The sequence below is a fragment of the Cucumis sativus genome, chromosome 4 (genome assembly GCF_000004075.3).
Source record: "Cucumis sativus cultivar 9930 chromosome 4, Cucumber_9930_V3, whole genome shotgun sequence".
Taxonomy (NCBI): domain Eukaryota; kingdom Viridiplantae; phylum Streptophyta; class Magnoliopsida; order Cucurbitales; family Cucurbitaceae; genus Cucumis; species Cucumis sativus.
In genome coordinates, this window is record NC_026658.2 from 26,373,604 (window position 1) to 26,593,738 (window position 220,135).

Genomic DNA, 220,135 nt, shown 5'->3' on the forward strand with positions numbered 1-220,135 from the left:
GTTCCCATGATCTTCCTTTTTTTAAACATCAATTTTCCAGCTTTTTCCTTCCATTTTTTCTTTCTTTCTTTCTTTCTTTCTTTCTTTCTTTTTTATCTTGAAATCATTTCTCCAGATTCCCGGAAGATGGAGATATCCACTACCTGCCAGTTACCACCCCCCTCTTTTTCTACTAACAATAATTGGATTACAAAAATTTAATTACTATTATCTTTTTCTTGTTCAAATAATAAATAATAAACACCCCGTCCCGTAACAGGTATAACACAGTTTGTTTGTTATCAATGAACAATTACAAGTTTGTGCTACACGTGTGCATTTTTGAAACACTAACGGAACGGAATTCCAGTCCTAAAAAATCAGAAAGAGAGTGAGTTTTTATTATTATTATTATTATTATTGTTTGTGTGTGTGTGTGTGTGTGTGTGTTTTGCTTCCTAGCTATAACATGATCTTTATTTATTGAAGGAGAAAAAGAATGGCATCTTAGTGATTCCCTATGTTTGGTAAGTGGTATTTTGCCTTTTTCACCTTTTGGACTTTTGCGTCCTAAACTTGCTTTTGAGAGAGGTTTGTGTAAATATTCAATTCAATTGATAGACCAGGAATCTTTGATTCTTAATCTGTGCCGGTGCGCAGTGCCTTGGTTACACCAATCATTGATATTTTCTATTTTTCTATTTCTGAAAATTAGCTTCTAAATCGCTTCATTCATAAGTTTACATATATTCTATTCTAACGTCCTTAATTACAAAAAAAAAAAAAAAATGGAAAGCGTTGTCAATTGACACTGTAAATTAGTTCACTGATTTTTAAATTTCCAACTTAGTTAAAAATTAAAATATTTACCCACCAAGAAAAGTGAATATGTGATTAAAAATTTAGAAGAAACTAAATAAAAAATTGTTTGGAAAGAAATTGGGACTGTGCAACCGTTTGAAGGAGTCCCACTTGTGTAAGCTTGGGTCGAACGAGCGTTACAAATGTATAAATGTTAATATACGTACACCGCAATTATTTAAAAACTTATATGTCCGTCGCCACAATCCCAGGTTCTTCTTAACTCTTCTTCTTGTACTGAAAAAAACTTATCTGTGTAAGAAATCGCTGATGGGGCTCATGCTTGAGAGGAAAAAATAAGACTGTGAGAGAGATATAGAAAGATGCGAGAGAAATATAGAGGAAATGTGAGAGAGGGAGGGAAAGTGAAGGGACTTGAGATTTGGCGCAAGAGAAAATGGGATTTGAACTTTGGAGATGTGAGGAAAGAGAGACATGGGAGATGTGAACAGATAAAGATGTGGGCTCGCACGAGTGGCCAGAATCCCATATAATGAAACCCTGTGGTTTAGTTGTTTTGGTTCGGCCAAACCAAGGTCAAACCAACCCAACGGTTTGGTTGGGTCATTTTAATATTAACAGATCAAAACTTATCCAAACAGATCGGTCTTTATTAAAATAAGAATATATATATATATATAATTAAGTGCAACCTTTTTATACTATTTCAAGTATAGCTCTTATTAAAGACTTGAATGCCGAAGCTTTGAAACAAAATTTTATTTGGATGTTCAAATAGAGAAAACATCAATACATTTACACATATTCAGAAATTATGATGGAGTATAAAGAGTTTTGATTGTAAAATGGTTGACTTATAAATTGAAATCATATTTTTTAAAAATAAAATATTAAATTAGAGATTTGAAGAATGTTTGGTAAATTAGAAGATTAATTAAGAAGGCTAAAAATACAAAATAAGGTTGAAATGAATGTAGATGAATCATAATTTAGAGAAAATGATTATAATAAGGGAAGTGGAGATTGAGGCTGAAGGTGAAAATGTAAAAATAGTTTGGGATGGTATGATGGGTCCAACTCTTTTGGAAGAGAAGCAAAAGAAAAAGAACAAAAAAAGTGAAGGATGCAGGCAAGGTTCGTGATGGGTTCCGTTGAAATTGACGTACTTGGAGCGGAGGCAGACGATCCTGACCACCAAAGTTCAAGTTGGTTGGTTTTGCTTGGGAAACAAGATGGTTTAGTTATTGTCTTGGTCTGCCCTCTGTGTGTTGACTATTTATTACACGTTTCTTTTTTTTTGGTTACTATACATTAAATAGACCGCGTTGATTGATGAAAGTTGAATATTGGCAAAGAGAAAGAGGTATGTATGATTTATGACGCAACTCTCCTTCTCTTTCCTCCTCATCGCTTACCTCACATGGTTATGATTATCACATTTCATTTATCGTAAATTAAAATTGTTTGTTGGAGCAACACAATATAATCCCAAGGCCTCTCACTCTCATTCCCCCAAACGTATACTACCCTGACACCTCTCCTCCTTCCACTTCTATTATCCCTCCTCGTCATATCCCCAAATTAATTAAATTTCCCTGGAAAACGCCGATCGAGACAATCGGTCCTGATGGGCGGGTGTTTCTCAAACTGCCTAATTATTCCCAAAGTCTCTTCGTCTGTTCCTCCACCTCCTCCTCCTACCGCCAAAGTTATCTCTTTACAAGGACATCTCCGGGAATACCCTGTTCCTATATCCGTCTCCCGCGTTCTTCAGACCGAAAATTCATCTTCTTCCACTTCCGACTCTTTTCTATGCAACTCCGACCGCTTATTCTACGATGATTTCATTCCGTCTTTGCCTCTCGACCACCAGCTCCACCCCAATCAGATCTATTTCATCCTTCCTTCCTCCAACCTCCACCACCGATTGACCGCCCCTGATATGGCCGCCTTAGCCGTCAAAGCCACCCTCGCCCTCCAGAATGCCTCCACCAACAACCTCCATCTCCCTCATAACAAGGGTCGTCGTCGTCGTATTTCTCCCCTCTTTGATCTTGATAGCCCCAACGACCAACAAAACGAACACGAACACGAACATGCCCTCTCCACTAACTCTAACTCCAAGAACAACACCACCTCCTCCTCCGTTAAAAAATTGCAGAGATTGACATCCAGAAGGGCAAAAATGGCAGTTCGTTCCTTTAAACTCAGGTTGAGCACCATCTACGAAGGCACCGTTCTGTAATCGTATGGATTAGGGATTACTTCACCCACCGGTTTGCACGAAGAGAGTTTTGGTAAACAATTCAATTCAATTCAATTCATGGTCCATATGATTCCAACTTCCAATTGATCACATTGGGACCTGCTTTATGTGCGTTCGGATATACACATAACATACGCAGGGCCGGATCTATTCAGGGTTCGAGGCACGTTGGTTCTACATTTGTATATATTACTGTTTATATTATATACATCCATCAAATAACATACATGGAATGAACACGGTTGAAGTTCTTTTCATATAACCAGTCGAATTCTTTTTGCCTTTTCTTTTGATTAAACTAATTAAATATGCAAACCAGAATAGTATTGATTAGTAGGGGAGAGTGGAGCCCATTAAAAGTTCAAAATACAATGTGAATGTGGCGAAGAAGAATGATTCAGAGTTTGAAGATTGAAGTGGGCGCAGCCAAAGTTGATGGACTTCGAAGACCATGGCATCTGCCCATGCCACCTTGTTTACCAGAACACCACACAATATCTCTTCTTTCTTCTCTTTTCTGTTCCGTTTGGGTCCAACCCGTTTCCAATTCCTAATTGCATCTGTGTAATCTTTCAGACAATTACTAAATATTATCATTTCTGTTTCTTTTTTACGCGGAAAATGCAAATAATGTACTAATCCTTATAATTTTGCAGCCCATTGATAATTATAACTATCAAAATGAGTATATCAGATGCTTTTTTTCTTTTGGATCGTATGCATGTGGTTGTCTTACGAGGTTGGAAAATAACCAAAAAGACCCTTTGTAATATTGAGATAACATTGGACTGTCTTATTTTAGTGATACTACGAATACACGGTTCACTTTGTAATTGTTACAAGAGTTGTAAAACGTTAGGGATGATGTGATCTTAATGGTTCGTGTGGAGACATGCGAGTGAGGTATAAAATTGGACCATATATAAAATGTCTAACTTTCTTTTACAACACCGTCAATCTCTTGATTGATTGAAGAATTAATGTTTCGATAGGATAATCATGTGTGACTCGATTTTAATTCTAAGTGAGTTGCAAACTTCTATCCATGAAGGTAATTTTTTAGATGATAGTGGTCATATCATCGACAAAGTAAGCCTACCATTTTAAGGATTTATTTGAGTAGGAAGTTGAAAACGTATTTGCACAAATATGAAATTGACACATTCTCATCTTGAGACTGAGTAAATGAACTCTTAATAATTGATTTAAGGTATTAAACAATATGGTCTCACTCTTTCCTTGACCAAATAGAGACTAGTTTATAGTGGGATAAGTTTTTTTTGTTTGCGGGAGATTAGTAGTATTTAAAAAAGTTAATTGTAACTACAAGGGTAAAACGATAATTTGACCTGATTGTAGTTACTAAGGTGGACTTAGTGTTGATTGGTTATATATGTGAACATTGAGAAATATATACAATTTGAAGAGTCACTACAAAAGATTGACCTTTTGCCATTGACAAATTTAATTTTATCGGTATCTCGAAAATTGTGTCGTATTCTCTTATGTTGATGAAATGTAGTCATCAACATAGGTTCGTCGGAAGAGCCTTTGTCGGTGAAAAAATAGAACGTCAACATATATTGAAACTATCGACGAAAGTGAACAACTGAAATTAAACTTTACCAACTCTAGAAATTAGCGTCGGTTAAAGGTATATTCGCCAACTACAAAAATGTATATTATGGGCAATTATATTATGTCACTGGTGTAGGAATGTCGTTTGCATATCTGTGTATTGCTGACAACGTTTATTGCCGACGATGTAGGTCTACTGTGCCAATAGTTACAAATTGTTGTCGGTATATCCATGATATGTCGATCCCTTAAAATAGTGGTGTGGGCATAAGAGTGTTTGTGTTTAGAAATATGTATTTTATATTTGTATTATTTTTTCATTAACAATATCCTTTTAGTTTGTACCTAAAAACAACTTAAAATATAGCAAATACGCAAAATTCATTTAATGTTCCAAAAAAAAGTTACAATTGTTTCACACGTAAGTCACCTAAATGAAGTTCTTAAAACACAAAAAATGGTTCATTACAAAATTAACATAACAAAAACAGTAAATTCGTCCAAAAAAAACAAAACAAACATCATGTAAACTTTAGATCGACTTCTAGTATGGTTGTAGTGAAGTGATCTCTATTAAAATGTGGATCTGAAAACAAATAAAAATAAAATAATACAAACGTATGCAATAAAACTAGTATATTTTGCCATCTACATATACACACACTATATATATACATATATAATTTTAATTTGTCGAAAATCTAAACTTAGAATTACGAAATTTTCTCTATGACTAAAACAATAACAACTTACAAAATAAAACTAAATAAGTCAACTAGCCAACCTACAAATATGAATTTGGAACATAAGTCTTGACCTCTATAGTTTATTTTCACGTCCAAGAAAACAACACCTCTACTCATATTTCATCGTACATTTTAGATAAATATATAACGACATACATCTAAATTTATAGTCATGAACTATTCTCCACTCCCCATAAGCTTTGCGAAATTTATCTATAATGAATCACAATGTACAAGTAGTAAGTAGATAAAAGTACATTCTCCATAAGAAACAATTCTCTTTCTTTCTACACACGACCGACTAGTTACAATGAAACACAATGTTACTCTAAAGCAAATTGAACACCCGATCGTAGCCGATGACTAAATTTTCTTTAAATATGAACAATGAAATCACGAAGAAGTTGCCTTACATTCCAAAACCGTATATGAATGAATAGGAAGGAAACCAACAAAACACATTGCAATTTGAGACAAATTAGTTAACTAATATCTATATTTGAGACAAATTAGTTAACTATTGTTCATGGTTGATAAGTTAACACAGTTGGTTACATTTTTCTAAAACTAGTGTTATTAATATTTAATTTAAACTACTATATCATCTATAAAATTAAACAGCAAACCACCACCAATCATATATTGTAATTAATTATTAATTTAAAACTGTCCACTAAAGAACTTAGCTTAAAATAAACGACCACCAAATTGTCTTCAAAAGCCAACACAACATGGATTTAGCTCAACTGACACTTGTATGCACCTGTAGACAAGAGGTCCCCATACATTTATTACTTATAAAGGGGTCAGGAGAAACACGTACCCGATTCTCACATAATCAATTTTTGCTAGCATGGGTTGTGGCCTCTATAGATGATGTGTTTGAATCTTACCTAATATAATTATTTTTAGGAAATAATTTATATTTCAATTATGAAAGAAAGGATGATAATTATTTAAACATATTTTTTTGAGTGTTTATTATATTTGGATTGAATGATGGGGTTATTGGGTTATTTGAAAACGTAGTGTGTATAATATATATATACACTCACACACGACGGTGTTACTGTGGAATAATTAGTATATTTGAAGTCCTTATAATTTAAATTTACCAATTATAGTGTCATAAAAAGCATGGAGGCGCTGATGACGTTGTTATCCGGCTCAGTTTATAGTTTATAGGACGGAGATAATGGATTGAAGTGGTTGCCGAACGAGGCTAGCGAGGTTTTGGTTGGCGGGTTTAGGGTTTAGTACTCAGATGCACAACAACTTCTGTTATTGGCACAGCAATGGCACGCTTTCTTCTCTCTTTTGGTCTTCACCAGTTGATACCATATTTCATTCACTTCACTCTTCTGGCCTTTTCATTTTCTGTAACAGGAAGAGATTGCGCTAGAAAAAGAACACGGAGGAGAATCGGAGTCCTCTTGTCTTACAGCAAGACAATTGCAAGAAGCAGTTGACGCTCATCCTGATGATCCCTCATCCCATTTCAAACTCGTAATTTTTGCACATATTGGTTTCAACTTCCCCCACCGTTCATTTAATAAATAGCTCAATGTATAACTTCAAACGCAGGGGATTTTCATGTGGGAAAATGGAGCAAGCCACGATAAGGCGGCTGCTGCCGATCATTTTCTGAAATCAGCGAAATTAGACCCTGGGAATGCTGCCGCTTTCAAGTATCTAGGGGATTATTACGCCACATCTTCTGTCGATATCCAAAGGGCTCTCAAGTGCTACCAAAGAGCTGTCAGTCTCGACGTCGACGATTTCCACTCTGGAGTGCGTCTTTCCTTCTACTTTACATGGTTTATTGCTTCATCTGTATCAGTTTTAATTACGTACTCATTGATAACTGTAATCAGGAAGCATTGTGCGATCTGTTGCATCACGAAGGAAAGGAGAGTATAGAGGTTGCCGTATGCAAAGAGGCTTCCTCTAAGTCACCCAAGGCCTTCTGGGCTTTCCGGAGGTTGGGATATTTGCAGGTTCTCAACTTTTCGCTGCTGTCTTTCTGTTATCATTCTATTTTTTCGGTCATCTCGGTAGTGTCGATCATCATTCATCACCGCCATTTTGAGATTCCATTAATGATTTTCAAATTTTTGACCAGAAAATTTGTAACGAATGTAAAATGATGATCAATTACTGATCCACCTTATGCCTTCAATGGTGAATTATTGACCCACTTTAGATGTTAAGTTAGGATTGACCTTACCTTGTAATATTCGATTTTTTGTTTCTTTTTTTGATAGAAGAAATCTTTGATTTATTTTCAACAATGCATACCCATTGTGTGTGCAATTTTATGATCAATGAATCATGTGATGTTTGTAATACACACCATATAAGCATGTTTCCCTCACCCTTCTCCCCTCCCCACCTGCTCTAATTGCTGATGATGTTGATGGTGTCTGTATCATGAAGATCATTTGAAAAATTTACATTTGGAAGACTGAAAGTAAAATAAACCTTCACTTTGCAATCAGTTTTCTCCTAGCTCTATTGTTCTACTGGCCAACTGGCAGGTTTATCAAAATAAATGGACTGAAGCTGTCTCAAGTCTTCAGCATGCCATTCGAGGATATCCTCATTGTGCTGATTTGTGGGAAGTAAGCTTAATTTTTGTGAACATTTACTTCCACTGTATTTATTAAGTCCAGCTAATATTGAACAACCTAACTGTTTTAGGCCCTGGGTCTTGCATATCAGCGACTTGGCAGGTTTACTGCTGCAATTAAGGTGGTTTATTTTGCAAATAGAACTTCTAATTTTCATGAACAGAGTTAATTCTCTCTTTTTTTAGGGAATAAGACAGATATCATTAAAGCCTACATTGTTTGTCCTTCTAACAGTCTTATGCACGGGCTATTGAAATTGAAGGAGATAGAATTCTCGCTTGGATTGAGAGTGGAAACATCTTCTTGATGCTTGGTTTGTTCAAAAAAGTAAGACTTGTTCGCTATACTTTTATTTACAGGTTGCTATCTTCCAATCATTTCTACGGTACCTTTTGTTTGCCTGTGTATGGTACTATGGTTGTCGCCTGGACTGGACAATGCTTGGCTTTCTCTTCCTGTATGGTCTTATGGTTGTTTCCTGGAGAATGGTTGGCTAGCTTTCCCTGATGAACCTGCCTTAGAATTCATTTCAATTTTTCTTTTACGAAAAGATCTAGAATTGGGGCAGGATGGTTGAAGTTATTGATTGTTGGTTTGAACATTTACGTAAATGACAACATACTTTCTTGCCTTTCAAAACCCAACATATGGAGCATGGTTGGCTAGCTCTCCCTGATGAACCTGCCTAGAATTCATTTCACTTTTTCTTTTACGAAAAGATCTAGAATTGGGGCAGGATGGTTGGAGTTATTGATTGTTGGTTTGAACATTTACATAAATGACAAGATGCTTTATTGCCTTTCAAAACCCAACATATGACTTTGAATTTTTTGGAAAGTATATGGTGCCTGGTGAGTTGGCTCTGCATGGATTTAGTATGCCTGGGTTTCCTTGAAATTGAGTTTCTTGATTTAATCAGAAATTTATATGTTTTTGTAACCTCTTATATGTTTCTCAAGTTACTCATTTTATTTGGTCGTGATGCATAACAAATTTGAAAAGGGAGTTGAACACTTTCAGCAAGCTCTAGAGATATCACCTAAAAGTATTACTGCACAATTTGGGCTCTCTTCAGGGCTTCTTGGTTGGGCGAAGGAATACATTAATAGGGGGGCATTTAAATGGGCATCCTTTCTATTAGAGGTTTGTTATCTAGTATTTAAGGGATAATCTCCTTTTAACATGCTTTCTTTTGTTACTAGATTTATTTTATTGATTCTAGGAAGCATCTAAAGTTGCAAGAGGAAGTACTCATTTAGCTGGAAACTCATCATGTATCTGGAAGTTGCTTGGAGATATTCAGGTATGCATAGCTAACTTAGAGTGTTTAGACTATGGCCAAGTGAGTTTGTTTATGTTTTGTAATGGGAAAGTGTACCTTTTTTAAGGGCTATAGTTCCCGATTCCATATAATGCTTTTGAAGGTCAAAGTAAACTTGGGAGTTCTTATTCTCGATGAAGGCCGAACTTATGAGGCAGTATGAGGTGTAGGCCTCATAAAATTCTAAAAATAAAACATCAAAAATAAAATCCGGAAAGTATATTATTAGCTGTCACTGGTCATAACAGTTTTATAAAAATACAAAATGAAAATAAAGTATTTTTAATTGTCACTTAAATAAAACATAATTTAAATGTTGAGTTTTGGTGTTCTATTCTAAAAGCACTAATGGACTGGACTACTGCAACTCATCCTGTCTTTTACTTTTAGTATTGTGAACATTTTTCTAAATATTTTTATAGATTAGCAAATCATTAGAATTATCCAATGAAACATTATTGAGTCATACTCGGTTCATTCTCATAGATGTATGACTTGGGTTTTGAAAACCACGTTTATACTCTCACTTCTAAAGAAAGACCCACCAGCCCTGAATTAGGCCCGCATGCTCCCCTTCAGGGTGCTTTTCTAAAAAAAGTTCTTTTTGTTTATTATTTTCTGTTTGTTACGAATTAAAATATATTATTCAAAATTCTTTTCTCTTAATAATTTTTTAGAAAATCTTTAATTTATGATTTTGTTCATGAATTATTTTACTTAAAAGAACCATCTACATTTTCTCGTGTGTGGCTCACAGAAATTATATCTTTTTGCACCTCGTGCTCAAGTTTGATCCTTCTCTAGTGCTCACGATGTAAACTGTAAACCATAGAAGCTTTTTCAAACATTGTTCCAATGCTATGCTAGTATCTGCCTACAATGCTGCGTTCTATTTGTATACTAACATGGAAAAGTGTGATGTGAATTATTTTGTCCTGTTTAGCACACGTATGCAAAATGTTATCCATGGATGGAGGACAACTGGGGACAATGCTCAGAATCCTTTAGAACTTCTATCCTTTCCTGGAAGCAGACTCGCATGTTGGCTTTATTTTCTGCCAAAAGTTCCTATCAGCAAGCTCTGCACTTGGCTCCGTGGGAAGCTAACATTTACACAGATATTGCTATTACTTTAGATAATATTTCATCTTTCAATGATAATTCTGGACCTGGATTCAATTCCTGGTATTACATCTATTTAGTCTCTATTCTTTTGATGCCATCATATTTTTTGGATGCTTATTTTCTTGATTCTCATCCTTCGTGCCAGGCAGATATCTGAAAAGATGACACTAGGGGCCTTGATGCTCGAGGGTGACAATCATGAATTCTGGGTGGCAATGGGATGCATCTCTAACCATGCTGCGTTGAAGCAACATGCTTTTATAAGGGCATTGCAGTTAGATGGATCTTTAGCTGGAGCATGGGCTTATCTTGGGAAGGTATTTTACTTAATGCTGCTTTTAGAATGCCATTTTTATATTAGGATTCTTTTTTCCTTAAATTTTAAATTGAGATGAAAGATGTCTTCTTGTGAGAAGACACTGAAAGAGAGCGAGGCTTTTGGAGAAGCGACTAGCAAAACAAAAATGAGCTTGGACCACAAATCCTAATGAAAATAAAAAGACTTACTATGTAAAATAATTCTCAAGTTTTGGTTTTGCATGGTCAAAGCCATATTTCTCTTCAAGGGAGATCAATTATGCATCCCTCATACTTCCTTGAGGGAAGCCCTAATAAAGGAAGCACACTCAAGGGTTAGCATGGCACTTTGGGCAAGACAAGACCTTTCATGTTATCAACAAGAGGTTTAGTCTCACTTATTAACATTAATAAGGAGGCCCCTTTCAAGGGTATAAAAAACATGACCCACAAAAAAGGAGACCCAAAAACTACCAAAAGAGATTCCGATTCTATAAAATCAGACCAAGATCATAATAACAAAAAGACCTAGTTACTGCAACATACATGGAGACATTAAGTCTTCCGAGCTCCCAATTTTCATCACCCGTTTTTTTCACCTTTCTAGAAATCCTATTGTTTCTCTTAGGCCAAACTCTCTGCAAAATAGGCAAAAAAACCACAAAAAAGGCATCCTTCCAAAAAGATGAGCTCACCTCCACAATAATACCATGCCCACCTCAATTCCAAGTCAAGCACAAACTGAATGTTTTCAAGCATATCTATTAAATAAATAGGTGCAACAAAATAATAAATTAGAAGAAGAGAAGGATATGCCTTTTCTTTTTCACCTTTTAGCTTCTTTGTGACTTTTTGTTTGCTTGGATGAAAGGTGATAATCATATATTTATCCCAAAGGATTTGAGGGTGAGAGGAATTTGAAGGGTTGAGAGAGAAAGTTAAGAGTTAACGAGAGAGAGAGAGGATATGGAATGTTTAGAGAGGAATGTGAATGAATGGGTGAGAGAGAACCGGAAATAATAGTAGAGTGGAAAGTGGAGTTTTGGAAGGGTGGGGTGAGAGGTATTTTGAGAGAAAAATAGAGAGAGGGTATTGGAAGGAGAGAGTAATAAATGAAAGGGAAAACGAATAGAATGTGTGAAATTCAGATAATTTATTTAGCATTTTAATTATTATTTATTAAAAAAGGTCAATATGAGGAGAGTAAATTTTATCCCTTATAGCTCCTTTCATACATAGTGTAGATTATAAATTCATTTATTTTTAAATTGAGTTGTTTTGTTTCCCATCCCAAACAGGAAAGAAAGAAGGAAAAAGAAAAGATCATAAGAAATATTTTAAAATAAAATAGTTGCGATAATAAGATCTCCTTTCTTTAAGTAGCTAGTTCATAGGTGTTTCTGATGGTTGGGACATCTAATCTGCCAGCGAAGTCAGTTGGGCACACCATTTTTCAAATATGTATTTGTAACAAGTGGAAATTTTGGTATTAATCTTTGTTGTTGAATCAAGATGTTTGTTGAATACTTTGAGAGAATTGGATGTGGTTAGAAACTGTGTTTTTGGTACATGTACTTCATTCATGAGTAATGATTACTAATATCTTGATGTTCTAAACTTGGATGTTTTCTACATTTCTTACTCGTTTCTTTACAGCTATACTGGAATAGGTGCGAGAAGCAATTGGCGAGACAGGCTTTTGATTATGCCAGAAGTATAGATCCTTCTCTAGCATTACCCTGGGCGGGCATGTCAGCTGATTTGAACGTTAGGTGAGATATAAATGTTCTTTTTGAGGTGTTTTCTGTCATGAAGGAAATAGTTGTGTATATTTTCCTTTTTTTTTCCTTTGGAAGGGGGGGTTAAGAACGTTGGACTGGATGCATTTAGTGAGTAGCGTATCACCCCTTTACCTAAGAGATTTTTACTTGACAGGGAGTCCACATCAGATGAAGCATTTGAGAGCTGTTTGAGAGCTGCACAAATACTACCCGTAATTTTTCTGTCTTTAAGATTATTGATATAGTAGCACTGAAATCAATGCCGTAGAAAAGGTTTGCTCAAATTGATGCTATTTTAAGATAAATGAGATCAAGTATTCTGTTTTGTTATTAATTATTTAATTTTAAATGCTTGGATACATCCCAGGATTTTTCTTTTTTATTCATTTCCGTCTAAAAGAAAAAGAAAGAAGAAAAGACTATTCTTTCTAACATTTTTTGTTGTGTTTTTTTCTTGTATTGTTTTGACTGTTGTGCAGCTGTTGGCTCTTCCGTTTATCTACAAAAAAAAAAAAAAAAAAAGTTCTAAAAGGTAAAAACAATATTCTTGTAGGTGGCGGAATTCCAAATTGGTCTTGCCAAGCTTTCTCTGCAGGCAGGCCATCTTTCATCTCCACAGGTCTGAATGTTGTCAAGTTATGATGGAATTCTACTTGATAACTTTTTCTTTTGTTCAGAATGTTCTACGGATTTTCTTTTATGTTCAGGTGTTTGGAGCTATACGTCAAGCTGTTCAACTGGCACCTTGTTACCCCGAATCCTATAATCTAAATGGATTAGCTTTTGAGGCACAATTAGATTATCAATCTGCTGTTGCTGCTTATCGTTTGGCACACCTCACAATTAGCCACTTTTCAGATAGAGTTCCAAGGTCTCATGTCAGAGATATATCGATCAACTTAGCGAGATCACTCTGCATGGTGAAGTTTACTAAATTTTTTTTGCATCTTTACATCTGTGTGCCCCATGAAACTTTGAATCATCCTCGTTTTCTCTATGTATTACTCTATTCTTGGAGATGGAGAAGTTCCTAACATTAACTAATAGACGGAAAAATTCTCTCTGAACTGCTATTTCTTTTGTGCAGGTAGGAAATTTCTTTGAAGCTTTGCAGGAATGTGAAAATTTGAGTACAGAAGGTTGTGATTTTTACATACTTATTAAAGCTAACTCTTTTATGTTTATTGTTATAAAAGTGAGATGTCAACAAATTAGTGTCTGAGATTTTAAGTTTTGGGTGATTCCAGGCATGCTCGACATTGAAGGTTTGCAGGTTTATGCTTTCTCTCTATGGAAACTAGGAAAGAACGACCAGGCCCTTAGTGCTGTGAGAACACTTGCTTCTGGCATCTCTACCATGGAAAGCACACGTACTGCTGCATCTATTGATTTCATATGCAGATTGTTGTGTTCAATATCTGGATTGGACTCTGCAATTAACAGTATTACGAAGATGCCGACCAATTTTTTCCAGAGTTCAAAATTGAGTTTTGTAGTGGCTGCTGTTCATGCCCTTGATCAGGGTGATCGGCTTGAGGCCATTGTCTTAAGCAGCCGTTCCTGCCTCCAATCTCATGAAGAAATTACTAGAATGCACAGTTTGATTGCTCTTTCTAAGCTGGTTGGCTTCAATTCTTCCTGTCGGAACCTGAGTCTCTTGAATTTTCTGCTATTGTGCAATGTGTTAACACAGTTACTTAGATACAATCCTTTTTGGCTGAACAGATCAAATATCGAACAAATAACTGCCTTGGATTCCTCAATGGAGTGATGCATCTTCGAAAAGCACTTCATGCATACCCCAGCAGTAGTTCGATCAGGTAGATCTATTTTATAATGAAGATCATTGCTCACAGTTGTCCTTGTCTTCATTTTTCATTAATGAAACTAATGAACTACAAAATAAAAATACAAAGAAACGAATGTGAGAGTACTAGTAAGAAATATAGTGGGAAATTATCAAGAGGATGGTAGCAAGGGCGTAATGGTAATTGCTAGTAGGTTTTTGTTATTAATAAGGAGAGTTGGGCACCTTAGAGGGGATTTTGGTACTGTCGAGTGTGGAAATTTTAGAGACACTGATGTATCCCAGGAATAATTAGAGTAATTCCCCAAGAATCAAGATTGTGGATCTTTTATTAGAATCAATAATGTACTTCATACAAGAGGGGAGAACTCCTATTTGTAGAATTCTATTATAAGTGGGGGTAAAAAGGGAACTAACCTAGAATATTAACTAATTACCCATATAACCCCTATTCTTCTTACATCATTCTACCCCTCCAAAATGAAAAAAATTATGAAGCAAACAAGGAATTAAATAAACTTGTTCAACGGAGTATGACAAAATCAATCTTCTACATATTAAACAAAAGATCAAAGGGAGGAACTTGACTTCTGTTATTAGTGCCCATAGTTAGCTTTGTTCTAGAAGATTCCTCTCTTTAGAGTCATATTTATTTAATGCCCCCACTGTATTTGCTTATCATTATATCACTATACAGTTGTCTTGATTATCTTTAGTCCATTCCACTCTGGATTCTTCTCTAAACAGCATGTTTCAAACAGGAACTTGCTTGGTTATCTTTTGTTGTCCAACGAAGAAAGGGATGACAATCACACAGCTACTAGGTGCTGCAACATGTTGTATGGTTTGGACCAACAGAACAAAGGTCTGAAATCTGCGTATGAAATTCATGGTGCTGGAGCTGTGGCCTGCTATACAATTGGCACGAGTCATCCGAGGTTTTCGTTCCCAACATGTTCATATCAGTGCCGGAACGGGATTGGGACCATCCGGCAACTTCAAAAGTAAAGTTGCTTGACTTTTAACAGTTTTCAGCCAATAGTTTTTCTTAATTGATCTTATAGTTTATACGCCATAACCATGTTTCAACTAAGGTAAATAGGTTGAAGCACCAACGATTGTGAAAAATGATCAATTCATGGAATGAAATATTCCAAGGATGCAATCAAGAATAGGTGGCTTTTTATTGTCAACTTTGTTATAACTGTTGCAAATATCTTTGCTGGTTTTTTTCCCTGGGTGACTAGTCATGTGAGTCAAACAGCCAAACTGAAATTATATTTATGGTAATGATCACAAGAGAATCAAGCCCTTATTGCATCTCTAATAGGCACGTGGATTATCAAGGTTAAGGCCATCTCTGTGCCTCTACAGGGTTGTAGGTTGAAACTCCACACCTGTTTGTGATGGAATGTTCTTAAAAAAAAATAAAGGGGGCACAGATCATGTGATAACAATTTTAGTATTAGCTGATTTTATGGATATTAAATGCCCATATTCTTGTATTGTTAGCGTAACCAAATCAGGAAAATGAGTATTTTAATTTTTCCTCGTTTACAGATGCTTACGTCAAGAGCCATGGAATTATGATGCTCGATATCTTCTTATACTAAACATTCTGCAAAAGGCACGTGAAGAAAGATTTCCCTGTCATCTGTGTGTGACTATTGGGCGACTAATCTTGGTTGCCTTTTTTGATGAGGCATATTTTACGAAAGATGTGTCTCATCAATATAAGAAGTTTCAGCTTCTACTTTGTGCCTCTGAGATCAGTTTGCAAGGTGGTGACCAAATTAAATGCATCAACTATGCCAAAGCTGCTTCCTCTATGTCACTTCCTGAAATTTATCTTTTTTATGCGCACTTGTTACTGTGCCGAGCCTATGCTGCAGAAAATGATTCTAACAACCTCCGTAAAGAGTTCATGAAATGTTTGAATTTGAAGACAGATAACTATCTTGGATGTGTATGTCTTAAATTCATTGCATCTCGATACGAGCTTCACGATGAATCCAACATCTTAGAACTTAGTTTGAAAAAATGGTCGGCAGAGAGCAAGAATCTGCAACACATGGTAATACCCATGTTTGTCGATGGTTTGATATCTTTTAGGAGTCAGGATTTTATGGCTGCAGAGAAGTATTTTGCACAAGCTTGTTTTTCTGGACATGATGGCTGTCTCTTCCTCTGTCATGGTATCTTTCTGTGCAAGTGGAAGCATTTGTGGCTATGTTCTTTGTGGCGATTGTGTTGCTATGTTCTACATTTCCCGTCTTAGAGTTTTCTTTCAGAAATTATTTGTTTTCATTCTACATGAGTTGCCATCTTATTGTTATGGATTCATTAGCCTTTCAGTCTTTTGAATCTCAGTTCTTCAGGTTTCCATTTGTGCTATGCTTATTTATTTCTTTAAATCCCTAATGAACACAGGTGTAACCTGCATGGAACTTGCGAAGAAGCTTTGCAGTCCTCATTTTTTGAGGCTGGCTGTGAACAGTCTCCTTAAAGCTCAAGTGATTTCTGTTCCAATACCAATTGTCTCGATCATGCTGGCACAAGCAGAAGGGAGTCTTGGTTTGAAGGAAAATTGGGAGTCAGGCCTTCGTTTGGAATGGTTCTCGTGGCCACCAGGTTTATCTATACGACTGTATTTCTCCTTATTTTATCAGTCTTCTACAATAAGCGATTTAAATATAATGTATTTCTGTGTAGAAGAAATTATATCGTATTGGCCAGTATTGACTATAGATTATTGGGTTTCGGTGGGATTGGCCATTGAAAGAGAATACTTTCCAAGTATGAATTGTTGCATAGTGGACTTTGATAAATGTATGAATTGTTCCATGTTTCTTACAGATACGAGGTCTGCGGAGATCTTGTTTCAAATGCATCTGCTTGCAAAACAGTCAAAAGTTGATTCTGATCAATTGAGGGTTGAATTATGTCAGTCTCCTCTGAGATGGGTTCTTCGTGCTATCCATGTAAACCCTTCTTGTGTGAGATATTGGAATGTGCTCCAAAGCTTGTGGAATGAGGGATGAATTTTCCAGATCGGGCTAGACAAAACGGACAGTGGAACTTTTGATCCAGTAGGAATTCTCTACGCAATCACCCTGATTCATTCTCTAAGTTCCTATGGTCGATTATAGTTTCAGCTTGTTTTCTCCTGCATTCTAAGCAGCAGCATTTGGGTCTTCGTTCGTATCTGTTCAAGTTTCCCCGTTTGATCTGTTGTATTCATTTTTAACTTCAATATTTGTTAAACTGTAGGGGATTAAGTGTTTATTCTGTGGAAAAAAATGTCCATTGTATACAAGTTATAAACTTGGAGCTGGAATTTAGTACAAAACTATAAAAGGTTAAGTGTAAAAAAAAGCCTTATGATAACCTAATGGATCAACCGAGGATGTTAGTACAATTACCATACTAATTGTTTTAAGATACAATTGTAAAAAAAGGTCCCAAAAGGTATATGAACGTTAAGTATAAAATAAATCGACCTTTGGCACATTTGCTTGTGCCCTAAACCATGTCAAAGTTATCACTCCACATATATTTGCTTCTAAAGAGTTGTGGGACTTAAACAAATAAAAGAAACTGTTGGAAGACTAGTTAAGTTACCCGAACCTAAAATTAAAAGAAAAAAAAAAGCTGTTGGAAGACTAGTTATGTTATAGGATAAACAAATAAAAGAAACCGTTCAAAGATTAGTTAGGATTAAAAAAAACAAATTTGAGTATAGGGCACGATCAATTTTTTTTTTTAAAAAAACTTCAACATTCCTCTAAACAACAATTTTAATAACTTTTCAAGATTTGTTGACGTTAGAAAAAAATTGGTCATTTTTTGTAGCCTACAACATTAGCCATTTTTTGAACGTTTTAAGTGTCACCTTAGTCCACCACTAAGGAGTACTAATTTTGACTCTTAGCTCATTTTCTTGTGCCACAAACCATGCTAAAGATGCAATTCCACATTTATCAGTTCAAAATCCTTTAACTCGAGCAAAGCAAATGAAAGAAATTGTCAGAAGACTATTTTGGACCAAAAAAATTGAATATGGGGTTTCACAAATCAATATTTTTTTGAAATAATTCAACATTCCTCTCAATGAGACCAATTACTAGTTAGGTTTGAATTTCCAGAACTTTTTGAAAATGGTCAAAATTGGGTAATCATTTGAAGGCTATAGCATTGCACTTATCAAATGTTTTGAATGTCACCTTAGCCCACCAGTAAGGAGCACCAATCTCGACACTTAAATAAATTTTGTATGCTATAAAGTATGCCCAATATGCGATCTCACACTTATTAACCCATAATCCCTTAGCTAAAGAGTTGCAGGATCAAAACAAATAAAAGAAACCATTAAAATACTAGTTTAGACCTCAAAATATAAACTAAGTCTTGAGCTTCATGATAATTTTTCTTTGGAAAGAACGTTTCTCTAAATGAGACCAATTACTAGTTAGTTGTGAATTTTCAGAACTTTTTGACATTGGTCGACGTGGGTCATTTTGTAAGCTATAATATTGACCATTTTTTTGAACATTTTGAGTATCACCTTAGTCCACCACTAAGAAGCACCAATCTCGAACCTTAACTCATTTTTTGTGGCATAGACCATGATAAAGATATGGTCCCACACTTATCAACCCAGAATCTCTTAGCTAAAGAGCTGCATGAGCAAAACAAATAAAAGAAAATGTTGGAAGACTAGTTTATACTACGAAATAAAAATCGATGGTGAGGATTTGTTGATAATTATTTTTGCAAAAAAGCTTCAACATTACTCTAAATGAGACTACTTACTAGTTAGATGATATAACATTGACCATTTTTCGAACGTTTTTTCTGTCACCTTAATCCACCATTAAGGAACACCAATATCTACCCTTGACTCATTTTTCTTGTTCCATAGACCATGCCAAAAATACGATTCCATATTTATCAGCCCAGAATCCTCGAGTTAAAAGGTTTTAGAAGCAAAACAAATAATAATAATAATAATAAAAACTATTGGAAGACAAGATAGACCCCAAAACAAAAGCTAACTCTGGAGCTTCACTGATAATTGTTTTTTAGGAAAAGCTTCAAGATTCTTCTAAATAAGATCATATGTGCATTTTTACGACTTTTTAACACTAGCTAAAATTGAGTCATTTTTTCTGTAAGCTATAACATTGGTAATTTTTCGAATGTTTTGGGTGCCACCTTAGTCCACCACTACAAAAGCACAAATCTTGATTCAAGCTCATTTTCTTGTGCAAGAGACCATGCCAAAGATACAATCTCACTTATCAGCTCAGAATCCATGAGTGTGCTGTACGAGAAAAACAAATAAAAGAAACAGTTAGAAGACTAGTTTGGACTCCAAAATAAAAAAAAAAAAATTGAGTATGAGGCTTCACGGATAGTTGTTTTTGGAAAAAAAAGTTAACATTCCTCTAAATGAGAACAATTACTAGTTAGGTGCATTTTCAGGACCTTTTCACATTGGTCAAACTTGGGTTATTTTTTGTTGGCTGTAACATTGACGAAAACGTTTTGGGTGCCACCTTAGTCCACCCCTAAAGAACACCAAGCTTGTCCTTGGCTCATTTTTTTTTGTACTATAGATCATGCCAAAGATACATTTCCACACTTATCAGTCTAGAAACCACGAATTAAAGAAGTGCGGACCAAAGGAAATAAAAGAAATTGTTGAAATACTAGTTTGGGGCCCAAAATAAAAACTCAGTCTAGAGCTTCACTTATCACTACTTTTGTAAAAAGAAACTTCAACATTCCTCTAAATGAGTCCAATTACTGGTTAGATGTGATTTTTCAAAATCTTTTGAAACTCGCCAAAATTAGGTAATTTTTTTTTTTGTAGATTATAATAGCATTGATCATTTTGAGTGTCACCTTAATGAACCACTAATGAGCACCAATCTTAATGAGCCACTAATGAACACCAATCCAAACAATGCCTAATATTGGGAATAACTATAATTCTTAGTCTCATCCAGCTATTCTTTTCTTGATCCTTGAAATGAGTTACAGCCTCTAATTATGCAGTTAAAATTGTTCTTAAGCTGGAAAATGTTTGGCAAGCTTTTGGAAGTATGAAATACCACTCTACGAAGAAAAGCGAGCAACATGTTTCAAAATTATTATTATTATTTTAAAGGTAACATGTTGCTTGAGGATGAGTAAACTTGGCTCGATACTTCAGGTTTCTACTAACAAGAGCATAAAACCATCAAGCAACTTGTTTACTGTGAAATATTCTCTTACAACTTCCTCATATGATGCATAAAGATTTCTAATCAAAGCTAATTGGGTTGTTAGCGCCCTTTAAAATGGATAGTGGCGAATAGAAGACACTTCCAACCACTTGTGGACATGTATTTCTAAGCTTCTCTTTTTTCACTCTACGTTCAAACTTCACAATATGTGTACGTGTGTGGAGGGTGGGGGTGGGGTGAGGAGATCGTATCACCTACTTCTAGTTGGAAGACCATTTGGTTGTGTGATACACCTCTTTGCTCTCTAGTCGCTCGTTTATGTTATTTGTCCTCCACTTGATGGCTTTCGTCCTTTCTTCTCTAGGTTTTGATTCCATCTTGACCTTGGATTTCCAAGGCCATCATTATTCCACAAGAGAAACAACAGATAGTTTGACCCATTTATCATTACTAGGGAATATCTGTTTGTCTAGGGAGGATCTTCGCACTTCCATTACAAATCCTTAAGGGTTCGTCATGTGCAAATCAATCATTTTCCAGTAAATTTAGTAATCCCTCCCTCATCCTGTTCCAATTAATTCTGTAAAAGATTAAAATCCCCAAAGTGGTAAATCTTCTGTCCGGAAGGCTCTTTACAACAAAGTTAACACCTATGGATTGGATCGGATAGCAAGGTTGCTCTTGATAGGACCATGATGACATGCCAAATTCTAGAAATGCAGGACATACACATTGAGGCACAGAATAGGCAAGCAGATTATACAGCGTATACAATTCATCGAAAAAAGTCAACTTTGTCTACCAAATACAGAAATCTGACCCATTCCATATCTAAATTGGCACGATAAAGAACACAAATTATAATCGTTCTTCCATCCCGTGGCCAGGTCATAACTCAGGGAGACAACAGGTTAGATCATACGTTAGACATTCCATGGAAACCTTGCAAAGCAGAAAAACAGATACACAAACATACTGCAAACCGTTCCAGAGAGGTTGTCTTAGTCGTGCCATGAACCATTTCCCTTGGCTTCCCTTAGGCTCCTCCCTCTTCTGTAGTCAACTTCTGCATCAGAGCAGGATAAACCAAGATCATACTTGCGACTATTTTTGGATGACCCTATCCTTGAGAATACGTCTTTTTCAACTTGGTTTGAGGTACTTGATCCTGATATGTCACCAGGTTGTCTTTGCAATTTATTGTCTGCATTAAACAGGTAACAATCGTAACCAGAGGTCTGGAATAGAGAATCTTTAACTATTTCTAGCATTAGAATTGTGGGTCACGGTTTAATAGCTAGCAGGGGAAGAAAAACTGAAGCTAATATACATCTTACCTCCAAAGTTGTGCCCCCCCAAAAAAAAAAAAAAACAAAAAAAGAGGAAAGAAAAATATTCTAATAATTTGACATTTTAAACACGTTTACACCAAATCAAACCAAATCTATATCATCGTTTTCTTTTGATTTCTCATTTTACGGAGCAAGTGTGTGCTACAGTGCTTGCAGTAACAGGGAACGGCAGCTCACCTTTATAACCATTGCATAATGCCGGCATTTCAGTGCAAGTTTCCTCAGGTGCTGATTTAATACTTCTCTGACTTTGTAAAGTTGTATGCGAGGATTTTAGTTTTTCACCCAACAGTGGAGGTTCAGTACTTTCTTCTGCTGACAAACTAGTTGAGGTAAAAGGTCTCATAGTAAAGGAATCCTCCATTACATCAGATATCTCCACATATTGTGTAGTAGTTATAATTTCATCTGCACTGAAACCAAATGATGCTCGGTAAGCTTCTATTTCCTCCACATCTTGTTTTGGAGACTTACTGTGCCTGTTCTGGTACCCATTCCCACAAGACGAGTAGACATCTGAATCCTTTGATACACTTAACCTCCCACCAGTATGAGGGAATGTTGTATTGTCCAGATAGAATTGTGCAAATGTAGCAGGGCAGAAGAAATTGGAATCCTGAGATGCCAAAGATGTACCAGCTTTCTCATTTCCAAATAACCGACCAGAACCACTTCTTGGATATTTTCCATCTTGGAGAGAAGCTGAAGAATTCCACTGTGGTCGGAAGTCCCTCTCAGGAAATGAAGATGATAAACAATCGCCAGAGGTTCTTGAAATTGGTGACACGAGGCTACTGGCAGGACTTCCAGGGTAGAGAGAATATGCTGCTTGAAGATCATTTGAAGCAATGTAATTGGCCTTTCCAGTTCCTTTCAGATCCTCTGATGAGGAAAGGAACTGAGCAAAAGGTACATCAGGGGAAGAAGGTGTGGTTAGGTGGGCTAGTTCAGGTGGGGGGGTGAGTGGAGCAGTTGAAGGTTCAGTGTTGAAGGCTGAGAAAACAGGAGGAGAAACCAGTTGTGTGTCATGTGCGTATGGCCCTGTAGCATACATTGTGGATGAAGGACCTCCAGGTGAGTTGGCAGATAGCGACAAGAAACAGCTAGGTGATTGGACTGTTGAAGGGAGTGCAGAATTTGTAAAAGATGCTGGTGAAGAAGGTGGGGCTAGAAGGGATGGAGTTATCACTGTAGCCTGGTTGGTCATTCCTGCAGCTTGAGGTCCATTAGGCTGGGTTGTCACAACATTGCCCTCAGGTAAACGAGATGCAGGTACAATGCGCTTATCTCCTTTCTGAGAGTGAAAACAAGACAATGCACCCCAACATCCACCCCATCTCTTTCCCTGGTACAGAGGAAAGTATTAGAAGGTATTCATGGCAACTCATTAAGAATAGAAAAGTTTAGAGCCATCAACTTTCATAGTTTTTGTACAAGTTCATGCCGGCAAAGCTGGCCATTTCAAGAAGTCCAAAATTCAGTTTTAGCATGAGTTAAGTGTCTTCTAGATCTGAGCATGTTGTTAATAAAGTAGGCCACTTGGGCGCAGAAGCGCCTGAAAGTGTGGATCAATAAGTCACATATCAACAACAATTACAATATTTAATCAAACAACATTAAAATAAAAAATAGAAAATGAGAAGCATAAAACATGATGCTGGTTCCAACAGAAAAGGTTTTCATGTGCAGCATTCCACATCTTTACTTCCTCGCCTTATATTTACACATATACATAACATATATATGTACATATAAAACCCTCAAACCTACATCCACTAGAGGTTTAAAATTACAACTTTGCAGTGTTAAAATTAAAGCTCAGGATGTAAGAAATTTCTGAGTTTTGGTGTAAGCCTTAATTAAAAAAACCAATGCAAGTATGAGAAAAAGAGAGCACATTTAGTGGTTTGATTATCAAAAACAATGTCCAGAACTAACATATCATGAGAAGTTTGTAAAGTGACTAATGTTGTCATCTGTGCTTCTCAAAATGACAGCATCTGTATTATGTCTTAAATCTTCCATCTTTCACATTCCAATCAAATTATCTCTCAACTTCAAAGTGTTTCTTCTTAATTGCTTCTTCATCTCCAAATCTGTTGCTACTGTTGCTGCAACTTTATCTTGTTTCTTTTTGTTTTCTTTTTACTCCCAACGAGAAACACAGTGCATTTAACAGAATAAAAATTAAAGAAAGGGGAAGAAAGCCAAACACCAAGCTAAGGAAGCTACATAACCTCTTCCAATTAGCACAAAAGAAAAAAGAGACTAAGATTTGAAAGAACCAAAAAAATTGACCATGATAACCCAACCAAAAGAACGTTCTCCCAAAGCCAGTCTATAGATCTAACTTTACTGTTGAAGAGTCCGTTGTAGAGCTCATTCTTCACATGGGTACCAATGTCCATCTATTTACTTATCATGTTTCTTCCTTTCAAGCGGCATTTCAGGGTTCTCAATAAGTTTCATTTTTTTCCTAGATACATGTTTTGAATCTTTCAGTTTTTCGTTTCTATTTTTCATTGAAAACATAAAAAAAAACCCTTCTTTTATTATTGAAAATGAAAAGCACGTATAAAAGAACTGCTCTACTTGGAAATAATTAACAAAACATCGTAAATACACAAGCTATAAAAGATATTATAAAGAGCAGCCTAAAATTTTGATTCCCTCCCAAATGCTGGCTAATGTCTAGGATCAGATATTCTCCGACCAATTTCCAACCGAACATTCAAAAGAAGGCTTTCACCACCTTAAATACTCGGCAATCACAGAGTACCACAAGCAACTTCTCTGAAGAAGAAAACGTCAAACCCACTAGGAAATAAAGGGTTGACAGAGAAAGCAACCCGAGATTCAGAGAAGGAAAAGCAGAAAAAAGAATGTCACTGCCAACAAACTAAATCCAAATCCTAAACAAGTTGAGTGGTAACTAGAACATCCTAGATCTAATGTTATAATAAGAAAGAAAGTCCAAAAACCACCATATTCCGGAGGAATAAAATAGACAATAGTGGAAGGATCGATCAGTCGGGGAGGGGACTCGTACCCGTTCGTGCTGAGGGAATCTGTTCTGCTCGGACCCCATTCGTAACCAGTAGCTCAACGAAGCCTGTACTTATCTTTTAGTGTCTTAAGCTACCTCTTCCTACAAGACTCAAGGCCCTCCTCCTCCTCTTCCTCCTGAAAGTATAAGTTTATAAGTGCATTAGTATGTAAAATAATAGAAATTAAGAAGAAATGGCACAAGTTTCTATCGTTTGAGGAGGTCCATTACCGCCAACTTCATCCATTTAAGGAGTAATGAGAGTCAGGCCATGTCCACCCTGGCATTTCTCCATTCACAGAGCAAAATCTGACAGCATATGTATTCGGTCTCTCGACGCTGAAAAGAGTAGCTAATAAAGAAAGAGAAAAACACACTCCAATGTACTTTAATTCCCGATAGGAAATGAGGGCGGAAGAAATCGACGGAGACGGTGCCTGCGTAGTCGAAAGCAACGGTGGCTGAGTAATCGACGGCAAAGACAGATGAGCGAGGGTGCGGAGTGAGTGTGATTGAGTCAGCAAATGCAAAAGACAGAGAAGAGAGAGGCCGCTGGCTGATACTAAATTGGAGGAGAGATACTAAATTGGAGAAACCCTAAAGCCAAAAGCAACACCCACCATGGGGTCGGTTCAATTCAAACTGATAACCGAATCGATGCCTCTCGGTTCAATCTGAAACTATGTGAGAAGCCCAACCAGTTCGGTTCATTTCGCTCAACACTGAAGAGTAATAAAAAAGCCGGAAAAGATACTTTTTTCTAATTAAAATAAACAACAGTTGGAACGAGAAATGATGATTCCATAGTTGGACAAGATGCATAAAGATTGGTCTAAGCTGAAGAGATCGAATACCATGCCTAAGCATTTGATCGCTTTGCTGCAACTTGAATTCAAGAATTACAAACACAAAATTATAACATATAGAATAGATTAACTTAACCGCGCTTATTGCAAGGGAAAAGATGAATTTTTTCCTTTGAAGTGCTTTTCTTTAATTATTCTTCAGATCTTAAACAAACAATAACTCATACAAAACTTCTTCTTGGTCTCTCTCGACCAAAATCGTCTTCAAAATTATTGTATATTTTGAATAGTCCGAGATTCATGCACGTATAGCAATATCGTTCCCGATATCTTTTTTTGTAGTTTATGATGAAAATGCTCGCAATTCCAAAAAACATTATTATATTATTGATATCTTATCATAATAAAATGTAAAATGAGATTGGCTAGCTCAAGAAGTTTTCTAATAACTTCCGATAACAAGTTTTCAAGTGTTTCGCTTACATTTCATACTTTACCAAAAAAAATCAAGAAAAATAAGGTGAATACATCGTTACTATATATAGAAATTATGTTATATATATAATTTGACTTTTGATGAAGCCAATAATTTACATTTTCATCTTCAATTACGTAATTTCTGTGTTATGTCAAAGTTTTCGAGCAAGTCTTGTCAAAGTTTTCGAGCAAGTCTTTTAGATTTAGCCGAGATTAGCGTATGATTTCAAATATTGGTCGAGTTTGTAATGATTCACACTGAGATCGACATATTCTTATGAAATTTTGATTCATTTTCTTAATTTTTTGCACGTATTTGTAAGATGTCTCGTGTATTTATTGATTTTTGTGGTGAATGAAAGGAGAAAGGGAAGAATATGTTGGAGGTCAAATGAGAGGATTGAATGTGGATGTTATGACTTTATAAATGAAATTTACAAAATTAGTGGAATAAATTGCGACTTTGATTCTAACATGCTTGTAAAATGTGAAACCTTTTATATCTGATTTTGTTATTAGTAATCAAGAAGATTTTCACTTTTTTCTAATTGATGATGATGTGTTTGAACTGTGGTTATGGTTTATAAAGCACCATATAATATCTCCGCTTACATGTCTTTATATGAACAATTTGAACCAAGTCATATTTAATAATCACAAAGTGAGTTGTATTCATAGTATTATTAGGACAAAACATCCAATCTTTTTCATAAACTATAGATTTTTTAGATATTGTTACTTCGATATATTACACTTGTATGTCAATTATATACTGTTTAAGTTACGTTAAATAACTTTGAATCTTTGTTTATTAGATTTGAGTTTTATGCAAGTCTAACAATAATAAAATACACTCAATTTATTATTAAATCAAAATAAATAACACTTTATTTATTAAATAGTTTGTTTAAAATTTGTAACCACATGTTTATACCATAAACTCCAACAATCTCTCAATTGCTCTCAAGCTAGTGGGATGTAAGGTTTCACTAAAGCATTTCTTTCTCATAAACAGATCCATCAAGTATCATGCTAATTTATAAAGTAAAATACCAAAATCTAGGATGTCTACTGTAACCAGTAACATAGACGAACTATTTTTATTAAACGGCCAATCATAACCAACCTTTTTCTGCTTTCAAGTTGAAAATTATAGGATTGTCAATCGAGGTAAGTAGTTTTCACACTACGTAGTAGTGTAAGTTTTGATTAACCAAAATTTTCATTTAACAATATTGTTGGTCTCATCTTTACAAGGTTTCCAGAAAGAATGTGTGACATTTCCTTCCAAAATGATAAATAAAATGCAACAACTCATATATCAATAAATGTTCCCAAAAAAAGAAAAAGGATGTACCCTTGTTCTCTACATTGACAATTTGCTAAAACTAGTGTGATTATCTGAAGTCCCTGTGAAATGAGCCCTAAAAAAGGTGCACATCATTGATAAGGCTAATCTAATAGCTCTAAATTATTTTAAGTTTTTCTTTACTAGCATTTTCCAAGGATCACACTCATTAGATATGACTGGAGAGATAATGCCTCAAACTCTCAAGCTCTCAAACTCTCAACTCATACATGGACCAAAAAACAGGTGCAATTGTAACAAGGTGATGTATTTTGTATTCAGAAAAGAGAAGAATCTAAAGAAGTAAACAAAATAAAGTTCTCCACTTACAAATGACGTTGACATTTTACCATCGGTTCATGGTCTTACAGCTAACCTCTTAGCATAAATAATGTGAAGGAAAAAAGAAAAAGATATACATACATATAAACGTATAAATATAAATGTGAACAAGAAAAATATAATTGGACGGACACAAGGTTTCTACGAGGGCATATAATATCTAAAATTAATCGGTGCAAGGATCGGGATACGGATAAGTCTAAGTCTAAGACTAGACACTAGACACAACACAATGCAATTACCTAAAAAGACAAGGTGAAATTCATCCTTTAGTTTCACCAAGTTCAATATCCTTAACAGGGTTGGACTCCCTTCCTTCTTTCAGAAGTCTAATTTCCTCTTCCGTCAGACTATTTTTCACATTGATATTAGTCTTCATGCTAGATTGCTTCTCAACCTCCACAGCCCAACTATAAATAACCATACCAACAACTGCTAAAATCATGCCCGATATGTTCTTCAAAGTCAGTTCGGAATCAAATAGCAGCCATCCCAATGTGAGAACACATACTGTTTTCATGTGACCTAACACCTGGAAAGACACAGCTGAGAAACGCCCAATGCACAAGTACTGACTGACATTGCAGAACACAGCAAGAGCGCATGAAAGAAGGATGAACAACTGCAAATATGTACCATCGCAAGAAATTAGTTGAAAATTGTGTAGATAATTGAATTGGCTAGAGTGATGCAGGAAATGGCTAGTACTTACAATGGCACCATAAGACATTTTATAGTTCAGTAGAGAATTGTCACTAAGGTAGTAATCAATAAAAGGACCGAGAACCAGAAGGGAGAGGGCTTGAATAGGTGCAGTCTTGCTCAGCAGTTCAAAAGATCCAATGGAGTACTTCTTTTGCAGTGAACCTATAGTCTGTTTCAAGAAATATATTTAAGAGATGAGAGTCGGAGTATCATCATAACTGCTGGTACTTTCATCGTTGTTTTTACAATCATTTGTGATAGATAAAAGTAGTTTGCTACAAGCAAACTACCACGCCAACGTTAACAAAGATAAGAATTCGTTTACATGCAAACTATGTCAAATGTGTATAGGGTGTAGGAAAGAAAGTAAAGTTTCCTGCTGGCCTCTATCTAGCCTGACCGTAAGATGATCAGATAGAACACCAAAGTTCAGTCCCTTCAAAAAGTTCATAATTAGAAACTAAACTTCTAAAAGTTCTCCATCTTGCCTGGCCACGAGGTAATTATATTTAGTGATTATTCCCAGAATGTCAGTATCCAACACAGACTCAATTAAAATAATAAAAATAATAATAACCAGACGTCCAATTGCTATTTCTGATGCGATGCGATGTTCCTACAAACATTGCAACTGTATTGCTGATTTCCTAGCGAGAAGCCCAAGCATCTCTCACTTAAGGTCGTTAGATTCACAGAGTCGTAGAAACAATTAAAGGTTCACGTTTCTACTTTTACTATTTTGCTTATTTCAGAAGGAAAAAGAAAGAAAAAGTCACACCCTCGTTGCGAGAGAGGAGGAGTAAAGAAGAAAAACCAATTAATCACACATATATATGAAGTATAAGGAGTAAAAGCCAAAACTGGAGATAAAAAAAACAGTACTAGTAGAGGCGAAGTACTCACAATTTGCTGCAAAGATGTTGACAAAACGGCTATGCATGCACATAAAAACCCTTTGAGATTAACTTTTACATCAGTGACAGTGCAAACTCCCACACCAATTACTACTACCACAACAGCAATTTTAACTTCTTTTGTGTAGTGCTTGTTATGAAGGATCCACTCCATCACACAAACCACAGGGATCATACTCAGTTTTGAGATCTGAAATAAACATATAAGAGAGGAAAGTTATCAGAATAGGGAGCGATAACGCATGAAAACACAGTTAGATACCATTTTTTAGTTTACCATACCCGATGCATCTTATAAAGTAAATTAAAGTGCAAAGGTTCTGAAGACAGTCATACAGTTACCAAGGAAGCAATCTTCTTAGTAAGTTCTTACTTGGTAAAATCCCACTGAGTTCAACATAAGACTAAAGTTCATTCCCGTGATAGACATATTTGCAACAATGGAAAACCAAAAGAGCTCCCACAAAGGAACGTGCTTGGATGAGGAATAACCAGTGGCATTTGAGACCAGACCAACCAGTGCAGTCACCGCAAAGTGGAACCCAGTCAAAGTTGTGGCTGAAAATGCATTTAAAATAAGTAAACAGTTAATATATTTTATCAGTTGGAAGCTAATAAGCATTACGAATGAAGATCAGCAAATAATTCAATATAGATGGCAAACTACAGCACAGAAAACTGTCCCAAGCTTGCAAGCAGCGATGTGGCAATGGAGTAAAACATTTGCCTACGAGTGTGTATCTCGCCATTGAGCATATATACTAGATTGTGAAATTCCACCATAACAAAGAGACGGATCCTTAATTTTTCTCTATAAATTAGAAGAAACGAGCGTGAAGTTAAGAGAGACAGGCGTGGATAGGATTTAGATCGATAACAAACCAAATTTGCCACAAGGAGTTGAACATAATTTAACAATAATTTATATTGTTATTATTTAAAAAAGTGCGTAGTTTTGGAATCAGAGATCTAAAAAACTCTGGAGGAAGGGGAAGATGAGAGAATAAGAGCGATAAGATTTACTGAGTCTCACCGAAACTGAAAGCATAGCCATTGGCAGACATGAGCTGCTTGTTAGCCATGATTATCCCGACTGAACTGACGATGTTCATCGCCCACGCCCCAACATCCGATACCGCCGACGATTTCTTTTCAGCCTCCATTTATCCTCTCTCTTTTAAATAAACTTAAATTGAAGAAAAGTCTGAAGGAGAGGAAAAGAAAAGGATCAGATTGGAGGGGCGGGGAGAGGAATTGAAGAACCCCCCCAAACAGCAGATGCCCAGATCGGATCTTAAAATGTGTTCACAGATAAGTGAATGTAAAAGACAGAAGCAAAGACAGGCAACACCAACAATAGGGAGGCAAAACAATAAAATTTAAAAAGAATGGGAAAAAAGAAAAAGAATATGAAGAAGGGGAGGGAGGGGCAAGGGAATATGCGTGTTTTTTCCTACTTATTAGTGCTTGGGTCTCAGACCTCCAAGTCCAATTCCCTGTTCCGCTCCGTCTCTCCTGGGCTCTCCTTTTCCTAACCGTAATTGGTGGAAATATATCAAAATTTTACTATTCTATCAGTCTCATCAAAAATTATATATCACTGCCTACGTGGTTTCGATTCAAGTTTTACAGATGCCCACTAGTTAAGGATATCTCAGGTTAACAAGCTTCACAATATGATTAGCTGAAAAAGGACAATAAATTATTTTTCATTTTATTTGCTAAATCAATCATCAAATTCAAACTTTACAAACAAAAATCATTATTTAACAATTAAATAATTCATTACAAGTATTTATAATTAAACATACTTGATCCAATTTGATGAGATCAGTTTTGTGAATTTATATAATTACCATGTGTTAATTAAATATTTTATGAATTTCAATTAATCAATAATAAAAGAAATTTTGTCAAAAATAACAAATTTGACCATTAAATTAAAAATTTTATTATAGTTCATAAACATTTTAATTTATTTTACTATTTTAAAAAATGTCTCATAATAAAATAGTTATAATTATTAAAAAACAAAATCATATTATATTATAACTAATTGATAGTTTTATTAGGTCTGTCTCTTACATTTTATTTAAAAATAAATACGAATATATTTTAAATATAAATTAATTTATTCACCTAAAATCTAATTTGAGTATGGATTAAATGTTTTAAGAAAAATTATGAATCCGAATGGATAGCCATAAAATTGAAAAAACTTGAATAGGTTAGAGATTTTGGCTATTTAGATTTATTTTGCTATTTTATAAATTATAAATTAAAATTTCAATTATTTAATTTTAGTAATATATATTTTATTAGTTGGAACCTTTGTCCTCTAAGTCATAGAAGAGAATTTTCTATTTGGTATTGTTTTAAGTGTAGAGTAACCACGAGATAGTTCAACAATAATCAACATTTCTTTTTAATGATTTATAACAAACTCTTACTGTTGCTTACAAGACCTAATTGGGATTCTTCTTAACTTCTAGTATACCAGGGTAAAATTGAAATTTTTATTGTGTTAACAAATTTGAAAATTACTTATAAAATTAAGGGCAAATTCACATCTTCACCCTATTCATAAACGGACAGAAAAGAAAATTATATTATATATATATTTTAAACTTAATTTCATTGATTTTTCAAATAAAACCTTTAAATTTTACTTCTTCATATTATTTAAAAGATAAAACATTTTTAAATGACATAACGAATAAAATATTTAAAAATATAACCATACTTTTAACTTTTGATAAACTTTTTAATTATTTTGTCATGTAGTGATTTCTTAGGAAAATTTTTATTTAATGTACAATACATAAGTTAAGAAATTTTAGGAGTACACTAAGTTATATTTTATAATTTCTTTAAGAAAATGGAAAAGAAAACGGCATAAGCTCTAATTTTGGAACCAACCGTGAACTAGAAAATATACATGCAAAAGTGGTAGTGTTTTTCCATGTGGAGAATGTAAAATGTGGAACTGACGAGGAAATTTTACCATACCTGGATCAATTAAGAAATGGTGTGGTCCAGGTCCAGGTCCAGGTCCCGGTCCAAGTCCCGGTCCAAGTCCAGACACATTTAAAGAATTATTTATAAAAGATTTTTTTACCCTGAAAGAGCTTACAATGAATGAAAGTGGCACGCGGTGACCGACTGGTGAAACGAAAATATAATCCAATGTAATAAAGGGTTCGAGATTCACCACCAAGCGGCCAACAGTGAACACAGCCGCCAACCAAAATGATGAAAAGTTCCGACTACAGCCATTAGTCTGTTCTGTTAAATACAAATCCACGACACACATCCCCCGAGTATAGGAATGGCAGCTGCTTTAAGCAAGATTATCCACACATACAACCATATCTATAGCCATAAATACAAGACAATATCCTACACGATACATACAAACCCGCTCAATCCCTGCTGGAGGACGGATGTCTCTGTGCACCTGGAGGGGGTGTTGGCCTGGGGAAATAGTTATTTAAGTGTGCACCTGCAAAATTGGGAGCCTCCACATAGGGACTCTGTAGTACAATTGTCTTAATTTCAAGAATGAAAGGAAGGAAAAGGCTAATCCACAAAGTCGACTATCAATACAGATAGAAGGTAATGGGTTGGAGCACCAAACAACGTGGTTACGCAGTAGAAGGAACATCTGACTAATCCGGGTATTATATTTAGATGGCAAATCCCACTGGAAACTAATACAATTATTACGTTATAGGCTCCAATGTTTTCTAATTAACAACTGACTTTCTTTGTTGCAATTCAAATTCAATTACTTATTGAATTAATTTTTTTATATACGACTATATTAACCCTCTAAATTATTGAAAGTAGAGCAAATATTAGTACCCGAACTAATACAAGTTTTCCATTTATTGGCAAGGATGTTAATTTTAAATCTGTTAACGAGTATTACACGAATAGATTGAAATTATCATGCAGCAAAAAGAGTACTTTACAAAGTGAGAAGATTAGTTACCAACAAAAAGTGTAGTAAGCACCAAACAAGGCTCACGTTTCGATACTTATGTGTAAATACAAAATCATTCAACCAAAACTAAGGCTCATTTGGTAACCATTTTGTTTTTGAAAATTAAGTCTATTTTATCTCTATGTCTTACATGTTACAATGATTTCCATCTCTTTTAAATATGATGGTTGAATTCTTAGACAAATTTAAAAAGAAACAACTTTTTGAAAGCTACTTTTTTTTAGTTTTCAAAATTTGGCTTGCAATTAGTGAAAGGCAGAAAATAAAGGAAGAAAGTTAGAGGTAAAAGTTTTAACACCAAAGCCCAACAAGCAAAAAATCAAATGGGAAGAAAACAACATTTGCAAAGTTTTGAAGACAAGACCTCCTTGGACCACCTGCTCTGATATCATCGTAAATCACCGAATACCAATTGACCCAAAAGCTTAAGCTTATAGGTGAAGGTAAATTTAATTATATATAACTAACACTCCCCCTCACTTGTGGGCTTGAAATACTTGGAGAGTCCAACAAATGCAAATCAATTTTGGGGCAAAAACAACGATGCAAAGGATTGAACACATAACTTCCTACTTTGATACCATCTTAACCCAAAAACTTAAGCTTGTAGGTAAAAGTAAATTTAATTATATATCACTAACAAGTCTGACTAGAAAGTCATTCAGTTTTTTGCAAGATGTTTTCTTCCTTGAAGTTTTGCCCGTGATCCCTCTCAAGTCTGCTCTAAAGTCAATCTTTTTCTCCTTCCCCGGCTTTTGTAGTTGATAGTCTGTCTTCGTTCTGCTTTGTTTTTTGGTTTGATATTATCCTTTTATTGTAATTATTGTTCTTCAGTTTGATTCTCTTGTTTTTATTCTACTTCGGGGTGGTCTCTCTTGTATCCATTTATTGGAGTCACTGGGTTGGTTTTTTAGAGAACAAGTCTTTTATTAAATAATAATAATAATGAGATTAAAGTTTATAGTATAAGAGAATTGTACAATGAGCAAAAGAACCAAAAGATCTTGTCCTTGTGTTGGTTCTCAGTGTTGTCTTGTTATAATCGTTCATTTATCTTCATTATATCAATGAAAACTCTGTTTCCTTTTTTAAAAAAATTACGCATCACCAACAATTTTCAAAACAAAATGGTTACCAAACAGGGTAGGATTGTGTTAGGATACCTTCTAACAAGAACAAACAAAGAACACTAAAGAAAGGAAAGATGCATTGCAATAACAATAAAGAAACTACGATATATCATAATATCATAGGAACATGGAACAAGACAATCCCTAACCTTTTGAGAGGGCTGGGCTCTCTCAAATTCAACTAAAGAAATCCCACAATATTTTTCACATTCTTCCACACAACCCACTCCTATTTATAACTAAAACCCTAACCAACTCACTAGCCAATTACTAATTCGCCCCCTCTGATTATGTTAATACTAATATAATACTAGTATGTTACTAATATAATGCTAATAACTTCCATATATTTCTCATCATGTCCTTGCCAATTTTTATATTTTGAAAAAAAAAAACTTAAATTTTCTCTAAATATCCAAAATACTCTAGTTTAGCGGTCGAGTCATTTCAAGCACTACCATTGAAACACATTCAGAAACAAGCCTACGTGTTCAAAGAAATCCTAATATTTAATTAATTGCAATAATGGTATGAGAAACACTATTAAACATTATGAGCATTATGTAGGCAGGAGCTACGTGAGGTAGGCATACACTTATCCTTCCGTACTTAACGTTTGCTACTTTAACATATTTACTTCTCAATAATACTATCTTCCTACAGACCTATGCTGAAGAATGGAGTCATTAGATAAGTTTCATTCAATTCTTACAACTAAAAAATCGAATAGGTTCAACACAAACAAAAGTTTGGAAGATTCCAAAGAAACAGAAACATGAGGGGTACCTGTGTTGCAAAAGATGTTTCTTCATAGCCGGAAGATTTCAATGTTGAAATTGGGGAAGCATCATGACTTGATTCACTTCCATTCAGTTTGTCTACTGAGCCTTTTACTGCCGGTTCACCCTCATTTCCATTGGTTGACTTCACCCTCTTCATCAACATACAAATTTTGAAATAATAACTAGTCAAGAAACAAGTCATAGCCAGAATTTGTTATGGAGAAATAATATAGAGCAGTACCTGGAAAATTTTACCAAGAGTTTTCAGTCCCTTCGCTCTTGCACGGAGCTCCTCCTTCTTGACGTTGTTGTCTTGAAGAACCTAAAACAAATTACTATCATTACTAACAAGAGATGTTAAGAGAGTAACTGTTTTTAATCAACAGAGAGATAAAAAGGAGAAGAAATAAATACACACACGTGTATTAAAACAACCTGTTGACAGACACGGGAAAGAGTGGCCTCAATGTCAGCCACGTTCAATTTCCATAGGGAATCAATCATCAACTTTTTATGAGATTGCACGTACTCTTCAAGCTCTTCTTCAGTATAATTTCCTTCAGCACTAAGTTGCTTTTTCATGTCCTCCTGCAGTTGAATCAATGCAATAGCACCTAATGCACCAGAAAACAACCAGTTTAAACAAAAAATCTCAATAAGACAAGTAATAAAATTGAGTCGAAACAATATTAAAAACAACACAGAAGATAAACAGGGAGTTAAACAATACCTGTGGCTGCTGTGACCTGGGATTTTATAAAGTGTCCTTTGTTTCTAAACCACTCAGCAACAAATGGCACGCCCAAATAAATTGCCTTCTTCCCAAGCTCTTTAGCAGCCTGTCTGGCATATATATAGCCAATTGTGTTTAACATGTCAACTCCATAGGCTGCAAAGAAGCACACAGAAAACTATAATTTGAGCCTGTTTTGTGTATGCTCATGTATTTTTTTTTTTAAATCTTTATTTGTTTATTAATTTTTCTCAATGAAACCTCAGTTCTTACCTGTAAAATCATACACTACAAAATATGAATGAAATTGAACATGAACCATACTATAAGATACTGTGCTTTCACTATACTTTTTGTACAAGCTTGTACCTGATATGTTGTTATGTATGCTAATTATTGAAAAGAGAGACAACGAGTTCACACCAATTTACGTGGAAACCCGAGTACCGGGAGAAAAACCACGATTGTTTGTGTTGTTATTATTTTCTAATGAATAAAGCAATAGGTACAAGGGAGAATAAATAGAGTACACAATGGAATAAAAAAGGAAAAGATTTAGGAAAATAAGGAATACATTCCCATAATCTTTCCATAATTATTCTAGGATTCTAACAAGGAAAAAGCCTAGAAAAAAATGAAAGAATTCCAACACTCCCCCTCAAGTTGGGACGTAAATATCAATGAGGCCCAACTTGCTAACGCAGAAGTCGAAGTTTGGTCTGAGAAGCCCTTTGGTAAGAACATCAGCAACCTGTTGACTTGAAGGGATGTACGGAATGCATATGCTCCCACTGTCAAGTTTTTCTTTGATAAAATGTCGATCAATCTCAACATGTTTAGTTCTATCATGTTGAACAGGGTTGTTAGCAATACTAATAGCGGCTTTATTATCACAGAAAAGCTTCAATGGTGTCTCACATTCCTGATGAAGATCTGTCAAAAACTTTCTGAAGCCAAATTTCCTCACATATTCCTAAACTCATAGCTCTATATTCAGCCTCAGCGCTGCTCCTGGCCACAACACTTTGCTTCTTACTCCTCCAAGTTACAAGATTGCCCCAAACAAAGGTACAATAACCAGAGGTAGATTTTCTGTCAACAACAGATCCTGCCCAATCCGAGTCAGTGTATGCCTCAACGGTCTTTCTGTCTGTTTTTCTAAACATCAGCCCTTTACCAGGTGTTGATTTTAAGTATCTCAAGATTCTGTTGACAGCTTTCATGTGTTCCTCATTAGGGGTCTGCATAAACTGGCTGACAACACTCACAGCAAAGGAAATATCAGGACGAGTATGAGATAAGTAAATTAATTTACCCACGAGGCGTTGATACTGTTCTTTATCAACTGGAACTTGATCATCAGAGTTTCCTAGTTTGCAGTTGAATTCAATAGGAGTGTCAGTGGGACGACATCCTAACATACCTGTCTCAGTTAACAAATCAAGGATGTATTTTCTTTGAGATACGGAGATACCTTCTTTAGATCTGGCCACCTCCATTCCAAGGAAATATTTCAAATTTCCCAAATCCTTGATTTCAAACTCATCGCCCATTCTCTGCTTTAATTGACTGATTTCTGCCTGATCATCTCCAGTCAAAACAATGTCATCCACATAAACTATTAGAACAGCAATCTTTCCTGTTTTGGAAACCTTTGTAAATAAAGTATGATCAGAGTGTCCCTGCCTGTACCCTTGGGACTTGACAAAGGTAGTGAATCTGTCAAACCATGCTCTGGGAGACTGTTTCAGACCATATATAGATTTCTGGAGTTTACACACATGCTGACCAAACTGGGCTTCAAATCCAGGCGGAGGGCTCATGTAGACTTCCTCTACGAGGTCTCCATTCAAAAAGGCATTCTTAACATCCAGCTGATATAAAGGCCAATCTTTGTTCACAGCAACAGATAGCAGAACTCTAATAGTATTCAACTTAGCAACTGGAGAAAAAGTTTCTGAATAGTCAATACCATAGGTTTGAGTAAATCCCTTCGCAACTAACCTTGCCTTGTGTCTGTCAAGAGTACCATCAGCTTTGTATTTGAGAGAGAACACCCATTTGCATCCCACAGTTTTGTGTCCCTTAGGTAGAGTACAAATGTCCCAAGTACTATTCTTTTCAAGAGCTTTCATCTCTTCCATGACAGCATTCTTCCATTCAGGATACTTTAAAGCAGTGTAGATATCTTTTGGTATTATGGTAGAGTCAAGGCTTGCTGTAAAAGCTCTGAACTGAGGAGAGAGACTATTGTAGGAAACATAATTGCAAATGGGGTGTTTAGTACAAGACCTGGTGCCTTTTCTCAGAGCAATGGGAATGTCAAGAGAGGAATCATACTCATCTGATTTTCCTGTATGACCCTGTTCCGCTTCATTATTACGGGTTTCTATTCTGACCTCAATCTCATCACCACTGTCCTTTTCTTCCACGTTTTCAAGAACAGCAACATTAGACCTGTCATTCTCACTTATCATATTCTTAGTACAGGGTTCAGTAGGGTTTTCCATACCTTGATCTCGAGGAGGTTCAGAGTCTTGGACTGGAGCCGGCGGCTGACTAGTAGGGGAACCGACTTCCTTTTTGTGATTCCTCCTGTAGTACGTTTTCCAGGGGACTTGGTTTGTGGGTAGGACTATGGAATGAGGAATGATGTTAGACACAACACTAGGAGTGGGTTCGATGAATTCAAAGGTGTTGTTAGACTCTTCACTCACACTCTCCCCCTGAAGATGGCTAACGGGAAAGTAGGGTCGATCCTCACAGAAAGTAACATCCATAGTGACAAAGTATTTTCTGGATGGTGGGTGAAAACATTTATAACCACGCTGGTGAGGGGGATACCCAACAAACACACATGCCTGAGCCCGAGGGGTAAATTTGGTTTGATTAGGGCCAAAATTATGGACATAAGCGGTACACCCAAACACACGAAGAGGAACCTCAGAAACATGACGAGTCGATGGGTAGGACTCCTTAAGACAATCTAAGGGAGTTTGAAAATGAAGAATACGAGAAGGCATTCTATTGATTAAATGAGCTGCTGTAAGAATAGCATCTCCCCACAAGTATGAAGGAAGGGAAGTAGAAAGCATAAGGGAACGGGCTACTTCCAGAAGGTGACGGTTTTTTCGCTCGGCCACTCCATTTTGTTGAGGAGTGTAGGCGCACGAGTTTTGATGAACAATCCCCTTGGAAGCAAGAAATTCACTAAGGTTATGGTTTTGGAATTCCCGACCATTATCACTCCGAAGAATAGCAATTTTTTGATGGAATTGTGTTTCAATGGTGTGATAGAAATTTTGAAACATAGAGGAAACCTCAGATTTATCAGTGATAAGGTAGACCCAGGTAAGACGGGTATGATCATCAATGAAGGTTACGAACCACCGTTTTCCAGATGAGGTTGTTATCTTGGATGGTCCCCAGACATCACTATGAACAAGAGTGAAGGGTTGGGTTGGTTTGTATGGTTGTGAGGGAAAAGAGACTCGATGTTGTTTGGCCTGAATACACACATCACAAGATAAGGTAGTCATCTCAACTTTAGAGAAGAGATGTGGAAATAAATGTTTCATATATTGAAAATTAGGGTGGCCTAAACGAAAATGCCACAACATACAATCTTGTTCAGAAGTAGTGAAATAGGAAGATAAGAGGCTAGTCCTAGGAATGCTACTAGAAGAGGTATCGTCATCAAGGAGGTAGAGTCCCCTACTATGCCGGGCAGTGCCAATCATCCTCCCCGAGCTCAAGTCCTGAAAAGAGACAGAATCAGGTAAGAATATTGCTTTGCAGTTTAACTCATGAGTGATCTTGCTTATCGAAAGCAAATTATAAGATAGTTTGGGCACATGCAAAACATTATGTAAGGAGAGCCCTGCACAAGGAGAAATCTTCCCCTTTCCAGCAATGGGGGCCAAGGAGCCATCTGCAATTCTAATTGTCTCGTTCCCAGCACAAGGAATGTAAGATACAAAATGTTCAGAGGACCCAGTCAAATGATCTGTGGCACCAGAATCCAGAATCCAGGGGTTCTTCCCATCAATACTAACAAGACCGAAGGAATGAGGTATACCTGATTGGACAATGGCACCTAAAGTGGCAAGACTGAGATCAGTTTGGTTTTTGTGTGGATCGGATTGTTGAGGAGGTTCAGCAGACTCACTCACATACGCCCGCCCTGTGTTCTGTTTGTCGTTGGAAGGGCGTTTCTTACTTCCTGGGGGACGACCATGTAACTTCCAACATTGTTCTTTGGTATGCCATTGTTTTTTGCAATGCTCGCAGACAGGAATTGGTTTTCCATTATGCTTGTCACTGCTACTGTTAGAAGATCTTGCACTAAAAGCAGCAGAGTCAATAGTAGGGGTTGCGGAAATATTCATAGCACTTGTGCGATCTTCCTCGAGGCGGATTTCAGAGCAAACTTCCATCAGGGAGGGAATCGGTCTTTGACCTAGTATACGCCCTCGAACTACATCAAACTTAGGATTAAGACCAGCAAGAAAGTCATAAATCCTGTCATTCTCTTCAATTCTCGAGTACTGTACACCATCAGTGGGATCACGCCAGACTAGTTCTCTGCATAGGTCCATTTCTTGCCATATAAGAGAAAGCTTATTGAAAAAGGATGTGACATCCATGGTTCCTTGCTTGCATTCATGAACTTGCTTTCTCAGCGTGTATAGACGAGAGGCATTCTGACGTTTTGAGTAAAGTGTCTGGGCTGTGTCCCAAATATCCTTGGCTGTTGCAGCAAACAATAACGGCTTGCCAATTTGAGGTTCCATACTATTGATCAATATGGATCGAAGAATAGAGTCTTCTGCCTTCCAATATCGTTCATGTGGGTCGCCCGGTTGGGGGCGAGGTATTTCCCCTGTCAGAAAGCTAAATTTTTGTCGTCCTTCGAGGACCATCTTTACTGACTGAGACCATGAGAAATAGTTGTTGCCATTCAACTTTTCTCCTGAAAGATGATACATGGAAGACTGAGCCACCGTATTAGTCAAATAAGGAGAGGATACATTAGGGAACGAGTTTACCGGATTCTCAGAATACATCGGTAGAGTGGATGTCGTCCCTAAGGTAGCCTCAAGTGCTGCTATCTGTTGTCGAAGCCCTTCCAATTGTTGATGAACTATTCCCGAGGAAGCTTGCACGTTACGGTTGGAATATGCCGAAGATTCACCAACCTCAAATGTTGAGTGAATTTGAGAGTTTTTAACATCGGGATGGTAGCTAGGATCATTGGGTGGCTGGCCATACAGATTTGACGGCAGAAGCGGTGGTAGCCGATTGGAATTAGATGGCAGAACATAAATCGGGGCGTGGGGAGCAATATAGGCCGCGGACGAAGAAAAGGGTTGGACAGATGGGATGGTCGGCGCCGTCTGAGGAAGAAAACCAGGCGCGTGGTGGTCCGGCGGCGGCGCGTGGTGGTCCGGTGACGGCGCGCGACGGCTGCGGTAATGACGAAAAATTATTTTCGGACGTTTTCTGTAGCCGGCTTAATAATTCGTCCATGGCAGCACTCATCCGAGCATCGATGGCAGCAGCTACGGCAGCACTAAAATTGATGGCTGTCCCTTCTGTTTGATTTTCATAAGTGGTTTGGTTTTTTTGGGTTTCTAGGGTGTTTTCATTGTCCCGCTCTGATACCATATTGAAAAGAGAGACAACGAGTTCACACCAATTTACGTGGAAACCCGAGTACCGGGAGAAAAACCACGATTGTTTGTGTTGTTATTATTTTCTAATGAATAAAGCAATAGGTACAAGGGAGAATAAATAGAGTACACAATGGAATAAAAAAGGAAAAGATTTAGGAAAATAAGGAATACATTCCCATAATCTTTCCATAATTATTCTAGGATTCTAACAAGGAAAAAGCCTAGAAAAAAATGAAAGAATTCCAACACTAATAAACTGTGCATCAGTTTGATTATTGAGTTTTGTTCTTGAATATAATGGATACTTCTTGTTTTAATTGAAAACAGGCGTTTAAAAGAACCATTTGATTTGCAGCCCATTCTAACCATATCATCCCACACAAATTTCACTGATTCATCTTCTCATTTGAATGAGCCAGACACGAAAGACAACTGGTTTTCTTCAATCATCCGAATGAATCCCTGTTGCTATCATGTCATAACTTTTGAGGTTTTATATGTTGTACTAACTCAAATAACAGTTCTAACTTGGGAGTTCTTCATTGTAACCTGCACTCATCCAACAGCATAACGAAATGGCCTAAGTTCCCAACCAGACCCCAACAGTCAAGGGCACCGTACCCACAAGTTAATGAAAACTGGAATGGAGATGACCCATCACTTATTGGAAGAAAGTATCTATATTAGCGTGTAAGGTTACCACCAAATCGTGTGCACTGTCAAGAAGCTTCCACACATCAAGATGCCTAACCATTACACTCCCTCAGAATTTCATCCAAACTACTATCTATTATACTTCTCTATGATCAATTTTCTTCTCCGAAGTATTGAAGCAGCAATTGCATAAAGCAGTAAATCATCTCTTGGTGGAGCTTGTTGCCTTATCTGGCCCCATGGAGACTTCCTTATGCCAGCCCTTATGCCTACTTGATGAAAACTAAGAGTTTTTTTTTTTTTAATAGATTAATAGTGAGACAAAAACTCATAGTACAATAGGGTTATACGATGAGCAAATAAACCAAGGATCAGGAGGTGCACCCGAGCATCTCAACTAGGTTGACACCCCTTTAGTACCCTCATACCCATCCGAGCTAAGAAAAACAAAAATAAATAAATAATGTCAACAATCAAGGCTAACATAAGCCTATACAGCCTGAAAAACTACTACAGTAAGATCATAAAAAACAATCTCTTACAAGCCAGGTAAATAAATAAACAGCCAGACAAGAATCAAAGAGACTTCTAAGAATATATGGAGCATCGAAAGTTGGGAGCCAAATCTAAAGCTTCAACAAAGAGGGAAAATGAAGGCCTGCCAGTTTAGTAAAATCTCTTCCATAGAATAATCTTTAAATTTATTGGACAATTCTTGGAAAAGAGTACAGAGAATTTTATTATGTATGAATAAATGAAACTAAACCCACTTTAAATAGAACCAAAGAGGAACCAGAGAATTTTTAGAGGTTCCAAGGACCCTTAAGAGGTTTGATCGTTAGTTAGGTTCCATGTTTCCCTTTGGGCTTCGGTTTCAAATACTTTTTTTTGTAATTATTCCCTTGGTAACATCTTACTGAATTGGAAAAGACTTTCTTGTAGTAGGATTGTTTTTTCTTTTGGTGGGCTTACATTGTTGTATGCCCTTGTATTCTTTCATTCTTCTCTTGAAAAAAGTAGATATAAAGAGGAAGGTTGTGTTCACATCTAAATTACAATCAAAACTAAAAATTAATGAATTGAAAACAAAAAATACAAAGTATAATCGACCTTAATAATTGGACAATACCCAAAATGTCCCTACATCAATTCTTCTCCCCCCACAAAAAACTTGACCTCAAGTTATGCTAAGAGTTTAAAGGCGTTTGGGGCTTGATATAAGGATAAGCAGCATCCCTGAGTGTTGAACTAATGTTCATTGAAGGAGGAAGATCCACAATGTATGCATTATCTCCAAAATGTTCCAAGATTGCGGATGGACCATAACCAAAACATTTTTTTCGTGAAAGCTTGTTTGATGACCTTTCTCACTCTTCACCTTTGGAAAAAGTTTACTTTAAAGCACTTTGGAAAACCAGCAGTCCAAGGAGAATAAATGTCCTGGTTTGGATTATGGCAGTGGGTTCTTTAAACTGTTCCGAGACTATGCAAAGGAAGGTTCCTAATACGTATTCGCTGCCTTCAGTGTGCCCCCTTTGCTTGGAAAACAGTGAGCTATTAATTCACCTGTTCATTTTCTGTCCCTTCTCATCAAATTGTTGGTTTAGCATATTTTCTATGCTCAAATCAGTTTGGGTCTTTGATGGTTCGTTTAGTGCCAATGTGCGCCAATTACTGAGGGGGTCTTATTTATCAAAAAAACATTTTCTAATTTGGGTTAATTTTGATAAAAGTGATTCTAGCTGAGATTTGGTTTGAACGTAACCAACGCATCTTCCATGATAAAAAAAGGAATTGGGCTGACATCGTAGAGATTTCTAAAAGAAACGCAGCAGCTTGGTGTTCTTCAAATGCAGAATTCAAAGATTACTCCATTCAAGACATCTGCCTCAATTGGACCGTCTTCATCGGATGAGTTACAAGGTAGTTTCCCTCGATTGCCAGTTCAGAAATAGTGCTTTTGTAGTTTGGACGTTTTATATGTATTTCTACCGTTTTTTTTTTCCTTTCAGCCTTGCTTTAGTCTACCATAGGTAGCTTTTGTAGTTATTTTGGTCTTTTCATGACCTTAGTATTGTTCTTGTATTTTGGTCTTTTCTTTGTATTATGGATATGATGAGGGTGCTATGGGGGTGTCAACTTAGTTGAGATGTCCGGGTGCACCTACTGATCCTTTCTCTCCCTCATTTTATGGCTTCCCTATTATTCTCTTTGTATAGCTCTCTTGTACATTGAGTTTATTAATAATAAAGAAGCTTGTCTCCTTTTCAAAAAAATGAACCTAATGGAAGGTTTTCCTTTTAGTTCATTGGCATTATTGGGGTGGTTAAAACTCTCATGGGCCCGAGACTATTTGCCAACAAAAAGGTAATTCTCTCACTCTTCCCTCTTCTCTCTCTCCTAACCACCCAACGGTTCATATCCCTTGTTTGGCAACGTCTTCCCTCCGGCGCTTTCTCCTCTTTCCCTTGACGCTATCTCCTCAGTTCTTAATTCGACATGTTTCTTCAAGAGCATGGTGCAATTTTTTCAAGAAATTCTGTTAATGCAATGGAAGTTGAAAGTTGGAAGGTGCTAAGTTCGTTTGACTATATTTGGTCAAAAAATGATCTCTTCCATATTGAAGATATGGAAGCTCAAAAATCAATGGTTGTGTTAAAAGCTCAACTGGAGTGGTTTTTGTGGGCAATGACAGAGTCAACAAGGGGCTCAGAGGACCATTTCTTTCCGAAAAGCAAGAAGTTGGACCGTGGCAGGAGGAAACTTTTGAAGTTTAGACGTAAGGATGGTTGGATTTTAGTTGTAACCTTTTGCTGACAAAGGGTGGAAGATTAACCATTCAAGTTTGTTCAGGTGACAACAAAAGTGGCTGTCCTTCCTATGCTGGAAATCTTTTGAATCAAGATGGAGTACATGAGATGGTATTCGAGTTAGAATCCATCGAAATTAAAACAAGTAAAAAAATCTCAAAATAACAGCTATGTTGCGAAGGTAGAAATGTGTAGTTCTACCGCCTTTGGTGAGAAACACGTGCAACAAAGCATTAAAAAAGCTCCTTAGTTGGGATTGCCAATTTGCGAGGGCCATGTGGTGCTCCTTCCTTCAGGAGTTCGGAGTTCGGCGTTAACTTTGCTGGTCCACGTAGTATCAATACAATGATCTAGGAGTTCCTCCTCCATCCACCAAGAGAGAAATGGGGTTTTTTATGGCTTGCTGAGGTGTGTGCAATCATTTGGGACATTTGGGGTGAGAGGAATGAGAGGGTGTTCCGAGGGGGAGAGAGATTTTAGTGAGATTTAATCTTTGATTAGATATCATGCATTGCTTTGGGCTCTGATTTCAAACAACTTTTGTAACTATTCTATGGACTTTTTTTTTTTTGAAACGGAGACAAACTTCTTTATTCATTATAAGAACTCAATGTACAAGAGAATTATACAAAGAGTGAAATAAAGAAGTCTAAACAAGCAAAAGAAAAACTAGGGGATCATAAGGTGCACCCAGACATCTCAACTAAGTTGACACCCCCTTAGCACCAAAACATCATATCTCAAATAAGACTAGTCGATTACAATAATGAGAACGAAAACCAACCTATTACAATGAGAGCGAAATCCAGCCTATTCCAGCAAATCTAGAAAACCACCGAAAACTAGAAAAGAAAATAAAAGAAAATGAGGCAGAAACACAATGTAAGATAGGACAATGGTTGAGCCTTTTTAATACAACAAAGATACTATTGTGAAAATAAAAAAAGAAAGCATAGAAATAAGCTCCATGGAAGTCCAGACAAGGAACAACACATCAGAAGTAGGCCTAGGAAACTGACTGAGATAGAAAAACTACCCAGTTGAGACAAAGATCTTGAGTAGAGTAATTGGCAAAATTCTTGGTTAGAGAGAACCAAGTTGCTGCATTATATTGCACTGAATTGAAAATTTCTGAGCTTGATCTTTTCTTTTAGCATAGACAATATTTTACTTACATGGTCCCCCTTTTTGTAGGTGGGGTGGCTTGCTGGGCTAGTTCTTTTGTATGCCCGTGTATTCATTCATTTTTTTCTCAATGAAAGTTGTTGATTTCATCAAAAAGACAAAAAAAAAAAAAGCTTTAAAGAAGCTGAAGAATTGAGTCCTCAAGTTGGACCAAGATCAATTGAAGATTTTATTCTTAAATCTACCGTCTCTAGTCAGAGGCACATAAAACAAAGGTAAAATGTTCGCTGAAAATGCCTTAATCATGTTAGATCTAGGATTAATTGAAGATTTCATTATTAAATCCAAAAGTCGGCAAGAGATGAGATTTTATCATCTTAAGTTCGAGAAATGGGACAGGTTTACACACAGTCGACCATTCTTAACTAAAGGGTATGGAGGTTGGTTAAAAATTAATAAGCTTCCTTAAGATTATTGGTGCAAAAAAAGATTTGTAGCTATTGGTGAGCATTTCGGGGGGTTGGAAATCATTGCCACAGAAACTCTCAACTTAACAAATTGCAGTGAAGCAAGAATTCAAGTTAAACAGAATATTTGTGGTTTCATGCCTGCTACAATTGAAATTACTGACTTTGATAGAGGTAACATATTTCTAAGTTTTGGTGATATAGAAGCAGTTGACCCTCCAAACATTATTAAAGGAACTAATTTTGGATATGATGAGGGTGCTATGGGGGTGTCAACCTAGTTGAGATGTCCGGGTGCACCTACTGATCCTTTCTCTCTTTCTCTCCCTCTTTTCTTGGCTTCCGTATTATTCTCATTGTATAGATCTCTAATAATAAAGAAGTTTGTCTCCTTTTCAAAAAAAGGAGCTAAAGGACTGTACTAGATAAGTGGTGATGGGACAAACCCACGAGTGGCAGATGGATGTTGCAAACTCGTCTAGGAGGAGACAGATCAGCAATGGGCGACCTATTAAAGAATAGGCCGAACGAAAATGAATGGTAAAACAGAGTGTGAATGTTGAAAAATCTTATGTCGAAACAGACGCATAAGAGACATTGATGCTGGAGGTAGGGTGCAAAGATTTAGAGAGCGGGCTAGGTTTCTAGCAAAACAGTGAATGAAATTTTCAAGGTTTTTCTAGAGATTGCTAGGGTTCTACTTCTTTGATACCATCTTAAATTTGAGGAATAAATTATTTTGTATCCCAATAAATAACGGTAGAATACATGACCTAAACAACCCCACCCATTTATTTGTGAGTGTATAATGAAGTCAAGGCTACCCTCCAAAACTGTTCCTATGAAAGAATACGTCGATGGTATTGGAAATGAAAGTTCAAGTGAAATTTGGAGGGAAACGAACTCTAAATGTGATCATCATCAACATGCTCTGATGCTAATAGCTTGGGAGCATATGCATGTAGTCCAGAAGATCTGGAAATATAACATTTGAGTTATTGGCATTTCATTCTCTTTTTCCCATCATCTTGGTCCAGACAAAGTTTCTAAAGAATCATAGTACCTGCGTTGGAGAGTCTTGCTACTTCAGCTTCAGCATGATTAACAAAATCATCTTTGTTTCCTTGAACATACTGATTCAGACGACCTTTCAGAATTTCTGAAAGCTTTTCTTCTCTTTCCTTTTGGACAATCTGCACTGAAAGAAGAAACTTCATATTGCATGCTGTGCAGCCTTGAATGACGATAACACTCAAGTATAAGAATAAAGATACACAACTGTAACGTTTGCAATTTTGCGAAGGTAATTAATGCAAATATTGCATCATTACACTAAGCATTACGATGAAACCTCATCTTTCATAAATATTTCAGGCTAAAAAAAATAAAGAGCCACACACAGTAGGACAACCCCACCCAATGATGCATGGTACAAAAGTTGACTTTATTTTCTAGATCCTCAACTCATGAATCAAAATGATGTATATATTTTTATCTCCAATTAGAAATAGATGGAAACTTCCATAAAAAAATTTGTTGTCCAAATATGAAGTTCGGTTTAAAGCGTAAGTTTATTCTTCATTCCACGTGTAGAGTGATGTACCCCACTTGTTTCCCACCTTTCCTTCTGATATCTTCTCGCATCCCACGAAAAATGTGAACTCTCAACCAAAAATACTTTTGAGAAACTTGTTATGATGCTTATATTTGATGGGTTGAAAAATTCTCATCATGAACAGCCATAGAGGTTATAACAAGATAAAATATTGATCCCAAAAAGTGAAAATCGAAAGGGCTCGAACCTAGTTACTTATATCTCTTCTAGAGAACTTCTCAACTACCACAATTACTCCCAATAAAGAAGCAACGCAAACCCACCTACCACACTGTACAACAATATGTGGACCATTTCCACCCTCATTACTGAGAACATCCCATGGGCCTCCAAAGACATATAGCCTAATCAATTATGTAGTCCACAGGAAACATTTCTATAAAAATTAATTAAAGAAGAAGAATAAAGAATAATACCGGATATATGCGGAAAACCCTAGTTTAGGAAGAAAAAACCACGATATGAGTCTTTCGTATATTTTTCTTATTATCAAAACAATACAAGGGGGAATATTTATAGGCCATAATGGGCCTTGACAAAAAAGGATATAAACAAGGGTAAAAGATTACGCAAATACCCTTAGTACAATTAGTTACAACACTCCCCCTCAAGTTGCAGCGTAGATGTCAATCAAACCCAACTTGCTAATACATGAATCGAAATTCTGCCTGGTTAACCCTTCAATAAGAACATCAGCAATTTGTTGATTTGATGGAATGTACATAATACACATATTGTCGTTGTCAAGTTTCTCACTAATGAAGTGTTTGTCAATTTCCACACGTTTAGTTTTGTCATGTTGTACAGGGTTATTAGTTATGGTGATAGCGACTTTGATATCACATAATAGCTTCACAGGTAACTCACCATCCTTGGTGAAGGTGAGACAAGACATTTTGTAACCAAATCTCTTCACAATTTCCAAACTCAGCTCGGTATTCAACTCCCGTACCACTCCTAGCAACAACCCCATGCTTCTTGCTCCTCCAAGTTACAAGGTTGTCCCACACAAAGGTACAATATCCCAAAGTAGACCTTCTATCAGTCACCGATCCTACCCAATCTGCGTTGGTATAGGCCTCAATGCACTTTTGCTAGCCTTCCTAAACATCAAACCTATTCCTTGAGTAGTTTTCAAATATCGCATAATACAGTTTACAGCTCCCATGTGCTCTTCGTACAAAGCTTGCATAAACGGACTCTTTATACTTACTAAATAGGAGAATTTTGGTTTAGAATGGGATAGATAATTCAACTTTCCCACTAACAGCTGATACTTTTCTTTATTAAGAGGAACTTGTCACCGAACTTCCCATTTTTACATTGAACTCCATAGGGGTATCGACTGAACGGCAACCGGTTATACATGTTTCCTTCAACAAGTTAAGTGTATATTTCCTTTGTGAAACCGAAATTCCTTCCCTTCATCATGCAACCTCCAATTTAGATTCCACAGGTCTTTCTCAAACTCGTAACCCATCTTCCTTTTTAACCTGATAATCTCAGCAGTATCATCCCTTGATAAGACAATATCATCGACATAAACAATCAACACAACAATTTTTCCAGAATCAAAACTCTTCATAAACAGCACATGATCAAAGTGTCCATGAGTGTAACCTTGGGACTTAACAAATGTGGTGAATCAATCAAACCAAGCCCTAGAAGATTGTTTCAGTCCATAGAAATATTTTCGAAGTTCACAAAATTAATGGTTAAATTTTTGACCTCAAATTCTAGAGGGGGACTCATGTACACTTCTTCTTCCAAATTACCTTTTAGGATGGTTTACATCAAGTTGGTGAAGAGGCCACTCCTAATTGACTCTAACAGGTAGAAGAAACCTGATTGTGTTTAACTTCGTCACAAGAGGAAACGTCTCTAAGGTGTCCATTCCATATATCTGAGTGAACCCTTTTGCAACTAACTTGCCCTTATATCGGTCTAATGTTCAGTCTGATTAATACTTCAGAGTGAATATCCATTTACATCCCATTGTCTTGTGCGCTTAGCGAAAATCACAAGTTTTGGTTTGATTAAGACCGTAATTGTGCACAAATGCAGTGCATCCAAACATCTGAAGAGGAATATCAGATATAAGTCGATGGCAGGGTAGAACTCCTTGAGACACTTAGAGGAGTTTGGAGATGGAAAACACAAGATGACATTCGATTAATTAGATGAGTCGTAGTGAGAATAGAATCTAAGTAAGATGAGAGAGGTAAACAACACAAGAGATCAAGTACCTCAAGGAGGTGATGGTTTTTTCGTTTAGATACCCCGTTTTGCTAAGGGGCATAAGCATAGAAACTTTGGTGGACAATCTCTTTAGAGCACAAAAACCCATTAAGGATATGATTTAAGTACTCCCGACTATTGTCACGTAAAATGGCGAATTTAACGTTGAACTAGGTTTAAATGGTGGGGTAGAACTGTTGGAAAATCGATGAAACCTCATATTTATCAGTGAGGAGAAGAAAGACCCAATTGAGACGGGTATGATCATCGATAAAGGTAACAAACCAACATTTCCACAAGGTAGTAGTGACCTGGGAGGGCCTCCAAACATCGTTATTAATAAGAGTAAAAGGTTTAGTAGGTTTGTAGGGTTGGAAAGGAAATGGGACTTGAGGTTGTTTCGCACGAACACAAACATCACAAGACAATGACGAAACATCCACTTTAGAAAACGAGTGAGGAAACAATATTTCATATATTGAAAATTTGGATGGCCAAGATGAAATGCCACAACGTACAACCGTTTCAAAAATGGAAAAATAAGAAGACAATAAACTAGTCCTAGAATAGGACCTAAAGAAAGCATCATCATCAAGGAATTTGAGTCCCCTACTGGGCCAAACAGTGCCAATCATCCTCTCCGAGCTCAAGCCCTAAAACAAAACAGCATTAGGTGAGAAGATAGTTTGACAATGTAAGTCCATGGTTATCTTACTACTAGACAATAAATTGTAAGATATTTTGGGCACATGCAGTGCATTCTGTAAAGCAAAGCCATCAACCGGTGAAATTTGACATTTTCTCGCAATGGGAGTAAGGGATTCATCAACAATCCTAATTTTCTCATTTCCAGCACACAATAAATACGATATAAAGCTTTTAGACGAGCCAATAAGATGATCAGAGCACCTCAAACGAGAATCCAGGGTTTCCTACCATCGATGCTGATAAGACTGAATGATTGAGAGTTACCTTGTGTAGTGGCTCTAAGTGAGGGCATACCAGGATCACTGTGATTTCTTGTAAAGATTGAGGTCAATGGAGCAGCGGCAGAATCACTCATAAAGGTCACGGTTACTTGCAATGCTCACAAGCTAGGACAAGTTTCCCATTCTACATAGCATTGTTAGAGTTGGACTTTACAATGAAGACAACAGAATCAATAGACGGAATAGTGACGATGTTCATCGCACTTGTATGGTCTTCCTCTAAACGAAGTTCTGAACACAAATCCATTAAGATCGAGATAGGTCTTTGACCCAGTATTCGATCACGAACCAAGTCAAACTTGGAATTCAGACCAACAAGGAAATCATATACAGGTCAACCTCCCCTATTCTGAAGTATCGGACACCTCCGTAAAGACAATCCCAAACAATTTCTCCGTATAAATCCATTTCCTGCCAAATTAGAGATAATTTGTTAAAGAAGGATGTAACATCCATGGTCCCTTCCTTGCACTCATGGACTTGTTTCTGTAAAAGTGTAGATGCGGGAAGCATTCTAAAGCTTTAAATATAATTTCTTAACAATATACAAAATGTCCCCAGTTGTAGCAACATACAACAATGGTTTCCCAAAAGTTCTTGGTAAAAGAATGGAATACGATTGTTTATTGACTAAACTTCTGAAATTGTTCATGAACCATAACAAAAGTTCTTGGTAAAAAAATGGAAGGGATGAAAGTGGTAATACAAGACTAACAAAGTTTCGAGCTTCAACAGACTGGATTCTAAGATTTGTTGATTGGCATACTGTGAGACATCAATCCTTTGTTCACGTTTTCTCAAGAGTTTCAAAGCCAAGTATGACTCTCGTTCTTGAATATGCTCAGAAGTTTCTTATTGGAGTACGATTACATGTCATGGCACTCTTCTATTCTTCTCATCCTGGAGTTCAGGCATCATTCCAGTTTTAAAAAGAAAAAAGTCATGAAGCAAACAAGGATTGAAATAAACTTGTTCAACAAAGTATGACCAAACCAACCTCCTACTTTTTGAACAAAATGATTATGATCAAAGGGATAATTTTGAGACCACGAAAAGATGAGCCTCTCCATCGACCGTAAACCCAAAAAGATGTTTCCTTCAAGCTCATTCAAAACCGCATGCAAAGGACCAATCACTAAAAAACCACCTTCCAAAGAGAATCGTTCAAGAATCACATTTTCTCCGTCATTTGCTTCAAGTTCTTTGGCTTGTGGTACTCGATTTCCACCTCAACAATTAGAATTGAATGAGATCATGATTTAACGTTCAATGGAATACATATCCAACATTGTTGAAGTAATCTCCTCTCTAGGACACACCAAAAAGAAACAGATAGTTGGCAAGCACAAAAGCACAATCAACATAGAATCAGACTGAAAGAAATTGTCTTAGAAAAGAAACAACCCACCGGGGGTCACAAAAAAGTAGAGGGGCTTGTCTTTTAAGTTAGATAGTTCAAAGAAGTAGAGGACTCGTCTTCTTTCTTGTCCATTATATCTATTTTTGTACCTTGAGCATTAGTCTCATTTCTTTAATTCAATGACGAGACTTCCTTTTCAAAAAGAATATATCGTAAAGTAAGAAAGAGGATATGTTAAACCCAGTTCCAGTTTTACCTTGAAAATCAGTATTAATTATTGAGAATGGGAAACTATACTCGCATGACTTAAACAGGGAAGTGGGTGAAAAATTAGGGTTAACATAGATGATTTCATGTAGAGATCTTGAAGCATCCATTTTTCAGTGCAAAATAGCCAAAAGACATAACCGGTCTCCCCATTATTTGGAAGTAAAAGCAAGGACTCTTATGTTCAATCATGTCTCACAAGTTCAAAACCCAATGTTGAATAGCTATTTAACCGAGTTAACATGAGTTTTCTAGCTACCAACTACGGTGAGAACTATAATAGTCCCCAATTTTGAATCAATCAAAATAGCAAGAAAATGATGGACTTTTGGGTAAAAAGAATGACATCACATCAGGGTGAAAGTTGTACCCTCATTTTCTCCTGCAACCGTTTAGCATCAAATTGCTCCCCTTCAGTGAAAATGTCCAAAGAAGCCATCGATGCCATGGCAAGCTCACCTATGTATTCCTCAAAAAGTTCACTTCCAAAAAGCATTGCAAAAATCGCTGCAGGATCAATAATTGCATCACTGCAACAAAACGACAATAATGCACATCAAAACTTCAAAACCCAACCAGTAATTACAAAAAACAAAAAGAAGTACAAAGAAAACAGAAAAAGTTAAACTAAACAGAGGAAAATCTAACGTTGAGATTCCAGACTTCCCATGAGCATCATAGGCTTGTCTTTGAGCTGGATCACTTAATACTTGGTAAGCTTCTCCCAGAACCTGATCCCAAATAAAAGAAAAAAACTACATTAAACTGGCAAAATAACTTTCACCAAAAAATAAAAAGAGAAAAAGAAAGAGAAATAAAATAAATAAATAAAAAGAAGAAAGAAAGAGAGAGAGAGAGAGTAGGATTTGAACCTGAGTCTAGAAGGGAATGGAAGAAAGATTTACCGCTAGACTAACTAAGGGGCTCTTTGGCCCTCAGATTATGAAGGAGTGGAGTGGGCTATTTTAGCCCACTCCATGTTTGCCCCAACAATTATCATAATCCTAGGATTAGGATTATTCTACTTTTTTCCTTATTTCTCCTATTCTTCACTCGTCACTACCCCGTTTCACTATTCATCATCCCCCCCTCTCCTATATGTCACTATTTCTCATTCCCCCATTTCACTATTTCTCACTTCCCCAAATATAGATTATAATAACCCAAACTATAATAATCTACACCCCAAACACATACTATAATAACCTACAAACTATTATAACTCACATACTACAATAACCACATATTATAGTAACTCACTCCACGCCCCAAACGCCCCCTAACAGTTTTTAACCAACCTCCACAACATTTCAATAATAATGGCCGATTGTGCTTGAGCTTGTCCCATTTTTCAAACTTAAAATGACAAGGCCCCATTTCCTGCCAATTCTAGGATTTAAGGATGATGTCTTCAATAGATCCTTGGTCCAACTTAATTAAAGCATTTTTGGCAAACAGCAGATTGATAATTTTTTTTGGATAAGAAACATGTATATTCATATAATTTTTTTTTTGAAACGGAGACAAGAACTTCTTTATTAATAAGAACTCAAAGTACAAGAGTGTTATACAAAGAGAGCCAAAAAGAAGTAGTAAACAAAGGAGACCTAGAGGGATATTCATATAATAAAAGAGAACAACCTAAGGGCAAGGGACAAGAGGGCCCTCCCCACAAGAAACTAAAAAATGATGGTCTTCTAATTGTTGAAAATCATAGAAAGGCTACAATTACAAAAGTATTCGGTGTAATTCATACTTCACCAAGAGGTTGTGTGTTGCAACACAGTCCAAAAAGAATCAAAAGAATTATAGCTATCTTAAAAAATTCTACTGTTCCTTTCTTTCCAAATGCACCACAAAAGAGACTGGATAGCACATCTCCATAAGATGTTTCCTTTCGGGCTATAACCTCTAATGTTGAGCCCTTCAGTCAACCAACTATAGACTTGCTAGGAAGATAAAGCTCCAAATAAAAAATTCTAAACAAAGTGTTTCAAGCTTTCCTAGTAAAGAGACAATGCAAAAATAAGTGGTCCAGGCTCTCCTCTTCTTTGAAACAAAGGCAGCACATTGAGGAGTTGAGCATTGTGTGCTGGAATTTCTTTTGGAGTTTCTCATGTGTTCAAACTTCTATAGGCGAGCAACCATAAGAAGAAATTCACCTTTTTTGGGATTTTAGTGATTTTAGTCTTCCATATGTGACGAATCAAAGGAACAACAATGGAGGGAGATCTCTTAGTTAAACCTTTGAATGTAATGTCAATGGGTGAAGCCATGGATAGGTGATTGACCAATGATTTAATAGTGAAAGATCTGCCTGACTCAAGGGATCAAACTCTTCTATATGGGGAGGTACTTATCAAGATTCCTTCCAGTGAACTCAACAAGGCTTGGAAATCAGGGACTTCTTCGTCTTTCAATAATCTTCTGACATATAGAGACCAAGAACAGGTTTGGTTGTCCCAATGATTGGCAATTGACCCTTTTGGATTAAGGGCAATACGGAATAGGCTTGGACACTTGTTTGTTTAATGGAATTGCGGCCAACCACAGATCTGTCCAAAATAATGCTCTATTGTCACTACCCACTTTAAAAACACCCAATGCTTCAACTTTGCACCACTGTCTAAAGATGCTGATCCACGAGCTTCTTGGGCTCAAATTCTCCTTTCCACTTGTATGTCAATGGAAAGGACTGCTCCCATGTCTGCTCTTTACAACTTTACACCATAAAGAATTCTAATCTGTCATATAATGCCAGCCCCATTTTGATAAAAGTGCCAGATTTCTGATTTTCAGGTTACTTTAAACTGAGGCCTCCATCTCTTTGTGCATTAGTGATTTAGTTCCATCTGATCAAGTGGTTCAGCTTCCCCCCGTTATTACCTTCCCAGAAAAACTTCATCATGATTTTTCCCAGCGAGTTGGATATAGAGGCAGACCTGAGGAAAGTGGACATATAATATGTTGGGAGATTAGAAAATACTAATTTACAAAGAGTGATTCTTCCTCCTTGAGAGAGATTATACCTTCTCCATTTACTCAATTTTCCTTAAATTTTATCAATGATGGGCTTCCGAAAAGAGATACTCTTTGGGTAACTTCCTAGTGGTAATCCGAGGTACATAATTGGAAGTTTCTCTATTTTGCAACTTAATCTTGAGGCCATTGAAGCAGTCAAATTTTCCTCAATGTTGATCCCACAAACAGATGACTTCTCCCAATTAATCTTTTGGCCTGAGAACCATTCAAATAAAGCCAAGGTCTTTCGAAGATTTTTCATCATTAATTCTTCAAATCCAGCACTTTTTCTGATTTCTTTCCAATCATCAAATGCAAAGAATCTTGAAACAATCTATAGCTAATCGAAGTTCTCTTGAAAGACCTCTACGTTCTTAACCACCCTTTTTTTTAAACGGAGACAAACCTCTTTATTAATAGTAATAAATGAGACTAATGCTCAAAGTACAAGAGTATTATACTAAGAGCAAAATAAGAAAAAGACAAAATCATCCAAACAAACTAAACAAAGATGAACTCAGACAATACAAACGGGAAAATGACCAACAAACAATCACAAAGAACAAGCTAATAACCTTCTTAACCACCTATTGTCTCTATTCTACCGTGCTCTGAACTTCAAATTTTATGATGCTCTGTTTTACTTGCTTCTGGCGTGAGACCGTACAAACATACGAATTTACCTTTTCAACATAGTCGGTGATCTAATGATCGCTAACTTGGCTTCTATTCAGTGGCCCTTGACTCAAATAACATCCCATGTATTTCGTTTTCATTTGAAAACTTTTGCACTTCTAGAAAGGGCAACCACCCCTGCTTTGCAACACCCAAACAAACTCGAATGGCTGAACACCCACCCTTTGCCAGCCAAAAATCGCAACTTAAAATCTAACCTTCTTTACTTCTGAACTTTGAGTGTTTCATCGTATCACAATTTAGTCCCCCAAATTTTTGAAAGAAACAATCCTCTAAGCCCCGGGTTAACTTTGTTGTTGCACCTGAAAACCATTCCAAATGTGCTTCAGAGACTAAAAATGATCTTGGAGCTTTCGTGTCTTCAATATGAAAAAGTCCATTTTTTGACCAAATACGATAAAACGAGCCTAACAGCTTATAGCTTTCTACTTCCATCGTGTATATAAGATGACTCAGAAAAATGCAAATTTTTCGACAATTGACGACGGCAAACGCTCAAGCACAAACAACCAGTGATAAGTCGACAGCGGCAGATTAGGGTTTGTGATCCATGTAGATTAAGCAATCAGATTTGAGTGGAGGTCGCCAATCTAAGAAGAGATCGCTAGATTGTTGCAAAGGTCGGCCAGATCTGAGTTGATTTCATCAGAACCGTGCATAAACAAAGGAGTAGATTGGTCTGGCTGCAGTGAGAACGGGCTTTTAGAGGTGGTTTGGTTGCAGCGTTAGTGCATTTGGGCGAAGAAGCTAGCAACGGTGTGACTGGGCAACGGTGGTTCACGATCATCGAGAGAGGATTGAAGCTAGCAATGGCAGAAATGTAGAGCAAAGATAACGAAAGGAAGAAACGTGAAGACAACAGAGGATGCTAAGCCACCTCCTCCTGACTCTTGTCTTTGTTTTCAGTTGTGATTCAGATGGAAAAGTTGATGAGGTAGTTGGGATTGGGACTCATTAATCAGAACAACTTCTTGAATAAATTAGAGTTGATAACAACCTTTTACATGAGCGAATAAATGGACACCAATGAACTAATAAAGGAAAAATACATAAAAGAAAAAAACAATAAAGGAAAACACTAAATAAGAATAACTCAAATACTAAGTAGCAATAAACCTTAATTTTCTTTAACACCCTCCCTCAAACTCAAGATGGTAGAATGACGAACAATTTGAGTTTGCAAAGGAAACTTTCAAATCAAATCAGCAAATTTGAGCTAAAAACAAAACATCGATGAAGAACAAAAGAACAGAGGATTCTTGGTTGAAAACAAAGATTCTCATAGCGATATCTACAACAAAACCCTCGAACAACTAATTTGAAAATGGAACATAAATCCATAAACGCAGAGAGTCACAAACAGTGTCGACAAACACCCACAACAAACTTTGAATCAAACAGAAAACAGATTCCTAATAGTTGCAAACCATGAGTAGCGAGTCTATGCATAGATCTGAACGGATTTGTCTTAGCACAACCAGGTAAAACTTAACAAGTAAAGAACCTCACCTTCCTAGGGATCTTAATCCTCCAAAACACCAATAAAATTGACACTCCTAAGGGATACAAATCAACCAAACTATGAAAAACCAAATTACACGAGAATCCCTACAAAGGATTGAGCCTCCAAACTCTCACATGCCTAATGGAGTGGCCCTCGAGCAAAGAAAAAAAAAGCCACATGTGCCACTTCCCTATTATAAAGAGCGCAAAAAAACATGAAAGAAAATCTCCCAAGCCACTCTAAGAAGTCAAATACAAAATGATTTTTACACGATGACAAATGATATAGATGAGGAAACAAAGAGCAAGGAGGTCTCTCCCCCACCCAATATTCTTCCTTTTGGCCTTAAACAATGAAATATTCAAGGTTTTTCATTCATGCAAAAAAATTTGCTCAAATCTCTTTAAGATGACATTACTAATGTTACGCTTTCTATCCAAAAGGTTTATGAAATGAGGGGAAAGAAAGGAATTTCACCCTAAACATGAAAATACATGCACACACCGACAAAATAAGTGATGGCCCAGGAGGGGCTCAAGCCCCCCTTCAACTTTATGCTCGTTATATAATATATAAAAAAAACAGACAATATACCAATATCATTATTTGGCCCAATGGTAAATTAGTCTTTTAGCCCCATCTAAATCCAGGTTCAAACCTCACTTGTTACATTTTTTCAGATTAATTTTACCAAATTAAAAAACCACCCATCAACAAGATTTTTGTATCTGCCCGTGCCTACACGTGAGAGCTTGTTGTACGTTGTCAAGGGAGTGTTAGAATAAGAGTTTGTTTTGTGATTAGGGATTATTATCTTGAAAATTGTATTAGAACGTGCAGATTTCTTTTTGGGAGAGGCACCAGCCCTCTCAAATATGTCAGGTTACCTTGTTTAGTTGCTGTTCGTTTTTAGTTGCGAACTTTATTTTGGTTTGTAATCGTTGTTGTGATATGACTATCAAGAAAAGTGAGGAAATATCCTTACAAAGTACTTGCCTAGCACTAGCAGTATTCATTTTTTCACAAGTGGTTGAATTTAACTAGGATACACTAATGTCACTCTCCTCATTAGACGAAGGTTCTCAACTACAGTTTAAGCTTCTTTCATAAAATGAATAAAATAAATAAAATCTTTAGCAAATAATCTATGGAAAGTAAATATGAACACAAAACAAGTTAAAACATAATAACACCATTCAACGTACCTGAAATTTCTGTGCTGCCAGTGGGTCACTTGGGTTTTTATCTGGATGAACCTGCCGTGCCTAAAATCCATAAAAGAAAAAATGATTTATTTACAAAAATCAAAGAATCTATCTATCGCAAAGGAGAAGAAGTAGGGCACAGTTACAATACAGGGTAAGATTAAAATAATTCATTAAAGCATGAGGACAATACAAAATGAAAACAGTATGAGCAAGGTCATTTCAGAATTAGATTTCAAATTTTAGGTCATAAGGATGTACAATAAAGCAGATTCGATCAATAATAGGAGAAATAAGTGGCAGGCAACTAGAGGTAGGGTCTATACATCAATAATACCGAAGAGATCAAGCTGCAAATTATTGCTCACATATAATAAATGAGGGATGAATGTCAAATATCTTCAAACTAATCTGAAATATGGACAATCAGGTCCGAATCTCACGATTTCCGCCGTAACAAGACGCGACGACAACCAACAAACAAAAAAAAAAAGGATAACTGAGGAAAGGAAATAAAATTAAGGCGAATATCACAGAAATTGGGTGGAAATTATGTAAAGGGAAAGCACCTTGATGTAATAAGCTTTCTTGATTTCGGCTTCCGTAGCCGCGGGGCTGACTCCAAGCACATCATAGTATTCTGTCTCCTTCACCATCTGGAACTTCCGATCACCCAGCGTAGGTCCCCTCCGCCTTTTGCTATAACGAATGTTGGAATACTCGGTTCAAATGTTGGAAGTTTTAAGAAAATGCTTTATTTATGTAAAGAAGAGCGAAGAACTCAGAGGAGAGGTCACTCCTTGGATGATATAAGAAATATTTAAAAAGAAAAATGAAGAAAAGTATTCCGTAGCGCGTGGGACGATGGCAGGTGGCGATACTTACTACGTATGTGCATCCGTCCACCATCTGGAGTGAATATTATGATTTATGAAAGACTTCGCGTTGAGAAGTCGAGTGTTGCTGATTCGGGATTCCTTTTCCCAAAACAAAGGAAACGTGAAAAATAATAATTGGAAAAAAAATATAAATCATATTGCTTTCGTTGTATCCAAATTTTGAATTTTAAAATATATAATTATATTAAAACATTTAAAACTATCGTATGTCATTTATAAATTAGGGATTGTTTTTTTAATGTACCATCCCAAACCAAAACATTACATGAGAAAATGTTATCATTTATCAATGATAGACATTGACGTTTTGCTAGATACGAACACGAAGTTTAAATAAATTATATAACAATTGGCGGATATGATTTTCTTTCCAATTGTAACTAACTACGGACTAAAAACTAAAAGTTGAATCACAATTTGCGATAACACTTCTATGTTAATTTATTAGTTTTATCATTTAATACCATAATGGTTACTTTAAGATAAGGAGCATTTTTAATTGTAGGAAATAATTGAAACTATTATCGAACCAAATCTATCGGAATTCTCTATAGTTCTTCGGTTAAATTTTTTTATTAGATGAAAATATGGTTTTTTATCGATATTTGTAACAATTGACACTAACTTATTATAAATCAAAATTGTAATGAGATTATAATTATCAAAGTAATGACGATCGTATAACTTAGAAACCAATGTAGTAAATTTCAAAATTATCACGATGGTTGCGATTAACATTTAGTTTCATATTTTCTTACTTTTTTTTTCACGTTATTTTAAATAATATAAATTATTTTAATTAGTAAACATTATAAGCTAATTTGGATTAAAGGGCAAAGTGTACCTTCTGATACAAAATACAAGACCAAGGGTCAGAAGGATGGACGCCAAGGGTCCGAGAACGACAAAGAAGGAAATGTTGTATGGGTCAAGTCGAGCCTAATGAAAACAGTGTTTTCATAGGTTCTTAAACCTAAGGAAGTTTATGATTCTAAATAAGATCGAGAATGAAAAAAACTATAAAATGGGATATAAGAGCACTAGAGAGGCAACTAAACTAATGGCCTCTTTGGTAGTGAATCTAAAAACAAAATTTGAAAACAAGGAATTCAAGAAAAACATAGTTGTATCAAATATGTGTTTGGTGACAAATTTAGAAATTGTCTTTCACCTTTAGAAAGATGTTTAAATGTGTTTCATACTATATATACTTAAAAATCATAAAATTCGTCTTACTTATCCGCTAAGATTTAGTTGACAATTATGTATTAATTTATATTTGCAAAATTATTTAAATTGCAATTTTAATTCATATTGTTTAGAGAAAATTAGAGTTTAACGTATAGTTTGATAAAACCACATATATGATCCTAATGTTTTGACAACATTTATAAGTTGCTCTTTGGGAACGAGTCTATTTTATATGATTTTATCAAATCAAATGAACTAAATTACTGAATTCCATCAATTTAAAACCACAAAGATCAATTTTGTAATTTAACCTAAAAATTTATACCCGTTTGGTTTGTGATTCATTTTCATTTTTACATTTTTAAAAACAAAAAATAATAATTAGAATGTGTTTGATATACTTGTTTGTAAAAAACAATTTTAAAAACGACACACAAAGTAATCCATTTTTCGAAACACAATAAGTTATCGTTTTATTTGTTTTTAGGAATTGTGAACATGAGATACACTATATTGTATTTTCAAATTTACAACCAAACAGAAATTATGGATTTCAAATTTAAAATTGGAATCAAACGTGTTTTCGAATATAAAGAAAAAGAATAATTTGTTTTTTTTCCACTAAATTTTGTGTTTTTCAAAATAAGTTTTGGATCACCAACCATATCCGATTATTTCTTATATCATTAGTTTAGGTCTTTTTCCTAAGTATTGTTTGTTTCGGTGTATTTCTGTGTGATTTGGTTGGAAGTTGAGAGGGGAGTTCCTTAGAAAATGAGGTTTTTGTGAGGTGTATGGTGAGGCCATTTTGATTTTCGCTCTCATCTACTTATCTAATTCTTCCCCTCCTCAAAATCCCATGTTCCTTCTTCTCCACTTCCAAATCAGAACAAACAAATCCCTTTTCTCAAACTTTTTCAGATTTGCATGAATTAGTAGAGGGGTCAATAAGTGGAGATGCTCCCTCCAACATGAGCGAACCATTTCAAAATTGGTTAGGAATGGGCACCACGAGACCAACCCGAGTCTAGCCAGGTTCTATTTCTCATGTCTCCTTCCTAACAGTTCATTGTCTTGGGCCGTCTTTGGCTTTACGAGAGAAAGCCTGCCGAAGAAAAAAGTATCTCTTCCCCGTCCTCGATCATATTTCGGTATGTCCACATAAGAGGAAATTGCAACGCATCTTGCTCAACAGGTGTAGCTTGGAGTGGGAGTGAATGTGAGTAAGGTAAGGAGGCTGGCAGAGAGGAAGCCAAATTGGCCTATTAAGTACACCTAAAAGCTAATATGCGTAAGTGAAAGCCAAGTGCCGAAGCTAAGCTCTATTTGGTATGGGGAGCATTGATTCCCCATACCAAATAGGATAGCTTGAGATCTCAATTGCCTATCATGTGCTTGAGAAGGTCCCCAATTCCTCGATAACACCTGGAGGCGCATTTTGTTGTCTTACATGAGACTCGGGATATTCCTCACTTCATGGTATGGCACCTTTCACTCATCCATTCTGACCCCGGTCGTCCAGACGTAGCAAAATACCAAACAATTGCCACCACCTCCTTTTTTCATCCTCCACGATCACTCAACCTGTCTCCAAACCGTTTTGAGGTTGTCAGGAAGAACCGATTCTGAATCAAATCAAAGAGTGGTTCAATAAATTATGATCACTAAATTTTCCAAAAATATTGAGAAGAAGCCGGAAGAAAGTATAGATAGTATAATCAAGAACGAGTTTTTTGGTACACAATACTGAATCACCACAGGAAACATCTTCACCACTGCAAACACCATAGACATGGAGTTCAAAAGAAAAGGAGGGGTGAAGGTAGGGAGGAAGGAGAAAGGGAATTGCAGAGGAGGGATGAAGGGAGAGGGAGAAAGGAGAAAGGGAGAGTGAAAGGAAACAGAAGAAAAAAAAAACCCACTCAATCGAGAAAAGCTATTTTAAATTAATAATAATAGTCACTCCAATCAAAAAATTTACCAAACTCAATCCATTGTGTCAGTTTTCAATTTTTAGAGACCAAATAAACATTAATCCCAAACCCCAAACAAACATCACACAATAATTTTTTTACCTTTTATTTTGTAACAGTCATCTATCAATCTTATATTCGAAAACAATTCATTTTTAAATTTGTTAATTGTTTTACAAACATTTATAAAATTGAAAAGAAAAAATGGATATAAAAAATATCAAAATTTTTTTAAAGAACTAAAAATGAATCGGTTATCAAACATTCCTAAATATTTCTACTTTTTGGTTGCTGTTTCTGTTCTCTTTTCTAGTTTAATCTCCAAAAAAAGATCCATCAATCCAAACATAACTAATAATAAACCATGAACTACCATCTCAATTTTTACTTAAAAAAGAAGAAGAAAGGAAAGGTTTCACATGGTCCCAGACTCCCAGTCGGCAGTTCAGTTATGCCAAGGCGGACACCAGTTTATTATTGACATAGATACAACAGAAGAAATGGCGGTGTATGCAGAAGCTCCATCTCTTCTTAGCGTATACCTCCTAAATTCCATTCAGGGTGACCACAATGTTACGTGCAGTGGGGTGGTCTCGGTGCTCACATAGCCATATTCCCTGAAGCATCCAAAGTTCGATCAAAATTAGCCATTAAATTTAAAACTATTATGTTCCATATACAAATCCATTCGTCACACTAAACCAAGAATAGAAACACATCAATCCAAACCTCATACCCTTTCATCAACCCACCCCCATCTCATCTCTCAGTTCTACTAAATGCAGAAATTTTCATTTAGACAAACTTCAAATCCTTCAGACTTCTCCAGAACTTATCCTGATCCATTTCGCATTGCCCTTTGTTTCAAGATGATTAAAAAGAATCATATTAAGAACCGGAAATAAAAACTAATAATTACTAATTCAACGATCTTAAATCACCAATTCAACCCAAAAGCTTAAGCATTTGGGTCAATTGGTGATTTAAAATGGTATCAAAGGATGTGGTCCAGGAAAGTTCTGTGTTCAAGCCTCTGGAACATTATTTCCTTTCCATTTAATATTGACTTTCACTTGTGGAGTTTTTGATATTTCAAGCCCACAAACGAGGAGAGTGTTAGATATTATATTAAATTTGCCTTCACCTATTAGCTTAAACTTTTGGGTTGAATTGGTGATTTAAGATAGTACTGAGGTACGTAATCTAAGGAGGTCCTTCATATGCTGATCCAGGACTATGAGGCTGCATGTTACTTTTCCATTAGTGTGCCACCTGAGCGAGCTTTTACCATGAATGCTTTCCACAACTTGATTCCATAAGGAACTCTCATCAATGATAAGCCTCCACCCCCATTTAGATAGAAGGGCTAAGTTTTTTGTTTTTAAGCCACCAATCTCGAGCCCATCATCTGGTTGCGTGCGGGTAACCAAGTTCCATTTGACTAAATGGTTTAGTTCACCCCCTGAATGTTCTTCCTAGAAGAAATTCCTCATTAAAAGTTCCATGATTTAGATCGCCTTTTCTGGCATAAAAAAATTGACATGCAGTATCTAGGAATATGAGAGAGAACGAACTTACATAAGGTGGTACAACCTCCTCTTTGAAAGATTATATCTCTTCCATTTCTCCAATTTTCCTTGCATTTTTCTATCACGGGCTGCCAAAAGGAGAATTGTTTCGGATATCCACCTAAAGGTAGCCTTGCAATTCAACATAGATGCCTCTACATACAGCTTGTTATCATTGATGTTAATTCCGCACAATGTAGATCTTTCCCAATTAACCTTTTGTCCCGAGCACCAATAAATTTTTTTGATGGTCTTCCTTAAGTTTTCTAGCATCTCATGGCCATATCTACAAAATATCAAGATATCATCGGTTGGAGTATAGAAAATGGACTCTATCTTCACCACAACAGGCCCTTCAAATTTTCCTTTTCCATGAAGCCGAGCCAACAAAGAACTTAGAACCTCATATTGGTCTTTTCACGACCTTAGTATTGTTCTTGTATTTTGGATATGATGAGGGTGGTATAGGCTGTCAACCTAATTGAGATGTCCCCATGCACCTACTAATCCTCTCTCTCTCCTATTTCTAGGCTACTCTGTATTATTCTCAATAAATAACTCTCTTGTACTTTGAATTTATTAATAATAAAGATGCTTGTCTCCTTTGAAAAAAATTTCAAAAAATAACTTAGAACCTCATTGATTAGGAAAAAAGGAAAGGTGAGAGAAGGCCCTTTGTCTAACGCCCCTTGTAGTTTTAATTCTTCCTCTTGGCCTTCAATTAAGGGAAATTAAAAAGTTTGGACTAGAAACACAACCCATAATCCACAAAATCCATCTTTGTGTCAAAAAAATTTCGAACAAGAATTTTCTCAATGAACACCCAATCAACAGATCAAAAGATTTTTGTAGATCAAGTTTTAGGATCCAACCTTTTTTCTTTTTGGATCGGTACTATTCCACCACTTCATTGGCTATTAGGATCAGATCTAATATTTGTCTTCCCAAAATGAAAGCACTTTGAGTAAGGGCAATTTTACTTGGCATGATTTTCTTTAGACGCTTGGCCGACACTTTGCATCAATTTTATACATTATTGTAGTTAAGCTGATCGGCCTAAAGTCGCCCCTTACACGGATAACATCTTCAAAATATCTGGATTACAAAAATAAAGTTCTCCTTTACGCAAGAGTTCGGGCGGCCATTTGCATAGAATTCCTCAAATAATTTCATAAAGTTTTTTTTGAAGTGGTCCCAATATTGGAGGCAAAATTCTGCCGTAAAGCCATCAAGACCAGGCGCCTTGTTCTTCCCCAACATCTTTAAAACAAATTTGATTTCCTCGTGTGTAAACCTAGCAATTAATACATCATTCTGATTCCTAGCAACCATGGGGCACAGCAAGTTGAGGGGAAGAACTTTGATGCCCCGTGATTTGGAGCATAAAGAAGTGTAGAAGCCCAATAATCCTCAATTTTCTTGAACGATCTTGTAGGTGTTCCTTGATCATTAATCAACTCCGAAACCAAAATTCTCGTCTTCTTTGCTGCTAAGAAACGGTGGAAAATAGGAATTTTCATCCCCCAAATTAAGCCAATTCAGCTTGCTTTTCTGTCTTAGGTTTCTCTCATCTGTTCTGTAAAGTGATAACGATTCAGCTTTCAAAGAGATTTTCAAATCTCTTTCCAAGATAAGCCTTTCTGAATTTTCAGCTTCTAGATCCCTATTGTTTAATGGGGGATGTGAAGCTAGCTACCTTTTTAATCTTGAGGATTTTGCATTGGACTTGCCTGTTTTATTGGGGATTTGTTTGGTATAACCATGATACATACAATTTTCCTAGAGCCATCGAGCCAAAGATGGAAAACTCAGATGAAGCAAAGAAATGGTACCTCTCATCTCCTTTGGTGTCGATAGGATCAATAATGTTGGGACCTTCAAGAGTGTGGGTATATTCAGACTTCCCCATTGTTCTTGGTTTGATGTTTGGGTGCATCTTCGCAGAAATCCAAGGGAATAGCAGATAGAGAGAACGGTGGGTCTTTCCTAGTAGATACAGACTCAAAATAAGGGCTGGAGAACTATTCTTCAAATTCAAATTGGGAAGCTTCAACCACCTTCTCCGTTGTGTCTCTCGTTCCCTTAAGAAGGAAGGTTTCGTTTCCTTCGATGATGACAATCTAGATAGCAAGGAAAACGGTAAGGGTTGGCATTTTTGGGTTGGACAATGATGAGATTGCAACAAAGGCAATGGCCGATGATGGGTGATTAGGGGAGGAGGGCATTATCTTGGATGTTGGTTAATTGGATGGACTCACAAGATAAAGCTTATTGGAGAGAGGCAAGTGATTGGAGCGTGGTGAGTGATTGGTAAGGGAGTGATTTGTTGGGCCCAGGCGTAAAGGCCCAACAGAGGTGGGTGATCGGTTGGCCTTTTGTTCGTTGGGTAAAGTAGGGGTTACTTTTTGGCACGATGAGGGTTGTAATAGTTAGGGGTAGGTTGGCGCTCAACCTCTAGCAAATGCATGGTATAGGGAGACACAAAATCATCAGCCAAGACAGATTGCCACGTGAGCTACTCGGTTGAAACAAGGGGTTTATATCAATAATTATCTCCTTCGTGGATGATGATGGAAGATGAATAGATGAGGGTAAAAAACCAAAATGGTTTTCTTTCACTTTTTGGCAAACCTCCACCATATTCAAACGAGAAAGTCTTTTTAGCAATATCATAGGGACCACTATTAGGTTGACAGATGTACTTGTAAGTTTGAATGCTCCAAGATTCGATAGGAAGGTTCTTCACTCTGATCCATCCTCCATATGAGGGAAGTTTTGGTTATGAGAAAAAAGAAATAACATGATTCCATCCTCCTAACAGTCTCCAGTGGGCTTCCAACCATGATCTTTTGTGTATGTTTGCTGCTTATTCACCATTTTTATAGATGAGAATAGCATTGTTCGCTTGAGTGGGGCTTATGGAACAAAAATATTGATGCTTTGTTTCAAGGCAATAGCCCATGCCAATCATCATGGAGGGATCGTTTGTAAAGGAGAAGAACTGCTGACAAGTGTAAAGAAGCAAGATTCGACATTGGGTGTGCCAAAAACTGCTAATTTGTATTGGGCCATTGAATCAGCCCAATCAACAACTAGAGCTATATGCATTATATGAACAAAAAGCAAAGGACTGGGAACATTCAATAAAACTGTATGAACATGATACCAAGGCCAACCCATGAAAATACACCTTAATCAACGAAAAATAGACACTACGTAACTTTATTGCACTGAGAAAATAAAAACTATGTTATGGACCTCCCCCTTTGAGGTGATTTGTGGAAGGTTGATCAGCTGAGGAATGGCCATTAATGTTGCTATGTAAGATAGATCTATAAGATAGAGAGTTAATGGGTAGGGTAGGGTTTATGATCTGTGTGTTGGTGTTAATGGTGGTTGAGCAAGGGTTGGAAACCTTTGATAGAAGGTCTATAAGTAGATGCAGCCTCTTCGATTCCCCCAATCGGGAAAATTGTGTGAATGGAGATGTGGGGCTGCCTTAGACCACTCTTCTCTATTACCCCAGGTCGGAACAATCAAATTGTAACAAACCCCATTATTATCCAATTTTGCAATCTTTGAATAGTGTATCGTGTGATTCGACAGCTTCTTTACTCAAAACATACGACCATCAATGCATTCTTCTTTGGAAATTTTTTTATTGAAGGGTGAATAGATGAGTTGTCAAGTGGTTGAGGATAGCCAATGAAGTGTTTGAGGCAAAAGGTTGAAGGAGAAGAATGGTTTCGTTGGTGCTTGGTAATGCAAAAGGCATGACCATGGGTACGACCAACGGGGCAAACGGAGAAGATTTTTGGTCAAATGTGAAGGAGGATATTTTTCCGGCCATTGATAAGAGGGAGTCAACATTGAAGGTTCATAGTGAGATGAGGGGGGGGGGGGGGGGGGGGGAAGAGGTGGGAGAGAGTATCTAGAGAAAGAAATTGAGAGATTTAATGCATGTTTGGATTGACTTTCTAAGTGCTTAGAAACATTTTTTTTACACTTGTAAACATCTTTTTAAACACTAAGAGTGCGTTTAGAAACACTTCTTTTACACTTATAAACACGTTTTAAACACCTAGAAAGTCAATCCAAACACATTCTCGGTTTTTTATTTGATGAAAAAACAAATAAATAAATAAAAGAACCTACTAAACTGTACCTGCCATGTACCCATATTAAGCTTTCCATTTGTTATGGGAATCCTACAAAAGAATAACTACAGATGAGAACAGCATGTTAGGTACGCATTTATTCAAGAAACTATGTAGAATTACCCACGTCAGTGCACAGCCAAACAACGATGATTTAATGTGAGCTGGCATGTCATCCGGGCCTGCATAATGAGCACACTCATTATCAAAAGAGTAAATGTACAAAATAAAAAATATGTGTCTGTGTGTGTAAAGGAATGGTTGAAATGACTCTAGAATAGGAAAAGGAAACAACTTTGACAACATTTCTTATCTTTTATATATATAGATATATAAACAATGCTTTATTTGAGATGAAATGAAGGAATACAAGGGCGTACAAGAAACCTAGCCCTCAAAAGCCCCACCAACGTAATGGGTTCCAACTTCGTAAAATGCTACCTAATAAAGAATTTGAAATGAAAGCCTAAAGAGAAATTTAGATCCATCTTTGTTGAGTAAAAAATCAGATAGTAGCCCATTTTGGGGTTAAAAAAACAAAACAAACAAACTTTCCAAAGTCCCTCCATCCTATATTTCTTATGAATTTGATATGTGATTATGAAACACCTGTACTCTATTTGAAAATTTAAATCTAAAAGCAAGCAGCAGAGATTATTTGTGGTATAGAATATGTTTTGATAGTTATTTTCTTAGTCTAAGATTTATTCAACAATTTCAAGCTGCCTTATTTAGACCCCGTTTCACAACCATTTAATTTTTTTAATTTTTGGTTCTCAAAAGCTTATAAACACTGCTTCTACCCTTTAGTTTCTTCATTTTATCATCTACTTTTTTAGGGGTGTTTTAAAAAACCCAAGTCAATTAATGAAGACTAAAAAAAGTCTAGAGTCACCAATTGACATAAAAGCTTAAGCCAATGGAGGAAGGTAAGTAGTAAGATTATATCATGTAACACTATCTCACTTGTGGGCTTGAGATAGAAGAAGATCAAAAAGTGGAAGCCTACACTTCTATCTCAAAAAGTGGAAGCCTACAATGGTACTGTCTTAAATTACCGATAGACCAAAAACTTAAATTGATGGGTGTAGGTAAATTCCATATTATATCATCTAACAAAAAGTCTAAGGGTAGGAGGGAAGGAGCTGCCAAAGAACTCTCTTTCCTCATTCCTCCTCCCTCATAGCCTGCACCTTCATCAGCATCCTATACATTACATCTAACAAGAGTTTAAATTGTCTTACAGTATTATGATGAAGACTGCACATGCCCTTTTAGTATAGTACATTTTCTTTTCCACTAGATGAAATCAGAAAACAAGAAAAGGGAAAAGTTATCTTCGTAGAAGAAAGTAAATTTGGGTAACCTTCAAGTGTATGCTTCCAAGGAGCAGATGTACCCTGCAAACAACCCCCCCAAATGAGAGAAGTGGGAGAGGGAAACAAGGGTCAAAATGGAATAGCTCTCGATGAATGAGAGTTGCAAATGATAAGTGCAGATAACAAACTAACTTCAGGTACTATCTTGTTGAGGAAGGTTTCAGTATCGTTCTGAACATCCGAATCATAGTTTTCATTGATGGTAAGAGAGGCACTCGTATGCTGCACTGTGACATCATCACGTGATTCAGCGAGGAAATCCAACAACACATTGATCTCCAAAATTGAAAAACAGGATTAGAAGATTTACAGAAGATATGAGCAAGGCCGCATTTGAATTCTGACAAGTCTTGTCCAATTTCCTTCATTATCTGATATATAAATCAAACCCGGTAGCAGTAGTGTGAGGAAAATAAATCGGATATCATATTGATGTTGAAATGAATATTTTACCAAGGCAAAAAAAAGAAAAAAAAAAAAAAGAAAAATCGTCTATGGTTGGGGAAAGTCAATCTGATACGGCGGGTGACAGGACTAAGCTAGACTAAGATCCAACCGAAACTTATGAACATACTTAAAATAAAAATTTAAAAACAAAAAACAAAAGGTTGACACCATTTAACCGTCGGGGATCAATACGAATTTCTGAATAAAGTGGAAAAAGATAACCAATTAATCACCTTCGGGGTGATGAGATGACAGCCACGCCTATGAGGAGACAGCGTAACAGTCTTCTGAGCCCACTTCGGACCAGCGGCCGCCATAAAGCTTGGGTTGCTAGAGCCTGCTGTAGCGGACGGATTGCCAGTACTGGAATTGTTGCTCCGCAACAACTTTACGCGGAGCGGTTGTGCAGCCAAGATAATAGCGCCTTGCATACCCAAAGGCCACACAACCGTAAACTTGTAAGTGCAGTGCCTATCTTCAAAAAGAAAAAAAGAACAATAATAATAAGAATAAATAATGTATAATATATATAATAAATGAGAAAATTAGTAATATCAAACAAATATCTAAATAAACATGCAACTATAAATCATTCGGCAATTATAGGTCCATCATATGAAAATTATAAAAATATTAGAGAATATCACTCTTAAATTTATCACATTCGTGTTCTATTATTATAATTTTTTTTTGTAAAAATTGGACAAAAATGTGGAAGAGAGGGTTTTAAATTTAGAACATTAATCATGTCTTTTTAAATAATACCTCAACCATCCTTCATTTCGTTTTTCACTCTACCGGAAAATTTCAGCACCAAAACATTCGAGTGTGAGAAGATTTATTTATTAAATTTAAACATCAATTATGATTTATGAACCAACAATTAATCCACCATTTCATTCATTAGAATGGTCTTTTGAAATTCTTAAATGCAGCTATCGTGCATATAAATCTGTCGGGATAGAAACGAATGAAAAACTTTGTTGATAAAAACTAATAAATCTATTAGTAGAGTGATAGAAAACTAGGTAAATAGAAGCGTAATTGTGTATATCAGTGTTTTTCTTTATTATTTTCGTAAATAGTTTGATTTATGAGGGAAACGGTTCAAGGAGTTTGTGTCCGTTGGTTTTTACCATGAATTCTTAACATCTAAACAAGTTTCCAAATTAATTATTTCATACGATTATGTTTTTTATCAGGGCATGAGCTTCCTGAATCATGGGTGTTTCCAAGATTATTTGTTTGTTTTTATAGGAGAATACGAGATCGATTCACCTATCTATATCATTGGTTCAAGCATCTTCTGCCATTACCAAACAAATTCTGCTTCCATCAGGAGGGAAAAAAAATACATAGATGGGCAACGAGGCAAGATGGAGCTGGTGGCGGGTTTTCATTGTGGCGGGAGTGGCGGTAACTGGATTTCTTTTTTCTAGCAGCAGTGCTTCACAACCGGAGCAATTGATGGAGACTCAGCCTGTGGTATCCAGGATCGCGTTTGGATCATGCGCCAACCAGGACGCTCCTCAGGTTTTTGTTTTGCTTGCTTGTTTGTTTGTTATTTCCTCTTCAATGAATGTCAGAAAACAGACCTTGCCGATTAGCTGCAACCAAACTTGAAGAACACAAACTTGAAGCTGAAGAATGACAGTGGCAAGATTCGAGAATGAAAAAATTGGTGGAAAAAGTTCAAGATTCGAGCCGCAGTCATGTTTTAACCACAAATTTCTGGCCAAGCAAACAAGGACGAAAGCGTTGTACGGCCATAAGTTCTTGCTCATAAACTGGTTTCACACGATCTCTAATAGATAAAACATGAGCGAAATAAGCAATCAGCCTCTTGGATTGAAGGAGAACCGCACCAATACCAAACCTTGACGAATCAGTTTCAATTTCAAATGGTTGTGAACAAATTGGTAGTGCTAATTTATGTAATGCAACCATAGCATTCTTCAATCTATCAAACGCCACTTGAGCCTTTTCGTTCCATTCAATATCTCCCTTTTTAGATAAATTGCTCAATGGAGCTGCTAGGTGTCACAATCGCAACCTTTCAACTTCAGACGAGTGATTGTGCGGTACATGTTCGAACCTGTCAACAAGTCAGTCGATCAAAATTTAAAAACCGCGGACAAACTCATGTATGATTCAGTCTCCCGTCACATTCTTGAGAAAATGTCTTAGAAAACGTGAGAAAGAAAGAAGTTCATTGAAATCAACGTTACAATATGCAACAACTGTCAGTTGCAAGGGAAAAGGTTTGCTTGCAAAGATTGCGACAATGTTTGGGCGGGGATTAACGATTATGCCTCCCCTATAGTACATTTTGAACATTTTTAGCTCTGGTAGACTTGCATATGAAAATGTCGAAATGTTACACTCAAGCTTTATGACTTAAAATGGAAAGCAACTAGCTAAACTAAATACAAAACATAAAGATAAGATAAATTGGAGGTATTTGGGCATACGGTCATAGGCAAACAACGCCCTAGACAAGTATGACTGTGACACTAAGCTGTCATAATTGTTCACAATTTTTCAGTAATAACCAGTAATCCAAGAAAACCACGGACTTCCTTGATAGATGTTGGAACATGCCACTCAAACATAGCCCTCAACTTTTCTAGATCAACTTCGACTTCCTTGCTGGAAATTAGATGTCCAAGATACGCCACCCTTTCTCTAGCAAACTGGCACTTGGCTCGATTAACAAAAGGCTGATTTTCCCGAAGAACAGAGAGGATTATGCGTAAATGCTTGACATGTTCTTCTATCCCACGACTGTACTAAAATGTCATCAAATAGCACTCATACAATTTTTTTGCAATGGCTTGAACATAGGACTTCCCTGGACCATATGATATTCTCTAATATCATCTTAAATCACCGATTCAATACAAAAGCTTAAGCTATTAGGTGAAGACAAATTTTGCTATAATAGCTAACATGTATGATTTAAGAACCCAATCAAAGTAAGCAATTAGAATTGATTAAGAAACTAATCATGAATAAAGGTGTGCAATTCTAGGCTTTTAGGTTGCATATGCTAAGAAATAACTAGTAAGCATTTCATTGTTTTAAGTCAATGAATAACTAAGAAAAACAAGATGATCCCCAATATCTAGACTAGACCCATTTTCATTGAGTTTATCCTTTTAAATTTCATGTTCTTTAAGTTTCTTTGCATATAAAAATTACGACACACAAAAATTCCTCTTTGGTTACCATTCGAGTTTAACAGTTATCTAAATATCTAGATATTCCCAAAGAATCAATTGTAGAGTTAGTAGTAGGTTCCATGAAAATATAAATACATTTGCTTAGTGAAGAGTTCGTAGGCAACGACGAAATTCCTCACTAACAAGGTACTACTAGGTGTTCAACCTAGTTGAAATTCACAGGTGCACCTCGTGATACTTAGGTTACGTAGATTCTTAGATTTACTAATGTATTCTTTGACACTTTATATCTTTTCATTATCTTAATGGAATTATTGTTGAAAAAAAGGAATAACACTTTACATGGAGTTGTTCTTTTTGCAGCCAATCTGGAACTCCATAATCAACTTTGACCCACATGTTTTCATTTGGCTTGGTGATAACATCTATGGAGACATTAGGCGTCCATTCAAATTATTTGGTCGAGAAAGGACGGTAGGACCGTGGAAAAATGTTCCACGTTTCATTCCTTCATCTAAGCAGGAAATGATGCTCAAATACAATAAGGGCAAGACAATTCCAGGCTATTCTCGGCTTAGACAGAGGACCAAGGTGCCAGACCCATTAAGTTCATCTAAAAGTTTATTACATTATTTGATTTTTAAATGACTAAAATTTTAAGAAGTGGGTGGGTGCCTTTGATTTTTAGTCAGTTGCATTTTGTTGTTTTAGGTAATCGGTGTCTGGGATGACCATGATTATGGATTAAATGATGCTGGAAAGGAATTTACCGAGAAGGTCACTAATCAGAAGCTTCTCCTTGATTTTTTAGACGAACCTCTTGATAGTCCAAGGTGGGAGTTCGTTTTCTACTTCTACTTATTATTTGTCTAACCTAAAGGTTGTGCTTCTTTGGTTATCTTATTATTATTTCTCCATATCAATCAATAGCTTAAAATAAAAGAAGAAAAGATGAAATGGGGAATTTCTCTCTTAGAATGTATATTATTCGGAATTCACAACTTTCTTCCTTATCGACTGAGGAAAATCTCACTGTTTATATACGGGTTAAAAGAATGATAAATCATAATAAAATAAGAGAAACAATACAACAATATAGCAAACTTGTGCAATGCGTAACCAAGCCATTGGAGAATGCGACTGACTTGAAGTCTTGTACAGCTGAGATATTCTGGAATTTTCCTTTTTAAACCTGAGATAGAGTTTACGTGGTGGCAACACATCAGCTGCCAGGTATTGCTGATTCATCAGATTGACCGTGGACCGACTGACTATTCTTTTCCTCAATAATATTAATCTTGCAGCTTATTCCGTATATTTGATTACATCGTAATACTTTCTTCCATTAACTGATATTAGAAAGTTGGTGTTGATATTTAAATTTTTTGTTGGCATTATGCATTTTGTTAAATATTATTTTAAATTTGCCTTCACCCATCAGTTTAAGCTTTTGGGTTGAATTGATGATTTAAGATGGTATCGGAGCAGTAACAAACATTCTCCTATTTCTTCTAATTCTCTAAGTTCTTCTTCTTATAAGTCCTTACCTGATGTCTTTGATCTTGATATTTCAATTTTCCCTACAAAAGGTACCTGTAATTGTGTCAAATATCCCATTGCAAACTATCGTCTTATCATAGATTGTCTGACAGACATAAAGCCTTTGGGTCCATACCAACATGTTTGCTCCAAAAAATATGTAAGAGACCTAGAATGATTTGAATTGGAAATTAGCAATGATGAATGCGTTGAAACAAAATTGCACATGGGACATAGTTGAACTACCCAAAGATAAGAAAACAATTGGATGCAAGTGGGTGTTCACGGTAAAATGTGAAGCTGATGGTAGTTTTGAAAGGTTCAAAGCCACATTGGTTGCTAAGAGGTCTATTTAGACCTATGGAGTTGATTATCAAGAAACATTTGCTCTAGTTTCTAAAATCAATTCTACCAAAATTTTGCTCTCTGCTACAGTTAACTTTGATTGGTCTATATCAACTGGATGTTAAGAATGCCTTTCTCAATGGAAAACTTGAAGAAGTATTTATGGACTTGCCACTTGGTTTTTAGATGGATCTCGAGATTAACAAAGTGTGCAAGTTAAAGAGAGCACTATACGGCCTTAGACAGTCTCCTAGAGCTTGGTTTGAACGCTTCGAAAAAGCAGTCACAAGCTATGGATACAGTCAAAGTCAAGCCGATTATACAATGTTCTATAAACATACAGGAAATGACAAGGTTATGATTTTGATAGTTTATGTTGGATGATATCATTCTTATAGGCAAAGGTGAGACATGACTGACTCTCTTGAGGAAAAAGTTAGCTGATGATTTTCAATTCAAAGACCTGGGAACTTCAAAATACTTCCTAGGCATAGGGTTTTCCACGTCCAAAGTTGCATTCCTGTCAACCAAAGGAAGTGTATTCTTGTTCTGCTAAAAGAGACAGATTTACTTGGTTGCAAGGTAGCATAAACTCCCATTGAGCAGAATGTGAAATTGGAAGCTGCAACCGAAAATGATATAGGATAGAGAAAAGTACTAGAGATTTGTGGGGAGCCTCATACATCTTTCTCACACACGTCTTGACATCGCTTTTGCAGTGAGTATGGTAAGTCAGTTCATGCATGCTCCTGAGCTAGCTCACTTTGATGCAGTTTATAGAATCCTAAGATATTTGAAAGGTACTCCAGGAAAAGGCATATTGTTTAAAAGACAGGATCATTTCAACGTTGAAGTTTACACTGATGCTGATTGGGCAAGCAGCACGACTGAGGGAAGATCTACTTTTGGTTACTGCGCCTTTGATGGAGGAAATCGAGTTACTTGGAGAAGTAAAAAGCAGGTTGGAAGGAGTAGTGCATAAGTAGAATTTAGAACTTTAGCCATGGTGTTTGTGGGAGTATATGGATAAGAAGACTGTTGGAAGAATTGAGATTCACTCATACAATGCCCATGCGCATTTATTGTGATAACAAGGCACATATTTCCATTGGCCACAATTGAGTCTTTCATGGTAGGACGAAACATATTGAAGTCGATAAACACTTTATAAAGGAAAATATCGATTCGGGAGTAATATGCATATCGTACCTTCCAACAACAGAACAAATTGCAGATGTGTTAACTAAAGGCCTTCCCCTTCCGAAGTGGCAATTCAACAGCTTGATTGACAAACTAGAAATGGCTGATATCACCAGCTTGTGGGGGAATGTTGATCATTTCCTTTCTTGTAGATATTGTATTGTATTGGTTGTATCCTTTTTTTTGAAAAGGGCACGAGTCTTAAATTTTATTAATAAAATCAAGACTAGTGCTCAAAGTACAAGCGAATTATACAACACACAAATAGAGGGACCGAGGATTTGTAGACGCACTCGGACATTTCTACTAGGTTGACACCCCAAGCCCGCATCATCTCCTTCAATTAACTATCGTCAACTCGAACAATTAATCAAATACGAGCCAAATCCGCTCCCACCCCATACAAAGAGCCCTGAGAGAACATATCAGCCTATACAAAATAACTACAAGAGGTAAATCCGAAAAAAAAAAGAAATACAGACAAACAACCAAAATACAACAACTATAAGAAGAACTAACAATCTGGAAAAATAAAAAGCCCTCCTATTTAAGCTAATCTCCTGAATGCTAAAAACTTCGAGTTCTTTTGTTAGGATCCCACCTAACAAGTATTATCTCAAGAAGAAAAGATGAACTCAAGAACTCTTAAAAGAACATTCGGTTATGAAATATATATTAAAAGATCATAAGAACAAGTAACAAGTAACCCTAGCCTTTCGAGAGGGCTAGACTCTCCCAAGGTTCCCTTACAAGAGAATCTGATGTAATTCAAAGTTGGATGTTTTTTTCCAAATTAAATCTCTGCCAATAATGGCTAAGAGATGTGGTATTTATTAAGGTTTTGTAAGTTTGTTACAAAGTAGTTACAAGAAAGCTGTTTATGAAACAGTTAAGTATTTAACTGTTTTAACTAACTACAACTGTCTTCTACTCTAACTAACTATAGCTTTCTTTTAGCCTTATTCTTATTACATCAAAATCTCTACAAAATTCTTCACACCTCTCCCCAACCCCTCTCCTACTATTTATAACAAAAAGACCTAACCAACTTACTATCTATTTACTAATATGACCTCACTAACAACCATTTTCATTTTCTCCTAATAGTCCACTATTTTCCTATCTAGGGTCCTTACATTACTCCGCCCTTCGAAGACACCTTGTCCTCAAGGCGTGCTTACAAAATATGAACTTTGAATTCTCTACCAGACCCCTGCCTTCTCAAAAGAAATTTCCTTTAGCTTTGCCTTGAAATTCCATTGGGTTGTAATAATTTCACTTGCATTCAACCCTTTAGACAGCCCCAGACTCCAAGAACTTCCCCAATCTTCATTCTTCTCACACGGCAAGTGACCCCAATTAACCAGCTGCAATTCCCTGAGCCTATTTCCATGCCACTTGCATTTTAATTTGAAGCTCTTCCTCTCCAATGGGCTAAGCCCACAGTTAACTTTATGACCCCATCCCCAATTCAATTTCATGGCCCATACACCATCTTCCTTAGAATTACCAATGAGCTTCAGGCAATTTCAGTCCATTTTCAAGTTACTTTCCAGCCACTCTAACAAATGGGTCTCAATGAATTTAGCAAGTTCAAGCCCATTAATTCCTTTTTTTTCTTTAAGAAGGCTGTATTTCTTTGTATTGAAAAGAGAGACAACGAGTTCACACCAATTTACGTGGAAACCCGAGTACCGGGAGAAAAACCACGATTGTTTGTTGTTATTATTTTCTAATGAATAAAACAATAGGTACAAGGGAGAATAAATAGAGTACACAATGGAATAAAAAAGGAAAAGATTTAGGAAAATAAGGAATACATTCCCATAATCTTTCCATAATTATTCTAGGATTCTAACAAGGAAAAAGCCTAGAAAAAAAGGAAAGAATTCCAACACTCCCCCTCAAGTTGGGACGTAAATATCAATGAGGCCCAACTTGCTAACGCAGAAGTCGAAGTTTGGTCTGAGAAGCCCTTTGGTAAGAACATCAGCAACCTGTTGACTCGAAGGGATGTACGGAATGCATATGCTCCCACTGTCAAGTTTTTCTTTGATAAAATGTCGATCAATCTCAACATGTTTAGTTCTATCATGTTGAACAGGGTTGTTAGCAATACTAATAGCGGCTTTATTATCACAGAAAAGCTTCAATGGTGTCTCACATTCCTGATGAAGATCTGTCAAAACTTTCTGAAGCCAAATTTCCTCACATATTCCTAAACTCATAGCTCTGTATTCAGCCTCAGCGCTGCTCCTGGCCACAACACTTTGCTTCTTACTCCTCCAAGTTACAAGATTGCCCCAAACAAAGGTACAATAACCAGAGGTAGATTTTCTGTCAACAACAGATCCTGCCCAATCCGAGTCAGTGTATGCCTCAATGGTCTTTCTGTCTGTTTTTCTAAACATCAGCCCTTTACCAGGTGTTGATTTTAAGTATCTCAAGATTCTGTTGACAGCTTTCATGTGTTCCTCATTAGGGGTCTGCATAAACTGGCTGACAACACTCACAGCAAAGGAAATATCAGGACGAGTATGAGATAAGTAAATTAATTTACCCACGAGGCGTTGATACTGTTCTTTATCAACTGGAACTTGATCATCAGAGTTTCCTAGTTTGCAGTTGAATTCAATAGGAGTGTCAGTGGGACGACATCCTAACATACCTGTCTCGGTTAACAAATCAAGGATGTATTTTCTTTGAGATACGGAGATACCTTCTTTAGATCTGGCCACCTCCATTCCAAGGAAATATTTCAAATTTCCCAAATCCTTGATTTCAAACTCATCGCCCATTCTCTGCTTTAGTTGACTGATTTCTGCCTGATCATCTCCAGTCAAAACAATGTCATCCACATAAACTATTAGAACAGCAATCTTTCCTGTTTTGGAAACCTTTGTAAATAAAGTATGATCAGAGTGTCCCTGCCTGTACCCTTGGGACTTGACAAAGGTAGTGAATCTGTCAAACCATGCTCTGGGAGACTGTTTCAGACCATATATAGATTTCTGGAGTTTACACACATGCTGACCAAACTGGGCTTCAAATCCAGGCGGAGGGCTCATGTAGACTTCCTCTACGAGGTCTCCATTCAAAAAGGCATTCTTAACATCCAGCTGATATAGAGGCCAATCTTTGTTCACAGCAACAGATAACAGAACTCTAATAGTATTCAACTTAGCAACTGGAGAAAAAGTTTCTGAATAGTCAATACCATAGGTTTGAGTAAATCCCTTCGCAACTAACCTTGCCTTGTGTCTGTCAAGAGTACCATCAGCTTTGTATTTGAGAGAGAACACCCATTTGCATCCCACAGTTTTGTGTCCCTTAGGTAGAGTACAAATGTCCCAAGTACTATTCTTTTCAAGAGCTTTCATCTCTTCCATGACAGCATTCTTCCATTCAGGATACTTTAAAGCAGTGTAGATATCTTTTGGTATTATGGTAGAGTCAAGGCTTGCTGTAAAAGCTCTGAACTGAGGAGAGAGACTTATCGTAGGAAACATAATTGCAAATGGGGTGTTTAGTACAAGACCTGGTGCCTTTTCTCAGAGCAATGGGAATGTCAAGAGAGGAATCATACTCATCTGATTTTCCTGTATGACCCTGTTCCGCTTCATTATTACGGGTTTCTATTCTGACCTCAATCTCATCACCACTGTCCTTTTCTTCCACGTTTTCAAGAACAGCAACATTAGACCTGTCATTCTCACTTATCATATTCTTAGTACAGGGTTCAGTAGGGTTTTCCATACCTTGATCTCGAGGAGGTTCAGAGTCTTGGACTGGAGCCGGCGGCTGACTAGTAGGGGAACCGACTTCCTTTTTGTGATTCCTCCTGTAGTACGTTTTCCAGGGGACTTGGTTTGTGGGTAGGACTATGGAATGAGGAATGATGTTAGACACGACACTAGGAGTGGGTTCGATGAATTCAAAGGTGTTGTTAGACTCTTCACTCACACTCTCCCCCTGAAGATGGCTAACGGGAAAGTAGGGTCGATCCTCACAGAAAGTAACATCCATAGTGACAAAGTATTTTCTGGATGGTGGGTGAAAACATTTATAACCACGTTGGTGAGGGGGATACCCAACAAACACACATGCCTGAGCCCGAGGGGTAAATTTGGTTTGATTAGGGCCAAAATTATGGACATAAGCGGTACACCCAAACACACGAAGGGGAACCTTAGAAACATGACGAGTCGATGGGTAGGACTCCTTAAGACAATCTCTGGGAAACGAATCTCATATATTAGATAATGAGTCTGAGCTCAAAATACAAGAGGTTATACATTGAGCAATTAAAGAACTAGGGATCAGTAGACACACCCGGACATCTCAACTAGATTGACACCCCCTAGCGTCCTCATCATATCTAAAAACAAAAACAAAGATAATAAAATGGTTGAAAACATAAGACCTTTACATCAACATCATTTCATGAACAAAAGACTACATACAAATCTAAAACGGGCAAAAAACAGGGCCCTTTCCTAACTCTCGTTTGCTGGATTCAAAATGACTAATCAATAAAGGCTTGCCTGTCAGTTGAGATGAATATCTTGTGTGGAATAATCATGGAATTCTTTGACCATGGAGCACCATGATGAAGCATTTAAATGTGCATACTCAAAGCGATTAGATCATACTGAAGTCTTATTGTGGAAAACGCGTTGATTCTTTTCAAACCAAATTTCTACTAATAAAGCCTTGACTGCATTGCACCATAGTATTAATGAGGTTCTCTTTAAATTTGGTCCAGTTCACAATTGTACTTTGTATTCTTAAATTAATGAGGTTTACTAATAAAGGCTAATCTAATACCATTAATAACTCTAGTCAACAGTTCAGAATTTACTTTTGGGTTTCTGGTTTCTCGGTTTTTGGTCTTGTTCATGGGACACATATTATGGTTTCATTGCTGCTTTTCTTTTTTTCTTCTTTCTTTTTGTTTACTTGTCTTGGATTTTGTACCTTTGAGTATTAGTCTCTTTTTATTTCCTTAACGAACGATCTTATATCTCATTAAAAAAGAAAAGAAAAGAGTGATAATTTCAAATTATTCAATGAGACTCGTATGGCATTTCTTGTCCATCTAGGGACATTATTTGTCAGTTTGCTAAGCAACACTACCCATGCTACTGTGTGTGTGTGACTTATTAGAGAGAGAAGGAGAGAGAAAGAGAGTGAGAGAAGAAGGGGACGAGTGTAATAGTAAAATAGAAAGGAGAAAGGAATGGTACAAGATTAATAGATAATGAATTGTATATTAAATTGGAAAAACAATTGTGTACTTTATTGTTGGGTTAGCCTTAGACCTTGGCATTTTGTTGTGATAAATTATTATTTATTTATTTTGGGCAAGATACAAACTTTCACAGGGAGTTGAGTAACGCACCAGTGACGAGAAGATAAATTGATTTTTATAGCACTGTCATACTTGAATTGTTAATTTACTTCTTAGTAGATATTTTCTGTTAAATTCCTAACCACACATCTACCATTCTAGGCGCAAGCAGCATGGTGTGTATGCATCATATATGTTCGGCCCTGTAGGTAAACAAATTAAGGTACAACTTAGCTTGGTGATCTTTCGATGATTCTCATCTTCATAATTTGATTTTAATGATGTTTGTATTATATATTTATCCTTCATCAAATATGTTTGTCACCTGAATTTTTCTAGGTTATCCTATTAGATACTAGATATCACCGTGATCCGCTGTTTAGTGATGGAACTATTTTGGGTACTGCTCAATGGACATGGCTGAAGAGGGAGCTTAAGGGGCCAGAGTCGGCAGTAACAATAATTGGGTCATCCATTCAGGTGTCTCAAGCATACTTTGTGTACAAGCCTCTAGCCTGTGCACTTTTTCTGTAAATCTACTCTTACACTCATTTCGCATTAAATCTTATCATGAGAAATCTTATCTTCCTTGGGTAACATAGTGTAGTAGTTGTAAGCTTTATTTTTATGAGTACATGTGACTGGTATTCTACAATTTAGGTTATATCAAATCTTTCTGCAACCACCAGACCGTTGTTCTATTTGGAGTCTTGGGGACGTTTCCCAAAGGAAAGAGATCTCCTTTTCAAGTTGATTGCAGATAGCAAGGTAAAAATCTGTCATGCACACCTCTGATCCTACTTTTTACACAAGCATCATTGCTCTTCAAGGGGACGTTTGGTTAGCTATAAAAAGAATGAGTTTGAGTTGAGTTAGTAATAATTGTTGAAACGTTATTGGGGGAGCTGACACGAATAACTATTGAAAGCAATAAACACAAAATCAAGGCTTACGTGATAAACCCTAAACCCTAAATAGAATAGTACAAAGAGATAAAAAAGGAAAACATATTTATGGTAAATTAGAGCAAACTCCGAATGGGCTAAGCTCACTAATTCTAATAATAACGATGTGAGAAACGTGAGTTTATGCCAATAGCAAGTTAATAAACCTCTTTAATTATTGGCGAATCAAATAGGGGATTGGTTTTTTCACCCACCTAACCCAACTCTCTCAAATTACTCAAGTCGTCAAACACCACTAAATAACAAACTGCAAACCAAATGGAAAAATAAAATGGAAAAATAAAATAGAGAAATCTCCATAGTTTATAATTTAAAACTTTTTGGAAGAATTTGTCCCTGAACTATTGTTTGCAATAATTTAGTAGTTTAAATTTCTAACGCTTTAATCCTTAACATAAAAAATTATAAATAAAGTTATTTTTTTTAAAAAAAATACAAATGATGTAGTCTATATTGTTTATGAACACATTTACTCTTTGATTGGTTTATCTATTAAAATATATAAGGAACACCATTAAATTTTAATGCCATTTTTTTTTCGGCGGATTAAATTATTAGGGGACATTTGACCGACTTGATTGGCTCAAAGAGTTTGTGGGTCTTCTTAACAAAACCAGGAAAATATGGAAGAGGTAGAAGAAGATTGCAAGAGAAACATTTAACTTTTTTTTTTTGAAACGAGACAAACTTCTTTATTAATAAGCACTCAGAGTACAAGAGAGTTATACAATGAGAGTAATAAAGAAGTCTAAATTTGGAAAATTGGGGGATTGGGAGGTGCACCCAAATATCTCAACTAGTTTGACACTCCCTTTGCGCCAATCATCATATCCCAAGCATACAAAAACAGAACTTTCTAAAATTAATTAATGTCCAAGTTAATCCAAAGGGCCCAGAAGAAAATTAAAAACCAGAAGAAAATCTAACACCTGAGAAGGCCAAAAACATAAAAACATAAAAGTTCTAAGGCTAAAAATGCAGTAATCCACCAAGACTTCAAAACACAGAAAGAGGCCTGCTGTAAGAATCTTTCAAACCGAATAATCTGCAAACTGAAACATGAACTAAAATGCTGGTTGAGAGAGAGAAGCAGTCCAGTTGAGGCAAATTTCTTGAATGGAATAACTTTCAAACTCCTTATTCAAGGAGCACCAAGCTGCTGCACTATGTTCTACGGAACAAACAATTTCTGCCCTTGGTCTTTCCTTGTCATGGAAAATTAGTTGATTACACTCGAACCATAATACTGTGAGGAGAGCTTTAGACAAGTTTTCCCTTATTAAACATGATTTCTTGGATAGAGACGGGCCGCCAGTTGCTGAGGCACATTTGCACTTAGGGATCCATAAAAAACTCAAATCAAAATTGAACAAAGAGAAAATCCTACCCCATCAGAAGGATGAAAAGGAGCAGGGCATAGAGAGATGAAGAAGATCCTCATTAGCCTTTATACATAAAGGACAAATCAAAGGAAGAAGGCATTTATTAGGGGATTTCCTTTGCAAGGTTTCTGAGCTGTCGAGGGACTCGAAAACCATAATCCAGATCAGGACATTAATTCTCTGTTGGCTGCTTGATTTTCATATAGCTGTAAATAAATGTTTGTCCATTGGGGAGGCAGTTTTTAGGTGAGCTGAAAGAGCCTTAACAGTGAACCTGCCAAGGAAGTCAATGGACCAAAATCTATAATCTTCAGAATCATTCAACTTTTTCAAGGAGGATAATAAAGATTGAAATTCTGCCATTTCATCCTCTTTCAAACTGTTGAAACACAAATACTCCAACATAGTAATATAGAATATGAAATCTCACTGTAATGATAATAAAGGAAATTACAATATGAAGATTGAATTGAATAAGATATCCAATTCGATGAATTCTCTCTCCCCTCTCTGTTACTCTCTTTCAAGAATATACATAAATGTTTCTTCACCAAAAAGCTGCCTCTCTCTCTCTTCCACTTTCTATTTATATTTCCTTCCCCACTCATTGTGGTCCCCCCTTATGCTGTTACGTCCCTAACTAATTCATTCTCCCACTTCTTTTCTTTAATATTCTTCCTTGTACTGTACTGGTGGATTATGGGTGGTCTAATATTGCATTCCCGGTCTAGTTTCACCTTGTCCTCAAGGTGGAAATTAGGGAAGGACTGTTGGAAATCATCATAATTTTCCCAAGTTGCCTCATGACGCGACAACCCTTTCCAGCTCATCAGAACTCCCCAAGCTCCTTTCTCATTCTTTTGGTATCCATAGACCTCATCAGGTACAGCTAGCCACTCGTGATTCTAAGTAAAAAATGGTACCAATTCTTCCTTATTTATGCCCTCTCTGAAGGCTCTCTTCAGCTGTGCAATATGGAAAACAGGATGAATAGTTGCTGAAGTAGGTAATTCCAACTTATACACTAAAGGGCCAATTCTTTTCAGAATTTGGTAAGGACCGAAATATTTAGGTGACAGTTTCTCATTCCTTCTCTTCCTCATAGAAACCTGTCTATAGGGTCTGATTTTTAAGAACACCATGTCTCCCTCTTTAAATTCTACATGTCTTCCCTTCATATTTGCATAACTCTTCATCTTTTCTTGTGCTATTCGTAAATGATCTTTCAAAGCACCCAAAGCTACATCTCTTTCTTTAAGTTGCTCATCTAGGGTGGAATTTGGAGTTTCCCGGTCTCCATTGTATATAAGGGCTGGTGGTGTGCGGCCATATATAGCTTGAAAAGGTGACACTCCCAAAGTGATGTAATTCAAAGTTGGATTGATTTTTCAAAAGAATTCTCTGCCAATAATGGCTAAGATAAGGGGTATTTATTGAGAATTTGTAAGTAGTTACAATTAGTTGAAATAACTGTTTATGAAACAGCCTTAACTGTTAAACAGTTTAACTGTTTAAACTGTTTTACTAACTAACTACAGCTGTTTAACCATAGCTTTATTCTATATTACATCATTCCACCCCCTTAGCATCAAACTCGTCCCGAGTTTGTCATGAAAGTTGAAATCCATCTGGTGCAATGGAGTATGACCAAACCAACCTCCTACATTTTGGACAAAAATATTGTGATCGAAGGGATAAAATCGAGACAAAAAATCAAATATGGCCACTAAAAGATGAATCTCTCCATCGGCCATAAACCCAAAAAAGACGTTCCCTTCAATCTCATTTAAAGCCGTCTTCAAAGAATCAATTTCAAAAGAATAAACTTTTGAAGAAAATCCTTCCAGAATCACATTTTCTTTATTATTCGCTTCAAGTTCTTTGACGGTTTGAAGATTCATTTCCACCTCAACCAATGTGTCGTTGATCTTTTGCTCGGTGTTTGATACTTCTTTTTCATCTTCTTTGTTTTCTTTACTCATATCACTGCCTTCATCTTCAGCTAGTGCTATTGTTTTCCTTTGGGGGCATTTGTTGGATAAGTGGCCAGGTTCACCACATCGAAAACACTTCCCTAAGGACGGGCGAGTGTAATTGTTTAGACTCTTCCCCCTGCCTGCTCCTTCTTTCTTTTTGCTTGCCTCTTGAGTATCGAACTCTTTACCCTTCTCAGCCACTGATGTTGCTGGCTGTTCCTCCGTCCTCCTGTTGTAAGGTTGCTTCTTGGTGGAGTTCGTCTCCCATGTAATCTTTCTGTTAGAGTTCTTCAATCGTGCTGTGATCATTTCCTCTACTGTCTCCGCAAGAGAAATAGCTTCCGACAAGAAGCGAAAGGGCTGTAACTTTACCTTTTCCTTGATATCGAATCGTAATCCGCCAATGAACCTTGCAATCTGATGCTGTTCGTTCTCACTTAGGTTTGTTCTTGCACTCAGGCGGTGGAATTCTTCAATGTACTCAGCTACTGTCCGGACACCTTGGCGGCAGTTTTGGTACTGATTGTATAAAGTTTGTTCGCAGTTTGGTGGTAAGAATCTTGCCTTCAACAATTTTTTCATCTTTTCCCATGAGCGAACCGGTTGTTTCCCGCATCTTTGTCTATTGATTTCTAACTGATCCCACCAAGCTGATGCACCAGCCCTTAATTTTAAGGCTACTAGGTGGACTTTCTTGCGTTCAGGCGTATCCATGTAGTTGAAGAAGTTTTCAGTACTCTTTATCCAGTCCAAGAATGCTTCTATGTTTCGTTTGCCATCATACATGGGAAGATCAATCTTCATCTTATAATCGTGGTATTCTCCTCTTCTGGCCTCAATTCTTTGGTTATTTCTTCCTGCTCGTGCTTCATCATTGAAGTTCCACATGTTTCCTTGTTCATCCCCGCTTGAAGAATCATCTTCTTGGGTTTCTTGCCAAGCTTCTTGATCTTCTTGAAAGTCTTCATCAATCTGTTGCTGTATAGCGTAACCAGGTCTCCTTCTTTGAAGTCCTCGTGGATTGTTCATGTTTCTAACGTATCCCCTTGCTCGCCGGCCTCTTGCTTCACCAAAACGTTGGTCGTTTTGGAAGTTAATTTCATTCCGTGGTGGTGGCTGTGGGAATTCTCCTCTTCGGTTTAACAGTTCGACACTTTCCATCAACCTATCAAATTTGTTGTGGAGATCTCCCAAAGATTCTTCAACAGCCAGCAAGCGAACTGTTGATGTCTTTGGAGAGAGAACGGTGATTTCCTCCGCCGCTTCTTGCACACGGTTTTCCCCCGTGGCAGGGTTGTTAACTCTTCGGCCAGCCATTCCGTCCCAAGAATCGGGGCTGCTCTGATACCAATTTGATGTAATTCAAAGTTGGATTGATTTTTCAAAAGAATTCTCTGCCAATAATGGCTAAGATAAGGGGTATTTATTGAGAATTTGTAAGTAGTTACAATTAGTTGAAATAACTGTTTATGAAACAGCCTTAACTGTTAAACAGTTTAACTGTTTAAACTGTTTTACTAACTAACTACAGCTGTTTAACCATAGCTTTATTCTATATTACATCACAAAGATTGTTGGTATGTAGTATTACCAATATTCAGCCCAAGGAATCCATTTCATCCATTCTTTCGGTCACTCCCCACAGAAGCAACGTAGGTAAATCTCCACTGATCTGTTAACAACCTCTGTTTGACCATCCGTTTGAGGATGATAAGTGGTGCTCCGGTTCAATTCAGTGCCTACCAAACGAAATAGTTCTCTCCAAAAATTACTCAGAAAAATCTTATCACAGTTAGAAACAATTGATTGCGGAAAGCCATGCAACCTTACTATCTCCTTCACAAATAATTCTGCCATAATCTTGGCATCAAAAGGATGCTTGAGGCCTAGGAAGTGAGCGTATTTACTAAAGCGATCCACCACCACCAATATCACTTCATATCCCAAGGATTTGGGCAATCCTTCAAGGAATTTCATAGAGATATCTTCACATACTCTACTTGGTATTTCCAGTGTAACTAATAACCCTGCAGGTGTGAGTGCTGATGCCTTATTTCGCTGACAAATAGTACACTCTTCACAAAATACTTCTGTATTTCAGACTTCATACTGATAGACCCCCAATTATACACCAGTACAGTAGAAGGAAAAAGAAGAAGGTTAACCGCACGTGCTAGGAGAATAGCCTTAGTTTTAATATTGTTAGTAGATGCTCCATAATAAAATAATAGAGCATAAGTAGGAGTGGTTATGGAGAGAGAAAGTTAGTTAGAGTATAAATAGGAGTTGGGTATGGAATATAAATAGGAGTCAGTTGGGAGGGAGAAAGGGGTGAAGAATTAAGGCTGCAATATTCCTTGAAAGAGAGGAAGGGCAAGGGGTTAGGGTTCTTTATATTTTCTTTTACTGCTTTGAGATTGTAATTCCGTTGCAAATATCAATAAATAGAAACACTATATCAGTGTTCTATCAAATTGGTATCAGAGCTGTCGAATCTGGGCAAGGAGAAAACCATGGTTAACACGCGATCGGAAGAGAGAATGGAAGCTTACGATCAGGAAATGTTGCTGATGAAGAAAGAAGTGAGTAAAATTCCAGCGATCGAAGAAAGCTTAACAGCGATCAGTCATCAAACTGAAAAGACGCATCAAATACTGATGATACTCATGGATTCCATTGCGAAAGAACGGACGACAACCAGTGAGAAGTTGGCAGACTACGGCGCACAAGAAACTGGATGCAGAAAAAGTAATGAAGGAGAAAGTTCGACAAGTAGGAGAGGTGAGAATGAAACAAAGGAGAGGAGGACTGAGGACGAAGAGGGTGTGAATGAGAGAGACAAATTTAAGAAGGTCGAAATGCCAGTATTGAATGGCGAGGATCCGGATTCGTGGTTGTTCCGCGCCGACCGGTACTTCCAAATTCACAAACTGAGTGATGCAGAGAAGGTTTTGGTGGCGACCATCAGTTTTGAAGGCCCAGCGTTAAACTGGTACCGAGCACAAGAAGAACGCGATAAGTTTACAGGATGGCACAATCTTAAGGAGAGATTGCTGGTGCGGTTTCGATCGTCGAGAGAAGGATCCATCTGTGGGCAATTCTTAAGGATTAAACAGCAGACCACAGTGGAAGAATATCACAATGAGTTCGATAGGTTGATGGCACCACTCGCCGACCTGCAAGATCGTGTGGTAGAGGAGACGTTTATGAATGGACTGTTTCCGTGGATCAAAGCTGAGGTAGTTTTTTGTAAACTGGTTGGTTTGGCCGAGATGATGCACGCAGCTCAACTCGTGGAGAACCGGGAGATCATTCGCAAGGAGGCGAACCTAAACGGTTATGCCAAGGGTAAATACCCCCCTCCAAACTCTTCAATCATCAAGAGTAGTGCAGCGATGAATAACAGTGAGAACCAGGGAAATACCATATTTCCAATGAGGACGGTGACATTACGAACAACGGCTGGAGAAGTTAAGAAAGAAGGCCCGGCGAAGAGACTACCCGATGCAGAATTTCAAGCCCGAAAAGAGAAGGGACTTTGCTTTCGCTGTAATGAAAAGTACTTTCATGGACATCGATGTAGAGGAAGGGAGCAAAGGGAACTAAGAATGTATGTGGTGAAGGAGGATGAGGAATATGAAATTGTGGAGGAAGCGGAATGGGATGAGACAGAATTGAACTGTGTCGAGATAAATCCAGAAGATCAGGCTATCGTTGAACTTTCCATAAATTCAGTGGTGGGGCTGACGAATCCCGGAACGATGAAGGTGAGAGGAAAGATTAAGGATAGAGAAGTAATTATCCTAATAGATTGTGGAGCAACCCATAACTTCATCTCGAACAATGTGGTGCAGGAACTGAGTTTTACCGACGAAGACTACCTTCACACTATGGAGTGATTTTGGGCTCGGGTCAGCAGCTGTGAAGGGGAAAGGAATTTGTGAAGGCATCGAGCTAGAACTGGATGGATGGAAAGTGGAAGCGAACTTCTTACCACTTGAGTTGGGAGGAGTAGATGGAGTACTAGGAATGCAGTGGTTGTATTCATTGGGCGTGACGGAAGTGGATTGGAAAAACTTGACCATGACTTTTCTACACAACGGGAAGAAAGTGAAAATCAAAGGAGACCCCAGCTTAACCAAAGCCATGGTTGGTCTCAAGAATATGATTAAGTCATGGAAGGATTTTGACCAAGGATTCTTAATTGAGTGCCGAGCAATGGAGACAATGTATGAGCCCTCAGAAGATAATGGAATTGAGGAAATTCTAACGGTGGACGAGGCAGATTCAGTTGTCCTGAAGAAATTCGAAGATGTTTTTACATGGCCGGAGACTCTACCTCCACGAAGAAGTATTGAGCATCATATCTATTTGAAACAAGGAACTGACCCCGGTAAATGTGAGGCCGTATCGCTATGGATACCAACAAAAGGCAGAGATGGAGAGATTGGTGGAAGAGATGCTGAGTTCAGGGGTTATTCGCCCAAGTAATAGCCCATATTCCAGCCCGGTTCTGTTAGTACGGAAGAAGGATGGAAGCTGGAGATTCTTCGTGGATTATAGAGTCTTAAACAGCGTGACTATACCCGATAAGTTTCCCATTCCAGTTATTGAGGAGATATTCGACGAGTTGAATGGAGCTAGATGGTTTTCAAAGATTGACTTGAAAGCTGGGTATCATCAAATTAGGATGGCAAGTGGAGATATCGAAAAGACAGCATTTCGTACACACGAAGGACATTATGAATTCTTAGTCATGCCCTTCGGATTAACTAATGCCCCCTCAACTTTCCAGTCTTTGATGAACACGGTATTTAAGCCATATCTAAGGAAGTTCATATTGGTGTTCTTCGATGATATTTTGATCTATAGCGAAAACTTAGAGGTACATCTCACACATCTTGGACTAGCACTGGAAATCCTAAGAAGAAACGAACTCTATGCTAATCGAAAGAAGTGTAGCTTTGCACAAGAACGCGTGGATTACCTAGGCCACATCATATCAGCTCAAGGAGTTGAGGTCGATCCGGAAAAGATAAGAGCAATTAAAGAATGGCCTACACCTACAAATATAAGAGAAGTTTGCGGGTTCCTGGGCTTGACAGGATATTACCGAAAGTTCGTCCAACATTATGGATCAATGGCAGCTCCTTTAACTCAGTTAGTGAAGAAAGGAGGGTTCAATTGGACTGACGATTCAGAAGAAGCTTTTCAAAGGCTGCAACAAGCTATGATGACTCTACCGGTCTTAGCATTGCCACATTTCAGTAGCACCTTTGAATTGGAAACGGATGCATCGGGGTATGGCATAGGAGTTGTGTTAATGCAAGCCAAGAAACTGATTGCCTACTTCAGCCACACCTTGGCAGTAAGGGACAGAGTAAAGCCAGTCTATGAAAGAGAATTAATGGCCGCAGTCATGGCTGTACAGAGATGGAGACCGTATTTACTCGGAAAACCATTCATAGTAAGGACTGACCAGAAGTCATTGAAGTTTTTACTAGAGCAGAGAGTAATTCAACCTCAGTACCAAAAGTGGGTAGCCAAGCTATTGGGATACTCTTTTGAAGTACAATACAAACCAGGACTAGAGAATAAAGCCGCTGACGCCCTATCCCGTGTACCTTCAGCGGTTCAATTCAGTAGCTTGACGGCACCAACATTAATAGACTTATTAGTAGTCAAGAAGGAAGTGGAAGAAGATACCAGACTTCGCAAAGTATGGGATGAACTACAATCAGGGGAGGAGAATACTGAAAGAAAATTTTCTATCAGACACGGAATGCTAAGGTACAAGGACAGGTTGGTGTTATCTCAGTCATCAACTTTGATTCCAGCCATACTGTATACTTATCATGATTCTGTGATAGGTGGACATTCTGGGTTTCTAAGAACTTATAAGAGAATTACTGGAGAGTTATATTGGGCCGGAATGAAAACTGACATCAAAAGGTACTGTGATGAATGTCTTATTTGTCAGAAGAATAAATCCTTGGCTTTAACCCCGGCTGGGCTATTACTGCCATTGGAAGTTCCCACCAACATTTGGAGTGATATCTCAATGGACTTCATTGAGGGGTTGCCGAAATCAGGTGGCTTTGAAACTATATTTGTAGTGGTCGATAGGTTCAGCAAATATGGTTATTTCCTTGCCCTCAAACATCCTTTCACAGCGAAAACTGTAGCAGAAATATTTGTTAAAGAGATTGTGCGTCTACACGGATTTCCTAAATCCATCGTATCGGATAGAGATAAGGTATTAGTGAGCAGTTTTTGGAAAGGAATGTTCAAATTGGCTGGCACTAAATTAAATAGAAGCACGGCATATCACCCACAAACAGATGGTCAGACCGAAGTGGTCAACAGGAGCGTGGAAACATATTTAAGATGTTTCTGTAGTGAGAAACCAAAGGAATGGGCAAAATGGCTAAACTGGGCGGAGTATTGGTACAATACCACCTTCCACCGGTCATTGGGAATCACTCCTTTTCAGGCTGTATACGGTCGCACACCTCCTCCGTTAATATACTATGGGGATCAAAGCACATCTAACTTCCTGTTAGATGAACAACTCAAGGCAAGGGATGAAGTCTTGGAAGTATTGAAGGAACACCTTTGAGTGGCTCAAGATAAAATGAAAAGGAATGCAGAATTGAAGAGAAGAGATGTGGAATACAAGGTTGGTGACATGGTGTTTTTAAAAATTAGGCCATACAGGCAATCTTCCTTCCGTAAGAAAAAGAATGAGAAACTGTCCCCAAAGTTTTTTGGGCCATTTGAAGTTACAGAACGAATATGACTGGTAGCATACAAGCTCCAACTACCGAAATCGTCATGTATTCACCCAGTCTTTCATGTCTCGCAACTTAGAAAGATGGTGGGAAATCACACCATGTTGAAACCATAAGAAATGGCCTGTTTAAATGAAAACTATGAGTGGTTGGCTATTCCGGAGGAGATATATGGGTATTCGAAGAACAAGGAAGGAATGTGGGAGGTACTGATTAAATGGCAAGGGCTACCACCTCAGGATGCATCTTGGGAGGAGTATGAAGACTTTCAGAAGAAATTTCCGAATTTTCACCTTGAGGACAAGTGTGCATTTGGAAAGGGAATGTAATGATAGACCCCCAATTATACACCAGTACAGTAGAAGGAAGAAGAAGCAAGGTTAACCGCACGTGCTAGGAGAATAGCCTTAGTTTTAATATTGTTAGTAGATGCTCCATAATAAAATAATAGAGCATAAGTAGGAGTTTGTTATGGAGAGAGAAAGTTAGTTAGAGTATAAATAGGAGTTGGGTATGGAATATAAATAGGAGTCTGTTGGGAGGGAGAAGAGGGGTGAAGAATTAAGGCTGCAATATTCCTTGAAAGAGAGGAAGGGCAAGGGGTTAGGGTTCTTTATATTTTCTTTTACTGCTTTGAGATTGTAATTCCGTTGCAAATATCAATAAATAGAAACACTATATCAGTGTTCTATCACATACCTTCCCAAAATCGTTCTCTGGTCAACCTCTTGTAAGTTCTTAAGAACCCTGAATGGCCCCCAAGGACAGAATCATGGTAAGTGTGCATAATAGTAGGGATTAAGGAAGAGTTCTTTGCAATCACCACCAATCTTCCTTTGTACTGGAGCATCCCTTGTTGTAAAATATAGCTTTTTACTTCTTCTCTCTATATCTTGCTAACTATCTCCTTCAATCGTTCATCCTTTTCAACCTCCTCCCTTATCACCTTCAAATCAATCAAAATAGGGGTTGTTAGTTGGTTGAGGTGTACAGTAGGTGGTACTCGAGACAGGGCATCTGCTGCCTTATTCTCTAAACCGGGCTTATAAACCACTTCGAATGAGTACCCAAGTAATTTTGCAATCCATTTCTGATATTGTGGCTGTATCACTCTCTGTTCAAGCAGAAATTTAAGAGAGTGCTGATCAGTCTTGACTATAAATGTTCTTCCTAATAGATAAGGTCACCAACGTTGTACTGCCAACACGACTGCCATTAACTCCTTCTCATAGACTGGTTTGGCACGATCCCACATGGCTAATGTGTGGCTATAGAAAGCAATTGGCCTCTTATTCTGCATTAGGACTGCTCCCACTCCATATCCCAAGGCATCTGTTTCAACTTCAAAGGGTATATTAAAATCTGGTAGTGCCAAAACCGGCAGAGTCATCATTGCTTGTTGCAACTTTATGAAAGCTTCTTGAGCTTCAGCAATCCATTTAAAAGATCCCAACTTTAATAAATGAGACAAAGGGGCTGCAATGGAACCATAATACTTACAGAAAAGGAGTGTGTTATCGGCGAATTGGAGCAACGGGAGATGGATCTTATCCTTGCCAACAAGAACCTTCAAACCGTCCATTAATGTGAAGTTTGTTTATGATTGATCCTAGAACCTCGCTTACTAGAAGAAATAAAAAAGGTGAAAGGGGGTTCCCTTGACGAATACCTCGAGAGGCTGCTATTCGACCTCTTGGCTTTGTAATTCAAAGTTAGGATTAAATTCCTCAAATGAATTCTCTGCCTTTTTTCAGGCTAGGAGATTGTTATATATTGATATTTCAAGGTTAGTTACAAGTTAGTTACAAGTGGGTGTCTAACTGTTTTGGTTAGTTATTGATTACAGCTGTTCTTTAACTAATTAAGGATTTTAACTAACTAACTAACTATGGTTTACATCACTTCCCATTAATGAAAATGGAGAATTTTGGGTTTTTAAGCAACCTAGCATCCATGCTGTCCATTTAGGACTAAGGTTTTTATGAGAAAACCTTTTCTAAAAAGTTCCAATTTAGATGGTCAAAAGCTTTCTCAAGATCAAGTTTCAAAATCCAGCCTTTTTCCTTTTAGCCCTGTGCCTCGTTTGCAAACAAAACCGAGAAACCCTTGACTTTCATATACAGATGGTCTGTGAGAAAAACTCTTGCAACCCACAGCAGGTTAACTCTAATAGAAAGGAAATATTCCACAACCATTTCATAGAATACAATTGAGGAAGTTAGAAATCAGGGATACACCCATGCCCCACAGCAAGAAACTTCTCATTGATGGACTTTGGGCCATTTTACCCGAGAAAAAGGAAAAATAACAAATCCGAAGTGCAACAAACCCAAAGCTCAACTATTAATGGGCTGTTAGAGAGGTCCTACTGTTGATGATATATAATTAAATTTGCCTTCAACCACCAACTTAAGCTTTTAGGTGAGTTGACAATTTAATATGGTATTAGAGTAGGTAGTCCAGGAAGGTCATGTGTTCAAGCCCCTGCATTGTTGTTTCCTCCCCAATTAAAATCGATTTCCACTTGTTGGGCCCTTCAAATATTTCAAGCCCACAAGTGAGGGGGAGTGTTGGTGATATATAATTAAATTTGCCTTCAACCACAAACTGAAGCTTTTGATTGGAAAAAACCAAGGGAACTCATACTCCATATAAGATGTAGATGGGCTACTCCTCTCATTGCCAGTTGGTTTTGAGATGGAACCCCATACTATCAAGTCTAACACCCACAACTAAATAAACATCAATTTTATGTCTTATTAACTCTTTACATTACAGGCCTAGGAGTTCACAACTCAGAAGTTCACAATCCCATTACTTCTCTTAGGCACCTCCTTACAAACTTTTAATTACAGGTATTATATTGTTGCCAATTTGAAGTAGTAGAGGCTAAACCTAATTTACATATCACATTGAAGTATCTCTACTGTATATGGGTGACATCCCTTTTGGTTTTTCCCTTTTGTGCACTTGGGATATTTCATTCATCAAGGAAATTGTTTCTTATCGAAAAAAAAGAACATATTATTTGATGTAGACTTAGCTCTAATCCTTGTGCTTGTGATAATTTCTTGTCAAGATGAATACTCCATGATCTATTTTGTTCTCTTATATGCATTGTCTTTTCCTTCTGTCTTTGTATGGATCAAGAGAAAAGGTGTTCTCTTCATAAGCGGAGACGTTCATTTTGGAGAAATTTCACGCTCTGATTGTGCTGTCGAATATCCGCTATTTGACATAACCTCAAGTGGTCTTACCCAAGCAGTTGAAAGGGTTGTTCCGCGACCATTACAATTTTTAGTGAGGTTTCTTGCGTGGTTGACGCCATCTACAATGAGAGTTATGAAAAGCAAATGCAGATACAACTCCTGCACGTTCGGTATGCATGCCACTCGCTTAATATTTAGTTTAGATGTTCTTTACTGTTTCGCCTCTCTTTTGTGTACAAATTGTCGGTTCCTTTTAGGCCAACCAAATTTTGGAGTCGTTGAAATTGATTGGGGTGCAAGTCCTGTAAGAATAAAAATGGAAGTGCGGGATACGAACGGACTCACTGTGGTAGGTGTAGATATCCCTTTGAGTTCATTGCGTCCAGGAAACAACGAGTACTTGTCCAGTAATAGTACGGGTGAGTATCAGAGGCATTGTCTTCTGGAAGTCCATTTGGGATGGATTGTCCGATATCGCCTGGCAATTTTGTTTTATAGTACTTTGACGTGTAAGTTATGAAATGTGCTATGAATTGAAATTCTATACAAATAAAACCAGGTACGAGTAGTGATGGTCAATTTACTTTCTATATTGCAGTACTCCTTCTCGCTTTGCTGGGAATTGGTTATGTGGCCACTTTGTCTTGCAGGAAGTGCGTCCGCAAATGCAAGCGTGACTAACCGGCGTTTTCACTCTTCTTCTTGTGGCTGGATATGTTAGGCCGGTGTGCAGTTGTTTTATATTCTTAGTTTCTGTCTTTTACTAGACAATTATTTTTTTGAAGATTATTTTCAAATTCTATAATGAATATAGTGTAAATTTTGAAGTATTTTGCTTTTTTTCAGGAGAATTTTCAAAAATAGCAAATTTTACAAAAATATTTATAATCTATAGCAAATTCTATTAGTTATAAAAGACTATCGGCGATAGAATTTAAAAATTTGCACTATAATTTGTAAATATTTTAATTTATTTTGCTAAATTTTTAAAAATATTCTTTTTTTATCTATCATTTAAATTTTAAGTTTTAAATATTAAATGTAGGATTATATCAAAGAAAGACAAACCAAGGATTCATTGCTTTTGGCATGAAGTGTATTTTGTTTACTTAAGCAATGAAGTGTATTTTGTTTACTTTGCCATTTTTGACCATTTACTAAACAAATTACTAAAAATTTGTTATCAACTAATTTAATTTCTAGTGAGTAGTTATAACTAGTTTACAAATGAAATATAATTTGTGAGCTTTGTTTCTATTTAATTCATTGGTTTCAAATTTCTGTTTTCAAATTCTTTACCAAACAGTCAAAGACATTGAATAAAAAATATTAGAAGAAGACATTTACTCTATGCTAGTTGGAATTTAGGCTTGAAACGATATGACCTAGTTGTTACCTGACAGTTTAAATTTAAATTTTGCTTAAATTTATTTTTCATTAAGTTTAATTAGTAAATATTTTATCATGAAATTAGTAATTAGTCAACATTTATTGTTTTAAGTTAATTTACAGTGCAAATGTTTTGGATGGGTAAACAATCTTGACAATATTTTTAGATGTGTTGGATGTAAAATGCAATATTTTAAAGTTAAGTTCATTTTATCATGAGATGTGTTGGATGTGTAAACAATATTGACAATATTTTTAGTGAGAAAATAAGTTTTTGAATAAATATATTTAATAAAGTTTAAATTTTAACATGAAATTTAAAAGGGTAAAGAACAGGAAAAACAGTTAAAATACATGGGATGAAATCGTGCCCTTAGTTTTTAAAACCAAGGTACAAAAACATCGGCATCACACCATCAACTTTGTATAAGATGTGGCTGCTTACGAGCAATGGTTAGAATTGATGTATGGCTTCAACTTTCAGGTTTTCTTGGAGAGGAAGTTATGTATTTAGCCCCCGTTTAGAAAGTTTTGGATGCACATATGAATTTTTCAGACCATTTCCAAGTTGAGGACGTAGATGAAAGTGCAGACCTCCAAGACCATATTTTAAATAAGTACTTAGAAAGTTAGTCCAACAAGTTCTATACTAATTAATAATGATTTTATCAAGACTTGGAATCAAAGAGATGTTGAAAGAAGCAGGACATGAGAATGGTTTTGGGTGTTTTGACCCATTTATGGTAGGAATCTCTCTGAGTCGAATGGTCAAATTTGATCCATCTAATTTAAGTTAGTATGCTGGGAGACATGTGGTTGCCACGAGGTCAACAGAGCCTAATACTTTTAATGTGACAGGCACTTGTGTGATTGTGTGAAGAGATATAAGTTGGATGATGAGGAAGATAATGACGCATATGATTAAAGAGATTAGAAAATTATGATTAATTTGCTGCTTTTGTATTTACAAGCTGCCTTCCAACAAGAATATTTGCATGCATCTAATGATGAAGACTGTTGTGAAATTTAGGAGACTTTCTGTATGACTTAGCTTGCACGTATAGAAAATATATGTTGTTCTGATGGAGAAATATGAGTAAATTTCGATTCGGTACTACTCTCTCCATGTTGTAAATGTTCATTTTACTACATAGCCCATATGAACAATGAATTGCCTTTTCTGTTATTATAATTTTTATTATACTATGTTCATTTTGGTTTGGAACATTTTAGAACTTTGTATTGAAATCATGAGAAACTATTTATAGTGTACATTCAAGGACAGATTCAATTGCTACAATGAGATTAATTTGTGGAATTAGCATGAATTCTATCTTAGGTGTTGGAGGTTTGGTTTCCACCATCATTGTAATAAAAACAGAAAAAATTCAATTAAGACGAGAGATTTGTACCTCTCAATTTCAAATTTCATCATCATATACATTACATATAGAACAAATATAGTAACTTTTTTTTTTATTAAATTATCGTGGTTTGAAAAATATTCTTGAACTTTAATAATAAATAATAAAAATATTCTAATTATCGCTAATTTTAGATTAAAACCAAGTGTTTCAAACAAAATTCAAAATTAACCCTACCATTAGGTCCATATGTCAATTTTCCAAGCAATCCAAACATAATACAAAACTTCACAATAAATTATATAAAGTACCAATATCAAAATCTCCTTAACAGGTGACGACAAAAAAGATCAACAAAGTTTTAATCACAAAGTTTAATGCAGATATTTTCATCCTTTTCCCTCGAATGGGTTTTCCTTAAAATTATACTCAAATTTCAACAATCTAGTGATGGAAGTCGGATGTAGTATGAAATTTCAATTATTATCGATGATAATATAGGAATGAATTCCTTGCTACAATGTCAAAATTTCTTTCAAGGAAGAACAAAAAGATATCTCTAAATTCAAAACATAACCGACTTTCCCACTTACTAACTTTTATTTATACGAACTACTAGCCCTTCCCTTTGTCAATTCTCGCGTGTCATTCATATGCACGCGTTCCTCATTTTTCTCTCTTCTGCTGTACTTATGTAAGATAGGGGTCTATCATATATCTATCTAAACTCAAATAACGTACTAACACAACCCTGAAACGAATCTATGTTTTCTAGTTTTGCATCACAAGTTCAACTATCTTAAGTTTGTCAAACGCACTATTTCCATACGAATGACATACAATTGGTTCTAAATATCAATTCCAAAATTTTTCCCAAAAGTAAGGGTATAAGTTAAAAAGAACATAAAAGAATGAAAATAACTTTACAAAAACGTGAGGGTTGAACTTTTTGATCTGGGGCTGAATGCATAGCTTTGCCTCCAAGAAGAGGGGGGCTGAATACATAGCTTCCCCTTCAAGAAGAATTGAAAGCTAAAGACAGGCATAAATTCCAACCAATGCCCGTAAGCCTGCACACCATTTTTGCCACGTCAATGGAGTGATGCCAATGTGTTTTAACCTTGATGTAGGAACTAGAGACATAATTTCATTGCCATTTGAAATCGATCTGGCACACGAAGTAAAGGAGCTTGAACAATACCGGGTTTGCCTAACTGACCACACGCAGCCATCTGGTCATCACCTCTACTTAGTCGCAAGAAAACAGTCAACCCGGCTTCAGCCAAAACATTTCGAAACCCAATCATCTTCTCCTTACAGGTAGGTCTAAATTGAGATCCACAATGTGGATTAAATGAAATAAGGTTAATCTTGCATGGAATACCCTGGACAAGATCAACGATCCTCTTTGCATCTTCAATGCTGCATGTAAAATTAAAACAAAAGATAAAAATGATTGTAAAGAAAATTTTGATAAAATCATCAACTATAGTCTATAGCTCCAGTTAAAGCAAAATGATTTAGTTCAAACATAGAAATTGTTGACATACCTATCATTAACCCCAGCAAGCATCACATATTCAAAAAGAACCTTGTACTTGTGCTTGCAACGAAGTTCCTCCCGTAAAGTTTGAAGAAGCAAGCCTAACTTATACTTTCGGTTTATTGGCATGATCCAATTCCTAACCTGCAATTTTCCAATGCAAGAGAAGGGAATTCTTCACATTTTTTATTTCAAGCATTTGATTAATGCCAACTGCAAGCACGTACCTCATCAGTAGTTGCATTCAAACTAACAGCTAAAGCACAGTTACATTCATTCAGGAAACGTTTCAGCTGGGGAACAAGTCCACTGGTTGAAACAGTGACCTTGCGTGGACTGAAATGAAGTCCTTGTTCATGAACCATTATATTTACAGCTTTAATGACATTGTCAATGTTGTGAAGTGGCTCTCCCATTCCCTAATTAATCAATTTCAGTTATTGTGATCAAAACATGGAAAAGGATAATGGTTCTCCTGAGACAACCCATTATAAATGTCCGAAGGTTTTAACAATGGAAACTATTGAAATGAGAGACAAAGTGCACACACCGATTTACGTGGAAACTCGAGTACTAGGAAAAAAACCACGATTGTTTGTTGTTATTCTTTAATAAATAATACAATAGGTACAAGGGAGAATAAATAGAGTATACAAGGAAATAAAAAAGAAAAAGATTTAGGAAATAAGGAAAATATTCCCATAACCTTTTCATAAATATTCTAGGATTCTAACAAGGAAAATATTTAGAAAATAAGGAAAAGATTCTAACACTCCCTCAAGTTGGGACGTAAATATCAATGAGGTCCAACTTGCTAACAGAAAAGTTGAAGTTTGGTTTGAGAAGCCCCTTGGTAAGAACATTAGCAACCCGTTGACTCGAAGGAATGTACATAATGCATATGCTCCTACTGTCAAGTTTTTCTTTGATGAAATGCTGATCAATCTCAACATGTTTAGTTCTATCATGTTGAACAGGGTTGTTAGCAATACTAATAGCGGCTTTATTATCACAGAAAAGCTTCAATGGTGTCTCACATTCCTGATGAAGATCCGACAGAACTTTTTGAAGCCAAATTTCCTCATATATTCCCAAACTCATAGCTCTGTATTCGGCTCTAGCGCTGCTCCTGGCCACAACACTTTGCTTCTTACTCCTCCAAGTTACAAGATTGCCCCAAACAAAGGTACAATAACCGGAGGTAGACTTTTAATCAACAACAGATCCTGCCCAATCCGAGTCAGTATATGCCTCAATGGTCTTTTTGTCTGTTTTTCTAAACATCGGCTCTTTACTAGGTGGTGATTTCAAGTATCTCAAAATTCTGTTGACAATTTTCATGTGTTTCTCATAAGGAGCCTGCATAAACTGACTAACAACACTCACAACAAAGGAAATATCAGGACGAGCATGGGATAAGTAAATCAATTTACTCATGAGGCGCTGATAATGTTCTTTATCAACTGGAACTTGATCATCAGAGTTTCCTAGTTTACAGTCGAATTCAATAGGAGTGTCAGTGGGATGACATCCCAACATACCCGTCTTAGTAAATCAATGGTGTATTTTCTCTGAGACACAGAGATACCTTCTTTAGATCTAGTCACCTCCATTCCAAAGAAATATTTCAGATTTCCCAAATCCTTGATTTCAAATTCATCATCCATTCTCTGCTTTAGTTGACTGATTTCTGCCTGATCATCTCCAGTCAAAACAATGTCATCCACATAAACTATTAGAACAACAATCTTCCCTGTCTTGGAAACCTTTATAAATAAAGTATGATCAGAGTGCCCCTGACTATACCCTTGGGACTTGACAAAGGTAGTGAATCTGTCAAACCATGTTCTAGGAGACTATTTCAGACCATATAGGGATTTATGGAGTTTACACACATGCTGACCCAACTGGGCTTCAAAACCAGGCAGGGGGCTCATGTAGACTTCCTGAACATTGACCCTTTGATTAAAGTGCATCAACCGTCAAAGGATTGCAGAAGCAACTGAACATGGACCCTTTGATTAGAGCTTATTCCTTCGTTTGTGTTTCGAATTCTTAAATAGGCACCATTTACTCAAACTCTCTCAAATCCTTTCATCCCGTAGAAGATCTCCTTTAGTATTGATTGATAGCCGTTTTCTTTGGTTAACTAATTCTCGCCTAAATATCAAAGTAAGAAGCTCATGCTTGTTTTGTCCTAAAGGAAGATTCTCTCATCGATATTAAGAGGCCTAGAAGAGGTATCCTCAAGAATGAAGTTTCTTTTTGTTCTTCAGCATTGTTTTGGCTTATTCAGACCGCCTCCCTCTGGTGTTCCTTCTCCAAGTTTTTCACAGAATACTACTATCATGCTTTTTGAGCTCTTTTGTTTTTTCCAGCTTATCGTTTGTATTATTTCCAATTAGACTCTCGTTTGTTTGGAGATTTTTGAAGTCCTTTGACTTTGAATTTTGTTGCCTTTGTATCTGATTACTCACTTATACAGATTGTTGGGAGTCTTGGTCTTTTGTAGGGCATGTTTATTTCACCAATTTTAGTAGTTCGGATATGATGGAGCTAAGGGGGTGCCAACCTAGTTCAGATGTCCAACTGCGTCTCCTAATCCTTGTCCATTTGTATTTCTAGCTTTTTGTATAATTCTCTTGTACTTTGAGCTTTACTCTATTTTATTTTATTAATGAAGAGGCTTGTTACCGTTTAAAACAAAAAAAACAAAAGAACATTATAGGCACAACAAATTGAAAGAAAATCATTCTTATGTAAGAGTGCCAAACCAATAGGACCACCATCAATAAAATGTTACTCCGATCCTCGTTCTTACCAACAATATTCTTTCCTTTTGCTTTTAAAATCTCCTTATTTGCTACCATAATGAAATTTTCCTTGGTAAATAAACCAGAAACTGAATATACAGTAGATCAGCATGTTAAAAGAATACAAAAATCCCAAAAAAGACAAAAATTTCAATATATTTCATTTTTCTTGTATTTTAAATAGTTTCAGATCTTAAACATACCATAAACACAACATTAGTAATTAAACCCACTTCACTGGTAAGCAAACGCCTTGCAAAAACTGCCTGTTCTACTATCTCAGCAGCAGTCAGGTGTCTCTTTAGGCCCATCCTGAAAAAATTGAATAAAAAAATCTTGAATCATCAAGTGATCCAAAAGCTCAAGTGAATGGATGAAAGCAAATTCAATATAATATCTAACACTCCCTCTCACTTGTGAGCTTGAAATGTGAAAAAAGACCCAACAAGTAGAAATTAATATTAATTGGAGAGAAAACAACAACACAATGACTTGAACACATAACCTCCCTGGATCACCTACTCAGATACCATCTTAAACCACAATTTAACCTAAAAGCTTAAGCTAATGGATGAAGACAAATTTAATATAATATCTAACAAAAAAAAAAACAATCTAATCATTATTGTTTAATTCAATTAAGATCATGCACGGAATTGAAGATTGGAGCTTGCCTGCCGGTGTAGCAGAATTGACAGTTCATGGCACAACCCACTTGACTTGAAACGCAAACAGTGGTCCTGCCCCTATCGCAAGGTATAACAACAGTTTCTATTATCAGGCCATCTTCCAGATTGAACAAAATCTGTAATATCCTGTGAGCTTTAAAATTAATCAGACTAATCTTTGAGAGCACAAAGCCAAAGAACTAAAGGAAAGAACAATAATAGTGTAGTAATCATTCACAGTTAACACAGAATATTCACGAGTCCAAACTTTGAAATTTAAAGGCATAGATCCCATCAATGAATTTCCACAAAAATATTCACAGTTAATTCAACTCCAAGTCCTCTTCATCTCCCTCTTCTTCCCCCGATTCCTAACTTCAAAAAATCTCTTCTTTCTGTTAGAATAAGTGCGCTTAAGCCCAAATAAAGATTAACCCTATTATTCTTTCCTTTTTCACATTAAGCATGTCTATTTATTTTCCCCAATTGTACCTTTTGTTAATACGAGAAAATAAATTTTTCTCCCGGTTCTCAGGTTTTCACGTAACTCAGTATCATATTCCTTTTTATTGCTTTCAATATGGTATAAGATAAAACACTTTGTACCATTGATGTCTCCTCTACCTGCCTCACTTCTGAGGTTCCCCTCGAAGGGTTTGGGTGTACAGCTACAACCTATGTTCATAGCTTTGGCCATAAAGAGACCAAATTCACCCCTCGGGCTTAGGCGTGTGTGTTTGTTGGGTATTCTCTTCATCAGCGGGGCTATAAATGTTCCCATCCTCCTTCCCTAAATACTTTGCCACTATGAATGCCACTTTTCTTGAGGATCGACCTTTCTTTTCCTGTTAGCCATCTTTAGAGCGAGGTGTGAGTGAAGAGTCTACCAGTCCTAATCTTGTTACCTTACCTAACCCCAATCCTCATCACACAGTCTAACCTATAAACCTAGTTCCCTGAACCCTGAAAAACCTATTATAAGAGGAATCTCGAAAAGGAAATTGGATCCCCTACTGATCAACCAGCTCCGGTCCAAGACTCTAAACCACCATAAGATCAAGGTATGACTAATCCTATCGACTTGTGTTGATAGTAAAATGAGTGAGAATGACAGCTTTGATATAGTTGTTCCTGAAGATATGGGAGAAAGGACAGTGTTGACAAGGTTGAGGTTAGAGGAGAAATTGTTGGTAATGAGACTGAACATGATCATTCAAGTAATCTAGATGAGTATAAATGTATGATCCTTCTCTTGACATTCCTAATGTGCTGAGAAAAGGTACTAGGTCCTGCACAAAGCACACCATTTGTAACTATGTTTCCTATGAGAGTCTATCACCACAGTTTAAAGTTTTCATAGCCAGCCTTGATTCTACCATGACACCTAAAAATATCCACATTGTTTTAGAATGTCTTGAGTGAAAAACAACAGTTATGGAAGAGATGAGAGCTCTTGAAAAGAATAAAACTTGGGAGATCTGTACTCTTCCCAAGGAGCATAAAACCATGGGATGTAAATGGGTTCACACTCAATACAAGGCAAATGAAGCTCTTGACAGACACTAGGCTAGGTTAGTTGCAAAAGAGTTTACTGAAACCTATAGTGTCGATTATTTAGAAACCTTTTCTCCAGTTGCAACACTAGATACTGTTGAAGTCCTGTTAGCTGTTGCTGTGAATAAAAATTGGCTTCTATATCAATTAGATGTTAAGAATGCATTCTTGAATGGATACTTGGAAGAGGAAGTCTATATGATCCCCCCTCTAGGGTTTGGAGCCCAGTTTGATCATTGGGTTTGCAAACTTCAGAAATCCTTGTATGGACTAGAACAATCATCGAGAGCATGATTGATCACACCTTGTCAACAAAAGTCTCCAAGGCTGGAAAGCTTGCCGTGTTGATTGTTTGTATTGATGACATTGTTTTATTTGGGTATGACATCACTAAGATCATCCAATTGAAAAAGAAGATGGGTGATGAGTTTGAAATTAATGACTTGGGGAATCTAAAATATTTCCTTAGGATGGGGTAGCTAGATCAAAAGAAGGTATCTTCGTATCTCAAAGGAAGTATACCCTCGATTTGTTGATCGAGACAGGTGTGTTGGGATATCGTCCTACTGATGCTCCTGTTGAATTCAACTGTAAATTGGGAAATTCAGGTGATAAAGCTCCAGCTGATAAAGAAAAATATCAACACCTTGTGGGAAAGTTGATTTACTTGTCACATACTCCACCATATATCTCTTATGATGTGAGAACCGTTAGCCAGTTCATGCAGGCTCCCTGTGAGGAACACATGGAGGCAGTTAACAAAATCTTGAGGTACTTAAAAACAACTCTTGATAAAGGGTTTATGTTCAAGAAGACCGACAGGAGAGCTATTGAGGCCTATACTGATTCTGACTGGGCATGGTCCGTCGTTAATAGGAAATCCACCTCAGGCTACTATATCTTTATATGGGGCAATTTTGCAAAACTTGGAGTAAGAAGCAAAGGGTTGTGGCTAGAAGCAGTGTTGAAGTTGTATACAGAGCTATGAGTTTGAGGATATATGAGGAAATTTGGCTTAAAAAAGTTTATCTGACCTTCATTAGGACTGTGAGGTGCCGATGAAATTATTCTGTGATAATAAGGCAGCTATTAGCATTGCCAACAATCCAGTTCAACATGATAAAACTAAACATATGGAGATTGGTCGACACTTCATTAAAGAAAGATTGGGCAATGGTAGCACATGCATTCCTTACATCCCCCGAGCCAACAGGTTGTTGATGTTCTCACCAAGGGGCTTTTCAAAGCTTTGACTCATGTGTTAGCAAGTTGGGTCTCATTGATATCTACGTCCTAACTTGAGGGGGAGTGTTAGAATTAGTGGACTTGGCCCAAGGAAGGATTTAACCTAATTTTCTCTCCTTTTTTATCACAAGCATGTTGTTTATTTGTTTCCACTTTGTATCATTTGTTAACATGAGAAATTTTAAAAAAAAGTCATATGGTGGTTTTTCTCCTGGTACTCGAGTTTCCACACAACTTAGTGTCTATTTTCTTTACCGCTTTTAGTATAAACTAATTCTAATCCTAATTAATAAAAGAAACTAATCTTGATCCTAATTAATAAAAGAAAATAATCCTATTCCTAATCCTAATAAATTAAGGATTTGACCATAATACCCTAGTTCCTACTACATCATATCAGAGTGCACTTACGGATCCTATTTTTCTTTTTTTGTATTGCTTGTACTTTAAGCATTTGTCTCATTTCATTATCTTAATGAAGAGGCTTGTTTCTAGTTAAATAAAAATGATGATATTGGTGTAGTGCATTTTAGTGAAGTTACTCCCTGGAAGCGGTATTCAAGAATTTTTATCCATAAGCTTTGAGTTCTTTGGGTCTTCTTAGGGAGTTTCATGGAGCTAATCTGCATGAAGTTGTTCCTCTGTTAGGTAAAATATGTTGTATTGGCAACGCAAATTTTTTTTTCCAGACCAAGGTTTTGTACGTAAGTCAAGTTTGTTCGGCCGGTCAACATCTATTCCTTGATTTAATTGGTTCGAGCATGTTCGGTTTAGACCTTTTCTTGGTGCACTCCATCCAAGTCTTATAGAAGACTCTCTATTCAAAATTTATCTTTAATCTGGAATATCATTGTTTTCTGATTAGTTCTTATGTCCCCTGGTCTAAGTTTTCTCTGTCTTACTTGTCTTTTTACTTTGAACATCATTCACATTCATTACAATATTGTTTCTTTGTGCTTTGACCAATAATCTCCTTTCATTTATTCAGTCAAAGTTTCATTTTGGTTTTAGAAAAAAACAAATGATTTTACAATGTGGAGCCAGAACACACAGCAAAAAAAGTAAAGAAATTAAATGATTATAACAGTACTTGCTAGAATGAAACTATACAGACCTTCCTCGTTCCATCACATGAAGGGAGAATTTCCCTCAAAGACAATGCCCTGAACTCAGCGTTTTCAATCAACATTTTCTTAAAATCCTTGTTTAACCCTAAGATTTTATAGCAAAGAAAAAGTCATTGGATAGAGTAGATAGGTTACGAGTTACAACAAGAGGAAAGCAAATCAAGGAAAAAAATCAGCTACCAATGAAAATGTTAAAGTCTAAAGAAAGATTCATATTCCAAATAAGTAAAGAAAGCAAGAAGACCTTCTAATTCATCACCGGTATGTGCCCAAATGTTATCCCCATAAAGACGTTTCCACAGCATTAAAGCTTGGCCAGGTCTGTATCCTTGAGCTTGAACCCATTTCTATCAGTGTACGTATTCGAGTAAAAACAAAAATTAGAACATGTGTATCAGATCAAAGGGTTTTCTTCATTAAGCGTGGAAGAAGAAGAGAGAAATAAGTGCAAACGAGAAAGAGCATTTTTTGAAAAAGATACAAGAAAGAGAGAGTTTAGCAAGGACTTGCCTCAAGTTCGGTGTAAGACAGGCCCTTTAGAAGCATCTTGGAGTTGAAATCAGCGTTCAAGATTTCTTTTTCCTCAGGCATAGCTACAAAAAAAGAGATCACCAAAAGTATCATTTCAACAAAATGAGAGCATAATTGAAGCATGGGTCATAGAAAATTTAAAAAAGAAATTCAAAAGGAAAAAAGCTGTAGAAGAATGTAAAAAGACAACTACAGATGCTTAGGAACAAACATAAATAAAGTGAAGAATTGTAAAGAGCAAATAACGGCGTAGGTGAGCTCATACTTAAGTGTTCCGTCTTTCTGGAAGTAAGAAAACCGGGAAATCACCATTTACCATAACAAGAAGTTACATCCAAACAAATGGGGCAATAAAAAGTCAGACTATGGTTGACTTTTTACAGGTGTTTTATCAAAACATGCATCAATAACCAAAACAGGAATACCAAATTCCAACAAAGAACAGTATAACTACAAGAAAGCTCAAATATCCTAATAACTTATCAAAGAGTATATGTTGGAAATTTCAGGTGAGCTAATTTAGACAATATGGAATGAGCTAAAAGCCTAAAACTAGAGAGGTTACCTGGAAGTAAGAAAAACAGGAAATTGCCTAACAAGAAGTTAAATCCGAACAAACAAGGGATAACAGGGGCGTGATTACAGAATCAATAAAACGTCAAAATATGGTTAACAATTTACAGGTTGTTTAACAAAACACACGTCAATTACCAAAACAGGAATACCAAATTGCAATAACTTGAAGATAGTATAACTACAATAAACTTATAAGATCCTAATAACAAATAGTATATGTTGGAAATTTCCGATGAGCTAATTTAGGCAATGTAGAATGAGCTAAAAGACTAAAACTAGAAAGGTTACCTTTAGATAGACAACCCCAACTGTTGTTGTGGAAGGAAAGCAACGAAGTAAACAAGGGAGAAGCAGTAACACTGCGCAATGGCATTAGAGACTGCATGCTTGCTAACTCCACTGGAAGCCTGAAGAACCAGCGACATTTAGCATAAAATCACTTAGCCGTCATGATTATCTTCATTAAGTAGAGAAACGCACAGAATCCTATAAATTGATCGTGGATGGGTGAAAATAAATGAGCCAACCATTAAGTGCACTAGGGTCAGTACTTATATTTTAGAGAAGAAAAAGGATGGCCTCTTTAGGGATGTAGAGGCTGAAAATAACATGGATTAAATCCAATAAGCTAGTAAAAGAAAGGAAAAAACAAAAAGTTGGGGCAATTGAAATTGAGAAATGCCACATTTTGGAGCCGAAAAAGACGACATTACATTATGGATTCATATAGTTCCAGCATACTTTCCAATCGAAAAAGAGCGAATACAAAAAAAGGAAATAAATAAATAAATACAACCTGAAGTTGGTTAACCTATGAACAGAGAAGCGGGAAGATGCGGGCGGCTTTGCAGAAGGAAGTCCGCCAGACATAGTAGGATTGGACACAAAATGAGATGCAGAGGGAGAAGAGGAGGAACGGTGAAGAAGACCTCGAGCGGAAGAGGAGGAAATTGGTATGGTTTTCCAGGAACAGCAAGCGGCCATAGTCCCTTGGCTCTCTGTTTCAAACTTTGAAGCCAAAATTATTCACTGCCATGAAACCCCTGAAATTATCACGTTGTCGAATCGATTAAGAGTGTTGATTGAGTGGAAAACACGGCCACCCCTCAAATTCATTATCTTCCTGGACATTTTCGTAAAACCACCCTCGGAAAGTCGCGTATCCTCTTTAATAATGGGCTATCAAATCAAATATTACGTTCAATCATATCATATTTATGAACTTCAAAACTTTCATATCAATAATATTTGATAGATGGATAAATATTTGTTGACCCTAAATTTTGAAAAAGGGGTGGATTCCATTCTTTAAAATGGTCCATTTAATCCGTAAGTTAATAAGTTTAAAATGTCTCTTTTCAAATAAAACTATTAAGTGATGGATGAAGATTTGTTTGGTTTTTATTTTTAGAGATAAGTGTAGGAATAGCAAATTTAGAGATAGCATATGAAAATATAGCAAAAATTGGTGGGAATAAGAATTTTCGCAAATGTGGGACCTACGAATTTGTGGATATTTTGTTAATCCTGATTATGTTCGTGATTATAGGTTAATTCGTAGATTCAAAGTACAATGTATTTTAATGAATCTATTATGGGGCAAACTCGTGCGAATTTGAAAAATACAATGTATTTTACAAACCATTATTAAATATGAGATTTTGTTGCTGGACAAGATTGCAACAATTTTCCTATATAGTGATGGGATATATTTCTTTCATATGCTTATATAATTATATCATAATTCATTTACTAACAATTTCGGTAGTATAAATTAAATAATACACAATACATTTTTTTAATTAGAGTTTGAAATTATATAATTAAGTAATACATAATATCCATTTTTAATAAGATTTCGAATACATGATATTATGTATGCCTACAAAAATCGGCCAATTTTTAACCTTGTGAAAAAAGTCCCGAAAATTCACATCCAATTACTAGGTGGCCAAACTTTGAGTAATATTAAAGTTTTTTACCACAAAAACCGCTCAGAGATGCCCCAGACTCAGTTTTTTTTTTTTCTCCCAATACTTTACTTCGAATGGTTTAGTTATTTTCTTTCATTTTGTGGAACCAATTTAGAACGATGGTAGTCGAAGAATAAGTGTGGAAACCCATCTACATTGAACATTGTATGACGCAGAAAAATAGACAAGGGCCTAGGGGTCGGGTGGGGCTCGTTCGTGGTGTACAACGGTAGCGCCAAAAACGGTCCAAAAATGGTCAATGCTTTAGCCAACGAAAAAATCAGACGATTTTTAACCATGTGAAAAAAGTCTCGAAAATTCACATCTAACTACTAGGTGGCCAAACTTTGAGAAATATTAAATTTTTTTCATACAAAAACAGCTCAAATAATAGACAAGGGCCTTCTGGAGGCTTCCGCGCGCGCCCGCCCGTCTGCGTGCGTCTGGCGCGCGCGCCTTCGCACGTGTTTGCGAGCCTTCCCGGCCGCTCGCGATTCTTCTGGAAACTTCTAGAGGTTCCCGGATGCTTCTTCGCGCGCTCTGTGCGCTCCGTGTCTGCTTCCCGCGCGCGTCCGACTGGCCTTGCGCGCGCGCCCATCTGTCGTGCGCGTCCGCTTGTCTGCCTGCCGCCCTTGCGCGCGCGCGCGCCAGTCTCCTGCACATTGGCGTGTCATAGGCTTGGCGTGAACCTGTTCCTCTTCCTTGGGTCTTTGGACTGCTTGGGACTTTGTTGGCTCCTCTTGGGCAATGCTAAGGAGCCTTACTTTGCGAAAAATTTGTTGGGTCATTTTTGGGGCGTGACAATAGGCTAACTACATGTATGTATATGGTTCATTGATGTATGTTAAAATATTATTAGTTCTTTGATGGAAAAAAGTTTAGTTCATTCAATTGTTCAATTAATGTGTACTTTAGCACATTTGTACATGTACTCTCTTGCTTTACTTGTATACGTTCGACTTCAAAACAGGTGCACGAAAAATTATGAAGATATTTTAAAATATATAATTTTTAAAAAACACTTGACATGCAAAACGTGCCAAGAGTAAAACAAATTCTTGATATGTAAAAAATGTCAACAAATCTCATATATTTGACATCAATAATGAGAATCATATTCAGGTTTGACTTCCACGTCGCATAATTTTCACCGGTTAATTTTTCGTTTTAAAACAGTTGAACAATTGAAGAAGACATGCTGAAATAACAAATAATTGACTGTATTAGTTATCTTTGTCTTAACCAATTACACAACTCATATTTCTATAGTTCTTAGTTACCCTTGTTCGATCAAAGATTCATTAACTAACTTAATTCATCTCGTAAGTGTGAGCGTACCATTTTCAAATCCCAGAGGTACACTTCAATAGGCTATCGAAAGGATAGATAACTATTGAAGATTAACCCAAGAAACCTTATCCATTTATAGAGTTTGCGTTGTTCCGACTTCTATAATCAGGCCCTCCAAAGGGATGGTCACTTTAAGACGACACGAGGGCAGATCATAGAAATCTCAAGGTAAATATGATTTACTAGTTCTAGAAACATGTTTAGTGGAATATGAAAATTCTACATGGATACTAGATTCAGGAGCCACTAATCATATTTGCTTCTCATTTCAGGAAAATAGTTCTTGGAAAAAGCTTTCAGGAGGCGAGATCACTCTCAAGGTTGGAACAGGAGAGATGGTCTCAGCTGCAGCAGTGGGAGATTTAAAGTTGTTTTTTAAAGATAGATATGCCATACTTAAGAATGTCTTATATGTACCTCAAATGAGAAAAAATTTAATATCTACCTCTTGTATTTTGGAACAAATGTATAGAATATCTTTTGAAATTAATGAAGCGTTTGTTTTCTATAAAGGTATTCTAGTTTGTTCTGCCATACTTGAAGACAACTTATATAAGTTAAGACCAACAAGAGCAAATTTTGTCTTAAATACTGAAATATTCAGAACAGCTGAAACTTAGAATAAAAGCCAAAAAGTTTCTTCTAATGCCTATTTATGGCACTTAAGACTTGGTCACATAAATCTCAATAGGATTGGGAGATTGGTTAAAAGTGGGCTTCTAAGTCGGTTAGAAGATAACTCTTTACCTCCTTGTGAATCTTGTCTTGAAGGAAAAATGACCAAGAGATCTTTTACTGAAAAAGGTCTAAGAGCCAAAGGACCCTTAGAGCTCGTACATTCGAACCTTTGTGGACCAATGAATGTCAAAGCTCGAGGTGGATATGAATATTTCATCAGCTTCATTGATGGTTATTTAAGGTATGGTCATATTTACCTAATACATCATAAGTCTAATAGTCTTGAAAAGTTCAAAGAATACAAGGCTGAAGTAGAAAATGAATTAGGTAAAACAATAAAAATACTTCGATCAGATCGAGGTGGAGAGTGTAAATCATATTTACTATAAAGTTTCTAGGTGTATTAAACCATTTAATTTACCTAGTGACATCTTATGATAGTAGGAATAAGGTTAATTCAATGTCGGTTTCGGGTCAGTTCCCAAGTATTAGGTATTCTGTAAATCGTCAACTTAAGTACCCTCAGCCTTAGACATAACTTTACTGGTGGAGTTCCCTTCTAACCTTAAATCCTATTTGTCTTACTTACTTTCATTAAACTAAAATAAGACAATTCTAATCATATAACAATTCATGTGATCTTAGGCCTATTTAATTTTAAACGATTTAAAATTAAGACAAATTAATCCTAAGATCCTATGTTTGCATGCAAATTTTTATTATAGGTTGGCGGTTTCTAATTATCAAATTTTATAACAACTATAAAATTAATTTATTGGTCATATAATATGCATACTGTAGTTTGATTAATCAATTTTTTTTAATTAAATAATAAACCATGCAACATGCAAAACATTACATTAATATAACAATTATATTAAACTACGGATGTATTATACTCAATGCAATTTGATTTTCATCTTAATTAATATAACACTTATATTAAGAAAAATGCATGAAACATACATAAGACATTAATTTAAATATCAAAAATTATATTTAACTAAGTAATGTCATGCATCATGCTTATCCAATTTCATATTTTTATAACATACTTTAAATAATTCATGAAATTCAAAATCATGCACTAATACCATATATTATAACACTTATAGTATATAAAATAAATGCATGAACATGCTTAGAAAATCATGCCGCTAAAATATAACACTTAGATTTAAGAATGATGCATGATAATTATAATCCTACGGTGGGATTTTAAACTATATGACATACATTATGCATATAATTAATTTAATCAAACATCACGTGTAATAATAAATTAAATAAAACAAAACAAGAGAAAAAATGGAACAGAATGCAAACGACACAATCCGGTTAAACTACCACCATCGACATGGGAGCATTTTATAAAAGTAGAAGGATGTGATCCCAAATATCTTAGGGCTGCTTGTAAACATTGTGAGATTTCATATGCTTGTGATTCCAAAAGAATTGGTACAACTAATTTAAAAAGACATTTAGAGAAATGTAAGAAATATGTAGATCCATTGGAAGGTAATGTTAAAGGAGAGAGAAATTCTTAAAGTAGTTTAACGGCTACATCCTTCATTCAATGCAGTCTGTTTAGTTTGATTTTAAATAATATGTATTAATTTTGCAAATTCTAGATTTAATCTTCCTCAGGTTGTAAAGTATATTTTGGTCTTAGATAGCCACCCAAGCTAAGCTAAGTAGATGGAAGCGATCGTTGAAAGTTGAAGATTGTGAAAGCGTTTAAGATTTCTTATTTTAGTCTTGTATTAGGATCTAGTTTCATGTATTATTATTGTAGAATGTATATACAAATGCAATATTAAGATTTCATTTTCTATATACAAATGTAAAAGAAAAATATTGTAGTTTCTAAAATAATATTAATTTTATTGATTTGTTGGTGTGAGAAAAAAATATTTATTTACACGTATCTAATGTCAGTTTATAAAAAATGAACAATAATGCAATAATTAAATACTTTTTTTGTAAAAATAGATCCAAAAACAAGATTTTAATGTCAGTTTAAAAACGATAGTAAAGGAAAACCGACACTAAAGGTCAACAATAGCACCATAAAAAATGTCGATTTTAAACCAACATCAATGACCATACCGACATTAATGATGCATTTGATATCGTTTTTAAACCAACATCAAAGCAAAAACGACATTAAAGGCCTTTAATAACGCTAGCATAGATGTCAGTTTCGAACCGACACCAAAGATCACTAATGTCGATTTTAAACCGACATTAAATAGCAATTTTCTTCTAGTGTAACCAAATTTATAGAATTTGAGAATCAACATTTTAATAATTTTATTCAATCTTACTAATTTCAAAATAATCAAATTGAATTTGAATTTCAAAATAACAAAATTATAATTTTCTACAATTTGAGAATCTCAACGATAGATTTGTATAAAAAATAACCTTAATTGAATTTCAAAATTAAAAAATATCAACTTGTTCGATATCTTTATCTTAAAATAACATTAATGGCTTGAATATCAAGAAAACTAAATTATTATTTTAAAATTGAGAGAATCTCAACATTAAAAAATATCAACTTGTTCGCACACACGAACACGCGCCCACGGGAAAAATGATATGAAGTTGTAATTCAAGCTAAGGTTTTGTTGCATAAACAAAAAACTTAAATGGACAACACAAAATGCATCATATTCCCACCTTATTCCTACTACATCGCTAACAATACACTTACTGCAGCACCAAGATACAGGTTGTACCCAAATTTCAGAAGGAAAAAATATATTCAGATTTCTGCATATCGAGAATTCGGTTAAACGCACCTGAGTTTATTTACTCAACTAATCCACAACAATTTGTGATATCAACACTCCTAGCAGAGGTCCATTGACACCATCACCATCAACAGCAGCATTAGAAATGAGTTATTTCCACCAACATATTACTACATTGAACCAAGCAAGAAAGGGCCAAAAACAGTGTAAATTGGACGTAAGGTTACGTGTAAACTTTTTTTGTCATTAAGTTTTCTTACAAACAACATTTTAACAATCTCTTACATTTGTGGGTTGAAACTGACACTTAATTTTGATTAGAAAATTAATGATGGTGGCTAAATTATTACCAATTGTAAAGTTGATAGATATGGTTGTTTTTATGACAGTTTGTTAATAAAAAAATAAAAAAAAATTAACTTTTGAGAGGAAAAAAATTATAGTCGGGGAATTATGGAGTGTTTTAGCTAGATTATTTAACATTATAATAACCATCTCCTATTATTATAATTTTTATTTTATACTCTCAGATTGAATGCAAACATTATTTCAAAAACTTTGGATTTTATTTGCAACAATTTTTACCTAATTTCTTTTAGAAATATTATTGGTTGGGTTTACTATTTCTTCTCCAAACTATTTTACACATTAGACATACCTTAAACTATAATAATCTATACTCAAACACAATCTTTTATAATCAAAGATGATTAGAAGTTGGAGTAACTGGAATGTTTATTTTAAAATGTAGGTAAGTAGTAGGATGTAAAATGGGTAAAGAGACCCTATTGGGGGAAATCTACAAGAACAAAACAAAAGAGGATATGGGTGTTTCATGGAGCCGTGGATCTCCCAATCTTAGTATAAGTATTCCTTTCTACAGTAACGAAACTGTGGCAGGGTATGGCTCCATAGAACACAGGATCGTGAGAGTGGGCCTGACCTTGGGCCCTTGGTGAGCTTGGAAGGTTTGTTGGCCCAGTCCGATGGGCCACAGCTCTTCCAACTACCTCTTTTGGGGTTTGGTCCAAACCAATCACTATACCCCTAAAGGGAAGGGGAAAGGGAGCATTGATTTGGGTTAAGTTACAATTGAGGGGTGATTTGTTTCCATGGTAGTTCTTTTTTTTTTTTTTTTTTTTAATTTATTTATTGTTTTTATAAACATGAATGCCAATTTATTAAATTCTAATCTCTCTCTCTTGGACTTTAATGCTTCCAGTTGCATTCTTTATATATGTCACTGCACTCAAATTATTTCAATTTTGCCTTTATGATATCCTAATTAATTGCTGGGACATGTGATCTTGTATCAATGTGTTGTTATGCACTTGTACTTCGTTGATATAGTTTATATTAATAATATTTAAGGGGTGTAATTTATTAAACCTATTAAAACGAGTTACAGTAATAGATTCCAATTTTTTAATTTTGAACTTGGAGTCTAGCTTTCTTCCATTCTCTTGTGATGGATCTTAAAGGTTAAGAGTTTTGGTTAATCATACAATTTAGAAACAAAATAATTTGGATGCCCTCACTACCCTAGAAATTGATGTTGGTTATTTTGACAATCTTTCCTATATCTCGTCTGGATCTTCAACATGCTATATTGCATATCATAAACATCTTCAACTATTGTGTTTGGCAGCTCATTAGATTAGGAACTACTGCTCTCCCATTCCCTTCATTTTCATCCTCTTTTCTTGGTACAAGATGTCTTAGCATTAGCATTAGCATTAGGATTATCTTCATCTTTTTCTATATTATCAACCATTCCTCCTTTTGATGTCAGAACTGGGTTGTTTATATTATTAAGGTGTCATTATGATTTTATTATGTTTATTGAGGCTCCACCCTAAAATATTCTTCCTATGGACTCCTTTCACCAAAAACATTTTTTGGTTGTGTCCCCAAAGTAGGCATAAGGATGGAAAATAATAATACTTTATCCCAAAATTTTACCAAAACCAAAAATTATCCCTAAGTTTTTGCTATTCCTACCATTCCTTAAAACAAACCATTTGATCCCAAACTCGTTATTAACTTTAAATAGTTATATACTTTTTTTTTTTTTTACTTACCATACAATTATATTACATATATATATTTTTTATTTTCACTAAATTTTATTAATAAAGAAAAAAATTTATTGTATAAATTTTAATAACTCTAGAAAGGCCATATCTTTCTTTTAAAAATTATTTAATTAGATGGACGTAGGTTTGTGAATTTATCATATGAAGATGAGGGAAATGGTGTTGTACAAAATTACAGTATTTGAATTCATTTTTGGATGTTCTATGGAATTACTTACTTTGGGTCTAACACAAGTATGGTTGTGAAATTAAAATTTAAATAAATCCATGCAATGATCCTTTCTAGGACTTAATTTGACTCAAATTGGAAAAACTTATTATGTCCAGACATGGTAAGATTGATAGACTGAAAACTCTTTTTATTGCATGATTAGTTATGTATGGTCGTTTTCGGTTGATAAATTATTTTAAATAACTATTTATTATTTGCATTTCATCGTGCTTCAGACTACCCATTTTCTAGTGTACGCAATAGAGTGGTGTTTTCATTTCATAGTGCTAAAAAAGAGGTGTCGGGATCGTAATAGAATGATATTTTGCAATCATTTTAATCCAAAATTCTTGTTTAGGTCGATCATTTTGGGTTTGATAATTTACAATATCATATTTATTTGATTTTTTCAATTTTCAATTCGATCATCTTTTTCATTATTCACGTTTTCATTCATTTCAATATCTTTCATTAATTTTGATTATATTTATGCTCTACAACTTCACAATTTTATTTCTACCCATTAGTAGGTTATCAATTATTTATTTACTTTTTGTTTCTTTCAATTTCATGGAAATTGTTTTCCAACCTTTTGTGTGGTACTTTTTCTTAACATATTGGTTTCATTTGTATTATTCTCGTACTCAACAAAAGATAAAAAGGGTTTCATTTGTAGATAAAAAGGGTTTCATTTGTTTTTTTATCGTTCAAAGTCAATTCACTATTTGATTCATAAATTTATTTATTTGTGTTAGCTATAAAAAGTCGTGGCCTAAATGAGTAGTGGATAAGTCTTGAAGTTTTTGTATAAATGATCCACTCGCAACTCCCTCATTCGTAGAAAAGAATTACAACTGAAAGCACCAACACGTCTCGCTCCCAAATACCAAATTCAATCTAATTAAGAAGTCCTAGTCCAAGCATAATTGTAGTTAACATACTCTAATGTGAGCTTTAAGTGAGTTGAACATTATTCTACCTCATGATAAATAATGTATGCTGATCAAAAGGTTTGTGTGGTTCAAATTCGAACCGTACCCTACTAAAAGAAAATATCGTTAGATTGTAATTTATTTATTTTGGAGATTTTGAAAGTTGTCATTGATTTTGATTGTTCTCTTAGATTTTATGTTTGTATTTTAATGTAAAAGAGAGGGAGCAAAGACAGAAAAGTTTGTGGCATTTTATGAGAAGAACAAAATGCTCTTTCCCTCCCACATTCACATAAAGAGATCATGATGGAGTACATGTGATGTGGAGGAGAATGTGGAAATCTACACCCCCACTTTTCTTCTCTTCTCTTTTATATCCTTCTAAATTAACTCATTATAATTTATATACACATAAAAGTTAAATTGTGTCCTTAAATTCTGCTATTTATTTAATAGTTTTTGTAAGGAAATAATAGTTTGCTATCTGTTTTTTTTTTTTCTTCTTAAATATATAATTATTGAAAAGTATATAAAGAGAGTAGATATTGAAATGGAGAAATTGATTTGAAAGAGATAATTTAGTGAAGAAAAATGGGTGTGTGTGCGTGTGTGTGTTGGGAAGTGACAAGGCCACACTAAAGTTCCCATTCTCATGCATGTGATGTTTCCAATTGTACATTCTCCTTTTTTAATTACATATAATAATATGCCATTGCTTTTTCTTGGAATAGTGCTTCTCTAACTTGCTTTTCATTCATTCTCTTTTGTTCCTTATTTGAATCATAATTAAAATATTTTACCATACTTCCATATATTTGTAAATCAATTGAAGACAATGTAATCGATATCTTTATAGGTATGTATGAACGTGAACACAAATATTATCGACAATATCTACAATGAAGTTTGAAAGTGAATATAGATATTGTTAAGGGACGCTTGCATAAAGAGTAAAGAAAAATTTATGTATAGTCAATAACTCTCTGTATCTAATATAAATAGTTTTGTCATATTCACACAATATGTAAAAAAAAAAAAAAAGTGTCATGAACTGTTTTTTTCTAAATGTTTTTATCGTATGATGCAATTCTCTCGTCAGTGTTAATAATATATTATATAAGTAAAAATTTTAAAAAGTTATTGTAAACGAAAAAAGTGCTAAAAATATTTATAAAATATAGTAAAAATTTAAATTATGTTATGATAGATAACTATTGGATTTATTGTCCATAGATAACTATTGGATCTATTGTCGATAGATAACAATTTTAAAAATTATTTAAACTTAAGTATTATCTTAAATCACTCGTTGACTCGTAAGATTTAGTAGATTTACACATAATTTTGAACACGAGATTTTATATGCCAATTGTTTTGATATCATCTTAAAGGATAGATTCACCTAAAAACTAATAGATAAAAATAAATCTAATATCATATCCTCTGACATGATGATATGATTTTATATATATATATTTAAAATTTAAATGTACAAACACTAAAAACACTATTGGTTGTGACTTATGAATTTATTTATTATGTTATTTGCTTTTGAGTTCATCATCCATTATTGAATGAAAACCAAATGCCACAATTGTGTTTTATGTGATACCATGCTACATTAAACATCACTCACTCCTATTCCTCTCAAAACCAAATCAGACAATTATAGAAATAAATAAACCCTCGGTCATCATTTTGTGGAAATTTTTTGAAAAACAATTGAGAAAAATTATTTTGAATTAGTTCCAAAATAAAATTTCCCATTTAAGGTTTGAATTGATTGGAGAAATTAATTGAATATGTTTAAACATTGAAATGGTTTTAATTTCAAATTTGAATTCAAATGAGGGGTAGGGTTTAGGGTTTGAAGGCGTTGGAAGCAATATTGCAGATTTTGGTCATAAGGTGAAAATGAAATGAACCTAAAGGAATCAATGTGGCGTTTTGTTATATCACAATCACAAATAATCAAAACCATCTTTTTACTTTTCCTTTTTCCTTCTAAATATATATATATATATATATTTTATATTATTATTATTATATTTCACCTTTCTTTTTCTTTCTTTTTTCTTTTTAAAAATACTATTTAACTTCTTCTATTTTAAATTCCTTTTATTTTATACATTTTAAATATTTATTGACTTTTATGATCATTCTTGTAGTTTTAACTTTTCTTTCTTCCCATATATGTAAATTTTATAAAGTTATTAAAATTTTACTACTTTTGATCGTTTTTTTCTGATGTAACTCATTTAAACTTTGTTATCTACGTCGTTTGCTTAATAAACAAAACCAGATTTAATGGCTTTCAATAAATTAGTTTTTGAAATTTTAAATTTTACTAAAAGTTCAACCACGGTATCTAAGAAAGGCGAAGATTAGTGTAAGACATGAAAAAATATAAACTCAGTTTTCTAAAACAAAACAAAAAAAAAACAGTTATCAATCGAGCCTTAGTCTTCACTTTTTATTTTTCATTTTATTTTCATCAGATTTAAATGATTGTTTTTTTTTTCTAATTAAGTTTAAGGATTCCAATTAGTAAACTTTGAAAGTACTTTAGCGAATATGAACATTTAAAATGGACAATTTATTGATAGACCCAATATTGAAGCCTATTTGTATCAATCAATATTTTATCATTAATAAAATATGAAAACTTATTATTTTTATAAATATATTTTTTTTTGCCAATTATAGTAGTTTTTCTTAAATAAACTACTTTGTAAATATAGAAATGAAAATAAATATTTTAGAAATATAAAATCATAATAAATATATCAATTTACCTAATAATTTGAGATTCCCTTTTATTTACTTTGGTCCCAAACATATAAACAAGGATAATAATAACAATAATAAAAATAGTAACCATTTTGTTTATGTATATTTCATTCTTAGAGACCTTTTTTCTAACAAATGTTTATGTAATAATAGAAGTTTTATAACATCCCATCCCATTTCTATCTAAATGATATAAACCCTAATAATAATTGATATATACTATTCTATTTATGTTAAAAGATAGAGAATATGAATGATCAAAACTTCTTAACTTTGTCAAAATTAAATTGAATTAAACTTACTTTAATGTATAATAAATTCAAATCATAAACACCATCACAACCCAACTAATTAGTTTATAATGATTTGTGGGTAATAACTCATTTTCTTTCACTAAATTACATTAATATTGGTTAAAAATTATATCAAAATAAAACTATCCCTTTCAAAAAATTTCTCTAAAGTAGAAAAATAACCATGTAAATAAGCAGAGATTGATAGAAAAAAATAAATAATAAATTACCTCTATTTGTTTGTTTATCATTGGTTTTTACCCACTTGAACTTGTGTACTAAAAAATACCTTTTTTCTTAACAGTTGTGGAACTTAAACATTAACAGTTTAAAAATAAAATTAAATGAAAAAGTCTAAATTAATTGATTAATTTTAAATTTAGGCATATATAATTATGCAATATATATATCCCTAAACCCTGATTAGTTTATAAAAGAAAAATTAAGATTTGAATGGATGCAATTATTAGTTTATAAAGTTTTACCTCACTCATTTTTTTGCGTCATAAATTGATTTTTTATATAAAAAATATTTTTATTTTAAAATAATTATATGTTATTTTAAATGTAAAAAATAATTTCTAAAAATGTTATATGATTATTTTCTAAAAAATTAAATAAAAAAATACTTTTATTATTTTTAAATCTATTTAAAAGTTAGAAACTAAAAGTTACAAACAAACATGTTATAAAAACTTGGACACTGCAACGTTTAATTTTACCAAAAAATTATAATATTAAATTAAAAATAGAATATATAAATAAAAAATTAAGAAAAAAATAATGAAAATTTCAAAATTCTCCACTAACTTCAATACTCGTCTGTGGATTACATTGAGAGTAAAGATTGAGGATTAATATCTTAAAGACATTTGTGAAAGCATTTCCACGTTAAACACATAAAATGGATATCTATATTAACAATATTTATACTACAATTTAAATTAAAGTTTTTTCAAATATAGGAAAATTGACAAACTATCTTTTTTTTTTTTCTCTGTAAATGGTATATTTTTTACCATTTCTCTAAAGAAAAGCTTTGGTGGCGGAATTAATTATTAATTGTTACTGTTTTTATGATTAATTTGAATGAATGAGAAGGAAAGGAAAAGAAAACTAAAAAACAATGATTTGAAAGAGAGAGGAGAATAAGAAACCGCCAAAACGGATCCAATAATCGGGTTTGGGCCCCGCCCATTAGTTTTCATGGGCCCCACTTTCAAATCCAAGTAGACTTCCATTTGCCACGTGAGAAAGCGCGTGAGTTTCAAACTCTCATCCCCACTTAAACGAACGGGGCTGATGGAGTAACGGCGCGTGATCTAACGCACCTCAACCGTATTCCACTTCGTACAATACACTTCCTTTCTCTCTCTAAATACTCACTCTTCTTCTTCTTCTTCTTCTTCTTCTTCTTCTTCTTCTTCTTCTTTTTTTTTTTTCTTCTACACTCTCCTAAAATCCTTCCGCCATTTTCACTCTCCTGAACCTCTCTAATGCTACTGCATTTCTTCGCTTAGGGTTCGCTGGAGCTTCCGGTGAACTAGCTTTTGAGGTTGAGTTTCCTGAGAGATGCTGTTCCGGCTCCGCCGTGAAACGCTGCTGCCAAATCTGCTTTCTGGACTCAGGTTGTTTGCTTTTACTTTTGCATTTTGCCTTATTTGCGCTAGATCCTAAGGCTGCTTGCTTCGAGATTTTTCTCTCTGGCTCCTCGTCTTTGTCTTCTATTCTATAAGACGTCACGATTCACTAGGATTGCTTTGTTTTCTACACTGCGTTGTTTGTGGATTGTATTTCTTCTGTATACTTTGTCTTGAAGCTACAGAAATCGAAGAGAGATTGGTGAGGAAATGATGTTCGAGTTTTAGACATCTTGTTTTGTGGCTCTGTGAATGTATTGAAGTTCGTGAGCTTTCTCGGCACCCAACCTCTTGGGTGCCTGCTTTTTCCGGTTCTCCTCCTTAAGTTTCCTTTATGCAACTTTTGAGAAGTGGTTTTTCAATTGTTTTTTTTTTTTTTCTTTTTGTTGAATCATGATGGTAAAGTCCATTTTCTACCAGTTTCTCTGGACCCAAAAAATTCATATAATCCTTTTCATTCCCTTTTTTTCCTTTACCTTTCTCTTACTTTTTGGTCCTGTTGACTTTTTTTTTTCCTGATCTTATTATTTTAAACGAAAATCAAACGGCCATCATGATTATACAGCTGAAACATCAATGGATGTTCATAACAAGTTTGATTGGATTGAACTTTTTTCCTTATCCTCAGCATATAGACATTTTCCCCCTTCAAATCATTAACCTCGTTTCATAATTTCATCAAATTACTCTTCCTGAAACGACTAATTGTTGATTAATGATCATGTAGTGGGCTTGTGTTCATCCACCTGTTTATTACATTTTCTGCTGCAAGTCTATTGTAATTTTGGTCAATCATATTTCCTCCATATACCCAAGCGGTCATTAAAGATAACAAGATGATGTCGATGAGGAGAAGGCTGGCTTGCTGCACAAGGGACCGAGGGATCAGCATGGACATGGACGAGCAAGAGAGTAAGCCTTACTGTTTTACGTATCACTGCCATTTGGCTTTTAAAGCCATCATCAAATTCAATTTTAATACTACTAATTTTGGATTTAGCTAGATTTTAGTCTTTTATTCAAAAGTTTCTGAACGAATTTCGTCCTTGATTGATATAAATATCACTGTTAATTCAAAAAGTAACTACAGCGGATTTGAATTTGAAAATTTAGGAATAACTCCACATGCCACTAGGACATTTTTTTATTCATACAAGTTTGACTAGCTATATTAGTTTGAAATACACTCACCACGACCACATGCTATGAAGGATTTTTTCCTTGAATTTCTTTATTGCTAAGAAAGGCTAAATAAGACGAATTTGAAAAGAAAGGGGCCGATGATGGTGGGCCAGGTTGAGAGTAAAGAACGCGTTTGTTAGGGTTTGGTAAAGAAATTAAGGGGGCTCGAGAGAAACGATGGGTCCGTAGGGTCAGATCATGTGAAACGGGTTAGAGAGTGGGTGCAGTAGGATGATATAACTACCGAGTATTTCCCTGTCTCTTATTGACCCATTGGTTAGTCCCATGCAAATTCTGGCGCCTTCATTTATGATTCTGAAGGTAGTATTTATTATACTGGAGTACATCAAAGCCCATAAATGGGTTGGGTTTATGGCGCTACGTATAGAATATGGTTTTCCTTTCCTCTCTGGATTTTATTTTAGTTCAACGATCGGGTGGGTGTCGACGAGGAGATTGAACCTTCCATGTTTTGATAGAGGAGATATCTAATGCATTTAGTAATGTTTGGATTGGTCTCTTAATTTTAATGTTTCGGATTCTGTTGGTGGGGGGGTTTTTAGTCATGGTGATGCTATATATATATATAATTTCATCCTAAATACAATTCCAAATTTGATCATGAATAATATAGGAAAGAAAGCTTTGTATTTGAAAAAAAGGATGAAAAAGTTTATATATATATATATAATATAATATAAGCAAGAAAGCACGGATACGGTTTTTTGAGTTGTTGGTCATTGATATACATGGATTGATTTTAGACTTTGTCCGATTGATTTTAGACTTTGTCCGATTGATTTTAGATAAGAGTGGCTGGTTGTTATTTTTAAAATTTTGGATATGCTTAGAACATGTGAGAGATTTGGTAGTGCAAACACTCGGGACATGGATATTTTAGCTTTTAGTTCACGATGAAAAAGAACTGATAATCTATTCTCAACCTTTTTTAAAGGAAACTTATACTTACTTCAGTCTTTAGAACCGAAAAAGACATCCTATCCTCAATCAAAATGTCTAAGGTTCATCCTCAGAAAGTCACACCCTCATATGATAAAAAAACAACAAAAATTCATCGGAACTATACCAAGAGGAAGAAAATTTATAATTCATTTGGCAAAATCTCATGGCTTATTTTGAGAAAGAATGAGAAATGCCCTGTATTATTATGTCTCGTGCTTGAGTGTATCGTTTTTTCTTTTCTTTTTCTGTTTAACAATTTGGAGTAGGGGTTGAAACATTGACCTCTTAGATGGTAATCAATGCCTCATGCACTTAGCTTGGATTTTCTGCTTGGGATTATCCAGAACCATATCCTTGTTTATATGTTTTATTTTTTCAGAATATATCCTTGTTCAAACGATCATGTGATTCTAGTTCCAATTTAATAATTCGTGTGTGTAATTATTAAGATATGACAAGCCAAGTGAATTTAGCTTTGAAATTTAATTTCTATTAATTTTCTTCTTTTAAAAATAATGTTATTTCTTTGCACCATAGTTATTTTGATTTTTGAGTATGGAATACGTATAAGTGGTGTCAAAATTTTTAAATCTTTTGGTTCTGCTGTAGACTCTAAGTGATCCCCTCCCAGGTTCTATTATAAAATAACAGGCCTTGGTTCATGTGACTTTGTTCGTGCTTAGCACATGGGTGATGTGTCCGGGTGAGAAGTCCGTGACTTTAGATTTTCTTGGCTTCCCACATTAACAGTTTTCCACGGATGGCTCAAATCTTGAACGCGATCAGATTTTAAATTGAGTAGAATTTATTAATGATTTGTCAATTTAGAAAATTTGAAATCTAATATATCATTTGTTAAACGATGTTTAGGACTAAATCTTTGGAAATTTCATTGCCTTACTATGGAATTGGTGAAGCGGGTGGTACATTTCCAAAAATATTTTAGTAAATATAGCTTAGGCAGACAAAGAAATTGTTAGTGGGGGACATGACAGTTGAGAAAAGTCTGGTAGTATGACTTGTGCGTCGCCGTCGGGGGAAATCGATTTAAAAAATTTTAGGGATTTTTGAGCTTCCAACACGCCAGACGAAAAGGACAAACTCAGCCCACTAATTGCCGTTGCTTTCATACCCCTCTCTCTATATTTTGGTTCTGGTTTTTATTTTTAGGGGAGAATCATCAGAACACACACCTTAGGGCAAATATCCAAATTGCCAGAAAAGACGGACAATCTCTGCGGTGTGTCTTCGGCCAGTTGGCTTTGTAGCACTTCTGGGTGTATTATTCTTTCTTGGAAGTAGTATGATAGTATCTGACTACGGTCCAAATAACAATAATCGCCGAAGTTTCTGCTTTCGTTTGGGCGGTATATTTTCTGATAAAAGTGAAGTGTGAACCCTATCGTTCAGAAAATCAATAAAAATGGTCAAGTTTTGTAGGTGTTATTTTTTTTAATTTCTGTAGTCTGTAATTTGTAAGTCCAAGTAATTCTTACAAGAGTGGGCCCTTGCATTTGGATCTGCTTGTGTTCATAGTCAACGAAGAGTGAATTGTTTTTTGAAACAGCTTCGCAAGAACTAGTATGCGTAAATCTCCTCTTTCTAGCCGTGGCGGTCGGGGCTAACGTCTAAGTCGAACTATTAATTATTTTGCCTTTTCACACACGTTATTCAACTCTTTTTAGACTAGGGGATTTCTTTTGTCGTTTCTCCTGTTTTACCAGTGGTAACAAGATCCACATGAGAAACTAGTCAAGCCCATTAATTAATCCCCAATTACCGCTAACTTAGGCCAATAACTCCCGTTAAGTATTTAACCCTCACGTTTGATTTCCCTCGTGAACAATGTTACCCGCCCGCAAGGAGTCAAGAAAATTGAAGATCAAATTTTTAATCCCTTGGTAAGAATTATCTGTTTGTTCCTTCCATTTTTGCCACTAAGTAGCTGAGTAGTGAGGAAGAAATCAGTGAAACTGTACGAGGGGTGAAAATGGAAAATATTCTGCAAAGGTTTGGGAAGTTCGTCAAAGCTAATGGGAGAGGATGGAGTGCGTTTCACAGTGAAAGCAATCTGTAAATTTTGAAACCTAGGTTCATATGATGATCACACAATAAAACTTTCAAAAACAGATGGAATGATCCTTAATTGGTGGGTTTTGGAAGCCAAATTAGTTTTTTTAGTTCTGTTTATATTCCTGAGGAAGACCAACGATACAGTACACTAAAATGTCTTCAGAGTTTTATGTCTCCACATCGATAATTATGAACCCAGGCAGATAAAATCACTGTATTTTACACATCTTATTAATTAACAGGATTCGACCCGTACTTGTATTCAAACAAAAAAAAAGTGCATTTTCTATTTTATCTTCTTTTTCATAATTAACTCAAGAAAACGTAAAAGCTTCAACTCTTCTCTTGATTGCCCTTTTTTTGTTTGCTTAAATTTAATGCAAGATAACCTAAAGTTATTTATTGACAAATAATTTTTTTCCGTGGGATTCAGGGATTATTACTTTTAATGGTCTTGAGAGTTGCGTTTTAAACAATCAAACCTACGAAAATGATAGCAGATCGAGCAGAGCAGATGAATGCACAACTGATTCATTGGAGGATCATGATTCAAGCTCTTCTTCTAGCAAGGATGCTTGTGGATCTTTCTCCTCAAAATGGTTGGCAATGCATAGGGATGAGCAGGATTTAGATGAGTGGGAACTACCTGAAAGCCCTCAGCACTTATATATGAAAGAGAAACATGATTACTCTGTTCAGGTTTCAGACATGGATGCAATGAAAGAAAAGTTCTCAAAACTATTACTTGGCGAAGATGTCACAGGAGGGCAAAAAGGGCTGAGCTCTGCCTTGTCACTGTCTAATGCCATCACCAACCTAGCAGGTAGACAATACATTGCATTTCTTATTCATCATAATGGACCCTTTTGTTTAAATATCTAGTGCACATGTCACTCATTCCCAGTCTCGACCTCAAAATAACTATTAAGGTTTTGCAGCCTCTGTATTTGGAGAATTATGGAAATTGGAACCTCTTTCTGACGAGAGGAAGAGTAAATGGAGAAAGGAAATGGACTGGTTGCTCTCTCCTACCCACTATATGGTTGAATTGGTTCCTACAAAGCAAAATGGTACGAGCGGTAGAGTGATGGAGGTGAGTAGGGATTTAGTTGCAACCAGAACTGCAAAACATGTTTTTGAATCTCATACTAACTTGATTTTATGCTCGAATTTTCTGTAGATAATGACTCCAAAGGTTCGGGGAGATGTCCACATGAATCTTCCCGCTCTCCAGAAGTTAGACTCCATGTTAATAGTAGGTGATCTGATTACCTATTATCTTTCTATTGCTTATAATATAGTTCATCTACCTGAATTATATGTTATTTTCTTTCATTACAGGGAACACTGGATTCGATGGTGAAGACCGAGTTTTGGTATTCAGAAGTTGGTAGCAGGGCTGAAGGGAAATGCAAGAGTATGGGCCAAAGCACGAGGTGGTGGCTTCCATTACCACAAGTACCATCAACTGGGCTATCTGAGAGTGAGAGGAAGAAATTGCTCAACCATGGCAGGGTTGTACATCAAGTATTCAAAGCTGCCAAATCGATCAATGAAAGTATTTTGCATGAAATGCCCGTACCAACTGTTATAAGGGAGGCAGTCCGAGCTGTGAGCATTCTCTATTCACTTATACCATACAGTTCGATCTGCTAAGAATCATGCATACTATAGACAATTTTCTGCGACCATGACAAAACTGATCAAAGTTATCTATAATAACAAAGTAGATGAATTTTAGTAATTTTGATTATGGGCTTTCAAATGATATTAGATGTACATTTTTTGTTTTCTCTTATGATATATTTTTAAATTGAGGACTTTTTGGCCAAATTTAACATACAACGGTTGAGACATTGGTTCCCTTGTAGGTTGAAATTTCAAATTTACACTCCCTACACGTGTAGTATTTTTTTTAAAAAAATGACATTTTTTGTGATTTTTTATTCCTAAATCAGAAACCAAGCTCTCACTGGGTAGTATGATCAGTGTAGAACTTGGTAAATCTAAATTTATATTTTGTAACTGTTTGGCTACCATGAATTGTACAGTCTGGAAAAGCAACTTTGAGTGAAGAACTCTACAAGATTTTGACATCAGGATCTGGTCCAGCCGATAACATGCTGAATCAGCTTAATCTAAAATCCGACCATGAAGTTCTTGAGGCCATAAACCGTCTTGAAGCTGCAATATTCTCCTTGAAAGAGAAATACACTGAACAAAGTGGCAATAAATCTCCAGTTCGAACTTCTTGGCCTTTTGTCAAGGACCCAACGGCTGGGATTGATAAGTTGAAATTATTAACTGATCGAGCCGAGATTCTTCTACAGCTACTGAAATCAAAATATCCAAATCATCCCCAAACGTTTCTGGATGTTTCAAAAATTCAATATGGGAAGGTACGTGTTCTTTTCACATTCATCACTAGTCGAGTTGGGCATCTATTACGTCTCCTTTGGCTCCTGTCTAAATGAAAATATGGTTCTCTCTCTCATGTCATTTTACTTATTAAATCAGTAGATAATGAGTCTATGACATTGCAATGTGTTATCATACGTTGAGATCCTTGTCAAAATGGTACCTCGAGTACTATAGTAAGTCATAATAACCTGAAAACATTACACTCAACTCAAGCTTCAAGGGAAAACATAAAAATGTGAAATGAACTCTCTCAGGATGTTTGACGCGCATAGTTGAGTTGGTAATTATTATAAGAAGGGAGTAACTGTGGAAATTGATAATTATTATAAGAAGGGAGTAACTGTGGAAATTGATGAGAATAACGAGATGAGAAATATGAGTTAACGCGAATAACAAGATAATAAACCTCTTTAATTATTGTTGAACCAAACAGTGGACGAGCCTTTTTTACCCATCCAACCAAAGTAGAACCATTCTCCTTTCTGGAACAAATAGTACATTATATGCCTTTTACTTAATTGGTCAGTAGATAATGACATTGCAGTATGATATCATACATTGAGATCTTTGTCGAGATGGTACGATAGTAAGTCGTAATGACCTGTAAACATAATGCTCAAAGGAAAACATAATTATGTGGACTGAACTCTCTTAGTACAAACATTTTTCTTTCTGGAACAAACGGTGCACTGGCGCTTTTCGTAGATTGTTTTCATGTACATTGACTTTCCAATATTTGATAAACAATGCTAGTGCAGAAATCATACAAGTTTCTGGTTGAATTTTTGTAGGATGTCGCACATTTGATTATGGAAGCATACTCACGGGTGCTCGGAAACTTAGCTTACAGCATACTGTGTAGAATTAGAGATGTACTTCAAGAGGATGCCATGTGCAATCCAAATTCACCTGCACCAACATGTTGTTTTCCAGGGATGAGTCTGTTGAACAATTGCAGCGATCAAATATCCATTCTCCATGCGTGGCAGCCACTTAGCGGCCACTTGAACAGTCCCGATATGACATTCTCATCCAGCAAAGTTAGAGAAAACTCTCCGACTACAACTCCAAGCCGAAACCGAGCATGGTGCATTGGCAGAGAGGTTTGTAGGAGTGTTTCCTCTGGAAGCAACTCACCATAGCCATTTGAAGCAGATTGGCAGTTGCATTTTGTTGTTGTGTACATGAAGCATTCACATTATGCAGTTCTATTGAAATCAAAATTTTGTGTTCCTCTGGGAATGAGAAAATGCATATTTTGAACTCATTGTATATTTGACAGTATAGTTTAAAAAGCCCTGCATATTTATACTTTCCGTGTCTAATATATATTACCCGTTTCTTTCTACAGTAAAATACATTTTGGTCTCCTAGGTTTGAAGTAAGTATTTATTAGGTTCCTAAGTTTTATAATAAATTTGAATTATGATTCCCTCAATTCATTTGACCGTTCATTGACTTAATGAATTGTTTACTAGATGGTTAAAATGTTGAGGTGCACCTACTTGTAAATTTTTATGGACGAGAAATTTGTTAGGTTGAAAACAAAGAAAAAACGACATTTTACTTTTTTGTTAGTTTGGTTTTCTTTGCGGAGATTCATGATACAACTTCTCTTTCTTTCAACAAAATAGGATAATCAAGTGTCTATCTTTAACACCAAGTTGTCAAATAAGATAATGAAATGAAGTGGATGCAGAGAAGATTTGGGTTGCCACACAAGAGAGTATGGGTCAACTTGGACATGAACAAATAAGAGTGCAAGCTTGGTTTCCCTTAAATGTCAAAGTCCTTTAAACACAAAATATAAAAGTTAGTGAGATGTTTAGTAGTAGCTTATACAAAGTTGAAAATCTAAATATCCATGTCTATATCATATCAAGATCTAAATAAAAAGTAAAATTTTGATGTATTTGTACCTAAGTTAGCTGATTATGATATATTTGAAAACAAGAGATATAATTGCAATTTCTATCTACCAATGCCTTACATGCAGTTCTTGTAATTATTTCAATAAATGGTCAAGAAGTCAAAAGGTCGAAATTAGCCAACGTAGATATCAGTTTACTTAGACACACATTTGTGAGTCAGATTGGACGAGTAATAAAAAGAAAAGCTAAGCATCAAAATCACCCGCCGTGCATTAATCCTCGAGTTCATAGTTATTTAGTTCCTTCTCCAAATCCTCAAATGGAGTTGCCAAGATTCAGCCGTCCAAACCAAGATTATGGATCTTCTTCTTCTTCTACCCCTATTCTCTACGTTGCTAACTGCGGACCCGCCGTCGGAATCAGCCACCCCGCAATCGCGGCCGTTTTTGCCCATTTTGGCCATGTCAAAGGTGTTCACCCCGCCGACGATACCGGCGCTCGTGTCATCGTATGTTTCTCTGAAGAATCCAGCGCCCGAGCCGCTCTTGAGGCGCTTCACGGCCGCCCTTGCCCTCTCCTTGGAGGCCGGACTTTGCACATACGTTATTCCATCACCAGACCATCCATTTCGCAACCTAATGATTCTCTTTCAGTTTCTTTGTCGGCTTCGGAGCTGGACATTCCCGGACTTTTCTTATTGCACGATTTCGTTAATGCTAAAGAAGAGGAGGTGAGCTTTTTAGTTGGATTATGAGGACTAGAGAAGGGTTTTTTCTTTTTCACTCCCTTTGTTCCATCGTTATTGATTTTTCGTGGTTTTGAAGGATTTGCTTAGGGAAGTTGATGCTCGACCTTGGAATAATCTGGCGAAACGCAGAGTTCAGCATTATGGGTATGAGTTTTGTTATCAAGTAAGTGGCAGGACTTTGTCTTTTCCCTCTTCCTACTTGCTGTTGTACTGAATGATTGTGCATTGTTAGGATTTGCGAGTAATGTAAATCAGTTGGATTTGTCTGTGTCTGTTTTTTTCTTTCTAGACGAGGAATGTTAATACTAAACATCAGTTGGGGGAACTTCCATCATTTGTTTCCCATGTAGTTGATAGGATCTCCATGTTTCCAAACACTGAGGATATTGCAGATGCTTCTCTTGATCAATTGACGGTAGGCTCTCTGTTTTTGATGAATCTCTAAACTTTGTTCCTTGTAGTCGGTTAGTTTTTTGTACAATCTTTGAAAATTGAGATTGTAGCTTTTGCTATCTGGAGTTGTTGTGATGTTTAGTATGAGACTGAAATTACTACAACATTACAGGTTAATGAATACCCACCTGGGGTGGGTTTGTCCCCTCATATAGACACCCATTCTGCATTTGAAGGATTAATTTTCAGCCTTTCCTTAGCAGGGCCATGCATTATGGAGTTTAGGAGATATCCTGAAGGCACTTGGCACAAATTCCCTTCAAGTATAGATTTGAAAATGGAGAATTCTGTAAACGACTCAAATTATCTGAGGAAAGCCATTTACCTCCCCCCTCGGTCTATGCTTCTACTGTCTGGAGAGGCACGCTATGTTTGGCATCACTACATTCCTCACCATAAGGTATAGCAAACCATCCATGAACAAATTGTTGCTTTAGTTTGGTTGATTTATGAAATTGTAGAGTTATCTATTATACATTTTGATAGGCCCGGTCATACATGTGTTTGCTCGCGAGTAAGGAAAGAGACGATGGTGTGAGAAATTGTAAGGGGTGTGTGGAGCTCATTAGTATGGAGTTCAGTTAGATTAGTATAGTGAGAGGAGGGTATCTTTAGGGAGAACTTTTGTGGCATTCTCTTTGAAAATTAGGAGTGGTTGGAAGCTTTCAGATCTTCTTTGTCATCTTGCTACTGGTTTATAGATAAATTGGCCTAGCCCCAGGCCCCTATCACATGTTAACAGATACGAATTGGTCTAGTAGTCTATTTTCAAATGGTTGGACCAATGGGTAAGGATGAGGTATACATTTGGATGTCTGTAAAAATTTTCAATAGTCATTTACTTATGATAATCATATTCACAAAGTCATTTTTATTTCAAATGTTTTAGAGGATTAAATTATGTTCTTGTTGGATAGCACAAGTGAGGGTAAATTGGACTAGAAACCGTGGGTATAAACATTTTTTTGGGTGTTCACAAAGGTGCCAGCCAAGCATACACAGCGGTTAAGAAGATAATTAGTTGTTGTCTGTTGATTAACATTATGATTTTGAACGAGAGACACTGCACTTATATGTTCAACCATATACTTGATAAATAATTTTTACTCATTCTGTTCTCATTTATGATACTGAAATTGGGCAAATGTTCTGTAATAGATTGACATGGTAAAGGACAGTTCTATCAGAAGGGGTCGTAGGAGAGTTTCTTTTACATTTCGCAAGGTGAGTAGATATAATGCATATGTTCTTTCCCTCCCTCTCGTACCTGTTGAGCTTACCTTACGTGCTTCTATTATCATTGATGTCAAGACAGCTATTATCGTACCCATGGCAATTCTGAAATATTATAAATGTTAAACTTCGGTATCACCAGACCATGTTATTCTAGTTTGATCCATTAATATTGAGGCACCTTGGCAATGGCTATATAACAGTAAAGAGAGGAAGCTAGAATTTAAAATGTCAGCTCTCCTATGGTTTCTTTCTTCCTTCATTAGATTTTGAATGATTGCTCACCTCTTAAAGTTCAGCGTATTTTCTCTTTTAGTGAACTTTAGTGCACAATCCATGGTGGTCACCTACTTAGGATGTAATATCCTTTAAGTTTTTTTAACACTACACCCAAATATTGTAAGCTCAGTCCTGTGAGATCAGCAGAGATGTTTGTAAATTAGCTCGAACAATCGCAAATAAAAAAATAGCCCAATCTCCTCCACGATTAACTTTTGCTCGATCTGTAGATTTTAGTCCTCAAGAGGTGCTTGGCTCATGGGGGCTTTTGGAGCTCATCTGATAGAATATAGGCCACAAAACCACAAATCAATCACAGCCACAAAGAGTACATAAACAGAAATTTGAAACCTTATTCTTCTCAGCATAATTCATATTGAGGTTATTCAAATCGAGAAACCTTTTACATGAAGCACGGTTTTTGCTTTACTAATGCTTGTTTGGCCATCCCGCTTTACAATGATGAAAACTTTTTGATAATAATGGAACTAAATATGTGGAAACTGGTTGAAATGTATGTGAATGGAATGACTAAGCCATGCTACAAAGTTGAAAATCTCAAGCCAATGCCTTGCGACTTGAAGATATGGTGGTAAAAACATATCTAGTAACCAGTTATTCGTTTGCTTCGATTTTCTCGGGATGCTATGCAAAATTCTACCGTTCTCTATGGTCTAAAAGTTGATGTTTTTATTTCATCTTATCATCTCACATGCCTTACCATGGTTGAATAAAGGGGAAAAAAATTGTCTTATTGTAGGTGAGAACTGATCCTTGCCAATGCAAATTTCCCCATTATTGCGATTCTCAGAGATAAATGAAAGGGCTCAATCCTCATTGAAGAACAGGCTGAGTTTTCTTTTTATCCTCATTCATCCATCCTTTTACATATGGTTCTTTAAAGTAGATTTTCTACATATTTTTACTTGGTTATACTTACAGGGGGATTTTTCGATACCTCTCACATTTATTGTTTAAATATTTTACCCTCTTATGTTCTAATTATGGATGCAGCAACAGCATTTTGTTAAACTCCCATTAATTACAGGGAATGAAACTGGGGATGTGGAAACGTTATAGAGGTTAAAATTCAGGACCTCTTTTCTCACTTTTATTCATTTTAAAATCGTTTTAATTGTCTGTTTGATAATGTTATTTTGGCGTAAATGATTGTTTGATAACCATTTGATTTTTTAATTAGTTTCAAACTATTGGATAAAACATTCAACTTGAAGATTTCATCTCTCGTTCACATTTTTTTCTAGTTACAATGAAAGGTTGCGGGACATTAATCCATGGTCATTTAGGATGTCAACAAGCACTTTATCTATTAGATGATGTTTGGATTTACTGTTTTACATTTTTTGAGTGAAAAATATTTTTTTAAAATTATTATTTCTTTACCAATTTCATTGTGATAACTCAGTCAAATGTAGCTTTTTAGGGCCGTTCGGAACTAGAACTGAGACTGAACTGAGTTGTTATAGTCCTAGAGCCCGTTCGGGGAAAGGAAAGGAATAGGGATTTGATCCCTCATTTTTCCTTCTTATTCCTTCCTCTTTCCCTCTTCAGCTCTCTTTCCCTCATTTATTTATTTTTATTATTTTGTTTCTTAAAATATCACTTTGTTATTTCCCTCTCAGCCCCTTTCCTTATTAAAATATCATAAAATAAAGTTGATTAATTTATTTTTATTATTTTGTTTATTAAAATATCATTTTTAATTTGTGAGATTTAAATTTTAATTATTAGGACGTAAATATTCTAAGTTTAGCATTTTCTAAATTTAAGATTTAACCAAATTTAAGATTTCAAACAAATTGATATCTGATTGTGTTGTTAATTTGATATATATTCTTTAGTATAATAAATTTTAGTCGGCTAATAATTCATAAAAATATTATAAATTTATTTGGGAAATTTAGCTTATAAAATATCAGTGTGGTGTTATAAATCATATAATGTAGATTATGTTAAGATTTGAATTAAATTAATTTTAATTTTTAAATATATAAGTCTGGTTGAGTTCTTAAGATATTTATTTATTTTTTAGATTAGAAATTCAAAGTACATTAAGTTTGTTGCGCTAAAAATAATCAATAATTGTAGAGGTATAAATTAGTGGCACGTAACGATCTATTAATTTATTGGCATGAAAAACGCATGCGTGTTGAAAATTGACATTGTGTTTAAGAAAACTAATGGAACTTTGTTATTAAAAAATATGACAATTAGGTAAATTAAAAACGAATACTTGTATATCAGACTTAGAATATGAATATAAAAAAATTACAAGAATATAAATTTAAAATAATAATAATAATAATTTCCATAATCTTTTCCACCTAATCTTCCTTCAAACAAGAATTATCATAATCCTTGCTTTTTCATAACCTAAACATCATAATCCTTTTCTTTCTTCCAAACGGCCTCTTAAGTTATTATAGTTATATTATATAGATCATTTTAGTTTGAGTTATAATAGTATGTGTTTTTTATGTGTAAATTATTTTTGTTTGGTGGGGAAATTGTAAACAGTAAAGAAGTAAAAGCCATAAGCAAACAGTTCCAAATGAAAGGTTTATACAATAGACTTTTAAATAGTAGTTATGGTAGCAAGTAGTGGTTATTAACTTATTATAGTTTTAGATACACCTTGTTCTAAAATTAGTTTTAAATCTTCAATAGCTCATATATTCTATTTTAATATAGTGGGAATGGGACAATCGAAAAAAACTCATTTTAGATTCTATGGTTAATGCAATATAGTTTTGATAAATTTTTTAATAATTGAAGAAAAAAGTCATTTATTTAACTAGAGATGTTAACAAATAATAATATAAATTTTAAATTTCATAACTAATTCAATCTCTCGATCAAATCTTAAATAAAACAAAAATTTAACGTAGATCGTTAGTTTGAAGTTTTAATTTATATAACTTTTTAAAAGTGACTATCTAGTCGAGTAATATTTTAAAAAAAACAAGTATGGAAGAAACAATGAGGCATACCAAAATTCAATATCAATCTAACCATAATTTAACTATATGCAATTTTTTGAGAGTTCATGATTGTATAAATACATGCAATTAATGTAGAGGTGAGATGGTTAATTTTCTATAGATAGGAAAGATATACATCTTCAATCCAAAACAATTATTTTTCATCAACATGTGATTGTTTAAATAAAGCACAGTCATAAACCATAATAATTGAAAAACAAACTTTCAAATGGTGTCTATAATTAGTCAATTACATATAATTTAAAACTAATCACATACACTCACACTCAACTTATAAAATTGAAAGTTCAATATCTAAAAGAAATTGTAATAATTTATTAGGCATTCTCTAATTCAAAAAATTCATAATCCTTATGGTGTTTTTCAGAACGTATAGATGAATCAAATAACATTTGCAAAGCTTAGTTAACGTGAATTTGTTTGGACTATTAACTTTGAATTTTGATATCACACAAATGGTAAAAAATGATAATAAGAACAAATTTCAAAAATTGCTATATCATATCATAGTGATAATAGTTTCACTCAAATCCTCACTTCTTAGGGTTTATTTAAGATAATTCACGGAACTTTCAATTGCTTTCTAAATATTTTTTTGCATCTTGAATTTACGATAATTAAAATTATAAAAAAAAGTTGAAGTGTCAAAATTTATACCATTGTTATATGTTTGACGTTTGTATGATATACATAATTAAGTTTGTATTCACTCGTTGATTTAAGTTTTTGGATCAATTGATAATTAAGATGGTAAGAAAGTGGATGATTGGATAATATAATAAAAAAGTTTCCTTTCATATATATATATGTAAGAGATTTTTGGGTTAACAGGACGGTTGTTCTTAACGTTCCATGAAACACAAAAAAAAAAACCGCTACCTGTTCTTAGTTCAGCTCCCACCGCCGCCATCGAATCCATCCGTTTTGGATATATATATTCTTTTTGATCTTCTTCAGCTTAACTATTATGGTTGCACCTCTTTCCTCTTCTCTCCATCAGTTTCCCATTCGCTCTCTAACCAGGTAAAATTGCCTCTCTCTATTTTGAAGCTTCAATTTAGTTTCGGATTATCTTGTGCCAATGGATTGTTTCTAGTATTATTCTCGAACCCTTCTTCCACAATGTCCGCTTCCGGGTAATGAGCTTGTTGGAAGCTTAATTTGGGATATTGTTAGTATTTGTGATTTTTGGTTGAATGACGCCGTGGGAGTGAAAGTGAAGTCATATGAGTGTGGTTATTGCTTCTGATTTTTGAATGGTTAAAATCGCCTTTTTCATGTTCGAAATCACTTCAAAACATGCATTTAATCATTTAAATTGGTTTTGATTTTACATTTTTAAACAATAATTTCATGCCATTAAAAAATTGATTTTGAATGATGATAACTGTGATTCTGACCAATTTTGAACATTAAAGTATTGATGCTAACAATTTTAAAATCACCCATTAACATGTAAGCAAGAGTAAATATCTGGATGCTTTTAGACTAATCTTTATGAGTTACGTTATTCCCCTGGGCTCTCTTTTCTTCTTTTAACGCTCTATTACTGGCAGAAATATTGTACGGAACATGAGTGCAGTACAATCACCAAAAGATCTAAAGTTCATCTCTGTGGAAGGGGCTGACATTTACTCAAGAAGTAAATCCGATGGTATGTTTATACCTTTTGTTTTGATGGAATGTTTTGAGATGTTGAGACTCCCACGTTGGAAAAACCAAGGGGACTCACACTCCTTATAAGATAGATGGATTACTCTTCTCATTACCAATTGATTTTGAAATGGAACTCCATACTATTAAATAGAATGCTATTTTAATCGCCAATGATCGTGTTTTTCTTGATATGGATTGTCCATTTGGTTAGATTAGAGGTGTTAATACTCATCATTCTACTGAACAGTGTAGATCGATAGAGTTTTCTCATTTAAATTTGTTAAACAACTTTGTTTTTTGTACGAGTACCTTCACTTTTTATACTTGAACACTATCTAAGCATGGCATTTCTATATTGCATCATCCATCTCTATATTGCTACTGCAGGTATCAGATTTCGTTTTGTTTCTTACAATATTTTAGCTCAGGTGAGGAACACTTTCTGACTCATTTCATTCTTTATTCTTAAGTTCAGTTTTACGCTTCTGTTGTTTGTTAAACATCCTTTTTCAGTCAATAATATATAAGCAGAAATGGGTTGCTCTTGCTCCATGTGACGGAACATCACAAGTTCTGTTCTTCATGGATTCAAGCAACTTCCTTTTTATTTGAATGCATTTTTTATACTATTGAATCTATTGAATATAACCCATAGACCTTGATGATTTCGTACTCTACTTTTGATGAAAAGGGCAAGCCGTAGATAAGGTTGATATATTTTCCTGGCATGCCAGTCAAAGATAATTAATGCTATTGGGTAGATCTTGTGGAAATTTTCGAAAGTCCAACTTTTGTAGCTCATATGAATCTTAATACATAGTCAATGACAGGATAATGTTCATTTCTATGGGTGCCATATTCAATTGGACTTATTGATTCTGTTTAAGATATTGGATCACATTGCATATTGACTATTGTTTTTGTATTCCCTTTGTAGGTCTATGTGAAGAGTTCTTTTTTTCCACATTCTCCATCCTCATGCCTCAAGTATATCTCTTTTCTCATTGAATAATTTTTATCAATTGATTCTTAGAAATTATTTTTATCAGTATTAAGACACAATAGATAGATTTGGTGGAAAGTTAAGCCGTATATGGTGCCATGCATCCTTCAGGATTTTAGTAATTTCGTACAACGGAATTCACATTTGTTACATAAAAATAAGCCGGAACCAAGCTAGAAAATCACAGAATAACTCGTCTTATCAAATCAGTTGTGAATGTTAGCAAGGTCTCCAAAATGGACATTTTCTCCTCTACCATAATAGATAACATCCTATCCATTTAATATGTATTGTCTGATATCCAGTTCTGGGGCTGGATGAAAGATTCTATGGTGAACTTAAGATGTTAATATGTTTAATGGTTGATTTAGTTCTTTTTACACTTTTCTGATAGCCAAGAGTAAAATAAGCTGGGAGCGTGGGATTTTGAGAATTGTGAAAAAATCTGTTCTAGAGCCAAAAAAGCAAGTTGTGCCTTATTCATATTTTCCAACCTGTAGAAGGTTTAACATCTGATTTACAGGTGGAAGGCTCGATCGCAAGCAATTTTAGCAGTCCTTAAGAATCTTGAGGCTGATTTTCTCTGTCTACAGGTTTGTCCTCCTCCTCTCTCTCTCAATTGACATAGTTAAATGCACGTGTATGATGAAGCTATATCTGTTTTCTGAAATGAGAGTAATGGCGGAATGTCAAGTGCGAAAAAGGGTTGCAATGCCATGAGAAAACCCAGATTGTACATTGTACCAAATTCACAAGGTTTCAGATGCAGTGATAATGGGAACCAGGGTGTACAACAAAGTGCACTTGTATAATTTATGTTTTTCTGTTTAGAAGAACATCTCTGATTTAACATATCCTTATACAATGGCTACAAAGTGAGCTATTAACTTAAACAAGCAAGTCCTGTCAAAGTAATTCTGGGTCCGTTACCTTGCACCACACAGAATATTGGGATATAAGAAGCGACCTCATAGTATTTTAAAAGATTTTGAAGAAAAAATACCCCAGCCCATTTGTTGTTTATATTTTTTGCACTGCCATTTAGTTCTTTTTATCTAAAAAGTACTTTTTTCCTTTTATCCAAAAAAGAAATTCTAAAAGATACTTTTTTCCTAGTCAGTCCAAAGAGGCACCAAGGCCAAGTTGAAAACCTGAAATACTTGCATGGAACATTAATAATTATAGATGACCCTGAATTGTTTGAATAATGATTGGCGGAAGCTCACTACAACCGCTCCTCTATTTCCTAATGTTTTCCCTTAATATTAAACTCTAATCATGCACAAACTTTTTTGAAACTTCCTCAGGAAGTTGATGAATATGATAGCTTTTACAAAGGAAATTTGGAAAGATGTGGATATTCCAGCTTGTATATCCAGAGAAGTGGGCAGAAACGTGATGGATGTGGGATTTTTTTCAAGCATGAAAAGTATGCTGTTTTATTTTTTGTTGCTCTTTCTGATAGAAAAATATCTTCTCTTCACAGTCAATGTCGTCTTACCCATATCTTTAATTAAAAACTAAAATTTGACATTTCTAGCTGGCACAATTGAACTGATTTGAAAACCCATTGAGGCATAAAGACGACTTCTGTTCCTAGTTTTTGATTGTGTAATGCCCTATTAACTTCATTTTCCTACTGCCTTTAATACTGTTTTCCAGTCAATGTTTTAGTTTTTGACTATATGTTTTTCAATGTTATATATACAAGTTCACAAATATGCAAAAGTTCCGAACTTTTACCGATTTGAGCCTTGCTGATAACTAGTAATTACTTCTAGAGAAGTTATTCCAATTTTTTCAACTTTTGAACTCAGAAACCTCGGTTTTGACTGTCCCAGAATATTTTGAATTGAAGTATACCTTTGATGCAGCGAAAGCCCAGTGCATATATTTTTTCTTAATTTTCTTGTAACAGATCCATGAACTCATCTTTGCCCGATTATGTTATTCCTAAATCCGTTTTTTTCTCCTCATAATCTGCATCTCATCTAATATTTATTTCCTCCAATGTTTCAGAGCTGAGTTGATCGTAGAGGATAGAATTGAATACAATGATCTTGTAGGCTCTGTACAAGATGATAGTGGTTCTTGTGAAGATAAGTCAGTAGATGTTGTAACCAGTGCTAGTAATGATGTTGAATCAAACAAGGGTAACTTCTTATTATTAGCAATTATCATTTAAGCTTAGTCTAAAACAGCCCAAGCTAATGAATAATCATGAAAGAAAAATTGTTCTATGCCTTCTTCTATATTTATGAGGAAGTAGGTTTAGACTGACTAGTGGACATGGCCATTCTTAGCTCTTACATCCAAGGCAGTTAGTCGTACGAGGACAATTTCTTTTTCTTTATCTGTTTTACTGAGTCGAAAACAGCCTTTAGGTTTCATTATTACATTCTGGTGGAGCGAGAGAAAGAACAGAATCTTCAAAGGGTGTGAGAGTCCTTATTGCGATGTTTGATCCCTTATTAGATTCTTTGTTTCTTCTGGGACATTTGTTTTGTTATTATTTGCTAGACCTTATTTCTCTTTACTGGAGCCTTTTTTGCACTTTGGTTCTTTTTGTAGGCTTTCTTTTTGTATGCCAGTGTATTCTTTCATTTTTTCTACATGAAAATTAAGTTTTTTTTTTAAGAAAAAGAGAATTATTACATGCATCTGCGCTTAAATAGTATCTAGTGATAGACTTCAGTATCTTATTGTTGGCTCCCACTCCACCTAATCTATTATTACAGGCGTCTGTGCTTGTGTTCTAATTCCTTTTAAACTATTTTTACGGGATTTTCATAAGCATTCGTCTTTGAAGAACTCCCCCTTTTCCTTTCCCAGAAGAAAGTTCACTCAGAGTATGTTCATTCAGCTGTTGTGATTAGTTTGTAGAATTGAGAGGAGCATTGCCCATGGTTTATCTTTTTTGGTATTTCCAATTCATTTTTAAGACAAATGTTGATGTCTTATTTTTGGTGTAGCTTACTTTGCCATGGACTATAAGGAGCTAATTCTTCAAACATGTGAATTCAGGTTCATCACCAAAAACCACCGTAGCCGATCGTGGGGATCCTAACGATCCCCGAGTAAGATTAAAACGTGATTGTGTTGGGATTATGGCTGCTTTCAAACTTGAGCAGCCTTTTCATCATGTTGTAATTGTAGCCAACACCCATCTTTACTGGTAAAATTTTACTTTCTAGTTTTCTTTGCCCTAACTGTAAAGTCTATATGAATGCTTTTAGGATCTGCTGTATTTAAGAACATCTTGTCCACCCAATATGTAAAGAAATGGATATTTTGTTACAGGGATCCAGAATGGGCTGATGTGAAGCTCGCTCAGGCTAAGTATCTTTTATCACGCCTAGCTCGATTCAAATCTTTAGTTGCTGAAAAGTTTGAATGCACACCCTCAATACTTTTGGCTGGCGATTTCAATTCAACCCCAGGAGATAAGGTTTGTATTCTATCTCGATTTATCATTTGCATTGAATTTCCTCTTCATGAAGATATGGTATATAGCTATTTCATTGTTATTATCATGTCTAAATTACAAGTTTAGTCCCTTGAACTTTGTGTCTACTTGATTGCTTAACTTTCCGAAAGTGTCTAAAAGATTTACATGCTTTCAATTTCGTGTAACTAAGTCTCAAAATCTTAAATTCATGCATTTAATAGGTTCTGTAGGGTAAATTTAAAGTTAATTTAGATCTATTAAAAACATAATTGAAAATTCATAGATTTATTGGACATGAAATTGAAAGTTTAAGGACCAAGTAGATATTGTTTCAAGTTTTGGGGATTTTTCATACAAAATTGAAATTTTAGAGATCAAATAGATACAAACCTAAAATATAAGGACTAAACTTATAATTTAACCGATTGTTATTGAGTATATGGACTTATTTTTAGGGATAGTGCTACTAGAACGAACTGATGACCATAAACTCACAGGGTGACATGAAAAGTACCATTGTATGGAATTTCATATAGCAGAAACATATATAGAAAAATATTTAGATAGCTTATATTATCTTTTGAAAAATTTAAACTACATAGTTGAAAATGAAGAACGGTAAATAGTTTGCTGCTGTAACATTCTTAACCACACCACCTTCGAAAATAAGTAATCTAGAAACTTACTGGTTTATGTTGTTGCAAATGTGAACCAAAGTTCAAAGATTGTTCTCTTATTTTTTTCTCTTGTTGGAGATCATCTTTTATAATTTACTTTTTATGAATGTTAAAAAAGTTCATTTGTAAATTTAGAGTCTGAACTGATAGAGAGATATATACAGGAAGGAGTGATAAACTGTTAGCATGGGCATTTTGGTCCCTCGTCCTTTTAGGTCTAGTTTACATTTAGTCCATATAATTATTTTACATTAATTAACTAAAACTTAACTCAAAAACCAAAAGGGCAGTATTGTAAGTTCAAGAGGAAAGATTTAAAATATTTAAAATCAATGAACTAAATGGAAACTAAACTAAAAAATCGAGAAGGTTAAAAAGACCATAACAATTTGGAACCTAGGGCCAAATGGAAATTAAACAAAAAGGGTTAGGGGTATAAGTACAATAACCTTTGAACTTAAGGAAAAACTAGATTCAAAATCTGGAAAGTAAAAATTGTATATCTTTTTCCCAATTATCAAAATAAAATCTTACTTGAATAAAAGAATCATAACATCATCTTACCCTTCCCTTTTTACAACTCATGAACTCTCACTATTGAAGGCCTAATAATTGCTGCTTCTCATAATTATTTAGGTATACGAATACCTTGTCTCAGGCAACTCTTCTTCTGGATTTTCCCCTGAATGTTTGGATCAAGAGCTTCCTTTACCCCTTTCTAGTGTTTATGCCAACATTCTAGGAAGTGAACCTTCTTTTACAAACTTCACTCCTGGCTTCACTGGCACTCTTGATTACATATTTTTCTCACCTTCCGACTTTATAAGACCCATTAGTTTTCTAGAGCTCCCAGAATCAGAATGGCCAGAGATTATTGGTGGGTTACCTAATCATAGCTACCCAAGTGATCATCTTCCTATTGCTGCTGAATTTGAAATCACAATGGAATAAGTTCAGCATTTCAAATCTTATCCCTATTTTTTTCTTCTTCTTCTTTTCATATTGATTGTTTCTTTTATTCAAATGGAACAGACATTTGTTCTGTGTTCCATTGAAGTTGATCATCATTGTAAACCTAGATCTGTTTTTTTCTTTGTTATGGTTAAATTATAAGTTAATGTTTTGTTCTGTTACAGTTTTGTTCCTATCAATATTGATTAGTATTGAAGTTAATATACTATTTTGGACGTTGTTAGTTCTTGTACTTTTAGTTGTTGTATTATCAATACATCTTAAATTTAGTTCATCTAATTTCAACCAACCGTAACAATATTTGAAGACATTATTCATCAAATTGGTTAAAGTAATTTTTTTAAAACAATAAACTAATAACAACAACTAAGTTAAGATTTATCAAAAGTATAGATTTAAGATGATACAAACTCTATACTTTCCTCCTCATTCTACATCATGAGGAGAAAGGTCATCTTTTTTATCGCTTTCATGCTTCTTAGGTCGTGGGTTTTGGTTTTGAAGACTTTTTGTAATTACTCTATAGGTGTTATCGGTTTTGAAGACTTTTTGTAATTACTCTATAGGTGTTATTTTGATAGTTGAAGTGTCTTCCCATAGGTTCGTTTTTCCCTTCCTTTTTCTTTTTGTAATTACTCTATGGTAGTACTTGAATCTCATTCTCATCACAACTTCCTAGATTCTCATCACAACTTCCTAGAATCATCTAGGACTTTTGCATAATTAATGGTCCAATGTCTAATTACAATTTTAAACCACCAAAATCATGTAAATTAAACTATGATAATTGTTGAGAAGCATTGAAGTTTATGTTTATTTCAAACTCAACATCTAGTGGACCAGCCATTTGAAATGATTTTTTTAAACGTTTATATACGTTTTTTTCTTCACTTGTAGAGACTAATTTAAACACTCGAGAATGTTTAGGGCAAGGAGTTGATCATTCATTATATAGTCTTAGGTTATTATAGTTTGTGCTTGAGGTGTGAATTATTTTAATTTTGATTATAATATTGTTATGTGTTTAAGAAGGAAATAACAAACATTGCAGTGAAGAATAAAAAAATGATAGAATGAAAAACAGTAAAAGTTGTAGCAAATAAGGTTTTAAAATAGTATTGACAATAGCTAATTGAAAATTTATAGTCTTTAGTATAGTTAGTGCCTCAAACATTCTCGTAGAAAGTCAATTCAAATACCCCTAAATATATGTTCTTTTTTTTGTTATCATCTCTTCTAGACATCCAAAATCACAAGCTTATAAACAAAAAATTCTAGCACATAATAATTTTTAGAACTTATTAACTTATTACTAGCCACCAAATCATAATTCTTACAAACAATGTTGAAAACAAAAGGAAAAAGGCTCTTCCTTTTGTTTCAAAAGAGTTCCAAAATGGACCCCAAATATTGTTCTAAGCATAGACACGCAAATAAGTTGGTTCAATTACAAACACACTTACTACTTACTAGTAGTTAAATCACTCATTCTTATGCCTTTATATCATTTTACATACAATTAGCCATAGTAGTATAAGGCAAAACAGGCATTGAGAAATAAGGATCAATAGAAATCACTTCATTCTTCTTCATCCTCTCATCTTCAAAGGCATCACAGCAACACTCATTATAAAAGGCTTTTGCCTTCCTTAGTATATGACTGATTGTTGAAGTAAAATACCAAAAATTCATGTGAAGAACATCTCTTGTAGTCCCAAATTGACCCTTCTTTCTTCTTTTTCTTCTTCTTCTTCCCTTACTCTCTCCATGCTCTTCATTGTCACTCACATCCTTGTATGAATAATAGCCATTGTTTTCTCTCTTTAAACTTTCTCTTTTGATCCTCTTTTTTCCCTTCTTCTCAAGCCTTCCAAGCTCTAGAAGTTGGGTGGAAACAGACATTAATGGATGATGGGAAGAGAAGGCTTTGAGAAGAAGAAGATTTTTTTTCCCTTTTTCTTTATGAAGTCTACTTAAGAAGGTGAAGTTTTATTTGAGTGGTTTTATAGTAGAGCTTTGGGTATTGAAGGAACTTTCTTTAATAGTACATGAACATGTGAAAATTTGGGCCACATTTAGCTGTCTGCCTGTGCTGTCTTTCTCAACCAACAAGCTTGGTGAAAACAATGTGCTCTACGTAATTTCTCATCGCAAGTTTAATGTCCTATGCAATTGGTCATATTACAACAAGGGCTTTAATTTTTATTAGTGGGGAATTTGTTTTTTTGGTCCTTATCTTTAAGTGATGATCACTTTATCATATGGGTCCAATTGATGAGTTAAATAATGAATTTGATAAGTAGAATTATGTCACAATTAGTGTAAGTAAAGTTAATATAAGAAGAGTCTTCCATTTGACACATCATATTTGATGTGTGTATATAATATAGATATGCACATACACTTTTTTTTATGTTCACATAGGTTGAGATTTGAAACCCCAACCTTCTGATATAAAATATATGATCATGTTGTGACAGGTACTCTGTATATATTATATTAAATAATACTTTTAGTTCCTAAACCTTGAAATATTGAAATATTGAGTGTAGAATGTTGCCAAATTGAAAGTAGACTGAGGATTGAATTGCTATTGTTTGAAAGTTTAAAATTAAAAATGATTTTGCCAAATTGAAAGAAAGATTATTCTAGAAAGCAAAAGTGTCTGATTTTATTTTAGGTTTTACTTTTCTGAAGGGTGTTGTCTGTGGTTTTACATTTTGGTGTGTATATATAATTATATATAAATATAGTTGATAGAAAAAAATAAAAATAAAAAAATAAATAATCTTACTTTAAAAAATAAATTAAAGTATTTATAAGTTATAGGAAAAGTGAAGATATTTTTCTAAACCTAATAATATTTGAACAAGTTTTTAAAATTTATAGTAAAAATGGTAAGAAAAATTAAAGAGCAAGGAAAAAATGTATGTAAAGTAATAGTAGTATGGAATAAATTTAAGATTTATTGAGTAAAGGGGAAATGATATTAAGAAAGAATTCAAAGGAAAAGAAAGATTGGCAGATAGAAGGCAGCTAATAATTGAAGGATGTTGGCCCCTCAGGCCCCAAATTTGGTCAAACCATTACTTCATTCCATCGCTCTTTTGGTCGGTTTTTGTTCATTTCCAATTATATTCAAAAGTTTAATGGTAATATTACGAATTTAAATTTGTGTTACTTTTTAAATAAATGAAGAAGGTAAAGGAGTTTTTAAATCTACTATGGTTGCCTTTCAAACTATTTAGGGGAAAATGAGCCCATTTTCGTGTGGAATGGGTCTATGCTTCAAAGTTGTGCCAACATTTTAAATATGATAGAGAATGATTTGAGGTATAAAGACTGAAAAAAATTGCATACAATTTTGTCATAACTTGTAAATAGTCTAATCAATTTCCATAAGTGTTGAACTTAGTTTAGCCTACATAACCTAAACGTAACTTTAAATATCAATAGCTTATTCATATTGAACTTTTTTTTTTAAAAAAAAAACTATAACTTTTAAATGAAATTAGTTGAAATTGTAAATATGTATATTTTAGGGTGGGGGACAGTCTAATTTAAGAGGTCGGTTTACATAGTACAAGAAATTGTGTTAAAGTAGATTCCATATTTTTCAATATTCCATTTAAAGCATATTACATTTCTTTGAGGGAATTTCGATTTATAGATTATACATTCAATCATATTCGTTGCTTCTAGTGGGTTTGATTATGATCAAACACGTATTTGTATTATCAGTTTTGTATTTTAATATTAATTTTGAAATTTTAGATCATAATATATTAGTTTTAGTTTTATTTTACCTAAATTCGACTTCTGTTGTAGTGGTTGTGTCCTTGCACAATTTTTTTTGGTTATGGGTTCAATATTGTTCTTACAATTATTTTTACAAAATAACTTTTATTTCAAATATCAATCGGTTTCCTTTCCTCAAATATCAAATTTGTTTGGTCACAACATAGATTTTATTACAAATATCAATAATTTTCTTTTTCAAATATCAATAATTCTCATGCTAATTTTTATTCAAAACATCAATCATTTTATTTTTTTCAAATATAAATAATTTTCTTTCTCCAATTTTTCTTAAATTTCAATGATTTCCTAAAAGAAAGATTATTTTGATTTCTTAAAAGGGAGATAATTTTTTTAAAAAGAGAAAAAAAACACTATATAAGATAAAACCTTAACTTTTTTCCTGACCCTCATCTAACAAAAGAATTTTAAAAAATGCAAAAGTCGGTGATTCAAACTTTCACTCTCTCTCAACGATATTCCATTCCATGAAAAATATATTATTGTTTATTTATTTATTTATTTTATGCAAATTTTAAATTCACATATTTACATTACAAAAAATCACGTAAAAATTGTCGATTTTTCTTTACTGCTACAAATGTAGTGAAAATTATTGGAGCATTAGTGAAAAATCAAAATATTTTTTTAACATTTTTTTAGTGTGTTTACTATATAGAGTGTCTAGTGCCCCTAAATAAAATTCATGAATTCGTCACTGGTTATGATTGTCATGACAATTTGTGATTGTTATATATATATATTACATTTACAACTATGTATACCTCTTATGATACGTTTGAACCGTTTACTATTAAGATGATAACAACTTACACCAAAATTTAGCTATAAATATAATTTTTTTCACTGTGTGAAAGAATTATGTTTTTCTTGAAAACATTATGTTTCGGGTTTTATCGTCAAGTTATGTTATAAACATTTAGGGAGAAGATTATATGTGAAAGAACTTAAATGAGAAAGAATTTGGGTGTGTTTACACCTCATTAAATATTTTTACAATTTATTTAGTTGTTGAATCACAAATTGTTGCATGCCTTCCTTTAAAAAAAAAAAGAAATTTAGAGTTTCTTGCTATTTGGTTGAAGTTGGCTTTAAAAGGATTGATGCTATCTAAAACGCTTGTAAGTATTATATATTAAAAAAAATAATAATAATGGCAAAATTAAATGTATGAGTTTTTGTGAAGTAAATAGTTTGTGTGTTATTTTTCTAAAAGAATTCAAATAATAATAATAATTAATATTGAAAATGAAATAAAAGAGAGGGTAAAGGTGGAAGATATATTAGAAATTAGGGAAAGAGGAAGTAGTTTAATTGAGAATAATTATTCGTTTTGTTTGGGGAAAAAAGCCATGAGGTCTAACCTCACAAATTGGTCAATGGTTACATCATCAAAAACAAAAGCAAACTAATAATAAATAAACACCAAAACCACAACACCCACTCATCATTACTTTTCTTTTTTTCTTTTTTTCTTTTTTCTTTTTTCTTCTATATTTTTTTATTGTGTGCATTTTTTTAATTAGGAAACCACTTTCTTTCTGCAGAAAATCATTTTCAAAAAATATATAATTTATATGTGCCCTTTGAGTCTCTACTTTACATCTGGTTTTTGAGACTTTAAAAGTGTTGAAAAAATATTCCACTTTTAATTGTTGAGTTTTGAACTTAATTTTTATTATGTTTTTTTCTTAAAAAAAAAAATTGATTCTTACCTATTTATTTTAATAGTTTAATCTAAATTTTATATACGCAATTTATTTACACACATATATATGTATATTTATATAAACAATGTATGCAAACTTCATTTTATTTAATAATAATTTCCTTAAACAACTTTGTAAAAGAAAATGTTAAACAATTTGTAATAACCCTTTAAATAATAATGGCAATAAATTATAGCTTCATGATTGATATATTTTCTCTAACAATTTTTGTTTTTGTGTGTGTATATAGTTAGTGTGGTTTGTTGGAATATGAATGAAATAATTATTTCTTTTAACTTAATTTAATTGGTATACGTAATTTGAATTTTGTAATCATTTCTTAATTAATTTTGAAATATGTAAAAAAATTAAGTTATGTAACAACTAAGACATAACCTTTATATTAATATTTAATGTTGATTGCTCCGTAAGGTTAACACAATTTTCAATTCTAATTAGCATGCACTTGTCGAAAAAACTATTAGAATCAAATAACAAGTTGGTCGTAACATATTATAACAATGTCAAATGAAGAAACGCATATCTGTAATTGAGAAACTCTATAACACTAGATATGGTGAAGTGTTAAAAACAACTCACTTTGGACTCACCTTTTACATGCCTTGGTTTAGCTAAATTTATCAATGTGAACCACATCCTTCCATTTTCCAATCATCATTTACAATATCTCATTGATGTTTTAAATCTATTTTAAAAGTCTCATCAATTAGAAAAATATATTTTTTGAAAACTTATCTCAGTGTGTACATATGTACTTATATATTTAATCATTAAAAAATTTGTTTTAAAAAATAAAAAATCAAACACACAGTATTATCACGAAGTTCTTGCAAAAATAATAAAAAAAATTATGATCTAAATAATAAAAAAAATTATGACCATAACACTCATGTCATTACATTTTTTAAATTGCAAAAATAGTAAATCTAAAAATCGATAACCTTATAATTATCACTAATTTTGTCATATTCATAATATATAAAAAAATATGTATTATAGACTTTTTTTTTTTCTAAATATTTTTGTTATTAGATGCAATTTTTCTAATATTTGATGGAACTAAAAAATACAAACTTGGCTTAAAAAATAAGGAAAAGGAAAAGGAAAAGACAAAACTATTATTAATAGTAATAAATAAATAAATAATTTTGAATGAGTTTGCCGGCCGACCGAGGAAAACATTTAATATTTTCACGTCAAATTTAATTTATTGGTCCTTTTTTCTTTTATTTACTTTTTTTTTTAATAAAAAAATCACTTATTAGTCCATATTTTTTATTCCAAAAATTAAGAAAATTGGTTAAAAAATAAAATATTTAATCAAGTGTAATGAATTTTGTCTTTAATGATTTTGGTGGACGGAGTAAAAATAGTTTATCAACTTTTTTACTTTTTAAATAATCCAAAATATTTATCCTTTTAGTTCGAAAATATATTTGTTTATCCTAATTACATAAACATATCTTTTTTTTTACTCTTTGTGGTTATAAAAATAGATATATAAGGTTTATGATTTTTCAAAATGTACATTTCTAGACATGTATTTTTAAAGTAAGTTTAAACGTCACTCAAATGACTTTATACTTTTATTTTAAATAATTATATGTCATCTTAAATTAAAAAAAATAAATCTAAAAATCATATTCTTTCTTAATGTTTTTTTTTTGGAAATTTGCAAAAATAACAACAAAATTTATGATAATAGAACTCATATCACTTACATTTTTAAAATTGCAAAAATAACAAATTTAAAAACAGATTATCGTTTGCCAAATTTACAATATGTAAGAAAGATGTATTACGAACTAGTTTTTTCTAAAAAAATTTGTCATCCAATGCAATTTCTAAACTTATGAACTGAAAAAAAATGTAAAATTTTAAAGTTGGAGGATCAAGAACTCCACAAAATGTTTTTAATAACTAAATCTATATATTTAAAATCAACCCAACTTGAACGATACTTTAAATCATTAAAGAAACACGAATCATATCATAAAAGTGGTATAAATTTATGTTAGCTTATTTAATATAGCGTTTAATAAGTTATTAAAATATTTGATTATGTTTTACTTAAATACACTTGTAAAAATGGTTAAGAATAAACTTTTAACTTGATATCCTCCGTATGTTTTAAAAAATAAGAGGTATCGGTTTTAGTTGATACAACAAAAAACTTCAACTTTTGTACGTAAATTTTGGTATATTGATATTTAAGAAAACACCCATCAGCGTTAAGAGGTTAGCAACGTCCGAATGAGAGTCACGTGCGAGTAGTAAGCGCTTTTTGGCCGTCGGAAAAGCAATTTTGGTCGTAAAAAGTCGGTGGCCTTTTCCACTATTTCTTCGTTTTCACCTTCAACTTCCAACTTTTTTTATCTCCTTCCTCTATTCTCTGTTCCTTCAATCATTCATTACCCATCATCAATTATTCCATAACAAATTCACCTAAATTCGATTCCATCATCATCCTCTTCGCCTTCTTCTTCTTCGTAATTGCTGCTTCAAGATTCACTTCACTCTCCTCTGCTTCGTTTTACGCGTTTTTTTTTTGGTATCAGAAACATTCTTTTGTCTCTATGATCAAGTTCTTCTGATCAGAGCGATATCTGATCTGCTGTGAGAATCGAGTATGTTTTGATCCGGTGGAATCGCGTTTGTTTTTAGTAGTTTTTCTTTTATGGAGGCTATTCGGAAGCAAGCCAGCAAGTTCAGGGAGCAGGTTGCGAAGCAGCAACAGGTTACTGTCGTTTTCATTCTCGTCGTTTTCTTGATTTTGTTTCTTTTTGTCATGAATTCTGTACTGCTTTTGTGATTCTTGTTCTCTTTGTTAGTGGAGTGTTTTTCCTTTTGTTTTGGTCGACTTATGTTCGTTGTGTTTGTAGGCCTTGATGATAAAATTAGGGCATTTCGGTACGGAACCATTATTGGCTGATGAAGCTGAAATCCAGTGCCATCAGCAGCTTCATAATCTTTACAATTCTACCAGGACAGCTAAGGTAAAGTCCCGGTGGAGTTTTTCTTTTCTTTTCTTCCCGGTCTTTATTTACGAATTTGAGATAATGTGATTCCAGGATTCAATTTGATATGGACTGTGAAGTGTGAATTACGAGTTCTATCGATATAGTTTTGTTTTCAATGATATTATTAAAGCAGACGTTAGTTAATATATTCTAAGTTTCTAACCAATTATTGACAAAAATGAAACGATTGCCTTCTGCAGCATTTTCAGAAGAATCTCGTTCGAGGTATTGAAGGTTTTATTTCTTTGAGTACAAAGCAAATGGCTATCGGTAAGGATTTTGTTTCTCTTTTTCCCATTTGATGTCTTTTATTTGGCTATACATTTTTCTTTTCCTGGTATTGAATATTGAAGATGTATTCGCTTTATGTATGCACTCAAACATTTCCAAATATCCAGTGAGGAGGTTAGCTGATGACTGTAGCAAATATGGAGCCAATAATCAGAATAGCTGTCCGGCCCTTGCAACGGCTGTTCTTAATTTCAGTACGTCGCATAGTTCAATTGAAGACAAGAAGGAATCTTTACTTGGAATCCTGGGAGATCAGGTAATTGAGAAAAGCCTTGTGCTTTATCGCCTTCATACATCCTGCTTATTTTATTATCTCTACACGAATGTTGTTTTGTATTTCTGCGAGTCATATGTTCATAGATTCAAGTGTTTGTATGCATAATTTTTCTATTTGGTTTATTTATATATGAAAGAGTAATTGTATTGTTTGTTTGTTTTTACTTCTACTTGTGCGTGCTCATCTTGACAAATCAGAATCAATGAACTTTGTCTAAGCTGAAAAAATCTGAAACTCATGAAAAGGGGGAAAGAAACACATTGTTTCTGTAAGCCGTTTATATTTTCTTTAACTACAAAGTTCATTGAAGTGGTCGGTATTGATGTTCTTTGGGATTCTTTAGAAGTGATTGGTGCTGAAATTTTCTGAGGAACACTAATATAATTCTTAACTTATAATGCAAAAATATTAAAATTGTACGCTTTTTCTATTTTCTTTGTTATGCTTCTAATTGTGATGCAGGTATAAACCTCAGGTATGTGATCCTCTACGTGCGCAAATAACAGGGGCACCTTTGGAGGATGCCCGTCATCTAACACACCGTTATGATAAACTGCGACAAGAAGTGGAAATCCAGGTAATACTTGATCTGAAGTACAAATTTAAATGTATGGTTGCTAAGGATTTAGTAGTGAACAAAATACATTCTCTTCAGGCAGCTGAAGTTTTGAGACGCCGAGCTAAGTCAAGAGATTCTTCTATTTCGGCTGAGAGTGCCACAAGGCTTGAAAATGCAGAAGCAAGATTAACTGAACTTAAGTCTACAATGATGGCACTGGGTAAAGAAGCAACCACTGCTATGCAATCGGTTGAGGCGCAACAGCAACAAGTAACTTATGAAAGACTTCGTACTATGGTATTGCTATAGTTTGTACTCTTTGACCAACTTTCATGCTATTTCATTGTTTGGATTATTTATCTTTACAAGAATTCTTTGAGAAATGTACTTAAAAGTATTCTGTGGGTAAATTCATTTTGTAGGTGGACGCTGAGAGATCTTACCACCAACATGCCCTTACTAATTTAGAAATGCTGAATTATGAGGTTGGTTACATACATTGCTCAATGGCTTTGAGCCTATGCGGATACTCTTAGTGAAAATACTACCTTTGCTCTTCATACATTTGTTTTGCATTCTGACAGGATATTTTTTATGCTTATTGCTTACTGTGTTTTATTATTTTCGGTTTATGTGAGAAAGGTTATGACTCCATAGTTTCTTCCATTGTTTATCATTGGAGGCCAGTTGATTCAGCTGGCGCAATCAGATGGGTCTTTGTCAACCGTGGCCCTTGCGACGGACACAAATACAGTACCCACAATTAGAAATGGAGAGGAAAACGATCAACCATCTGAGTACAAAAAGACGACGTCAAAGAAGTCTGATGCGCGTGGCCCTCTAGATGAAAATAAGGACTACATTATTGCAAAAGTAAGATCTCAACTTTTTTGGGGTCTTGTTCGTACAGCATTCTATCCTAAATAACTGGAGGAATTAAAATTCAGATCCATGAATTAATAATGATGACGTGTGAGAATATTTGGCATTATTTCACTGTCGTGTAATGTCGTAAGTCCTTTAAATCTTGGGATCATCTGTATGTTCATAACTTTTTGTTTGCATAATAAGATAACGATGTGATGTGTTTCGCCTCGCTGCTGATGTTTTGGACCTTGTTGAATATTTTTAGATTTTGCGTTCTGTAGTCACGTTACTTCTAGTTTATAATAAAACTTAGTTCTTCTTGTAGGTTATTCACCCATTTGATGCTCAGGCAGAAGGCGAGTTAAGTTTATCCATTGACGATTATGTTGTGCTTCGTCAGGTATTTCTAATCATAAGGAAAAAAGCATCACCTAATTATCAATATGATAACCAACAAAATGCTGTCACTTAAGTGTATGTTTGCGATTGTTTCTAAGATAGCTAAAATCACTCTTAACAAACATGTTTTTAATCATTCAAAACTTTTTTTTATGTTTAAAATTGTGTTTCAAGGTGGTTTTGAACGTGACAAAGGCTTGTTTAACTATTTTAAAATCACTTCCATACATGTTCTAGGTGCACAACGAGATGCATACATGTTAAAACTTAAAACAAATAATGAACAAAACGATTCAACTTATTATATATGCATCCTTTTGGAAATGGTTCATGAAGATGTTTTATCAGGTGTGGCCTAATGGATGGTCCGAGGGAGAATGCAAAGGAAAAACAGGTTGGTTTCCATCTGCATATGTCGAGAAGCAAGAAAACATATTGGCGACTTCTCGATCTTTATCTGACTCTAAATCCCCATAAAATCTGCATGATTATTGCATTTTCTATCATGTGGTGCTGCCAATGTTCGTTTGTGATATTTATGATGTTGAATACCAAGTCTTTGATATTTTTTCTTTGTGCAGAAGAGGATTTGTTTTTTTTTTGTTGAGTAAAAAGTAAATGATTTGTAATTATTATTCAGTCTGTGTCTGTATTAGAGATTTTGAATTTAGTTTGTATTATTCCAAAATTTATTATTGTTATTTATTTGGTTGATAATATTAATATTCGTTTTGAAATTGTAGTTGGTGTAATCCTCAGGTATGTTATGGCAGGGCTAAGTCACTATCCCATTCTTAATTTTTCTTTATCTTTCCTTTTTTATAGGGTTCTCCAACCAAAATATTTATAAAATAGGATAAATTTTCAATTCTATCAAATGATTGATTAGTTGTGTGCATATATATAGTTCTATTTTTATTTATTATTTGTTTTAGGATTACAATTTGTGCAAACATTTGGGTTTTGGAATGAAAAATCATGTTACGTTTTTGGCATTTGTTACTATTTTAGTATTGTATTGTATGTGTGTCTACACATATACATATATATATATGCAAAAGGTTTTGGAATTTGAGAATTTTTCTTTTGAAAATTTAGTAACCGTTGATTACAAAATTTGAACTTAAAAAATTTATTGGACACAAGATGAAGAGTTTAGGTTTTGTTTCATTGTCATTTGTATCTTGTTTGATAATTAATTTATTTTTATGTTTTTGTTAGTGAAAGCTAAGCTTATTTTCATTGATCTCAAGTAGAATAGGTGAGTTGCATTTCGAGCCCAACTTCTAAAATAATAAAACAAAGTTTTAAAAATCTATTCTTTTGTTGTCAAATTTTAACTTGGTTTTTGAAATACATAGGTTTATTACACCAAGCAATTTTTATCAAAATCACTCTAAACTCAACTACATCACACATATATTTTGTCAACTTGAGCTTAGGTTAATTGGAAGGTCTTGAGTTCAAATCCCTCCACCCTCACGTTGTACTTAATTTTTTTAAAAAAATCAAGCGATTTAGAGTTTATGAACTTAATATATATATATATATATATATATATATATCTTTTAGAGTTCGCGTAAAAAGTATCTCTAAACTTTCAAAAGTTTAAAACATGCATTTAAACTTTTAAAATGAGTCCAAAAATTTATTACCATTAGTGTTGAATGAAGATAGTTGCATTTTTATTTAGAACAATTGAAAAGATTGCATTTTATGTTTAGAACTATGAAAAAGGTTCATAAATACCCCTGGGCTTAGAAGAAGTTAAAATATGCTCTCAATAATCTAAAATTACACCATTTTCTCACCACCTAAAATTTTAGGTTAAAGTTATGGTTTTAAATTTTAGTTACTAACAAAAATGAATTGAAGCATAAAGTTTTTCGATTTTGAAAGTTGTGGAGCATTTTATAATTTAGGCTAATTTTTGGAGAATTGACAAAAAATAGGCCAAAAATGGGGTAGATAAAGACTTTTAGGATTAATTGTAAAAAAGTTGACATTTAGGACAAATTGGAGGTGAAATGACGAAAATACCCTCATTTAATTTCATTCCTCTTTTCTTCTTTTTCCTTTTCTTCAACCCAGAGACAGAGAAGGCCGTTCAAAAGAAAAAAAACGTAAACCTCCCGCATTTGAACTCTCCTGCCTCTGCAGTTACCCCCTTCAACTCTCTCCCGCCTCCGGTGAACGTTTTTCTCTTCTGTCCATTTCTTCTCCACTTCCATCCATTTCTTCTCCACGACTCTCCACTATATTTTCCGATTTCAACTTTTTCACCGAACGTTTCCATTTCTTCTGCACGGGTCTCTGTTTTAGTTTCGACTTCAACTCCGGTGAACGCTTCTCCACTTCCATCCATTTCGATTTCAGCTTTGTTTTCACCGGACCTCTCCATTTCTTATCCACTCCTCTACATTGGCAGTGTCGTATCCATCATCTTTGAAGTCAAGTGAGTAATAAAATCTCAGTTTTTTTTTTTTAAAGTTAGTCTGTTGAAGATATGTTTATCTATTATTACAGTATCCATCTTGTTTGTTTAAGTTGTCTGTTGAGATCTGAGTTTTTTGTTTTGGGCACATTTTAGATATATCATTAAATTTGTAGAGAAGAAATGCATGTCGTATGCACACAGACATAGAGAACCGTGGGAGCCATTCTGTTTTTAGGAAGAAAAACCATTTCCTTTGCAATGTACTGTAATAATAGAAAAACCATACCTTGGAGTTTAGAACTTGAATTCCAACATATTTGGTATCCCATCTAAACTCTGCAAAGCTACCAGTACAACAATGTTGAAAGACATTATCATAAGCTGCATTGTTGTTCTCTACTTTGTTAATGTTTTTAGTGATGTAGTTCCAATAGAATACAATCTTTATTGCCTTGTATAACCAAGAAGCTCCCCATATTAATTCGTCCTATGTCAAACCAATTTATTTAAGATTCATATGTTAGAGAAAATTTGAAGACAAATGATTCAATTAGTTTTGTTCCTAAACATACATGTAGACTTTCCTCCTACTATTAATCATTTTAGTAAAAGTGTTACAATATATGTTTAGCAGTGCAAGCAATTTGGTTTAGTAATCTAATTTGGTTTATTGGCCTTTGACCAAAATTTGAGTAGAAGTCCCAAGATGAGAGTATTACCCTTCCTAAATTGTTTAGAATGCATGTTTAACTAGTTTACTGGGTTTTAAGGGTTTAGGGTTAGCAATTTTATTAGACTTAGCAAGTAATAGCCTTGAATTTTTCCATCTCGCACCTATCAGCACCTATCTCGCACCTTCCAAAATTTGAGTAGAAGTCCCAAGATGAGAGTGTTAACCTTCCTAAACCGTTTAGAATGCATGTTTAGCTAGTCTACTAGGTGTTAAGGCTTTAGGGTTAGCAATTTTATTAGACTTAGGAACTTTGCCTTCAATTTTTCCATCATCTCGCACCTATCAGCACCTATCTCGCACCTTCCAAAATTTCAGTAGAAGTATGAAGATGCTAGTGCATCCATGTTTAGTAAGTCTCTTATGCAATTATATTTAATTAGTTTTTTTTTTATGCAGGTTTCAGTATGGCTTCGACATCAACTAACGGTCCATGTACAAGATTGACCCTGCTCATCATTTTCAGTCTATAGTAAGCAGTTTATCTCATTTAGAAAACAGTACGTAAAATAAAGGCTAAATTGAAACCAGGATCAATTAACCTTATTTAGAAATACAAAGTTCGGCCACTTTTTGGATCTTAATATAGTCTTTAATGGGCCGCTCATCCACTACTTATTGTTAAGGGAGGTGGAAGATGAAAGGGTTGATCATATCAGTTTCAAGATAGGGGAAGTTGTGTGCAGTTTTGGTAGGAGAGAATTTAATATGATGACGGGTCTATGGAGTTCTCAACCAGAGCCTATTGAATTGGTTGGGAATAGTAGGTTGTTGGAGAAGTTCTTCGAACAAAAAAAGTGTATTTATATAAGTGACTTAGAGGACACATTTGTGGAATACGAGGGGGATGACGATGACGATGACATAGTTAAATTAGCTCTAGTGTACTTTATAGAGCTGTCATTGTTAGGAAAAGATAGGCGGACGAAAGTGGACCGAACTTTATTTAGGATTGCAGATGATTGGACCACATTTAACAATTACAATTGGGGAGGGTTGGTTTTTGGACGTACACTTTCTGCCTTAAAACGAGCCTTGGACATGCAACATGCCAAGGGAAAGAATAAATCAACTAAGACAAAATATACTGTCATGGGATTTCCGCAGGCGTTACAGGTATGTTACTTTACTTCCTATGCACATATTTATATATACATATATCTTGGGACACTTGCTAAACTTGTTTTGTCGAACATGGAATAGGTTTGGGCATATGAGTCTATACCAACCATCACTGAATGTGGTGTACATAAAGTAAGCAACGATGCAATACCACGAATGCTGAGGTGGGTGTGCGAACTATCGCCGAAGTCTCATGTCCTACAGAGCAGGTGTTTGACTCACCAATGGTAAGTATCAACAAACAGTAACTTACCGAATGCATGACTTTGTTCCTTTATGTTTTGACTAACTAACTACATTTCCACTTTGTAGTTCTTAATTAACGTGGTAACTGAGATTACGCCTTAAGAGGAGGAGCATCTAAGAATGTCTTCAGGGGAACTTGTTGAGAAATCCCATCCATATAACACCGTTTCTGAGAAGAATGGTGATTCAAAACGACCAGGAGAAGCTAGTAATGATGACAATGACTGCAAAAAGAGTAAGAAAAAGAAGAAGTGGAAGTCTAAGATGAAAGAAGTTGTTCGAAAACTCAAATATCGAGTAGCGGTTCTCGAGAATGAACGTGGAAGCCTAAAATCAATGCTGTCGACTATATTGAAACACCTTGAAGTTCAAAAAAAGGTTAGGAATCAAAGTTTGTTTAACATTTTCAAAGTTTGTGTACATTTTCAAAGTGTTCTTACCAATACATTTTGACATTTCCAAAGGGTGAAGAAGGAGACTGCACGGGAGTTGAAGGTCATGATGCCCAGACCGAAGATGTTGACACACCCGGTACACCTTCTTGGTTGAGGATGCCAAGGAGGATGACACAAGTGATGGGGTGAAACACGTTGAACTTCAAAAAAGGTTAGGAATCAAAGTTGTGTAGTGGGGTGAAAATCATCCTTACTAATGCTTTATCCTTAGTAATGCATTTTGACCTTCCATAGGGTGTCGAAGCAAACCGCACAGAGGATGACACAATGGACGAGTTGGATAAGAAGGTTCATATTGATTTGGAGGAGCCAATAGACGTCGTTGACGATTTCAACGAGGAAATTGGAGTAAAAAGTCTTACTTATTTTGATTCAGACGTCATGGAAATAAAACCATTATCCACTAAACGACCACATGTTCGGCCCACACGTAGCAAGCATGCAAGTGTATACTTGTCAACCCCTTCACAGCTTTAGTTAAACGGTCTACAAAATCAACACCACCACCTCTCAGTCTCAACCATCCGTCTATGATCCTATGCACAAAATACCTGACGCCCATTTAGATCGACTCAGAGCTTGGATCACAAACAAGCGTACGAAAGATGAGGTGCGTGAAACTTTTCACGGGAAAAAATCGAAGGAATTTTTCAGAGACTTTTTCATGTGTCGTCGGTGGTTGGCGGATGAGGTTAGACTTTTCTTATTATTTCTTATTTACAGTTTTAGAGCACTTAGTAAAACCATGTTTGTTAACTAAAAATAGTACCTTCAAGAAGTTGGTTTGATCGCATAACCGAATTAAATGTTTTATTTTGTTTCTATTAGCATTTGGATGCACTCTTTCTTCTCATTCGCTTCAACATTAAGACAGCCATGATACCTTCTGCTCAAAACTTCACAACTGTAGACACACTCTTCATGGTTTGTACTCGCAACCATACTTTATGTACTGAATTTGCTTTTGATATTTGTCTTATTGTCTTATTGTATACATGCATGTGTGTTTTTTTCCTTCCAGCGACTATTAGTTGCGAAGTGGCCTGAATACCAAGAATGTATTAAAGGGAATCGACCATTTCACTAGAAGGAGGAGTATCGGTTGGTTGACTATGTTGTCGGATCAAAACAAGACTTTCAAGATCCTTGGGTGAATGATGATTACATTTACTCTCCATTCAATATCCATGGCAATCATTGGATTCTATTATGCTTGGACTTGGTACGTTGTCAAGTTAAGGTATGGGATTCGCTTCCGTCGCTTACGAGTGTCGAAGATATGAGAAGCATATTAGTGCCAATTCAAGAGATGATGCCAAATTTGCTCGATACTACTGGATTCTTTGTTAGGAGAGGCGGATCATCAACACACAAGGAACCTTGGCCACTTGTCATTGTCGACTCCATTCCACTTCAACGCAACAATAGTGATTGTGGTGTATTTACAATTAAGTATTTCGAATATGAAGCTTTTGGTTTAGATGTAGCTACATTATGTCAAGAAAACATGTCATATTTTAGAAAACAATTGGCATTTCAATTATGGACCAACAATCCCATATATTGACTTTTAGTTCCAACTTTTGAAGGAATTGTATATGTTCCAAACTATGTACATAAATAGTTTTATATAATGGAATGAATACCATTTTTGTTTTATGGTATGAAATTTTTATTTCATTCTCTTGGAAAATTGTAAAGTGTGCAGAACTTTTATATAATGTACAACAATGCAGGTGAGAGCAACATTCTCATGCTCTTAGAATTAGGAAGACCAATTTATCCCACACTGTATGAAAATTTCACCTCTTTGAATGCTAATTGTTTTTGGCAGGTGTCTTAGAAACATTTTTGGATTTATGATGTATGAATATAGACATTCTTGATGTGTTACCGGTGGTAGAGTAGAACTTTGTGGTGGCTGCGGAACTGCAGAAGCAATGAGTTCAGGTTCTGCATCAAAATCAATTAAACTTCCAGAAGGTTGCTGTTAGCCCTGTGCAAAATCAATTAAACTTCCAAAATCAATTAAACGACATGTTAGGGATATTTTGGGAGAGAATGTATCTCCACTTCGTGTTATTGAACCACCAAAAAGTAGTGATACGACCAAGGTTGCTGATAGCTCTGTGCATTAACATTTCATCCTTCTGAGAACTGGTATCTGTCCATTTATTTGAGCCTTTCATTTAAAATTGATCACGTTTGGTCTGTTCTTGTTATCTCAGCAAGAGCCTCCTCTATATGACGGTGGTAAAGTATTGGACTTGGTTGTTGCATACATTAACAGGTTATGATATGATAAAATGTGGGGGATGTAAGCTTACCATGATACAAGAGTGGTCTAGAGAATACTTCTCCACGCTTCTGAGAACGTTGATTCACGATATGTTCTAGATGCATTGTAAAACAAAGTAGCTATAGTGTCATTCTTGTATTTATCATTCAATTTTTGAGTCAAGTGTTGCACACAAAGTCCATGGAATGCGGAGGGAAAAATCGATGCAATACACTTAGAAAAACATGTTTTTCGATCTGTCACGAAGCCTAGATTAGGCACCTCTCCTATTGCAACTTTCAATTTCTCTAAGAACCACTGTATTGAAGCATCTGTTTCTCTGTCCACCACTCCAAAGGCAAGAGGATAAATTTGATTGTTACCATCCAAGCAAACAGCAACTATCAACTGACCCCGATATTTGTTCTTAAGGAATGTTCCATCCATGACTATAATCGGTCTAATGCAGTTTAAGAATCCTCGAACACATGGACCAAAAGCCATAAAAAGATATTTGAAGAAACGATCATCTTCAAGTTCCATGTGAAATATTGTACCTACATTTGCAAGTTTGAGAGCTTCACCATATCTAAGCAATAGATTATATGACTCTTCAGGACACCCACGCACTCGTTCATACGCATTTTCTCTAGCGCGCCATGCTTTTTCATAACTCATATTTATGCCATAGTCTTGCCTCATGTCTTCTATGATATCACGTGGTTTGTATAGACGATCGACTCCCTTGAACTTTGACTTTATTAATTCTCCAACAACCCAAGATTTTGCTTGCCTATGGTCACGATTCAAAACGTCAAGAGAACACGAATGAACTTTGACATACTTTTTAATCTTAAATATATTTGAATCCTTCAATCTCATCGCTCGCAGTCTCCAACCACACTTGTTGTCAATGCATCTAACAAAGAGAACCTCTTTTGTAGACTTTTTTACTACAAACTGAAAATTTTTTTCATCGCCAAGACACTTAATCTCATTGACAAATCTTTTTTGGAAAAAAATATTTGTCCTACATCAAACTCCTCACTTGTAGAGCTTTCTTCGGACCAATCATTCATGTCTGTCTTCAACTTTTGGCTAGAAGAGCTGTAACGAACTTTAGATTTTCCTTTGCAATCTTTTGTAGGACCATCTCTATGTTGTGGGATGTCAAATGATTCACTATTCATCTCTACTGGCTCCCATGTAAAAGTCTCATCTTTCGAATCATATAACTCATATGATTCCCATATAGCCGAAGTGGTCCCTATCACGTTATCACACAAGCCAACTTCAACTTCACGAACATGAACTTTATTCTCATTTAATGTATCCATTACAATTGGAGGATGAGGGTTTAAGTAATGAGCTTGGTTGCTGCCAGATACTGAATTGTAATCTTTGCTTAACACGTTTTTGCTTTGATTACTTTTAGGCTCTAATGGATTTTCACTAAGAAGATAAAACTTCAAATCACGGTCATTGCTTAACTCAAATGGAGGAGCTTCGTGTTCCACTTTTATCTCATATATGCATCTTATCATTACGTCGAACTTTGAAGGGTCAACTTCTGCAAGGTCATATAATTCTGCCTGTAAATCTTTATGTGTTATTTCTTTACTGACAACGATGCCTTTTAACATGCCTCCTTCGTATTTTCTTCGCCTCTCATCCCACGTACCACCGTAACGCACTAACATGGGAACATGTGACATCCTTAAACCACCTTATACTTTTCAATTGCTGCAAAAAATGATTTGAAGTTAGAGTTTGACATATCACATAAACAAAGTTTATTAAAAAACAGTAGGTAAATACTAAATAAAACGTGCATGACACCCTACATGTTTACGATATTGACAGCTACAAAATGTTTAGGATATTGCGAGATACAAAAAACAATATTTAAAAGTCACCCTAAATCAATTCATTTCAGATTAAACATTTCAATTTAAGAACCTGCGAGATGTCTGCGAGATGTTTGCGAGATGTCTACCAGATGTTTGCGAGATAAAATAATAATAATGTTAAATTGCTAACATCCTTTGAAACATCTCTAAAACAACCTTAAATCAACCCTAAATCAACTTGAAACAATAAAAAATAATATTTGATTTATACATTTAAGATGCAAATATATATACATATAACACAACACAATTCAGATTCGGATTTTAAAAAAAATTAAAACAAACCACAATTCGTGAGATGATCGCCGGAGTAGATGATGAACGACATCGGAGTAAAGCGGAAAGTTGACAAACTTTTGAGAGAGGAGAAGAATTACAAATGAGTTTTTCTTTTTTCTTTTTCCTTTACATAATCTATGAGAAGGAGCAATGCAACAAATGAGTTTTTCTTTTTTCTTTACGTAATCTATGAGACTGCAACAGAATGATTTTTCTTTTTCTTTTTTCCCTTTACGTAATCTATGAGGAGAGGAGAAGAAGGTTGGCTTCGAAATTCTGTTTTTTTCCTTAAGGTGAATGACATTGAAGAGAGAGAGGTTGGAAAAGAAGAGAAGAGCAAATGTGAATTGAAATTAAACGAGGGTATTTTCGTCGTTTCACCTCCAATTTGTCCTATATGTCAAATTTTTTACCATCAATCCTAAAAATCTTTATCTATCCCATTTTTTGCCTTTTTTTTTTTTTTTTGTCAATTCCCCGTAAATCTGTTGGGTTTCAAGAAACAGAAAACCCATAATTAATTATTTAATTGAGAGGAGATTTGAGTTCCATGGCGATGGCGATAAAGAGATTCAATTGATACTAATAAGTAAGTCGTGAATTGGTGAGTAAACCACACGTTAGACCCTGGAGACTCAACCTCGAGCTCTGTTTGAATGGCGGCATTGCTGCCCTCCGCCACATCCCTTTCTCTCCCACTCCCATGTCGCCGCTCAAATCCTTCATCCTCTATCCCTTCCCTTTCTTCTTCCTCTTCCAACTACACCACCATTTTCCGCTGTTGCTCCTCCTTAACTCAGATGCATTCGCCAGAGGATGAGCCATCCGGTCAAGCTAAGTTCCCAATAATTCCCCACACCCCGCCACTTCGCCTCGCCGCATCGGCGGTCCTTTTTCTCAGTTTCAGTATTGGCTTCGGCATCGGAGCTCGATCATCCTTCGCGGCTTCTTCCCCGCTGCCTCCTTCTCTGGCGTCAGATAATTACAACTTGGAAGAGGAGAAGGTAGTTCCTAGTAAGTCCCCTGCATTTTTCTCTTGTTACTTGCCTCGGTAGCGTCGATTTACAGATTTGGCTTTATCGCATTTTAAGTAATTGTTCGGAATTTAGATTTGAGGGCTCTGCGTATAACTATTGGTCCTGCTTTGCTTGTCTTAGGTCTTGTTGTTTTTGAACCTATAATTTTCTGCTCTGTAGGTGGGGATGAGAAGGTGGAGGAGAAGAAAATGGATGAAGCGTTTGAAGAGTGGAAATCTAAGAAGTTTGCTTTGACCGTTCCTTTGAATGTCGTTGCTCTTCGTGACTCTATTCCTCCTTCTTGGATTAAGGTCTGTCTAAGTTCCCGGAGTTTTTGCAATTTTCCTTAGCTAGACGGTCATTCCTCTTTTGTGTAATTCTGTCTCATCCTCACTTTTGCATTACAAGCAAAAAATGATACGGTAATTGGGTACATAACCTATTCAAAAATTAGAATTATCAAAATGCTCGTTGTAGAAAATGTTTAATATCTCCAACTACAAGATATTATAGAACTCAAAGGACAGTACAACTGTAGAATCTGGGTTCTGTTCGTGATATCTCCAACATATTGAATTTCCCAAAATCACTTCATTTTCTCACTCTCCTGAAAACATGTGTAGAAACTCTTCAGTTCATATCTGCTTTGGCCGCCTCACTCTTGATCCTCATCTTTGAATCAACTAAAGGAATTCTTTCTTTTGATCTGGAAGGATGTTGTTTTTGACATGGGTTGCCTTTTCTAGCTCATGATATAATGGATGGAGGAGAATTTTGACTGAATTGTCTGAACTATATAGCCATCTTCCCGTTTTGGTTACTCTTCTCTTAATCAAAAGGATATGGAGTCTTATGCTTGGATACTTCCTAACAAGAACTCGATCTGAATGTGTTGAAATATAACTATGAAGAAATACAAATAAACCCAAGTATATAGGAACTTGGAACCTCCCTCACGAGGGTACTCTCTCAAGCCCTAGATCACTCTACAATGTGACCCAGCTTTACCCCCTCCCTCCCTCTAATTTATAACAACATTAGTGACCACCTCTATTCAGTAACTACCTTTTGATCTAATTACTCTTATACCCCTTAACTATTAACACCATATTAAATATCTAGTACCTAACATCTTATTATTAGGCTCTTTTTGAATTGTTTCCAATCAATGCATCAAATTATTTATAATGAAGTCCAAGGTTATAACCTTTTAGAATGAAAATCTATTTAAAAAATTATTTTGCAGTTAATTTTCCTAATGTTTTGAGAATGTTGGTCAGAGTTGGGACAATTTCTCATTGGTTTTCTCATGTAGGAGTTTATTCAATCACAAGGGAAGAGATTAAAATTCACTGTGAAGTTCAATGGAAGTCTTGAGAGTATTTTTTCTGAATTATCTGTTCCTGTTGGTAAAAGCAAGGTTAAGCCTTCTTCCATCATGGTTGCTGATGTTGTTAGTATCGGTGATTCTTGGCTCAACTTTGCAATTAAGAAGGCTCTTATCGAACCTATTCAAGATGTGGAAGACCAAGACTGGTATAATAATTTAAGCACTAAATGGAAGGTAATAATGCAAATGGTCTTTTTGTGGAGTTGTGAATTACGTTGATTGTGCTGAAATAAATACATATGACGTTGCATGTATTTTTTTAAAGAAGAAAACACAATGTTCCATTGATATAGAGAGAAGCACAAAGTGTTCAGTCAATAAAAAGAAATCAAATCTCTATATGGTAGTTTGTGTGCCCTCAACTAATCTCTTAGCCATACCTGTCATACAAAACCGAACAAAATATTCCCCTCAATTTCAGAATATTACTACATGCATATTTTATTTTCACTAACAATGTTGCAGGTACTTCTACGCAGAAACTCTGAGGGTGAAATAGATCCTGAAGGTAAAATATGGTCTGCTCCATATAGATGGGGATGCATGGTTATAGCATACAATAAAGTTAAATTTCGGAAGAACAACTTGGCCCCCATGGAGGTACTAACTATGAGAGTAGATAACTTTTGTCCTCCATGACTGTTTCTGTTAAGGAGTTCCATTTTCTCTGTGTTTGTATTTCGTGTTCTTGGCTAACAAAAGAGTATTACATTTTCCATCTCAATTTGTTCTAGAAATTAAAGTCGTTCTTTTCCATCTAAAGAGCAATTTGCTTCCTCTAGTATTCTTAGGTTCATCAGTACTGCTGCTGCAGGACTGGTCAGATTTATGGTGCCCTGAACTTCGAGGAAGGATTTCAATGGTTGATTCACCTAGAGAAGTAATTGGTGCTGTTCTTAAGTACATGGGTGCATCTTATAACACAGAAAACATAAGCTCACAAATTCCTGGTGGCCGAGATGCCATACATCAAAATCTAACTTTGCTTGCAAAACAGGTCAGCAGATAAATCTTATTCCAATCAGATGACAAAGTTGATGAATTTAGTAATATATTTTTTTTTCAGACTATTACTTGCAAAATAGAACTCCGTCTCTCTCTATCTTGTCATGGAAAAGTTGTGGAATTTGATTTTCCCTTCAGAACTTTAAAATCAGTTCTTTATATTTTAGTTGGTGATATTTTCCCCCTGCTGAAAGATTCCATTGCAATGATTCTCATTAGCTCCAAATTATAGGGAATCCCTGGCTCTGGCTTAACTCTTAGCTTACCGGTGTTATTTAATTTATTATGATAACAAATATTTCATTTTGAGAAATATTACCAAAAAGGGAGGAACTTAACGGAAGGAAAATTACAAAAAATTCAAGCCATCTAGAGTTGAAAGAAAATCATTCTTGTGGTCTCGTTTGATAAACATTTGGTTTTTAAAAATTTTGCTTATGAACACGTCTGATCAATGAATTTCTTTGTTTTGTTGCCTAATTTTCAAACTCTAGTTTTTGGATTTTGGCTAAAAATTTAAGATGGGTGAAAATCATATTAAAAAAATTGTATTCTCAATTTTCAAAAACAGAAAACAAAGATTTTGTGAGGAATCCTTTCAAAATCTGAAGCGGTAGTGATTTGGAAAATGATGGGGTTTAAATTCTCATTTCACCTGATATTGATAACCATTACAATTTTGTCCATTGTTGTACACTTGTACATTTATATTCTCATCTTATAGGTACGTTTGTTCGATAGTGCACACTATCTGAAAGCATTTGCAGTTGGGGATGTGTGGGTAGCTGTTGGATGGAGTAGCGATGTTCTTCCGGTTGTTAAACGCATGTCAAATATTGCAGTGGTTGTTCCCAAGTCTGGATCAAGCTTATGGGCTGATTTATGGGTATATTCCAATTAACCCATGTCCTCTTTACATTAAGGATCCTTAAAACATAATTCAAACTCAAACACCACTCTAACGCTGAAACTAGGTTTAGAAAGAAATCGACAATCCTACTTGATTGTTGGAGTGTACATCGGTTGGTGTCAGTTTTGGAAAAAAAACTGGCACTGATACCTACTGCAGGCTGCTGTATGTGGCAGCTAACTCACTGGCGACCATTGAGTTGGTTTACTTTTTTCAAAAAAGAACTTTGGCAGTGCTGGAAAGAACGAGAGGGCGAGGGGCAGAGAGAGGTGAGGAGAGGTCCCTGGAGGTATGTATTGTTGGAGAAAGAGATGTGGGTGAATGAGGGGGCTAGCGTTTTCAAATTTTTGTGTCAGGTTTTTCACTTTTCTTCGAACTAGCCAAATTTTTTTTTTCCTGATGGCCACACCAAACAGACCAACCAACCTCAATTCGATTAATCTGATCAGTTTTCGGTGTATGTATGTTCGTGCCACCTACATGGTGGGTGCCGTCACAACTCTCATTTTCATCATTCAAAATTTGAGGTTGAGTAATGGTGCCAATTATCAAATATGTTTGTCTTTTGCAGGCAATTCCTGCCACCTCCAGAATCGAGACAGAGCCAATAGGTGGAAGAGTTAGAGGACCTTCCCCATTGTTCCACCAATGGATAGAATTTTGCTTGCAAACTGCTAGAGCACTGCCTTTCAAGCAGGAGGTAGTCCCCGGTGCCTCGCCCGCTGCCATAGAAGGTCCTGTGGTTGTTCCTAAAGAACTGTTTGAAGGTAAACCAAAGTTAGATACGAATCTCATCGGCGGAGTACCCCCTTCTGACATTTTAGAGAAATGTGAGTTCCTCCAGCCCTTATCAGACTCTACTTTGGCAGATTACCGATGGTTAGCTGCAAATATGCAGAAGCCCGAGCATCGTTTGATGGACAGAGTTCATCAAGCTGTCTCATCCCTTGTAAGATTTGTTTCACAGATCAGCTTAAAAAACTCAACTAAAATCAGTAGTTGAAAACTTAGGCAACCAAGTGGTTTTTTTTCTTTTGTTGTACTAAGAGATCCTAAGTTCTCCTTGTAATAAGTCTAAGTGTTGTAGTTGTTTTGACGTCGTTTTTCTTTTTGGGTAGCAATTTTAGAAATAATAATTAAATATATAGCAACATTTTTTTAAAAAAAGTGCAAATATAGCAAAGTCTATTATTGATAGACTTTTATTGTTGATAAACCCTTATGGTTGGTAGAATTTAACAGATTTTGCAATATTTGCAACTTTTTAAAAATGTTATACATTTAATTATTTTAAATCTAATTGTTATATTTGCAACTATCGATTTCTTTCTACCATTGGATTTTAGAAATTGTTTATTTTTTGTAATTTCTTACCATTAATCATAATGGATAGCAATATTAGAGATAATAATCATGTGTATAACAATAATTTTAAAAAAATTACAAATCTGAAAGCATTTTGCTATATGTTTATTATTTTTTAAATGTTACTATGTATATATATTAATATTTTAATCTTAGTGCTACTATGTAGATTTCTTACAATGAATTTCTTTTCATTCGTTGGTGGGTTGAGTTCTTAGCATAATTTCAATATAGAAAAATAAGGTTTTAGAATTTTTTAAATTTTATTTTAGTTTTGAAAATTTTGATTAGTTTTTAAAACATCCATAAAATGGAAAGACAAATAAGGAAATTTGGAGGTGAATTAAGTAAGGTTAAAATTTTAAAGACCAAATGATAGAACTTAAATTAAAGATTATTGGGATCACATGAACTCAAATTGAAATCTTTTTCTCTAGTACGATTGAGTCTTACATTTACAACCTTTTAGTCACTTAACACACATCGCAAGTGTTGTGTTCGCATTCTCATAAACAAATGCACATAATATCTAAAAGCATTCTGTTGGATGGAGTAGCTATGTTCATGAAACCAAATGCATGAATGTGAATTGATTTTATTTAAATTTAATATATTTTCCTACTAAATATTTGAATTTATTACTGTATTTGACCAATTAAATAAAATTATATTTCTCCAATTAAATGAAAGCTCTATACTCTCTTAAACCTTGTAGAGAGTTGAAAAGATCATGTTATTGGGAAAAAATCATTTAGTTCATATGTATTGAACATTTATTGAATTTATGAATTATGCAATACTAAGATTTTGTTTGGTGTGTGATTATTAAGTTAGTACTAAGATTTTGTTTGTTGTGTGATTATTAAGTTAGAACTTCCACATGCAATACTTAAATATATCTGAAAATGTATACATCTCTAATTACTCACACTAATTAAAATATTTTTTAAAATAAATAATTATCGTTTGGCACATGCTATGCAAACAATTTAGTGAGATACACAAAAATAGATAAACTTTAAGATGTACCGGACTGATTTTCACTTTGATATCCATTCATGTTCTTTTGGCGACAATAATAGTAAGGAGGGTTAAAAAGGTAAGCTTTCAATCTCAAACTTGAATAAAACTATTAGAAAGAAATGAACAATGCTCCTTGATAGTTGATAGTACAACTCTCATAGAGTTTGCTATGCACAGATTTTATGTCATATAATATAACATCTAAATGGTATATAGAAACATCATCCATTCAATCAAACGTTATTACTATTCCCTCTAAGAAATCGGAGGTTCAAATTTCTTAGAAAATAAAATGTAACAAAAATAAGTGAAGAACATTTGTTGAATATTATACAATCACTCATGTACACTTAATTTTGGGTCAAAAGTTACAGAAAAATTACAAAGAGGAATGATTTGAGACGATGAAAGAAGAAAAAAAAAACCCTGGGGAAGATTGAACAAATATAAGAACACAGAGACGTGGAACCTTCATCTACTTACATGGGGGTATGGAATTACAAGAGATCCAATGCCGTTTGGTTAGAGAAACAGCATTTTTTTGGACCCTTTTCCCAAACGTTAGAGCTCAATCACAAAAGCTGCATAATTGCTACTTTTCAGAAAGAAGAAATAATGAAGAATCAATCAGATTAGAAAGCATGGACCTTGAAGATGTTCGAATCCTTTTGGTTGATTCCAACAAGGTTCTATGCCTTCATTGGCATGGCATGGTATTGCATGGCTTGGCTTGGGTGTCATAGAGCTCAATCTGTATCATAGAAATCACTTGGGCATGGAGTCATAATCTCAGATTCCAGAATCTGGACCACTCTGTGCATAGTTGGTCGTTCCTCTGGACTCGACGAAACACATCTGATGGCAACTGAAAGCAATGCATCCAAGCTCTCTGCTTGCATGCCCTCACACTGTAAGTCGACTATTTCTCGTTGTCGATTCTCTGTGACTAGAAAGTTCAACTGAGATAGGAAATATGTGGGTTAGAACTTTTGATCCATACGTATCTGATGGAGTACAAAGTGTAAATAGTGTGTGTGTGTGTGTGTGTGTGTGTGTTTTTTTGAAATAGAAATAGTTCATCGATGAATGAAATAGGTGATTACAAGAAAGCTCTCCAGTGGAAGAGGAAAAAGGATGAAGTATAGGAATTAAGAGGAGACTCAGTATTACACTAATTAAAAGCATGAATAAACACATAATCAAAGACAATATGTAAATATTGGGCACATAGCATTATATTATGTAAAGGTCATTATGGATTGATTCGATCAAACTAGCTTTATATTGATTATTCACATGAGTTCTGATATTTTAGGAAGGTGTAATTCATGTATATATAAGTAAAATTTTATTTTGATAAGAGTACTTGCAGGTAAATAATATAAGAGCAATTCAAGGCATTCTCATACATGATAAAAACCAAAGAAAGGTGCATGAAAAAAGTACATATTCACAGAATAATGGATATTGGTTGAAAATAATTGTCTCGATTAATAAGGAATTTAATATTGTACAAGTAGATAGCAAGTATCCTCAGAACAATGGAAAGATATAATCAAAACAAACAAATATTGTAAAGTATGCTTACAGGCTACGGCTTACCAAAATCTACCGTTATTTAAACAGAATGAAATTTTATCTAGTTGTCCATGCAGAAAAGCATAACGCAAATGATTAATCACAATTAATAACAAAATAAAAGAATAATCCGTGAAATTCGGAGGAAAAAAGCATACCCAACCAACAATGTTTAGCCCCTTCTCAATAAATGAGGCATCTGTGGGACGTTTGCCACTCAAAACTTCAAGTACCAATACTCCAAAACTGTATACATCAGTCTTTTCAGTAGCTCTACCACTTTGCATATACTCTGCTCATAAAAACATAAAGATTAGCATGTACATATTATCTAAGTCAGAAAATAGGTTTATCTTTTCTTTGAGTTCAGTATATGCAACGGTAAAGAACCATTTTTCTAAAAACTTAAAGGAAGTAACATTTTCATTTACTTTACCAGGAGCCAGATAACCAAATGTTCCTGCAACAATAGTCGTGATATGTGATTCTTCATCCTCTAAGAGTTTCGCAAGTCCAAAGTCAGAAACTCGAGCCTCCAAATTAGCATCAAGTAGAATGTTACTTGACTTTATGTCTCGGTGAATGATTCGCGGTGAGCAATCATGATGCAAATATGCAAGTCCCTTTGCAGCTCCCATGATAATATTTAAGCGTGCATCCCAGTCTAGTTGCTCAGATCCTTCAGTACGGAGGCCTATCATTTTCCACAAATAAAATGGGTTAAACTATATTTGCATTCTTTATTCAGCCTCTCCTTCCTTTCTCAAAATTTGCAAATATATTGAATTTGTATTGTATTCTCGTGCACAGTGAGTAAATTGAAAATAATTACACATACAAGTGTTTTCTTCTGTTCACATATCGTAACAAGAGTTGCACCAATCATTTTCCACATAAAATTTACCAAGTCGCACCAATCATTTTCCAAATAAAATTTACCAAGTCATATTTGGTTAATGGGTGCAGTTTAGAAAGAAGGCTACGATGAGTTTTCTTTTCTATGGTATGGTCTTTGGTGTTCTATACCTTGGAGTGTTTCATTATCCTTCACGACAATATTCTTTAAGTAATCAAATTTAATATTTTTCTTTAAACAGAAACAAACAGACTAAAGCTCAAAGTACAAGAGAATTATAGTAGGAGCAAAAGGTACAGAAAAGGACAAAAGAACAAATGCAACAAAAGTACAAACGAGTTGCTCAAGACGTTCAAGACCCCAAGCAAAAAAATAATTGTTAATAATAATATTAATATGACATTTAAGCTTTGTTTGTCCATCGAACAACAATCCTTTTCTATCCATATTTCGACTACCAACCAGGTAAAAAAAACAGGAGAGGGACAGAAAGAATCGCAATATCCTCGCAAATTCACAAGAAGAAGAAGACAGAAATCTTTACCGTGTAGTGCCTCATCAAGGCTGCCCCCAGGAAGGAAATCATAAATTAACAGCTTTGATGTAGGAGAATTGCAATATCCTCGCAAATTCACAAGAAACCTGTGCTTTATGCTTCCAAGGATCTCAAGCTCTCTCTCAAAAAAACGATCAAAGCCCTCGTTCAATTTTATAATTCTTTTCAAGGCAAAAACATTGCCATCATCCATTGCAAGCTTGTACACGGTTCCAAAGCCCCCGCATCCTATTATGTGTTCTTCATTCAACGTCTCAAATTTCTTAATAATATCTTTAGACATGTATGGCAAGTCTCCGTGAAACATTACACCTGAAGCACGAGCACCTGAAGTAGCAAGACAGTATTAAGTGACAATCGTAACCAGTCAACTGGTGTGGAGGAAATTAATAGATAAGTACCTCCACAGCCATTCAGCACTAAACCTTTACTGTCATTTTTGCCGAACTTTTTATACAGAAAGCAACCCCAGAAACACATTAGGGCAACCAGTAGTAGAGCACCCACAGTTGCCGAAGCACTTATAAGTAGTCGGCCAGAGTACTTTTTCTTCCCAATTTGATTTTGCACTACACAAATTCGAACGATCATCAAAATTTGTCACATGAAAAGCCAGGGCAGTAACGCTCTGATGTAAAGTTTTGATGTTGAGTTCAGTTAGAACTTCACAAATCCTAGAAAGGTATTAAATATTACGGAAGATAAAGAAATAAATATCCCCGTATGACCAAGGGTTAATATATCAACATTCCAACGAAAAAGGAACTTGATAATCATATGATACATTAGCATTGTGGTAGAGAAACTCATAAGTGCGAGATAACCTGAGAATGGCGACTCATTAGTTTCAGGTTCCTTTTTGTCATCTTTGCACATAACATTTATTTGCTTCCCACACAAGCCACGGTTTCCAAGAAATCTAAACAATGGTCATTGAAGTGAATCAGTTATAGATTAATTAAAAGGAAATAATCTACGAGCATTAACAAAACAATTCGTTATAAAGCCCTTCAGATGAAGTGTTTCCTGTATGATTGACCTGATATGACGGCTACTTCAAAGCCATATTATGCATCTAATTAATTTAAATGAAAACATAGATCCATCAGAGACCACTTACGAGCTTTCCGAGAAGTTGAGCAGCATGCCAACATTTGGAATTGTTCCAACCAGAAAATTGGCAGACACGTTTCTTCAAATTGACAAATAGTAAGAACACAAATCCAAAATTGCAGCTATCAGATTCTATACACACACACTAAGCCCTGGAGTAAAGAAAAGAAGGAAAGGCTGCTTACAGACTAACAAGATTGCTCAACTTCCCCAGCGAAATGGGAATATTTCCACCGAGTGAGTTACTTGAAATATCTCTGGGATAATTTTTTTAAAAAAGAAGGAAAAAATCAATTGAAGATTCAAGACCAGAATATCCCTAAATAAGAAAGACTTGTGAGTGAATAATTCCTACAAAATTAATAGCAATAAGTTCAACACGTAACAATGCTTTAATCGTGGAAGGCATTGATGTTAGCGTCAGTGTGCATGAATTTGTAAGTGCAAAATAAGACATTGAGATATTGATAAACTGATATTTTAAAAGATGTTAAAACAATATGCAAATGAAAGAGGGGACAATAGCATGGGAGACTCCGAGAGGTCAGTTAATGGGTCCTCTTTACAAAACTATAGTTGGCGTGATAACATGGTTGCCAGTGCTTAGACAGTGAACTATTTTGACCTATTGTGATAGCATTGTAATTCTAAAACGAGTAATTGCAATTTTTTAATGATTGTTAACCATCAAACTTCAAGAAAATAATAAATATATGACTGTACAAGATTCCAGGAAAAACAGAAATTAAAACTCACAAATTTTTAAGTGCCCAAAGATTCCCTAATTCATTGGGAATGGACCCACTAAAGTAATTACCCTGCAGGAACCTGAGGAAGATAGTAAAAATTGCAACTCGTTTAATTTTATGAGCATGTATAACACATATAAAAACATGACAGGGATGGGGGATTGTAAAACTGTTATCACAAGAGAGAGTTTCATGGGGACCTAATGTGAACATAAAATCAACTTGTAAATTACAAGAAAAAAGATATGATGTTATAGACCTTGTGAAAGAAACACCTTTAATTGAGCAAAAACTTCTAACCCCTGTCCCCCAGACGAAGTAATAAACAGAACAGATAAAAAGTTGATAGTGATATTATTTGAAGGATAATACTTTTGCTACTGCCTTCTCCCAAAATAAAAGAAAATTACTATGAAGGCGATACTATTCATCTTGAAGCAAATACAGCCTCATTGGTGTCTGGCCTTTGGAGTACTTGTCCCATGAGAGGAAATCCAAAAAAGTTGGATTTATGAAATCCATGTTGGAATTTATGTCCTAACTCGTAGTTTGTAGTTTAAAATTATATTCTATTCAATGAACTTGTTATTGAGAAATTATTAGTGAAATTGAACACTATGATCTTGAATTCAATAAACTAAGATCCCGAAGCTATTAAAGACTTTTTTTTCAAATGTGGAAAAACTTTTGCCACTTAAAATTTTTTTTCCTTGAAGTTAATTTCACAAAAGAATTTGTTAGACCACCAATAATCCACCATTATAGTAGGAAAAGAAATAAGATACAAAATAGGCGGGAGAGTGAGTTAGTTAATATGTAACTGACTAGGATGACAATGAGTGTAAGGGAAGATATAAAGAGAAAGTGGAAGAGAGAGAAAGGCATTGAGCATTTTGTGGAGGAAATCATTTCTGTATATTCTTGAGAGAGAATAACAGAGTGAGAGTTTCATTTTCTTCATCGAATTGATCTTCATATTCAATTCGATTTCTATATTGTATTTCCTATTACTATCAATATAGTGATTTCATATTCTATACGATCTGGAGGATTGAGTTCCAACATAATTCTCTCCCAACCATCAACCCGAAGTCCAACCTCCAAATTTCCGTTCGTCTCTCTCTCAAATCCTTCACCTATCAGATCCCACAACACGGTTCTAAGTCCAGAGAATAGCAGGTCAACACTAGTGGAGATCTGGGTTCGAGGTCGTGCAGAGAATTCAAGTGAACTGGAGCTTCAAGGATATGCATTTCATTAAACCTAATTTCATTTTAATTAGGGTAGTAATGAATGTTAATTTCTAATTAAGTTTAGCTGCAATTAGAGTGATTTAGTTCTGTTTTCCGCTGTGCATGATTGAGATTCCTACAATCCAGTTGTTGGAAGGGTCTATAGAAGGCTGCACAAGTGCAAGAATACAATCTTTTCTAAGGGAGGAAGGCTAACTTTATTTGAATGGATGCATCATTCCAAAATCTAGCAAAGGTATCTAATCTCCTAAACTAAAAGAGAAGAAATAATATTTTGGGCTGAAGGCATTGATTTCAGAAGTCACTTGGAGGGATGGAAGAAAGATTCTGTATCACAAAGAGTGGGAAAGGCCAGAAAATTTGTGGCATAGTCCCAAAATGGGCATTGACGTTCTTTCTTCAAAAAGAATCTTTATGGAACTCCACCATCTCAAACATTTATCAGATCCAACAAAGCCCAAACTGGCATTTGGTGCAAAAAAAATAAATCTGACCTAAAAATGGTGAATCAAAGAGGAATACTTAATGAAATAAAAAAAACAATAAGCATGACATGACACATTTGACTAGCAGTTGCGGTAAATACTTACATTCCCTGCAACTGTGAGCAATTCCCTAATTCTGATGGAATTGTCCCATAAAAGTTATTGTCATGAAGAGCTCTGTAAAATGAAAAACTGTTAGCATTAGATTTACCAACTGGCCTAGTAATATCCATAGGTCAACTGCCTAAGATACAACAGAAGTACATACAAAATTTTTAGGTGGTCAAGCTTTCCAAGTTCAGGGGATAATGATCCACTAAGTTTGTGATAAGGAAGACTCCTGCGAGTGCAAGAGAACCAAAAAATAAAAGTCTAAAATCAATTGACAAACATCATAAAGTAGTAAAACATTCAAATGGAACGTGACGTTGGGCAACTAGTGCTCCGACAATAACTTATGATGAGGTAAATGCATCTAAATGAAACACCAAGTTATGGCATTACGAGTCCATCTCAACCCTTCCTTAATATGCTATCAGAGCGAGCACTGAAGAAACTCTTGCCCACTGCCTAATAAGAATATTCAAACGGACAATGAAGCATAAATGTATCTGAGATTAACATGTTGGTGTAAAAAGAAAAGAAAAGAAAAGAAACAAATTTCCATCTTGCATCGCCATATAAGTACGGAGATTTTTCTCTTTATGTTATTTTCCTCAAATATTATGTTCGCATGTTTGCAATATGGAGGATTAGTCAAATCTGCTTACGATTTGTCAGTTTGCTAATTGTGTTTGGAAAAAAGTTGCTTAAAGTTCTCGGTTTCCCCAAAGGTGGTTCTGCTGGGTTTTTCCCCCTTTTTATAGGAAAATAAAGAACATCAATCTAAAAAGTTAGATAGACATGGTCCATTTGGAACAACTTTTATTCGGTGAAAGTGAAAAGAAAGGAAGAACATAACTTTTGAAGATAAGAGAGAACTTATTGTTTGGAGAAAAGTTGATTTGGTGACAAGTGACGACACTATTGGTGTTATTGCCTAGTAAGTGACTTGCCTTCAAATTTAGTGTTACTCGACAGGCTTTCTTGTCAGTATTTTCTTGAAAATTCTCCTACAATTTTCTATACCCATGTACATTAAATGCACAAAAGAATTAAATTCCTTACCCTACTCCATCTTGTTGTCAAGATAACTCATAGGATATAAATCTTTGAGAGGTGGCCACCATAACTTAAACTCATTCTTTGTGAGTCCTTTATGATTTACATGGCTCTTATTAACCACTAGCTCAACCCATAATATTTTGTACAGTAAAATTTAAAAATTTTAAATAGAAAGGATGATAAACCACCAAAGCTGAACTCACAAATATATCACTCTCTTGGTTTTCGGATCACACGTTATTCCTTTCCATTTACAAGGATGGGGCTCCTCTGGCTTCCACTGAAGAAGAACGCCATCAGAATCAAGAATTGATGCTCTGAAGCTCAAAAGTGCCTCACCTACAATAAACAAGAGACACCAAGCACTGAGAAAGAGCGTCATAATATGAAGGTACCTTTGAAAAAAGATGATATATGCACTGTTCTTGCTTAATGACAATTCACTCTTAGGAGCACAATAGCACTTCATAGGTCCAATTAAAAAACGCTCGAGAAAGTACATACCTTATAAAGTGGAATAAACGAACATATATCTAAACCTTTTCTTGAGAAAATCTATCACGATGGTTAAGGTTGGTCATAACTCATAAGATCGTCTACTATGAGTGTTCGAACTCTATATCTTATAGAGTGCAGTGTTAATTTAGTAAGATAGCCAAGGAGACAGATTTCCACATCCCAGGAAGAAAAAAACCTAGAGTTAGTATCATGGTGTTATTCACAGCTAATACGTGTACTAAAATATTTTCCCAGGATTAAAATACCTAGCATAGTTTGCTCAACTTACTTAACGCCTATTCATGCACTGCCTCTATATTAAAAGGAATGGAAAGTAAAGCTAAAGCATACCATCAGAAGTGATACCACTGCTTCTGCTCATTATCATGCAGAGTGGTACAATGTGAAGAATCAGTAGCCATTGCCATTTTACCGTATAGAAGCCCATGGTGACACCAGTCAAGCATAATACAATTAAAACAAACCATCTGAGATACCAAAAACTGGATTGGTTTTCTTGAACATATAGTAATCTGATAACAACGAGCTGCTGCAAGAAAAACAACACCTGCTATACAAGAAGCAGCTAACTCTCAGCATGGCGACAGTATAAAATAACTATGCACAAAATTCTCCATGTCACAGAATTTGCTCGCAGTTTTATATCACTCCAGTTCACACCAATACACAAATCATGGGAAAACTATCCTATATATCATATGCTCGTCCAGACTAGAAAGAGTAATAGGTATATAAATTTAGTTAACACAATGCTTCAAAATTCTGTTAACATATGTGTTTGACAAAGTCCTGAGTCGTGACTCACGATCTACTATAAGATCATGCTACTACTGAAGTGTCATATAAATACAGCGAAATAACGAAACTAAAACCAATGGGATTAAAAAAATGCAAACAATAAACCCAAGTGAGCAAGAATGTACCAGACACAAGTATCCCGGTGGACCAACAGATTCTTATCTTATTGTTCCCTGTAGATATGCCACTAGAAGCCACAACAACACAGAAAATAAAGAGAACAATTGTTTTTTTTTTTTTTTTTATAACGAAGTCCGCAATAAGAGATGACCGCACATTCATTTAAAAGAAAAATGCATAATAAATTCAAGGACCGTCGCAATTAAAGCAAAAGCCATTACATAAATATTCCGCAGACCATGAAATTGACATAGCTATATTCCAAACCCGTGCAGCACGAAAATAACATCAAGTATTGAACTTGAAGCAGTAGGAGTAGCAACAATTTCAGCTCAAACTAAACATAATTTCAAAGTGAATGCAGCAAGCATTTTGACAGTCAAAGCAAAGTGAAATGATCTCACAAAAATCGCACTAAACATGTCAAAATTAGAAACAGCCACATAAATGAAGAAAGAAACAATACAATGAATGATTTCATATACACAATAAGAATCAAAGAAGCACAGCAAAATAATTTCATTTCAAGAACTAAAAGTTAGAAATTGGAACTGACATTCGAAACTGGAAACTGGAAACCGATCTAAGATCGAGCAAACGTGAATGCAGATGAAAAAAGGGCGTGAGGTTGAAAGATTTTTGACTGATGAAAGAGAGTATGAGTGTGAGAGAGTGGAATGCTGGAGACTGAAGAGATGCTTTGGTAATTTGGGAAGGGGAAACTGATTTAGCCAATCAGAAGGAAGTGAACTCACACGTGTGATATAGAACTCACACACGTGCAACCGACGCCTTTTCGCTTCCCCTTCCTTGAATCCAACACGGAATTTCCCCCACCTTTCACCTTAGTCGCCATTTATTATTACTACATTTTTTCAAAATTAATGATATAAGTTGTAGAGAAGTGGCTTGGAAACCTGAAGGGAAGCTCTCGGCTCCGCTAGTAAATGGGAATCAGCTCATGCAGCTGGAAACAGATCCAAAATGAGACTCGGCTAAAAGGTAAAGTAGCTTGGAAAAGTGAACGGAAGATTTCGGCCCGGCTAGGAAATGGGGCTCGGCTCACGCGACTGGGAACGAAACGACTCACTAACTGAGACGCGGCTGAGAGGAGGAGAACGTCGGCTCGGGCGGCTCAGTGATGCTTGGATCTAAGGGAAACGGCTCAGAACAGAAGAAGGAACGACGGCGAAGCTCGAACAAAACCGCGGCGGAGACTCGACTGGTCTGGAACACCCGGACGATGCATTGTTAATTAATTCTTTAACAACACCAATTTTTCAATAAATATTTAACTAATTCTAATTTTCACAAAATCAATTAATTCTCAATCAAACTAATTCAAAATAACACTCAATTGTTTTATACACTATCTTAAGACAAATAGATTGAGAATAAACATATTAAATTTTGGAGCCTTCCAAATCAACTTTTCTATACCAATTCTTTAAAATTTTTAACTTGTACTACATTTTTATCAACTGTACATAATTATATTCTTGATTTCTCCACAAATAAATAATATCACTTTTACCTTCCTACCATCTTAAAATATTTTAGGTAGGTAATTAGTATCTACCATTTTTATAAAAAAGTTGATATAAGTTAATAAGTTGTTTGTGGACATTTATGATTACTTGTGGTTAATTCAAAATTTGAGAATGAATGAATTGGAAGTCCATTTGTATAAATGGTTACAAATATTTAAATTTTGATGAATATTGTTTATTAATAATATGCATTTGGTAAGTAAATCAATTTTTTTTTTATTTTTATGCTAAGTTGATTCATTTGTAGTATATATGTAAATCCCTGAATTTTTTTTAATAAAAAAAAACGTGTCAGATGAATTTTTAGATTTATCATAGTTTATTTAATTTTTATTTAAATTATCGTGGTAAGTTTGATGATGGACATGCATTTGTATTGTAGATCATTGATTTTTTTAATAAAAACCTATGTCTTAAACATAGCACAACAAAAATATGATATTTTGCAGGGAAAGACATCATAACAAGTACATAAGATTAACTTTCAGCTAGGTATAAAAACTTCAGTAATCACTTTTGTCATATAAGTGGGTTATGCACCTACATGGAAAAATGATAAACACTTCTCCACTGAACAACATTTTCGACACCCTCCAAAATGAGAAGAACACAATTAAACTTTAATTGAGAGTACTTAAAATCAATATGACGTTATGAATTCATCAAGTTTTTTAGTTACAAAAGTTCATTTTAATATGATTTTTCTGCAATTGCTAAGAGACTTGTACTAGCATAATAGCTCTATGTGACTTTTGTACCACTAAAAGGAGGATCAAAATATCCTCGAAGAAGCTTATGTAAAATTGTTTTAGTAAGCATGATATGTTGAAGTGGATATGATTGAGCAGAAATTTTTGAAATTCTTGACTAGCAAGGGCTTACCAAGAACTAGATAATTAGAAATACATTATCACTCTTCATTGTAAAAGTGTGTACAATACAATTCTCCATTGACACCAAGTAAGGATGAGAAATACATTACCAAGAATTAGATAATTGAAAAAAAAAAAAAAATGAGAGAGGAAAGTAAAATATGAATAAACGTGAGAGAGGTGGTACATAAGGTTAATGTTAATGTTAGTCCATCCACAAGGTTAATGTTTGTCCATCCTTATTGGAAAATCCTAAAACTTTTCTTTCTCAGTTAATGGCAGAGAGAAAATCAAAACTATGACTTATGTTAATATTGCAACTTAAGTTAGTTGACCTATGCTCATTTTACTACTAGCTTGATATCATTTTCATGGATTGATGTATTTTCTTATAATTGAAGAATCTTTTTATGAGCTTGAAAGTTACTAGCTATCAAACCTTCTAAAAGAGAGTGTATAAAGGTATACAAACATGAACAAACTATACACTATTCAAACAATAAAACTACAAGGACACAAGCAAAGAATTACCTTGTGCAGTTAATTGATTGTAAGAATATCCATATTCCAATGCAGTACCATCTGATAAACTACAACCATAGTCTACACTATCAGCCAAACCTTCCAATCATGAAAACATGAAGAAAAGCTACCTACAAAATGTTTTTCCAAATTTACATATTAAGGGTTGCAAGTCGATGAAAAAGAGAAAAATAAAGCTTCGAAAACTTTCCAATATAAGTCTAACAACATTCAATGGTCATGGAATTTAATAACATAATAATGAAACTTATCCACTGCCTTTGCAACAATCCATACTAAATCATAGCAAAAAATCAAGGCAAATATTTAAAATAATGCACGAAAATACCTACGCATAATTTTACGGCAAACTTATCCAAAAGAAGTAAAAAAGATCCACAAAATACATCAAAAAAGTTTATAAAGAATATGACGCTATGCATGATGTACGTGCTTAGAAAGGAACTCCGTTCATTCTTATTTAACTTCATCGATGTTATCTTGCGAGTATGTACGAGGTAAACTTTTCATCTATGGACAATAAAGTGGTTACGAATGAGTTTGATTCCAAATAAATGATATGATGATAGTTTTAAAATTGTTATACTTACAACATCTACAATAGAAATACTCCTTGACAAAATTATATCACGCATGACATAATACCCAAATTCTACTACCCCATTTCATAAAGGTACAGGGATATGGTCAAATCCTTTGCTTAAGAAGTCTCTGCCAAATCAAAATGCAAATATGGTCGGTTGCTTGCAAACAAATATTTTAATTAGGACTAATTCCAAAATGCAAGAATACTCATATGCAAGGACTAATACTCGTTTTACACCGAAACATGGCATGAAAGGCCTGGCAGAGATAACACTCTCCAAATCTATATGGGACAAATTTGTAAAAGATCATAATATTCTTTCTAAAGTAGTAGCTTCGAATGATTCTAGTGCATTGGTTTGTGGATATATAGATGGAGATGATCTTTATCTGGTCACACACGATAGACGATACTTCTAATAGGAGATATTTTAATTGAGACTAATTCCAAAATGCAAGATACTCATATGCAACGACTAGTACTTGTTTTACATCGAAACATGGCATGGAAGGCCTAACAGAGATAACACTCTCTAAATTTATATGGTACAAATTTGTAAAAGATCATAATACTACTTCTGAAATAGTAGCTTCGAATAATTCTAGTGCATTGGTTCGTGGATATATAGATGGAGATAAACTTTATATGGTCACACACGATAGACAACACTTGGAAGAATATTTGGGATATTTGGGCTAGGTGGAGAACCTTTTTAAGGGTGGTTGATAAAAAAAGAAGAAAATATTAGAGAAAAGGCTTAATGGAAGGGCATATCCAAATACGTCCATCACAGATCACGAATGAATTCATCTACCATGGATTGATTATTTTCACCTTTCAATTAGATATCCAGATTTATGGAAGAGCAATTGTTTTGTTACAGTGTGATGTATGCTCACTTCTTTCTTCATATTACCATTGACATTCAAAGATAAATCTCATTAATTTGAAGATGAAGTAACAGAGAACTTTATACTTCTTGCATATACCCATAGAACAAATATACATGATTTTTATATTTAAAATGGGATATTGAATTCAAAAACATTGATGATCCAATATTACGTTTATAATTTTCCTATATAGAAGTCCTTAGAGTAGAGAATATGCAATGCAATATCAACTATTATACAATAATGCAAATTAAATTAAGTTGCTAACCATAACAATGTTTTCAAAAAACAAAGCAAATTAAATTTTGACAGAAAAAAATGTCTCTTTCATAAAACTTATTTTCTCTTCAGAATTTGACTAGTTTCAATATGTTTCTTTAGTAAAATAATTGGGGGACACAAGCAAAAATAAATTATTATGAAATGGGGCTAAAATTATATTGATGAAATTTTTTGTTACACAATTTATTCTTGTATTTTAGGATGATGAGGAAAGGAAGTTGACCTTTGTTACAAGGAGTTCGTACTAGTCATGAACTGAGATATTTCAAAAGAGTACAAGTATAAGTCACGAATTGCTAGGCGCAAGTTTAAAAACACTATTTTTCTATTTCAATCATTTTCACAAACAGCTTCCAAACTAAAAAAATTTTCCCACTAACCACTCACTCTCTAACTTTCAAAGATTCCTTGATCTACCATAAACAATACGATTATTAAGATTTTACGATGAAACAATCACATACATAGATCACATATATATGGGGAGGGGGTGAATGAAAAGGTGAGAAACTATTCATAAACGTAAAAATTTCTTACACCCTACTAATTAAAATCAGAAAAGGGAAAGACACAAAAGTGAAACGTATTAAACACTAAAGAGTATGGGTCCCGAGTGTGGGTCGTCGTCGATGAGAAAACAAGTGTGGATTGTTGTCTTCGAAACGTTTAGATTCAACGTCGCAGTGGGTCTCCCATCGCAGTGGGTCTCCGTCGCAGTGGGTCATCGTCGTTGAGAAGAAAGTTCATGGAGATGGAGAAGAATGGGGTTGAGGTTGAATTTTTTGGGTTCTATCCTGAAGATGACAAGGAAGAAAGGGAAAATAAAAGTAAGTTTATATTTTAATAATTTTTAATGAAAAGTTGGAGGGAAATATATTTTAATAATTTTTAATGAAAATTATATTTTATTATTTATATTTAATGATATTTAAAAACTGTCATAGATTTATGATAGTTAAAAACTGTCATAAATTATTCGAATTCGAAAAATTCAATCTTTTTCGCCAAAAACAAGAATTTTGACATTTTGTGATAGTTTTTTCTTGTCTCTTTCCAATTTGAGATATATGTAACTGTCATAGTAGATAGGTTTTGTTGTAATGTATATGGTTACTAATACATTGTGATAAATTTGCAAGTTTGATGATTAACGCTCTAACAGAAGATTTAGAACCTTTTCAAAATACTTGAAATTTCAAATAAGTTGAAAAATAAAAAATAAAAAATGAATAAGTTTTAGTGATGTTAAAAGTGATTGTAATTAAAATGCTCATACATTTCATATTTATTTATTATTTATAATTTAATAAATTAAGGTACTTAAAATATTATCACAATACAATATTTTTTCCTCACAGCTCTATTAATCATCAATACATGTATACAAAATACAAACTTTAGTTTAAAAATTTTATACAGTTTTTATCCATCTTGACACTCATTATTATTATTATTAATTATATTAGTGAGTGTTTGAGTTTTGACACTCATTATTTATTTCACGACATTGTAAGTTAGACATAAATTTGAGTTAGTGCGATTTATTGATTTAATTTTAATGATTTTTGTGGGTTTTAGTGCCATTAATTTTTAAGATAGTCATTAACAAATAACAAAGGTTCAAACACAAACAATACACAATAATAATACACAATAATTATAGGTTGCAGTTTGCACCTTATACGATCTCAATAAAGACAATAAAACTTTTATTAAATTTAAATGTTGAAAATTAAAAGAAAAACAAAAAACAAAAAATTACTGTCTATTTGTCGAGGGTAAAGAATTCCAAAAAGTAAAAAAAAAATCTTTCTAAAGTGTAGTAAGAAAGATAAAGATAATATGTAATAATTTTGTAAATTTAGAATTTGTTGGGAGGTAAAAAAGTCTCATAATGATTTTTTTTTTAGAATTTTTAAGGCGTAGTAAGGTAATAAGATACTAAGATTATGTCATTATGTTTATACTTTGTAAAACCAACTATAACATTTACAAAATATTAGTGTCTATTTATGGTTTAGACTGTTTTTACATTTTATGTATATTTATTACGGATAAATGATGATATATTTTAAATAATAAAATTGTTTAAAAATATTTATAAATATAGTAAAATATTACCTTGTATGTGTCTATACAGTTCGTTATATTCTACTCATTTATATAATCTTCCTTATTTTTAAAATGGACGTGGACTCTTTATAAAGTGGCACAACTTATTTAAAAATAACTTATCATAAATAATCTCTTATTTTTATTATTACAATTTCGACAAAGTATGTATGTTATTACTTGTCACCAATGAGATTTTTTTTTCTTTGTTTAATATATCTTCTATTTTAAAAAAAAGTTATACATGTATGGATATGTACAAGTGTATATTTATGTACACATACGTACGTACATATACATACATATAATATATATAGTCCGCGCACAAAAAGTTACCTTGTACGTAGGCTCAAAAGGACCATTGCGCATGTGCCTTTAGCCATTAAGGGGTCATTTGGCCCCTCGGCTTGGAGTTAGATGAGTTTGACATTTAATGCCAAGCTCATGAACCCCATGGTTTAAACGGAAGGGCTTAGGACAAGGGGTAAACGGGAGGGTTTAGGTCGGTTATTATTTACGAAATAATAATAAAAAAACTCTCTCTCTTTCTTTCATCAATTTTTCAATATGTTTCATCTCTTCCTCACTTTATTTTTTTAACCTAAAAAAAAGTCCCATTTCTTTTTAGATCTCATCTCTTTCTCTCTTTCTCACCATATGATTCTAACCTTAAGGAAAAATCTGTTTGTCTTCATGCTTCCCTTGCAGGTGGTCCTTTGTCGAGCCAAACGATATAGCCAACAACAAAACGATGTCTTTTTTTTTTGTAGAGAAAATCAGAACACTGCGGGTTTGTATCTTCCATGTTTTTTTTGTTTTAGTGATTTTTTTTCCTGTTTCTTTTGGTAATTTATTTGATTTGTTCTAATGATCTTTTTCTATTTTTTTGGTAATTTATTTGATCTGTTCTAATGATTTTTTTTTCTATTTTCTATAACTTATTTTTTATGTTCTAGGGATTTTTTTGTTCCATTTTTTGGTAATTTATTTGTTTTGTTCTAATGATTTTTTTGTTCAATTTTTTCTTTTACTTTTTTTTTTTGTATTTTATGGTGTAATATTTTTTTTTTGTCTCTAATGTTGATTGCAAGATACATACACAATTTTTTTTTTTTTTTGTTTTAGTTTGTAAGATACAATTTTTTTCTTCTTTATTTTGGGTTTCAAGATACAATTTTATTTTTGGTTTGATTTCAAGATATAATTTTATTTTTGGTTTGGTTTCAAGATACATTTTTTTCTTTTGTTTTTTGTTTCAAGATACATCTTGTTTTCTTTGTTTTTTGTTTCAAGATACATTTTCAAGATTTTTTTTCTTTGTTTTAGTTTCAAGATTGGTTTCTTTGTTTTGGTTGCAAGATTGGTTTCTTTCTTTTGGTTGGAATATTTTTTTCTTTCAGATTAGTTGCAAGATTTTTTTCTTCCCTTTATTTGCAAAGATAGTGTTTTTTTCTTTGCTTCCTATAGTATTGGTCTCTTTCTTTTGATTTCTTTTATTTGCAAAGATAGTGTTTTTTTATTTGTATTAAATAATTTTAATATTTACTCTTTGGTAGTTGAAACATTTAAAATTTTATTTTTATTTTATTTGTATCCAATGCATAGTGATCATTATCTCTTAATTTATTAAGGGTGGTTGTGTGATTTGAAACTAAAATTTATTGTTGTTAATACTTCTCCTTCTTTTAATATAAATAAAGCATTTTCCCTAAACACACCACACCACCTCTCTATATCTAAAATTTAGTATATCTAGGTTGAAGTTATAACATTTTCCACTTATATTTGAGTGGTAAATTATTTTTCATCCATTTTTTTTATATACTTTGTTCCATATATAATACTACCTTTTTTTATATACTAGTCTTTGAACACGTGCATTCTACGTGACTTTTTTAACTTATTAAATTAATATAAAAATATAAAAGTCAATAAAAAAAACACATATAAAAAAATTCAATAAATTTAATTTTAAAAAATGCAAAAGATACATCATTTTTTTGAAAAAAGAAGCATAAAAGATACGCATTACTATTGTTATCATTATAACGAGTTTATTGAAAAGAATGTTGGATAAAAATGTCATCCAAAATGTAAGTGAAAAATGGAGAAGATTAAAAGTGATTTTATGTTAATTATGTTTTAATGTTTAATGTATTCTATAAGATATAATACATTAAAAAATAATCTTGCAATCAATATTAATTTCTTGAATTATAATAAAACTTTGTTTTTTTTTTCTTTCGCAAAACATGATTTTAAAAATATTTTTTTTTCCAAAGTTTATATCATTTTTTATCTGGAAGAATTTGTATCATTAAAGAAAACATGAAAACATTTATTGGAAGGACAAAAAGTTATGTTTATTTAATTTTAAGAGTTGAATAGTGTTGTTAAATTATTGAAATTTTCAAACTTTTCAAATTCTAAAATTTATTATAATTTGTTGTAAAATCATAAATTTGTTATCATTTTATTAAATACTTGATAAAACTATTCAACTTCTAAAACTTTAAACTCTAAAATAAATTGAATTTAAAGTTTTTATTATTTTTAATGAATTTTTTAGGGCAAAAACGAAAATGCTATTTTCATATTTCTACCTTTATACATCGTATTACCTTTAACACATGAACATACAGATGCCAGTTGAACTAAGCTCATGTTGGCATAATGTATTCTTTTACAAGGTTCAAGATTCCCTATTGTTACATTCTAAAAAAAAATCTTCATGGTTACATGGTTCAAACATATTTCATGAAAAAATGCATACAAACATATATTTAGATAACATGTTTGCATTCCAACAAAAAAAAAATCTAAGATTACGTGATTTAAACATCAACGAAGAAATACAAAAAAACATATTTATATATAGAAGTAAATAAATACAGCAAAATGAAAAAATAAAAGAAAACATGCTTCGTTACACTTTTTTGGAAATGAATTTAAAATTTAAACATTTAATGCTTCGTTACACTTTTTTTATAAGTGTTTGTATGTGAATTTGGTTTTTAAAGATTTCTCTAAAATATATTATTTTATAAATGAATTTTTTAAAAATATATTATTTTAATTTGCCAAACACTACCATTTTTTTCAAAATAGTTTTTTTTGGCAAAATTAAACACTTTGTAATCTAAACCAAACACACCCTTAGTTTTTTTTGTTGTGACTTATGATCAATTTGAATGGAAGAAAAGAATAAAATATTTATACATAAAAAATTCAAAGAGGAGAAAATTGAAAGGTTGAGAGATCATATAAAAAAGTTAGTAAGAGAGAAGAAAATGTGAATAGTTGGAAGATAAAAGGTTAAGAGAAAGATGAAAACAATGGATGTGGAAAAGAGAAGTTTAAAGTAAGAAAATTAATTAATTAGAGAGAAAAGTGGTACTTTTTAGATGTGAGGAGAGTTATTTTCGTACAGTTAGGAAGAAACATTGGAATGAGAGAACCCTAAATTAATTAATTAAGTAACATAAAAATAAAATATAGATGATCATAAGATTCAACAATCATATTAATAAAATAACTTTAAAAATTAATTTAATTTATCAATTAACTACATTAATTTTTTTATTTAAATGACAAAATTGTCTTATAATGAAATGACAAAGTTGAAACAAAAAATGTCTCTTCATCCATGTTTTTATATATACTATAAAAAAAGAAATATATATTCATAGAAATTAAAGAGGTTAGCTTCACGTGAATAACACACTCTATCATCTTCTATTTCCTATGTTACTTAAAGAAATAAGAAAAAAACCAAGTAATAAATAATGTTGTCTTCTTGTTGAGTATGCATAGCTAACAAGGTGAGTTAGGACCTAGGGATGTCAAGAAATTAACTGCATCTTTGTCTCTTTATCATCCTTTTGTATGCATCCGATCTTCTTTAAATGAATTTCCATCTTCACATGCTAAATATTGAACTTTTGGAGAAAAAATTGAGGGGAAAAGAATAAAATACTAAATAATGTTGGTAGAAGAAATCAAGAAAGCCCTTTATATAGTAATGAAAGTTAAAGAAATTTAAATGAAAAACCATTAGTCTTCCATAGCTTATAAAATTAAAAATAAAAAGATATTTAATTTCTAGAATGGAAATGAAAAACCATTAGTGTCTTCCATGACTAGTTATATTATTAAAAAACAAAATTAAAAATGAAAAAATATTTAATTTTTAATTAATTTATAAAATGTAAATGAAAAACCAATAATCTTCCTTAATTAATTATATTACAAACAAATAAAATAAAATGAATTTACCACACAAAATTAAGCTTTTATATATACAACAGATTATTATTATCCTCATCAACTAATGAAATTTGTTTTTCCATGTTCTTTCACATTTTGTTTGGAGTATGTGCATTTTGGTTCGTTAATGTGGACCTTTTTGTGTTTTGCAACCATCACGAAATAAGCTCTATTGTATTACAAGAAAATGTGACTTTCAACCACAATATTTTATACATTAATTAGTTCCACTTATCTCATCTAACTGTTTTATTTTGTTTTTTTGTAGGTCTATCTTGTCTTGCCTTAGCTTGCACATTTAGACACTTACCATTATTTAATGTGTTCTTTTCTTTTATTTTTCACATTTGTAAGTGGATTTATTTGTCAAAATTTATTTTAACTTTTGGGAATACTTTGTTTGAAATGTAATTTTATTTTATTATTTTTTCTTTTTAAGTTAATTTATATTGTTAACTTGTGGTCGTAAAAGTAAAAGAGCTACACACATGTTTTTTATAAACAAAAAACCCTCATCTATTTAAGAATAAAAATGATCATGACTTTTTATACAAACAAATGAGAAGAGTGTGTTTGAAAATTTTTTCTTAAAGAAATTTGCCTAAAAATAGTTATAGTTGATGTGATAAGGGTTTGTTATACAAAGAGTAATAATGTTCACTAAGTACATTGAATTTAAAAAACAACTGTGATCTTTAACTTATTTTTAAAGAGCGAAATTTAAATTTTATATAAAACAAAATTTTCAAAATCATAAAACGAATATAAAAGTAACAAAAAAAAAAAAAAGATTAAAGAACAAAAGCAATAAAAAAAGATTAAAGAATAAAAGCAATTTTTAAGAAATTTATTTTTAAAACGAAAGATAAATTAACAACAAATTTTTTACAAGAATTTTTGTTAGTTTGGTTTTTAAAACGAAAGGTAACTTAACTTATTACTGACTTTTTCAAACATTGGTAAGTTTGTTACAAAACAATAACTTTAAACTTTTGTTTTCAAGAAAAAAACTTGTAAAAGAAATATAGGTTTTTTTTTAAAAGCAACGCTAAATTAAAATAAAGTCTCAACAAGTTTTTGTTCTAAGACACCATTGTCTTTTATAAAATCAAAACTAAATGAAGAAATTTTTTAAATTTCATAACTCAATTATATTGAGAAAGAGTTAAGTAATTAAAAAAACAAAAAAAAAAAAAATATTTTACTAAAACTTAAAAAATAGTAATTAGGTTCATACTAGTATTATCAAGATTGATTTAGTTTTTTGTTGTTCATTCAGGGGATTTTACACCAATCTTAGTTATGGTCACACTGGTAAAAGAATTTGAACAATCAAAGCAGATGATTGTTGTGTTAGGAAACTCAACGTTAGTAAACAAACAATATTAGGGCTTTAGGAGCCTCGTGTACTAGGAACTCAATTGTTTTTGTTTTGTCAGGAACCTATCGTTGATTAAAGTACTAAGATAGCATGGACATAGAACCAAAGGAATTGATTGCAATACTTACTGTCATTTACACAACACAACAACAATGGATACTAATGTTCAATATGATAATGAGACTTGGAGATAGAAGAATAGAAAACCAATCACCACACCTAAGACACCAAATTAGGCAACTTTACTTTTTTCGTCTAATTCATGAAAGCAATCCAGTTTGTCGAGAGAGTACATGGAAGGATCGAAGATGTTTTACTATCTTGTGTACTATGTTAAGAACAAGGGGGGATTGGAAGCCACTCAATGTGTGGACGTTGAAGAGATCGTTGCGATTTTCTTGCATATTGTAGCACACGATGTTAAGAATAGGGTAAAACAATTTTCAATCATTTTTTAAAATACAACATCAATTTTTAACTTTTTGACGTAATTGTTACGTGCAAATAAATTATTATTTTTTTTAAAAAAAATCATATTCTAACTCCAATACAAAAATTTTATATATTTAATTTACCAAATCATCCTAGTTCTCGTAAAACAAATTGCCTTAATTTCTTTAAATATAACATAAAATTTTCAACTTTTTTTTAAAAGTAATTATTACGGTTGAATAAATTATTGCTTTTCCTTTGAAAGATAAAACATTTTTCTTACCTAAACATCATGTTTTTTTTTCCTCTTTCTAAATTAGAAGATTGTTGTTAATGATGAAAATTATAATGAATCAATGAAAGATATAAAAATAAGAAAGAGGAAAGAAGAAAAAAAATACATTTTGTAAAATTACGAGCATACTATGGTAAATCTTAAATCAAATCTTAAAATTAAATTGATTTTTTTTAAAAAAATTATACATTTAAAGTTTAAATACTTTCAAAAAAGAATATTTGTTATAAATTTTGGTAGGTTATTCAAGGATTCAAGAGGTTATTTAATTTAATATTAAATCGTCTCATTTGATTTTGTTTTTATTTTTTTATAAATTTAATAGAATTTGTTATTTTATAAATTTATTTAACTTAAATTTATCAGAAATATATATTAGTTTTAAAATAAAATATTTGAAAAGGTGAAAAACCAATAAAATAAGAAAAACAAATAAAAGACATGAAATAATAAAATTAAAAAAAAAAAGTTAAATACAAGGACAAAATGCGTAAACTAATCACAATTAATCTTTAATTAAAATTAATTTCGTAAATAAAATAAATTAAAAATAATACTCTTTTAAGATTATTAAATTAATTAAAAATAAATGATTTGATAAATAAAAGAGTAAAATTTTAAAAAATGAAATAATAAAACCATGGAAGAGTTGAGAAGGTAGGATTAGGGAGAGTTGAGGAGAGATTAAGAAAGAAGAGAAAGAGGGAAGAGAGGTTACGATAAACATAACAATAACTATAATAATCTTTCCCATAAACAAGGGTTGGGTTACCATAACTTTAACCCCATAGTGATAACTCTTCCCCCAAACGTCCTCTTAGGTTTATCATAACACCAACCTTCTATAACCTAACCCTTTCCTCAAACGCCCCCTTAATTATTATCACTTATGCTATTTAAACATGTCAATTAGATTCTCAGTTTGTTTAAAAGTTCATCCACTGTATGAATTCATGAGGTTACATATCCTATAGCTTTATATTAATTGCACCTTAGTATGGTTATGTATACCAAAAAAATTTAATTTTTTCGTCTTACATTTGTTATCATAGTTTCAAAATTTTTACTTCTTGTTCAATAGTTGTAGTGAACCCTACAATATAATTAAACGAAGCGAAACTAAAAACATGTTATGGAAGAAAAAAATCTTACTCTAGAAATGTAGTAATCAAGATAACTCAATTTGTTAAAATATATATCTTCGATAAAAAAAATAGGAGTTGAACTAAAAAAATTATTATAATTTTTTTATTGTCAGTATTTAATTATACATGTATTTTTATGCTAAAACGAGTATAACTCAACTTAGCATAGTGTTGTATTATTAGTTAGATATTTGATCCCTTCTCCATATTCGCATACACATATTATCCAATTCCACGTTTGAAATAAATGGTATAAAAACAATACATTAAAATCTCACATGTCAGCTATTAAAATAAATGATATGTAATACATTGTCACAATTTAATTATATGTTACTTTGTAGAAGTAGTATATGTAATTTTCAAACTCATAGCATCTATTAACATATTCAAAATATGATTATTTTACCTCAACTATTTGAAATAAATGATATTCTATCATTCAGATTGACCAACTTTATTTTATAGATATATTATGTTTTACTAAAGGAAAAAAATATATCATTATCCTTACTATATTACATAATTGATCACATTTGCACGTGTAATTATTCTTCTAAATGATTATAATACGTGATCATGTAAGTAGTATCAACACAATGTAGTTCTTTCTAACGATGAAAAAAAAAATGTTTCGAATCTAAACGATTGTGTTGACCATGCTGACTATGATAGATGATAGTTTAGATTGTATTCACACGATCGTGTAGTTCTTTTTAAACCATAAGAAAAATGCTTAACATCTAAACGATCGTGTTGACCATGCTAAATGATCGTGTTGACTATGGTAATGATTATTTAAATCATATCCACACGATCGTGTAGTTTTCTTTTAAGGATGCAAAAATGACTTCATATCTAAACAATCGTGTTGACAATGCTAAACAATTGTGTTGACCATGTTGACTAGGTAAACGAACGTTTACATCATATCAAAATAATATTTAAACAATATTGATATTCTGAATAAGAGCTCGGAGAAAGAAAGAAAAATAGAAAAAAGTAAATTTGAAAGAGGAGCTAAATAAATCTGTAAGAGATGATGAATAAATGACAAAGAACAAGGAAAAAGAAAAACAACAAATCGTTTGAAATATTAAAGGCAAATCATGAATTTATGAAAAATATTTTGCTGACTTCATATGCTTTTCATTTTTATTACACGGGTGGTAAATATTTTGATGTTTTGTTGCATTTAAGAATGTTATAAAACCGAAAGTATAAACAATATGATAATCAATTTATTTTCAATCTTGTTGAACAACGAAGTTTAAATATTCAACTTGAACGTGTTAATTAGTGAACCCATTTCTATCACCATCAAACCTTGATTTGGATTATGTATATACAAAACTAATAACACAATAAGTAAACGTGATGCTTGTAAATTTCATTTAAAACATCAAAGATTTTGAAACAAAATATATTTTATTTTCATTTTCATCAAAAGTGGAAATACACACTCATTGGGAACTTTTCAAAATGATCTATTATTGTGAAAACATACTAAGAACAAAATGTGACAAATTATGTTTGTAGGTTCAACGTTGAAACTAAAGGTGAATTGACATTTTAACTATATTAAAAATAAATCAACAAACATTAAAATAGTTAGTACCAAAAGGTCACTAAATGTGAAGAAATATAATATTATCAATAACCGTGGTAATTTTTTTAATCATTAAATATGTATTTTTTTAAAAAATTATTTTGTTTTCATGATTTGTTTAAAATATCTATAAGATATACAAATACATCGACACTCTCTCAAGACAAAGTGGTTAATATTTTATACTTAGATTGTATTTATGATTTATTTCAATGATGTTATCAACATGAGTGTAAATTAGATTTTGTACTATCAACGTCGAAATAAAAAGTTAGATTTCGAGTTTTTTGAGTGGATGACTAAATCACAGAGTTGTTCATGCAAAACAATTCAGTATAGTGAAAAGTAAGCTTAAGCTAATGTCACAACACATCACTAGAGTAGTCGTAGAATAATGGAAGCTTTAATGGCAATATTCGTTTCAATTGAACTAGTGATTAAAATGAAAACCGTGTTAGGGCTTCTCAACTATTTTGTGATGGATGAAACGTTTTTAGTTTGACGTAAACAAAATGTTAGCTTGGAATATTTTAGGATTGAATAATGGAGTGATATGAACAATATGGTAAAAAAAAAGGTGTTAGATCAAGACATTTACCATGTGTGACGATGGGAAATCGAAAAATACGAGAACCTTATCTCAAACGTTAATCGATAGGCTGGGAAAAAGCCACACACACTCAAAGCACTATCTCGCTAAAGCCCACCACCAAATTTCTACCTTCTTTGCCTTCACCACCATATGTTTTTCAAAACATTCCTCATCCACTCCAACCTCTTCAACTCTCTTTCACTCACCACTCTCTTCTTCTGGTATCTACAACTCTTCTAATTCCAACTCAAAGACGCTCTTCAATGTCATGTGGCATGCTCCAACAGGTAGCTCATTCCCACTGCTGATTACCCATTTTCTTGTTGTTAGGTTTTACCCTTTTCATTTGCTTCCATCAGCTTTTTGATTGTTTTATTATATACTTCTGTAATCACTTGTGGGAATTCCGTTTTGTTGGGTCAGATTGAGTTCTGGGTTTGAGAACAATCAAGATACTTGCAATTCTGCTGAACCCATTTGTGGCAATTTTTGTTTGATGGGTTTGGTTGGAGTTATTGATTGATTAGGTGAGGCAAGTCCCTCATGCTAATTTTAGTTGGGAATATGCAAGGAACAGGAACAATGGCGTCTGTGGCTTCCCTGTTCAATTTGTCAGGTGTTGGAGTGGTAGGATCATCAGAGAAGCCTCGTTCACAATTTCGTGGAGTTTGTTTATCGAGAAGAGGTTTTAAAGGAAGTAATAGATGGTATTATGTATCATTTCCTCTTTGTAAATATTCAGCAACAACAACTGATTTTGTTGCCGACCAAGGCAATGCCATCTCTGTTGATTCTAATTCTTACAGAAGAAGTAAAGAAGATGATAACACAGATTTTCTTCTCAAGCCAGCCCCAAAGCCAGTATTGAAAGCTGCAGAGTCTAAGCCCCTTGTAGGTTTGAATAAAGTGACATGGGAATCTCCGAAGACTAATGGGGATTCCAACAGTAACAGAAAATTGTTAGATGATGAAGAAGAAAGAAGCAAGATGATTGAGTCTCTTGGAGAGGTACTGGAAAAGGCTGAAAAGCTAGAGACTCCGAAGTTGGGTAATAGGAAACCAGGAAGAGGTGTAGATACGCCAACAACATCAAGCTTAGGCTCTAATTCGAAGCCAGTAAACTCAATGGCGAATCGAAAATATAAAACTTTAAAAAGTGTTTGGCGAAAGGGAGACACGGTTGCATCGGTGCAGAAGATTGTAGCAGAGCCATCCAAGCCTAAAGACGAAGTTGAAGCTAAACCAAGGGGAACTAGCAAGGTAGAGCCTCAATCACGGGCTGCTTTTCAACCCCCTCAACCACCCGTTAAACCACAACCAAAATTACAAGAAAAGCCTTTGGCTGCAACCCCACCTATATTAAAGAAACCAGTTGTTTTGAAGGATGTAGGGGCAGCAACAATGACAGCAGATGATGAAACTAATACAGCAGCAAAGACAAAAGAGAGAAAGCCAATTCTGATTGACAAATATGCTTCAAAGAAACCTGTAGTTGATCCTTTTATTTCTGATGCCATATTGGCACCAACAAAACCTGTAAAAGCCCCTCCTCCTGGAAAGTTCAAGGACGATTACCGCAAGAGGAGTGTTGCGTCAGGAGGTCCACGAAGGAAAATGGTTGGTGATGGTAAAGATGATGTTGAAATCCCAGATGATGTTTCCATTCCTAGTGTGAGTACAGCACGAAAAGGAAGGAAATGGAGCAAGGCAAGTCGGAAGGCAGCAAGAATCCAGGCTTCCAAAGATGCTGCCCCTGTGAAAGTTGAAATTCTAGAAGTTGAAGAAAGTGGTATGTTACTTGAGGAATTGGCATACAATTTGGCCATCAGTGAAGGTGAAATCCTTGGGTATTTATATTCAAAGGGGATTAAGCCTGATGGTGTGCAAACTTTAGATAAAGATATTGTGAAGATGATATGCAAAGAGTATGATGTGGAGACCATAGACATTGATCCGGTTAAAGTTGAAGAGTTGGCTAAAAAGAGGGATATTTTTGATGAAGAAGATCTGGATAAACTTCAAAGCAGGCCTCCAGTCATCACCATTATGGGACATGTTGATCATGGCAAGGTATCATGATGGTTTCATTCTCTCTTTAGTCTTGGTGGTTTTAACTTTCCATTCTAAAATTTAAAAACTAAGGCTTCTGTTTGGTAACTATTTTGTTTTTGGCTTTTGGTTTTTAAAAATTAAGTCTATTTTCTCCTCAGTTCTTAGTTCTTACTATGACTTGCATCTGGTTGAATTATTAGCCAAATTTAAAAAACAAAAACAAGTTTTCTAAAAGCTACTCTTGTAAGTTTTAAACCATTTGTAAAAAATAGATAACAAATGAAGAAATTTGGAAGTGTAAGTAGTGTCTACAAGCTTAATTTTCAAAAACAGAAACTACCAAACGAGGTCTAAGCTTTGACATTTTTCCCACTTTTATTTATTTATTTTTAAATTTGAAATCTAATGAATATTATTTTTCTCTTCTCTTGACAGACTACACTTTTGGACTACATCCGCAGGAGCAAGGTAATTGTCCTAGCGTAATATTCTTTCTTGATGCTTTCCCATTCTGGAATAGACTTATGAAGTCCTAAAGAATTAGTTATTGAGTAGAGTTGGTCCCTATTTTTCTTATTTTTCTCTTGTTGTCAAGTGATCAGCCGTCTTCTTTCTTATTTTTCGTGGATTACTTGTTGGGAGGTTTTGGGGGTAGGGAACGAGGATGACTGCACTAAGAAAATTATCAATATAAAGAATATATTAGCTAAATTCGTGACTTTTTCAATCTTTTGCTAATGATTTTGGTATTTTAGTTATGTCATCTCTAAAATTCAAGTGCTACTCATCCATAGGTAGCTGCATCAGAAGCTGGTGGGATTACTCAAGGAATTGGTGCTTATAGGGTGTTGGTACCACTTGATGGCAAGTTGCAGCCGTGTGTGTTCCTTGATACTCCAGGGCATGAAGTATGTACTTGCACAATCCATACGTTACCCGTGTCTTGTCTTTCTAAAGTGTGGCATTTCTACGCTATTTTGTATTTTCTGCCTTTTTTTATGTATTCACTGTCATTAGATGAAATTTTAGGCAACTTGTTATCCGTTGCATTTTTTTTTGTGGCGTAATTTTCTCGGACAGGAACTGTGATTACGTGTTAGATGATGTATAATGTCCATACCTGTAGGCGTTTGGAGCCATGAGAGCTCGTGGTGCTCGGGTAACAGACATTGCCATCATTGTGGTGGCTGCTGATGATGGAATCCGGCCACAGACAAACGAGGCTATAGCTCATGCCAGAGCGGCTGGAGTACCGATAGTGATTGCGATAAATAAGGCATGTCAGCAGTAAAAACATCTCTTCTAATATCTCCACTCTACAATTGTGTAGAAATGTTTATAGCCAAGAGAAAAAGGGTCATGGTATAAGCATGTTGTATGCCCTAGTAAAAGCATATAAGTGAAATTATTGACTGATTTCTCATTTCCTCCATATTTTTTCAGATTGACAAAGATGGTGCTAATGCAGATAGAGTGATGCAAGAGCTTTCCTCTATTGGTTTAATGCCAGAAGACTGGGGCGGTGACATCCCTATGGTGCAGGTAAATATCTCTCAAACGAAGAAATTTTCCTTGCATATCTCAATGATTTTATCTATTTGCAAACTTACCCTTAACATTTTCCAACAGATTAGTGCTCTTAAAGGGCTGAATGTGGATGATCTGTTGGAAACAGTGATGCTTCTTGCTGAGGTAAGTGAAATGTTATTATTTATATGATTTTGGTTTTAGTATTTTAACATCTTAAAATAATCCAATTGTGATTTCTCTGGCTGTTCTCATCATGACTGATATCATGATATTTATGGGAAACTTCAATTCCTTCCCAATATCTCATATACATGCTTTTCTGTGGTCATCTTTGTAGTATCATGCATGTGTGATTAGTATAGATACAGGGTACAAAAATATGCTTGCATTTGTTTTTTTTAACTTAAACTATGGGAATGATGTTAATTTTTTGCTTCATGTGGGAACATTTGTCATGCGTTTTTCTTTCAGACAAGAGTTTGTCATGCGTTGCTTGACTGTCAGTTTTCGTAATTACTGAGTTCACAGCTAAGAACTCAATTTTATGTAATTTTAGATTTTCATTTTTCATGCAATGTTGTATCAATGAGTGCTTCGAATCGAAAATTATCTATATATTTGTGTTCGCAACATAAGATGTGAACTTGATATCATATTGTGCCTTGCTGATTTTATGGAGCCTAATAATAATTTAACAAGCTGATCATAAATCTAATTCCATTATCACCATGGCCAGGTGCACTTTTTCTAGTTGAAGTGCTATATTTATTGCCCTGCCTTTGGTAGCTTACAGCTTCAATTCACCTCACCTTATCGTTTGATGAATTCTCTTGCAGCATTTGGAAAGCATATGTTTAGATTAATCTCCTGCTGTTTATTCCCTGCTCTCATAAACTTTTCCCGTATGTTGTCTAATTTGGTCAATTTTAGTTGCAAGAATTGAAGGCTAATCCCGATAGAAGTGCGAAAGGGACTGTCATTGAGGCAGGTCTTGACAAATCAAAAGGACCATTTGCTACATTTATTGTACAGAATGGAACCCTTAAAAGGGGAGACGTTGTAGTATGTGGAGAGGCCTTTGGGAAGGTAGGTGCTTTTGAATTTTAATATTCAAAACTGCTTTTTGCTTATACATTTTTTTTATTATGTGGCACAAATTTTTTTAAAGCTAATCTGCATTCATTTAATTATGTTTTTTTTGTTGTGATTGGCGATGTCAACCATTTCTAAGGAGTTAGTATGCCTGTGTACCTATGTAGGTTAGAGCTTTATTTGATGACAGCGGGAAACGAGTTGATGAAGCTGGACCTTCTTTACCAGTACAGGTTTGTGGATTGTTACTTCTTGCTTTTCTATAATTTCATTTTTTTTTTCCAATTTACTGACTTTATGGAAATAAATAAAAGAAGCTTACTCACCTCCATCTCTCAGGGAAGTACCATTAATTTTTCTCCTTTTCCTGGAAATAACAAGCTGATCTTTCCCACGTTTACATGTACATAAAACATTGTGTTTGCATATATTTTGATTTTATTTAAATCCGCAAGAATAATGGGTGGGAATTTAATTGTGGTTTTTGTTTATGTTAAAGCATTTTTAAGCCGCCATAAATAGTATTAATCTATATATATTCCTTTATAAGAACTTCCTGTTGTGCTAATAATCTAATTCAGTGGGTTCCTGGTATTCAATCTGTCTGCAGGTCATTGGGTTAAATATTGTGCCAATTGCCGGTGATGTATTTGAGGTTGTTGATTCCCTTGATACTGCTCGTGAAAAGGCAGAATTACGTGCTGAGGCCTTGTGGTCACAGCGAATATCGGATAAGGCTGGAGATGGGAAGGTTACCCTTTCTTCTTTAGCTTCAGCAGTTTCATCAGGAAAGCAGTCTGGGTTAGACTTACACCAACTGAACATAATTATGAAGGTCGATGTTCAGGTACATTGAGGATTCTTGATACTCCTAATTATTTTCTGGTTTCTAGATTAATCTGTATTTAGTTTAAACATTTTCTCTTGTTGGTTAAAATTAGCTCTATCTTGAGGAGTGAGCCTTTTGGATTTCTAGACTAAATGTTCTATCTTGATGGATGAGCCATTTGGGTCTCTAGACTATCATTGTTAGAAAAGCTATTATGACTCTGGTCTATAAGAACTTGATTAGTATTAGTGTAAACTGTTGTATTATTGCTTTCACAGCAATAGTTTCTGTATTATTCAGAGATCAAAAGTTGTCAACATTAAGTTTAAAACAATGTTCAATTTATAGACTACGGTGATGCATATCAAGGTTTCTGGGAATGCTTTGAAGGTGTCATAAAGATTAATATCAGAATATGAAGTTGTAAAAAGAAAAGAGACAAATATGTCCAATGACAGGATTTGTGCTTTCAGTTTGTTTCCCTTCATGACGTCTTTAATCTTAGGATCCTTGAGTTTCATTCAAAAGTCGTTAAAACTGTCGTTAGAATAATGCTAAAATTTTAGTTTTCTTGCACCTGTGGTATTTTATTCTGTTAGTTTGAAAGCATTCAATATCATAAGTTTAATGAATCACATTGAAGCTTATTTATTTATTTTTATTATTTATACGTGTATTATTGATAATGTCCAGGGATCAATTGAGGCTATTAGACAAGCCCTTCAGGTGCTCCCGCAAGAAAATGTCTCTTTGAAGTTTCTTTTACAAGCAACTGGCGATGTGAGCTCCAGTGATATTGATCTTGCAGTTGCAAGCAAAGCCATAGTTTTAGGGTTTAATGTTAAAGCACCAGGTTCTGTCAAGAGTTATGCAGAAAATAAAGGCGTCGAGATCAGGCTCTATAGAGTTATCTACGAGCTTATTGATGATGTTCGGAATGCAATGGAAGGACTCCTAGAACCTGTAGAGGTCAGTACTTAAAAGTCTTGCATTTCCAAGCTTTATCGACATAATACCCTAGTTTGTGAAGCGATTTTCATTTTGATTGTTATTTACAAGAGATATTCATCCTCGGATATGCCTTAATCCTTAAGATCTGCGATTTGGTTTGCTGCATTTTAAGGCCTTGCACATTCACTTCAAAGCCATTTTCCATATTCGATGTTTAATGTGATTATTTGACAATGTATTTATTTATCATTAAAAAAAATACATGAAAGCTCCTGAAATTTTCTTTTAACTTTTATACTCTTCCTGTCAATCTATGTGATTATGGTATGCTTATACTGTTTCAAATTTTATTGCCTCACTCTGTCCATTGTGTAACAAATGATGTTCTCTGATTTTGCTTTTTGGTCTTAGTTTCTTTCTAATTTCAATGGCTAAAGATGTATAGCTGAAAATTTTCATGTCTTTAATAGGAAAAAGTACCAATAGGGTCAGCAGAAGTCCGTGCAGTATTCAGTAGTGGCAGTGGTCTTGTTGCTGGATGCATGGTAGTAGAAGGAAAATTGGTAAAGGGCTGTGGCATTCAGGTTCTGCGAAAGGGTAAAATTGCATATACTGGCCAACTTGATTCACTACGTCGGGTTAAAGAAATCGTGAAAGAGGTATGTAATACTCCGTGCACAAGTTTTTGTGTAATTAAGGGAGGGAAGGTTGTAAGAATTCCATCCCCAATCCAGTTATAAAGAACTCTCTTCAATCTATCTGACTAAAAAAATTAAGTGCAGCAAAAATGTTCAGATGAAAGGCACCATATAAGAACTTCTTTTTGTATCTCAGCAACAATACCCAGTTTACTCTTCAAAAATCCTACATCACTTGGGCCAAGCTCTACTACAGTCATTGATGTTTTATGTTTACCCATACATGATGTGATTATAGCACCAATGGTGGTTAAAAGTCTAGTGTCGTTAGGTTGAATGGTTTTCTTTTCCCTTTTCTCATTCTGTTTTTGGCTCGGGTATCGACCTCTGAGCTAACTACCAACCAATTGCTGCTAAGTCATCACCATAACGCCTCATGTCAACTTCTCGTTTGACGTGCTGGGTCTCATTCAGAAAGATGTTTGTTATGAAATTGATTAATATTAGGTGTTTAAGTGCAAGTTCATCTGATATTCCTTACTATGTTTTTCCCCTTGTTCACAAAGAGAATGCACTTTTCTATAGGTAAATGCTGGCTTAGAGTGTGGAGTTGGAATGGAGGACTACGATGATTGGGAGGTGGGGGATGCAATAGAGGCATTTGACACAGTTCAAAAGAAGCGGACACTAGAAGAGGCCTCGGCTTCAATGGCAACTGCGTTGGAGAAAGCTGGAATTGACTTGTAAAGAACCCCTAGACCATCCCTGTTTTGATAATGAAATGACAATGCCTTCTGCAATGCTTTGGCTGCCATTTTTTTGTCCAGCCAATGTTCTGACGATTCTGAGGGCGTGTTATTGTTTTGTGAATCACTTGAGGAGCAGGGTAGCGCCGAGGAACTGCAATTTTAACCACCTGCTGGTTGGGCTGTAAATAGTCAATACGTGTATTAGATCTCCAATTCTTATTGTAAAGAGGAAAACTGTTTTTTGATTCTGAATGCTCGAGTGTTCGAACAGGGAACACTGCATGATAATGGAAGGAATTTCAACAAAATTTTAATGATGCTCTAAATTTGCATCATTTTACTCCATATTGAATTTGTAACCTTGAATGATTGGCATATTCACTCAAACACATTCCAACGGTGCAGACTGATTCTCTTTTAAGAAAATCTGTCTACAAGATATGAATCAACTTTCTTCTGATTTTATAGAACAAATAGGAAATGAGATAAAAGAGGTGGAAAAGGCAAATAATGTATATATATGTATGTGTTATACACACGTGGTTGTTTTCAAATATACGAACATGAATCAAAATATTTAGATTATAAATTTTGCATTGAACTTTATGATAGAATCTAAATATTTGCATTGAACTTTATGATAGAACTCATATTTGATATTAAGGTAAAACTTTATTGATAATGTTTAGTAACTGTATTATAATTAATGGAATTGACAAAAGAATTGAGAATACCTCACTTTGTACCTTGCTCCTTTGTTATCTTGTCTCACAAATATGCACATAAGCCTACTCTCCTTCTGGTTAGATTTCTCTCTTCCCATCCCTCTTTCTTATTGTTTATTTATACTAACAATATTAACTTTCAACTACTTGATACAACTGACTTTTAATTGCCCGATTAACAGACTAACTTTTTTTCTTTCTCCTACTATATTGGTGTATGGTAGAGGGTCTATCATTACACTCCTCTATATTCACCTTGTCCTCAAGGTGAAACTGGGGATAACGCTGCTGTATTTCATCATAATCTTCCCATGTGGCCTCGTGTTTAGGTAGTCCCTTCCACTGAATTAATACCTTCCAGCTGTTGCCCTTCTTTTTAAGATAGCCACATGACTCTTTAGGTTCTGCCTGCCACTTGTGATTGTCCGTCAGATAGATCATATCGGTCTGTATCTGTTGGCATTCTCCTTTTGATGTCTTTAGTTGGGAGACATGGAAGACAAGATGTATGGTTGTTGTATCTGGGAGCCTTAGTTTATATGCCACAAGTCCGATTTGTTCTAGCACCTCGTATGGACCGAAAAACTTTGGTGACAACTTCTCATTTCTCTTCTTCCATAGTGATGTTTGTCTGTATGGTCTTAGCTTTAAAAACACCATTTCTCCCACCTTGTATTCCACTTCTTTGCATTTAGAATCAACATTTTTCTTCATCTTTTCTTATGCCACCTTAAGGTGTTCTTTCATCGCACCTAAGGCAGTGCCTCTTTCCTTTAGTTGCTCATCTAAGGTCGAGTTAGGGGTCTCATGATCTCCATAAGAGATCAAGGGGGGTGGTAGTCGCCCGTAGACTGCCTAAAACAGTGTTGCCCTTAGAGATTTTTGGTATGTGGTATTGTACCAGTATTTTGTCCAATGTATCCACTCAACCCACTCCTTTGATCTTTCCTCGTAAAAGAAATGTAAGAAGGTCTCCACTCCTCTATTAACGACTTTCGTTTGACCATTTGATTGAAGATGATATGCTGTGCTTCGATTTAACTTTGTTTCTACCATCTTGAACAATTCTTTCCAAAAGTTGCTTAGGAAAATTTTGTCACAATTGGATATAGAGCTGGGGTATCCATGTAGTCGAACTATCTCTTTCACAAATAATTCTGCTATCGTCCTGGCTGTATATGGGTGTTTGATCGATAGAAAGTGTCCGTATTTGCTCAAACGGTCTACTACCACAAGGATGACTTCAAACCCCTTTGATTTAGATAGTCCTTGATAGAACTAAGACATGCACAACGGAAAAAGGAATCGAATTTCTACCCTAATTGCCACAATTAACATGTAACCCTAAACTAATCAAGTTAGGGTTTTAGGAAATATTGCCTTTGAAGCTTTCAAAAAACTTTGATACCTTCTTGTCAATTCAAACCGAGACCACCACTAGTACTCAACTACTATCCTCTTGGACAAAGAACTGGGTTGTGCGACCCAATTTGGTGTAGAAAGAAATGGAGATAAAATGGGATTGGAAGGTAGAAATTTTTTTCTTTTGTTGAGATGTTGGAGGATAATAAAAAAGGCAAAAGTCTTCAACCATTTGAAAACTCCCCTATTTATAACCTAATTACATGCAAAAATGCATGTAATTAATTTGCCAAATCTCAACACCTAATGTTCAACTAATTATTAGTGGAACTTAGTGGGCTAGGTGTCTACATCTCATATAGCCACATATCCCATTAAGAGTTAGTGGGATTATCCAACAAAATGTTGGATTTTTCCACTAACTTACTCCAAGGGTAAAATGGTCATTAGATATTTCAAGTCAAAAGTCAAACTTTGACTTTTCTTAGTCAAAAGTCAATATTTTGACTTTTTACCATTTTGTCCGTCTTGACTAATTCCAACCTCCCGAGCATGAATCCGCATTCATTTTTCCAAAATTCAAATCACATTTGAATATAAGGCCGGTCAAAGTTTGACTTTTCAAAATCAAAAGTCAACATTTTGACTTTTTACTATTTTTGACCAATTCCATCAATTCCGAGCTTCTTAGTATGAATCCGCATTCATACTTATAGTTTGTAAAACATAAAACTCTATTTCTAATTAGAAGACCGATGACTATATCACTATATTTGTCGGTTTCTCTTTCTTCTCCCAATTCGAACAATTCAACTTATTTCATCACACTGTTCTAAGTTTAATCCATATGAGCTAGCAGGGGAACCTAATGGACCTATAGATCATGGACTCCAACGATTCAAGATTAACTAGCTAAACTCTTTTAGACCGAGTTAATCAACATTCGTTAACTAACGGGTCATTCCACTAAAGTCTCGTAGTTGCACTCCCCTCACTATAGATATATTTGTGTCCATTTGATAAAACCATAATCAGTAAGTTAATCCTTCACAGGTTGCTTGTAACCTTGGCTGGGTCAAAATACCGTTTTACCCCCAAGATTACATCTTGCTCCTTAAGTCCCACTAATCCACTATTGAACAATTGGTTTAAGGTTCAACCTATAAACTTAATCCCTCTCGGGCCAATGAGAGGGTGAGGCCCCTTGTTCAACTTGGATTCAGTGCTTAAGAGAACAACCTATCTACTAACCCTAAAGCGGGTAGGAGTGAATTCCACCTTGTACCCTATGCTCTCAACTATCCACCCGATCTTACCCCTGAAATGGGAGGCTTATTAGGCCAACGCTGATGGGCTGCCCTCACCTATGTAGATCTGAGGATAATCTCGTGTGAACAGGAGTTCATAGTTAACTCAGGATTAAGATTAAGTTACCTAGGTCATCAATAATCGAGATAATCAGTTTTAAACAGTAAACAGTGTTATAACGTAAAAAAAAAAGACTAATTCATGGTTCAGTCTTATGTAAACACTTTACATAGGATGCCCCCACTTTCATGTCTCTACATGAACGATTCAGGATCACCTCGTTTGTACTACAAAGTGGGCCGCATCCATAGTTTCTCTAAATAAGGCGCCCAACCTTTATTCATATACTATAGACTATTTAGGCTATATATACTCGAACTTGATCCACGTTTATGTTTACACATAAAGTTCAAGTTTATTCAAAAAATAGCCTTGAAACTTGATTTATTGGATTTAGGAGTATAATATTTAATTTCTCAATAACAACTTTATTGAAATAGAATATGATTACAAACTACGAGTTTTAGGACAAAAAATTCCAACACGCATCTCGCCGACTACCCGCATCATAGATCACCCTCTCCCCAAACTGCTGGATAATTGGCCCACCCTGAATCCATGGATCCAACCACACTCTACACTTCCTTCCATTGCCCACCTCCATCTTAACATGAGCTTTAAGGATATCCCACTTATGCAAGATTGCCCTAAAGTACCAAGATCGACCCACCCCAACATCGATCTCCCACAGCGATCTCCCTTTAAGGATATATGATTCCACCCAAGCAACCCACAAACTACCAGATTTAACAAGTAGCAACCATAATATCTTCAACGTGCTTGCTATATTCCAAGAAGATCCATCGCGAATAGCAAGACCTCCTTCATCAAAAGGAAGACAAACCTCATCCCAGACAACTTTAGCACCACCTCTTCCCTCCTCCTTACCTCTCCACAGATAAGCCTTCAAGCTCTTATCAACGTCTCTGTGGACTTTCATAGGAAGCATGAACACACTAGCCCAATAAACCTGAAGGCTCCTAAGGACTGAACGAACAAGCTGAAGTCTACCTGCAAAAGATAACACTCTAGCAGACCAAGACCGAATACGACTGGTAATACGCTGAATAAGGGGAGCTCCAAAATCTTCCAGAGAGGAGAGGAAGCCCAAGATAACGAACATGGAGATGACCAATGGAAAAGTCCATGTTAGCAGCAAGCCGAGAAGCTTCCAAACTATTAACCCCCACAAGAAAAATTGAGCTTTTAGCAAGATTAGCAAACAGTCTCGAAAGCTCACCAAACCTCTTAATAGTGTGTTTTATGAAACTCATAGAATGATTATCAGCTGCACAAAAGATCATCAGGTCATCTGCAAAAGTAAGATGAGTTAATCTGACCTTCTCACAAAAGTGGTGGAATTGAAAATTTTGAGGCGGGCTATTCAACATGCGAGAAAGCACCTCCATGACCATCACAATAAATTTTTCCTCAACAACCTATCTACTAACTCTAGAAACTCTCGACGCACTCCCGATAAATTTTTCCTGACTTGTTTCCGACGTATATTTATGCGTCAGAAAAGCCTTTTCTGACGCTTTTTATATATCTCTCAATGATTTTATGCGTCGAGAGAGCCCTCGTTTCTTGTAGTGTTAGACAGAGAGCTTCAATGTGGTCGAGGGAAAAGGCATGACACCTTTAGGTGCTTTCATCAAAGGGAGGATTGAGGTTCTTATTATGGCGCTAAGGTTAACTGCCATCTTCTTCTTAATGCAATAAATCATCATTGTGCACTCTAGTGGGATGGTGTTGTTGTCAACCAGGCAGGCGGTTTCGTCTTCAAGTCTTAGTTCTTAATTCTTAACAACCTTTGAGTATTGATGCTCTACCCCAACCCTCATCCAAAACGATAACTAACACAATGGTTTGGAAGTTTTTGTGAAACATCATCTATACTTTTTCTTTAATGATCGACGAAAAAAAAGTCAGAAAATGGTATTTCTGACCATTTTAAGTGTTACCAAAATATCACATTTGGTGTAGTATGGTATTGTTTTGAATATTTTTGTAAAATAGTGGATCAAGAAGTTTTACTAAGATAAAGTTTCATGTTGGAGAAAAGGATAGTGGATGGGAACTAAGTTGAATGGTCCACTTTTTTTTTAAAATCCTTTAAGGTTTTATGAAAACCTTTCACAATAAATACCTTTTCATAATCATTTTGTAAAAATAATATCAAATCATTTAAATATACCGAAAAATTATTTCATTTCGCATAAACCTTTCTTTATGCTTAAAAAATCATTTCATTTTGTCAAGGATCCCGAATCGTTCTCTACGCTTGGTCTCATTACCTCGCGTTTAGACTACTGTATCAACAGCATCTGAGAACATACAAATTCGTCTTTGTTGCTCATACCGCTAAGCTTTATACGCTCATTTCAATGCATAAGTCAGCTTCTTATTACCATGTAGTTCGTACACTCCATAGTGGCCTTCACTCTTTATGTGCACATAAAAGTTAGCATCATCTCAAAGAAACATAATATTGAAATCATAGTCATCAAATCAAGCTTTAACATTATAAATAATGCTTGAAAACATAACTTTTCATAGAAATCTTTCTGAAACATTCTTATATGAATTCTTCTTTCAAATGAGTAAAGAGAAATCGTAATAAAGTTTCTTAACATAAATTCTTTTGACTGAAAAGCACTCACCAAACTTTACTAAAGAAGTCCTTCTCACAACCATCTTTTTGCATGGCTAAACCAACAACACTTTAACATTTCAACAAAACTCTCGTCATCCCCTCCTTAGTTACCTAAATTCTCTTATTTTATAGATCCCTTATACTAACTTAGTCATGCAAATCCTTAATATTTAACCTAGTCATGCTCAAATCCTTTATCTTACATGTTAACCCATGTCAAATCAGATTTGACATTTTTTTACAGACCTTGCTTCCCGCCTAACCCAAACCGTGAATAAATTCAACCACTTAACATTTCTCGTGAATAACCTTATCTCTTGATTATATTTTTATTATAAGAAACGTTCCACGTGAACTAACCAACTTTTACTCGCATAGAACTCTTATCGTGAACTTAAACTCCAAGGCTTCCTCGTAGACTTCTTCTCCACGAAACACTTGGTTCTTCTCACGAAGACCACCCAAAACTCCTAGTCTAACACTCAAAACTTTCATTTCTTAACTTACGCAAAGACTTTTTCGCTTCTTATCGCACAACTTCTTTCGCGAACTACCCACTTATCGCAAAAAAGTATACTTAACCGTAAAAGATCATATCACTTAATCTTTCCATGGATTTATTCGAACACCAACTTCTTAATTCTTAGCCGAATTTTACTTCCTTACTCGAATTAGAAATGAGTCGCACAACTTCCTTCGCGAACTACCCACTGAATCGCAATAACGTATACTTAACCATAAAATTTTTTATCACTTAATCCTTTTCATGGATTTATTCAAATGCCAAGTTCTTAATACCTAGCCAAATTTTACTTCATTACTCAAATTAGAAATGGGTCTCACATTTTAGAGCCTATCGCTTCTTTAAGATACATGATCTTACCGATTCAGAGAAATTAACCACAGGCGTTATTAGTTTTGATGATCTGGCATTGGATTGGTACCAAGCACAAGAAGAGTTGGAAGTTTTTTAAGAATTGGGCAGCCCTGAAAGAACGAATGCTTGTACAGTTTCGATCAATTCGAGAAGGAACTTTGGTTGGAAGATTTTTCTCAATCAAACAGAAAACGAATGTAGAAGGATACCGTAACCGATTTGATCGCTATTTAGCTCTGGTAGAATTTCTTCAAACGGTAGTGTTAGAGGAGACTTTGATGAATGGGCTTAGCCCATGAATAAAAATGGAAGTGGAAACCGTGGAACCGATTGGGTTGGCCCAGATGATGAAATTTGCGTTGAAGATTGAGAATAAGGAACTAGTGAGAAAAGAGTGTGGGTTGAGCAATGCGTTTCATGTAAAACTGCAACTCACCCTACCTATTGTGGAAAACAACAATACAGTGATGACTCAGGAAGAAACCAACAATGGAAAGTCTGCTGATGAGAGCTATCACCCTGAAGGGAGTTACTGATAGAACTAAGACATGCACAACAGAAAAAGAATCGAAATTCTACCCTAATTGGGCTTAATTAACGAGACTAAACCAAAAAAAAGGTTTTTAGAATACTTACATTCGAAGCTGCGTTTTATTCAAACAACCACTAAGTTTGACTTAGTATCCTCTAGACTCATAATCGAGTTGTGGGACCCATTGGATGAAAGAACCGGACGAGAGAAATAGATGAAAAAAAATGGGCGTGGTAAATTTTCTTTGTTTTAAAAAAGTAAATAAGAAAAAGAAATTCCATTTGGTGTGAAAGCCCAAATTCAATAGTTAACCCATCAAATGAGTTCAAATGCCCATTTATAAGGATTTTTCATTCAAAATTGAATGTCCATGCAATACTAAAGTCCAACAACTCAAAGTCCACTTTCTCTAGCAAGGACTTGATAAAAAAAAAGAGAATATGAGTTAATAGGAAAATGAAAGGGAATTCCTTGGAAAGTTGGTTTGTGTGTCATTAAAAGTCAAGGTGGAAAACAAAGTACAACATATGGCTAAATGTGAGAGTAGGCGTGCAAGACTTCTAGGCGACTAAGAAAAGCATGAGAACCTCTAAAGAAAGGTATTGGATGGCCAAGGTTGTGGTGTGTGTGTGTGGCTGAGAGTGTGGTGTTGCCAAGGTAACCTCTAAGCACACAAGGAACGCTAGGCAAGATGGACATAATAGCGCGGCCAAAGGAAAGGCAAAAGAATCTCTAAGGATTCAATTATGTGGCCAAGTAGTAAGGTAAGAACCTCCAAGAACATGTCAAGGCGCCAAGCATGAAGATTTGTAGGTGTAGGCAAGAAAACCTCTATATAAAGAGTTGTCATGAGCGGCCATTTGAGCTTAGGCGAGATGGCTTTACTCAACGAGATGACTTAAGCTAGGCAGTCATGTGTACATGTCACATCCCAAACCGTACTGCAACGAAAATGTCAAAGTATTAGGAATAGGATGTGAGTTTGTTACAAGTTTGAAATTTTCTTATCGCAAAATATTATTCTCAACTCCTTTTATACTATTAACAAAACTCAAAACGCAACGGTGGTCAACCTAAACAGCAAGTATAATAAATACCTACCAAGATGTTTATTAATAACATGTGTTTGATACATAATTACAACACTTTGACCAAACAACCAATGCTTAACTATTTTCAAAACGTCTGGTCATCTCGCTGCAAATCCTTCAGCCTTCTTCTCTACTTGGCCTAAACACCTCATCTTGGAAGATGAATTTTTGAAAGAATGTCTAAAAGACTAAGTTTTTATGAAATCCTTTTCGCAATACCTTTTCATAAACATTATTTCGCATAAACAGCATCAAATAATTTTATCTCGCATAAACCTTTCTTTATCCTTAACATACTCATAACATAACAATTTCACATAAACACACATTAGTTATCATTCATTCCTTTCACCAAGGATTCTGAATCGTTCTCTACACTTTGATGTAGAACATCTCCCTTCTTGATGTTTCTTGAGTTTTATCCTAGAGGAGGGGTTTGAATTACCATTTTTATAGTTTAGGATTAGTTATTTGAATTACCAATTTTGTATCTTGAGTTAGTTATAACTAACTCAACTCCAAGTTAAAACTAACTCAACCCCAAGTTAGTTTAACAACTCTTGTAATCTCCAGCCTATAAAAAGGCTTCTCATTTTCATTAATAAGACATAAAAAAAAAGAGGCATTATACATAAACGTTTTTAGCTTTGCAATTACTGCATCAATTGGTATCGGAGCGTGATCCTAGCTCACTCTTCCCTCAAAAAACTTGGATCCTACCACTCTTATCCATGGACGCGGAAGCCTCCTTCAACCAACGCTTGCAGTTGGTAGAACAAGTTGTTGAAGAACTTCGAAAAGGGCAGTCAGATATACAGCAATCGTTAGTAGAATTAACAAACCTTTTTACCCGATTTCATGTCCAACGTTTAGAAGAAGCAATTCAGCCCCCAAGAAACCCAATTGCAGCAAACCAAGAAAGACAAGAAAGATCAAGAAACCCAATTGCAGCAAACCAAGAAAGACAAGAAAGACCAAGAAACCCTGCTGTAAACCAAGAACTACTAAGAAATCAATCTATTCACATCCACAATAATCGATTGTATGGAAACAACGTACCTGGACATTTCTTAAACGATTCTGACTCTTCCGATGAAGACAACTTGCTGAACATTCATCAAGAACCTCAACAAAGGCTTGGACTTCGACCATACTTTCAAGAAGATCAAGAAATACGTATGAAAGTGGATCTCCCTACCTTCAATGGTCGAATGGACGTGGAGAAGTTTCTTGATTGGATCAAGAACGTAGAAATTTTTTTCGACTATGCCAATACACCCGAACACAAGAAGGTCCGATTAGTTGCTCTCAAACTTCAAGGTGGCGCAAGCGCTTGGTGGGATCAATTACAAAACAATAGACGATTATTCGGTAAACAATCTAAAGATTAACTGAATATCTTATAAAAAGATGTTGTCGTAGGCTTAGTGGTGACAGGTGAGAAAGTAAGTTGTGTCTTTTATGACTCTTAAACGTTGAAGTCAATCAATGAGTTCCAAATCCAACCATAGTTTATGAAGTTCAATCCAAATTTTATAAATTTTCTTTAAATTTGAAAATGCAGAAAGTGATTAGTTGTCAAATAAGTCTAAAAAGATTGGAAGCAAGGACTGAATTCACGAGCTCAAGCCAAAAAATAATTAAATGCAACAAGTGAAGAGATCACAAGTGGAGAATGACTCTCGTTCTATGAAGCTATAATAATATATTTATAGATATAATTGATCTAATTTTTACCCCATAAGTTTTTATCTAATAAATACAATTAGTTATTTTTCTAGGCTCCACCTTTTAAGTGGTACATTGGTTTGAATCTTGACAGTAAAGCTCTTTCCTATGAGGCTATTTTCTTGATCTAATTGTGTTTGCCCCTATTTGATGTTGTTGGTGTCATTTGTTTCAAAATCATCCCCTAAAGAAACAAAATCCTAACTAAATATTTTGAATAGATAGCAAAACCAGCCAACATAGTCGGATACCCCCAATCCGACACCAAAGAACTATTGGTAAGTTGCAAGGGCTCTTGGAGCATGAAACCATATGAACGAACATAGATGATTTTTGCCCCCAATTTTCATGGTACAACCTTGAGGAAAGGACAAGGTTCATGTGAAGCCAAGATATTGCACATGTAATAATTAAGTTAGGAATGTTTTGAGGAGATTGTTAGTAAACGTGGAAAAAAAATATTACATGCTTCTTCAGTTGGGCTTTTCTCTTTTGGACATTTCTTCCTTGATATCACAATATTTAATTGCATATATTCTCAAATTTGATACATCAAACTACTAATGATGCCGCTTGTAAAAAAAAAAAAACGATGCCCAACTTCGGTGAACATTCTAGGGAGGAGGTTAGATATATTCGATATTATATTAGTAAGTGTTTCAGCTATATATACATATATCTAAGTATAGATAGAATTGACAATCAGACACACTAATTAGATTTGCACCAATTATTCAAATTGGAAATTATTTTAAAGGGTGTGGAATTCCTACTTCCACATCGCATTTAAACCTCTAATTGTCCTTCTATTTGTAGCAATTTGGCTTCAACCATTTTCCATTTGTTGTTGTTTGGATGTACTTTCAAAGATGCTCACAGCAATCCCTACTTCAAACTCATCCCTTATGTGATACTCCTTCACCTGTACAAGTTTGGAATATGATGTTCTTTTTTCTATTCTTCTCAATTTTTAAAAGTTCAATGATCTCAATTTTTTGTTTTGGTTACCTTTATACTAAGGCAGTAACGAATATTCGACAAACTTGATGTACGAACAGGGGACGGAAGCAGTAATGCCATCAGAAAATTCAAAAGAAATAGTCTCACCAGACCGTACAAATTCCCTTTGTATTATTAGATTTTTCAAGTCATTAGCTAATATATGCAAGAACATGACAATCATCTCTTCTACATCTATAACTTATGTTCCAACTAATCTAGCAGTCGTCCTAAGTAAATGGCATAAAATGGCAAAACATATTCTATTCATTATTGTACTTTGACAACAGGAAAGATCATACTCATGGATTAGTCGAAAATATGATAATTGTCTACTATCAAATGATGTATGTTCTATCATCTTATGATCATCCAATAATAATTAAAGTGTCATAAGTAACTCATGTTTGGAAGTTGTAAATACGGTAAGTATCATAACTAGTTATTGTGGATCCATTATGTGGTGACAACTGATGACCTTACACATCAAAGACAGATCGCAAGACGACAAACAAGAAAAAAAATATGTTTATTTTACTTGGCCATTTGCTTATAATAATATTGCTATGGGAATTTATTAGTAAATTTATAAATTTAGCAGTAATATAATATAATTTAGCCAAACTTCTTAAACACTCTATAGTTTGTGTGTTATTCATGGTTTTTTATACCAAATTATAATAGCCCAAGATTAGAATAGTTTGTGTAATCAAAGTAAGTTTATGTGTGGTTGATCTAAAGAATTACATTGCCTAAACCTATGAATTACCCTTTTAAAAAGGTAGACTCTATAATGTGTGATAAAAATGTGTAGTAAAGTTTTCTAATTAATTTTTTTTTTGTAATTAATCATCGTTGAAAAAAATAGTTTGTGTGTTATACTTTCAAATGACAATTTTAGTTCAAATACTTAAATTAATTTTAAATTTATCACATAGTCTAATTGTTCAAATTTGAAAGTAAATTATTGAATTGAAAGTGTTATTCTCATTTTCAAATATTTGAAAAACACCCCCTAAAATGCATTACAAATTATTTTTTAATATTTTGTTTTTCTAACGACCATATTTGTAATTCATTACTTTCCTGGAATGATTTCGCATTTATTATTTGTAACTTATTATTATCCACGGAAATTGTGCA

General features: G+C 34.6%; 18 protein-coding genes and 3 long non-coding RNA genes across 30 annotated transcripts; 13 read left to right on the forward strand and 8 right to left on the reverse strand.

Moving 5' to 3' along the window:
* Window positions 1–2,288: 2,288 nt before the first annotated feature.
* Window positions 2,289–3,757, forward strand: LOC101220453. The gene has a single exon (XM_011655992.2). It carries the CDS (start codon window positions 2,429–2,431, stop codon window positions 3,044–3,046), a length of 618 nt encoding a protein of 205 aa, XP_011654294.1. The 5' UTR covers window positions 2,289–2,428; the 3' UTR covers window positions 3,047–3,757.
* A 2,777-nt stretch (window positions 3,758–6,534) lies between these two features.
* LOC101220693 (tetratricopeptide repeat protein SKI3) lies at window positions 6,535–17,770 on the forward strand. The gene is made up of 22 exons (XM_011655993.2): window positions 6,535–6,689; window positions 6,778–6,897; window positions 6,976–7,182; window positions 7,266–7,388; window positions 7,929–8,012; window positions 8,092–8,142; window positions 8,256–8,348; window positions 9,024–9,164; window positions 9,244–9,324; window positions 10,286–10,527; window positions 10,613–10,784; window positions 12,421–12,536; window positions 12,700–12,757; window positions 13,099–13,164; window positions 13,253–13,465; window positions 13,633–13,684; window positions 13,793–14,166; window positions 14,271–14,365; window positions 15,114–15,356; window positions 15,913–16,547; window positions 16,783–16,983; window positions 17,209–17,770. Exons 1-22 carry the CDS (start codon window positions 6,687–6,689, stop codon window positions 17,391–17,393), a joined length of 3,555 nt encoding a protein of 1,184 aa, XP_011654295.1. The 5' UTR covers window positions 6,535–6,686; the 3' UTR covers window positions 17,394–17,770.
* A 3,520-nt stretch (window positions 17,771–21,290) lies between these two features.
* On the reverse strand, window positions 21,291–25,600 carry LOC101202952 (uncharacterized protein At1g76660). The gene is made up of 4 exons (XM_004150921.3): window positions 25,212–25,600; window positions 24,984–25,117; window positions 22,112–23,279; window positions 21,291–21,786 (listed from the first exon to the last, which is right to left on the reverse strand). The coding sequence occupies exons 2-4, from the start codon at window positions 25,020–25,022 to the stop codon at window positions 21,584–21,586; spliced, it is 1,410 nt and encodes a 469-aa protein (XP_004150969.1). The 5' UTR covers window positions 25,023–25,117; window positions 25,212–25,600; the 3' UTR covers window positions 21,291–21,583.
* A 2,263-nt stretch (window positions 25,601–27,863) lies between these two features.
* LOC101223222 (UDP-rhamnose/UDP-galactose transporter 2) lies at window positions 27,864–31,010 on the reverse strand. The gene is made up of 5 exons (XM_004150920.3): window positions 30,606–31,010; window positions 29,946–30,130; window positions 29,562–29,762; window positions 28,666–28,827; window positions 27,864–28,575 (listed from the first exon to the last, which is right to left on the reverse strand). The coding sequence occupies exons 1-5, from the start codon at window positions 30,733–30,735 to the stop codon at window positions 28,216–28,218; spliced, it is 1,038 nt and encodes a 345-aa protein (XP_004150968.1). The 5' UTR covers window positions 30,736–31,010; the 3' UTR covers window positions 27,864–28,215.
* Window positions 31,011–32,603: 1,593 nt separating this feature from the next.
* Window positions 32,604–60,879, reverse strand: LOC101221160 (chaperone protein dnaJ 10). Its single transcript, XM_011655996.2, has 11 exons — window positions 60,735–60,879; window positions 60,419–60,548; window positions 59,850–59,909; window positions 54,072–54,154; window positions 53,794–53,953; window positions 48,018–48,147; window positions 36,221–36,379; window positions 35,926–36,104; window positions 35,732–35,812; window positions 35,495–35,641; window positions 32,604–33,105 (listed from the first exon to the last, which is right to left on the reverse strand). The coding sequence occupies exons 2-11, from the start codon at window positions 60,503–60,505 to the stop codon at window positions 32,995–32,997; spliced, it is 1,197 nt and encodes a 398-aa protein (XP_011654298.1). The 5' UTR covers window positions 60,506–60,548; window positions 60,735–60,879; the 3' UTR covers window positions 32,604–32,994.
* Window positions 44,538–48,007, reverse strand: LOC116403502. Its single transcript, XR_004216279.1, has 2 exons — window positions 47,255–48,007; window positions 44,538–44,715 (listed from the first exon to the last, which is right to left on the reverse strand). It is a non-coding gene; the product is annotated as an uncharacterized LOC116403502 (long non-coding RNA).
* On the reverse strand, window positions 49,009–53,787 carry LOC116403501. The gene is made up of 2 exons (XR_004216278.1): window positions 51,780–53,787; window positions 49,009–51,460 (listed from the first exon to the last, which is right to left on the reverse strand). It is a non-coding gene; the product is annotated as an uncharacterized LOC116403501 (long non-coding RNA).
* Window positions 60,880–64,166: 3,287 nt separating the features above from the next.
* Window positions 64,167–71,980, reverse strand: LOC101209705 (UPF0047 protein YjbQ). The gene is made up of 7 exons (XM_004145520.3): window positions 71,697–71,980; window positions 71,327–71,387; window positions 71,149–71,243; window positions 71,004–71,037; window positions 69,765–69,819; window positions 69,646–69,688; window positions 64,167–64,529 (listed from the first exon to the last, which is right to left on the reverse strand). Exons 1-7 carry the CDS (start codon window positions 71,892–71,894, stop codon window positions 64,458–64,460), a joined length of 558 nt encoding a protein of 185 aa, XP_004145568.1. The 5' UTR covers window positions 71,895–71,980; the 3' UTR covers window positions 64,167–64,457.
* A 294-nt stretch (window positions 71,981–72,274) lies between these two features.
* LOC101210375 lies at window positions 72,275–98,343 on the forward strand. 5 transcript variants are annotated; one of them, XM_031884867.1, is made up of 10 exons: window positions 72,275–72,291; window positions 72,721–72,996; window positions 75,009–75,236; window positions 75,357–75,478; window positions 83,242–83,302; window positions 83,419–83,559; window positions 83,740–83,847; window positions 97,344–97,572; window positions 97,660–97,911; window positions 98,001–98,343. In XM_031884867.1, the coding sequence occupies exons 2-10, from the start codon at window positions 72,823–72,825 to the stop codon at window positions 98,081–98,083; spliced, it is 1,398 nt and encodes a 465-aa protein (XP_031740727.1). In that variant the 5' UTR covers window positions 72,275–72,291; window positions 72,721–72,822; the 3' UTR covers window positions 98,084–98,343. The 5 variants fall into 5 exon arrangements, with proteins under 5 accessions (XP_031740727.1, XP_031740726.1, XP_031740728.1 ...); XM_031884866.1 differs by lacking the exon at window positions 72,275–72,291 and adding an exon at window positions 72,382–72,491; XM_031884868.1 differs by lacking the exon at window positions 72,275–72,291 and having other exon boundaries at window positions 72,512–72,996; window positions 97,660–97,821.
* A 2,372-nt stretch (window positions 98,344–100,715) lies between these two features.
* LOC101210124 (dual-specificity RNA methyltransferase RlmN) lies at window positions 100,716–111,379 on the reverse strand. The gene is made up of 10 exons (XM_004145522.3): window positions 111,009–111,379; window positions 110,501–110,619; window positions 109,616–109,698; window positions 109,350–109,452; window positions 109,093–109,190; window positions 105,186–105,316; window positions 104,715–104,823; window positions 101,926–102,117; window positions 101,706–101,842; window positions 100,716–101,577 (listed from the first exon to the last, which is right to left on the reverse strand). The coding sequence occupies exons 1-10, from the start codon at window positions 111,194–111,196 to the stop codon at window positions 101,289–101,291; spliced, it is 1,449 nt and encodes a 482-aa protein (XP_004145570.1). The 5' UTR covers window positions 111,197–111,379; the 3' UTR covers window positions 100,716–101,288.
* Window positions 111,380–124,532: 13,153 nt separating this feature from the next.
* LOC101210620 (rop guanine nucleotide exchange factor 14) lies at window positions 124,533–132,929 on the forward strand. Its single transcript, XM_031884120.1, has 8 exons — window positions 124,533–124,922; window positions 125,662–125,846; window positions 129,586–129,975; window positions 130,091–130,245; window positions 130,333–130,407; window positions 130,494–130,763; window positions 131,204–131,551; window positions 132,365–132,929. The coding sequence occupies exons 2-8, from the start codon at window positions 125,771–125,773 to the stop codon at window positions 132,713–132,715; spliced, it is 1,665 nt and encodes a 554-aa protein (XP_031739980.1). The 5' UTR covers window positions 124,533–124,922; window positions 125,662–125,770; the 3' UTR covers window positions 132,716–132,929.
* A 723-nt stretch (window positions 132,930–133,652) lies between these two features.
* LOC101210859 (alkylated DNA repair protein ALKBH8 homolog) lies at window positions 133,653–137,335 on the forward strand. Its single transcript, XM_004145525.3, has 6 exons — window positions 133,653–134,174; window positions 134,269–134,355; window positions 134,482–134,607; window positions 134,758–135,045; window positions 135,804–135,869; window positions 136,918–137,335. The coding sequence occupies exons 1-6, from the start codon at window positions 133,764–133,766 to the stop codon at window positions 136,972–136,974; spliced, it is 1,035 nt and encodes a 344-aa protein (XP_004145573.1). The 5' UTR covers window positions 133,653–133,763; the 3' UTR covers window positions 136,975–137,335.
* A 2,674-nt stretch (window positions 137,336–140,009) lies between these two features.
* LOC101221637 (carbon catabolite repressor protein 4 homolog 4) lies at window positions 140,010–147,168 on the forward strand. The gene is made up of 10 exons (XM_011656002.2): window positions 140,010–140,203; window positions 140,737–140,834; window positions 141,224–141,264; window positions 141,774–141,823; window positions 142,363–142,432; window positions 143,147–143,268; window positions 143,859–143,992; window positions 144,864–145,014; window positions 145,140–145,287; window positions 146,601–147,168. Exons 1-10 carry the CDS (start codon window positions 140,148–140,150, stop codon window positions 146,913–146,915), a joined length of 1,185 nt encoding a protein of 394 aa, XP_011654304.2. The 5' UTR covers window positions 140,010–140,147; the 3' UTR covers window positions 146,916–147,168.
* Window positions 147,169–154,730: 7,562 nt separating this feature from the next.
* LOC101211108 (SH3 domain-containing protein 1) lies at window positions 154,731–158,656 on the forward strand. Of its 2 annotated transcripts, none has more exons than XR_004216346.1 (10): window positions 154,731–155,222; window positions 155,368–155,481; window positions 155,706–155,775; window positions 155,904–156,052; window positions 156,549–156,650; window positions 156,729–156,929; window positions 157,055–157,117; window positions 157,320–157,505; window positions 157,813–157,899; window positions 158,247–158,279. XR_004216346.1 is itself a non-coding variant. In XM_004145526.3 (10 exons), the coding sequence occupies exons 1-10, from the start codon at window positions 155,163–155,165 to the stop codon at window positions 158,373–158,375; spliced, it is 1,149 nt and encodes a 382-aa protein (XP_004145574.1). In that variant the 5' UTR covers window positions 154,738–155,162; the 3' UTR covers window positions 158,376–158,656. The 2 variants fall into 2 exon arrangements, 1 of the variants encoding a protein (XP_004145574.1); XM_004145526.3 differs by having other exon boundaries at window positions 154,738–155,222; window positions 157,825–157,899; window positions 158,247–158,656.
* Window positions 158,657–161,616: 2,960 nt separating this feature from the next.
* Window positions 161,617–162,506, forward strand: LOC116403443. Its single transcript, XM_031884592.1, has 3 exons — window positions 161,617–162,181; window positions 162,269–162,414; window positions 162,500–162,506. The coding sequence occupies exons 1-3, from the start codon at window positions 161,774–161,776 to the stop codon at window positions 162,504–162,506; spliced, it is 561 nt and encodes a 186-aa protein (XP_031740452.1). The 5' UTR covers window positions 161,617–161,773.
* A 23-nt stretch (window positions 162,507–162,529) lies between these two features.
* LOC116403444 lies at window positions 162,530–163,365 on the forward strand. Its single transcript, XM_031884593.1, has 3 exons — window positions 162,530–162,811; window positions 162,898–163,005; window positions 163,123–163,365. The coding sequence occupies exons 1-3, from the start codon at window positions 162,554–162,556 to the stop codon at window positions 163,363–163,365; spliced, it is 609 nt and encodes a 202-aa protein (XP_031740453.1). The 5' UTR covers window positions 162,530–162,553.
* Window positions 163,366–163,392: 27 nt separating this feature from the next.
* Window positions 163,393–164,439, forward strand: LOC116403506. The gene is made up of 3 exons (XM_031884706.1): window positions 163,393–163,579; window positions 163,717–163,812; window positions 163,910–164,439. The coding sequence occupies exons 1-3, from the start codon at window positions 163,427–163,429 to the stop codon at window positions 163,973–163,975; spliced, it is 315 nt and encodes a 104-aa protein (XP_031740566.1). The 5' UTR covers window positions 163,393–163,426; the 3' UTR covers window positions 163,976–164,439.
* A 3,457-nt stretch (window positions 164,440–167,896) lies between these two features.
* Window positions 167,897–172,843, forward strand: LOC101211357 (spermidine/putrescine-binding periplasmic protein 2). 3 transcript variants are annotated; one of them, XM_004145527.3, is made up of 7 exons: window positions 167,899–168,369; window positions 168,552–168,682; window positions 169,687–169,935; window positions 170,227–170,361; window positions 170,576–170,758; window positions 171,491–171,652; window positions 172,248–172,843. In XM_004145527.3, the coding sequence occupies exons 1-7, from the start codon at window positions 168,012–168,014 to the stop codon at window positions 172,677–172,679; spliced, it is 1,650 nt and encodes a 549-aa protein (XP_004145575.3). In that variant the 5' UTR covers window positions 167,899–168,011; the 3' UTR covers window positions 172,680–172,843. The 3 variants fall into 3 exon arrangements, with proteins under 3 accessions (XP_031740514.1, XP_004145575.3, XP_031740515.1); XM_031884655.1 differs by having other exon boundaries at window positions 168,221–168,359; XM_031884654.1 differs by lacking the exon at window positions 170,227–170,361 and having other exon boundaries at window positions 167,897–168,369.
* Window positions 172,844–174,275: 1,432 nt separating this feature from the next.
* On the reverse strand, window positions 174,276–184,002 carry LOC101211605 (LRR receptor-like serine/threonine-protein kinase FEI 2). 2 transcript variants are annotated; one of them, XM_031884258.1, is made up of 14 exons: window positions 183,812–184,002; window positions 182,668–182,884; window positions 182,022–182,157; window positions 180,923–180,994; window positions 180,760–180,846; window positions 178,924–178,995; window positions 178,353–178,424; window positions 178,175–178,246; window positions 177,879–177,973; window positions 177,456–177,623; window positions 177,043–177,381; window positions 176,079–176,336; window positions 175,801–175,934; window positions 174,276–175,023 (listed from the first exon to the last, which is right to left on the reverse strand). In XM_031884258.1, exons 2-14 carry the CDS (start codon window positions 182,762–182,764, stop codon window positions 174,811–174,813), a joined length of 1,815 nt encoding a protein of 604 aa, XP_031740118.1. In that variant the 5' UTR covers window positions 182,765–182,884; window positions 183,812–184,002; the 3' UTR covers window positions 174,276–174,810. The 2 variants fall into 2 exon arrangements, with proteins under 2 accessions (XP_031740118.1, XP_004145576.1); XM_004145528.3 differs by having other exon boundaries at window positions 180,760–180,831; window positions 183,812–183,999.
* A 6,591-nt stretch (window positions 184,003–190,593) lies between these two features.
* On the forward strand, window positions 190,594–194,789 carry LOC116403306. The gene is made up of 2 exons (XR_004215992.1): window positions 190,594–190,883; window positions 194,628–194,789. It is a non-coding gene; the product is annotated as an uncharacterized LOC116403306 (long non-coding RNA).
* A 5,020-nt stretch (window positions 194,790–199,809) lies between these two features.
* LOC101216442 (translation initiation factor IF-2, chloroplastic) lies at window positions 199,810–208,001 on the forward strand. 2 transcript variants are annotated; one of them, XM_031883907.1, is made up of 13 exons: window positions 199,810–200,100; window positions 200,391–201,883; window positions 202,301–202,333; window positions 202,660–202,773; window positions 202,992–203,141; window positions 203,309–203,407; window positions 203,495–203,557; window positions 204,326–204,481; window positions 204,655–204,720; window positions 205,098–205,334; window positions 206,010–206,285; window positions 206,738–206,926; window positions 207,491–208,001. In XM_031883907.1, exons 1-13 carry the CDS (start codon window positions 199,821–199,823, stop codon window positions 207,650–207,652), a joined length of 3,318 nt encoding a protein of 1,105 aa, XP_031739767.1. In that variant the 5' UTR covers window positions 199,810–199,820; the 3' UTR covers window positions 207,653–208,001. The 2 variants fall into 2 exon arrangements, with proteins under 2 accessions (XP_031739767.1, XP_011654307.1); XM_011656005.2 differs by having other exon boundaries at window positions 199,958–200,100; window positions 200,237–201,883.
* Window positions 208,002–220,135: the final 12,134 nt, after the last annotated feature.

Bases quoted from the DNA above. Each gene is read 5' to 3' on its own strand.
- LOC101220453 (XM_011655992.2), top strand. From the start codon at position 2,429: ATGGGCGGGTGTTTCTCAAACTGCCTAATTATTCCCAAAGTCTCTTCG.
- LOC101220693 (XM_011655993.2), top strand. The intron at 10,528-10,612 runs GTATTACATCTA...CCTTCGTGCCAG, and splicing joins GGACCTGGATTCAATTCCTG to GCAGATATCTGAAAAGATGA. The intron at 15,357-15,912 runs GTAAAGTTGCTT...CCTCGTTTACAG, and splicing joins ACCATCCGGCAACTTCAAAA to ATGCTTACGTCAAGAGCCAT.
- LOC101202952 (XM_004150921.3), bottom strand. From the start codon at position 25,022: ATGGGGTCCGAGCAGAACAGATTCCCTCAGCACGAACGG. The intron at 23,280-24,983 runs GTACGAGTCCCC...CCTCTGTACCAG, and splicing joins GATTCCCTCAGCACGAACGG to GGAAAGAGATGGGGTGGATG. The intron at 21,787-22,111 runs GTGAGCTGCCGT...TGTTTAATGCAG, and splicing joins ATTATGCAATGGTTATAAAG to ACAATAAATTGCAAAGACAA.
- LOC101223222 (XM_004150920.3), bottom strand. From the start codon at position 30,735: ATGGAGGCTGAAAAGAAATCGTCGGCGGTATCGGATGTTGGGGCGTGG. The intron at 30,131-30,605 runs GTGAGACTCAGT...ATGCATTTTCAG, and splicing joins TGGCTATGCTTTCAGTTTCG to CCACAACTTTGACTGGGTTC. The intron at 28,576-28,665 runs GTAAGTACTAGC...ACATATTTGCAG, and splicing joins AAATGTCTTATGGTGCCATT to TTGTTCATCCTTCTTTCATG.
- LOC101221160 (XM_011655996.2), bottom strand. From the start codon at position 60,505: ATGGTGAAGGAGACAGAATACTATGATGTGCTTGGAGTCAGCCCCGCG. The intron at 48,148-53,793 runs GTACAACTTTCA...CTTTCAGTGCAG, and splicing joins GGTTGCAGGAGAAAATGAGG to ATTGTCCAAAAGGAAAGAGA. The intron at 36,105-36,220 runs GTATTGTTTAAC...CTGGTGCATTAG, and splicing joins CCAGGTCACAGCAGCCACAG to GTGCTATTGCATTGATTCAA.
- LOC101209705 (XM_004145520.3), bottom strand. From the start codon at position 71,894: ATGCAAGGCGCTATTATCTTGGCTGCACAACCGCTCCGCGTAAAGTTG. The intron at 71,244-71,326 runs GTAAATCTTCTA...ATGATGTCACAG, and splicing joins CGGCCTTGCTCATATCTTCT to TGCAGCATACGAGTGCCTCT. The intron at 69,689-69,764 runs GTGGGTAATTCT...ATTCTTTTGTAG, and splicing joins TTGTTTGGCTGTGCACTGAC to GATTCCCATAACAAATGGAA.
- LOC101210375 (XM_031884867.1), top strand. From the start codon at position 72,823: ATGGGCAACGAGGCAAGATGGAGCTGGTGGCGGGTTTTCATTGTGGCG. The intron at 75,479-83,241 runs GTGGGAGTTCGT...CTACCATTCTAG, and splicing joins GAACCTCTTGATAGTCCAAG to GCGCAAGCAGCATGGTGTGT. The intron at 83,303-83,418 runs GTACAACTTAGC...GAATTTTTCTAG, and splicing joins CTGTAGGTAAACAAATTAAG to GTTATCCTATTAGATACTAG.
- LOC101210124 (XM_004145522.3), bottom strand. From the start codon at position 111,196: ATGGCCGCTTGCTGTTCCTGGAAAACCATACCAATTTCCTCCTCTTCC. The intron at 104,824-105,185 runs GCAAGCTCCAAT...CAATTTTTTCAG, and splicing joins CAATTCTGCTACACCGGCAG to GATGGGCCTAAAGAGACACC. The intron at 102,118-104,714 runs GTATGTTTAAGA...TTGATTAATTAG, and splicing joins TTACTAATGTTGTGTTTATG to GGAATGGGAGAGCCACTTCA.
- LOC101210620 (XM_031884120.1), top strand. From the start codon at position 125,771: ATGATGTCGATGAGGAGAAGGCTGGCTTGCTGCACAAGGGACCGAGGG. The intron at 125,847-129,585 runs GTAAGCCTTACT...CGTGGGATTCAG, and splicing joins GGACATGGACGAGCAAGAGA to GGATTATTACTTTTAATGGT. The intron at 129,976-130,090 runs GTAGACAATACA...AAGGTTTTGCAG, and splicing joins TGCCATCACCAACCTAGCAG to CCTCTGTATTTGGAGAATTA.
- LOC101210859 (XM_004145525.3), top strand. From the start codon at position 133,764: ATGGAGTTGCCAAGATTCAGCCGTCCAAACCAAGATTATGGATCTTCT. The intron at 134,356-134,481 runs GTAAGTGGCAGG...TTTTCTTTCTAG, and splicing joins GGTATGAGTTTTGTTATCAA to ACGAGGAATGTTAATACTAA. The intron at 135,046-135,803 runs GTATAGCAAACC...GTTCTGTAATAG, and splicing joins ACTACATTCCTCACCATAAG to ATTGACATGGTAAAGGACAG.
- LOC101221637 (XM_011656002.2), top strand. From the start codon at position 140,148: ATGGTTGCACCTCTTTCCTCTTCTCTCCATCAGTTTCCCATTCGCTCT. The intron at 140,835-141,223 runs GTATGTTTATAC...TTGCTACTGCAG, and splicing joins CTCAAGAAGTAAATCCGATG to GTATCAGATTTCGTTTTGTT. The intron at 142,433-143,146 runs GTTTGTCCTCCT...AAACTTCCTCAG, and splicing joins CTGATTTTCTCTGTCTACAG to GAAGTTGATGAATATGATAG.
- LOC101211108 (XM_004145526.3), top strand. From the start codon at position 155,163: ATGGAGGCTATTCGGAAGCAAGCCAGCAAGTTCAGGGAGCAGGTTGCG. The intron at 156,053-156,548 runs GTAATTGAGAAA...TATAAACCTCAG, and splicing joins TTGGAATCCTGGGAGATCAG to GTATGTGATCCTCTACGTGC. The intron at 157,118-157,319 runs GTTGGTTACATA...ATTGGAGGCCAG, and splicing joins TAGAAATGCTGAATTATGAG to TTGATTCAGCTGGCGCAATC.
- LOC116403443 (XM_031884592.1), top strand. From the start codon at position 161,774: ATGATGACGGGTCTATGGAGTTCTCAACCAGAGCCTATTGAATTGGTT. The intron at 162,182-162,268 runs GTATGTTACTTT...AACATGGAATAG, and splicing joins GATTTCCGCAGGCGTTACAG to GTTTGGGCATATGAGTCTAT.
- LOC116403444 (XM_031884593.1), top strand. From the start codon at position 162,554: ATGTCTTCAGGGGAACTTGTTGAGAAATCCCATCCATATAACACCGTT. The intron at 162,812-162,897 runs GTTAGGAATCAA...ACATTTCCAAAG, and splicing joins ACCTTGAAGTTCAAAAAAAG to GGTGAAGAAGGAGACTGCAC. The intron at 163,006-163,122 runs GTGATGGGGTGA...GACCTTCCATAG, and splicing joins TGCCAAGGAGGATGACACAA to GGTGTCGAAGCAAACCGCAC.
- LOC116403506 (XM_031884706.1), top strand. From the start codon at position 163,427: ATGCACAAAATACCTGACGCCCATTTAGATCGACTCAGAGCTTGGATC. The intron at 163,580-163,716 runs GTTAGACTTTTC...TGTTTCTATTAG, and splicing joins GTCGGTGGTTGGCGGATGAG to CATTTGGATGCACTCTTTCT. The intron at 163,813-163,909 runs GTTTGTACTCGC...TTTTCCTTCCAG, and splicing joins CTGTAGACACACTCTTCATG to CGACTATTAGTTGCGAAGTG.
- LOC101211357 (XM_004145527.3), top strand. From the start codon at position 168,012: ATGGCGGCATTGCTGCCCTCCGCCACATCCCTTTCTCTCCCACTCCCA. The intron at 168,683-169,686 runs GTCTGTCTAAGT...TTTCTCATGTAG, and splicing joins TTCCTCCTTCTTGGATTAAG to GAGTTTATTCAATCACAAGG. The intron at 170,362-170,575 runs GTACTAACTATG...CTGCTGCTGCAG, and splicing joins ACAACTTGGCCCCCATGGAG to GACTGGTCAGATTTATGGTG.
- LOC101211605 (XM_031884258.1), bottom strand. From the start codon at position 182,764: ATGGGCTTCTATACGGTAAAATGGCAATGGCTACTGATTCTTCACATT. The intron at 178,996-180,759 runs GTAAGTATTTAC...TATCTTCCTCAG, and splicing joins TGCTCACAGTTGCAGGGAAT to GTTCCTGCAGGGTAATTACT. The intron at 178,425-178,923 runs GTGAGTTTTAAT...AAATTATCCCAG, and splicing joins CTTTGGGCACTTAAAAATTT to AGATATTTCAAGTAACTCAC.
- LOC101216442 (XM_031883907.1), top strand. From the start codon at position 199,821: ATGTGTGACGATGGGAAATCGAAAAATACGAGAACCTTATCTCAAACG. The intron at 204,482-204,654 runs GTAGGTGCTTTT...GTACCTATGTAG, and splicing joins GTGGAGAGGCCTTTGGGAAG to GTTAGAGCTTTATTTGATGA. The intron at 204,721-205,097 runs GTTTGTGGATTG...ATCTGTCTGCAG, and splicing joins GACCTTCTTTACCAGTACAG to GTCATTGGGTTAAATATTGT.